This window comes from Euleptes europaea, chromosome 10 (assembly GCF_029931775.1).
Source record: "Euleptes europaea isolate rEulEur1 chromosome 10, rEulEur1.hap1, whole genome shotgun sequence".
In the NCBI taxonomy this organism is placed as follows: domain Eukaryota; kingdom Metazoa; phylum Chordata; class Lepidosauria; order Squamata; family Sphaerodactylidae; genus Euleptes; species Euleptes europaea.
The window spans coordinates 1029333-1316594 of record NC_079321.1 but is presented as its reverse complement, the minus strand read 5'-3'; the positions used below and the strand labels follow the sequence as shown (position 1 = coordinate 1316594).

Here is a 287262-nt window from a genome sequence, read left to right as displayed (position 1 = left end):
AAAGTGTATATAAATAAAACATAAATGAATTTGGGTCCCATCCCCAAGATACATTATGTATATGCAAAAATTCCAAAACTTCCAATATACAGAACGATCCGAAATACGGACCACTTCTGGTCCTTAGTAGCCCGAATAAGAGATACTCAACCTGTGTATGTATGTGTGTGCGTGTGTATGTATTTATATAAATAATTTTTTCAGTCTTTACATCTCTATTTGCTATTAAAAAAATTGCAGCACTCAGTTTTCTAATTATGGATCCTGATTTCTCTCATTTGTTAAATAGCATATAATTAAGTGGGGGAGGGGCTTACCAGTTAAATACCTTCCAGTTAGTCCCTCCCCCCCAGTTCTAAGTGGTTCTTGAGAGCAGAACTCTCATTCCATGCAGGTGATGAAAAGTTTTGCCGGAGTTCAGACACACTCGGTAATTACCGAAATTAGCTTTCAAGTTTAGATCACTCAGCTGTGCAAATGGGGCTCCTCGAGTGGAATGCACAGCTCTGAAATGCGTGCCGGTCAACCGTGAAGCTGGATGGGCACTATCATTATATTTGACACCGTCACGTTTGCTCGAGTGAAGGGAGATCGGTTTCAGCATGAAAGGAAGATAAAAAGTTGCCCCCGGGGGCACTTATAGCGGTCTCTTGAACTAAAAGGAAATCTTGCTCATCATGTTCCCCATGAAAGCGCACCTTGGCACACAGTGGCTCAAACTCTTTGTAAAGGATTAGCTCCCTGGGTGGCACTGACTTGAGTCCACGTGACAGGCAGAAATTCAACAGGTGCAACGTTTCCTGGCATGCAATGAACAAAGCGGCACCTGCTGGGTTTCAGTCTGTCAAGCAGCCGTAAAAGAGGCCTGCCTGGAAAATCAAAAAGGTGGAAGTCATTTAATTGCTGGGTTCCTCTATCCTCTGGCACAGACTCGTGCCTCCGGGGTCCTGAGTCAGGGTCTCTGTGACCAACCATCTCTGCTCATCCCTGAAGTTATCATGATCTTTATAGAAATCCTGAAAGGCAGTGCAGAGCTATAACTCAGTGAGTCATAGAGCTGGCAACGGAAATTACACATTTCCCCCAACACGCAGAGGTATGTGCTGGGCTTTATGGCACCTCAGTCTGAGTATCATAGACTTTCGTCTCTCTTAAGTCTCAGCTTCATGCTTTTCCCGAGTCTCTCTTTCCTGCAATTTCAGAAGAAGGGTGGGTAACATTTATTTATTAAGGCATTTTTGCACACTCTTTCTCCAAAAGGGTCAGGGCAGCGTACATTGGTCTCCTCGCCTTCGTGTTATCCTCACAACAACCCTGCAAGGTAGTTAGGCTGGCCCAAGGTCAACCAGCAAGCTGCCATGATAGATTGGGGATATGAACATGACTCTCCCAGATCCTAAAGTGAAAGAAAAATAGGGCTAACCTAGCAACATGACAACAAACCAAAGTTGCTGTGGAGGGGGTCAGCACAAAGGATCTCTGACCCTCCTTATATAGCGAAACACATGGGGGCTTACAAGACAATAAAGGTGCCACCAGTTACTAGGCATCTTTTCTCCTTTTATGGTTTCTCCCAGATCCAAATCTTACACTTGAATCACTGCAAGAAGATGGGCTGGGGAAAGAGAGGGTCTCCGCAATGCCTACGGCCAAGGCAAAATGTCTTTAAAAGCATCTTAATGCAGGAGTCAGTCTATGAAACAGGAGGAAAAACCAAACACAAAGGGCAAAAGAAAAGAGCAAGAGTCCAGAAGCACCTTAAAGACTAACAACATTTCTGGCATTGTCTTGAGCTTCATTATTAGTGGTAATTCAGCATTCGCCTGGATTGAACAGAGATCTGAGATTCCTGTCTCACTACCAATGCTGATTTCTCCACACCTACACCTCCTCTGCATATCATACCCGATCCAATCTCACCTGCTAATATCATTTAACTGCTATTGACATTTCCATGCTATTGCCATTGGGTGTCTGAATTCACTCTTCTCTACTTAAGGATAGATGGAAGCACATTCTAGCTGTATCTGAAGAAGTGAGCTGTGGCTCACGAAAGTTCACCCCCTGCCAGAAATATTGTTAGTCTTTAAGGTGCTTCTGGACTCTTGCTCTTTTTTTCTGCTACAGACAGACTGACAGAACCACACCTGTTGTGATCTATCCATAAGGGGCAGAGTGAGAGAAAAATTCTGAAGATTCAATGGACAGCCGTAAGATGGCTGGCTGGGCAGCTGCTGCTCATGGGTCCTTGACGCTTTGGATCATGACGGGAAGTCTTTTCTGTTTGCATAACTTTCATTTATACCCTGCCGTTCTCCTCAGTGGGAATACAAAGCAGCTTGCCTCGTTCTTCTGCATTTCATCCTCACAACAACCCTGTGAGTTAGGCTGGGCTGAGAATGTCTGACTGGCCCAAGGAAACCTGGTGCGCTTCCATGGTAGAGTGGGGAAGGATTCGAACCTGGGTATGACAGGTTGTAGTCCGACACTTGAACCATGGCACCACACTGAGGATGCACAGGATGTTTTTGCATCTGTGCAGCAGGCAGCGTTCATCAGTCATCTTTCCACTCTTCCTCCCTGTCCCTCCCTCTCTGCATCAAGGAACCCGTCCTGCCTTTTTTGTTCTATATTTTCCAAAAGATGCACACCAAATACCTACGGCTCAGATATTAAATGCACAGGTCAGTGTACTGAAGATGAAATTGACCAAGGCTTTCAGCAAGTATAGAATCAGAGTTGGAAGGGGCCATACAGGCCATCTAGTCCAACCCCCTACTCAGTGCAGGATCTGCCTAGACTAGTCTAAGGTCACCCAGCTGGCTTCATGAGTAGGAGTGGGGAAACAAATCCAGTTCACCAGATTAGCCTCCGCTGCTCCAAACCACTCCTTCAACCCACTACACCATGCTGACTCTGACAAGCACTTGTCAGGGATGCTCTAGGCTGATCCTGCATTGAGCAGGGGGTTGGACTAAATGGCCTGTATGACCCCTTCCAACTCTATGATGCTATGCTCCTCCAGGTACAGTTAATACAAGGAGTATATATTTTCTACTCTCCCTTGGTCTTTCACATCACCTGTTGCCTGTGCTTTCTAAACGGAGATGTCCAGGATTGAACCCGGGACCTTCCGCATGCAAAGCAGGTGCTCTACCGTTAAGCCGCAGTCCCTCTCCCAAAGAAACACACATGAAGCTGCTTTACACTGAGCACACTGTATGGGCCTTATGCTATGTCACCTGCTCTGAGTCTCGCTGAGAAAGGCAGACTATAAATACAGTAAGAAAATAAATAAATGAATACCTGCTGCTCTTCAGCTTTGCGTATCGGAGACTGAACCAGGGAGCTTCCACATGTGAAGCACAAGCTTGCCACAGCCCTTTCTTAGGAAGTAATACAAGTGGTGCTAGTTCCTTTTACATCTATTGGTTCATCATGAGTAATCATAGAATCATCGAGTTGGAAGGTACCACCAGGGTCATCTAGTCCAACCCCCCGCACAATGCAGGAAATTCACAACTACCCCCCCCCCCACACACACACACACACTCAGTGACCCCTGCTCCATGCCCAGAAGATGGCCAAGATGCCCTCCCTCTCATCATCTGCCTAAGGTCATAGAACCAGTATTGCTGACATAATGGTTCTGCAATCCCGTGCAGAGTTACTCCAGTCTAAGACCATTGAAATCAATGGGTTTAGATCAGAGTAACTCCATCTAAGGAGCCCCGTGGCGCAGAGTGGTAAGTTGCAGTACTGCAGTCCAAGCTCTGCTCATGACCCGAGTTCGATCCCAAGGGAAGTTGGTTTCAGGTGTCCGGCTCAAGGTTGACTCAGCCTTCCATCCTTCCGAAGTCGGTAAAATGAGGACCCGGCTCGCTGGGGGTAAAGGCAAGATGACTGGGGAAGGCACTGGCAAACCACCTTGTAAAACAAAAAGTCTGCCTAGTAAACGTTGGGATGTGACGTCACCCCATGGGTCAGGAATGACTCAGCGCTTGCACAGAGGACCTTTACCGTTTTAACTCTGTCTAAGAACATAAGAAAGGCCCTGCTGGATCAGGCCCATCAAGTCCAGCAGTCTGTTCACACAGTGGCCAACCAGGAGCCTCCAGGAACCCCACAAGGAAGACGACTGCAGCAGCACCATCCTGCCTGTGTTCCACAGCACCTCATGTAATAGGCCTGCTCCTCTGATCCTGGAGAGAATAGGGATGCATCATGACTAGTATCCATGTTTATTAGTAGCCATGGATAGCCCCATCCTCCATGAACATGTCCACTCCCCTCTTAATTAAACTGATAATTATTTTAGATGTAGAAAGTTGAGTCAGATTTAATTCCAAATGTGCATTTTTTAGGATTGCAGGTTCACAGCCAGGCTGAGAATCTTGATTGGGGTGGGGTGGACACGACAGAAAAGAATCATTTGCAGAAGTTAACTGATTCGAAATGTTTCTCATTTACAATTGTTAATTGATGTATTATATGCACTTTTTAATTCAGTTTGAAAGCTGAACAAGGGGGTACTTTCAAACCAAACAAGCCCATTCCAGTTTTTAACAGAGATGAGAAATGGGTCCCACAGTTATTGTAACTCAGCGACAGGGTCTTCAGATCCCTCTTCGCCACCGGCGGGATGTTTTTGGGGCAGAGCCTGGGGAGGGCAGGGTTTGGGGAGGGGAGGGACTTCAATGCCATAGAGTGCAGCTCCCAAAGCTGCCATTTTCTCCAAGTGAACTGATCTCTAGCAGCTGGAGAACAGCTGTAATAGCAGGCGATCTCCAGTTGTACCTGGAGGTTGGCAACCCTACTCAGCAACCTCACTGGCTTTTTTTTTTTAAAAAAAACCGTCCTGGTGAGGTTGGCAGCAACCCAGATGATGCTTCTTTGGAGAGGCTGTGCTGATTTCACTGGCACTCCACTGCGTGAGCCCCTGAGCTCAAGTGGTGGAGAATTAAGGCCCGGCTGGTTTTTGCACAAGCTCACCAGTGACTCCCCGTCTGATCTGGGGAGACATCCCAAGAGGTCTGCCACAGGCTCCGTTTGCCGGGTGTCAGGGGGGCTGCCGACTGCACTGAAGTTATAATTACGAACAGGCTTGGGAAACTGCTGCTGTTGGAAGGAGGAGGGGGCCCCCAACCCGAGACAGCTTCGGTGGAGCATTTTTTAGGCTACAAACTTATGCAGAGTCAGGAGTATTTAAGACCATCCATTTCATAAAAGACAACACTGCAACAGTCGTTGCTTCTCCCATGACTGTGATGAAGAAAGCATCCTCCTTTATTTAGAGCCAGTGAGGTGTAGTGGTTAAGAGTGGTGGACTCTAATCTAGAGAATAGGGTTGCCAACCTCCAGGTAGTTATACAAATAACTCACTCTGCTGTAAAGAGTATTGGTCAAATAAAACAGTAGTAGGCAAAAAAATGAACGAGCAATAGACAAAGATAGCGAAGAATGTAGACAGCAAGGCTATCACTGTATTGTAAAGGTGCAGCAAAATAAACAAGCAAACAAACAAAACAGGCAAGGCTAAGCAACCGAGGTTACAAAGCGAAGATAGCAAAAACAAAATACAAAATTATATGCATAAGGATACAAAAATGTATAAAAACCTCTATAACAAACTACAGACATTTCTAATAAATATTATAACTCACCACAAGGGCTTAATTGTACAGTTCCTAGGATAAATTTGGAGCTCCTTATGCATATAATTTTGTATCAGGCTGATGAAGCTACTTCGTGTAGCGAAAGCGCTGGAATACTTCCGGAGCCGCGTTACCACCTATCTCTCCATTGCCTGAAGAACTTGAAACTGACCAGAATGCAACTACATGCTTCACATGAACTTTTGTATATTTATTAGTATTTGCCTATTGTTTTTGCTATCTTCGCTTTGTAACCTCGGTTGCTTAGCCTTGCCTGTTTTGTTTGTTTGCTTGCTTATTTTGCTGCACCCTTACAATACAGTGATAGCCTTGCTGTCTACATTCTTCGCTATCTTTGTCTATTGCTCGTTCATTTTTTTGCCTACTACTGTTTTATTTGACCAACCTCCAGGTAGTAGCTGGAGATCTCCCTCTATTACAACTGATCTCCAGCTGAATGAGATCAGTTCCCCTGGAGAAAATGGCCACTTTGCCCATTGGATTCTATGGCATTGAAGTCCCTCCCCTCCCCCAAACCCCACCCTCCTCAGACTCTGTCCCCAAAACCTCCCATTAGTGGCAACGAGGGACCTGGCAACCCTATACGCCACTAACTTAAGCAGCCCCTTACACTCATTTCCTAACCATGAAGCATTAAGTCAAGCAGGCATGAGAGCCAGCGTGGTGTGGTGGTTAGGAGCAGTGGACTCTAATCTGGAGAACCGGGTTCGAGTCCCCACTCCTCCACATGAACCCTGCCGGGTGACCTTAGGCCAGTCACAGTTCTCTCCGAACTCTCTCAGCCTCACCTACCTCCCAAGGTGCCTGTTGTGGGTAGAGGAAGGGAAGGAGATTGTAAGCCAGTTTGATACTCCTTAAAGGTAGAGAAAAGCAAGGTATAAAAACCAACTCTTCTTCTTCACACACACACACACACAAAAATCACAAAATCACACAAGGTTGGAAGAGACCACAAGGGCCATCCAGTCCAACCCCCTGCCATGCAGGATCCCACAATACAAAAATCACAAAAAAATTCATTCTTCTACATTTGGGAACTCTGGTTTCATGCTAATAAACCAAAGGAAAGTCAAGCAGGTCAAATACTTTCTCTCTTTTAAGTTCAGCCCACGTAACTCTACAGATTCACAGGAAATCTGAACCTTCTCGCCAAGGGACTGACATGTACAACCAATGAGGATCACACTGAAGCCAATTGCCCCATCATCGAAATAAAGCTATTCCCTGGCCAAAGCATGTTTACTAATCCCGGCAATGCTCCAGAAATGCTGAGGACCAGGACAAGCCAGGAGAGTACAGAGGTACGCCATTATCACTGAAGCAATAAAAGTGGCCCTGTGATGCTATTCAGCTGCCCATTGGCACACAAACTAATCCCCCCCCCCCCCGCATCCCTTTACGGCTCTGGAAGGGCTTATACCCCATTTCTTAAGGCTCCCTTCTTGTTGTTCTTAAAATGTGAAAGGTGTGCCAAGTAGCCCCGTCCAGGCCCACCAACTTTCTAAAAACACTTAGCGTCAACCAAGGCTTTCTATCGTCCTCAGCCCCATCCACAATAGGATTGCTAAAATCAATTTACTTTTGAGCCCTTCCAAAAGCAATCTCTTAAGTAGTTTTCTGCTGATCCGAACACATGAAGCTGCCTTATAGTGAACCAGACCCTTGGTCCATCGAAGTCACTATTGTCTACTCACACCTGCAGCGGCTCTCCATGGTCTCAGGCAGAAAAGGGTCTTTCACATCACCTACTTGCCTAATCCCTTGAACTGGAGATGCAGGGGATTGAACCTGGGGCCTTCTGCCTGCCAAGCACATGCTCCGCCACTGAACCACAGCCCCTCCTCTTATAAATGCAGAAGAAATACATGGCTGACAGGTGTAAGCAGGCAACCTGGACTGTTCAAAATTAAAACACACAATCCTCATTCCCAAATTATCATCCGGCAAAGACCAAGTTCACTCCTCAATCACGCTGAAGTCAATCTGGAGCAGCTTCTAAATATTTTGGGGCTGCAGCTCAGGAGCTGATTCTCATCTGCTTTAGATTAGCTACTTTAGGACTTCCCACACCTGTCTGGGGAGAGGCCAAGGGAGGCGTGTGGAAGAACAGGGCCAGGAACTCTTGCCCAAAGGCGATGCCCCTGATTAACTACTTACGTCTTCATTCCCCCTTCCAAAATCTCCCTCATTGCCACATGCACAAAAAGATCTTCCCAGCATCCCAATCACATTACAAACGCAGAGGTCACTTTTGTAGGGAAACTCTGGTATGTGGAGTGGCAGGAAAGAGAAAGTCAGTCCTCAAACATACTCACCTTTTTCTCCTCAGGGATGCAGATTTTTCTCCAATTGTTCCTAGGGCTCGCCTCTTTTTCTCCTGTCACTTGCTCTCATCCATTCCTCCAACACGTCCTATCCTTAACAGCCTTGCTCTGGTCTTGCAAACGGAGGGCCATGGCTTCCTTTACAGAGTCAATCCATCTCTTGTTGGGGCTTCCTCTTTTCCTGCTCATAATAAAAATTCCTTAGCTACAGAATTTATGCTGATAAGGACTACTGCAATAACTACTGATTCCCCTGAAGAAGCCCCTTGGGCGAAACGCGTAGGGAATTTTTATTCTGAGTAATAAAAGTCTTTTTACCTATTTTGCACCATTGGCCTTATTTATATTTCCTTATATTTTAATGACCATACTTTCTCACTATTGCAATCACGGAACCTAATCCTATCCAATATTTCTTTTCATTAAAAAAGCTATAGTGAAAGTTTTGTAGCACAGAAATAAATATGGGGTAACTCCGGCTGTCATCGCGACAAAAAGCTAATCTAGATTCCTCACCTAGATATCCTTTGTATTTCTGAGAATCACCAGGAGGTGCTCTCAATGACTGACTGTTGAAAATACTAAGCGCCGCAATGAAATTTCTAGGTGCCCTGGCGCCTGGGTTTTTCCGAGCCCTGTTCTCTGCTGTCTTACTAGGACTATCTCTTGATAGCCCCTCTTCTGGCTATAGTTAGTCAAGCGGAATGAGGGATAGTACTCTTGACATGCTCTTAGGCATTCTTTTATTGACAGGTTCCCCAGCAGGGCCCAACCAGAGATTTGCAGCTCTCGGTTTCTAACACTTCACCCCACCCTGTTCTCACACACAGACACACCTTTCCAATGGATTTCTAGCACATGTGCTTTCCCCGAACGCCATTATCTACAAAATAGGATCTCTCAAGATATGCTTCTGTGGGGTGTGTCCATGTTTCATTCAGCTCCACTGATATATTTTCCTTTCATTTAATCATATTTAATCTAAACCGCATTGTAGTCATCGATTAGAAAAAAAGTGAATTAACAACCCCCACTTGTGACCAGATCCCTTCTTCCCTTTGTAAAGGAGTGGCGCCCTTTGGAGTCCCGCAGGCTTGTAAAACTGAGTCAGCGTAGTATAGTATAGTGGTTAGAGCAGAAGTTCCCAAACTGTGCTCCGTGGAGCACTTGGCGCTCCGCAAAACATCTCCTAGTGCTCCATGAAGCGACTGGAAAGAAAAATAGTACTGACATTCGGTTTAGTATATAGGTGCTAGGTGAAAATTAGTGCTCCGTGATGAATTTCTCTCCTTGAAAAGGGCTCCATGACTCAGAAAGCTTCGGCACCTCTGGGTGAGAGTGTCTGACTATATCCAGAGAGACCGAGGTTCCAATCTCTACTCTGCCATGGAGTTCAAATCCCCAGTTTATTCATCCTTTACGTTTTCTCCCCACTTGGGAACCAAAGAGGTTTACACCATTCTTCCTTTCTCCATTATATCCTCAAACAACCCTGCGTGGTAGGCGAGGCTGAGAGTGTGTGACTGGCCCAAGGTTACATAGTAAACAGTAAACAGAACCTTTATTGGCATTTACTCAAGGTTACATAGCAGGGTGGGGGATTCCAACCGGGGTCTCCCAGATCCTGTCTGACACTGGTGGTGAGGGTGAGGTTGCAATCTGAAGGACACCTTCCTGGGAGTAAGGGCCATTGGATAACATTAGATCTAAGAAGACCTGCTCAGGATTGTTCCCTCTGTGGAGAGCCAGCGTGGTGTAGGGGTTAAGAGCGGTGGTTTGGAGTGGTGGAGTCTGATCTGGAGAACCGGGTTTGATTCCCCACTCCTCCACATGAGTGGCGGAGGCCAATCTGGTGAACTGGATTGGTTCCCCCACTCCTCCACATGAAGCCAGCTGGGTGACCTTGGGCTAGTCACAGCTCTCTCAGCTCCATCTACCCAACAGGGTGTCTGTTGTGGGGAGGGGAAGGGAAGGTGATTGTAAACCGGTTTGATTCTGCCTTAAATGGTAGAGAAAGTCGGCATATAAAAAACCAACTCTTCTTCTTCTCTATCCCCCCAACCCCATGAGGAAGGTCTGCATTTCTTCACATAAAGGACACCAAAGGACCTTGTGACACCTGACACAGATTTATTGGGGGGGGGCATAATCCCCTTTGTGGATGTATGAAATGCTGCCCACAGATGGCAGCCTCTATATGTACCGCAGATGGGGACAGGAAGAAAACCCCCCACCAAATTCTGAGGCCCAAAGGCCATGGAATCAAAGAGATACAGGAGGCCTGTGACATTTTTATGCAAAGCAACACCCCTGGGACTTGCAGGGAAAGGGGTTTTTCCCCCCTTGTGGTTTTGGGAGGAAGCCAACTTCTTTGGGGAAAGTTCACAACATTCTCTCTCGGATGCCCATCTGAGGGGCAAATGCCAGGGTAGCTTTAAAAGAAACTGTGCTTTTGATTCACGCACATAGCACACCGTTCCCCTGGGGTGTGCGCACACATGCTTTACTACTCAGGGCCGCTTTTCACAATATTTACAGGGCCCTCCTAGGCAGATTTGGCCGCTGATTTCCACAGGGCTGAGAGTGGAGTCATCCCGCCCAGGGCTGCCCCATCCGAAACCTACACAGATCCACCACATCCACATGTCACTAGATGCAGCGCTGCTGTTGGGTGACAAAGGCAGCCCCTCGCAACCAGCGCTCCCCCTGTGTGGACGAGCCAGTCTGGTTCCATCTACTGTGGCACAACATTGCAAGACCCAGCCACCCACAGGTCTAAACGGAGTCAATCCCCTTAGAAACACGTGATATGTAGGGTTGCCAACTCTGGCTTGTGAAATTCCTGGAGATTTGGAGGGGGGACCTGGGGAGCGACAATGCCACAGAGCCCAAAGCATCCAATTTCTCCAGGGGGACTGACCTCTGCAGTCTGGAGATCAGCTGTAATTCCAGATCTCCAGGCCCCACCTGCAGGGTGGAAACATCCCCCCCTCCTGATTCAGCACCTGCTGCTCCAGCAGCCCCCTGCAGCTGGATTTACCGGTGGGAGGGGAACGAGCCCCATCGCAGACCACTGTGTGGGGTGCAACACCCAGCTTTGCACAGAAGGAACCACAGAAGGGGTCGCAAATCCCCCCCCCATTGGGAGGGGAGGAGAGACCCGGGCCAGCAGCCCTTTTGTTGGACCGTTTTAATTGCGGTTTCAAATGTTTTAATTCATTTCAACATGTCGAAATATTTGTGAGCCTCCACCAATGGTGGACGTGTAAAAAGAGTCAGCCGTTCTGGAGGACCATCCATAAGACTACTTGAGATGTTTTGCAAGTGCAGTTTGAATTGAATCCCAAATTCTTGCTATTAGGGCCACCTTTCTATGTTAAATATGTATAACGACTGAATATAGTCAATTGTACTTAATTAGAACACGAAATAGTATTAGATATATCAGACATATTTAAAAAATAAATTTTAGTGGAAGAAAATTTCAAACTTGATATAGTTAGAACTAATATTTGTCCCAGAATGTGTAATGTGCTAGATGGAATATTATATATTTTAATGTTACATTTCAACGTTAGAGGAACGATGGGGCGCATTGTATGACAAATTGTTGAGAGAGAGAGAGATCGATTGTATTGATCAGACGGGGACTCAGAAACTTAAACCTTTCATTCCCTGCTTTCCCTCCCCCGTTCCCTTTTTAATTCTGTACCCTAAACAACTAATTTAAAGAATTATTTATTTAAAAAAAAGAAAAAAGAAATATTGTCGAAGGCTTTCACGGTCAGAGTTCATTGGTTCTTGCAGGTTATCCAAGACCACGGTTGCACAGCCCGGATAACCTACAAGAACCGAAGAAAGAAATATTCGCGAGCCGCTCTTGGCCGGGGAGGGCGGGGTATTAAATAAAATAAGAAGCGAAAGAATGACAGCGCAGGAGTCCCGCGGGTCTGAGCCGCATTTCGGAACGGCGTCCCCCACTCACCCCCCCACCCCCCTTTTGTGTCCGGTCTGGTCCCAAAGCAAATGCTCTTTTTTGGGGGGGGGTGCTCTTGCTCCCCGCCCTCCGGCACAAAGCAGGAGGCGCGCCGGGCCAGCCACAGCGCGCTTGTTGGTGGATGGATGGATGGGTGGATGGATGGGTGGGTGGGTGGATGGGTGGGGGGGGGGCAAGCAGGCTGCCTCTCCGCCCCCCCCCGGCCCACCTGCGCCGCTGCCCTCCCCCTCATGCATATGAATGGCAACGCATGCGCCGCTCCTCCCCCCGTGGCGCTGGGCTGGCCGGCGGCGGCGGCAGTCGGTGCAGCCGTGCGGTGCGGTGCGGGCGAGGTGGCGCGGCCGTCCGTCCGTCCGTCCCGTCGCATCCCTGCTGCTGCTGCCGTGCGGGGCTTTGTGCGCGGCTCGCCTGCTTTGCCCTGCGGCGGGGGTCGCCTGGGTCTCCGGGGGGGGGTCGGGGGGAGGGGGCGGCGGAGCAGCCAAGGAGCCGGAGAGCAAAGGAAGAAGGGGGGGGGGTCGGCGGAGGCGCATAAAAGGCGTCCTCCCGGGCGGCTCCGCCATCCACTCGCGGCGCAACAGCCGGCCGGACAGCAGCAGCAGCCGCCGGGTCCGCGGAGCGCGTGGGAGCGGAGCGGAGCGAGCCCCTGGCGCCGGGGGGTCCGGAGGCATGCCCCCGCCACGCCGCCCGCCGCCGCCGGAGCTCGCCCTCGCCCTCCTGCTGGCGCTGCTCGGGCTCAGGAGCCAGGTACGTCGCCCTCCGACCACCCACCCACCCACCCACCCACCCCGGGCTTTGCGGGGCCGGCGTCCGGGATGCTGCCGCGCGCCCCCTCCCCTCCGCAGCGCCCTTTCCCAGGCGGGCTGCCCCACCCAAGACTTGCCCCCTAACCGCTGGGAGGCCGCCAACTCCCCCTCCCCACCACCAGCACCACCAGCACCACGGTTGGCTTTTGGGAAAGAAACGTTTCTGGCTGGGGGCTCTGGGGGGGGGGGGACGGCTTGCAGGATTTGGGGATGGGAGGCACGCTCGCGTTCCCAGGTGCAGTGCTGCCGCTGGCTCCTCGGGCCGGCTCCCTTGTGGCTGCTGCTGGCTCGCGTGCTGACGCTGTGCTCCTTTCCTTTTTGGGGGGTGGGGGGCGCCGCCTCCCCGCAGGTGACCCTCGCCTCGGGCCAGTTCGAGTTCGAGCTCGTGTCCATGCAGAACGTGCACGGGGAGCTGCAGAGCGGCCACTGCTGCGACGGGGCGCGCAGCCCGGCCGACCGGCGCTGCAGCCGCGACGAGTGCGACACGTACTTCAAGGTGTGCCTGAAGGAGTACCAGTCCCGCGTCTCGGCCGGGGGCCCCTGCAGCTTTGGCGCCGGATCGACCCCCGTCGTCGGGGGGAATACCTTCAGCTTGAAACACACCCGGAATAAGGACCGCAGCCGGATCGTCCTGCCCTTCAGCTTTGCCTGGCCGGTGAGTCCCGAGCCAGGTGCCGCCGGTGGGCCAGGGAGTGAGTGGGGGGGGGGGTTTGCTTCGGGGGTCCGCGCAGGGGAGCCGTGGCGGAGTGCTGGGCTTGCTTTCGTGTCAGCTTCCCAGGTTGGAGGGCGGGCTGGCGCCATCCCCCAGCCTCGGGTGACTTTGCGGGAGCTGCTTTTGCAGGTGAGAAAAAGTCCTGCGAGTGAAAAGGTGGTCAGTTGGTTTGTTCGGGAATCGCAGCTGAAATGGTTCGGGGTGTTTGTGTGTGTTGCTCTTGGAAGGCGTAGGTAAGCCCCTTGAGAATTAAAAGGGCACAAGTTCATGCTGTTTATTTTATTTTCCCCCCTTCCCAATTAGTTCCCAGGCCCGGGGAAGGGGAGGGGCAGCGTGGCTGAGATTCCCTGGGTGAGCTGTTGCTCACCAGAAAAGGGAATGCTTTGGGCACCTCTGTGCCCCCGAGGGGAGCCAGTGGCTGCCTGCAGAAAGCTCCTCAAGGCGCTTCTCAGGCGCTGGAAGCTTAAATAAAGAGATCAGATGCTGAACTATCTCTCTCCCCCCACTGTTAATATTCCACCAGATGTGGACTGTTAACACAGCCACATCTACTGCTGTGTGCTGGGAAGAGGTGAGGCCCCCCGGATTGTGGCCCCTGCACACCAGCCGGGCTAGCAATGGATAGACCTGAAAGTTTGCATTTTTGACAGTGTTGAGTATAAGGTGGTGGTGGGGAAGGCGGGGAGGTCTGCTCCAAGATGATCTTCAGACAGATCTTGCATGCACAAGTGCAGAGAACACTTTATGTGGAATAGTGCTGCTGACTTTCTTGGAGATCCTGCATGCGCAAATGCCTGGGTGCAGCATGTGCCCGGCTGCCTGTGGCGATCGTACCTGAGGCTGCTGCACCCAGGCATTTGGATCCCACCAGCTGGGTGCTGCTGCCTCCGGTTACTCCCCAGAGGTGCTGGTTCTGGTGGCTGGAAGGGACCCTCGGTTAGCTTTGGAGAATGGGGGGTGAGATTTCGCAGCCCTTGCCGAGAAGGAGAGGCGTCCTCCCATTCTCCCCACCACCACGTGCTCACACACCATTTGTTTGTTGGGAAAGATGCTGTTGTGTGCACATTAGCTCAGGACCACAAGATTTCATTTTCTTGTTGGCTCTTTTTTCCTGGCGAGAGACCGCAGAGGAGTTGGTGGGAGGGGTCTTGGAATCCCTCCCCGCCCCACCCATGGCTTTCTCATGGTTCCCAGCCCGTCCATGTGCTCTGCTGCCGCCTCCTGTCTGCCCGTGTAGCAAATATCGGCTTGTAATCCTTTGGGTTTATTTCCCTCCCTTCCTTTCTGTCTTTTTTTTTTTTTACGGGTGAAACCGAGGGCACATATTTAAAGAGGCAGCATTGCGAAGTATAATCGCAGAGTTCACAATTGTGCTCCCTGTTTGGAGCCGTGAGCCTCATGATCAGGTTTTGCTTGAAACCAGATAGAAACTGTTATCAAATATGCCATCAAAGGGATTTTCAAAAAGTTTCCTTTAAAGAAAAGGGGGGGGGCAGCATTTGAAGTGCTGCTGGGGGGGGCTGTCACCTTCCTGTTAGGGCTTTTGATTATTTGTGTGTGGGGCAGGCTCACCTGGGGGCACATTGAGGCCTCTGTGCTCCTCATGTGTGTTAAATGTGAGTGATTTCTCTTGCAGTGGCTCCTACCAATGTCGTGTGCTTTTGTGAACAGCAAAAAGCAATTGAGCTCTTTTATCCCTCAGTAACTTGGAACAGGGTTGCAAATTTGGTGTACCTGTGCTTAGGAGAAAGCTGCATGGTAGAGGGGGCTTCCTTGGAAGTAAACCTGCGGAAGGATTAGGCTGTATGAGCCTGTTTGCTGAGCTTCTCTTTGCCTTTTTTGTGGGAAGGCCCTTCTGGGAAAGGCTATGGCTCAGTGGTAGAGCATCTGCTTGGCATGCAGAAGGTCCCAGATTGAACCCGGGACCTTCTGCATGCCAAGCAGATGCTCTACCACTGAGCCACAGCCCCTCCCTCCACAGCGTGCCGAGACTGTGAGTGTCCCGGGACTGGAGAGCCAGAAAAGTGCCTCTTCTACAGCCATTCGGCATCTTCTCTTTCTCTCCAAAGGAGCAGTTGCTTCCGCTGTTTGGCTGCTACTGCCCTAGAATTAAATCTCCTACCAGACACATCTTCCAAATAGCTTCGCCTTCCTTTTGGTGGAGGATGCCCATCCCTTGCTATCCTCCGTTCTTGCTTGGCAGCAAACCAGCGTGGTCAAAGTTACTTGTACTGCTTCCAAATCCCCCACCCAGCTGGCTTTTAGAACGGGCCTGAGCCTTTTCTCTTTCCCTCCGAGTGCTTCCACGTGCGCTCTGCCAACCATAATTTTTAGCAGGGATGTGTAAACACTCCCCTCGCTGTAAGAGCTGCTGCCTCTGCCTCCCATGTCCTAAACTTTCTGCGGCGATTCCAAATGGATTAACTTTTTTTTCTTTGTAAAGAAAGTAGACTCGGATTGAAGTTTTGCTTTAATAACTTTGCCGGGCCTGGGTTTTGATGTGAGCCCCGGTGAGTAATGCCCGTGATGGAGATGGAGGTTGTAAATTTCCTTGAAGAGATAGGAGCTTTGAATCTGTTGCTAGGAAACAGGGCAGCGAACCAGCGTGAACGGGAAGAAAGGAGCCATCCCGAAGTCTGCACCTGCCCCAACGGCCGGAATAATGATGATGATAATAATACAGGGGAAACACAAATGCATTTGCATATTGGAAAAGCGTGGCCAGCGTGTGAGCCTTTGTGCATTCTTTTCTGCAACGTGCAGCCCCGTACAGAGGCTTCCTCTTTAACTAAAGGAATCCACTGCGTTGGGGTCTGTTCCTATATACCGGTGGCATGCCCCTGTTCCCTGCTGCTAAGCGAAGGGACTGATCTTGGATCTGTTTTGATTCCTTTAGCTGCTTTCCTGTGTGTGTGTGTGCATGCGTGTGACTTGCCTCAGCCGTCTTAAGTCCGCCTTCCTATAATTCCTAATTGGTGGTGAGCATTGGATGCTTTTCTTATGCGCACGATGCTTTCCGGGCACACTGGTAAGCTGTGAAAGTGATTTTTGCCCCTCACCTCCAATATTTGGCTTGAGATGCAGTGACTTCTTTTTTTGCCTTGCCTACTAAGGGCAGAAAGGTGGGATGCAAAGTTTGTAAATAAAAAGATTAAAAAATGAATTGCTGAGCATCTGAGGAGGTGCTGAAATACCTCCACTGTTCTGCAAACTGCAAAAAAATCATGTTGAGGGTTTACTTAGCCTGGGAAAGCAGGAGAATATACCTCTCTTTTAACTAACCCTATTTCAGTTTGGGAAGATTTGCAGAAGAGGGTCGCTGATCAGGCTTTTCCCTCATGGTCTGCTGTTGAGGAAACCCCAAATCTTGCTGAGTTATGCTAGACGTTTCTTTGGAGATGGGCCTTTCCAAAAGCCTTTTGTCTGATCTATCAAAAGGTCTCTGACCTGAGGGGGAGAGACCCCCCCATCAGATTATCATTTGAGCCTGTCCGCTGCTCTCCTCCATTCAGAATTCCCAAGACTGGTCATTCAGCTTAAAGCAACTTGGGAAAGGGAAATTTGTGGGCGCCTGTTTGGAATTAACGGCGTTGGGAAATCTGCATCCAGAAAGAAAGAAAGAAAGAAAGAAAGAAAGAAAGAAAGAAAGAAAGAAAGAAAGAAAGAAAGAAAGAAAGAAAGAAAGAAAGAAAGAAAGAAAGAAAGAAAGAAAGAAAGAAAAAAAGAAAGAAAAAGAAAGAAAAAGAAAGAAAAAGAAAGAGGCATCATGGGAAAGAATTGTGTGGAATGTGAAAATACTAATGGTATTTTTAATGAGACAGAGTCTACGGTGGAGCAGATAATTGTTTATGTTAAGTGTTGACACGTAACCAACTCTCCTGGTGCTAAATTTCAGTTCATGGGGAGAGCCTTGTAATCCCGAGTCGAGAGCATCTGTTTTAATCTGGCCGTGATAATATTTCTACCCTCATTATCCATTAGCTTGTTGGAATACGCAGCAGGTCTTTCAATGGGTACGGCTTTTCCTTCCTCCCCCCACAAATTCTTGTTATAGATTGATTCTGCACAGAGTTAAGCACATCTGAAATTCATGGGAATCGAAGGGCTGAGTCCCCCTTAACTCTACGTAAGGCTGGGCTAGGAAGTTGGAGTCCATCCAACACTTGCCGTCCAATGGCTCCTTGGAGAAAATTTCAGCGTGACGGACTTCTGAGTGAACGCGCTGTGGGATCACTCTGGAAAGCCGTCCGTCTCAGGCTTTTGTTCTCAAGTTGACTTGGGGATTTAATGGTCCTACTCTGAAGTAACAACCAAAAAAGTGCTCTTGTGTGACTGAAAAGCATAGATTGCCAGTTTTGCTAGAAGGGCTCTCTGCTTTGTTTTGGTCGCGTAGTTATAATTGGGGATAGACTAGGTGGACATGATATGGGGGGTGGGGCGTGCTATTTAGGGTGAGGTGCCCTGAAATCAAATGCAGTGCTTTGTACATGGACGTGTGCTTAAAGGGGTCAGTTGGGCGGGGGTCAGTGGTATGGGGTGGGAAATGTTCCGAAGTATGTTTTCCCATCTGCCCCATATCACCTGAGCGTAGTTTCTCTGTAGTTGTCAGGGTTGCTGTCTTGTTTGGGGGGCTAAACGTGGGATATGAAGCATGGCCAAACCCCAGTGCTCGCTTGTGGTCCAGGCTTGTACATGGCACAGTTGCCTCCTTCTGCTAACCTTATTTAAATAGTCTATTTATTTACTTCCCCCCGCCCCCCGTTCAAATTCCCCCGGAAAACCCACCTCGCCAGCTTGGCCCAGTTTCTCTCAAAAGTAAATGAGTATGGAATGAGAGCCCTCTTTTCCAGGCTTGCTAGATGCAACCCTGGTTCCTTGTCTCCCCCCCCCCTTTTTGTGCTTGGCTGGCTGGCATTGCGGCCACCCAGACGGAGGCGGCGGTGGCAAACGTTACCCCGTAACAATAGTGTGCCCATACTGACGGCAGGGAGGATTACCCGACATAATGAGGCCCTATCCAAGAATAATGCGCATGCAGGGCCAGCTACAGGAAACAGCCGTGGACTCAGCATAGTTGGCTCCCGGACAAACCAGGCCCCGGCTGCGCACAATGGCCGCTTCAGTGATGCTTCACAATGGCCCTGCCAGCAGCAGTGGTCAGCTGGGCGGGTCAGAGGCGGTGCGGCGCGGGTAAGGGGCCTCCCCTCTCTGCTAGTGTGTTTGTGTGGAGGGATGCGGTGCGGGGCTCGGTGTTCACTTGCGAGTTTGCCTGTTGCTCGGGGAAGATGCCGACGCCTTTCTGCCACAGGGAAAGGACAGAGCGCATCGCCCTGTCTTGGCTTGAAGGAACGGCCAGCTGTGTGGCCCAGAGCCAGGGAGGTGCTTTCCTTCAGAGAGTTTCTCTCCGCGTGGCCGTTGTGACCTCAGAGGTCTCGCTGTGATCCTCGTTCCTACACGCCTCCCAAGTAGTGGTGCAGGTGCGCTCGTACCTCTTGTTCTGGTCACCACACCACAAAAAGGATATTGCAGAGCTTGAGAAGGTGCAGAAAAGAGCAACCAAAGTGATCAGGGGACTGGAGCAACTGCCCTATGAGGAGCAGTTAAAAAGCTTAGGGGCCGTTTAGCTTGGAAAGAAGGCGGATGAGGGGAGACATGATAGAGGTCTATAAAAGTTTGCATGGTTTGGAGAGAGTGGACAGGGAGAAGCTTTTCTCCCTCTCTCATAACGCTAGAATACGGGGTCATCTGTTGAAGCTGGAGGGGGAGAGATTCAAAACTGATAAAAGGAAGTATTTCTTCACCCAACACATAATTCAATTGTGGAACTCCCTGCCCCAGGATTGGGTGATGGCTGCATACTTGGAAGGCTTTAAGAGGGGAGTGGACATGTTCATGGAGGAGAGGGGTATTCATGGCTGCTAGTCAAAATGGATACTAGTCATGATGCATACCTATTCTCTTCAGTATCAGAGGAGCATGCCTGTTATATGAGGTGCTGTGGGACGCAGGCAGGACGGTGCTGCTGCAGTTGTTTTGTTTAGGGGATTCCCAGAGGCACCTGGTTGGCTGCTGTGTGAACAGACTGCTGGACTTGATGGGCCTGGGTCTGACCCAACGGGGCTTTTCTTGTGTTCTTATGTTGGTGGGGTGTGAACGTAACCAGGAAGAATTGGGGGGCACAGAGTTTGGAATCGTGTGCTCGGTTTTTTGTTTTTAATTTAAAGAGCTGAAGTACCCCAGAGGCTGGCCAAGGGCCGCCCATTCAGCCAACGCTGCCGCTTTGTCGTCTTCCGCAAGGCCCGCTCCAGGCAACATGGCAAACCTTCTAGAGCTTGTGCCACTGTGGTTTGAGGCTGTTGGTTGCAAATAATTTGGACCGGCCAGAGTTGCCCTGCAGCCAGATCTGCTCGGCCGCTTCTCGGCTGCCCCTCATGCGCCAGAGGAGGAGAACAAAAGGCGCCCGTTTTTCCATTGCTCTCCAGAAGGCCATGTGGCAACGTATTGTAACAGGTTTTGGCTTCCTGGCTCCCTGCTCATTGGTAAAAAGGCTCTTGTGTCCCTGAATAGCCTATGTTGTTTGCATTTATTTTCTGGAGATTCATGGCCAGTCCAAATGGGTGCATAGTATTGCCCTTGTCCATTAAATGTTTGGTGGCCTGGACCGGTGGGGGTTGGGCTCCTTCCCTCAAGGAGGCACTAGAGAGAGAGAGAGAGAGAGAGAGTTCTCACAGGTGCATTAGTCTAGATCAAAGAGGCTAGAGTTCAAATCCCCGCTCTGGCATGGATCTCGGGCCAGTTGCATGCTCTCAGCGTAATCTAACTCACAGGGTTGTTGTGAGGATAAAATGAGGGAGGGAAGCCCATGTACTCGTCTGGGAGAAAAGTGAGATAAAATTGCAGTCGGTAGCCATGCACTGGCATGCTTTGCTTCACCAAACTAGCCTTGTTTGGCAGGCAGGTTAATTTTAGCCCCTACCCTTCCGTTGCCATACACACCTCTCCCCTCTCTGTACCTGAAAACCCGCGTGGTGTAGTGGTTAGAATGTGGAACCAGGACCTGGGAGATCCAGGGTGGGATCCCCTCTCTGCCATGGAAGTGCCCTGGCTGACTGTGGGCTGAGGGAGAGGGGCTGGCCGAGCCCTACCTCACAAGAGCGTTTGTGATGAGTGGAAAACGGAGGGAGTGAGACGAATGTTGCAAGGTGTGTTTGGTCCCCATTGGAGAGAAAAGCAGGATAAAAATACTCACCTTGGGCACCATGAGAGTGAGTGAAGGGGGGACTGGAGGTCATGACCCACTGTGCCCGTGGCCCCCACCCGAGAGAAAGTGAGAGATCAGCTGGGGATGTGCAGCATGAGCACGCGTGTATAAATCGCGTGCATTTGCTCCAAATAAGGTATATGGCTTAAAAGTCTGGGATACCTACCAGCGCCCTCAAATAAGAGCTGTTGTACTGTTCAGTCAAGGCAGTGAGGCTATACGTGCAAAGGAGGACGAGACCCTCTTGCATCCTCCAGCGACGCGGTTCTTATCTAGCTGCTTGACCAGTATTGTTCCTGCCCGCCTTGACTGATGGGCATCCTTTAACCCAGCAGTCGTTGGGGCAAGGAATGAGCGAAAACCAGCTATGTTGGTAGACGTGGCAAGAAAAGAGGAAGAAGAAGAGTTGTTTTTTATACCCCATTTTTCTCTACCTTTTAAGGACTCTCCAACCAGCTTGCAGTCACCTTCCCTCCACACACCCCACCCCAACAGACACCTTGTGAGGTAGGTGAGGTTGAGAGAGTTCAGAGAGAACTGTGACTGGCCCAAGGTCACCCAGCAGGCTTCATGTGGAGGAGTGGGGGAATGAAACCCGGTTCTCCAGATCAGAGTCCACCGCTCCAAACCACCGCTCTTAACCACTGCACCATGCCGGCTCTCTTCTTCAGTAACAGCTGGGGCTTTAGAAAACCATGATATACGTAGGAAGCGTGGGCGTCTCCAGATGATGGTGTTTTTCAGGCGAATGAAGACGATGGGCTGTAGATTCAGGACAGACCATTAGGCTTTCGTGTGAAGACATGGAACTCCCTGCCACAGGGGTGCCGTGATGGCCTCTAGCGTCTGTTGCTTTAAAAGGGCAATTAGACAGATTTGTGGCAGGGAGGGCTCATCGCTGGCTGTTAGCCATAATGTCTTAATGGGAGGCAGTTGTGGGGCGGGGGGGGGGAAAGGGGCCTTCTCCTTGGTGGCTCCGCTGTGGGACTTCCAGGGCACCGGGTTGGCCCCTGCGGGGAACAGGACGCTCGGCTTGAGGGACCGTTGGTCTGATCCGGCAGGGCTTCGACGGCTCTATAATTACCATAAAACTCCAGGCCAGGCGTTGCGAGCTGGAAAATCCTGCTCTGCTGCATGCCACATCAGCCGCTATGGGGTAGACTTGAACCTGGGACCTCCAGATAAAATCGGAGCTACAAAGTACAGTAAGTCATTATGGCTCTCGCTAGGGGAAAACAAACCCAGGGTGAGGTGCGTGGGAATGGGAGCCGCAGCCGGTGAGAGTCAGATTTGCGGCCGGGGCTTTTTTTCCCAGGCTCATGGAATGCAGTCGGGGCCGCAGAGAGAGTGTGAGTGTGTGTGTGTGTGTGTTGGGGGGGGGTTGTCTTGTAAGATGACTTGAAAGGGAGCTTTGGTTTCAGATTTTTGGAGGGGGTCATGCAAGGCCTTGCAAGCACCTGCATCCAGCACCAAACGTGAAGTGCGACAGGATTGCAGCCCCTGTGGAAGACAGAGACATTTCGCAGTTTGGCTGAGAAAGTACGAAGGTTTTGCAAAAAAGGATCTGTTTAAGGTCACGAGCTGTTGCATGCTGGTACTTCAGCAGGTAGAAGCAGTGCAGAATTGCCCTCGTTGCTGCCGTGACGTTTTGTATGTGGGGAAGGGGGGTACAGTGGGCTGCCGATGGAGAGGAAGGGACCTGAAGTCCTGCCAAGAGAGAGAGGTTGTGATAGAGAAGGCCCAATGGTTGAGCATAACGGATGCCTGGGAAAGAAAAGGGCAGTTCTGCCCCAGAACTGTTCACCTGGGGGACAAAGACAACCTCCTCACATGAACACATGAAGCTGCCTTATACTGAATCGGACCCTTGGTCCATCAAAGTCAGTATTGTCTACCGGCAGCGGCTCTCCAGGGTCTCAGGCAGGGGTCTTTCCCATCACCCACTTGCCTGGTCCCTTTAACTGGAGATGCCGGAGATTGAACCTGGGACCTTCTGCATGCCATGCAGAGGCTCTACCGCTGAGCCACGGCCTCTCTCCATGGCTCTCCAGGGTCTCAGGCAGGGGTCTTTCACATCACCTGCCTCCCTAGTCCCTTTAACTGGAGATGCCAGGGATTGAACCTGGGGCCTTCTGCATGCCAAGCAGATGCTCTGCCACTGAGCCACAGCTTCTCCTCAAATTACCATTTGCACCAAGTGAGAATCTAACCCAGACACGGGTGGTGGGGGCCAGGGTGGGGGCCAGTCACTCAGGGCCAGCAGTTATGGCTCCCCGGATCCGTTTTAGATTGGGAGCACCGCGCCAGGGGTGTGTGTAGGGGCTTAAACTCTCCTCCCCAGGCCATGGTCCTGATCTAAATCCCCCCCTCCAATGCTCCAAATCACTGAGAGCTCCAGATAGAGAACGTGGTTGTGCGGTCTGGCGAGCCCTCGACTGGCAAATTTGTAATGGAGTGAAGGGGACAGACAGATTTTATTGTCGGCCCTCCCTGTAAGTAACGAGATACAATCTTAAGCACACTTGCTAGGGAGTAAGTCTCGTGACACTCGTTGGAATGGACCTCTGAGTATACGTGCTTAGGATTGCCCCAAGTGCTGTTTGGTTGTTACCAGGGGTCGGCGTGGTAGCCGTCTCGAACCTAGTTCTCATCGAGGCGGTAAACCTGTGACTGGACCACACCACTTTAGACCAGGTGACGCGGGGTAGTATAAGTGACTGTTCCACAATACAAAAAAAGAAATCCCTTTCCCACTGGAGCGCCGAGTGTTTGGAGAGGGATTTTATCAAAGAACCATAGAGTCGGAAGGGGCCATAGAGGCCATCTGGTCCAGCCCCCTGCTTAATGCAGGGTCAGCCTGGAGCATCCCTGACACCTCCCTAAGTAGCTGATTCCACTGCTGAACTACTCTTACTAAAAAAAAAAAAAAATCCCTAATATCCAGCCAGTACCTTTCTGCTTGCAATTTAAACCCATTATTGCAAGTCCTGTCCTCTGCTGCCAACGGACAGCTCCCTGCCCTCCTCTTAAGTGACAGCCCTTCCAATACTTCAAGAGAGCAATCCTGTCCCCCCTCAACCTCCTCTTCTCCAGACTGAACATTCCCAAGTCCCTCGTCCTTTCCTCGTAGGGCTTCTTGGTCTCCAGGCCCTATGAGGAACCTAACCTTCTCCCCGACATAGTACTTTTTGTGCAGCCAAGTGTTCAGTCATGCGAGTCCTCACCTGCCACCTGAAGAGCTACACCTCAGGTTTGTCACCTTGGTGACGGTGAGGCCGTAAAGTTAGCGGTGTGTGGAAACAGTCCTGGGGGTGTGATTCGGGCCTACACGGTAAACGTGAGCAAGGCCCCGTTGTCAGGTAACTTCTGTTTTGGGTCCAGATTAAACCGTGGCAAATGTGTACCTTCCCCCTTCTCTTCCCATCTTCAAACATCCCGCTAGGAAGTTCTGGGTTTGTTTTTGTGCGCCCTCTTAAGCTGCCTCCCCACACATTGCTGCACGTGGCACCGTTGCAGTTCTGCAGCAGCAGTTTGCAGCTGCATTTTCTCACGTGGACGAGGTGCACGCGCTCGCAAACGTTCGCTGTGTTGCAATATCCAAATGTGTGGCGGCCGCATTAGTCTCTCTGGCTAGTCTCCTGCTTTGTGGTCAAGGTCAGAGTTGCGGTAATTAATTGGGGGCGACTCTCTGGTGGTTCAGCGGTGACTTGTTGCCTAGTACCTCCGCCTGATGGCATAAGGTTCAGGATGTGGAATTCTTGTGTCTGACTGGCGTATTTATTCAGAGATGTCCAGGGGTCAGACATGGGCATGGGAAAATTTAAGCCTCTTTGCTGTGAGCTTGCATTCCTCGGATATCTTAATTGTTGATCTATCGAGTGGGGATTGATGCACACCTCTTAACCCTCTAGCATCTTGGCGGGTGCGCAGTGGTCTAAGCCCAAGGACTGTATGTGGTTGCCTGCGGAGAACCGCCGTGGCCTGGGTTTGTATCGGGTGTCACTTTTTAAGGAGAGGTCACAGAGCATGAGAAAAGTGTTGCTAAGTGATGTAATGCAACGGATGTGTGAGTTTTGGATTGCATTTTGGGGAGGTTGCAATTAAAAAGGGGTCGCCTGGCCTATTCTGGTGTCGCTCACCGCGAAGGGATTCCGACACCCGTCCAAAAAATGTTAGATACGTTTCTGATTTCTAAAAAAGTTATTTTTCTAAGCTGACAGTGGTGGCAGTTCTTTTTTGTTTGTTTGTTTTGTTTTAAACAGAACACACCTCGCTACTGCGAAATCCCTGTACCATGTTGGAAAGTGGTAAAGCAGGTATGCAGTACCAGTAACCCCGCCAGCAAATGCTCTGCCCATGCCATTTTCTCCCCTTGGGGTGGGGTGTGCTCGTAAACAGTGCTAAGAACCAGGCAGGAAATGTTGCCGTGCTTTAAAACCGAATATCTTCTCGAACGATTATGCAAGGCTGGGAAGAAAACATCCTCTTGACTGGTGGTATAGCCTCCGTGACCATAATTGGGGCTTTGCTGTTGTTGTTTTTTTGCGGCGGGGGGGGGGGGAAGCCTTTTTCTTTTTCCATGGTATGCTTCCAGCTTGCTCAAACATGCCCTGGCAGTGCGCGTTGACATGGGCAGAGCGCTGCCGCAATTAATCCAAGGTGGAAGAGCGCCTCGACAGGAAGAACTGCCCTCGGGTTGAGCGGGGTGTGTGATGGTGCGTTGCGTTTCCAGCTTGTGTGGTTGCGGAGGAATGATACGTGGAAAGGAGGGTACTGCTGTGCCCTGCAGGACTTCTCCTTGTGGGTTTAAAAGTTGTGCGCTTGAGCTGTGACTTGGGGAAAGGGAGCCTGTCGGCGGTGTGGTGGCAACAAAATCGGGTTGCCAGAGAGAGGAGAGGGGGAGAGAGGGATCCAGCCACTCTGCGCCAAGATGGGCGCACGCCTCTACTTGCCCAGATATGCTTGCTTTTCGAGGCATTTTCCCACAGTTATCAGGGAACGCAATGGAATCCTTGTCTGCTTTCAATATGAAACATATTTAGGCTGTCGTCCAAAACTGTGTCTATTTAAAAAAAAAAACACTCCCAAAAAACCTGGCTCTCCCCCCCCCCTTCATTCAGAGGCGGCACGCTGAGCGAAGTCGTGAGAAATGCATTTGCTGTTGACTTAAAACACACACATGCGCACACAAACACAAAGCTCGGCCTTATGCCTACACCTTGCGGTTGTGTGCTTTTCTTTCACGGAAGCTGTTTGTTTCTGGCTATATTTAATTCCCTTCTGCCGCCCCGGCAGGATGGCGGGATGGCGACGGCTAACAGTGGCAAGAGGCAACGTTAAGCTCTTTTTGAGTGGCAGCGTTGGTTCTTTCTGCCCCGAGTTCAACACCCGAAGAGCTGCTTCCCTCCCACACGGCTACCACGACCTCATGTTCACACCTGGTCACTGGAGGACTTGGCACTTTCTCTCCAGGTGTGGCCTTGCGGGATCCTGCGAAGGCCGGCTTGCGGTCGTCTTTGACCAGGTGCACTAAGCGCCTGGCCCCTCAAGGTCCTTGTGAACAAAACAAGGAATGGACTCTCAAACCGTGAAAGCGCTGACTTTTCCCAGGACTAGAGGGGCTCTTCGTGAGGGTTTTTTTTTTAAACTACTTAAATGCCTTCTCCAGTCTCCCACGCTGAGGGTCTTTGAGGCGTGGCGAGGGCCCCGGACGGCACGGCTTTCCTTCCACTGGTGTCCCGTAAAGAGGATGCTTACTGGCTCTCAGAGCATGAATGAAGAGCAATGGGTTGGATCCCGAGTCGTGTTCCCACGTTTCTGGGGGTCCCCTGCCTCCTCAGAGCGGGATCCAACCCAGGGACTTGTGTTTTCCACTAAAGAGAAGAAGAAGAGTTGGTTTTTATATGTCAACTTTCTCTGCCACTTAAGGAAGAATCAAACCGGCACACAATCACCTTATTTTCTCCTCCCCACAACAGACACCCTGTGAGGTGGGTGGGGCTGAGAGAGTGTGACTAGCCCGAGGTCACCCAGCTGGCTTCATGTGGAGGAGTGGAGAAACCAACCCGGTTCTCCAGATTAGAGTCCACCACTCCAAACCACCGCTCTTAACCACTGCACCACGCTGGTACATTCGTTGGTTGTAGATGGCTTTGGATTAGCAGTGGCATATCCCACCTAAATACACTTTGGTTGCCCACTCCCTCTGTCAGGTTGGGATACTGATGGTATCTTCCATGTCATTCTCACAACAGCCCAGTGAGGTAGGAGAGGCAGAGAGAGAGAGAGACAGCGCAAGAGGGGGCTGAGGTCCTCCAGAGGATTTCATGGCTTAGTGGGGCTTCAATTTCCCCGATGCCACCCTGGCTCTGGCGCTCTGCAGTTAAAAGCAAGTCGGCAACGTGCAAAGTTTTTTCCTTATAGAATAATTTAGGGAGTGTGTGTGTGTGGGGGGGTCCCGCTTAAATTAAACTTTTGAACTCCACGGAGTTATGGAAGCATTGTGCTGTTGTGGAAATAGAGGGTCAGGATATGACGAAGAGGGAATAACCCTACCAGTTTTCAAACATCGCCTGCCCAGTCTAGGTTAGAAATAAAAAGAGGCTTATAGCTAAAATAGCTGGCATCCTTCCAGCCTGAATGGGTGCGTCCGGTGGGTAGTGTTCGGGGCCTGGCATTCAGGAGAAAACCGATGAGTTCCCAAATGTGCAGTATCCCCCCCCCAGGGGTGCAATAGCCCCCAATTGTGCAATAGTGTGCAATTCTTTCATTCCGTCCCTCTTTCCCCATAAGGGGAGGGGGAGAGTGCGCTCACTTTTTTTTCTCTTTTAAGGCCTCTTTGTCCATTTCCCTCCCTCCCCTCTTCCCCTTTCCCAATTCATCTGTTCCTTTCCTTAGTTACCTGATACTTGTGGGAGCCGCGATGGTTTCGGGCAGACAAAGCGTTCAAAGGGGGGTGCTGAAAAGCAGCTCTTTGGAGCTTCTGAATGCTGACGGTGCAATCCTAGCAACCCAGCTTGGTGGGGGCTTTTTTTTTCTGAATGGGGAATGCTGATATTTTGTGAATGTTGGCCCCTTTCTCTCCCTCTCCTCCCAACAAAATTGTCTTCCTTCTGGGAAGCATTTTCCCTCTACCACTGTGCTTAACATTTAAACCCCGCTAAGTAGGCATCAACCTGTGAATGCTGAACTTCCTGGTTAAGTATGTAAGATGCATTAGTGATGACAAAGATAAAGAGACCTTTCACCTTAAATCGCTTGAGTCAGGCTGGATCAGGTAGCTTAAGCAGCTGTGAGAAGGATCCCATTTGTCTGGGCAGTAATCTATTGCCTCTTCAGTGTGCACAAGTAATCTTAAAGAAGATGCCTTGGTGGTGGTGCCCCCCCCCCCCCGTTAAGTGCTTTTAAACTGTGGTAACACCTCTGACCAAGCGAGTGCCTGACTATGAAATACTAACGGGTATCTGTTACTCTTTTGCAGAGATCCTACACGTTGCTGGTGGAAGCCTGGGATTACAATAACGACAGTATTAGTAAGTATGCATGTTTTGTTTTGTCCTTTCCTGCCATTTTTTTTAAAAAGCAGATAGCGCACACAGGAGCTATGCCTTCAGGCAATTTCTAGATCAGTGTGGCATGTGTTTATGGAAAAGGGCCAATAGGTGTGGAACAGGCCTATCTTGGCTTTCCTTCCTTGCCTCTTGGCCTTCATTTCCTGAGGTCCTTCAGAAGATCCACAAATGGTCAGATCGCCTAGAATACTGGTGTCAATTCCTCCTGCAAATTTGATGGTCATATTTGCACGTAGTGAACATAAGAACACAAGAAAAGCCCTGCTGGATCAGACCCAGGCCCATCAAGTCCAGCAGTCTGTTCACACAGCGGCCAACCAGGGGCCTCTAGGAAGCCCCAAACAAGACAACTGCAGCAGCACCATCCTGCCTGTATTCCACAGCACCTACCATAATAGGCCTGCTCCTCTGATCCTGGAGATAATAGGTATGCATCATGACTAGTATCCATTTGGACTAGTAGCCATGGATAGCCCTCTCCTCCATTAACATGTCCACTCCTCTCTTCAAGCCTTCCAAGTTGGCAGCCATCACCACATCATGGGGCAGGGAGCTCCACCATTTAACTATGCATTGTGTGAAGAACAGAGTTGTCTGTCATGTGAATAGTATCAATGGGTTCAGTCTATAAGCCACAGCTGCTGCAGCAACCAGGATGATCGTATGGTAGAAAACTGGCAGGGAGGCTGTGAAAAGGTTGCGTACCCGAGTAGATCAAAGCTGCCTGTTTTAAAGGGACGTCCATCAATGTCTTTTCTGATAGAGAGGTCAGGTTGTGTCTGCAACCTCCCGTAATTCTTGGCCTTTGGCAGGCCTTCCCAGGGAGCGCAAAGTCTGGAGAACTTCACCTTCGATGTTTAAAACTTCACGTTGCTTTCAGCCTTTCTGTGAATGTTGGAAGGTTGGCTTCGAGTCAAAAGTAAATGGCTTTCAGAATCTCGCTGCCGTTGCTGGAACATTTTTACCACAAATGTTGTGCATCTCGTGATTTTTTTCAAAGCGCTGAAGGTCCCCCTTGGCAGAGCCTGTTTTCAAGGGTGTCTTAAACGATCAGCTCTTGAGGCCAGCTTTTCCGACAGGCTCAGTCACTAAGATGGATCTCAGTGGTTTAGCCGGATTGTGTTGTTAGAAATCCTCAGGTATATACAGTTTTCTAGCTGTATACGAGGTTCTTCTTGTCTTTGAAGGAATCCCGTAAGCCCGTTGTTATCCATGAGCAGCGGGAGTCGGGAGATGTTGCTGAGATGGGGAGACCGGCGTCCCTAAGGCCACCCAGTATGGTTGTGGCCCCAGTTGAGCGAGTAGGTTGGGAAATCCAGTTATGTTCTTAGCCACTATGCTTACACATGGGAGGCCAAGAGAGACTTAATGACGATTCAGTAAAAATATCACTATATACTGCTGAGGATTAAACAAATTTAAAAACAAAACAAGCCAACATTAAATATTTATAAGACAAGAAGTGGGCTGACTTATTATTAAGCTCTTGCCCTTTTCAGCTGTGTCCGTGGATTCGTGATCTTTGTGAAGACTGCCCCTCTGTGACACACCTGCCTGTCCAAATAGATCCCATCTAATTAAATAAGATTATTTCACTAGTAAAGTAACAGTGCAGTCCGAAGAATGCTTTTCCCGGAAGCAAACCCCACTGAATAAAAATCGGGCCGACTTCTGAGTAGACCTGCTTAGTTTTACTCTCCTGGTCCTCCTTGGCAGTATCGCCGTGTGCAAGAAAGCTCTGGTTCTAGAGCTCCAGAGGATTGCCCATTGTTGGCACTGGGTGGATGGGCATCATTTGATATGTATATTTATGCAGGCCTTCTCTCACAGGTGCTGCTGCATTGACTCTTGTCGGGAAATGCCTGCCTTTCAAAGGAAGCTCTTGTTTGCGGGAGGGTCCGAAGTTCTTTTCATTGGGGAGTCTGTGCTATCTCTGCTTTTGAATAGATCTCATCTTTATTTCATGAAACAGAAATTTCCAAGGCTTCACAATGAATCCTTTATTTCTCCGAACATTCTGGAGACAAAGTTGTCTTCCAACAAAAATGCCAAGATGCATTTTCAGAACAACATGTCTGACCGAGATTAAACGTGGACTTGCACATGTTCGTGATTAAACTTGCATTTTTGTGTTTTAATGGGGTCACCCAAGTGACCCCCACACTGCGTTCGTCTTAGCGTGTAGCTTTGTCTGCCAATATGAAACTTGTACCATGTTGTATAGAACTTAAAACAGTGACTAGTACATTTCTCCTTTTTAACAGTTTTTTATTCTATTAAGAATTAAGGTACTTCATGTTCCAACCCATTTTAATGTCAATAGGAATTCTTTATAGAAATACCGAGAGGGATGTGCATTTTTCCTTATCTTCCAAACTCTGGCAAACACAGATTTTTAAAAATGTAATATGTCATTTAAGATTGTCAATTAAGAAGTTTAAAAACATAACGGATGTATAACCTGTCCTCAAATAAGGTCCTGTAAAAAGGTAATGGCGGGTCAGACCAAGAATACATCTAGTCTGTTTTTGTTTTGTTTTATCGGCGCTGGCCAACCGCTTGCTTCCAGGAAGCCCCTAGTTTAAGTCTGGTTTGTAAGCAAGAAACAAATAGCACTTTTGTTCAATCTAAATATAGCGCCTCCCCACCCCCCACCTCCCAGTTAGCATCAGGGGACGAGCTTCTTCGTTTCTTAATTTTATTCTTGGGCTACGGAAGCTGCAGTCCGTTGAGTTGTCTGAACGCAGCAGCCAGCCCGTGGCCGAGAATCAACGTGTGAGCAGATGAGAATTTGAAGGACCTCTTGAGGAAGGCGCTGGAAGGCTGAAGGCTGAAGTTGCTCTTCCCGGCTGACTCTCTTCCTCACGCCCGCCTCCTCCATCTCCAGCCAAGGACAAAATGTTAGTTAACGGTGGGCCTTGTTAACTTTTCCCAAGCAAAGGGAGAGGTACCAAAAGGGCAAGACTTTAAACACCTTCATCCGGTGCTTGACAGATGTGGGTGGAAAGGGCCCATCAAGTCACAGCTGGCTTAGAATACTAGATTTGGAAGGGGCCACAGAGGCCATCTAGTCTAACTCCCTGCTCAATGCAGGATCAGCCTAGAGCATCCCGGACAGGTGCTTGTCCAGCCTCCTCTTGAAGACTGCCAGTGAGGGGGAGGCTCACCAACTCCTGAGGAAGCCGATTCCACTGTTGAACAACTCTTACTGTAAAAAACCAATTCCTAATATCCAGCCCGTACCTTTCCACCCATAATTTAAACCCGTTATTGCGAGTCCTGTCCTCTGCTGCCAACAGGAACAGCTCCCTGCCCTCCTCTAAGTAGTGACAGCCCTTCAAATACTTAAAGAGAGCAATCATGTTGTCCCCCACTCAACCTCCTCTTCCCCAGACGGGACATCCCCAAGTCCCTCAGCCTTTCCTCGCAGGGCTTGGTCTTCAGGCCCCAGATCTTCCTCCTCGCTCTCCTGTGCACCCTCTCGATTCTGTCCACACCCTTTTTAAAGTGAGGCAACTCCTCGGAGTTTTCACAGCAAGAGAGGATTAGAGGTGGTTTTCCATTGTTGTCTCCCTCTGTAGCAACCCTGGACTTCCTCGGTGGTCTCCCATCCAAGTACTAACCAAGGCTGACCCAGCTTAGCTTCTGAGATCTGATGAGATTGGACTAGCCTGGACCATCCAGGCCAAAGTCTGGTGTTTGATTGGCGAGTAGTGTGTCTGGCAGTTCGTTTGAAGGCAGGATTGAAGTGTGTCCAAAGAACATGCTCCGAGATTTGTTTTGTGTCAGTGTTGCTACTATGTGTGTGTAAAGTGCCGTTAAGTCACAGCCGACTTATGGCAACCCCTTATAGGAGGACAGAAGAAGATGGAGAGGTAGACTCTGCACAATTTCTTCTTGGAAGAGTAGTTATCAGCATATTAGTGTTTCCTGTGGGGGCTTTGTTTTTTGCCTAATCCTGTTTTACTGCTCATAGTATTTCTTGTGGTTTTGGTTTCTGCTCCAACTGGGATATTCTATGTGACTTTCTCCCTGGTTACAGCCCGACACTGGCACTAATATTTCATTCCTTCAACGTGCTTGAAACCAGTGGAACAGCGGTTTTATTGGTGGTTGTGGTGTTGCAGGAGAGGCGTTTTTCCTTTGGCCATGGAAGGAGTTTGGAATTGTTGTGTGTTTGGAGGCAGGGAGGGAGAAGTGATTTTGGAAGAACTGGAGACGGAACAAACTCGTGTCCATAATCATCCTAGAGACGGCTTTTCTGAGGGATGTGAACAATCTACATTCAGGGGCCATTCCTGGGCACCTTACCCTGTCTTAGTATGTCTTCAGACACGCCCAGCTATCCTTTGTTTGACTAATGACACATTGATCTCTGATCTGATAAGTGCAAATCCACTCACTAAAAATTTCCATGAAGCTTACTTTGGAAGATTAGTCTTCATTTTGATTTGTGTGTGTGTGTTAAGTGCCGTCAAGTTGCTTCCGACTCATGGCGACCCTATGAATTAAAGTCCTCCAAAATGTCCTATCTTTGACAGCCTTGCTCAGATCTTGCAAATTGAAGGCTGTGGCTTCCTTTATTGAGTCAATCCATCTCTTGTTGGGTCTTCCTCTTTTCCTGCTACCCTCAACTTTTCCTAGCATGACTGTCATTTTGATTTAAGGTACCACAAAACTTTGAGTTGGGGGCTCACTAGGCCTTAGTAGGGAAACTGTTTTTTTTTCAGTGAATCATAGAATCATAGAGTTGGAAGGGACCACTAGGGTCATCTAGTCTAACGCCCTGCACAGTGCAGGAAATCCAAACTATCTCTCCCCCCCCCCCACACACACACACCCAGTGACCCCTACTCCATTCCCTAGAAGATGGCCAAGGTGCCCGCCCTCTCATGATCTGCCTAAGGTCATAGAATCAGCATTATCCCGAGGAAGCCTGTTCCACTGAGGAACCGCTCTAACTGTTAGGAAGAATTTTCTAATGTCTAGACAGAAACTCTTTTGATTTAATTTCAACCTGTTCTTGTCCAACCTTCTGGGGCAACAGTGGTGGTGGTAGAAAGTGTTGTCAAGTCACAACCAACTTCTAGCAACCCCATTGGGTTTTCAATGTAAGAGATGTTTGTTCAGAGGTGGTTTGCTGTTGCCTGCCTCTGTGTATCTACCCTGGACTTCCTTGGTAATCTCCCATCCAAGTCCTAGCCTGGGCCAACCCTGCTTAGTTCCTGAGATCTAATGAGATCAGGCTAGCCTGGGCCATCCAGATTAGGGCCACTAATTAAGTGCAGTCGCAGCCAATTTATGGTGACCCTGTAGGGTTTTCAAGGAAAGAGATATTCAGAAGTGGTTTGCCATTGCCTGCCTCTGTGCAGCAACCCTGGACTTCCTTGGTGATCTCCCATCCAAGTACTAACCGGGGCTGACCCTCCTTGTCTTTTGAGATTTGGATTAACCCTGTGCCAGTCAGGTCAGGGTTTTTTTCCAACGCTGAGCTTCAACTGGAAAACGAATAGTAGTGCAGTAAGAAGGCATGTGCTTTAGTAAGTCTGCAGTATGTAGGGGTCTAGTCAGTACCTGTGAGAGCCACGTGGTGTAGTGGTTAAGGTGTCAGACATGGACCTGGGAAACCCAGGTTCGAATCCCCACTCGCACCAGGGAAACTTGCTGGGTGAACTTGAGCCAGTCACACACACTCATCCCCAGCCCTGGCTAATATTTAGATGGGGGACCTCCAAGGAATACTAGGGTCATGGTGCAGATGCAGGCAATGGCAAACCACCTATGAAGGTGTCTTGCCTTGAGGTCACCATAAATCAGATGTGTCTGCCTGCATGAAAGGCCCCCACCTCTGTATATCATCTTGAGCTCCATGATGGAAGAAAAGTGGGGGATGGATGGATGGATGGAACCGGCTTACATTCACCTTCCGTTCCTCTCCCCACAACAGGCACCTTGTGAGGGAGGTGAGGCTGAGAGAGTTGTGAAAGAACTGTGACTAGCCAGCAGGCTTCATGTGGAGGAGTGGGGAAACCAGTCCGGTTCACCAGATTAGAGTCCACCGCTCTTAACCACCACACCACGCTGGCACTGTATGCATGATTATTGAAGAGGGACTGAGGGACCACAACCAGCTTCTCCATCTTTCCTATGAAAGGGGGAGGGCTTCCAGGCAAGTGGAAGCATCAGCATCTCTTAAAAATTAATCTTCTGGGGGCTCCTGAGCAGCGTCCGTGGGAGGGGCCATGACTGGGCAGTAGGGTAAATGCTTTGTACGCAGAAGCTTCCATCACCGGCCCCTCTAGTTAAAAACCAATGTCCCTGGAGAGCTGCTGACAAAAGGAATGGCCAAGCGCGGGTGTACGCCAGGACATTCTGGCGATGATCACCTGTCTCCTGTCGCATCTCCTCCATCTTTTCAGCCCCTTCACCACCAGCTCCTCTTCCCAAAAGCCGGAGTCTGCAGCTGGTGCCGAGTCAGGCTGTTGTAGCCTAGGTTGTAGTGCGGTCCTAAGCAGAGTTGCACCCTTCTTAGCCCACTGACCTCAGTGGACTTAACTCCGCTTAGGATTGCAATGCTCGCCTCTCTGCTGTGTGAGTGCAGAGGCAATAGCATAATAGAATTAAGCTGCACCGCAGAAGCGAAGCTGCGCAGAGGTTTTGGCAGCATCTTGACTTCCTAAAGCAGTATGCATGAGCTCGCCTGACGAGCTTCATCCGAAATATTCTCCACAGCTCCCTGTTCTCATTCAGCTTCTGTCCGCTGTAATTCCTTCTATTCCTTTTTTTAAAAAAAATTAAATTCGAAGCATGTGATTCCTCCTTGAAGAACGGGAAGCGTCGAGATCACTTTCCTCTCTCGGCCGCTTGGCTGATCGGCTGGACGTTTGTCTGCCGCCACGGGATTGCGAGTGGTTGACCTTCCATCTCTGCGGCCTAGTAATGGCCGGTTTGCAGAGCTCTGAACTAATTTCCTTTGGTTGGCCGCCGTTGCCAAGATGTGAGCGGGAGGAAGGAAAAGGAAGAATATGTGGAAAATCAGACCAAATTGGATACGCGAGAGCGTCTGCTTTTTTCCTGTGTGGTAGCTTATAGTTGGCTAGTGATGCTGGAGTGGGGGAGGGAGGTCATGCATGGAGGTTTTCTCCTCCATTTTTTCCTCTTGTGATTCCTTTCAGCTGTCACTGAGCAGAGGATGATGTCAAGGCACAGAAGTGTGAACAAGGCTGTGTATAGAATCATAGAGTTGGAAGGGACCACCAAGGTCATCTAGTCCAGCCATCTAACCTCTTCTTAAAAACCTCCAGGGAAGGAGAGCTTACCACACTTGGCCGTTCCAAAACCCGTTGGTTTTGGTCCGACCTTCTGGGGCAACAGAAAACAACTCGGCACCATCCTCTATATGTGGATGTCACTTTCAGGAACGGCCGTGAGATGTCGTTGGCGACACCTGCATACACAACCCACTTTTAAGTTGGGCTTCCACGTCCCTGATTCTGCACCCAGAAGCACAGGGCATAGGGAGAGAGACGATCCAGTTGGCTTCCATCTGTGATCTGGCCCTGGAAATACCAACACTATTAGGGAAGGAGATGTTGTCACCAAGAAAGATACTGCATAAGACAGAGAGATCTGCACTCCAAGGTACTTCAGCCAACTCATTTGAGTGTGCGCTTCTTCCTCTGTTCCTGAACTCAGGCTCTGCTGTTTCTCTCCCTTCACCTGTGGAGGGACACCTACCCTGCACTGTGATGTGTGCTTGCACAGAGACTTGGGGCTGGGGGCATTTCCTAACATTCAGGCCCCCCTGAAGAAGAAAGTTGCCGGCATCAGTGTTCCTGAGCCTCCTTTTGCCACAGGCTGTGGTTCTAGTTCTCTTAGAACAAACCCGTTCATAATGATCAGACAGCAATTTCTCGATTACAAGATTCCTCTTGGATGGGTTCCCTTTGTGTATTTCGTTTTAGGCATCTTAAGTTCACTGTAGGAAAGGTAGAGGCCACGCAAGTCTACAAATATGAGGTCTTCAAGGCAACCCCCGGAATCTCCAGCTAAAAGGATTTCAGGTAGCAAGTCTGGTAAAGCTCTTTGCCAGATGTCTCCGAGAGAGCTTGCCTGTTAGGGTGAACTTATTGGGCTAAAGACGAACCGAAGATCTGACTAGGTACAAGATGGCTCCCAACATGTTCATGTGGCATCTTAAAAGTATAGGAAAGAGCCGTAAATCACCTGTGATCTGAGCATCTCCTTGGTTCACATGTTTTGCCTAGAAATATGATTTCGTGACAACAGGTTCTCCTGCCTGTGGTCCACCCAGCACCTAACAGGCCTTCTCCTCTGATCCTGGAGAGAACAGGTATGCATCATGACTGGTATCCATTTTTACTAGTAGCCATGGATAGCCCCATCCTCCATGAATATGTCCCCTCTTAAAGCCATCCAAATTGGCAGCCATCACCACATCCTGGAGCAGGGAGTTACACAATTTAACCATGTGTCGTGTGAAGAAATCAATTTATCTATTTTGAATCTCTTGCCCTCCAGCTTCATCAGATGACCCCGCCTTCTAGTATTATGAGAGAGGGAGAAAAGCTTCTCCCTGTCCACTCTCTCCATAACATGCATAATTTTAAAGACCTCTATCATGTCTCCCCTTAACCTCTTTCTTTCCAATCTAAACACCCCTAAGCATTTTAGCCGCTCCTCATAGGGCAGTTGCTCCAGTCCCCTGATCATTTTGGTTGCTCTTTGCTGCACCTTCTCAAGCTCTGCAATATCCTTTTCACATATGCTGAGGCTATATGCACAGGTAGCATGTGCTTCCCAGGATTCATGATAATATACAGGAGTGGAAAGGGCAAACATAAATGAGAGATGGGTCCCGCAAGCGTGTGTGTATCACCCTCTGGAAGTAGCTGGCCTTACATCTCTTTATTTTATTTGTGGACCAATATTTTATTTTATTTTTTGCATTATTGTGATTCTTAGTTGCATTTAATACTTTGGATTAATGGTGCTCTTGGCCACCTTTTAACTGTGTCTGCCCTGTTGCCCGCTGAGGAAGGGCGGCCTCCTCTCCTCTCTCCCTTCTTGCTCTGTGTTTCTTCAGCTGCCTTTTGGGAGACTTTCTCGTGCGGGAGCCAAGTGCCGCTAGCAGCAAGCACCTCATAAGGCAGTGTCAGAGCGTCGAAGTCACGAGACTGAATAACAAAGTGAAATACCACAGATATATACAATGTTCCAAGCAAATGTGAAATATTAGGGCTTGTGGGGGTGGGGGAGGCTCCCTTTGAAAGCTGGGAGGGGGGATGCCTAGGAACTGAGCCCCCCTGGCGGGTGGAAATGATGTGCTGTTTACATAGATCTCTTAATCAACTTCAAAAGTCCCAAAGAGTCTTTTAAAGGGGGGTAATTTTAACACATGTGCGTGTTTTTGTTTTGGTAGATAAAATGAAAAGTGGGTCGCTTCTGGGAAGGGAAGACCACGGTGCTCCGCTGCGGTGCTCCAGAGGCAGGCAGCAGTCTCGCTAAGACCTGCTTGTCTGCAACTCTGCTGGCACCCGGCCCGTGGAGGGTCAACAGGCCGCTGCAGCCCGGCTCCTGCATACAGCCCGGGGGCTTCATAAATACTGTGTGAAAGGACACCATATTAATAGATGGCTAATCGGAACGGAGCGCGGGCAGAAGCACCAGGTTTTTCTACCACCCTCTAATTGCTAGTTGTGCGTCTCGCTTTGGTTTTGAGTTTCTTCTAGCCTGGAGAGCTGAAGATGAAAGGTTTTTTTTCCCATTGGTGTTCTGACCAGACTCCCTTTTCCTTTTCCTTTCAGTGTACAGTTCAGTGTGCAGCATGGTAGTCATCACAGCTAGTAAAATGCACAGAAGGCGTTTTAACAGTGCTTAATTAAATAGTTAATGCTGTCTATCCTCCGTCGTTATATTGTAAGCCTGCAGGCAGGGCCATGTGTGAGTGTGTGTATATATATAAATATATTTGTACAGTACCTAAATCTACAAGGAAGTTTATAAAAATAAGAGTATTTATTACTGTCCCGAACACCAGATTATCTGCTGTTCCCACAGTCAGAGTAATCCTGTATAAATAGCTCTCCTGATGATTCAACCATTTGAGTAAATGGAGCAGCGCTTAACAGTTGCCTCTCTTGCATAAGAGCTCCATCAATGTTCACCAGCATGCATGAGGCCCGTGGCTTGCTACAGTGCGCGCAAAGCATCCATGGTGGGGTGGACATGGACACACCCGTCCACGTGCGACATTTTCATCCAGAATCAAATACTCATGTGTGGGGAGGGGCTGTGGCTCAGTGGTAGAGGCTCTGCTTGGCATGCAAGAGGTCCCAGGTTCAATCCCCGGCATCTCCAGTTAAAGGGACTAGGCAAGTAGGTGATGTGAAAGACCTCTGCCTGAGACCCTGGAGAGCCGCTGCCGGTCTGAGTAGACAATACTGACTTTGGTGGACCGAGGGTGTGATTCAGTATAAGGCACCTTCACTTGAATTAGTGTGTGAAGCAGCCAATCTGAGTTCTGAAGAGAGTGAATCTGCTGGCGCTGCTAGGCGGCCCGGCTTTTCCCCTAACATTATTGCGCTTTCTGTGTATGTAAAGCCAAATTCCTTTTCAGACCATTCCGGTGCCTTCGTTCACGATGGAGACCGGCAAACGGCTAACTGCTTTTTTCCTCCCTTTTCCGACTTCTCCTCCTCCCCTTCAAAAGACGGCGATAACATTATCGAAAAAGCTTCCCACTCTGGTATGATCAACCCCAGCCGGCAGTGGCAGACTTTGAAGCAAAATGCGGGCGTTGCTCACTTCGAGTACCAGATCCGGGTTACTTGCGACGAGCATTACTACGGCTTTGGCTGCAACAAGTTTTGCCGACCGCGAGATGACTTCTTCGGGCACTACACCTGCGATCAGAACGGCAACAAGACCTGCCTGGAAGGCTGGATGGGTCTGGAATGTAACAAAGGTTTGTAACTTGTGTTTTCCAGTCTGGTTGGCGGGAGTTCCACCAGCGTGGTGTGGTGGTGAAGAGCGGCTGACTCTGACCTGGAGAACCGGGTTTGATTCCCCGCTCCTCCACATGAGTGGTGGACTCTAATCTGGAGAACTGGGTTGGTTTTTCCACTCCTCCACATGAAGCCAGCTGGGTTACCTTGGGCCAGTCTGTTGTGGGATGGGGGGAAAGGAAGGTGATTGTAAGCCTTAATTCATTCTCTTTAAAAAGGTAGATAAAATTGGGGTATAAAAATCAACTCTTCTTGTTGTTGTATGGCTCTCTGGGGCACTTGAATTCTAGAGAACAAAGTTTCTCAGTCCTCCTGATGATGCAGGCTTGTTGCGATATGACCAGGTACCTAGCAAAAGAGTTGTGTTGTCATTCTTCCCCAGTCCTTGCTCCTGGGGTAGAGTTGGGAGGAATCGGAGTTGGAAGGGACCACCAGGGTCATCTAGTCCAAATCCCTGCACAATGCAGGAAATTCACAACTACCCCCCACACACACACAGTGACCCCTACTCCATGCCCAGAAGATGGCCAAGATGCCCTCCCTCTCATCATCTGCCTAAGGTCATAGAATCAGCATTGCTGACAGATGGCCTCTTCTCAAAAACCTCCAGGGAAGGAGAGCTCACCACCTCCCGAGGACGCCTGTTCCACTGAGGAACCGCTCCAACTGTTAGAAAGTCCTTCCTAATGTCTAGACAGAAACTCTTTTTATCTAATTTGATCTAATTTTGGTCTAAGGACTTTGTGTCAAGCAATAAATTTGTACGTGTTCCATCTAGTAGCTCCACTGAACTAGATTTTTGACGTGTTCCGTCTAGTAGCTCCACTGAACTAGATTTTTGACCAGAGGAGACCGAGATTGAGCCATTCCAAGTTGTGGCCCAGAGAGTCCTTAGCTTAACCAAGCGCCCAGAGGGGCTAGAGTCCAGTGGATGTCTCCGGTTCGGTGCCCAACATCTCTGGTTGCCAGCTCTGGAGGAAAACCTCTGTGGAAGAAGGCCTTTGGAGAAGCATCATCTGTCCTATAGACTTGTCTGGAGCAGATGGGCCAGGGGGTCTAAGCCAGCTTCTTATGTTCGCAGTAGAGCAAAGGGGCTTGAATGGCTGCAGGGTTTTTCAAGGTACGAACAAGCCGGCTATCCTGTTCTGTGGTGGAAACGACACACAAAAGATGCTGGATTGTTTTGCTTCTGTCACAGTTGCAGTTCTGTATTGGGAATCAGTGCATCATAAATAACAAACCTTGGAACTATCAAGATTTAACATAATAACATAAGAAAGGCCCTGCTGGTTCAGAACCAGGCCCATCAAGCCCAGCAGTCTGTTCACACAGCGGCCAACCAGGTGCCTCCAGGAAGCCCACAAACAAGACGACTGCAGCAGCATTGCCTTGCCTGTGATCCAAAGCACCTCATATAATAAACCTGCTCCTCTGATCCTGGAGAGAATAGGTGTACATCATGACTAGTAGCCATTTTGACTGGTAGCCATGGATAGCCCTCTCCTCCATGAACATGTCCACTCCCCTCTTCAAACTTTCCAAGTTGGCAGCCATCACCATATCCTGGGGCAGGGAGTTCCACAATTTAACCATGCATTGTGAGATCAGGTATCTTTTTGCTTATGTACTAGAAGTGTTGTGATTGCAACATGTGTCAGTTGGGTGCGCATTTGCATGAAACGGGGAGCTTCTTAGAAGAGAATGCAAACACTTTCTCTTTCCTGGAGAAGAGGAAAGCTTTCTTATTTGAAAACGGAAGGAGAAAGCTGCAGACCGTGGAGAGCTTTTGTTTAAAGCAAAAATTGGTGAAGCGACTTCTGCCTTGTTGATAGGAGGCCTTAGATGGGGGCTGTGAGCCCTTCTTGATGGGTTGGCTGTCATCGGGCATTACCTACCTCGGTTTCTTTTCCAGTAGACTTGAGACTAGGGATCTGTTTGAACCTTGGATTTAGTAGGATTACAGGGCTATCTGGAGATTAAAACGTTCCCACGAGGGCAAGGGGTCTAGGAAAGGGTCTTTTTTTTTTTTTTGGCTGATGGAAACCCCTTCTTTTAATTCCCTTCTTTCTTTCCCCCTCTCTGCAGCCATCTGTCGTCAGGGTTGTAGCCCCAAACACGGGTCTTGCAAAGTTCCTGGAGAGTGCAGGTAAAAACTAAACAAGCCTCCTCTTTTGCTAAGCAAGTTTAAACTGTTCAAATTAAACTTTGCGGGGGGGGGGAGGAAGAGGGAGGATCCGGGCCCTGTATTCTTGCCTTGGAGCGCCTGTTCTTCATACCGGCCCTGGTGAAGTAAAGCTGTACAAATGCAGATATGCTAGCCGTTCTTTGGAGAGCCTTCCTCGCTTTCAAGGGAGGAGGGCGAAGGGGCCAGAAAGCAGCCAATGTTTCCAAACGAGTCCGATTCTCTGTGAAATTGCGTGCGCTGCCCATTGCGTTGCCCTCCAGTTTGTTTAATTACGGTCATGGTTTTTTCTCCCCCCCCCCCGCCTTTCCTTCGATGTTGTTCCCATCAATAGGCGAGAGTCGGGCATTCTTTAGCACGGGGTGAACGGAGCCTCTCGGTCCCGGCGCTGCCGCTGGGAGCCAGAGCCTGGGAGTGATGAGAGTTTAATAGCCGGGATGGAATCTTGTCTGTAGATACCGATGAAGGCAGAGTTTTGCCGTCTGTCTTTGAAGTCTGGTCCGTTCTGGCCGGTGGACGGGGTAGGGGAGGGGAGGCAGAGAGCACATGCAAGGTTCTCGGGGGTTTTTGCATATAGGATTTTTGCACGAGGATTATTGCATATAGCTCTAAGATTAAGAGTAGTTTTGCAGTCTTGTTTGGTTTGTGTGTGTGTGTGGAGCTACTGGATGTTGGTGTGTATAAGCCTTGGGCTCAAGACGATTGTTTTATTATTATGGGCTATCTTTGGGGTTAGATCACGACGGGGAGCCGTGTTAGTCTCTGTAGCAGTAGAAAAGAGAAAGAGTTCAGTAGCACCTGAAAGACTCACAAGATTTCTGGCAGGGGAGGAGCTTTCGTGAGCCACAGCTCAGTGATCTACCATCATGATCTACCACACTGGGCGATTGTGAGGATAAAACGGAAGAGAGGAAAACAGTTTACGCTGCTGCATGTCCCCATTGGGGGGGGGGGAGAGTGCGGCATGAATGGAGTAAATAAATCTTGCACACAAAAGTGTGATAAAACGTGCTTCCAGACGAAATTATCTTTGAGCACACAGATTCTGTGTTCATCCTGGGTTCGCTTCTCCACGCCCCTTGGTATAACCTACGAAGCAGCCCTTGGAGAAGGGATGCGTTTAAAAACACAACAACAACCCTGACTCTTCCAAACAGAAGAGAAGGGAATGGGGTCGTGGTTGGATCTCTCGGTGCAGACTCCGACCAAATCGAGCCATTTTTAGCTGGGCTTCGTCCCACGAGGTGTGTGAGCCAGCAGCGCTCGCTGGAGATTTGTGCTCCTGTCATTCGGCTAGGAGTGCCTTCCAGGGTTTGCCCGCATTCTTTCCCAGCCAGAACAACAGGCTTTGTTTCCAGCGCTGAAGCTTCGCTTGTCTCTCACCTCCCACTCACTGCCCAGACATGCACTACTGCCCTTATTTACTTAAGGTGCAACTTTCCCACACTTCCTCTGCAGACGACTCCGCCACGAGAGCTGTCCTTCCTGGTACCCCCCAGCCTCAATTATCTCCTTGGAGTCAAACAAAGAAATAAAATTATAATTTCCCCCTCCCCGCTTGAGTCGGGAGGAGTTGCTGTCTGTTCCTTTACAGATGCGTCCCAGTTTGAACAAAGAAAACGTCAGCCAAAGATAATGCATGGACGTATCTTTCTTCCCCACCCTTTTGGAAGCAACTTGGAGCATTCAGACAAATGGCATGAGAGGGGTGAATCGGTTTGTTGCGCAAGGGCATGTGGCTGTCTGTGTGGTTAATGCAGAAAGAATGAATTCTTCTGTTAAAACTGGTCACTGCGTACTTTTTGAATGCTTTAGGCCCCACCTAGTCAATGGCTGGAGCAAAATCGGGCACGGGGAGGGGGGTTGCCCCTTGCTTTCTGAGCAGTTTCAGCACCTCCAGGGCTACCAGTCTACTCTCTGGCTGTTCTGTACTCTTTGGTTTGCTAGCGACTGAACGCACGCAGAGTTCTGCGGAAGAGTACGGAGCCAGTGGGGTGTGGCCTTGGTGTCTTCCGTGGCTTGTATCCAGAAAGAGCCGTTCTCGGCGTGCTCCGCGTTTGTCAGATGCATCAGGACATCCAGAGCCTTTGAACGGGGGAGATTCCAGGCTGTGCCCTTAGAAACATTAATTAATGAGGGGAGTGGTTTGTCATCGGAGGTTTCTGAGATGGAGAGTTCAGGCTTGCTGTGGGTGGTTAGCCCTCGGACAGATCTCAATTGCTTTTTTGGTCATAGAGGACCAAAAATAAAAATAAAGGCCTGAGTTTTGAGTGGAAAAGGTTTATTATGATAACTCAGGGGTGGATTCGTGGATAATTGTTGTTCCCAGGTCTTAGTAATGAAATGCACTTCTGGTTAACCCCTGATTCCATGCTTTCAACCTGTGTCCTTCCCCTCCTTTCCAAATAATGTATTTTAAAAACAAAACGGCAACCTCTGAATCTGGAATGTGTTCGATCGTGAGCGTTTTCTTAGCGCTGTTTGTGTGTGTGTGGGGGGGGCTGGATTGGCTTCTGCTTGCTTTGTCTTAGGACTTCCAGCTGGTTTCTGTGGCTAAATGAATATTTAAAACTGACAGAAGCGTTTGAGCCAGCGTTTAGAGATAAAAATCATCTTGGATCTCACATTCGTTACGGCTGGAGCGCGTCTGGAGGAGGCAGCGTTGCCGTAAAATTCATTTTGAGCAAATAGCGACTTGTGCGGCTGCATGCGCACTTTTCCGATTTTATCAAAATGGAAATGTCAGCGGGGTTCGGCTACCCTGTGACTGCTGCGGCAGATTAATATCTCGCACAAAGCCACATCCTTTTAACTTGGACACATGACCCCTATTGCTCAGAAACGAACAGTATTTTGCTAGCATGCTGAGGTGCCCCTGCAAGGGAAACTCTGCTTAGCTGGCTGTTAATGCCCCTGGATTTGTTTGCGTTTCTTCTCAAGAGTCCCGAAGTCTCGCATTCATGAGCGTCCTTGGGGGGCCCGTTGTTCCTGCTGACTCCCGCCCCGTTCTCCCGCCCCTTCTAACCCATTTGTCAAATCCCCCCAGATTTGTCCATAGTGTGCCTCCCACCCACCCTGCTCCCCCCTCCCATCTCCGTGAACCTCAGAATAGCTTATTATTGTCTTCGATGGCATCCCATCGATGGCCTCCCTGAACAGTTCTCCTTTTGTGAAACGGCTGCCTCTGGAGGAGGCCTTGGCAAAAGTGCCAAAACTGTTTGTTTACGAGAAACCACCACATAGTCCTTGAAATACTTTTTTTTTTTTATATAAGAAAGAACAAGAACAGGGGGTCTCTATGTTACTGGCCCTTTTTTTATTTCGGAGGGAGTAATTCCAAGCTCTGTTTTCTTCGAAGGTGCCAGTATGGTTGGCAAGGCCAGTACTGTGATAAGTGCATTCCTCACCCGGGCTGCGTCCACGGCACTTGCCACGAACCGTGGCAGTGCCTCTGCGAAACCAACTGGGGTGGCCAGTTCTGCAATAAAGGTATGCGGAAGCCGGCACGGGCGCCGAGCATCACGCTCGCAGGGCCGGCAAACACGGGGGAGGCGGGGGGCGAACAAGTGCACCAGGGAACGGCCAGTTCTTTGTGGTCAGGGTTGGTGGCCCAGACTGCAGGCAACTGAGTGCTCCATGCATGGGAGCGCTCCGCGGGGCAAGCAGGGCCTCTCCTGTACGACTGCTCTTCCTTTTTGCTCATCCCTGTCCGCGTGTTGTTGCATTCCAGATCTGAACTATTGTGGGACTCACCCGCCGTGTTTGAACGGAGGTACCTGCAGCAACACCGGCCCTGACAAATATCAGTGTTCCTGCCCAGAGGGCTACTCAGGACAGAACTGCGAAATCGGTAAGAGCTGACTCAGTGGTTCACTTACAACTGCCTTTTGGCATTGGCTGCGTGCCCGAGGGTATGCTGGTCATAACGTGAGAGACGGGCAGAAGGCAGTGGTGACGTCTTCCTCAGAGAAAGGAAGAAGCAGTAGCTGCCTGCATGGAGGTCCACTACATTGGAGCAGTGCAGTTGGGAGAGAGGGAAGGTTCTTTGTTGGCTGGATTGTGGGGGGTGGGGGGAATGAATTTGGAATGAGCTTTTGGGCATGGCTTCCACATTTAGTGTGAAACTTTAGTTATAGAAGCACCCATGTTATGCAAGGATCTGTCACTTAGAGGAGGGCAGGGATCTGTTCATGTTGGCAGCAGAGGATAGGACCCGCAATAATGGATTGAAATCACAGGTGGAAAGGTACTGGCTGGATATTAGGGAAACATTTTTTACAGTAAGAGGTGTTTGACAGTGGAATCAGCTACCTAGGGAGGTGGTGAGCTCCCCCTCACTGGCAGTCTTTAAGCAGCGTCTGAACAAACCCTTGCCAGGGATGCTCTAGGCCAGGGGTTCTCAACCTTTTTTTCTCCATTCCCCCCTTTCACCATTGTTCAGAATATAATTCCCCCCCTTCCCAAGATAGTCTAACTCCAAAGGTTCATTCCAAATAATATGCATATTTGCTGAATAGTGGTCCCAATTCCCCCTCCCCCGGAACCCTAAAATCCCCCCGGGGGAGGGAAGTCCCCCCTTGTTGAGAACCCATGTGCTAGGCTGATCCTGCATTGAGCAGGGGGTTAGATTAGATGGCCTGTAGGGCTCCCGCCAACTCTAAGATCCTCTTTACCTCCTGAAATTGGTACTCGAGGGAATAATACTGTCAGGGCAACTCCGGCTTAAAAAAGCTGGAAGCATTTACAGCCAGCGAGTTGATCGGACCGCGTTGCCCTCCGTCGCTGCCTTCCAGTTCCTTCAGCCAGACGCCGCTGTTGTCTTAGACATGGTGGCGTGCCAGTGCAGCGCCCGAGCCCGGAGATAGGCGTGACCAGGTGGTGAGGTGTTTGCTGGTATCGCCGGCCGTGGCTAAGCTGAAGGGGGTTCTGTTCTCGCCGCAGCGGAGCACGCCTGCCTGTCGGACCCTTGCCACAATGGAGGAAGCTGCTTTGAAACTTCGGCAGGATTTGAGTGTGTCTGTGCTCCGGGATGGGCAGCACCAACATGCACCCTTAGTAAGTCCGCTGGAATTTCCAGCTTCCGAAGCTTTAAATCTCGCTCAGCAGAACCTCTCGAGCGCCGTGTGGATTTCTGAGCGGCTCACGACGCTCGTTACTGTCCGAGTACACCCTTCCCCTCTTCCTGATTTGCACTTAGGGGATCCAGATAAAGTTAAGAATGCCTTAGTTTTCTTCAGATCATGATGGGGAGCCGTGTTAGTCTGTCACTAACAGTAGAAAAGAGCAAGAGTCCAGTAGCGCCTTAAAGACTAACAAAATTCCTTGCAGAGTATGAGCTTCCTGAAGAAATATCTGAAGATGAGCTATGGCTCACACACACATGAACACATGAAGCTGCCTTATACGGAATCAAAGTCTGTATTGGTCCATCAAAGTCAGTATTGTCTACTCAGACTGGCAGCGGCTGTCCAGGGCCTCAGGCAGAGAAGTCTTTCACATCACCTACTTGCCTAGTCCCTTTAACTGGAGATGCCACTGGGGATTGAACCAGGGACCTTCTGCATGCCAATCAGAGGCTCTACCACTGAGCCACGAAAGCTCATACCCTGCAAGGAATTTTGTTAGTCTTTAAGGTGCTACTGGACTCCGTCTCTTTTCTACAGTTAGCTTTCTGTATTCTCTCCGGATTGCGCTTCAGGAAATTGATGATAAGGTATACCGACATCTCATCTCTATAATCTTTATGGCACTTAAATGAAAGAGAGAGACGGCTCCTGCTTCTTAATTATTCTTGCAGCTCGCTCAGGTTAGATTGCTGGTGTCTACATCTGTATAGCTGCTGAACAGATAAGAAATTGAAGCCGGGGTTAAAAAAAAAGAAGCAACTTTCCCAATGAGGCAAACGTTCAGAGCCGAGCCCACCAGAACGCAGCATTGCCCACTTTCTCTGGTTGGCATTTAAAAGCGGCTGTGGCAACTGCGTCCCTCAAACACCATCCTGCTGATGCGCAGAGTAGATCCCCTTGGAAGTCCGTGCGCTGCCCACTCTTGGCTGCCGCCAGTTTCAGGGGGCTTTGGGATTTGAAAACGCACCTTGATTAATTGTTTTCACCTCCACATCCCCAAGCATGTTCTGAGTGTGGCTGAGTTTGGGCCAGATTCACAGGGGTCTCCTTTCGGGCCTTCCCTGCACAAAAAGGGAGATGGGGGAAGGGCTTCATGGCAACCTTTGGCCTTGGTTTTGGAGCCTAGGGGAGCTGGTCAACCGCTAAGGCTGACATTGCAATACGTCTGACATGACTGTCTTTGTCCATGAGTATTTTCAGTGGCCACACCCTCAGTGGGCCGTCCTTTGCGCAGCGGTGGCCGTGTAAAATGGGCTGGGTGTGATTTTCTCCTAAGACTTGAAAGTCCTACTCGTGTGAAAGCTCAAAGTGCTTGACAGTACTTGGAAGTAATCATATTGCATGCACGCATTCCCGTTTGCAAAGCGCACCAGCTGTGAACCACCTACCGTGATGGCAGGAAGCCAAATGAAAAAAGGGGACCACCAGTGGTTTTATAAAAGCTGGATTTCTTCTCAATGACTGAGTGGCTCTTGCCAGAAGTTATCCCGCGGTTGCTAATATTGCTATCTGTATCTGTACTAAAGTAAAATCTCTCTTGGTAGATATTGATGACTGTTCTCCAAACCCCTGTGGCCACGGAGGGACTTGTCAGGATCTGGTTGATGGCTTTAAGTGTATGTGCCCACCTCAGTGGTCTGGCAAAACGTGTCAGATAGGTAAGTGGTAGACCATAGATTGATGGAACAGAAAACAAGCTGTTGTTGAATTTGCCGTTCGAGGGCCTGTCTCTGGGCATTGCTCAGAAATGTTGTTAGTCTTTAAGGTGCTACTGGACTCTTGCTCTTTTCTTCTGGACAATTCTGTAATGGCATGTGTTTACTCCATTCTGATCCAGACCAAATTGGTCGCTACGGCCAGTCTCGTAAGTCAGGTTTAGAGGCATCGGATTGTCTTTGCCCCTGACGATCTTGCCCTGACAGAAGTATTAAAACCTCAACCCCCGTGTCCCCAACCTTGTTGAGCCTGTGGGCACCTCTGGAATGTTGAGAACGGTAATGGATACCGCTACAGAGGGGCTAGTGTGCGGGTGGGGTCAATCCGAACATGGCTGCTATGATGGTTGGAGCAAATCATTACCGTAGGCAGATCATGAGAGGGAGGGCATCTTCTGGGCATGGAGTAGGGGCCACTGGGTGTGTGTGTGGGTGGGGGGAGGTGTGAATTCCCTGCATTGTGCAGGGGGTTGGACCAGATGATCCTGGTGGTCCCTTCCAGCTCTATGATTCTGTTCTATAAAATGCAGAGTTCCCAGCCAAGCAGCTTTCTGTTTTGGAAGCTGCCGTTTCCAGATTGGTGCTCCCACCAGATCCAGAGGTGGTGCCTCCTGGACTCTTCTGATATACCTCCTGCCCTAGTGAGATAGAAGAAATCCAGGGCTGCCTCTTTGCTTTGAGGAGAAGCGAGTGGGCGCCAGGAAGGACGCTGGCAGGCACCAGAACAGTGGCCACTGCCATAATCTGTAGATACTGCAACCAGTTTATATAGGCCTCTGCCACAGTTGTTATGCCATAGGGACATTTGGCATGCTGATCTACATTGAGAGTATGGCTATCAGTGGATGTTAACCATAATACTTTTCCCCATACTCCTGGATCTGGTGGGGTGGATCCAAGCATCCTCCAAGGAGTCTCCCTCCATCTTAAGCAGCTGCTCCTCCAATGGAAGAGTCACTTAAGTGAAGACTTCTTACACAAGAGGAGGGCTTCAAATATCAGTGGAGTGGTAGAATGGGGTAGGGTCCTCTCTGGTTCAGGCTGATGGGTGGGTTCTGACTTATATGGGTGATTTGTGTCTATTTTGTTATCTTTTGGTCATGGAGTAGGGGTCACTGGGGTGTGGGGGGGGAGGTTGTTGTGAATTTCCTGCATTGTGCAGGGGGTTGGACTAGATGACCCTGGTGGTCCCTTCCAACTCTATGATTCTATATGGAACGGGTGGGGGGAGGTGGTGGTTGATCCCAGCAGAAATGGGCTGTCTGGGATGAGAGTGAAGCCTTGAGCATGAAACATCAGGTGTTGTAACTCTTAGTATCTTTAAATCATGTTAGTACTTGCATTGTGGATATATTTGGGGTTTGTGTGTTCAGCCATTTGTGTCTGTGTGTGACTGGAGTCTGACCATCATGACTGGCCAAGAATCCCTGCAGAAAGCCAAATGGGTGACCAGGAATGCCGCTTGGACCTTCCAGATCTGGAAGGTCTCATCTGGAGAGCCAGGTTTGATTCCCCGCTCCTCCATACGAGTGGCAGAGGCTAATCTGGGGAACGGGGTTGGTTTCCTCACTCCTCCACTTGAAGCCAGCTGGGTGACCTTGGGCTAGTCACAGCTCTCATAGAGCTCTCTCAGCCTCACCTACCTCACAGGGTGTCTGTTGTGGGGAGGGGAAGGGAAGGTGATTGTAACCCAGTTTGATTCTTCCTTAAGTGGTGGAGAAAGTCGGCAAAATAAAACCAACTCTTCTTCTTCTTCCTTTTCTTCTTCCTCTTCTTCTTCCTCCTTTTCCTCGGAGCTTGGGGTGGCATACATGGTTCTCTCTTTGCTTGTTTTATCCTCGCAACAGCCCTGTGAGGTGGGTCAGGCTGAGAAAGTGGGACTGGGCCGAGGTCACCCAGGAAGCTTCACAGTGGCGTGGAGATTGGTACCGGGCTTTTCTCATCTGGCACTCCTAACCACTGCGTCGGGCTCTCGGTTTCTGCCTATCGGAGTAGCCTTTGGAGCAGGCCTGTGCCTCCCCCTCCAGTGGTGTAACGGGAAACGGCCCCCTTAAATTCGAAGCGGCTTCCTCCTCCATTATGGCGAGAAGGCCTAATCCTAACGGCAGCACTTCTTGAGCCATTGTCTGTCTGTGGGTGGCCTCTCCCCCACCCCCCTTTTCCTCCTTTTCAACTTTGTGGGAAAGTGGGGATTCTGTTTCCCCAGCCCTGATAATTCTCTTAGCCTGGGGAGTTACCTGTGAGTTGGCAGAAGGTCTCTTGAAGAACGAGCAGCCTGCATTCTCGGGGCAGGGTATTAATCCGAGCGCCCTGCGATGCTCTTCTGCGTCGAAAATCTCCGTATGCTCTCCTCTCACCTCCTTCTCTGACTCGTTTCTCCCTTAATTAGTGGCTCGTAACTCAGGGCTGCCGTAATTAGAGGGTAATATCAGAAGGTTCTTAGCTAACAGCATTGCCTTTTGTGCTGTGAAAGTCCTTGTTTTAACACAGTCTGTGCAGTTTTTTTAAAAAAATCCATTAGCCTTCAATGAATTTGTAGCTCTTGCTGTGGAAAGCGTGTTTGTGTGTGTTCACATGTGTGCGCATTTTCCCTCTTCGGTATCCACCGCTTAACACGGGGGCCACATTCAACTTCTCTCTTTCAGATGCCAATGAATGTGAGGGGAAACCTTGTCTCAACGCCAACTCCTGCAGGAACCTGATTGGCAGCTACTACTGCGACTGCGTCGCTGGCTGGTCTGGCCAGAACTGTGAGATAAGTAAGCGTGCGTCTCTTTATGTACTTCTGGCTTTGGGGGTTTCAAGAGGTAAGATGGTTTAGGGAAGGGCCATGGCTCAGTGGTAGAGCATCTGCTTGGCATGCAGAAGGTCCCAGGTTCAATCCCCTGCATCTCCAGTTAATAGGAGTAGGTGATGTGAAAGACCTCTGCCTGAGACCCTAGAGAGCCGCTGCCGGTCTGAGCAGACAATACTGACTGATGGACTAAGGAGGGTCTGATTCAGTAGAAATCAGCTTTGTGTGTTCATGTGTTCCATTCAGCTGTCACACAGAGAAAACATGGATTATTAGCCACAGGTATCGAGGGATCTTGTACAACCCCACATGTAATTGAAACTTCTCGCTCACCTTTTGCCAGCTTCCACTAACCGCCTCCGTAACTGATGAAGCCAGGATTGGAGCAGTCATTTGTGACCTGAATCCTGGTTTCAAAAACTGACAGTTGTAAAGTGAAACCATGTTTTCTGGTTGCATCTGAACGGAGCTGGCACATTGCAGCGCCTTCCAAGTATATGGCTTAGCCTTTCACATTAGGTAATAGCCCGATTTTGTCAAATCTCAGAAGATAGGCAGGGTTGGCCCTGGTTAGTATTTGGACGGGAGACCACCAAGAAACTCCAAGGGTTGCCACACAGAGGCAGGTGATGGCAAACCACCTCTGTTTGTCTGCCCTGACCTGGATGGCCCAGGCTAGCCTGATTTCATCAGATCTCCAGAAGCTAACCCGGGTTGGCCATGATTAGTATACACGAACACATGAAGCTGCCTTATACTGAATTGGACCCTTGGTCCATCAAAGTCAGTATTGTCTACTCAGACCGGCAGCAGCTCTCCAGGGTCTCAGGCAGAGGTCTTTCCCATCACCTACTTTCCTAGTCCCTTTAACTGGAGATGCCAGAGATTGAACCTGGGACCTTCTGCATGCCAAGCAGATGCTCTACCACTTAGCTATAGCCCCTCCCCAAGTTAGTACTTGGATGGGAGACCACGCAGGAATACCAGGGTCGCTGTGCAGAGGAAGGTAATGGCAAACCATCTCTTTGTCTCTTGCCTTTAAAACCCGATGGGGTTGCCATAAGTCGGCTGCGACTTGGCCATGCTTTACACCCACAACAGAGAGGGGAGAGGAGGAAAAGGAGACTGAGGGGCCGATGTTTTTAGAAAGGGAGTAGTCCGCCTGGCATGAATCAGAGGCAGCCTTATCAAACCCATTAATCCGCAACATGGCTATATTCAGATAAGATGTCTCGAAACAATGATGTGAAGTGGCAGCCGGACTCTGCTGGAAGAATGGCCAAAGGTTCCCACCCATTCTAATAAGCCTTATCTGGAGGGAAGCATACAGGAAACGGGACAAAAGTTTTATCTACGCTCCGTTGCGGAGTCACTTCAGTTCTTTCTCTTGGCTTTGGAAGTGTGCTGGCTTCTGGAAGGCATGCTAACCTAGTGCACGTATTTTCTTTCTTTAAATTGCAGATATTGATGACTGTCTTGGAAAATGTCAAAATGGAGGGACTTGTCGGGTAAGTCTCAATGTTGTGAAGTGAGATGTGGCTAAGTTTTCTGCTTAGGGATTTTAGAAATTCAGGGCATTGTAGAGCATGCAGCAGATCATCCCATAGAATCATAGAATAGAATCATAGGATCCTAGAGCTGGAAGAGGCCATAGAGGCCATCTAGTCTAACCCCCTGCTGAATGCAGGATCAGCCTAGAGCATCTCTGATCAGCCTGGAGCAGTGGTTCCCAAAGTGAGCAGTACTACCCTCGGGGGGGCAGTGGGATTACCTAGGGGGGCACAAAGGGTCCCTTCAACTGTGTGGTTCACTAATTTACAATAGATCAAGCTATGGCACCATGCTGGCAAATTTGGTGGAAACTATCAGAATTCCCCCCCCCCCCCCGACTTTGAAGAGCTGGTACCACTGGATCAAGTTCATCAGTTTCATTGAATAAATTTCAACTAAAAAGTTTTAATTTGATTTTGAAAAGATGTGCAATTAATTGTTACTGTTTTGAAATTTTATTGTTATCTTCTTTAGTGCATCATGCAAACCCCTATTTTGAATAATGCTTTTTATAGGATAGGGTAGGAGGTGCTGGGGTTGAGTTTGTGGAACCAAGGGGGTGATGGCCCTGAAACGTTTGGGAACCACTGGTCTAGAGCATCCCATTCAATTTTCTTGCTCAAAAACAAAATATTTTGTCGCTGAAGTATCCCCAGCAGACATCTGTCTGGGTCCTTCTGCCTTACCGCCTCCAAAGGATCAGATTTCACGCAGTTCTCTCCTCGGATTGCTCCCACAGTTACTGCCCCCCCCCCCCCCAAACTCCACCCTTGCACATTCCCTGGGCTACTGCTGCCTGCGCATTGATAAACAATTAGTCTCCCCCCAACCCATAGCTTTGTGACACCATCAACATTCAGTACGTCTTGGGGGCCGGGGTTGCTGTCTCCCGACCTCTGTACCAAAGTACCAAACGGGATTTAATAGTCCTTTTCCCACTCTGTTTCCGGAGGATTTCAAAAGCAGTTTAAGAAAGTTAATTTATATAAGTTTGTGCCGTGTGGGTACATAAAATGTCTTAAGTTGACTGCACTGAGTGTTGCTTTCGTGGAGGAATATAAACTTGCCTGTCTTCAAAATATTGTTGAAGGCTTTCATGGTCAGAGTTCATCAGTTCTTGTAGGCTATCTGGGCTGTGTGACCATGGTTTTGGTATTTTCTTTCCTGACGTTTCACCCGCAGCTGTGGCAGGCATCTTCAGAGGAGTAACACTGAAGGAAAGAAGGAAGGAGTAACACTGAAGGAAAGAAAATACCAAGACCACAGTCACACAACCCGGATAACCTACAAGAACCGATTGCCTGTCTTCATTTGCTCTTCCATATCATCTTCCATATCAAGTGTGTGAACTTGATCTCCAGTGGCTATCTTCACATTTATCATGGAGGAGAGGGCTATTCATGGCTACTAGTCAAAATGGATACTAGTCATGATGCATCCCTGTTCTCTCCTCCAGAAGAGCATGCCTGGTATATCAGGTGCTGTGAACCACAGGCAGGACAATGCTGCTGCAGTCGTCTTGTTTGTGGGGCTTCCTAGAGGCACCTGGTTGGCCACTGTATGAGCAGACTGCTGGGCTTGATGGGCCTGGGTCTGATCCAGCAGGGCTTTTCTTATGTTCTTATCCTCCCAAGAATCCTGTCAGACAATTTAGGCTCAGAGATGGTGACTCAGGTCTCATACAGGGAGCCTCGTGGCTGGAAGTGAATTAAAATCCAGGTTTCTTTCCCCCACCTCTCCCTTCCCCCGCTGGTCTGAATCAACGTTCCACCATTAAAAGCATTATATATCTATTGAACGCTTCTAATGGGGCCAACGTTAATGAATTCCTTTGTATCCCATTTTCCATGTTTAGGACTTGGTTAATGGTTACCGGTGTGTCTGCCCAGCCGGCTACGCAGGGGACAATTGTGAGAAGGACATCGATGAATGTGCCAGTAACCCTTGCTTGAACGGGGGCCGCTGCCAAGACGAGATCAATGGATTCCAATGTCTCTGTCTTGCTGGATTCTCAGGGAATGTCTGTCAGGTGAGAGCAGGTGAAATGCAAACTCCAGATAAGAGCGCCGAGCTGCGCTTCCCTGGGACCTGCGTCTTGAGTAGGCGGTATTCAGCAAGCGGCGCTGTGGACCAACTTTTGGTTTGGGCAGGGGGGTGGGGTTGTGCTTGATCAGGGGTGTGTGCATTTAAACAAGGGGGTAAGCAACTCCGCACATCACCGCTCTGACCCCTACCTAATAACCCTTGTTTCTAGAAAGTGCAGTCCGCGAGAATAGCATTGTGTATGTTGTACACAAGGAGTTGAGGCAGCAGATAAAAAATTCAGATTCCATCAAGTTGAGAGCCAGTGTGGTGTAGTGGTTAGGAGCAGCGGACTCTAATCTGGAGAAATGGGTTTGATTCCCCACCCCTCCACATGAGCAGCAGACTCTAATCTGGTGAACCGGTTGGATTCCCCACTCCTCCCCATGAGTGGTGGACTCTAAACTGGTGAATCGGGTTTGTTTTCCCACTCTTACACATGCAGCCTGCTGGGTGACGTTGGGCTAGTCACAGCTCTCTTAGAGCTCTCTCAGCCCCACCTGCCTCATAAGATGCCTGTTGTGGGGAGGGGAAGGCAAGGCGATTGTAAGCTGGCTTGATTCTCCTTATAAAAAAGGTAGAGAAAGTTGACATATAAAAACCAACTCTTCTTCTGGCTTGTGGCAGCCAGAAGAGCAATAACAAGCCCCTTTGCCTTATGTGGACTCTCTCTTTTTCTCTTTGTTTGCTCCGTCTTCTACTTTCCTTCCCGAATCGCCGTTCACAGTTGGACATAGATTATTGTGAACCCAATCCTTGCCAGAACGGGGCCCAGTGCTTCAACTATGAGAACGACTACTTCTGCAGCAACTGTCCTGAAGATTATGAAGGGAAGAACTGTTCACACCTGAAAGATCACTGCCGTTCCACTCCTTGCGAAGGTATACTTTTACGGTCGGTGCTCGTGAATCCATTTTGCTATGCAGTGTGGGTTGTTTACTTGATGGAGTCCAGTAGCCATAAGCTGCCCCCGCAGCTCTGGGATCTGGAAAATGACGGAGCAGAAAGCAAAATGAAGGTCTTCTTTATAGCAGTGACAGATCTTGAGCGGCTTTCTGTTCACACAATCTTTGTAGGCAAAGCTCTCGAGCACTGAAGATGGGGTCAGTGCGGAACTTGTCACGTCCTTGAATCCACAGCTGGTTACTTAGCCAGAGTCCTGAATGCCTGAGAGCTTTACGAAGGCAAATGGGTAGCCGCGTTAGTCAGTTGTACCAAAATAAAGCAAAAAGCCTGTGATACTGAAATAAACGTTAGTCTTTCAGGTATGAGGTTTCATGAGTCACTGCTCACATCATTTCACTTCATTTTGCAAGCTGTGATTCACAAAACCTCGTCTTGCAATAAAAGTTGTTAGTCTTTCAGGTACTGCTGGACTTCTCAGAACTTTATAACAGTCTTCCCCAATAAAGTTACAAAGGGGTAGTCAGGATAATCTGTTGTGGTTTGGGTCTTAAGGTTTGCTTCCATTTGCATTGTGCCATTTTCCCATTGCAGAAGATGTTCTGTGCTGTAATAGCATATTTCTCTGGTGCTAGGCACTTAAACACAGGATTAAAGTTATTCAGCATGGGAAGGGCCATGGCTTAGTGTTAGAGTATCTGCTTGGTATGCAGAAGGCTGCAGGTTCCATCTCTGGCATCAGACTTCTGCCTGAGACCCTGGAGAGCCAGTTCCAGTCTGAGTAGGCAGAACAGACATTGATAGACGGATGGTCTGATTTGGTATAAGGGCAGCTCCGTGTGAGTAAGACAAAAAGGGCTGAGCGCCAGAAGAAGGTGCTGAATGGCCCAGAGGACAGAGTGCAGGTGAAAGCCAGGCTTGGGGGTCAAGGCTGTGGCACAGTGACAGAGCCTCTGCTTGGCATGCAGAAGGTCCTAGGTTCAATCCCCGGCACCTCCAGTTAAAGGGACTAGGCAAGTAGGTGATGTGAAAGACCTCTGCCTAAGACCCTGGAGAGCCGCTGCCGGTCTGAGTAGTCAATGCTGACTTTGGTGGACCAAGGGTCTGACTCAGTAGAAGGCAGCATCATGTGTTCAAGGCAAGGCACGTTTGGCCCCCATGGTCGTAGCTCTCAAGAGTCATGTTGGCAGGTCTGTGAAGGGGTTGCCTCGGAGGGTGGGTGTGTATCAGCAGCACGAGTACGGAAAGAAGGGGTGAGGGAGCGCAGCTGCCAAAAGACAACGTGGGGTGCAGGTTGTAACAAACAAATCATAGGGTTGTGTAGACAAGTTATTTCTTTTAAGGGAAACGAGAGCAGTTTAGAGAAATCCAAGCCTTTTGTGAAGACCAGCCAAAATGATACACAACAGCAGGGGTGGGGGGGCTTACCCTTTGAGCTCTCCAAAATTCTCCATCAAGCTGGAAGGTTGTTCAAAGATCAAGGGCTGGATGGAGGAAAAGAGGGAAAGGTGTTTCAGGCATGACCTTCAGGCCTGTTTAGAGAGCCTTGCAGGTCGGATAGGTTACCTGAAGACCCTGCAGGAATATGGGGTGGTAGAACGCGTGCCAGTGGTTGGAGGGAAGGTCACTATATCGATTAGAAGAGGAGAAGAAGGGATCGGTGCTGAGCTGTGATGAGTACCAGGATCCTCTTCAGTTGGCTTGGGAATCTTAATCCAACTAAGGCTTGAGTGGAGACTAGGGAGATGGGTGGTGGGAATGCATCATATACCATCAGAAGCAACTTTCTGGATTTAAAAACACAAGAGCAGAATGGAGAGGTACCTAGAATTCTGGAATAGCTAGAGCAGGGGTGTTGAACTCATTTGTTACAAGGGCCAGATGTGACATAAATGTCACTTGGTCGGGCCAGGCCATGCCTTGCCAGCCCAGAACAAGAGTGGGTGTGTGGCTGTCTCGCAGGCCAGATAAGAGCTGTCAAGGGGCCGGATCTGGCCTGCGGGCCTTTATGTTTGACACCCCTGGGCTAGAACTCTGTAGGTTGGATTGTGCAGATTCCAGCCATGGTAGCACTTTCCTCCCGTGCAAGGAACCTTCTCTTGCATCTGTGGCTCCATTTGTGGAAGAGATCCACAGAGTCCAACCGTTAGCTAGCAAAATACAGCTTCTCTTGCAGTTATGGGCAAACCGCTTTTGTGCCTCTGGAAGCCACAGAATTGGCCGGTCACTCCGACCAGATCCCTGCACGAGCTCCCTCCTCATGAGAGAAGGCCTTGTTTTTAAATCCTGCTTACTATGACGGCCGCGTTCTGTCTTCTCGATGCTAAGTTGAGAGTGTCGGTGGATGCAGGCAAGCAGGGGAGGGGGTTGACCTTGTTCATGCGTCTTTCTGCAGTCATCGACAGCTGTACGGTCGCGGTGGCTTCCAACAGCACGCCGGAAGGGGTCCGCTACATCTCTTCGAATGTCTGCGGCCCGCACGGCAAGTGCAAGAGCCAGGCCGGGGGCAAGTTCACGTGCGAATGCGACAAAGGCTTTACTGGCACCTACTGTCACGAAAGTAAGATTGGGTCAATGGGTTGACTTGGTTTTTATAGCTGTCTGTTTTTTTAACAACCTGTTTGTCCTTGAGAGCAAGGGGTTGGCTAGAAATCACAAACAGAGAATCCCGGGGGGCTCTGCTCCACGCACTTCCCTTCCTCTTTGGGTGAACCAAGACTAGCAGTTGGTTCTATTGGGCCCTGGAAGTTCTTTCTTTAAGAGGCTCCCTGCCCTTGAGCACTTAAAACCTTTTTAAAAATAAATTGTAATCTTTAAACATTTTACGTGCTAACAACCTCTCTGTTAGTCTACGGCAAATTTACATTGGGGAGAGGGGGGTTTATGACCCTTCTTTTAAAATGTTTAAATCATTCTAAGAGTGGAGTTTTTGCTTTTATTAGTGTCTGTCTTTATAGCCTTTGGGGAACGGCTTGAATAAGAGGGCACACATGCTTTCTTGCATGCAGACATTCCCAGGTTCAGTCCCTGACATCTCCACTTAAAGGGGTCTTGGATAGCCGGGCTAAGACAGATTTCTGCTGGCATTGCTGCTGGTCGAAGCAGACAAGACTGGTCAAGGTAGACCAGAAGTCCAAGTCAGTGGATGGTAGTTTCACGTGTGAAGTTCTGCAGATTCACGTAGTAAATGTCAAGCTGTGTAGTTTGCCGTGGCAAAGTTACCTTCCTCTTCTCTCCTTCCCTCCTCTCGTTTATACCCAACGTCGTTTAATTTGTTGCAGACATCAATGACTGTGAGAGCAACCCGTGTAGAAATGGAGGGACGTGTATTGATGGCATCAACTCCTACAAATGCATTTGTAGCGACGGCTGGGAAGGCACTTTTTGTGAAGCGAGTAAGCAAAGTCCTCTTTGTCCAGCTGAAGGGAAGGTGGGAAGAAGAGGGGAGAGGTGGCTTTTTTCCATAGAAGGGTCTAAATGTCAGCGCTTTTTCAATGATTCACTCTGAGCAGAGTCCTTGGGAGAAGAGGTGGATCTCTGTAAGGAAGATCCAGCCCTTCCACTGGTGAGAGAGGAAGAAAGCATTCCCTTTGACCACCAAAAGGGCCATGTTTGGGATCATGGGACCCGCATGGACAAAAATCATGTGATACAGGAGCTGTAATAAGGACAGGAATTGGTTGAGATTAAGCAGAAACACTGGCTGGATCCAACCCAAAGTTTGCCATTTTGCATCAGTGTTTGGTATTAGGGGAAAATAAATGTGCCTGAAGTTGTTGTAGCTGCTTGTTTGTATGTAAACTTAACTTTACACCATTTAGTGGCGGTGAATGATTTCATTTCTTAAGCAGTTGCTTTCTATACTGGCTCCCATATTCAATTAAATGGTGTTTTTGAAAGCAATTATGGAATTTTGAAAAAAAAATTGGGAGGGTTTAGGCTAGGTTAGCTTTTTGTTTTGGTGATGACCACTTAGGTTACCCCGTATTTATTTATTTACTAAAATATGTCTCTTATAGCTTTAATAGTTTTGAGGAATGGAAGAGTTCAGGATTCGGTTTTGGGGTAGCAATCATTAGATTCTATGGTCATTAATACAAAACCCAAAGGATTAAAAATGAGTCTGACTCCTGAATTTCTGTGTTGGCAAAGGGAGAACAATGCTAATTAAGCCATTTAAGTGTTTGCCCTACTAAAAGAGAAGATTGCTGAAAAAGAGCCATCTTGTTCAGGGAGACAAACTGTGGTTTCCAGTGATTTGAGATCGGAACTACTAAGGAGTAGATGCTTTAAGAACTGAAGTAGTGTTCTTGATGGAAGGTATCGCTGTAAGAGAGTTGGGGGCTCTCAAAACTTCATGCTACTTATTCAGATATTGCATTCCTCTACAGAGACAGAACATGTTTAACTCAATGATTTGAAGGTTATAGTGGGAGAACAATCAGGACCGTGGGTGTCCTAATCTGTGGGTTAAATTACGAGTAAATTGGCCTAATTTTGCTTTCAGAGAGTTTGCTTTCTCTGAATTCATCTTCCTTATATGCTTTCTTTCCGTTCAGTTCCTCAAGGAAGCAGAGGAGGGTTTGAACTGGTAGCCTTTGGCCTTGAAGCTGCATAGTTATGTAATAAGGGCCTCTTTAGCTTTCTGCTTCGTGGGTGTGTTTGTTCCAGGGGAACTGGAGTAGTGTTTGCTGGCAAGAAAGGCTGAAATTGAACAGTGGGGTATAGTGCAAAATAAACATGGCAATGTCAGTGGTGGCATTAAGATCTCCAAATGCTTAATCCATGCCTGGGACTCCAGAGGCCAAGAAGAGGGATCGGGCATGCTTTGTGGGTGATAAGGCAGGCTCGCCAGCGTTTGTATCTCTTGCAGATAGTGTTTTTCTTTCTCTAAGCTCCGTGTCTTTCCTGTCTCTTCCAGATATTAATGACTGCAGTAAAAATCCTTGCCACAACGGAGGGACTTGTCGAGACTTGGTCAACGACTTTTTCTGCGAATGTAAAAACGGCTGGAAAGGGAAAACCTGCCATTCGCGTGAGTCTACGTGAAATCATCAAACAGCACTAAAACATCAATAACCTCAATAAAACATCATAATACACTCATAAGCAGGTGGCCTTAAATTTACCCAGGTGCCACCGTATAACAGGATATCAGCAGGTCGACCCCCGCCCCACAGATGTCAAGAGTGAGGGGGAGGGGTGGGGAGGCCAGTGATGACGGATCCTCTCGCGGCTGCCCTCAGTTATAGGCCTGGCAGAATAGCTCTGTTTCACAGGCCCTGCGGAACAGAACATGAAACCGTTGTGCTGGGTCAGACCAGCGGTCCATCTCATCCAGAATCCTGTCTCACACAGTTGACCATCCAGATGTCTCTCAAGCCAATTACCATGAAAGCCAAAGCCTCCCCTCACTGTTATCCCCCTACCCCTGCAAACACAGGTATCCAGAAGATTACTTGGAGGTTTCATTTAGCCACCATGCCCGATAGCCATTGATGGGGAACTTTTTTTTTTTGCCGTCAAGTCACAGTTGACTTTTGGTGAGCCTGTCAGGTTTTCAAGGCAAGAGACATTCAGAGGTGAAGAACATAAGAAAAGCCCTGCTGGATCAGATCAAGGCCCACAACGTCCAGCAATTTGTTAACACAGTGGCCAACTAGGGGCGTCTAGGAAGCCCACAAACAAAACGACTGCAGCAGCACCATCCTGCTTGTGCTCCATAGCACCTCATATATTCGGCATGCTCCCCTGATAACTCGAGAGAATATGTATGCATTGTGACTAGTATCCCTTTTGACTAGTAGCCATGGGTAGCCCTCTCCATGAACATGTCCACTCCCCTCTTCAAGCCTTCCAAGTTGGCAGCTATCACCGCATCCTGGGGCAGGGAGTTCCACAATTTAACTATGATAGTTCAACTTCTAATAAGACCTCTACATCCTTTTCGCACATACTACTTAACAGAACATAAGAAAGGCCCTGCTGGATCAGACCCAGGCCCATCAAGTCCAGCAGTCTGTTCACCCAGTGGCCAACCAGGTGACTCTAGGAAGCCCACAAGCAAGACGACTGCAGCAGCAGCATCCTGCCTGTGTTCCACGGCACCTCACAGAATAGGCATAGGTGTTTTGCCATTGCCTGCCTCCGCATCACGACCCTGGTATTCCTTGGAGGTCTCCCATCCAAGTACTTGACATGGTTGAGGCTGAGAGAGTGCGTGGTCGGCCCAATGTCACCCAGCAAGCTTCCATGGCACAAGCGGGGATTCGAACCTGGGTTTCCCAGGTCCTAGTCCGACACCTTAACCACTACACCACACTGGCTCTCAAACTATCCTGCATGCATTGATCTGATTCCTTTTGAAAGCCAGTTATAAGAACCTTCTGGTTCCGAATGCTAAATGAGGCTTCCACACATGCAAGGTTAGCGTTCCTCAGGAAAGGAGCTCAAAAAGCAGCTGGCTTGTAGCCACCTGTGCAGAACTTCTTTAAGAACCTTACTCTAGTTGTAACTACATGGACTTTTAAAATAGGCATGTGGTTTTACAGGTTACACAAATAAAGTGGGGCGGGGAAATGTCCGAGCCACGGAGGCAGCAGCATGTAAGTTTTGTTGCAGCTTCGCTTCTCCGTGCGATCCTGAACAAAAACTACAGTCCCCACAAGGCATTGCAATAAATCCACCTGCCCAGCTGACCTTGGGCCAGTCATGCACTCTCAGCCTAGCCTACCTCCCCAGGCAAAGTTAAAAAGGAAGAGACGAGAATGAGACAAGTCGCTTTGGCTCCCTGTTGGAGGGTCTAAAGGAAGGAAATAAAATAAAATGACACCAGCAGCATACATGCATATCAACATGATGAGCTGGGAGAGACCTCTTACAGGACGGGGCAGGCTGTTCCCTCCTTAATCCTGACAGGCTGGTTTTGACCTTCTGCAGGCGACAGTCAGTGTGACGAAGCCACGTGCAACAATGGAGGGACCTGCTACGATGAAGGGGACGCCTTCAAGTGCATGTGTCCCACAGGGTGGGAAGGAGCCACCTGCAACATCGGTAAATTAGCCCGTGACCTCTGCTCTCCCCCCCACCCAAATAAAATGCCAGCTATGCTGTGACTCAGCAGCAGACTTTTGTGTTTCTTACGAGCTCTTCCTTCTGTTGCAGCGAGGAACAGCAGCTGCCTGCCCAACCCCTGTCACAACGGCGGGACTTGTGTCGTCAGTGGAGATTCCTTCACGTGCGTCTGCAAAGAGGGCTGGGAAGGGCCCACCTGCACTCAGAGTAAGTCCCTTCTCTCTCTGCGTTCCACTGAACTCTTCTCAGATGGTGTTCGACGAGAGGACCTGCTCGTCCGGCTGCCCTTGGGAACTGGAGATGGAAACCAGAAGGGGGAAATTGCTCCATGGCAGGGCTGGAGCGTCACCTGTATTGTTTGGCTTTAATAACATCGCAGGGACAGAGCTCTGACCTGGGCATGAGAACGTTGCACGGGAGATAAGTGGAGACAGATGTCGCCTTCCGGTGCGGCTGCCTCGTCCCCGGCCAGGCCTGATTTCTCTCTTCTTTCTCTCGCAGCAATGGCCCGGTCTGACGCTGTTAACTTTTTTCCCCCGATGAGAATTCTTCCCAAGAATTCTCTTCCTGTGGCCAACTTTCTGCTTGACAGCTGAAATCTGTTTGGAAAGGAGGTGATAGCCCAGGGGTGTTGAACTCAATTGCTACGAGGGCCGGATATGACATAAATGTTATGTTGTTGGGCTGGGCCATGCCTCACCAGCCCAGATTGAGAGAGGGGAGGGGGGGCTGCCTTGGCTGGCTCACAGGCCACATAAGGGCTCTCAAGGAGCCGGATCCAGCCTGTGGTCCTTACGTTTGACACCCCTGCTGTAGCACAAGATGGCCATAGAATCATAAAGATGGAAGGGGCCTTAGAGGCCATCTAGTCTAACTCCCTGCTCAATGCAGGATCAGCCTAGAGCATCCCTGACAAGTATTTGTCCAGCTGCTGCTTGGCAGCGAGGGGGATCTCACCAGCTCCCTAGGTAGCTGATTCCACTGCCGGACTACTCTTACTGTAATTTTTTTCCCCCAAATATCTAGCCGGTACCTTTCTGCCCACAATTTAAACCCAGTATTGCGAGTCCTCTCCTCTGCTGCCAACAGGAAAAGCTCCCTGCCCTCCTCTAAGTGACGGCCCTTCAAATACTTAAAAGAGAGCAATCGTGTCCCCCCTCAACCTCCTCTTCTCCAGACTGAACATTCCCAAATCCCTCAGCCTTTCCTTGTAGGGCTTGGTCTCCAGGCCCCCAATCATCCAGTGGGTTATCTGGGATATTGACATTGGTTGCGATGCTGTGATTTAAACTCTTTGTTATTCTCTGTCCCTGCAGATACAAACGACTGCAGCCCGCACCCTTGGTAAGTGACATGATCCGGGAGATAACTCTTTACTTCAATGCCTGCTAAGCATCTTGTGTGCTAGAAACTTTGCAAGTAATAAGTGCTTGAAATGGTTATTGTTTACAGAGGCATGGTTCTAACACACAAGATGGTGAGACTTCGGTGGGGAGGGGAAAATGCAAAAATATAATAAATGAATCAATTTAATATTGTTCCTTTGAAGAATCCTATTGACAGTTCCCAAGTCTTTTAGCTTCCTCCTTATTTAGCTCCTTTTCATCTCTTCCCCTCCCACATAGATGAGTTGACCAGCTAAGCCTATTTTCATCTAGATTGCTCCTATTAAAATTAAATCTAACAGCTGGCATACCATATCTGCTTTAAAGTGGCAATATTGGCTAATTTTGATTGTGTATGGTTTGTGGAAGAGCTTTAAAAACTCCTTTTAATGGGCTCAGTTGAGTAAATATGTTTTCCCCCTTCTTCTCTCCCCTCTCCTTCCCCATAGCTATAATAGTGGGACCTGCGTGGATGGCGACAATTGGTACCGATGTGAATGTGCGCCAGGATTTGCAGGCCCAGACTGCAGGATAAGTACGTATTCTTCAGCCTAATGTTACATTTGAACAAAACATGCAATGTTAATGAGGTTTAGCTAAATAATTGTCTACCAGTTGGCCTCTGTGTACCGAGTTTGATTCCCTACTCCTACACACAAAGCCTGCTAGGTGACCTTGGGCTAATCACAGCTCTCTCCGAACTCTCTCAGCCCCACCTGCCTCACAAGGTGTCTGTTGTGGGGAGGGGAAGGGAAGGTGATTGTAAGCCATTTTGGGACTCCTTAAAGGTAGAGAAAAGCAGGGTATAAAAAGCTACTTCTTCTTTTTGATGTGATATATTTGCTTCCTGGCAGTTTATTAACACATTAAAGATAGGAGAGTGCTTGCACTTCAAAACAAAAATCTGCAAAACAGCATTTGTTCACTCTAATCTTAATACTGTAGATGCATGGTATATCAGGCAGGTGTGTTTTTCGTCTCTGGGCAGCCTGTAGTTCTGTGGCAGAACACCTGCTGGCCAAGTATAAGGTCCCAGGTTCAATCTTGGAACCTCCATGTAATAGAGTTTGGGTAATAGAACTGGGAAGGGAACTAATTTTCCTGAGCCAGGTACTGCTGAACCATACTGGCTCGTAAGGCAACGCCATATGTCCGTAACCTTGAATTGTGCGACCTTGAAGCTGGAGATTTCTGCAAGAGTCGTTTGCCTCGGTCTCTCAGCATTTTAAAAAAACTCTTGAGCAAGTTCCACAGCGATCCCTACAGCCTGTCGTAACGAACCGTATGGTTTCTCCCTCTCTTCTCCAGATATAAATGAGTGCCAGTCCTCACCCTGTGCTTTCGGATCCACGTGTGTAGATGAAATCAACGGATACCGTTGCATCTGTCCACCTGGTCGCAGTGGTCCGAGATGCCAAGAAGGTAATCCTTGCATAATAAATTTATATACAGACGTAGTAGTTGTAGGAATGTTTGACCGACAACAGACAATATCATCAGTGAAAAATAGGAAGGAAGGGGAGAAGGTAGCGTTGGCTCGTATCTACGGAAGAGCCAACCACTGTAGGAAAGATGGGAGTGTATTTTTAGGTTCCCTTCTGAGAGCCAGTGTAATTTGGAGCGGTGGACTCTGATCTGGACAACCGGATTTGGTTCCCCACTCCTCCACATGAAGCCAGCTGGGTGACCTTGGGCTAGTCACAGCTCTCTTAGAGCTCTCTCAGCTCCACCTGCCTCACAGGGTGTCTGTTGTGGGGAGGGGAAGGGAAGGTGATCATAAGCCGGTTTGATTCTCCCTTAAGTGTTAGAGAAAGTTGGCATATAAAAACCAACTCTTCTTTCCAGGTTTTTAAAGATATGAGGTGTGTCTCCATTCCTGTCCTCTGTGAGATTCAGGTGTCTTTCTGAATAAATCCCTTCAATGTATCCTTTCTTTCTTCCCCCCTCTCTTAGTTTCAGGAAGGTCTTGCATTGCTAGTGGCCATACCGTTCTGGATGGATCTAAATGGGATGATGAATGCAACAGCTGTCAGTGTTTGAACGGAAAGGTCACCTGTTCTAAGGTACTCCTTTAAATCTTCCAGCTGCCTTCTTTCTGCTTTTCTGCACAAAAGCCCAGTTGCCAATTGAGTGTCCCATACTTCCTAGGTCTGGTGTGGTCCGAAGCCGTGTCTGATAAATGCCAAAGGCCACAGTGAATGTCCCACGGGACACACCTGCGTCCCTATTAAGGACGACCACTGTTTTGTGCGTCCGTGCCACAACGTGGGTGAGTGCTGGCTTTCCAGTCAACAGCCGGGAAAGAAAACGTGCAGCTCTGACTCGTACTATCAGGATAATTGTGCTAACATCACGTTCACCTTTAACAAAGAGATGATGAATCCGGTAAGTAGGTCTTCTCTTGCGTCTAATTTATAAACCCCTAATTGGAGTAGTTGGTGAAATCAGTTTGTACAGTAAGTACAACCAGGCTTGTATCGACAGTCAGAATCAAGCACCAAAATGGTTTTCTTTGCTATAGAAAAGAGCCAGAGTTGAGTAGCCCCTTAAAGACTAACAAAATTTCTGGCAGGGTTATGAGCTTTCGTGAGCCACAGCTCACTTCTTCAGATAACTCATACTTCTTCAGAAAGCTCATACCCTGCTCAGGATGGCGTACGTGGGGCTACTCCGCTGTGTCCTTGCATCAACATTAGGAGACAAATTAGATTAAAAGGCTTAAGACTATCCAAATACTATCCAAATAAATGATAAGGATGAGTGAAGAACAAAATCTGGCTTTCCTTTGCAGATCGCATGATGCCCGTCTAAAAATGTAGGTACACTTCTCAGGCAGCTTTGAATGGCTGTATTTCCCTGTTGAGAGGGAAATACGCTTGGCAACCAACCTGCACTGTGTGAAATGGCCCCGAGTCTTGCCAGGGTTGAATACTACGGTTTCTGCTCTAACGTAGTTGATATCAATAATAGATAAAATGATAAAGAGAACAGCAAACTCTCGCCAGTTCTCATAGATTTTTTTTGTCTTTTCCCCATAGGGTCTTAGTACGGAGCATATCTGTAGTGAGCTGAGGAATCTGAGCATCTTGAAGAATGTTTCCGTTGAGTATTCCATCTACATCACCTGTGAACTATCACCCCTGGCAAACAATGAAATCCATGTTGCAATTGTAAGTCTTCTAGTATATTGACTTGCTAGTTATATTGCTCTGATAAACACTGACTGAATCGTAGAGGACCAAGACTCCACTCAACATCTTCAATTTCCAGACGTGGAGATAGGGGTCAGCCCTCAGTGTTAACATTTTGCATTGGTTTAATATAATGCCTTCTATGAAATTTCATGTTTGCCACCTCAGGTATACTAGAACAATAGAAATTGACAACACCAGGCTAAAGAATCTAAACAGTTTATAAAAAGACTAACGTGAAGTATACAACAAGCTATATAAATCACCTAGATACATACAAAAACTATAACCCAACCCCACAACAAGGTAAAAAATAAGTCCAACAGAATGTTGGCATGAAATTGACACAGAGAGAGTTTTAAATCTCTATGCATACTTTGGGAAAGAAAAAACGCTAAATACATACTTTACAAGAATCAAATGACTGATGAAGCCATTGGTGAAAACAGAACTCAATATTTTATCTGGAACGTCTGTCTCCTTTGATCTCCTCTGGATTCTTCTGGTGGTCTTAGGACTGCTGTTTATCTTCCACACTCACCTGGTCATTTTGGTGTTCTTTGCTGAAGTTCTCTCATGGAGTTCACCACATTCTGTTGGACTTATTTCTTAACTTGTTGTGGGGTTTGGTTGTAGTTTTTGTATGTATCGAGGTGATTTATATAGATTGTTGTATTCTTCAGAATTTTTTATGTTAGTCTTTTTATAAACTTTAGATTATTTAGCTTAGTGTTGTCAATTTCTATTGTTCCTCAGGTATACTAACAAAAAAAGGCATGTTACAAACCAATATCAGTTTGAATCCCAGCTTCCTTGTCCAGTTCTTTTGAAAAGTAGAAAGTTTGATTACATAACATGGTGCTGAGAAACAGTTGTTAGGCTGATAGTAGTCTGCGTTGGTAGTAGCGAATGGTTTCTCGTGTTTTGGCCAGACGTTAGGGTTTGTTTTGCATCCTTCCAATAAGTTTCACATGATGGTTTAGAGACATCTCAAGAACCAACCCATCCCAATAGTCAACCATACTCTTCCCCCCTTCCCCCAGTCTGCTGAAGATATCCAGGAGGAAGAGAACCCAATAAAAGAAATAACCGAGAAAATTATCGATCTTGTTAGCAAGCGTGACAGGAATAGCACACTTTTTGCGGCAGTTGCAGAAGTCCGGGTACAGAAGAGGCCAGTAAAAAGCAAAACGGGTAAGTCTTAAAAGAGGATTGAATATCTGTATCCCCCTTTATCCATAGAAAGTTTGATGTGTATCACATTTACCCTAAAATAACAGTTTTGTTCACTGCTAGATACCGAGATCCATGAGTGGGAGCTCCACATACCAAATAGATTTTCCTAGATCTTTAAATATGATCCTGAAAGGGATTAGAGAGATTCCTGGAGAACAGGTCCACCAATGGCTACTAGCCAGTGACTAAAGAGGAACATCTGCATTTGGAGCCAGTAAACCTCTGAATCCCAGTGCCAGGAGGCAACATCAGTGTGGAAAGGCTTTGGTTTCCATATGCCCTGTTTCTTGGTGCTCCAGGTTAACTGGTTGGCCACTGTGTGAGATAGGCTGCTGGACTAGATGGACCCTCACTGGTCTGATCCAGCAGGGCTTTTCTGGTGTTCTGCCATTCCACCATGTCCTCCCCATGGGGTCTCTCAATATCAGTGTGGGATTGTGTGGGGGGGAGTACCTGTTGCAGTTTGAGTGAGAAATCTTTAGAAATTTCAGGCTTGCCCCTGGCATGAGCAGAAGTGTTATCCGCTTGTGCAAAGACATCTTTGGATCTGAACTAATCAGTTCCTAATACAGGAAGATGCCCATTCAAGCTATAGTGAATGGTTTCATTATGGTTTCCCCAATTGATGTAAGCACTAAATCTTCCATTGGTTTGACCTAATGAAAATGGTTTGGTTCTTGGGGAACATAAGATTGAAATATATTACCCCCAGCAAGCTGGGTACTCATTTTACGGACCTCGGAATGATGGAAGGCGGAGCCAACCTCGAGCCGGCTACCTGAAACCGACACCCGTCGGGATCGAACTCAGGTCGTGAGCAGAGCTTTTGACTGCAGTACTGCAGCTTACCACTGCGTCACGGGGCTCATTATTTCTGTTTAGCCTACCTCCAAAAAGATAAAGGGCTTAAAGGAGCCAGGTGGTGGTAGGCTGGGGGCATCTGTTTTCCTAAAACACCGCTTGAATTTTGAAGGTGCTTAACCGGAGTCCAACTTGCATTCCAGATTTCTTGGTGCCGTTGCTGAGTTCCGTGCTGACGGTGGCGTGGGTCTGCTGCCTGGTCACCGCTTTTTACTGGTGCCTCCGGAAGCGGCGGAAGCAGAGCGCCCACGCCCACACGCCTTCGGATGACAACACCACCAACAACGTGCGGGAGCAGCTGAACCAGATCAAGAACCCCATCGAGAAGCACAGCGCCAGCGCCGTCCCCATCAAAGACTATGAGAACAAGAACTCAAAAATTGCCAAAATAAGGACACACAACTCCGAGGTGGAGGAGGACGACATGGACAAACACCAGCAGAAGACCCGGTTTGCGAAACAAGCGGCGTACACGCTGGTCGACAGAGACGAAAAGCCCCCCAACGGCACGCCCACAAAACACCCGAACTGGACAAACAAACAGGACAACCGGGACTTGGAAAGTGCACAAAGCCTAAACCGGATGGAGTACATTGTATAGCACACCCGCAGGTGCTGCTGGGCAGGGCCTCTAACCCATCAACTCAAGGCATCTTGGAGCTTGTAGTTCTTAAAGCGGTTGTGTAATATTTTCGAGTCTAAGGCTGTTATTTGCTTAGGATCCCTGTGTTAATTTAAGTTTTGACCAGCTGGCTCACACTGGCAGTGATAGTTGCTGTGGTTGGCTGGATTACCGAGTGCTGCATTTCACATCTATGCAAAACTAGTCCGAAATGCCCCCTGAGTGTCAGTTCAGCTGCCGCTGAAGCAAACCCAGAAAGGTTTCGTAAGGTTATCGCGTAGCTTTATTTAGCTTTTTCCTGTAGCAAAAAACAACAACACACTTCGTTTCTTCCCCCGTTCCTTCTCTCGAGATGTCATGATTTATATTACAGTTTTAGACAAAATACAATTTTATTTATTTATTGAATTAGAGTTCTTTTGTATATTGGTTTTATGGCGACGTACAACTAGTTCTGTATTTGAAAGTGCCTTTGCAGCTCAGAACCCCAGCAACTATCAAAAAAAGTTTATTATTTATTTTTTTATTGTATTGTTTTTGTTGGGAAAGGGCAGGGGGGTGGGACCGGGGTGGGGGGACCTTGTCAGCAGTTGCTGGTAAAAAAAAAAATGAAGAATTGAGAGGAAAATGTGTCAAAAGTAGAAGTTTTTGTATAGTTATGTAAATAATTCCTTTTTATTAATCACTGTGTATATTTGATTTATTAACTTAATAATCAAGAGCCTTAAATATCATTCCTTTTTTTATTTATACATACGTGTTTAGAGTTGAAGGTTTTTCATAGCATTGTAAGCTGATGGCTTCTTTTTGACTTTTCCCCTCCCGTTGTTACTTGTTGCCTACATGCCAAAATTTAAGGTGTTCTGAAAATCGAGTTTTTATTTTTAACCATAGGATGGGCTCTCACGCCTTGATGCCGGCTTTTTTTTTTTTTTTTTTGTACGATGTCAAGTGTGTTTTGTCTCTTTTTTTTTTTTAAGAAAAACAAAAAACACCTTCCGTAGTATCACTTTAAAACTATTTTGTAAGTACTGGTGGCTGAGGCAGTTTAGAACTAGATTAGTTTTTGTTCCATTTTTATTTTTTAAATTTTTCTGGCTGCTTTGGACATGGGGGTAGGGGAAAAGGATGACAGGCAGAGAATCTGCTACTTGGCAGTTTAAGGGAACACAAAAGGAGCTATAACCTTCTGTAGATGAAACATGAGGAAATGTGAGTGGTTGTATGTAATTAAAAATATCAAATTAGTGTGTGAAGTTGGAAACACCGAAATCTTACGTTGTAAACTCTTGATTTCTCCCCCCCCCCCCACCATGAATAGGTAATACTGAACCACTTGTAGATTTGATTTCTTTTCTTTTGTAATCTACTGTACTTAGGAAGTATTCTAATAAGCTAGTTGCTGAATACTTGAACAGTAGAATATTCAAGTAAGGCCACAGAGTCCACTGCCCGCCTTAAAAAAAGAAAGAAGAGGAAATCAAAGTGCTATTAAGAAGTTGGAAGATCAAAAAAATGAAATTTTTAAAAAAGGCATAAGACTTAATTATCTCGATGGGTCAACCACTGAGATCATAAAGACATCTTGTATGGTAATATTAGTGTTACATGAACATGAAAATACATCTCTGATGTGTTATTCCTGGCAATAAATCTTGAAAAATATTTATTAAATTTTTTTTGTATAAAACATAAGCGTGAAGGTTGAGTCAACTTCATTGAGATACCTCCAACTTGAACATCAGCCGAAAACTACCCTCCCCCCCACAACAATATTGTCTACAAGCAGAGGTCAGCAAGAGGAGGTCCAAACCACGTCCAGCTCACTCTGCCTTTCGCTCGACCTGCTGATCCCGGGACTTTGTGGCCAGGAGGCCCTTTGGTGCCCACACCTGGACCAGAATGGGAGAGGTTGGCTATTTCAGGATTATGGACCTGATTCAAGGAGTATGGACCTGACTCAGTAGGACAACACTCTAGAAGAGGAGTTGGTTTTTGTACCCTGATTACCTTGTAAGGAGAATTAAACCGACTTACAATCTCCTTCCCTTCTTCTCCCAGTAACAGGCACCTTATGAAGTAGGTGAGGCCCAGAGAGGTCGAAATGAACTGTGACTAGCCCATGGTCACCCAGCTGGCTTCATGTGGAGGAGTGGGGAAACTGACCCAGATCACTAGATTAGAGTCTGCCATTCATGTGGAGGAGTGGGGAATCAAACCTAGTTCTCCAGATTAGAGTCTGCCACTCTCAACCACTACCCCACATTGGCTCCAGCACACATATACTGAAAATAATACATTTTGAACACTCAGCAGAGTCATATTCTGCAAACCCAGTGAAACAATATCCGTTCCCTTATTGTGCCATTCAGCCTTGTTTCTTGTAATATTCGTGAGGAATGTTTTGTAAGTGTTGATTAACCATGGCTTTGGTCTTGAACAAGACTCTTTTGTCTAACCCATGCTTACTGTCAGCATAAGAAGCACCATACCACGCAATTATAAATGTGGATGAGAGGGGCTTCCCCCGCCCCCACAACTCCATGTGAATTGGGACACCTTCCCTTGGTACCTCAGCAAGGAGAACACCCATCTGTTTCGGGCCCACTTATATAACTTAGGTAGATCAGCTGTAGCCCATCTATTCAGGGTTAGACCATAGAAGGAGAAGATATTTTTATGGATTCCTCCCCGTGCTGTTTCTGGGTGTTGCCTCCCCCCCCCCCCCATTAGTAGCACTTCAGGCTGTGGTCATAGAGGAGGGGGGAGGAAGTTCCATTCTGCTGATGGAAATGCCTTCCGTGTTGAGATATTACCACATGGTCCAAGCCACAAAATGTAAGAATTAAGGCAAGGATAAGTTGGTATCAGCTAGAGGTATAAAATCCCAAGGATTGTCAACTACAACGTGCTGTTCTCACACTTCATCCGTGCATGGTGGGTCTCCTGCCCCAAGTAGAAGCCAAAAACTTCACAGTGGGTTTATCTGTTGACTTGGTAGATCAAACTGGTAACAATGGGAGTTTCCTTAGCAGAGACTTCATAGAACTGGAAGGAAAAGCAATGGCTATACACGATTGGTAATTGCCTGAGAGGTAAGAAAGATGCAATGTGGTGGGAAGAAGAGTTGGTTTTTATATGCCCATTTTCTCTACCTTTTAAGGAGAATCAAACCAGTTTACAATCCCCTTCCTCTTTCCACAACAGACAGCTTGTAAGGTAGGTGGGTCTGAGAGAGCTCTATCAGAGCTGTGACTAGCCCAAGGTCACCCAGGTGGCTTTGTGTGGAGGAGCCGGGAAACCAACCCAGTTCTCCAGATTAGAGCTCTTGTGGAGGTGTGGGGAATCAAACCTGGTTCTCCAAATTAGAGTCCGCCGCTCCTAACCACAACGCCATGCTGGAAGAGTTTCAGCCTTTTTTGCAGTGCTTTGGCTGCTGTTACAGTTGTCCTGAATGAATTCCCCCTAGTATCGTGTCAAATCTTTTCGATGTGTTCCAATGGAAAGGCTTTGATTTTTCCCCACTGCCCAATAACTTTCGTGGCTGAGCAGATTTCATACCTCTGTGGTTTCTACGCCAAGTTTTCGCTGGACAATTCTGCAGATGTATCATTGTGTGAGTCTGGACAAGCCAAAAATGGTGGTTGAGTCACCAGAAGAGACAGGGGATAGATTCAGCCTCTGCTCTTTGGCTGTGATGGCTTCTTTAGTAATATTTTGAGCTTTCTTGACTCCCTGGTAATGTATTTGCTGAGTAAGAGCATTCAAACCAAAAGCTCCCCCAACAAGTTGTGGAGGCAACAGCTTTTGTTAAACCAAGATATGTGTAAAAATGATGACCCCAGCAAGTAGTGGTGGAAGTATTCCAGGAAGTATTAACGGGCACCGACCCCACTGGAAATCTAGGAGCCAAGCTTTTAGCTAGTTCTTTCGTCTTCGTCATTTAATGACTCTCAAGTAGGACCGCCATGTGCTCTGCCCGGTCGTCATTCCTGGGCAACTCATCATTTTGCCTAAACCGCAGTTCCACAGACTTGCAAAGTTATACGTGTTAGGTTGAAAACCACTGCAGTTTAACAATAGCTCTGTGTGAATTAACCGATGCGCGTTTGTAAACGGACTGTTAAAAGTCAAGAATCAAAGTCATACTGGTGGGAGCTCAGTCCAGATTCCCCCCCCCCCCCCATCTCTCCCTGTAGTTTCACGTAAATGTTAAACAGCAGGGGGGAGGGAGGGGATCAAATGGATTACTGCAATAATCTGAAGCATTTAGGCTATGGCTGCTCTTCACCACTGCGCATGTATATGCTCAGCAGCATTTGTGCCCAGTTAAAGAGGGTTTCTGTCGCCGTATTTGAGCAGAGGTACTAAGTGCTTCCCTCAAGGAGAGCAATTCAGGGGGCACACCTGTTGTGAATCCCCCAAGCAGGCTTGAAAGGAGCCAAATTTTCATCCCTGAACAGCTGGGTGGGGGGGAGTGAAAAGTGGAAGAGATGCAAAATGTCCCTCGGGCCCTCCGGCATCTCCCTTCTTATGCAGCTGTTTCCACCACGAGTAGCTGCTCCTTTAGTGGCACTCTTGTTAGGTAATCCGAGCCACTGAAAGAGCACACGGAAAGACTGCTGTGCCCTCTGCCAAGCAAAAAGGGGCACTGACGTTGCAAGCAGACCTTACGTTACCTCTACTCCAAAGAAGAGGGATTTTTGGATTGCTAAAACAACCAGATTGCAAGACCTGAGCAAGGGTGTCAATGATAGGATGTTTTGGAGGTCACTCATTCATAGCTTTACTATAAGGAGCAACTTGATAGCTGTCAGGCGATGTCAGGCCTGTATTCCAGTTGCTTTCGTTTCCTTTCGATTCTCATTGATCAGGCTCAAGAACTGAAGGACTGTTATGCATACCTAAATGCCTTTGAAGCTGTGTGAACCACAGTACTGTTTGTGTTCTGTAATCTCTTGCGTTTTTCATGCTTTTATATCACCAAGTTCAAGCCAGCAAGGGCCATTGCTGTCACCTTTTCCTTTATGCTCTGTTAACCTATTTTGACCAGTAAAAACCAGCTTCTTTGGACCAGACTGTCTCTGAGGTGGTTTTTGGGTTCAGATTTGGGCCAAGGGCTTACATTGTGACAGCAATCACTTTTCCTGTCAGGCTGGAGCCCCAGAGGGTTCGCCTGCCACTCGGATGGGAGCGCGGAAAACGCTCTCCGAGTGATTCGTGGCTGGAGCCCCGCGCGGCTCGCCCCAGACCCACCGGATTAGGTCCCCGGGTAGCGGGTTCCGTCTAAGAACCCTGGAAGACAATCCTGACCTCGTACGGGATGTGGTAGCGGAGCTACGTAGGACTGGCACGGAAGTTAGTCGCCTAAATGGATTAATACAGGCTCAGTGGCGTTCTTTAACGGCAACCCCCTGGATGTCCGACGTTGAGGATGACAACGCCCGTTTAGACTTCCATGCCCTGGATCGGTTGGTGGAGGATGCTCAATCGGCGGCTGAGGATTTACAACTGCTAACTGACTTGTTGGACAAACTTATTGCTCGCGGAGCCCTTCTTGATCTGTCCGTGGGCCCAATCCGTCCTACTAACATGGCGACCCCGGTCGCACCAGCCCCCGAACTGTGTCTGGTTGAAGCGAGAGCGATAGCCGCAAGGGTGAATGACCTTCTCCGGGCCACACTGCGGCAACTATCTCAGTGGCGGAACTTACTCGACATCTCACCCCCGATTTTGGCTCCACTGCTGCGGCCTTGGCGGTACTGATCCAGCCGATGCTGGACCTGAACGATGACCGTGTGGAGCTACTCTACACTTTGGAAAAGGAGGCGCTTCCCCTCGTTACCGCGAAACTGACTGCCCAGCTGGCAGCCGAACTGGAACTAGCTGAACGTAAAAAAGCGGTAGACCAAGCACGAGCAGCGGCTGAAGCCGTAGCAAAGGTCCCGGGCAGAGCAGGAGTATTCCGTCCGCCCCCAAGTTGGCCCTCCTCTTTATGTCACATGTTGTCCGTCTCCATTCGTTCCTGCGCAAGATAATCTGCGACCGCGGAAGTAGTTTTGTTGCTAAGTTTTGGAAAGCTTTCCTCAAGTTGGTGGGGGTGGAGCAAGGTTTATCCAGTGCCTATCATCCCCAGACAGATGGTCAAACCGAACGTGTCAATGCTGTGCTAGAATGTTATTTGTGCTGTTATGTCAATTACCACCAAGATGATTGGGTAGAACTGTTACCTTTTGCAGAATATGCTTACAATAATGCTGTACATCAATCTACAGGTTTCAGCCCATTCTATGCTGTGTATGGTCAGGACTTCGGTCCTCTTGCCTCAGTGGAGGCATCCGAGGGGGAGGGGGATCCTGACGTAGCCTCTTGGGCGCATGCTCTCCGTACCACATGGCCCTGGCTGAAGAGCAACCTTGATAGAGCTAAGCGCAAATACAAAGCGCAAGCAGATAAGCATCGCTCTCCCAGCAAGGACTTTCAAATCGGGGAATTAGTGTATCTGTCCACCAAGAACCTGCGATCCACTCGCCCTTGCCACAAACTCAGTGCCAGGTATATAGGACCATATCCCATTGCCCGGATCATTAATCCCGTCACTGTGGAGCTGACTCTCCCTAAATCCTTAAGACGTATCCACCCAGTCTTCCATGTCAGCCTCCTCAAGCCTCATACCGCCTCCCCGGAATGGCACCCAGAACCGCCTCCCGAGCAGCCCATGATGGTGGGGGGGGGGGAGGAGTATTTTGAAGTGTCAAAGATCCTGGATTCCCGTATACGGCATGGGTCCCTTCAATATCTAATTCGCTGGAAGCACTTCCCCCCTGCTTACGACGAGTGGGTGCGTGCGCAGGATCGCCCCACATTTAGTCAACGCCTTTCACACCGCCTACCCGGACAAGCCCTCCCCCTAACAAGCCGGGAGGGGGCCTTAAGGGAGGCAGAATGTCAGGCTTGTATCCCAGTTGCCTTCATTTCCTTTCGATTCTCACTGATCAGGCTCAAGAACTCAAGGACTGTTATGCATACCTAAATGCCTTTGAAGCTGTGTGAACCACAGTACTGTTTGTGTTCTGTAATCTCTTGCGTTTTTCATGCTTTTATATTACTAAGTTCAAGCCAGCAAGGGCCATTGCTGTCACCTTTTCCTTTATGCTCTGTTAACCTATTTTGACCAGTAAAAACCAGCTTCTTTGGACCAGACTGTCTCTGAGGTGGTTTTTGGGTTCAGATTTGGGCCAAGGGCTTACATTAGCACGTAACACCCGCACGAGGCAACCAGCGCTGTGTTCTGTGGCTTGGTGACCAGGAGAGTTCATGGCCCACTTTTACAGGGCAACATAATTTGTCCATCGTTCTTATGTCCCGCTCTCCCTGGCAGAGCCGGGCTCATAACGCACCACGATAAGGACCATCATCCCAGCCATCTCCGCATCAAGAAAACGACTGCTTCATAGCAGTGGTGTCAAATGTACGGCCTGGGGGTGGATCTGGTCTCTTCAGAGCTCTGATCCAGCCCATGAACCAGCTGAGGCAGCCAACCCGGCCCCCTACTACGGTTGCCAACTTCCAGGTGGTGGCTGGAGATCTCCCGCTATAAAGACTGATCCCTAGGCAACAGAGATCAGTTCACCTGGAGAAAGTGGCGGCTTTGGCAATTGGACTCTATGGCATTGAAGTCCCTCCCCTCCCCAAACCCCGCCCTCCTCAGGCTCCACCCCAAAAACCTCCCACCGGTGGCAAAGAGGGACCTGGCAGCCCCAGGCTCTCAATCTGGACTGGCACGCCTGCTGCAGGCTCACCAGCTGAGGCAGCCACCTCGCCCCTTCCAGTCCCGGTCTGGGCTGGCGAGGCCCGGCCCAGCCAAGTGACATTTATGTCAGATCCGGCCCTGGTAACAAATGAGTTTGACACCCCTGCTTTACAGTCTTCTGAACCCCCTTCCTGACAAACCACTGGAAATGGGGGTAGTTTTTAGGGACCATGAAAACATTGGGGGGGGAGGGGGCCTTGTTTTGGCTCAACTCTAGTGCTGATAACCATCACCACCCATTTGGCAAAGCTATTGGCTTGCATCACAGAGTAACAGTCTTAGCTGGAGGTGAAGTCTTGCAAAGTATTGAAGAGCCACTTATGCAAAAAAAGTATAATTGACTGAGATTCCTTTTGCACTGGGTTCAAGCCAGTTTACCCTATATCCTCGTTGGTGCAATAATTCAAAGGTAATGATGTGCCTGAGGCCACTCGGTGAATTTCTCTGGCTGGGTCCAGATCTGACACCGGTCTTTCATGTCTAAACACAACGCTCTGCTTACTGCACTGCGCTGGCTCAAAGGCCCTGGCAACAAAAACAGGTTCTGAGGCAGCTGTGGAAAAGGGTATTGCTATCAAAAGCTGGACGCGGTAGGCTCTCCGACAGCTTTGCAAATACCATTGTCTGTATCATTTATGTGGCTGCTAGCAGAGGAGGAGGAGGAGGAGGAGGAGAAAGAGTTGGCTCTTATACCATATTTTCCTCTACCTTTAAGGAGCCTCAAAGAGGCTTACCATCACCTTCCTTTCCCCCTCCCCACAACAGACACCTTGTGAGGTAGGTGCGGCTGAGACAATTCGGAGAGAACTGTGACTAGCCCAAGGTCACCCAGCAGGCTTCATGTGGACGAGTGGAAAAACAGACCCGGTTCTCCAGATTAGAGTCCACCGCTCTTGACCACTACGGCATGCTGGCTAGGAGGTGCAGTTAGGTTTCATTACAGGACCATCAGTGTCTCTACCTCCTTTGCTTACAGGACTAGCCCTTGTTGCGGTCCTCCAAAACAAAACCTCAAAACATTCATGCTACTTTCCTGCTTTAGCAGACAAACCCGAGTTGCGTTCTTCCTACTGGATTGCATCTTCCCTAGTCAGAAGAACTGTGCCTTTTATGAGCACCTCTTGCTACAGGTTTAAACAAACCAATTAAACGATCTTAGTTATAACAGGGTGACAGGTAGTGCTTAGCTGGGACGAAGTGTGGGGAGAACAGATGCTAAAGTTCCCTCAAAGTCAACAAGATGTTCTGAACAACTCAAATCACGGTTGTTTGTTTGTCGACACCATTTGTTTCTGCTGGTTGTTTCCCATTGATGCCAGCTGCATCATAGAAGAAGAGTTGGTTTTTAGATGCCGACTTTCTCTACCACTTAAGACAGAATAAAACCAGCATACAATCACCGTCCCTTCCCCTCCCCACAACAGACACCCTGTGAGGTAGGTGGGGCTGAGAGAGCTCTAAGAGACTAGCCCAAGGTCTCTTTGTAAGAGAACTACTACTCTTAAACCAGCATGGTGTAGTGGTTAAGAGCGGTGGTTTGGAGCGATGGACTCTGATCTGGAGAACCGAGTTTGATTCCCCACTCCTCCCCATGAGCGGCAGAGGCTAATCTGGAGAACGAAATTTGGTTCCCCACTCCTCCACATGAAGCCAGCTGGGTGACCTTGGGCTAGTCACAGCTCTCTTCGACCTCTCTCAGCCCCACCTACCTCACAGGGTGTTTGTTGTGGGGAGGGGAAGGTGATTGTAAGCTGGTTTGAGTCTCCCTTAAGTGGCAGAGAAAGTCGGCATATAAAAACCAACACCTTCTTCTTCTTCTAAGTCAGCAACTGAATGTCCTGGAAGGTTAAAATGTCCCCCCACTGTTTTCTGAATGTTTCAGTTTGTGGTGACCAGTAGAAAGCTTTTTTCCCCCTTTGCTTCTTAAACCTGGCGTCGTCTCTGCTTTGTGATAATAAAATCTGGTCACAGAGGAGAGTGTATTTACATCCAACAGATGGGTCTGTTCTTTTTTTCTCCCCTCTATGTGGAGAAGCAGAAGCTGTTGCTGCCGTAGGAGAAAGGATGGAGAATAGGAAGAGACTCTACCACAGGTGTTCCAAAGTGCTTTCTGACCACTGGATTAAGAAAATCCACACTCACGCTTAATATGAGTCACCACTCTGAGAGGCGCCCTTAGATATGAGCTTCGGGCTAAGATGGGATGCTAGTAGTGCACACAAGTTCCAAGCACCTGCCGCGCTGCCTTACTTGTGGGGGCAACAACATCATCCTCAGTGTCACATGAGGGGCTTTACTGCAATCCTCAAATGAAAAGTGGGCAGCAGACCTTTGCAAACCCAGTAATAACAATCCTGGCTATAGGGTGAGCTTAAGACTCATCCACTGCAAGGTACAGGGCAAGAATATAACCATAATATCAGTGAATGCATCGTTCCAGCCTCCCAAATGCTAGCAATTGAAGTTGAAAAGGAAAAAAAGATTTGTCCAGACAAGGTCTAATAAGCAAGGTCCTCCAGTGCCATCATAATTTGAGTGACCAAGATGTCCCATTTCTCCAGTTTCTTGTACAGTTAGGGCTGTACAAATCCTGGAGATCTGGTGGTGGAATCTGGGGAGGGAGGGTTTTGGACAGGGGAGGGACCTCGGTGGGGGTATAATGCTGTAAAGTCCACCCTCCAAAGCAGCCATTCCCCCCAGGAGAACTGATCTCTGTAGCCTGGAGATCCATTGCCATTCTAGGATGCCTCCAAGCCCCCTACATCACGGCAGCTGGCAGCCCTAGGTCCAGTGTCTGGGCATGGCCAGGGAATCTAGACTGGGTTGAAATGTCCACTTAAACACTAAGTTCACAAAGGGATCCTGCTGACAACTTCTTAAGGATGATTTACAATGGCTTCAATACTACCAAATTAAATCAGTTTTTGTACAAGATGTTAAAAAAGGCTTTTCTAAAGAAAAATCCTCTTTTCAAAGGATTCTATTAGACAATAATACAAAACTGATTTCCAAAATGTATAATCTCCTTTTAACAATATATTGTGAGCAGGATACGATTAAACCAACTATGATCGACTGGGCTCAAAATGTGGGACATGATATTGCTTTAAATAAATGGGAACGACTATGGTCTAAAGACTTAAAAGGAATAAAAGCACAGTCAGTGCGAGAAAATATTTATAAAATGATGTATAGATGGTATTTAACACCTAAGAAGATTGCAAAGATTTATAAAACAATGTCCCCTATTTGTTGGAAATGTAACAAAGAAATTGGTTCCTTTTATCACATGTGGTGGACCTGTGACAAAGCTAAAGATTTTTGGGACATGATTTACAATGAATTGAGAATAATATTACAGAAAAATATACCCAAAACACCAGAAATGATGTTATTGAGTATGATTTCAGACGACTTATCAACACAAAGAACCTTTTTGATTTATGCCACAACAGCTGCGAGACTGCTTTATGCAGCGAAATGGAAAGGGACAGAAATTCCCGAGAAAAAAGACTGGATTGTTAAAATGTTTGAAGTGGCAGAAATGGCAAAACTCACAGCTATTCTAAATGAAGAAAATGATGCACGGTTTTTGGGGGAATGGGGGGCGTGGATGCATTATTGTGAATATGAGTTAAAATTGGGAAGAATGGAAGAATATTTTCTAATCTGATCCAGAGGATTTTTTTGTCTTTTCTATAATGAATAAGTATAATTATATTTACTAACAGATTATGGTTTTTTTCTTCTTTTAAATGGTATTGATAGATTATTAAGATTAGATTAATTACGACGGGATGAACTTTTTATTAAGAGGCAGATAGAGGTGAAGGGGAAGTCATAAATTTTCCAATTTTTTTTTCTCTTTAATATTATAACAACTTTAAGTCAGAACTGAAATTTTATATTGTTATAGATGTTGTTTATTGCAATGGAAAATTTGTAGTATAAAACCCAATAAAATTTATGTAAAAAAAACAAAACAAAGGGATCCTGCTGAGTCAGCCACTACCAGTCATTTTAAGTTACCTCACAGCTTTGTTGCAAGAATTGGGGTGGGGGGGAAGCTTATATGCAGCTTCTTGAAGGAAGGGTGAGATACTTTTTTAAAGTAATTTTTAGGAAGAGAAATTTGGTTATTCTCTCTGTGATTCCTCGTGGGCCCCTGCCTCACTTTTCTCTAAAGGGATGAAGGTCTGTTGTTTGCAAAGTTCTGAACACATTTGGCAAGAGCAAGCGTGGTGTTAAGGTGTTAGACTAGTCCTTTTTACCTGTTACAGTGAACACATGTACATCCTGTTTGCACACGCGTACATCTGTTTGTAAGAAACAGCCAACCCACATTCACTTGACAAATGAAAGCGGGGGACGGTACTTGGATAAATGTGGTATTTAAATCAGACGTTCAGCTGTACAGGCACTGACTGTAAGATGAGAACTGCTCAACACACATATCAAGAAAAATCAAGGGTGCACTGTATACAGATTGTACACAGACTGTACGTACATTCAGTGTAGCTTCTGAACAGTGTGACAAGTGTTCAATTCCCCACTGAGCCCTGAAGCTCACTGTGTGACCTTTGGAAAAATCTCTCGTTTTGAAGATAAAATGAAGGAGGAAAGAGATATACATGCTCCCCTGAGCTCCCTGGAAGAAGGGCGGGATAAAAATGATCATAGAATCATAGAGTTGGAAGGGACCACCAAGGTCATCTAGTCCAACCCCCTGCACATTGCAGGAAACTCACAACTACCTCCCCCCCACACCCCCAAGTGACCCTTACTCCATGCCCAGAAGGTGGCCAAGAGGCCCTCCCTCTCATCATCTGCCTCAGATCATAGAATCAGCATTGCTGATAGGTGGCCATCTAGCCTCTGTTTAGAAACCTCCTGGGAAGGAAGAAGAGGAGTTGGTTTTTATATGCCGACTTTCTCTACCACTTAAGGGAAACTCAAACCGGCTTACAATCGCCTTCCCTTCCCCTCCCCACAACAGACACCCTATGAAATGGGTGGGGTTGAGAGAGCTCTAAGAGAGCTGTAACTTGCCCAAGGTCACCCAGCTGGCTTCATGTTTAGGAGTGGAGAAACCAACCCAGTTCACCACATTAGCCTCCGCCGCTTGTGTGGAGGAGCAGGGAATAAAACCCGGTTCTCCAGATCAGAGTCCACCACCTCCCGAGGAAGCCTGTTCCACTAAGGAAGCAAGGGCTCACCGTTAGAAAAGAGGGACCTTGATTTATTGATCAAGTAGTTGAAAAAAGGGGGCTTCTTGGAGCTCCCACCAGGGTAACTGGTTGGCCACTGTGTAAAACAGGGTGCTGAACTAGTTTAGCCACCTCGTGTGTTTTTAATTTCATTAAGACAGTTTCCCATCTGCAAGCTTGTAGAAAGAATTACCTTGGATAAACACAACAGCGCTGTCAATCAACCCGGCCGCCTGCCTGAGCGAAGAGGTCTGCCTGGGCAACGGACCAGCCACAGAACCTCCTCAGGGCAGAATCAAAACGGAAGAGGGTTCTGCAACCTGCAAGGACTGTTGTGGCCCCTGAGTCCCACCATTGCAGCAACAAAGCGGGAGGGGAAGGATGGTTCCAATTAAGGAACAACAGAAATGTGGGAATCGCCGGCTCCCTGCCATCTCCCAGTATACAAGTGCGGAGCAGACACTCGAGGAGGTCCCCACACAAAACAAAGGGGGTTTGTGCGTTGGAGGGCTGGAAAAGTTTGCTTCTAGAGTTACTTGCCAAACAAACTTATTTTCCATAAACTTTGGTCCTGTGGCATCTAACCACCCATTCCCCCCGTTCAAAAGTCAGCTACCCTAAGGGCTATTTACACATGTTATGTAAACATCATGCAAACGCCTCACATTTACATTTATTTTAGGCTTCTCTAAGCCAAAAGGGCTACAAGAGGGTATAAAATTAGAACCAATAGAAAACGACAAGCTGGAATGATATGAGAACCATCTTCAAGTACTTGAAGGGCTGTCGTATAGAGGATGGTGCTGAGTTGTTTTCTGTTGCTCAAGAAGGTCGGACCAGAACCAACGGGTTGAAATTAAATCAAGAGAGTTTCCGTCTAGACATTAGGAAGTATTTTCTAACAGTTGGAGCGGTTCCTCAGTGGAACAACAGGCTTCCTTGGGAGGTGGTGAGCTCTCCTTCCCTGGAGGTTTTTAAGCAGAGGCTAGATGGCCATCTGTCAGCAATGCTGATTCTATGACCTTAAGCAGATTATGAGAGGGAGGGCATCTTGGCCGAGTTCTGGGCATGGAGTAGGGGTCACCGGGGCTGTGGGGGGAGGTAGTTGTAAATTTGTGCAGGGAGTTGGACTAGATGACCTTGGTGGTCCCCTCTAACTCTATGATTCTGTGATTCTAAGTCATAGATTTTTCATTTATTTGTTTGATTGATTTATATCCCACCTCTCCCCTGCAATGCCAGGCTCAGGGCGGCTCACAACATATTACAACACATTAAAACATTTTTTTTGTTAAAATCCAACATCTTAAATGTTTCTAATGCTGCCCTGAATTGAATTCAGTTGATCTGCATACTAATTCAAGAGATAAACTGGACATCTGGGTGGGCTTCCAGACATTTGGCCAAGCATTAAGGTACTAACAGGAAAACTGACGGGGGTGGTAAGGATAAAGTAGGAGAGACACAAGGACCTCGTGTTATGTGAATAAAACCCGCTCTAAGGGTCCCTGATCACTGGAGTTCAAGAGGTCAAGAGGAAATCATTTCCGATTTTACTATTACCACAAAAGAAGCCTCAGACACAGAAACCCAAATCTAAACTATTTTGAGCACCAGTGTGTTTTCCCGTCACCTTCCACAACCCAAACAGCTAAGGACAGATTACCAGCTCTGCATTCCTGTTTTGAGCTAGCAATTCTGAGAAATATAAACAGCCAAGGATTAATCCTTCAGATCCATAAGAATTTCAGTCTTCAAAACTATGCCAAAGCATCTCCTACTTCACAGTCACCATACTGTACTTCCATCCCCCAAGAAGGGAAAAGCAAAACCATCCCCTTCCGCCATCTTGAAAACAGCCACCCTTTCTCCTGGAACATGGGCATGTGCATGCGAGCATGTGCACACACACACATATATATATTAAGGATGGGTTTCACATGAACACATGAAGCAGCCTTATGCTGAAGTAGACCCTTGGTCCATCAGTCAGTATTGTCTACTCAGACCAGCAGTGGCTCTCCAGGGTCTCAGACAGGGGTCTTTCACATCAACTACTTGCCTAATCCCTTTAACTGGAGATGCCGGGGATTGAACCGGGGACCTTCTGCATGCAAAGCAGAGGCTCTACCGCTGAGCCACAGCCCCTCCCCTTTCCCTACAATAGCTGCTGCTGTCACCTGAGTAAATGAAATTCTGGGAACTTTCACTAATGTGTAGGGTTGCCAACCTCCAGGTACTAGCTAGAGATCTCCTGCTATTACAACTGATCTCCAGCTGATAGAGATCAATTCGCCTGGAGAAAATGGCTGCTTTTGCAATTGGACTCTATGGCATTGAAGTCCCTCCCTTCCCCAAACCCCGCCCTCCTCAGGTTCCGCCCCCAAAACCTCCCACCGGTAGCAAAGAGGGGCCTGGCAACCCCACTAATGTAACATTTTCATGGTGGATAGTTATCTAAAAAACTATAAACTGTGGACTTGCAAGGAACTACAAGGGGGATAAACAATTTGCAATCCAACACAGCCTCACAAGGTTGATGAGCTCTTGGACTAGAAACCTGCTCACATAGCTCCTGAGCAGTTCAGGTGTGCGGCATAATTACTGCACCTGTTGAGATTTGCAACGAGATTAACTGTTAATACAACCGGGGCCCCATTTCACACTTCCTTCCACATACTGGGCAGGATCCTGCCTTAGGCTGGAGGAACTTCCCCCAGGTTAAGGAGCTGTCCTCCAGCTTAAGCAGCTCTTCCGTTGGAGGAAGATCAACTTAAGTTGGAGGAAGTCTTCAATCGTTGCTTAGTGGGGTGGTAAGAAACACCACATATGGGAGAGTTGGGATGGTAGTAGGGTTGCCAGGTCCCTCTTCGCCACTAGCAGGAGGTCTTTGGGGCAGAGCCTGAGGAGGGCGGGGGTTGGGGAGGGGACGGACTTCGATGCCATAGAGTCCAATTGCAAAAGCAGCCATTTTCTTCAGGCGAACTGATCTCTATCAGCTGGAGATCAGTTGTAATAGCAGGAGATCTCCAGCTAGTACCTGGAGGTTGGCAACCCTATACATTAGTGAAAGTTCCCAGAATTGCATTTACTCAGGTGACAGCAGCAGCTATCCTAGGGAAAGGGGAGGGGCTGTGGCTCAGTGGTAGAGCTAATACCTGGAAGTTGGCAAACGTGGGTAGGAGGGCAATGCACACCTGACAGAACGCCTGCCTCAGGGTATATATTTCCCAACCCTAAACTGTTAGCATCGCAAGCAGCCAACGTCCCCACCCATCCCACTCCCTGTTAATTGGCGCTCAACTATTCTCATGGAGTCACTGGACACTGAAGGAAATGAGCATGTTTATTGCTCACTGGCTCTTTTTCTTTTTAAAATTTATAAATGAATCTCTTTCTGCATTACTAGGGCCCCTCTCTTGAGGATGCTGAAACACGCACGTTGCCTGTGAACACCTCTCTCTCGTTGCTCAACTGATAGACAGGGAACCATCCATTTGGCTAACAGGAGTTGCCCATAAGAAGCCTGCGAAATTTTTAAATTTGGAACCAGTTTGGGAGGGTTTTTCTTATATATTTAGTGTCTATTAAAAACTGAGCAGCTGGTAGGTTATTCTTCAGGGTATGTGTGTATGTTATCACCGAAACCTGTCCAGTGTTTGAACACGATGTGCTTCGTGTCCCGGTGGAATTTGCACATCTGCTCTCTCGCTTGCAAAATAAAATGCACGGTTGCCTAGGTGAATATTCTCTAGGAAATGTTATAAAGAGGATGTTCATCAAAGAGAGCCAGCGTGGTGTCGTGGTTAAGAGCGGTGGTTAGGAGCGGCGGACTCCGATCTGGAGAACCGGGTTCGATTCCCCGCTCCTCCACACGAAGCCTGCTGGGTGACCTTGGGCCAGTCACTGTTCTCTCCGAACTCTCTCAGCCCCTCCTCCCACCACAGCACAAGGGTCTTCACTGGGTGATTGAAGGGAAGCTGTGCCTGGCTCCGCCTCCTGTGGCAGCCATTTTTCTCCAAATTCCAGATGTGCCCCCAGGCTCAGAAAGGATGGGGACCCCTGCTCGAGCAACATACAAAAACTGACATGTAGCTGTTCTCCACTTTTTCGTTTCTCCTTTCTGTTTGACAGACACAAATCTGTCTAGTATTTTCCCTTTGCTTTTGCCTTTTAGGGGTGGGGGTTAAAAATGGATTTTCAAAAACTTTTTTCCTACTCCACCTTGTTAATGAATGCGTGTACACATCTACATGACTTGGCCACCCTGTTGGCATTTCCCCGCGTTTTTTATGACTCTGCTTTCCAGATATTTACAGTGACCCTCAGTCTATTGTACAAAATTCCCCTGATTCTCTCTCTACTATCTGTACGACATCATCATTTCAATTTTTCCACAGTCTATTTTAGAAACTTCCTTTTTCACCGCATCTGCTTTTATTCCCCCCCCCCAACATCTTTATGCAACTCTGCTTTGGACTGACGTGAACTTGAAGATTGCAGCCTTACCATCCTGCTTCTACATTTGTGCTTTTTCTGTGGGAGGCATTTAAAGCCTTGTTTTTTTTTAAAATTATATATTTATACAGCGCTTTCTCTTCACTATACTGCACGAACTTGCTCAATATTTTTTCCTGGGGATTCAATATTTCAAATCTATTTTAATGCACTTTTGAAACATTGATATGCATTTTTCCTCACATTTTTGCTGCACAGCTTTACGGCCGTTTTTACTGAATTTTCATTACAGCCTGAAACGGAGCTTAAAATGAACTCTACTTTCTCTATCTACAAATGTTACTTTGCCTTTTAAGACCAACTCTAATTTTCAAAGGCAACTAACAGTTTCTCCCCCCTGACCCACTTTTGCTGGAGCTTTTAAAAGCTTCTAACATGGGGCTGCCAACCTCCAGGTGGTGGCTGGAGATCTCCCGCTATTACAACTGATCTCCAGGCGACAGAGATCAGATCCCCTGGAGAAAACGGCCACTTTGAAAGGTGGACTTTTTGGGATCCAACCCCCATTGAAGTCCCTCCCCTCACCACACCCAACCCTCCTCAGGCTCCAGCCCCCCCCCAAATCTCCAGGTATTTCCCAACCCGAAGCTGGCGACCTTACTCTAACGTGTTTTGTTCTTAGAGGAGAATATTTGTCCCTATGAACGGCTCCTCTTTGGAGGGTTTGTATCTCCCCCAACCTTCATAAAGTAATTTTTGTTTTGTTTTTTTGTTTGGGTTTTTCTTTTTCTTTTTGGGGCATCATCGGGATGCAGAAACCCTGGCAGGTAGAGCTGAGCAACTTGAGTGACAGACGGCCTGTCATTGAAATGTTTACACACATACACAAAACTCCTTCAGCAAAGAGGTTCCCTGCCCAACTGATAAGCACTGGGTGAAACTTTATAATTAGCTCAAAGCAGAACTTGGCATCTTGCTGAGCATTTCCCTCCCACAAAATCCTTCCCTGCCAAAATCACACCCAACTGAAAACACCTCCCCATACGCGTGTTGAGGAACAGTTCGTAGGGTTGCCGGGTCCCTCTTTGCCATCGACGGGAGGTTTTTGGGGTGGAGCCTTAGGAGGGTGGGGTTTGGGGAGGGGAGGGACTTCAATGCCATAGAGTCCAATTGCCAAAGCTGCCATTTTCTCCAGGTGAACTGATCTCTATCGGCTGGAGATCACTTGTAATAGCAGGAGATCTCTAGCTAGTACCTAGTGGTTGGCAACCCTATCAGTTCAGGTGGCTGGTCGACCCATCAGTAATGATGGACAGGGGTCTATCCATCCTCTTCCAGGGCCCACAAGAGCTTGGCTAACGGGCCCTCTGTCGAGATGGTGAAAGTGAAGGTTAAAACATTGCCATCTCTTCAAGGAACAATTCAAGGAGGTAAAGGGAGATCCAAATCCACTTTACTGACTGTGGAAACAGAAGTCAAGGGCAAGCCATCTACGACATCAGCATGGACTACCATAACATACCAATCTTCTGCGCCAGCCGTGTGAAATAGCAATGAACTGTGGGGTCTACAAGAAATCTCTAACTGCCATCTTCAAATGCATAAACAGTTAGTTGCTTTTGCAAGTGAAGCCAAAATTCAAATTCAAATTTTGAACAAGGAGAGAATAAACCAAAACAGTGTCCTGAACAAGCCCCAAGGGAATGACTGGGGGCTGACTGGCAGCACAGGCAAGGGAAGGAGGCAGGGAGAAAGAGACACTTTCTGCCTTTTCCTCCATCCATCATAATATCTCCGAGGTCCCAAGTTATATGCCTTAACCCTGAGCAGTCAGATCTCCTGAATTTGGAACCGTTCTCGGTACTTTTACTGCTGGACTTCGGATAGGGTTGCCAGCCTCCAGGTACTAACTGGAGATCTCCTGCTATTACAACTGATCCCCAGCCAATAGAGATCAGTTCATCTGGAGAAAATGGCCACTTTGGCAATTGGACTCTATGGCATTGAAGTCCGTCCCCTCCCCAAACCCCGCCCTCCCCAGGCTCCACCCCAAAAATCTCCCACCGGTGATGAAGAGGCACCTGGCAACTCTAACCACGGATGTTCTGGCTCGTTTTTTCCTAGCAGTCCGAGAACGAAATATTTAGATCTGTCAGCAAGGCTGATTCTATGACCTTAGGCAGATCATGAAAGGGAGGGAATCTTGGCCATCTTCTGGGCATGGAGTAGGGGTCACTGGGGGTGTGTCGGGGGGAGATAGTTGCGAAATTCCTGCATTGTGCAGGGGGTTGGACTAGATGATCCTGGTGGTCCCTTCCAACTCTATGATTCTAGATGCATTGTTCCAAAATTTACATCATTTTTTAATGCAGTTATTAGCATCTACATACACTATTTCCCTCCATGAAACGTATTCCTTTGTACAATCTGCTAATCTGTGATTTAACAGTACAACCCTTGGATATTACTGTTATCTACAAGCACATACTGATTGTTTGCACTGGAAGCCTGTGGATCCGTGGAGCCAAACTAAAGTTCACGAGGCGCTGACCCTGAACACAATAAAAGCCTTAGTTCTCAGACACTCCCCTTGTGGAAATATCTGGACCAACCAGAATGAGGTAAGACTCCCTGCTGATTACTTCTCAACATGCACACGCGTTCAAAAGTCACATTACCATACATGTAGGTTTGGAGACTTTTTTTTTTTAAGTCGGATTTTTACTATTACTTTAAGGCCCTCCGTAGTCTTCTTTTCCCACCCAGGACAGAACTTCTCAACTGAGTTTTTCTCCATTTCCAGCACATTTTCATGTGTAAACACACCTGGCATACTGTGACCTCTCCAGAACCAACGGGTTGAAATTAAATCAAAAGAGTTTTCAGCTAAACATTAGGAATAACTTCCTGACAGTTCGAGCGGTTCTTCGGTGGAAAAGGCTTCCTTGGGAGGCGGTGGGCTCTCCTTCTTTTGGAGTTTTTAAGCAGAGGCTAGATGGCCATCTGTCAGCAATGCTGATTCTATGACCTTAGGCAGATCACGAGAGGGAGGGCAGGAAAGGTTGTGTTAGTGCTTGGCCCTCGTGGCCCTTTCTTACATGCCCGGGGTAATGCTGATTGCCACTTTGGGGTCAGGAAGCAATTTTCCTCCAGGCCAGGTTGGTTAGGGATCGTGGAAGGGTGTTTCCCCCCATCCTCTGGCCATGGAGTCGGGGACTCTGGGGGTGTGGGGAGGAGATAGTTGTGAATTTCCTGCATTGTGCAGGGAGTTGGACTAGATGGCCCTGGGGATCCCGTCGAACTGTATGATTGTATGTTTCTCTCAGCACATGAACTTTTCACAATAAACCTTCACCCTTTTCCTTATAGGAAACTATCGAGCTTTACACCTCCCAGGAACGAAATTTCCAGGACTTTGCAACTCTCTTTTGCTGTGGCCCTAACCAACTGGTTTTCATCCCCTTTTGATACTGCTTCAGAAAATGGTGACCCAGCAAATTGGAAGTCGGGATGCGTGCCTGTTCCCCATGTCTGCACATTAATTTCAACGCATGTCATGCCATCTATCGAGGGCTGCTGCACCCGTTCTCCTCATGGCCTCGTTTTTTGTCGTTACCTGGTTCAACAGTTGCAAGTGCAATTTTAGGCATGACTGAAACTAAAAAAAAAAATGTTGACCTCTGCATAAACGTGATGGGAAAATTTTTGACATAAAAATAAAGATGGCTCAAGAGAGAAATAAAACCAAAAATTGGGATTTTGAAGTCAAAACAGTGTGGATGCCAAATTCGGCAGCATCCTCAGCAAAGAACCAGTTCCTTATCCAGACTCAATGACGATTGGAAGAACCGAGGCAGATAACAAAATCGACTCGGCCACTGTGACTGGAAGGTGTGACATGGTAGTTGGGTATCTGAGAAAGCACCTGGTCGTCACACCAGTAGCAAAGGAGCAATATTCTGTTCTAAAAGGTACTGGCTGATGGAATTAAAGATGTGACGGCCACTTTGCTTGTTACTGTAAACCCAAACCCGGTTTTGATTTCTTTTGCTAGTGGGGCTTTTGGTGATCCTCACGGACCTGCCTCAGCTTCCAGAACTTGTGTGCAGCTTGATATGCCAGCAGGTGGGTGTGGTTCAAGGATTGTGCGGCTTTTTCAAAAAGCAACATGGCAGCTCTTCAGCTCTTGCTGAGGCAAAATTGTAAGCAAGACTCATAGAATCCTAGAGTTGGAAGGGACCACCAGGGTCATCAAGTCCAACCCCCTGCACAATGCAGGAAATTCACAACTACCTCCCCCCCACACACCCCTAGTGACCAGAAGATGGCCAAGATGCCCTCCCTCTCATCATCTGCCTAAGGTCACACAGTCAGCATTGCTGACAGATGGCCACCTAGCCTCTGCTTAAAAACCTCCAGGGAAGGAGAGCTCACCACCTCCTGAGGAAACCTGTTCCACTGAGGAACCACTCTGACTGTCAGGAAGTTCTTCCTAATGTCTAGACGGAAACTCTTTTGATTTCATTTCAACCCGTTGGTTCTGGTCTGACCTTCTGGGGCAACAGAAAACAACTTGGCACTCTCCTCTATACGACAGCCCCTCAAGTATTTAAACATGGTTATCATATCACCTCTCAGTCTTCTCCTCTTCAGGCTAAACATACCCAGCTCCTTCAACCTTTCCTCCTAGGATTTGGTCTCCAGACCCCTCACCATCTTTGTTGCCCTTCTCTGGACATGTTCCAGCTTGTCTCCATCTTTCTTAAATTGTGGTGCCCCAAACTGAACACAGTACTCTAGGTGAGGTCTAACCAGAGCAGAGTAAAGCGATACCATCACTTCGCGTGATCTGGACACTCTGAAAAGGCGGCAAAGAACCGAGACAAATTCAAAGGGATGGGCTCATGTTTGATATTGCAGACATTCCAGGAAATATTTTAGCCCAATTTAAGTACATAATATTATTCAGATTGTAATTAGATTGCTCCAAAAGCAAGGAACAGAGGGGGCGGGGGGGAGGAGGAGGAGGAGGAGAAGAAGAAGAGGAGGAGGAGGAGGAGGGTGGAGGAAGAGTTGGTGACGGGTGAGGGGGGGCCCCCCTGTTGTGATAGTGCTGAGAACTGATAAGGGCGGTCCTGTCTTTGCAGTTGTGTCCTAGTAATGATGATTTGGGGAGGACAAAGGTGTGTCTGGAGAAGAGAAGCTGGGGGGCCCCTCCCCACGCTGTCCTTCTGCAAAAGATGTAAAATGGAATCATTGGGGGGGGAGTTTAGCCCTTGATAAAGAGAAAGGGGCTGCAGTACCCGCAGAATGGTTCAGGAAGGGACTTTTCTGAAGGGAACAGGAGTGTGGTTGTTGCCACTCTGCGGTCTTTGTCGTTCGCTCAGTGATACTTTGTCCTGCTGTTACTGCTTTGTTTTCTGCGTTTCTTGACATACCGCATCTGATCCTTTTTGCATTGTTTCTAATTTCTGAAATCTGAGTCCTGTTGCATTGCTTATTAGATGCCTCGTGTTACTGGACGGCGTTGTTTTACACTGCGTAATCTGCCTTGTGTCTCGGTGAGAAAGACGAGGGGGAAAGTAGATGAATAAATAACAATAGGTATCATCCTCTGAGACTGATGGGCAGGAGATTTCTGCCTGAGACCCAGGAGAGCCGCTGCCGGTCTGAGTAGACAATACTGACTTTGATGGACCGAGGGTCTGATTCGGTATAAGGCAACTTCATGTGTTTTCATGTGTGGCTTTTATATGCCAACTTTCTCTACCACTTAAGGAAGAATCAAACCAGCTTACAATCAGCTTCCCTTCCCCTCCCCACAATAGACACCCTATGAGGTAGGTGGGGCTGAGAAAGCTGTGACTAGCCCAAGGTCACCCAGCTGGCTTCATGCGTAGGAGTGGGGAAACAAATCCAGTTCACCAGATTAGCCTCCGCCGCTCATGTGAAGGAGTGGGGAATCAAACCCAGTTCTCTAGATCAGAGTCCACCGCTCCAAACCACTGCTCTTAACCACTACACCACACTGGTGTAGTACTTTTTAAGACACATAAGCTATGCAGGAACATCTCAGACCTGTACCAAGGGCTTCCAGACAATAATAATGATGCCATTTTCTGATATAAGTCCCTTTTGTAAACGTTATGGAAAAAAATAATTGATGTGAAGCTCATGCATTCCAACCTGTGCAATTACAGTGAGTGAAACCCAATTAACAGGATTGGTTTTCCCTGAAAGAAACAATCCAATTATGCCCTTCAAGCATAATTCAGACTAGTAATACATGATGCTCACTACATGTAGTCAGATATTTTTCCTTTGGTAATTGTTTAAAATTTTCCTCACCTTCTAGTGCAAGCAATGGATGAGGAATGTTCAAGAAACCAACACTGGGGTGTTCGAGAACCCCCTGCTTGTACAAACATGAAAAGGCTCATAAAACAAATCTAGTCAATGAGTCTTGACAAACCAGGCAGAGAATCTCTTAATAGACAAAAAGGATTTTTTTTAAGGGGGAAAAAAACCGCAAGGGCGATTTCCCATATTCAAGTCATTACATGCCTGTTTAAGGGATTATCCATTGTGATTTCAACAAATGGCTATAAAGTCCTTTGCTGTATGTAAACACCTAGCACAGCACAGCAATACCAAAGGGAACAGAACTTAAAGAGATGTAGAAAATGAAGTGGTTGTCCTGAATCACATTTGAAGCTGTCAAGTTGTACATGTAGGTTGAAACTAAAGTAGAAAAGAAGAACAACAACAGTTGGGTTGTATACGCCGATTTTCTCTACCTTTTAAGGAAGAATCAAACCGGCTTACACTCTCCTTCCCTTCCTTCCCCCATAACAGGCACCTTGTGAGGTAAGTGGGGCTGAGAGGGCTCGAAGAGAACCGTGACTAGCCCAAGGTCCCCCATCTGGCATCATGTGGAGGACTAGGGAAACCAACCCGGTTCTCCAGATTAGAGTCCGCCACTCTTAACCACTACACCATGCTGGCTCAACGACAAAAACTCAGTAGCACCAATATCCAGAGTAAGTAGCTTTTTTTTTTTTTTTAAGAACAGTGTTATGGGCCTGCAGAGTCACAAATTGCTCACATTTTGTGTCTCCAACTTCTGATGTAATGTGTAAACCAGGGGAGTTCAAGGTGACTGAGAAGAGTCAGGGGTCCCACTTCAGATGTCGCATTCCAAAGTGTGCATCATGTGCAAGCTGTTTCCCTCCTTATTACTTCGGAGCGCATTAGATGCTTTCTTCAGAAAGCATACAAGATGACTTACAGAGCAGTGTTAAAACCCTACATTCAGAACAATCTATGACACACACAAAAAACTGCAACTTCCTGGGACAGACCAAACTAGCAAGTGTCAGGCCTTTGCCTTTTAGCTGGAGCAAAGGCTCTTGACATGAGTCCGGCCAGGTTCTGGCCACATGTCAAGTCCTTGGTTCTCATGCCTATGAACGTCTGTGTACAGTTTCACTCATCCTGTTTTCTGCAGCTGTGGTAATGTTTAGTCTGTCTTCCTGGGAACCGCTTATCTCGGGGTTGCCTAGCAATGTTTACCTTTTCAGTCCGTAGTGTCTTAAGCATGTAACCTGCCTGTGTTCACCATTACTAGCCTCACCTGCCTGTAGGCAGTCAGTCCTTTAATCTGTCTTTTTGTTCTTAATAAAGTATTACAGCTTCAGAGCTACCTGCCTGGATGAGTTTGCTTATGGGATGCTAGGGAAAGATGCCTGATCCTGACAGCAAGCCGCCTTCCAGTTAAGAGGCAGCCAAGGAAGACCGAATCAGGATTCTTGCATGCCACAAAACTCATTGCACAACCTCAGCCTAACCCTGTTCTCTCAGCCTAACCTACATCTGAGGACTCTTATGATGGTAAAAATGGGATGCCCCCCCCCTTGCACAACTCTGTGGAGAAAGGGTGGGATATATGGGAGGGGCCGTGGCTCAGTTTGTAGAGCATCTGCTTGCCATGCAGAAGGTCCCAGGTTCAATCCCCAGTGGCATCTCCAGTTAAAGGGACTAGGCAGGTAGGTGATGTCAAAGACCTCTACCTGAGACCCCGGAGAGCCGTTGCCGGTCTGAGTAGTCAATACTGACTTTGATGGATCAAGGATCTGTTTCAGTATAAGGCAGCTTCATGTGTTCAAATGAGGGTGTGTGTGAGAGAAACAGAACAGGTACACTGTTTCTAGAGCGATCAATCACACTGACTTGGGTTTTTTTGTGGTCTCCTTGAAAGCTCTTTTTTTATGCAGTTAGATTTCATCACAAACATTTATTGCAAAAGAATAAGGAAGGGAAAACTGAGTCAGGTGAAAGACAAATTTCGTAACAATCCAGTAATGGGTATTTCATTTAAAAGCTGATTGAAACTGGATGTGAAGCACGAATATGGTCAATTATATTCTGTCAAGTACACATCATTTCTTCTCAGCCAATTTGTCGCTTAAGTTACACAGTAAAACAGCAATAAGGGGCCTAAGGAGGGAAAACATGCAAGAGCAAATGAGGTTCCCCCCTCCCTCCCCCATACATACTATAAAGAACTGGGCCCCAAACAACTAGACAGATAAAGGTTAAAAATTAATTTGTGGAAAAGTGATTTAGGCCTCTGCTGGAAGCAAAAGAAATGTACTTAAAACCTCCAGCTCTTCAGTTGTCTTACGTGGGGATGACCAAGAACGCACTGGAATCCCTCCTGAGCGAGCAATTTCAAGACCGAGCCATATGATTAATTCTCACATTGTCCTAAATCCTGTTAGATTTAAATGCATCTCAGAATCTTAAACCCTTTTAATACTTTTAACAGAACCACCGGATCAGCAGACATATTCCTATAAACATTACTTTCAACTTCTACGCAGGTCTCTGCAGAAACTGGCCTATATACGTGTTGACAAGATATGATAACCAAGATCAGACACAGCATTTAATAATGTGGCACATTAAAAAAAAAAGTTTAAAATTTAAGGATGTGTTTTCCACGCTTGACCTCTGGGTTGCTTTTTCCCTTTCCCTGAGTGTGTCTCTACACCCTCATGTGTGTCTGTTGGGGAGGGAGGGTCAAAGCCTTAAGGGTTAATCTCTGCAGAGTGCCGTTGATTTGGGCTTGTCTGTAATATTTTTTTCCTATAAAACACAATCTCAGGAGAAGGATTTTTTCTTCGAGTAAGCAAATCTTCATCAGACACGGCTTCTGCCAAGCCTCATTTTAGAAAACAATGTGGGATTTGGCGAGGATTTCTCCAAACGATCCCTCCCTCTCCCCCCCACCCGACAACCGGCCCGGCTGAATGTCTAGAAACAAGAGTTGATCCCGTCTCCGAGAACCTTGTTTCTTTTGCATTCTCAGAACTGCACTTATGCTGTTTCAGTCACCCTTTGACTTTGGTTTGGATGTGGCAGAGCTGACTCACGGCACCACCGAGGGCTCCGGCACAGAAATCATGTCTAACCACGCCGCAGAACGGGGTTTTTGCTGGCCGCTAGCACCGCTCGGCTGTCTCCGATGCGCATCACTGTCCAATTCCGAAACAGGAAGCCTCAAGCTGTTCTCAGCTGTATTTGTGCAAAACCCTTTGGTTGTTCTCTACGCCTACGTCTCGCTTTAGACTGAGCGTTGGAAGGGGCTGGAGATGCATTCTTCCTACTCCCTGTCTGAGCGCAGCGAGCCAAGATATACTTCCACGGTGTCCTTGCTGAGCTGAGGTTTGCTCTCATTAGCTCTCTTGGTTTCTGTCCTCTTCACTCTAATGTAAAGAAAATGACTTTTAATCATGCTTTGGCTCAGCCTCTTTCTGCAAATTCTGAGAAGCTAGTGAGGAATCTGCTTTTGGAAACGATAAGCCCGCTTATCGTCTTGACAAGGTCCCATGCTTCTGTCCATCCCAGATTACTTCCCAGGGTCACGGGACCCACATGGAGGAATAGCCCTGAGGGTGGGTGAGGAGGGGCCGTGTCTCAGTGGTAGAGCATCTGCTTGGCATGCAGAAGGTCCCAGGTTCAATCCCCGGCATCTCCAGTTAAAGGGACCAGGCAAGTAGGTGATGTGGAAGACCTCTGCCTGAGACCCTGGAGATCCGCTGCCGGTCTGAGGAGACAACACCGACTTCGATGGACCAGGGTCTGAGTCAGTAGAAGGCAGCTTCATGTGTTCATGAGGTGGAGTGAGGAAGGGCAAGGAGGTAAAAATGCTTCCACTTTCCTCTTTGGCAAATGCAGCGCCTCCAGAAAAAAGGTAGTTTCAGAGGGTAGCCGTGTCGAACAGCTGGATTCGAGGGTAGCCGTGTCGAACAGCTGGATTCGAACAGCAGAACAGCTGGATTCGAGCCCAGCAGCACCTTAGAGACCAACAAGATTTTCAGGGCAGAAGCTCTTGAGAGTCTAAGCTCTCATATCTGATGAAGGTAGCTTTGACTCTTAAAAGCTTTACACCCTGAGCGTCATGTCTAACTCTACGGGGCTGCTGGACTCTAATCCGGCTGTTCTGACAAAAGGTGTCAATTTCGCCTGCTTGTCCCTCCCCACACCAGCCCTCCAACCCACAAGGCTGCCCCTCAGCACGGATCCTGCACACCCCAGGACGGGAAAGGGATGCGGGCACACATGGCTGTTTTACTGTAGGCCAACATGGCTACCCCTCTGAGAAGAAGAAGGGTTGATTTTTATATGCCGACTTTCTCTACCACTTAGGGAAGAATCAAACCGGCTTACAATCATCTTAAGAACTTAAGAACATAAGAAAGGCCCTGCTGGATCGGACCAAGGCCCATCAAGTCCAGCAGTCTGTTCACACAGTGGCCAACCAGGGGCCTCCAGGAAGCCACAAACAAGACGACTGCAGCAGCACCATCCTGCCTGTGTTCCACCGCACCCAAAATAATAGGCATGCCCCTCTGATACTAGAGAGAATAGGTATGCAGCATGACTAGTATCCATTCTAACTAATAGCCATGAATACCCCTCTCCTCCATGAATATGTCCACTCCCCTCTTAAAGCCCTCCAAGCTGGCAGCCATCACCACATCCTGGGGCAGGGAGTTCCACAATTTAACCATGTGTTGTGTGAAAAAATACTTCCTTTTATCTGTTTTGAATCTCTCACCCTCCAGCTTTAGCAGATGACCCCCGTGTTCTAGTATTATGGGAGAGGGAGAAAAACTTCTCCCTGTCCACTCTTTCCAAACCATGCATAATTTTATAGACCTCTATCATGTCTCCCCTCAGCCGCCTTCTTTCCAAGCTAAACAGCCCTAAGCGTCTTAACCGCTCCCCATAGGACAGTTGCTCTAGTCCCCTAATCATTTTGGTTGCTCTTTTCTGCACCTTCTCAAGCTCTGTAATATCCTTTTTTAGGTGTGGTGACCAGAACTGTACACAGTATTCCAAGTGTGGTCTCCCCATAGATTTGTACAAGAGCAGTGTGATATCAGCAGTTTTATTCTCTATTCCTCATCTAATTATGGCCAGCATGGAATTTGTCCCTTGCCCTCAAGCGACCAGGGAACATCTCTGGTGGCAGAAAGCGCCACATGAGGGCTGACTCTCTTTGGGCCAGGTGTTTGGCTAGCAGAGGGCCAGCTGCCTCCCCCCAACCCAGAATAAGTTCTCTTGATGGCACGGGGCGGGAGCTAGCCCACCCAGTCTCTCCTGAAGCCACTGGAAGGACTGGAGTTGCCAAGACTAGCTGCCTCGGCTACCTGAGTTCCAATGCGGATGGGGTGAGGGGGTGGGGGTGGAGCAACATGGCACAAAGGCCACGCTGGCTCTGTGGGAATTCGAGGCTTTTCTTCCCTCTCCTTACTGTCTCCACTGGAGATAGATCACGATGGGCAGCAGTGTTTGTCTGTCAATAGCAGTAGAAAAGAGCAAGAGTCCAGGAGCACCTTAAAGGCTAACAACAAGCTGGGTAGGAGCTTTTGTGAGTCACAGCTCACTTCTTCACTCTAGCTGTATCTGAAGAAGTGAGCTGTGACTCATGAGAATGTAAGAAAAGCCCTGCTAGGTCTGACCCAGGCCCATCAAGTCCAGCAGTCTGTTCACACAGTGGCCAAAAAGGTGCCTCTAGGAAGCCACTAACAAGACTGCAGCAGCATTTATCCTGCCTGTGTTCCACGGCACCTCACAGAATAGGCCTGCTCCTCTGATCCTGGAGAGAATAGGTGTGCATCATGACCAGTATTCATTTTGACTAGTAGCTATGGATAGCCCTCTCCTCCATGAACGTGTCCACTCCCCTCTTGAAACCTTCCAAGTTGGCAGCCATCACCACATCCTGGGGCAGGGAGTTCCATCATTTAACTCACGAAAGCTCATTACCTGCCAGAAATTTTGTTAGTCTTTAAGGTGCTACTGGACTCTGGCTCTTTTCTACTGTCTCCACTGAGGCAGGTATAGGAAAAGGAACCGTGTAGTGGCTGAAGAAGAGGGGCAGCCTCTGCAGGAAAGTCCCCGTGGCATCTCCTTCCACAGCTGTGCACAGCCGCTGCGCAGCCTTGTCACACCCATAAAAACAGAAAAGGGGTATCAGCAGCAGAGCAAACTTCCACTGCCCTGAGGAAATACTCTCTTTCTCCACAAGACTGCTTCTAGGATGGAGGGAAACCTCCATGACTACAGCAATTGCTGATGGGGAACGGGGAGAGACCGGGCCCATGATTTTCCTCAGATCAATCCCCTCCAGAATCACTTCATTACAAAAGAAGAAGAAAGTGGGGGCAAAGGGCTAAAAAGCGAGCCCGTCTTTCCTTCTTCCGGCAACTCCTTGTAAATCCCAGCTTGTCTTTCACACAGCTAGTTCCTCTTGACATAAACAACATAAGACAAATGTTCTTTTGCTCAATGGCTCAATGGAACCTCCAGTGTTTAGAGGCAGAATACCTGTGGGGCATCTGATTACCTACTGTGGGAAGCAGGGTGCAGGATTAGAGGGACCATTCTTCTGACCCAGCACAAGAAGAGAAAGAAGAAGACGAAGAAGAAGAGTTGGTTTTTATACCCCGATTTTCTCTACCTTTTAAGGAGAATCAAATAAGCTAGAATTCAAGCGCCCCAGAGAGCCATACAACAACAAGAAGAGTTGATTTTTATACCCCAATTTTATCTACCTTTTTAAAGAGAACGAATTAAGGCTTACAATCACCTTCCCCTCCCCACAACCGGCACCCTGTGAGGTAGGTGAGCCTGAGAGAGTTCGGAGAGAACTGTGACTATTCCAAGGTCGCTCAGCTCGCTTCATGTGAAGGAGTGGGGAAACCAACCTGGTTCACCAGAGTCTGCCACTCGTAACCACTATGCCACACTGGTTCTCCATGCAACAAACATTTGGGGCTCTGTGTGTGCGTGTGTGTGCGTACGTGTACAAGAAGACATACTTGAGAGTATTCTGCTGTGGCCTCAGCATAATAATGTCACACATTCACACAATAAAAAATACATAATAAAGAAGGAGACTTGCATCTTTTTCAGAGTATCTTTCTTTTTCTCTTGTGTCAGGGAAATCTTGTACTTTTCGTCTTCCTCAGACTTTCCAAAATATTCAGATGTCCCAACAGGCAGGTTCTCTTTCTAAGCAAAAAGACAATTAGCCTTTTTTTTTTTGCTTTTGTTTTTAAGAGGGTGGTGCTATCAACGCGGTGTATGACATTACAGGTGTGCACACTGTTTTTTCCATCTCTAGATGGGGAAGCGGATGGAAACAAAACTGTGCTTAATCCCCGTAATGCTTCTGACTCCTTGGCAGGACTTCCCTGCAATAATCTTCTGCTATAGATTTTTTTTTGTCCATCCATTAAATTGCACCACAAATACAACAAGGCCAACAACCTAGTTTCCAAGTCATCTGAAGAAACAGCTGGCAAACAGTCAATGCCTCTGCGGCTCAAATGGTGACAAATGCCAGGAATCTGAGGAGCAGACAGCGGGATTGTTGTGTCACTGATTACCAGAGAGACGGAGCGGCGCGTTAAGTCCCTGCTGGGACTCTCTGAAGGATTCCCATGGTTTTCCAGACTTGCTACATGTGACACACTGAGATATTATACCATATATTTATAGATGTAAAATAAATAAAAACACAACAGAGATAGGAGTGATTGTTGATTACAGGGCTGCAGCTCGTAATTAATCAGTTAGATTGATCAAAAACATTTTGATCGCCTAAAAGTGTCCTCAATTAATTGGGCAAATCAGAATAAAGGAAGAATTATTTTTTTAAAAAATATGGGTACTTAGAGAAACTGTCGAGAACCAGCACTGTCGTAGAGGAGGGCAGGGAGGTGTTCCTGTTGGCAGCAGAGAAAAAGACTCGCTATAATAAATATAAATTGTGGGCGGAAAGGTACTGGCTGGACCCTAGGAAAGCATTTTTACAGTGAGAGTAAGCACTTCACCAGTGAAATCGGCTTCCTTGGGAGGTGGAGAGCTCCCTCTCACTGGCAGTCTTTAAGCAGTGGCTGGACAAGCACTTTTCAGGGATGCTCTAGGCTGACCCTCCATTGAGCAGGGGGTTGGACTAGATGACCTGTGTGGCCCCCTTCCAACTCTATGATTCTATGAGGCATTGGCTTCAGTGAGAGCGAAAAGGGAGAATGCCTCTTTTAACCTGGATCACTATCCTGGGGTAAATCCCTCCTTCCGTTGCACTTGTTTTGGCCGAATGACTAGAGAAATGGCTCTACAACGTTTCCCTCTTAGGGCACAGACACCTGCACATTAGTGAACAACGCCTCCAAATTAGACCCACTCGCCACTTACAATTTCCTTTCTGCACATACACGTACAAAACACCTGAGGTACAAAACCACCTGGAAACAAACTGATTTTGACTTGCATTTTGACATATGCATGTTGTTAAAGGACGCTTCTCCTTTAAAACACCAAAAACGGAGTGGGGAAGCTGGTTTCAAGTAGTGTGGGTTGAAGGGATAAAGGCCGTCTCCTTACCCTGCACAGCCTGGGGCAAACTGAGGCTGACCAAACCTGAACTTTGCATTATTTTTAGAGACAGAATGAGATGATCGCTTTGGTCTGTTTGCGCCCTGAGCGATCCTGCTCAGACAAAGGCTTATCACCTCAGTGAAAACTGGGCCTTGCAAAAGCCATCTAACAGGGCGCTGGAATGTGCAGTCCAAAGTCCCTTCCCCTTCTCCGCTGCAAGAAATAGCACAGGGAAACGGCTAAGCACAGCTCCCGCTGATAAAATTCAGAGCCCTTACGGCTGCACTGAAGTTTTTAAAAAGTGGTTTTTTTTCAAACCTTGGAGAAAAAAAATCAATGCACGTCCCATATCTGTTTTAGTTCTAAATGACAATAAATTAAAAAAAACTGGAATCCTCAGCCTTAGTTTACCAAAAGGTTGAAGTTCCTAACTGCCCAATTGTGGTGGGCAAATGCCTGCCAATCAACCAGGCTGCCTGCTGACCAGCTGATAGTTGGCATGCAAAAGCAGGAAGGGGAGAATGATCCCCGTGCAAGCGCGTGCTCCCGGCACAATACGGTCACTTCTGGGTTTACATACGGCCCGGGGCCCAGATCTGGCTCCTTGAGAGCTCTTATCTGGCCCATGAGCCAGCCAAGGCGGCCATCCCCCCCCCCCCACTCTCGATTTGGGCTGGCGAGGCATGGCCCGGCCCAAACAAGGGACATTTATATCATATCCGGCCCTCATAACAATTGAGTTCGACACCCCTGAGTTAGGCCTTTTATGCTTGGCTGTTTCCCCCGTGGTCACCCTTCTGACGACTTTGGGTCTTTGATTTGATTATGCCTTCCTTTCTCAACCGTCAGAGGTCGCCTTGCTCTCCCCCTGAGTTTCCCCACGTTTTTTGAGATAAAACAAGTCCCTGAAAATGTGGGCAAAATGCACGAAACTGCAGGGGGAGAGCGAGACGACCTCCGAAGGTCGAAAACGGCATGCAGAATCAAAACAAAGACCCGCAGTCGTTGGAGGGGTGACGGCGAGGGAAACAGCCGTGCATAAAAGGCCTCGAAGTGATTTTAACAGAGAAAATAGCTTGCAGGAGAAAAGGGTTAAACACCACTCCTATGCCTATATTATCATAAAAAGTAAAACTCGGGAGATCACCGGACTGGCTCTTCCTGACATGTGGGAGAGAATCTCCAAGGACCAGAACAGGGTTACAGTTTCACTTGTGGCCTGAACTTGCTTTGAAGCCAGCCGTTTGCTGGAGGAAAAACTTGTTTTGTTTTTAAAAATATCTGACCTACTTTAAAAAAAAACAAAGCGACACAAAAAGGGTTAAAGCTTTGAAAAATAAGAAAGGAGAAAATGATGTATATGTGAAACACTTCTCAACTTGCCCTATAAGTACAGTAGATTTTCCCCTTGGAGCCACACCCTGTAAGTGCTATATTTTGAGAGCTGAACAATTAACATAAGGAGGAATATGAGTCATTCGTTGAACGGCTCTGTGGGAACCGGAGCGCCTCTTGTTTTTAGCAGGGATGCAAAAAAGCCCGAGGCTGGAACCGCTCCACAACCCAGGACACACACACAAAAAGGGGGTGGGGGGTGGAAGCAACTAAGTGGACGGTGGATGTACCAAAAAGGCACCGGAATATTAATGGTGATATTTGCTTTAATAATTAGTTCCTTAGAAAGAGGGAGGGAAATAGCTTGGTTTTTTTTTTTTGGGGGGGGGATACTGTTTATTTCCTGTGGGAATGCCAAGGCTTGTGAACCAAAAAAGATTAAATCTGTTCTTGTCCTGTCCAGTAATCCCAAATTCTTTTTAGCCAGTTAAGATAATTAAAGAAAAATATTACAGGCATTAAAAATGGACAGCAGAAGCATGAGCCCTGAACCCGACTTGCTTGGGAAAAGGTGGGGTACAAATAAAAGTAAATAAAATAAATAAAACGAACAGTGTTGCCATCACAGAGAAAACGGGCAACCAAACTGAGCGAAGTATTGAAGCATCCTCTATAGGGAAAAGCTAAAGCGCTTGGTTTTTTTCCATTTGAAGGGGAAAAGGATCACTAACAGGGAAGTACTTGAAGTGCTGTCATATAGGGGATGGTGCCGAATTGTTTTCTGTTGCCCCAGAAGGTCGGACCAGAAATTAGATCAAAAGAGTTTCTGTCTAGACATTAGGAAGAACTTCCTGACAGTCAGAGCGCTTCCTCAGCGGAATAGGCTTCCTCGGGAGGTGGTGGGCTCTCCTTCCCTGGAGGTTTTTAAGCAGAGGCTAGATGGCCATCTGTCAGAAATGCTGATGTGACCTTAGGCAGATCATGAGAGGGAGGGCATCCTGGCCATCTTCTGGACATGGAGTAGGGGTCACTGGGTGTGTGTGGGTGGGGAGGTAGTTGTGAATTTCCTGCATTGTGCAGGGGGTTGGACTAGATGACCCTGGTGGTCCCTTCCAACTCTAGGATTCTATGATTCTAAAATGGTCAAAGTTTTTTAAGAAAACCTATACGCAGTATTGTCCAGCCCCATAAGATCTGCCTTCCAAGCTCTACTGTCTGGGTCCCCCACCTGCAGAAGTGAGGGAAGTGGTAACCAGAGACAGGGCATGTGCAGTGGTGGCCCCTTACTTGTGGGAGGCTCTCCCCCTTGACAGTTGCCTGGCAATCATCCTACTTTATTTTGTGTGGTGAAAAGTGGCGTCAAGTCACAGCTGACTTATGGTTTTCAAGGCAAGAGACGTTGGGAGGGGGTTTGCCCTTGCCTGCCTCCGTGTGGGCTGAGAGAGTTCTGGGAGAAGTCCAGGGTTGCTAGGAGGGGCTGTGACTCAGTGGAAGAGTCTCTGCTTGGCATGAAGAAAGTCCTAGGTTCGATCCCCGGCATCTCCAGTTAAAAGGGACCAGGCAAGTAGGTGATGTGAATAGATCTCCCACCTGAGACCCTGGAGAGCCGCTGCCGGTCTGAGTAGACAATACTGACATGGATGGACAGAGGGTCTGAGTCAGTATATGGCAGCCTTATGTATGCAGAGGAAGGCAATGGCAAACCACCTCAGAACATCTGGGGGTTTGCCATAAGTTGGCTGCGGCTTGACAGCAAAAAATATATATTAAAAAATCTACCCATTGACAGAGTCTAAGACTACATCCAATAGAAAATTGGACACTACACTGCCTTTGGGCTATAATAATCATTCATTTTCGGCTGGGGAGGGCAGGATATAAATTGAAATAATAAACAAACAAACAAATAAAATATTCTTGTCAGAGCTTGGAAGCTAAGCAAGCTTGACAACAGTCAATGCTTGGATGAGAGACCACCAAGGAAGTCTAGGACTGCTACGCAGAATCAGGCAAGGGGTAACCGCCTCTGCTCATCTCTTGCCTTGAAAACCCCACGAGGGGGTCGCCATAAGTCAGTTGTCATTTGACAGCACATTATTATTATTATTAAATTGAGGTGGTTCCATCTTTTTTAGTTTTACCGTCTGCTTCCAGCCTGAGAATTGATTTTTTTTTTAGACTGCTAAATGGCTGTTCTGTGTTTTGACTTGTTTTCCATACTGATAATTTTGTGCTGTTGCTTTTTTACGGTTTGTGGTATTATTTTCAGTGGTCAGTCACCCACCTTAAGCAGGTGGTCTGGGGAGGCAGCATACAAACTCCCTAAATAAATAAATATGGAGAAAGGAGAGAGAAACTATTCTCCTTCTCTCACACAAGAGGAGAACTCAGGGTCACTCAATAAAAAGGATTATCAGTATATTCCAGACAGACAAGAGAAAGTCCTTCAGACAGCTCATGACTAATGGGTTTCACTGCCACAAGATGTGTTGACTTAAGGCCAAAACCAGACACGAGGCTAGGCATTCTGGGAAGGCTTTCCAAGAAAGGTTTCCCTCCCTTTAAATAGTAGGTATACACGGGCAGATCCAATTCAGATCGGAACTGGGGCACGAGAGAAGTGGATTAGGCCCTTCCCGTTTCCCTGACCTGAAATGGCAGTGTGGGGCTACTGTTTCCCCTCGGAGAATAACCTGGATGCTTCCTCAATGGGGAAAAGCTGTTCAGGGGCCATTCAAATCAGGGGGGAAAGCTTAACGCACCCCTTCCCTGGCAACATGGCCCCAATCCATGAGCACTCGCTATTCAAAGGGAAGGGGGGAGACGCTGGAAGTCATGTTTGCAGGACCCACAAAACCATGCCGGATGTGGCCCTAACCTGCAAAGAATTGATTTGCAGTCTGGAGACCCAGAAGCCCCATGAGGAACGGCTAAGGGAGTTGGGAATGTTCAGTCTGGAGAAGAGGAGGCTGAGGGGGGGACAGGATTGCTCTCTTGAAGTATCTGAAGGGCCATCACTACTTAGAGGAGGGCAGGGAGCTGCTCCTGTTGGCAGCAGAGGAGAGGACTCGCAATAATGGTTATAAATTAAAAGCAGAAAGGTATAGGCTGGATATTAGGAAAAAGGTTTTTACAGTAAGAGTTGTTCAGCAGTGGAATCAGCCGTCTAGGGAGGTGGGTGAGCTCCCCCTCACTGGCTGTCTTTAAGCAGAGGCTGGATAAACACTTGTCAGGGATGCTTTAGGCTGACCCTGCATTAAACAGGGGGTTGGACTAGATGGCCTCTATGGCCCCTGCCAACTCTATAATTCTAGGACTGACAAGGGAACTGGAGAAGCAGCTTCAGTTTCACTAACTTCCACCCACCTTTAGACTTTGCCTTGAGATTTGACAGGTGCCTGAGGGGACAGGACTCAGTGGTAGAGCATCTGCTCAGCATGCAGAAGGTCCCAGGGTCAGTCCCCGGTATCTCCAGTTATAAAGGACCAAGCAGCAGGTGATGGGAAAGACCTCAACCTAAAACTGGAGAGCCGCTGCCAGTCTCAGTAGAGAAAACTGACCAATGGTCCTGGTTCCGTGTAAGGCAACTTCACGCGTCCGTGTGACAATAAGGACCAGCTTCTCCAGAACCTAGAGACAAGTCAGTTTTAAATCCCATCCAAGTTCCTTCCTTTCCAAGGAACCTCATTAAGAGTGGTGTAGTGGTTAAGAGCAGTGGTTTGGAGCGGTGGAGTCTGATTTGATTCCCCCACTCCTTCACATGAGCAGTGGAGGCTAATCTGATGAACCGGGTTTGTTTCCCCACTCCTACACACGAAGCCAGCTGGGTGACCTTGGTCTAGTCACAGCTCTGATAGAGCTCTCTCAGCCCCACCTACCTCACAGGGTGCCTGTTGCGGGAAGGGAAGGTGATTGTAAGTCCGTTTGATTGTGCCCTAAGTGGTAGAGAAAGTCAGCATATAAAAACCAACTATTATTCTTCTTCTTCTTTGCTGGAAGTATGTTAGGGAGGAATATGCCCCCCCCCCATTTTTTTTACACATAATGCGTTGCAGGTATTTTTATGCCTCTGTAATGTTATGTCACTGAGACAAGACTTCTCTTCAGATCAGAGCAGAACGCTGAGAACTAAAAACAGGTTTCATAGCTATTACCAGCTTGCTCGGCACCACACATCCCACAGAGGTGATGTGGTTTATATATTGCCTTCCTGAGTCATGCTTAAGTAACCAAGCACAGCAGAGATGAAAGCAATTGCCAGCTCTCTGACTGACACTGCTACACCTCCGCTACGGCTGCATACCTCTTCCTTTACTGGATGAAGACATACATCTTTACCCTTTCCATTCTATCTAAAATTATTTCAGACCTGGGAGAGGAAACAGGCAGAGGATAAAGATGGTGGACGGTGAAGAAGCAAAAAGCAATAATATAAATTTGGTCAGAAGCTGTGGCTCATTGTTAGAGCATCTGCTTAGCATGCAGAAGGTTCCAGGTTCAAGCCCCGGCATCTCCAGCTCAAGGAACTTAAATAACAGGAGATGTGAAAGACCTCCTCTACCCGAGGCCCTGGAAAATCGCTGCCAGTCAGAGCAGACCATATTAACCTTGACAGCCCAACAGTCTGATTCACTATAAGGCAACTTTATGGCCATTTACGCGTGGCTGTTTCCTTGCGGTCACCCCACCGACTACTTTGGGGCTTTGATTTGATTATGCTTGCATTTCCCGATCGTCAGAAGTTGCCTCGCTCTCCCCGTGCATTTTGTCCATGTTTTCTGGATTTGTGTTTAGCCAACATCCAGAAAACATAGGAAAAACACGTGGGGAGAGTGAGGCGACCTCTGACGGTCGGAAATGCAAGCATAATCAAAGTAAAGCCCCGAAGTAGCCGGTAGGGTGACCGCGAGGAAACAGCAACGCATAAATGGCCAAGGTGTTCAAGCACAAGGCAGAAAAGACTTAGATCAGTAGCAAACAGGTGGGCCTTATTGCAGGATTTGAATGGGAGAACCTTGCTGTTCTTTACACAGCCATTACTTAAAAGTTCCAGAATTAAGACAAACAATTTTTTAATTACCCATATATGAAAACAATACAGACATGGGAACAAATGTTAGCTTTACATGGCATAAAACAAATGATTATAGAGCGCGAGTGAAATTTTGGAACTTTAGGATACGTTTTTACTGGGACAGCTATTTGTTGGGCAAAGGTTGTTCCTCTTCCAAGGTACCCCAAGGTACGAAAACAGAAATTTCCCACCTGTTTCCCCAAATAAGATGGCTCAATAACCCCTGCAGGACTGATTTACCTGCTTTGACTGTACTAGTGAAAACAGGGCTCTCCTTGTACTGCCACAGAAAAGTAACTGATGGCTAGACATAGATTTATAGGCTTTTGAGATTTATACAATACACACTTTGACATGACTGTCCCAAGATGTTATCTGAGGCATGAATCAACCTAGATCCCATACGATGACGTCATCTGTCTCAAGATCACGGATTCAGAGGGAAGATCTGTGGAGAATGGATCCATTGTTTGTTGAGAAGACAAAGGAGGGGCAGAGGTCAGAGGGTAGGAGCCAAGAAAACATTCCCTTAATGACATGCAAAGGAAATCCAAGCCATCAAGGCCTCTGGAGTTTTACATCTCCTTAGTGGTTTAATTGTCTGTGATGCCTTAAAAAAAAAAAAGTGCCACACTAGCTGCTTACTATACAAATCACTAGAGAGTGTAGCAACCCTGTTACCTGTTAAGAGCAAAAATTAAGAAGAGCTTGGCTAACAGACCGCTTGTGACGTAAGCATTTATATTCTTTGAAGTGACATAAGCATTTATATTCTTTGAACTTGCCACAAGATGACTCCTTGTTTCTAAAACATACATGTTTTCCTACTTCCAAGAAGGTACACAGTGAGACAGTACGGTCTTACAAGTCTACCGTATGCTTCTAATTCAAATTAAAGAAGATGTGATGATAAATGTTGGACTTTTCATTAACAAGGCTTCTCGCTGCCAAGAACAAGCGCAACCCAGGGATCGCTGAAGGCAGAACGATGCATAATCAGGGAGACGTTGGGTTCCCAATAACGTTAACACAAAGCAGGAATTTGCAGGACATAATCAGCACCAGGGGCAGGATGCTGATTATACAAGGGGTTTACAAGCATTAAAGAACTCCATGTATGTAGCTTAGAGAGACAGCATGGTGTAGTGGTCAAGAGCGGTGGATTCTAATATGGAGAACCGGGTTTGATTCCCCACTCCTCCACATGAGCAGCAGATACTAATCTGGTGAACCGGGTTGGTTTCCCCAACTCTTCCACACGAAGCCTGCTGGGTGACCTTGGGCTAGTCACCGTTCTGCTGTATACCGTGGTCATACTTTCACTCAAACCTTCCGCGTTCACAGACAGAGGGTGCCTTCACGCACGCTGAATAACGCACTTTCAATGCACTTTAACGATCGTTTACAAGTGGATTTTGTCATTTCTCACGGTAAAATACAGCAGCAAAGCGAATTGAAAGTGGATTGAAAGTGGATTATTTGGAATGTGTGAAAGCGCCCAGAAGTAAAACCTTTTGTTATTGAGTCAGCGTGGATTGCTCCATAACAGCATTTTCCTGTACATTTACCCCAAGGCACTTGAGAGTTGTGAGGCCAGAAATGGAATGACGGTGAAGAAAAACTCTTGCCCTTCCTCAGCACGCCAAGGCCCTTGCTCCTCAAATAAGGTTGCCAACCTCCAGGTACTAGCTGTAGATCTCCTGGAATTACAACTGATCTCCAGGCGATAGAGATCAGTTCACCTGTAGAAAATGGCTGCTCTGGCCATTGGACTCTATGGCATTGAAGTCCCTCCCCTCCCCAAACCCCGCCCACCTCAGGTTCCACCCCAAAAACCTCCTGCCGGTGGTGAAGAGGGACCTGGCAACCCTATCCTCAAATGTCCCCATGAGGCCTCCATGTTCTTGGGCCAAGAAAAAAAGTCTACAAAATTATTTGTACACTCCACCAAGTGAAAGGGAGTAAGCTGTTACAATCGAGGCACCTGCGATGAGTACCTGCATTTCATCTGGCCTGCTGACCCCCTGTGCTTCAGTAATGCCAGCGAGTCCGGGGTTTTGCTTCACCAAATGGGACAGCTCTAATTTCCTGATTCCCCAGCAGAACAAAACTCCTGAGATGTCCCTCCAGCACCCCATCACCCCACGCTTCCTGGCATTTTATTCCTATGTCTTCTTCCCTCTAGGTCTGCGTCAACTTTAGTTCAATACCCCTCCCCTGCCTCCTGGCAAGATGACGTCACATTTCCCCGAGGTCACGTTAGCTTCACACTTTCGAAACTTTTCATAAGGGCAGCAATATTTTGCCTGGCAACAAGAAATGGGAAATGGCATCAACTCTGAAAGATGTTTTTCGACAATTCTGAAATGGGCCATGCCAGTTTCCGCTGAAAGGGATGCTTTCTGTGAAAAAATATAACGGATCTTTGCCTTGAATATTTCCACTCAAAAACCTGTCCAATAAATCTCTCAGAGTTCTCACTCAGCATTCCGTTTTGGAGTTACTTTAAAGCAGTGTTTTATTCTTCAAAAGGCAAGGCACATTTCAAAATTTATAACCTATTTCCTACATAGGAAATTCTAAGGACATGTAAACAATGTACGAAAGACCACCAAAGCGAAGGGTAACAGGAAGCAATAACAAATATTATTTTTAAAAAATTCTGTTGGGACTGAGAACACTCCTTCCAACTCCCTGGTGGGGAAGGCGAGCTCCTCCCTGCTCCATAACTCAGTCTGAAAAGTGTACCATGACCTTTCCCAATCTGTGTTCATGTGTTTCCAAAAAAGCATTTTAAATTAGAATAAAGGGATATCCAAAAAACAACAACACACAGTTGAGAAATGGCAAGAGTCAATAGAGAAAAAGGCATTGGGGTTCGATTGTGACAGATGACGAAATGAACATTCTTCCATCGGCAGACTGCCCAACGATAAAATGTGCAAAACTGAGGCAGATTTGCATCAACTCTAGAACCACCGAATGAACACAGAGTGATAATGGGGTGCGAGAAGGCAATGAAACTTATTCCAAATCACGAAGAAGAAGAAGAGCTGGTTTTTATATGCTGACTTTCTCTCCCACTTAAGGATCAAACCAGCTTACAATAACCTTCCCTTCCCCTCCCCACAACAGACACCCTGTGAGGTAGGTGGGGCTGAGAGAACTATGACTAGCCCAAGGTCACCCAGCTCGCTTCACGTGGAGGAATGGGGAAACAACATCCAGTTCTCCAGATTAGCCTCCGTTGCTCCTGTGGAGGAGCAGGGAATCAAACCCGGTTCTCCAAATTAGAGTCCACTGCTCCAAACCACCGTTCTTAACCACTACACCATGATGGCTCTCTAAGAGAGATGAACATTTATCCAGCGTGAAAAGGGAGAGCTTGACACACACGTTGCCCCCTTTGTTACCCCAGATGCGGAGGCCATGAGACATTAGGCATTCTTTGTCATTCCCATAACAATCAGGGGGAAACAGAACTAGTTGGGGGGGGGTGGAATGGAAAAACCACCATCGCCCTCCCTTCCCCCCAAAGATCAGGAACAGATTGGTATGAACAACGAGCACAAGAGAGTCAAACCTCAACCACAAGATGAGAACACCACCTACGTTCCTCCTTCCTTTGAAAATACCTCGGGGAGCTGCCATTACGACATACCCTGGTAACATATAAATCTTTCAACGGGGGGGGGGGGGGGAATGGTTTGCACTGTCCACACTACACTCCTCACACAGATTCTTGCAAACTTTCAATACAGTACAACAATTGCCACCCCCACAGCAAGCCCCCCCCCTTCCCCTGCCTGAAGCCCTTTCCAGTCGGAGATGCTGGGGGCTGAAGCTGAACCTTTCTGTATGCAAAGCAGAGGCTCTACCACTGAACCATTCCCCCCACCCCGAGTTGTCTACTCTGACTGGCAGCAGCCGTCTTTTGCTTACTGCCTTATCCTTTTTTTTCAAACAGGAAATGCTCCACATGGAAAGGGTGACCCTCGGCCTGTGACTCTCTCTTAGCCTATCCCACCTCACAGGGTTGCTGTTGTCAGGATAAAATGGAGGAGAGGAGAACTAAGTTGGGGAGAAAAATGGGGTACTGATATTTCAATAAATACATAAATTCAACATTAGTTTTTTTTATTAAATTAAAAGTACTGCTGTGAAGATCCTTATTTCTGCACCTTAAGGAAGAGCCCAGTTTTCAGAAGGGCTTGCTTCCCACAAACTCTCATTATTTTCTCTGCCTGGGTGTGTAGCTTATGAATTCAGAGACCAATTTTTGACTCCAAGTTTTAAACAGCTTGGCCCAAGTATTTAGGTAATATTTTCCATTCCAAGCACCTGCCAAGAATCTCTGAATGGCAACGGCCTACAGAAAGCCACCCACGTTTCTAAGCCACGCACAGTAAAATGTGCTATTTAATACTCCTTCATACGTACCGGTGCCACACACTCACTGACGCAAAGAGGTGAACCGGATTCAAGTCTCGTGACACAAATCACAAACCGGTCTGGAAACATCCGCAGCTCTGGGCAAGAGAAAAAAGTGCAGGGATTATCAAGTCAATGATACCATAAGAGACACGCTCAGAAATACTCTCTGAACTGGTAGCTCAATTCAAGAGTTTAAACATAACACAGAATGCAAGAGCCTTCTGCCTCCCTCACCAGCGTGGTGTAGTGGTTAGGAGCAGTGGACTCTGCTCTGGAGAACCGGGTTTGATTCCCCACTCCTTCACATGAACAGCGGATTCTAATCCGGAGAACCAGGTTTGATTCCCCACTCCTCCACATGAGTGGTGGACTCTAATCTGGGGAACGGGGTTGGTTTCTCTGCTCCTCCACATGAAGCCAGCTGGGTGACCTTGGGCCAGTCACAGTTCTCTTTGAGCTCTCTCAGCCCCACCTACCTCACAAGGTGTCTGTTGTGGGGAAAGGAAGGGAAGGCGATTGTAAGTTGGTTTGATTCTCCTTAAAAAGTAGAGAAAATTGGCATATAAAAACCAACTCTTCTTCTTCTACCCCAATGAAAGAGGCTCAAGTCCAAAGCTGGAACCGCTCAAACCGCAAAGTCTGGTCACACAGAAAGAGGAAAGCATCGGCCTGAATCGCACGGATCCGTACTGCTCGAGGAGGTGCCTGCATTCTGCAGAAAATAGCTTCCCTGATGCAAGACTGTCTTGCATCAGAGGGAGACTCCTTCCACAAGAGGATCACACCTCCACTGGATGAGCAAATCCATGCGATCCCACCTGTCTCCTTGTGAGTAAGTGGTATTCAGGCCACAGCTCATAGAGGGCCATATCTGCTATTACCATCAATCCCATTGACTCCCGTTTGCCCCGTGCACCATCCGGCTAAACATACTAAGGTAAGATGGTGGTGGTGGAAAGGGCCGCCAAATCACTGCCAACTACGGCGACCCTGGAGGGTTTTCAAGGCAAGAGACGTTCAGAGGTGGTTTTCCACCGTCTGTCTCTATATAATGACCCTGGACTTCCTTGGTGGTCTCCCATTCAAGTAATAACCAGGGCCAATTCTGCTTAGCTTCCTAAATCTAACGAGATCAGGCTGGCCTGGGCCATCCTGATCAGCACAATTGCCTGCCTCGGTGTAGCAACCCTTGGTGGTCTCCCATCTAAGTACTAACCAGGGCTGACCCTGTTTAGCTTCCATGATCTGGCGAGGTCACGGATAGCCTGAGCCATTCAGGCCAGGACAATGTAGGATAGAAACTATTAAGATTAAATATATAATTACAACTGTTGTAATTTCCAGGGCACTTAAAATTTATCCAAAAAGATAATCATATGAATACGTTTATTGCAATTTCAAAGAAAGAAGTAACTCAAAAGGGATGCCCTGATGGGAGTGTACATTGGCTGTGATAATGGAATGAGCCACAGAGAAGAAGCTGCAGAGCGAGTCCTGAATAAAGGCATTTTACAGATGGATTATGTGACCATCAGCCTCTCGGGGTTCTGATTAATCTCCTTGTCTGATCAGAGGTTCCAAAAACCCCCACAGTGCACACCTGGAACAAAGAGAACCGCACAACATTTCCTTCCAAATTTCAAAACTGATCAGATAAAATCCTGAACAATCGGTGGAATCGATCAAGGCCCAACCATCCCAAAACAGCGCAGGAAAAAGACAAGAACAGTATTTCATATCCTTGGGAGCCCAGGCGTTTAAAGCTCTGCAAACAGAGGAGAAACTTACAGATGCAGCAGATCTAAAGAGTGCACCAACACATCACTGATGCTTTATTCTCAACAAATGCTTTAATTGAGCAAAAAAAAAAACACCCGAGAACATTCCAGTAGGGCTTCCAAGCTCGGCCTAAACTCTGAAAGTTCTGAGGTCCTTGTTATTTTTGGCAGCCCGAGTTGTGATGTCACATCCTCCGAGTTGCTCCTTGGCTTGGGAAAACATGAAACAGAGCTCAGGTCCAGTGACCTCACTGAGAAGCGGGGCTCGCTCGACAAAAGCGCTTCTCTCGCTCACACTTGACTCGCCCATTGACAACGGAGCCCTGACTCACACCTCTCCTGATTAAGCCACTGGGAGACTCGATAAAACACCGAGTCTCATCCTTGTGAGCTGCCCCAGCCAATTACTCAGAGGAAAGTTCTAAACAACCCTTTAAAAAAAGAAAAGGAAGTGAACAGCTTTTAAGTAGGAAACGATCTGCAGTAAGTTCAGCTAGATTCAAGTCCAGCAGGACCTTACAGACCAACAAGGTTTTTTTTTGGGGGGGGGGATGAACTTTGTCAGATAGTTCAGAAACCAAACATGTTTTGAACCTGCAACCAGGTCTGTGTGTGTGGGCTACCCTTCCTGCACACATCTGTGTACACACACACATACACCAGAGTGATGTGCAGGAGGGGAAATATCACACTGCTCACACCTGAGAAGACCTTCAGCTAGAGGAAATGTGGTGGTTAGAGTCATAGAATCATAGAGTTAGAAGGGACCACCAGGGTCATAAAGTCCAACAATGCAGGGAATTCACAACAACTTCCCCACACATACCCCCAGTGACCCCTACTCCATGCCCAGAGGATTTCCAAAGAAAATCCTCCAGGATCCCTGGCCAATCTGGCCTGTAGGAAAATTTCTTCCTGACCCCAAAGTGGCGATTGGCATTTCTCTGGGCATGTAAGATGGGGCCACGAAAGCCAAACACAAGAATCACCAGAGGGCCAAGAGAGTCTTGGTCCCAGAGAGATCCAGATTCGAATGCCATCTCAGTCCTGAAATTTATTGGTTGAAACTTGGGCTGGTCACTATCATGCAACCTAATTGAGGAAAGTGGTCTTGTTGAAGACCTTTTTTGGTTGCTTCTCTGGAAATAGCCTGAAAAGGCATTTGTTGTAAAGTCAGGGGCAAGATGCAGGGAAAGAGAGAGAGAGAGAGAAAACTATGGGTATCATGTTGAGTTCTGTAGAGAAAGGATGGTTTTTAAAAATGTAGTAAATGAACACGTTCAGAGCAGGAGGATGGATTCAGAATAGAGTGGCAAAGAGGGGCTGGGATCTGGAAAACAAGTCCTCTGAGGTTGAAGGATCTAGCTGTGTTTAGCCTAAAAAAGACAAGGCTACGGGGACCCCTCTTCAAACACCTCAAGAGCTCTAACAAGAAAGAGGACAAAGTCTTGTTCTCTGATATTCCGGAGCAAAAGACTAGATCAAATTTAATGTTTAAGTCCTAGGAAGGTAGCTTTTGGTTGAACATTAGGAGACGCCTGAAAACAGTAAGAGGAGTTTGACAATCAACTTATAAACTGGAGGGAAGGAGCCTCTCCATCACTGGAAGTCTTTAAGCAGGCAGCAGACAGTCATCTGCTGGGAAAGCCTTTGCTTTGTATGGCCTGCATTCAGCAGGGAGCTGGACTAGAAGAATCATAGAATAGAATCATAGAGTTGGAAGGGACCCTTGCACAATGCAGGAAATTCACAACTACCACCCCTACACACACCCAGAAGAGTTGCTTTTTATACCCCACTTTTCTCTACCTTCAAGGAGTATCAAAACGGCTTACAATTGCCTTCCCTTCCCCTCCCCATAACAGACACCTTGTGAAGCAGATGGGGCTGAGAGAGTTCTGAGAGAACCGTGTTTAGCCCACGGTCACCCAGCCGGCTGCATGTGGAGGAGAAGGGAAGACAAAGCCAGTTCTACAGATTAGAGTCTGTTGCTCTTAACCAATATGCCACGCTGGCTCTCAATAAGGCACCTTCCAGCTCTAGAATGCTAAATATTCTTTCTTGGATGACCAAACAAAACGAATATTCACACGTGTGATTACTCGGGCACTCTTCTTTGTGCTAAGCAACCACAAAAGGGGAGCGCTTACCACTGTACTGCTGCCCCCCAATACATTGCAGACGGTCCCATCTCTTCACAAAGTAGGCCGTAATGTAAAAGCCATCACCTGCAAGACAGAGAAACAGGTTTTGATTATCCCAGTTGCAGTCACACAAACAGCAAAGGTTGTTCGGGATATTTCTCTGGATTAAAAGCCATATATGTTGGAGTGGGGAAACAAATCCAGATTAGCGTCCGCCGCTCATGTGGAGGAGTGGGGAATCAAACCCGGTTCTCCAGATCAGAGTCCACTGCTCCAAACTACCGCTCTAAACCACTATACCACACTGGCCACAGGCAATCTGATCGGAGCCCCCCCCCCCAAAAAAAACCCCTCCTTCAGCGGTAGCTGACATACACAGGACACGGATCTTCACTGCATGGCTGGAGATCAGCTGCGCGGATGCAAGAAAATATCTTAATACAACATGTCCGTTTTAAAAGGCATCCTGTTAAACAGAACTTCTGCCAGAAATGTTGAACAGTTAGTACTAGAGTTATGCACACCTTCCATCTATTTCATTTTGTGGTTGGTTCCGCCTCCTGTGGCAGCCATTTTGTGGTTGCGCCCACCACCTTGTGTCAGAATTCCAAAAGTGCCTGCAGGCTTGAAAAGGTTGGGGACCCTTGTTCTAACCACTACACCACACTGGCTCTCTGACTCAAAAGCTGGAATGCCATAGGTATAAACTGCATGTGTTCCCTGTGTAGTGAATTTGCCACATACCACCACTGCCCAGTAATTGCAGCGCTGTGTGGATGCTCCCCCAAAAAAACCCTTCAGACCATGACAGAACAAATATTCATGCGGAAGTTGCCTAGCAGTTGTTTATACCAGTGGCATTTGCTGATACCAGTTTGATGAGACGCAACTTCATTCGACACTACTTTTAAAGGACAGAAGTGACTTAGTCAGCAGCTTTCTTACTGTTCTGCTATATTCTGCATGGACACTTCATGGATCATAGCTTACCTATCATCAGGGCCAAATAAAATAAAAAGGAATAATTTCATCTCTTGATTTCAGCTCAAGGACACATTTATTCCAATTAGTGATTCACCTGACACAAATATATGTTCGCTTGAACTCAAGGGAAGGTCATAAGATATCTCTTTAGTTCAAGCCAACTCATATTTTTGTCAAGGGATTCATTCTAGATCTCTCTGTTGTACTTACAAGCACCTTTTCCCCTCCCTGTATGTGTGTGTGTGTGTGTGTGTGTGTGTGTGTGTAAAGTGCTGTCAAGTCACAGCTGACTAATGGCGACCTTGTAGGGTTTTCAAGGCAAGTGACATTGCGGGGTGGTTTGCCAATGCCTACCGTGTGGGCTGAGAGAGTCCTGAGAGAACTGTGACTGGCCCAAGGTCATCTAGCAGGCATCATCTGGAGGAGTGGGGGATCAAACCTGGTTCTCCATATTAGAGTCTGCCACTCTTAACCACCACACCACCCTGGATTCCTTAATTTTAAAATCTTATTCTGCTGTATTTGGACACAATTGCCAACCAACTAGCCTAATGTCAGCTGATCACCATTGTAGCAGTAAAATTCTATTATTTCTATATATTTTTAGATAACCCATCCATGCTCTAAAAGATTTCTTTGTGCTCTGTTTGGGGAGGGTGGGAAATACCCTCACTTTAATGCAAATTCAGTTTTTTCCCCATGAAGTCTAATTTCTCATTGTTGTGTGCAGGCTAGAAGGAACGAATATGGCCCGCAACATGAAGGGGGGCAGGGGAAGGGACATCCTCTAGGACAGTGATGGCGAACCTATGGCACGCGTGCCAAAGGGGGCACTCAGAGCCCTCTCTGTGGGCATGCGCGCCGTCGCCCCAGCACAGAAAAGCAGCCCCAGCAGCAGCAGGAGAGGCGGTAGGAGAGATCCCCCGAGCCGTCTCATGGTGGAGACCCCTGCCCGCAGCCCCGGCTCTTGTACCGGGCAGCCTCTCTCCTCTCCTTCTTTTGGGAGCCACGAGGGGAGGGGTGGAGGGGGAGAATGTTGAGCTCCCCGGGTCCTCTCGCCGTCGCCGGGGCGCCTGTGAGCTTCCCTCTCTCTCCCCCTCTGCAGTGCAGGGCAACCTTGCTGCGGTCGCCCCCCAGGCGTCAGGACCGGCCGGGATGGCTGGCGGCGTGTCCCGGCTCTCCTCGAGCAGGAGCTGCCGCGCCGCTCCTGCTTTGCACTGCCAGCGTCTGTCCCGCACGGCGCGAGCGGCGGAGAGACTGGAGCTGGCTCTGGCTGCCTGCATCGCCCCTGGCCCTGCCCTTGGAGGAGGAGTCCCACCGGGGCAACCTCCGCTCTCACTTCTCACCCAGAACTGCTGCTGCTTGCACGGCCTGGCCAACTTCCCCGAGGCTGAAGTAAGTGGGCGATCCTGAGGTAACACGGCGACGTCGCCTTGCTTTCCCGCCGTCGCAGGGATTCCTCCGCTGGTATGATTGCCAAAGATAGGACTTTTTGGAGTACTTTGATTCATAGGCACTTAACACACATACACACACAATTCCCAACCTCCAGTTGGGGCCTGGGAATCTCCTGGGATTACAACCGACCGCCGCTCTACACAGACCAGTTCCCCTGGAGAAAACGGCAGCTTTGGAGGGTGGACCCTATGGCATTATACCCCGCTGAAATCCCTCCCCAAACTCTGCTGTCCCCCAGATCTCCAGGAATTTCCCGGCCTGGAGTTAGCAACCGTATTCAGGTTAAATTGGCATGTTGGCACTTTGCGATAAATAAGTGGGTATTGGGTTGCAGTTTGGGCACTCGGTCTCTAAAAGGTTCGCCATCATTGCTCTAGGACTTGGAGCCAGTTCAATTAACACAACTTTCATCTGGAAAAGTGCCTCAAAAACAACAACTGCAGACAAAGCTTTTCATCACCTTGTTCACACCCCTGTGGTGAGAGATTAGAACACGAGACAGCAGGTGATAAATGTCTTGCTCGGCAACTTTAGTATACGTAGTCACTTAACTGGGAAGACCCTGAATCCAAATAGACAAAGGCAGGAGTTCCAGCTGATGAGGCAAAACCTCGAGGGGGGAGGCAGATTTCTCTGCAGCACAGACAGGCTCTGGTAGGACTATAAAGACAGCCCGGTTTTGTGGGAGTGACTGCAGAAGCTCTCTGGGCCTGCCTCCTCAGATGCAAGACGTGGTCACCCAAGGAGGTGGGTATTCACTGAGGAGTAACTTCTTCAGAAGTCAGCCCAGGAAGGCTTGCCCCCCACGCTCCAGCCACCATCAGGGGTTGGGTGGGCTCCTTTCAAAACAAGGAGCCCACTTGCTGGGCACTCAAGGAATCAAGGCAGAGAAAGAAGGAAGGGTCCTGGAGGAATCTGTTGAAAGCTGGACGTTACTCCCCAACACCAGGGGTCTCTTGCCTATGTATCTGTGGAGCCGCTCCAGAGGACCGAATTCATTACACCTGATTCTGTCCTCTTGACACAGAGCCCAGGCATAAATTTCTCGGAGCGTTTCTAAAGGGCCTATATCTTTTTCCAGATCCAGAGAATCCGCTCTTTCCCCTATCAGACGCCAATCCTGATGTTTCCTACGAAGTGTCACTCTTTGCTTTAGCAACCAAGAAAATCCAAGCTAAAACTGCTTTTAATCTGGGAATTTAACATATTTAATTACTAGCTTCTTGGGGTCAGACTGTTTTAAAGTTATTTCAATGTTATTTGATGTTACTTTTATGTTATTTTAATGTTTTGTACGATAGATTGTGATGGCCTTCGGCCACAAACAATAAACTTTATCATCAGTAGCAATCTTTTTTTTTTAAAGCTTTCAAATTAAAAGAGTTCTTCAAATAAAAAGAAAGTGAAGGGTTTAAGCTCAAGGTTGTAGTAAATGAACCTGCTCGATACACTTCATGGTTCCGGGACTCGGAGGAACTATCACAGATGGGCTTTTCTGCTCAGTTTCCTTGCAACACAAGTTAACTGAGGAAGCAACAATTTTAGTTGACACCAGGATCTACGAGGATGCCAGTACGAGTCCGGTACTTCGCGGAGCTGTCTCCCACAGCTATTAAAGACCATTCGTCTGGGAGCCTGGGAAAATGCCTTTCAGCGGCTGAGTTATCTGCAGTCGTCTGCCAGGTGTTCACTTCCCGGCAAAATCTGGCACCTGAAGAGCTCCGAATTCAGCATAGTCTTCTCCAAAACCACAAGACAGGCTGAAGGAGGTCACTGATCGCCAAAGGAGGTTGCGCTCCACATTCCCACGTCCCAAACCAGTTTGCTTCCTCCCTCATGCCCTTTCCTAAAACACCTCTGTCCCTCCCCCCACAATATATTAGATTCTTTGTCTTTCCAGCAAAAAAACCCCAACAACTATATATTTCAGAGCACAGCTGAAAGGCAAACTCAAATGTCTGGGGAAACAGATCACATGGGGGTGGGGGGATGGGGAGATATGTTTGTAAACTGGAAGCAGAAAGGTTTGGCCCAGAAGTTAATGAAGGTGAAGAAAGATGTACCTGGTTGTTTAATCTGGTTTAATTCTTGAAAAGGAAGCATAAAATTCTTATAAAATTCATTAGCCCACATGCTTTATCGCCATGTAAATATTTCAAGTTACCAGTATATCCTACTTGTTGTTTTCAGCGCTCTTAATAACTTCTAATACCTTAATTATCTTTCTTTGCTCAATATTTCAACACCAAGCTTGGAGCTATAGAAAAAGGGCTTTCCCTTGAATTCTATCTCCTAGTTTTTGTAAAAAAAAATCCAAAGCCAGTTGATTTCGCCAAAAGATTCCATGGGGTAAGGGTTGCGTGTACATATGTAAGAAAGTACATGATTTAACCAGTTTATGACCACTGAGAAGAGCTTCTGCTCATTTCTGAAACACCTGAATTCTCTCTAGTCTGATAATGTGACCTGCTCTGAAGTAGGATGCCTTTGGGCAACACACCCACAGGATTCAAGAGTCAAACAACCAAATAAATGCACTGGCATCTCACAGTTATTACTCTTATTTATTAAAGGTGGGGACCACAGCTCAGTGATACAGCATCAGCTTCATGTGCAGAATGTCTCAAGTTCAGTCCCCGGCACCTCCAGTTAAAAAGTTCAGTGAATGACTTCAAGACAAAATGGCAGCCATTATATGATCATTATTCACATGCCCTAAACCTTTTTGTTCTTTAGTGTGTAAATACGAAGATTGGTATATTAGTAATTAGCATCAGAAACCTGTTGTTTTAGTTTAACTGATGAAGAAATGTGTATGTATTATATTGAAGCAGTCATCATATTATCATTACTCACGTGCTCCAAATGTTTCTGTTCTTTAGTATGTAAATATGAAGATTGCTAAATCAATAATCAGTATTAGAAACCTGTAGTCTTAGCTTAATTGTTGAAGAAATGTGTATGTACTGTAGCTCGGACACAGGTATAGATGTCCTTGCCCCTTTCAAAGCAGAGAGCCAGCGTGATGTACTGGTTAGGAGTGGTGCACTCTAACCTGGAGGACTGGGTTCAATTCCCCACTCCTCCACATGAAGCCTGCTGGGCCAGTCACAGTTCTCTCCGAACTCTCTCAGCCCCACCTAACCTCACAAGGTGTCTGCTGTGAGGAGAGGAAGGGAAGGAGATTGTAAGCCAGTTTGAGACTCCGTAAAGGCAGAGAAAAATGAGGTATAAAAACCAACTCTTGGGGAGGGGCTGTGGCTCAGTGGAAGAGCATCTGCTTGGCATGCAGAAGGTCCCAGGTTCAATCTCCGGCATCTTCAGTTAAAGGGACTAGGCAAGTAGGTGATGGGAAAGACCTCTGCCTGAGACCTTGGAGAGTCGCTGCCAGTCTGAGTAGACAATACTGACTTTGATGGACCAAGGGTCTGATTCAGTAGAAGGCAACGACATGTGCTCATGTGTTCAACTCTTCTTCTAGGAGAGAATTGGCTACTGACTCTTGCTTCTAATACTTTATATATATGCCATTTAGGTTAGAAATGTACAAATTTCTTTTGCACTAGAACGTTCACTGGAATTGAGTCCACTTAGCAGAATGTCAGGGTACGTTCTTTCTTCCAAAACCGCTAGAAAGGACAAAGCCTCTGGATTTTAAGAAGTTTTTGACAAAAGCTAAATGAATAACTCTTCAAAAGTGGGAAGTAACACTTCAATTGAATTATGGACCGAAGCAACACTGGACCTTGCAGTCAAAGGGTTTCCTTTCATAGACAAGAAGCAAATGTGAAATATTTTGACATTTGTTCCAAATTTACAGATTTATTTGAATATTAACATGAATCCCTTCTTTTAGTCCGGAGAGTGTATAATTTATTAGCAGGGCATAATCTGGTTTTGCTCAGGCCTCTCTGTTCTACCGAATTTCTACTGTTTTCTGTTAATTATCATTTCATTTTAATAAACAAAAAAATCTGGACAATGACACTTCAGTTGCTTTGAAGCCTCGGGCTGGCCTGACCCAGTTTTAGTGCATGTGCCACATAAGCAAGCACACGCTGGCCTGACCCAGAGACTGGCTGCACTCCCGTCCACGCCTACATGACATGTTGAAAACGGTGAACGCTCCCAAGTGCGCTCTGACTCTGCAGCTGCATGCCATGCAATGAGAAGTTAACAACCTCCAATGATGAGGCTGTTCTGGAGGCCTCGCTTCAAAAAGGATGTGGACAGAATGGAGCGGGTGCAGAGGAGAGCGAAGAGGATGATCAGGGGCCTGGAGACCAACCCTGCGAGGAAGGGCCGTAGCTCAGTGGTAGAGCATCTGCTTGGCATGCAGAAGGTCCCTGGTTCAATCCCCGACATCTCCAGTTAAAGGGACTAGGCAAGTTGGTGATGTGAAAGACCTCTGCCTGAGACCCTGGAAAGCCGCTGCCGGTTAGAGTAGACAATACTGACCTTAATGACCAAGGGTCTGATTTAGTATAAGGCAGCTTCATGGGTTCATGTGTCCATGTGAGGAAAGGCTGAGGGAGTTGGGAAAGTTCAGTCTGGAGAAGAGGAGGTTGAGGGGAGACATGATTGCTCTCTTTAAGTATCTGAAGGGTTGTCACTTAGAGGAGGGCAGGGAGCTGTTCCTGTTGGCAGCAGAGGATAGGACTCACAATAATGGGTTTAAACTGTTGGAGGAAAGGTACCGGCTGGATATTGGGAAAAACTTTTTTTACAGTAAGAGTAGTTCAGCAGTGGAATCAGCTACCTAGGGAGATGGTGAGCTCCCCCTCACTTGCAGCGTGGTGCAGTGGTTAAGTGCGGAGAACCGGGTTTGAACCGGGTTTGATTCCTCTTCCACATGAGCGGCGGAGGCTAATCTGGTGAACTGGATTTGTTTCCCCACTCCTACACATGAAGCCAGCTGGGTGACCTTGGGCTAGTCACAGTTCTCTTCAAGCTCTCTCAGCCCCACCTGCCTCACAGGGTGTCTGTTGTGGGGAGGGGGAGGGAAGGTGATTGTAAACCGGTTTGAGTCTCCCTTAAGTGGTAGAGAAAGTCAGCATATAAAAACCAAGTCTTCTTCCTCACTCCTCCACCTGAAGCCAGCTGGGTGACCTTGGGCTAGTCATACTCTCTCAGCCTCACCTACCTCACAAGGTGTCTGTTGTGGGGAGGGGGAGGGACGGTGATTGTAAGCCGGTTTGGTTCTTCTTTAAGTGGCAGAGAAGGTCGGCATATAAAAAACCAAACTCTTCTTCTTCTTCAGGCTTCTAGCAGTGGCTGGACAAACACTTGTCAGGGATGTCCTAGGCTGATCCTGCATGGGGGTTGGACTAGATGGCCTCTATGGCCCCTTCCAACTCTCTGATTCTATGATTCCATGAAATAAAAAACCGATTGATAAGAAGCTCCTTACCTTCCATAGACAACGGATCAACTCGAGCATATTCCAATTGCTTCCCCTGACCATGTCGCTTACGGGTTTTCAGGTACTGCTCCACTCTCGATTCCACTGCGTCTTTTAGCAGCATGCAGATTTCCTGGAAGAGAAATTCCTTTTCACAGAGAGGTCTGAATATATTCACAAAATCACACAAGGTTGGAAGAGACCACAAGGGCCATCCAGTCCAACCCTCTGCCAAGCAGGATCCCACAATCAAAGCGCTCCCGAGTCCCGACAGATGGCCATCCAACCTCTGCTTAAAGATATTCTAAAGGCCCAGGAAGCTTCCCCTCAACCAAACATTAAAGAAAGACAATATTTTTTTGGAACGGAAGAGGGGACTCTTGCGCAGCAAAACATCCAGGACACTGTCCTTCAGTGTCACTCCTCTGAAGATGCCTGCCACAGCTGCCGGTGAAACGACAGGAAAGAAAATACCAAGACCACGGTCACACAAATTTCAGGACAAATACCAGGGTGGGACTGTTAAGTCTAAAGCTGATCAATCCATTCAAAACACCATATAATGTCAGTCAACAGAGTGAGAATATTTGCAATAGCGTAAACAAAGAGAAGATGCCAGGGGGTGCAAGAATTTACTGCGGTGAGGTATCATCTGTCATACATGGCCAACATAAATAAACCGATGTAATTTCAGCGCTTTTTCTCTCAAAAAATGGTTTGTCCTTACCTCTCTCTTATGATTCGAGAACCACTGAGTGTCCTTACTGAAGTCTTGCGGCGTAACATGGAAATCCACCAGGACAGCAAAGTTGCCACACTTTGGGAGAAAAGGAAAACAGGGAGGGAAAATCAAAAATAGTTTGCGGACGCATCTGAAAACAACCTTACAATGGAGGGTTAAGTAGTCAAGTAACCACACATTATTTACACAGAATTTTATATACCAAAAAACAAGCTTAGGCTGATAATGGTTTCCCAATCTCAAGGCTGCGGTACAGATGACTGAAGACTATCATTTAATCAATGACAGCTGAATAGACTTGGCCACTCGCATGCCATAAAACATTTAAGAGTATCTATTATAACCTGACCTGGATAGCCCCAGGCTAGCCTGATCTCCTAAGCCAAGCAGAGTCGACCTTGGCAAGCATTTGGATGGGCGACCTCCAAGGGACACCAGGGTTGTGACGCAGAGGCAGGCAGAAGCAGGCAATGGCAAAACCACCTCCCAACATCTCTTGCCTTGAAAACCCCACCAGGGGTTGACATAAGTCAGCTGTGACTTGATGGGGGGTGGGGATATTCAGCCTAATTATCAATACATTTAGCTGATACGCATGCTCTTCTACACCTCTAAACAATTCATCTATGCCTCTAAGTAGCAACCCTGGACTTCCTTTCTTGGCCCTCTTACATGCCCAGGGTAATGTTGATTGCCACTTTGGGGTCAGGCAGCACTTTCCCTCCAGACCAGATTGGACAGGGATCCTGGAGGGTTGGGGTTTTTTGTGCCATCTTCTGGGCATGGAGTTGGGTTCACTGGGGGTGTGGGAGGGGAGATAGTTGAATTTCCTGCATTGTGCAAGGGGTTGGACTAGACGACCCTGGTAGTCCCTTCCAACTCTATGATTCTATGACTCTAACCACCACATTTTTCCTCTTCCTCTCTGGGCAGAGGCGTAATGTGACATTTCCGTGAAGCCTCTCACTGGCTGCCGTTGCTCACCATGTTTCTATCAAAAGCTGAAAATCCCAAGTGCCCCAGACTTATGTTTCTGTACTCTCTCTACTCAAATGCAAACGCTTGAGAGTAAAGCAACCACATACCACGGGTTCAGCCATGAAAGGCTTCAACTCAAACCATGTGGCACCTGCCTCTGAACAGTCAGCAAATTGTTTGGGTTAACTAGTTATACAAAGAGCCCCTTCCGCCGGTCTCCATATTGCGACAAACCTACATGTCAGTAAGTTCACAAGGGGTCCATGACCCCATTATGATTTCTATTTGCATGAAAGCGTAAATAAGACATTCCCGCGCTTTAAAAAAAAATCAAATTAAAGCCACAGGCCACAATTTTCATTCCTTTAGGTTGGGGGCTTGAAAAAGGAATTTCAATTCATTAATTCAGAGATACCCACTGGCAGACGATCTAATGAATAATTAATCTGATCAAAACAATTTGAGCTGGTGAATAATTCTGAGTTTTCAGCTAAAGTGACTACCAAAGGATGACAGAAGTATAGGGAGGGAAAGCATGCATCAAAAAATACCACGCAATCCTAAAGAGTTTAAATCTGTTGTTTTTTTAACTATAGAGTTCAATTTACTTGGAAGGGTCTCATTCTGCTAAGGAATGCATTGCTAGTTGATTTCATGTGGGATGGGATTTTTTAAAAATATTATTGTTGTTGTTATTGTTATTGTTATTATTTTGCAATGTGAGACATTTCAAAGAACATATCATTTAAGTTCCATGAATTAATTTGTGAATAAGGTATAAGAAGCTTTTGGAAACAACTGTTCATTTTAAATAAAAATATTACATAGTGCATCATGGTAATTAAAAAAGGCAGCTCTGGATTAGGCATTCCTGCAGTAGAAGACAGTAAGCAAATCCATCCATTCATTAATTCAGTCACCCTAATAGTTGTTCCCAATGGGTGTTCTCAATGGGTATTCCCTGATACTGTTATAATAGTATGGAATTTGGTGACGACAGGCTTTCCTCACTAAGGTTGCCAACCTCATAAGAACCTAAGAAAAGCCCCGTTGGGTCAGACCCAGGCCCGTCAAGTCCAGCAGTCTGTTCACCCAGTGGCCAACCAGGTGACTCTAGGAAGCCCACAAGCAAGACGACTGCAGCGGCACCATCCCAGGAGATCTCCCCTCCCCAAACCCCTTCATATTCCTGGCCTTCTATCTTATTTATTTATGTATTTATTGTTGCCATTTGTATACCACCAAGACTGGGCTCAGAGTGGTTAACAACCCATTGCACAATAACAATACAATCACAATAGCAAACATCCGCAATAAAACATTAAATACATCAGATTAAAACGTCAAATTAAAACTATCTAATGGTGTCCACCATCGAGTCCTAGAGGACGCTGAAGGCCCACTAAGCAATCAGGGGGCCCTTTAACAAGAACCACTGACAGGTAAATAACAAAACTCTGCAACTCTCTCCCCTGGGAGACTCACTCGGCTGCCCCTGTCAGTTACCGTCTTCCATCAGTAGGTGAAGACTTTTGTTTGGTTTGGTTTGGAATTCCCTCAGTGATCCCTCCTTCCTTCCTGCCCAAGGTTTTCATTGTTGTTTTCATTTTATTTTTATCATTTGAGCTCTGGATTTAATGATGTGCTTTTGTGGGTTTTACTGGTTTTTAAGGTGTGGTGTTTTTTTTTTTTAAAGTATGTTTTAATTTGTTAGCCACCTTGGCGGCCCTCATGAGGGCAAAAAAGGTGGGGTATAAATTTTGTAAAACAAAATAAGCATCCCTCTGCCCCCTACCAAGACACACACTGTACCAGTTTAAGTGGGGACAAGAGAGATCGGTAATTAAAGATGAGGGCAAGGAACGGCAATATTAAACACTGACAAATGTAAGGGGCGTCCTTCATCGCTCAAGGTCCTCACAATCACACCAGCGTGACCTGCTGACCATTGTGTGAGACACCACTGAACTCTTGCTGTTGCTAACAAAATCTGGATCACCCAGAATGGAAAAAAAAGGGAAATCACCACATTGCAAGCCATTACACCCTTCCCCAGAAGACACTTAGAAACACAGTCAGATCACGAAGACACGTGATTTGATAGTCATAAGCAGTTCCACGCGTCCTGGGAAAAGCTGGGGTCATTTTCAAGAGGAGGGGTTTCGCGGTGTCACGCCCACTCACATACGCTCAAATCCTTTCCAGGATCGCCAGCACCAAATGCAAACTATAATTCCCAGAGTTCTAGGAAAGATATGCTGTGATGGAGCAAAACTGTTTGAGTCGAGAAGCAATGACAACAGTCAAAGTTGTGGCTAGTGACAGTAGGCGAGAGATCTTATCCTTTGGATCCCGTTTTTCTTTTGGAATAAGGAAGCCAAAGATGAAACCTGACACACGCTGGAGACTTTTAGAATGTAAAGAGCCATACAGAAGTGGGTACGTTCCCACAATCACCGTCCGTTACAGACATGATACACAACATAGAATCAAGGTGTGAGATTAAGCCCTGGGGAGACCAAGGTCAAAATCCCTCACTCTTCCATGAATACCACAGGGTGTCCTCAGCCTGCTCTCTCTCAACCTCCCCTCGCTCAAAGGGTTCTTGGGAGAATAAAATGGGCACGAGAGAGCCACGGGCACGACCCTGAGCTGCTCGGAGGAACAGAGGGGTGAAAAAGTCACTCGCCGAGCATTTGCGTTCTGCCCTACAGTTGATATAAAATATGCAAGGTTTTATAAGCCAAGTACATTTAAGCATTTGCAATTAACAAAGCCTATCGCACCAATTAATTAAAAAATTCTCAAATTAATCTGACATTTATTATTGCTAAATCCCGTAGCTAAAATTAATGGTGGTTCCCCTGCTACTGAAATATACACTTTGATATATGTACTGCATTTGTAAAATGGTTACCTAATAATCATTCTTAACATGCACTAAATATCACATCTACTGTCCTAAGATTTTTATGCTCTGTTATGTTGCCGAAATTGCCAGGGAATCTTTTAAGGACATGAAGAATTCCCCAGTCAGTTTAGGCCTACTGAGTGAATTGCTAGAGATTCCCAGGAACGCTTTATCTCATCTAATGAAGAACATGAAAAAGTTTTGGTACGGCAGCCATCTGTTAATTCTTTATTCTCTGGAGAAAAACAGAAAGCCGGCTTTTGATAAACAGATCAAAGCATTCTGTTATTTCAGTGAGTGATACCTATAACACAGGGGTGTTATAGGTATCACTCACTGTGAAGAAAATGGAAGGTGGGTTCTATGGGCCCACCACAGAATCTAGGAGGAACAGAAGGCCCTTCCCAGTACTGTCCTCAAATCTCCAGGAACTTCCCAACCCAGAGTTGGAAACCCTAGTTGCGAGCATGAAGTAGAAGGTGCCACAAGGTTTTTTTCCAGGGGTGAGGGTCTGCTACCCCAAATCTACTTCTTAAGGCCAAAAAGAGCCCACAGAAAAATATCTTGCTGACCACAGAATCAGCTGTTATCACCAGAATGAAAAAAGTGTGTGTGTGTGTGTTTACAAATTCCCAAGGAGCAATCCCACTACACAGGGAATTTTATACCATATTTCTACCTTCAAGAAAGAGTTTTATCATTCAACTTTTAACAACACCTTTTGATTTGGTCTGGTTTTTAGTGCAATCCTCAGGTTTCAGGGTATTAAGCAATTCATTGTCAAAACCAAGTTACATTCTAGCATTCTAGGGGTTTTTTTCACTACCATTTCCTTTCCTTTCTCCCTTAGAAGCTCCTTGATTCATAAAATTTGAGCAGCATAATTCTAAACCTATGGTTTAAGGGCTATAAGGACTGAGATGAATTTTGCCACTGCCAATGGAACCTTAGGATCACTGTCACTTAATAAATAGGGTATTGGCTCAGATACATTTTAGTATCTTCTCACTGTAAGTTACATTTGTAAATAAAGGGCTAATTTTTCCAAAACCAACATATAAATTGTCTAATCCCTCATGGGTTTTTTTCCCCTTTGTGATGCACGTGGTATTCTGGGAGGAAAAAGTCAGACAACAAACCACTGAATTAAATTTCTAGCACTGAAGTTTGTCTTTTAAAAAATGTTTAAAGACAGGCATTTTAGAAATCTACTTAATCTATCTTAATTAATGGGGGAAATGGTACAGGTCCTAATTTTTTTAATTTTTCTTTTCAGAGGGAGAGCGGCCAAGGTTTCTTTATCCCAGCATGCTTTGGTGCAACCGGAGATATTTTTGTACTCGGCAGATGTTAACTTTTCTGCAAAAAAAAGCATCGTTTTAAGACCATTATCTACTGCCGAGAGGACCACCACTATGTCCTTCGTTAGCAACATCTTTTCTTACTCTGCCCCATCCCCCCAAATTTCAACCCAAGGAAGGTTTCTACGAAACTCAAAAATCAGCTCTCCAAAACAAGTATCATCCCACAGCCTGCTTTTAATTTTTTTGGGGTCTTCCTTGGAGAGATTCCCAATCAGCAATCAATAAACTACATTCAACTTTTCCTTTCAAAGTTCTGCTCTGGCGAACTGTGAAATCACCGGTGACTGGCCGCAACCTGGAGCATAAATGAAACTATAGTTTCCTTAGCAACCAACTGTCCCCACCACCACCACCTAGTTATTAACCAAAGAGAAAGACAAGCAAAGGTTTTATAGAGGGATAAAATTCTGTCAATCAGTTCTCAGAGCATGCTGAAAACCAAAAATGGAAACAAAAGAGCCCATGAGTTATTACAGAAGTGCTATTTCTTGTGCACGGTCAACATTAAAAATAACTTATCTGTAGCTATAAGTTGTTGGTTTGCAAACCCTTTCCATTTCAGCATCACAGGCAAAGTTTCCCCTCTTCTACCATACAAAATTGTTAAAAACTTCTGCTTTCCTTCGTGGTCGGGCAGCCTTTTGTTAGGAAGGCACCAGGGACCAATTTGCTAGGAACCTCAAGGATAAAAACTGCTCAAATCCAAACTGACTTTGGCTCCATGTTAATTCCAGGAGTTTGGGGTGGTCCTTCGGTTTTCCATTGGTCAGGTTTCTGCGGATACCTGCCAGCTGATGCAACCTGAGATGTGCCCAGGCCAGGTGTGTGTGGGCCTCGTGTGTCTCCCCAGGGCAGAAGACATTTCTCTCAGGAATGATAACAACCACCATTAATATATCACCGACCAGTCTCAGAAGTGGCAGAAGCATGGTCTCTTTTGGGGGAAAAATCTACCTTTCTCCAAGTAATGATATATTTCTCACTATATGTTTACTGTTATCTCTAAAGGAGACTTTGGCATGAGTCCTTCTATATCATTTGTAGTATTCCCAGTTCTTTTCTAATTTGTCTTGTTTTTATTAATATCATGTAACAAAAAAAAATCTGCTGAAAAAAATCTACCTAGATACATTATATCTGATTGATTATGAATTCCATCTGCCATTCCTATACAAGATTTTGGAGAAGACGGGGTAGGGGTGGGGGTGGGCAGGATTGCTCTCTTGAAGTATTCGAAAGGCTGTCATTTAGAGGAGTGCAGGGAGCTGTTCCTGTTGGAAGCAGAGGATAGGACTCGCAATAATGGTGTTAAATTATGGGTGGAAAAGTACCAGCAGGATATTGGAAATTTTTTTTTTTTTTTGCAGTAAGAGTTGTTCAGCAGTGGAATTGGCTTCCTCGGGAGGTGGTGAGCTCCCCGTCATTGGCAGTCTTCAAGCAGAGGCTGGACAAGCACTTGTCAGGGATACTCCAGGCTGATCCTGCATTGAGCAGGGGGTTGGACTAGATGGCCTCTACAGCCCCTTTCAACTCTATGATTCTACGGTGACTTCTCAACTCCAGGTATCTCTTGATGGAATCTAGTTCCTTTTCAGTCTCATTTTCATCAAAGATATGACACAGAAACTGCCTCAGTTGTCCTCATGACTGATCTCTGACAATATCCTGACAGGGGAGGTGCATCCCTGTTAGTTCTCCTGGACTGTTTGATGGATTTTCCTACCCTCAACTGCGGTGTTCTCCTAGACCACCTGTCAGAAATGGTCCAATTTGAGAACTAATTTAAGAGTCTAGCTGGGAACACCAGGGATGGCTCCTCAGTTACACAACTCTACTAAACACATTTGCGTTAGAAATGCAAATCATGAAACAGTTCAAAAGGACTTTGCAGTCAAGAGGAACTGTTGTAAGTCCTCGTTCAGCTGTATTTTCAGAGACCAACTGCAAACCATGAAGAACCATGAACAGAAATGGAACGCAGGCAGGATGGTGCTGCTGCAGTCGTCTTGTCTGTGGGCTTCCTGGAGGCACCTGGTTGGCCACTGTGTGAACAGACTGCTGGACTTGATGGGCCTTGGTCTGATCCAGCAGGGCTTTTCTTGCATTCTTATGTTCGTAAATGCTTTCATAATACAAACTGTGACACAAGAGAAATGCGGGTGGTGGGGGGTCAGCTATGCTCTCCTCATTTAATAAAGCACAACCATACGTTCAATTATTTAAACTACAGTAAATTGTTTACATACGGAGAAAGAAGATGATAATCTTTACACCTTTTGATGTGCATTATTATCATACTGATGCTAATTTCAGTCAGGCTCCTTGATAAAGGTTTTCCAAGCTACAGAAGTTCAGGTAAGGTGACGCCGAATGGGAGACAAGGTCTCAACCCCTTTGGGGGAGTCTCGAAAGAGTTAACTGTTAACGCCCCAAGATTCACTGTCTGGTAGACGCAGAGAAAGCAAGAGGCAGAGGAAGTCTTCCTCTGCCGCCTCGCCCTGAACCTATTATCACTTCCTCGGAAATCGCAATTAATTATTTATAAAAATCAAGCTACCCAACTGGACTAAGAGAGGGGAGGGGAGCCTCCCGGGGGCCTCGGTTCTTTTCATTTCCCTGTTATTTTCAGAAGTTACCTACCGCAGCAATCAACTCATTATGTGTAAGCCATGTTTCTGCATTAAAACATCTGCAGATGTTAACATTCCTATGGCAGAAAACTTCAGCGCATTAAAAAAAAAAGATATGTTGATTACACAAGAATGAACTTGTAACTTCCCAAATTTTCAACTTAAGTACTCGACTCCATTGCTATTCGTTCTTTCTAGGAGAGTCCTAGCCACGTTTTTGCTTTTATCACTTTTGTTTCCCACCCTTACACCCAGGAGATGATAGATTTAAGGCATTCTAATACAAGACAACTTACACTGATCCCTTATCAACTTCCTGAGTAATTCAGGTGGAAGTGCTGGTAACCTACACTTTTCTGAAGAGCCTGAACCTCACCCTTCTTAGGGAATGTGTCTTCCTACAAAAGCCAGCTCATCAATTAGGGCCATCTCAGAGAAATCCCTACGCCCGGCACTGGATCTCCATGCTCTGATAATCAAGAGGCATTTGGAACAGGGTTTCCATCCATGGAATTTTGTGCAGCTCTCCCTACTAAGGGGCTTTGTTCCGGCTCCAATGGCGAGAACTTGAACCAGACATAGGATTCCTCAGGAGCAAGGTCAGGTCCGCCACTGGAGGCCCGGCCCAGCCTTTTGAAGAGCGCTGAAATCACGGCTGCAGTCCAGGTAGCTGGGTTTAGGTATGTGGACCCATAAAGCTGCCTTATATTGAACCAGATCCTTGGTCCATTGAGGTCACTATTATCTACTCAGACCAGCAGTGGCTCTCCAGGGTCCAAAGCAGAGGTCTTTTGCATCACCGACTGCCAGTTTCTTTAACTGGAGATGCTGGGGACTGAACCTGGAACCGTCTGCATGCCAAGCAGATACTCTGCCACTGAGCCATGGCCCCTCCCCTGTGAGCCATGGTCCTGGCTCACAGGTAGCAGAGAAGCCACACAAACTGGATGAACAAGACTCTCTGCTTACCCCAGGGCTTTAAATATCCTGAAGAAGAAAAAGCAACCTCACCTGTTCCTGGACTTCTTCCAGCCTGGGCCCGGTTGAGACTCGGCACTGTGAAACACTACGTGTGCCCAGGCACTGATCTGGCTCCATGGCTGGAACACGGGCTGCCAGCCTGGCGCTTCGTCACTGTTGAGCTGCCTCCTCATGGGCCCATGTCTCCTGCTTCCAGTGGGTGGGGTGTGTTCCCGGGAGGAGGGCCGGCTGCCCTGAAGTCGGGCACATTGGCAGCGTTGCCTGGAGCCGAGCCTTCAGGGGCAGGTCCTTCAACAGAGGCCTCGGGATCCAGGGGCTCTGGTGGTGGTGGGTGTCCCCTGAGATTCCCTGAGGGTGGAAGTCCCTCGCTCCTTCGGTTCCTCCTGTGAGAAGTCTGTTTCTGAGTCCAGCCCAGAGGGGATCATGAGAGGCTTTTAGAAAGCCCCTGTTTATTTACTACAATGGAATCCTGGTGGGAACCAGTTGAAATTGTTCTTTTACTTGATTATATCATCATTTTCTGACTTATTATTCCTTTATTTACAAAATTTGTATCCTGGTTTTCTGCCCTTACAAGAGCCACCATGTGGAAATGTTGTCCTGGACGGCTCTTAAGGGCCACTACAGCCAAGGTATTTTGCATTTATAATCCAATATCCAAATGCAAAATAAACGTTTATTGAATCAGTTATGAAAGATATACACATTTGTCAATCACAGCTGATTCCTGCCAAATGCAAGTAAATAGCAAATAAGAATGGACTGGCCTCCACCCCACCTCAGCACAGCTTTAAAGAAGAAATGTTGCAATTTATATACATGTACAATATTCAAAACTGATGCAACACACAAGCGTTCCAACATCAGAAACCATGTGGGGTGGGAATCCATGCAGTCAGAGATAGGGTTGCCAGTCCCCACCCCCACCCCCCAGCAACGGGCGGGAGCTTTCTGGGGCTGGGCTGATGTGACCTGGAATTGACGCGGACGCTCTAGCAATCTCCTCTGAAAACCCTATATCTTCCATAGAATTTGGGGTGGGGGGTGGGCTAGAGCGTCCATGTCATTTCCAGGTTTACCCAGAAATGACCATTGCTCCCCCCTTCAGTTGGCCCTCTTCCGCCTGCTGACCAGCTGAGGGTCAGCAGGCAGCCCGGTTGATTGGCAGGCATTTGCCCACCAAGACTGGGCAATAGGCAAGCGTAGGCAGAGACATGTGGAGGAAATTTTTTCAGAGCTTTTTCTGAGAATTTTTTTCCATTTCTGAAGATTCTGAGGGGCCGTGGCTCAGTGGTAAGAGCATCAGCTTGGCATGCAGAACATGGGAAGTGGGAGCCACGAGTCCTGAACTCGGGTCTGTCTTTTTGTCGCCTTACTTTCTGCACCTGGCCAAACAATTGTTTGCGCCTGCAGGAGAGGCTCCGACGGGAAGGGGTTGTGGCTCAGTGGTGGAGCATTTGCTCGGCATGCAGAAGGTCCCAGGTTCATTCCCCGCATCTCCAGTTAAAGGGACTGGGCAAGTAGGTGATGTGAAGGACCCCTGCCTGAGACCCTGGAGAGCCGCTGCTGGTCTGAGTAGAGAATACTGACTTTGATGGACCGAGGGTCTGATTCAGTATAAGGCAGCTTCATGTGTTCATTTGTTTCGCAAAGCTAGCAACATCAAATGGATGCCATTGCCAATACAATACAATATTAATCAAGCCCAGCAGTTTCAAAATTGTAAAAACAATGTTTTTCCCAAGTGATTATCTGTAAGAATTGTATAAGAGAGTACGTGAGCATTTCATTGCTCTGTAAAGGGGGGGGGGATAAAACAACAAATACATAAAATAAGTAAATATTTAAATATTGAGTTAATGAACTCACCTGATTGGTTTTGCAGGTTAAATCAAAACCAAAGCTAATTTTTTTATTTATCTGTCTCCTCTCAGATGGTGGAAGGGATATTGTAGTAATATCCAATCCAATATGGAACTAATGAGTTATGCAAGGGATGAGGTTTCACAGTGACCTCTACTGAAGAGAACTATTACAGTCTTTGGACACAGAGGGACAGCAACATTCACATCACATCTTCTGCAGCTCTTTGGGTGCGCTCAAGTTAGTTTGACCTCAGTTTTCAGTGTCTTTAGTTTTCCCTCCCCCTTACATTTAAACAATTTAAGGGAAGTAGATGCCATATTGTCTTGATTCCAATAAAAACAATTTCAACATAAAGCTTTCCATTTGCTTGAATAGAATATTCAACCACAGCTGATTTACCTCTTTTCTAGCCAGATATTTCATTTCAAGTATTCGTTACTATTGGGACAGAAAATTAACACAAGGGTACTTTTGTAATTCCGTTTACTAAATAGAAAAGTGAAAATAAATGTGCCAAAATATCCTATCACTTTCTATTTAGGGCATCAGGAAAATTTCCAGACATTTTCCCAATTCATATTTTCCTGGAAAACCAACATTAGTGGTAAAAGGGAACGCAGACTTAGCTGCGAGCCGGCTGAGGAGTCGGACGAGACGGGTTCTGTCCTCGTTCACCCGTCTTTGTGGGAGAAGGCAACACTCGTCTGTGAATTTTCACAGGCTTCCAATATGTAGATAAAATGTTCTCAAGAATCCACATGTTCCATTTATAGAAACACAACTGACCAAAGGCTACTATTTCCAAACAGACATCCAAAGCAAGATACAAGCAGCTTTGAGAAATGCATTCCCGAACTTGCCCTTACAAGTCCAATACTTCAAAGCCTTATTTTTTAATTTCCACTGGATTGTGTTTCTAGGAGGAAAATATTTCCCACAGTTAACCATTATAATGTCAAGCGGCTGCGGTAATGGGCAGTAATTAGGAAGACTAATACATACGCACCTGGGAAACATTACATTGGTTCAAATGATGAATATCAGTTTTCAAATAAAAAGAATAGCTGCAAAGAACTTCCTTTTGCTTTTTTTATGAAGGAACTAACTTCATTGTAAAAAAAATCCCAACAGATTCTGCCGTGTCATAAACATACCCAACCAAAATTGTAGTGTAGAAGATCTCTGGCATTCTCAAGAGCACTTCACAGATCAAAGATGCTGCTAAAAATGGAGATGCCAATAAATCTTATTGAATGGCCTTTATTAGAGATTTTTTTTCTGACTTCCTCAATTTAAGCCCTTCCATCATCAGCTAGAATATATTTCCAGTGCAACCTTACCTTTTGTACAGAGATGGCCAGAAATTAGGTGGCTTTTAAAAATAATTTTTGAAGGTGCTTCATCATTTCTAATTCTGACCCAAGCCCCCATGCGGATCAAAAAACCCAGGTACACGCGGGGGTATTTCTCTGCTTACCAGGGGAACGCCTCAGGGTTGTAGAAAAATACAAGCAACTGATTTTTTAAAAGTAGAATTTTAAAAAAACACACACCAAGTTCTCAACACTACACTGCGAGATCTCAGCCGCCATTATGTAAAAGGGAGGAACAGCCACCAGCTGCCACTTAAGCAAGGTGGAGTAGGATCGGGAGCAGCTGCCGCGTGGGGCCCTCCGACCAGTTATCAAGGCAAGGAGCAGCAAGAGCTTCCACTGCTTCCACTGCCAGGCAGGCAGAGTTAGCAGTACTGCAGGTGAGTGACCATCCATCCATCCATCCGAGCAACCACGCAAGCAGCGGTGAGGATGGAATTCCATCCCCATGAGTCTCAAGGGTCTCCAGCGTGAGACCCGTGAGAGCCAGTGTGGTGCAGTGGTTAAGAGTGGTAGACTCTAATCTGGAAATCCGGGTTTGATTCCCCACTCCTTCACACGAGCAGCGGACTCTAATCTGGTGAACCGAGTTGGTTTTACCACTCCTACACATGAAGCCAGCTGGGTGACCTTGGGCCAGTCATAGTTCTGTTTGAGCTCTCACAGCCTCACCTACCTCAGACGGTGTCTGTTGTAGGGAGAGGAAGGGAAGGAGATTGTAAGCTGGTTTGATTCTCCATAAAAAGGTAGGGAAAATTGGTATGTAAAAAACAACTCTTCTTTTTCTTCTTCTTCATCTTCTTCTCCTCCCATTATCAAAATGACAAACTTGTTCCATAGAGAATGGAGAAGGGTGAAAAAAATACGTCTGAGAAAATGGGCTCTATTTGTGATGTTTTGGAATGGCAAGACACAAGATCATAATTGTATGATGCATATTTTGTATTTAAATTCACTGAGTGGGAGCCAAAGAATCAAGAGCAGGTGGAAAACAGCTTCTAGAGCTCTTCTGCAAACACTTGCACAAGAGTTCATGCAGTGCTAGAAGAGGTAGGTAGCTTTTGTAGCCATGTTTGGCTGCCCACTTGCACAAGCGATTGTGCAAACGCTTGCATAACTTCCCTGAGTAAGCAGAAGAACGTCTTGAGGTTTACTTTCCATTTCCATTTTTCCATTTATTTACTAGCTCCTTCGACCAAAGGTCTTGAGCTTAACCATTACTTTCACTTTTCTCAAACGGCCCTTCCGTGGGTGGAAGAGAACTCCTGCGAGTGGAAGGATCCAACGCATTATTAATTTACTGCATGGTTTATTATCATGGCACCTATGCCACAGTTATATAATTAATAAATACTGGTGCATACAATAAAAAAGATTACTATTTTCACTCCTAGTAACTAAACCACAGTTCTGGTCTACAAGTTTTGGTACCCAATTGTCTTTCGACCTTTACTAAACCAACAAACTACAAGAATTAACAATATTTTTCCAAGATGTCCTACCAATCATAAATTAATTGTCTTTTTTTAAAAGATGTATAACATGTTGAAGTGTTGATTTTAAATATATATCATCCACATTAACATTTTTTCAAATAAAAATAGTGACATCAATAGTACATTAATTAAGCAATGCTAATTGCTAAGTAACGCTTCTCTTCATTTTTCCAGGATCTTGCAAGGAATGCTCCTGCAGTGTTCTCTATTATCACTTTTCTTAAATCTGCCAAAGAAGTACTTCTAGTAAGATAGCAGTAGTATCTCCAAACGGAACATTTTAGGAGTTTGTGAGCAACAAATTCTCTTCAGAAAAAAAGAAGGCATTTTATACTTCGTAATTTCTTTTAACAAACTTTAAAATATGGGCTTTCAACCAGGACAAATCTTCTCCCTTCCATTTCATGCGCCTCCTGCGCCAACAAAAGCAATCATGGTTAACTCTCCAGTTGCCCTTTATCAACAACCACAAGATTAGAAATGTTCTTTAAAAAGGGGGGGAATCTGGTTGATTGGGCAAATGAATAATTGCTGGCATATTAAGTTTATATTACTTTCTTCCCTCCCACTCGCTGAAATGTGGCTCTGGTCTGTGTCAGCCTCGGTTCCCAAGTGTCCATCAGCCTTCACTAATCTCTTCTGGAGGTTCCCACTGTCAAGGCCTGTTCTGGCAGCATGGAAAGCAAGAGCAAAGATCATGGTGATGGCTGGCCACTTGACTGCCATTGGCCGTCACATGCTCGGACTTTAGCAGAGATATCGCTCGCACACACACACACACACACACACACACACACACACACACACACACACACACACACGAACAGTACATGTGAGGGGACTCAAAATCCTCACTGCAAAGATTTAACATTCTGGAACAATTTTAATAATAAATATTCTATCTAAGAGTTATTCAATATAACATATACAGGATGATTATCCCTTATCTGGACTGCTTGGGACCAGAAGTGGTCCGTATTTCAGATCTTGCCATATTTTGGAATATTTGCATATACATAATGAGATATATCTTGGGGATGGGACCTAAGTCTAAACACAAAATTCATTTATATTTTATATATACTTTATACACTTAGCCTGAATGTAATTTTAAACAATATTTTAAATAATTTTGTGTACATTGGACCATCAGAAAGCAAACTGAGTGCTGCTGAGGACCGGTGAGTAATGCCTGCCTGCCGGCTCAAAAAGTCTGGTTTTCGGGTCAGTCCGGATATCGGATGTCCGGATATCGGATGTTCGCCCCACCCCCACCCCCGCGGTGTATTTCTAAGACGGTCAGATTTTTCTGCAAACTTGGGGCTTTTCTCGGGTTTGTAGAAAGATCTGTCTTGTCTGTTCATGTCTCCAATCTCTGGCTGTGTTGAGAATAGGATATATTGATTTATGTTTGTATCCAATTGCCCTGATCACAGTGGCTTGGATTCAGCATTGTGTTTCATTGGACAGAATATTTCCACCCATAAAACACAACTTTCTCATCTCCCCCCCGCCACATGTAGCCTGAAGTGTCCCCTAAAACACTATCCCTGAGCACTATTTTGAGCAGTATGTCAGCCTGCAGAGGGAACAGAAAGTTGTGTTCCCTCCACAGAATGCCGCACTGGATCCATGCTTAAGGCTGCCACCTGACTCTTAAATTATACTATTTAATTAAGATAAAGACATTTTTAAAATATAAATGAAGAAATGAAAATGAAGAAATGCTTGTACAAAATTCTCAGTTATACAGTATAATAAAACAAACAAACAACCTTTCTAGACAGTAGCCAGAGATTGACAGACCTGCCTTTCTCCCAAAAAACTGTGACCCAAGGTGAGTAGTAATAACAAACAAACAACAATGCTTCTCAAAAACATCAAAACATAATCATTAAAACATCCAGCAATAGCAAATTAATCAAGTAAGGGCAACTTTTGAAAGTCTGCTACTGAGAAGGAAGGCTTAACGTTTGAGAATCACTATTAGCGTTATATTATTATTTACACAAGAAAAGACAGTAGGTTCCATTCAGACATTACACCAAACCATGGTTAAGAGAGCCTACCGTAACTAGAGTTGGCATGATGATCACAGAATCATAGAATCCTAGAGATGGAAGGGGGCCACAGAGGCCATCTAGTCAAACCCCCTGCTGAATGCAGGTTCAACCTAGGCATCCCTGACAAGTGTTTGTCCAGCCGCTGCTTGAAGACTGCCAGAGAGGGGGAGCTCAACACCTCCTGAGGAAGCTAATTCCACTGTCAAACAACTCCTACTGTAAAAAAAAATTCCCCTAATATCCAGCCAGTATTTTTCTGCCCTCAATTTAAACCCATTATTGTGGGTCCTATCCTCTGCTGCCAATAGGAACAGCTCCGTGCCCTCCTCTAAGTGACGGCCCTTCAAATACTTAAAGAGAACAATCATGTCTCCCCTCAACCTCCTCTTCTCCAGACTAAACATTCCCAGGTCCCTCAGCCTTTCCTCGTAGGCCCCTGATCATCCTCGTCGCTCTCCTCTGCACCTGCTCCTAATTCTGTCCACATCCTTTTTGAAGTGAGGCCTCCAGAACTGCACCCAGGAGCAGCTGATCAATGTGGTGTACAGCAGGACTATGACATGTTGAGATTTGGATGTTATGCCTCTGTTGATATACCCCAAAATCACATTTGCCTTTTTTGCCGCTGCATCACACTGGCTAATAGACATTTGGTAATTTTAAATATGCTTCCCAGAAGTCTACATGATTTGGTCAGTTGTGAATATTTTTTTGTTAGTGTTCAACAAAAGTTAATCGCAATTACAGTTCTAAGGGCGCATAACTCAAACATTATTTGTGAATATGTCCCATGGATATATCAAACATATTCACAAACATTTTAAAGATAAGTAAGCATAAGTAAGCCAGTTACTTCTATGTATGTGGTTCAAACACGTTTATCTAGTGGACTTGGGGCCTTGATTCTCCTTTATAACTTGAGGTAGTGGCTTCCATGGTCTTTCCCAGCCCTGCTATTGAATACGATTTCAATTTGAGATACTGTAGAGCGAACCTCAGGCATTTTGGCAACCAAAGGATGTGCTTTACCATGGAGCTCTGGCCCCTCTCCACACACAGCCCCTAAAGGCCATGTGTGGGGGAGACCCACGCAAATAAGAAGCCGCCCTTGGCAGGCAGAAGTCAGCCTAAGTTAGAAAGGAACCCGTCAAGTTTCCCACAGTTCTGTTCCCTCTCAGAAAGCTGTTGAGGGAGGCATGAAGGCGGCCCCAGCCAATCTATTCTGGACAAGCTTTCTTCACAAAAACAAAACAAAAAACCAATAATTTTTACCCTCCACTAACAAATTCAATTGCAGGTACCATCAGCAGGAGATATTTTCCTTGCATAGTGGTCATTCCTAAAATTTTCAACCATTTCTGTTCACGGAAGACAATCCCCCAGACAGACAGACACACAAGACCCCACAAAGTAGCTAAGACTGAGCAGCGACATCTCATTAAACTACCCTTAAACAAGCCGATATCTAATAGGCTGGGGTCCCCCTCCCCACGCAACCAATGAGCAATATGGAGATACGAGCAACAGCCAATGTATAGTGGTTAAGGGTGTCAGACTAGTATCTGGCAGACCCAGGTTCAAATCCCCACACTGTCAGGGAAACTCACTAAGTGATCCTGAGCCAATCATGCATAGAATCATAGTGTCGGAAGGGGCCATAGAGGCCATCTAGTCCAACCCCCTGAATCATGCAGGCTCAGCCTAGAGCATCCCTGACAAGTGTTTCTCCAGCCTCTGCTTAAAGACTGCCAGTGAGGGGGGAGCTCACCACCAGCTCCCTAGGCAGCCGATTCCACTGTCGAACAACTCTTACTGTAAAAACAAATTCTCAGCAAGGACCTTTCCATCTGTAATTTAAACCCATTATTATGAGTCCTATCCTCTGCTGCCAAGAATAATAGAATCATAGAGTTGGAATGGGCCATACAGGCCATCTAGTCCAACCCCCTGCTTAATGCAGGATCAGCCTAGAGCATCCCTGACAAGTGCTTGTCCAGCCTCTGCTTAAAGACTGCCAGTGGGGGGGGGGGGTCGGCACCTCCCTAGGTAGCTGATTCCACTGCCGAACAACTCTTACTGTAATAAATGTTTTCCTAATATTCCTAATACCTTTCCAACCACAATTTAAACCCATTATTGCAAGTCCTATCCTCTGCTGCCATCAGGAGCAGATCCCTGCCTCTCTCTCACCCTAATCTGCCTCACCAGGCTGTTGCTGGGAAGACAAAATGGAAGAGAGAACAATGGTTGCAAGCCACTTGGAGTCCTCATAGGGGAGAAAATAAGGGAATAATTATCTAAATAAATGATTAAATAGCTCAGAAATCCCCCAAAATTGCAGCGATTATTCTCACGGATGCTTTTCCTCATGGTCACTTCCTTCCTCCCCAAAGAAGGGCGCAGTGGGGCTTTCCAGCCTCCCCATTCCCAGTCCCCAAAATGTAAGGAAGTGTCCGTCTCCTGATACCATCCCCCCATCACCACCACTCAGTAGCCTCCAGAAGGGCCTTTAGAAGAAGAAGAAGAGTTGGTTTTTACACTCCGATTTACCTTTAAGGAGTCTCAAACTGTCTTACAATCACCTTCCCCTCTCCACAACAGACACCTTGTGAGGTAGGTGGGGCTGAGACAGCTCTCAGACAGTTGTGACTAGCCCAAGGTCACCCAGCTGGCTTCATGTGGAGGAGTGGGGAAACTAACCCAGTTCACCAGATTAGCCTCCGCCACTAATGTGTAGTAGTGAGGACACCAACGCAGTTCACCAGATTAGCCTCTGTTGCTCCTGTGGAGGAGTGGGGAATCAAACCCAGTTCTCCAGATCAGAGTCCATCACTCCAAACCACCGCTCTTAACCACTACACCACGCTGGCTCTCAGTGAAATGTGAGGGTCTGAAGCTAGAAAGGGAAATTCCCAATTTCTTCATGTATGTACACCAAAGCTCCTTGGTGCTTGGAACTTGCTAGATGGGGCTGCTTGCAGACGGTCATTTCAATTCTCTCCCTTCTGTACACTTCTCTTTCTTCCCACATTGTAGGGCCTTCCGAATACAAAGAAGAACTACGCCTCTTGTTGATGATCACTACCATATGAACCCCACAAAGACCATCTCTAAAGACCTCTCTTGTGGAGCCCAGCGTTATTATGCAAGGTACTTCGAAGCACTTAAAAATTCTAACCAACATTTAACAAATTTTACTCGAGCTCTGTTTGCCCTTTTTTTGTGTTCCTTGGCTCTCCAAACTTTGGTACACTGAAGAGACATAAAACTCTCTTTGCAGCGGCTTTGGAATAACACTTACTGTGCTCATCTGTACTTCACAGAAAAGCTTGTTCTTTGGGCATCTTATGAAGCAGAGCACATTAAGAATAATAAAGTGCCTTATGAACTTGGACAAGCAGATCATACAATGGGTTGAATTCAACCAGCTTTCCCAATAGTGAAAAAGGGAGGGAGCCCCGCCCCCCTTTGACCACCCAAGCAGGCTATGCTGAGGATCGTATGACCAATATGGACAAAAGCCACGTGGGATGGGGCTGTGGTAAAAAAGGGACTTGGGCAATGAGGAGTGAAAAAATGTCCCCAACATTATCTCAGTAGCAGCTTGAAAGAATACCTCAAAGAATCATAAAATCATAGAATCATAGACTTGGAAGGGACCACCAGGGTCATCTAGTCCAAACCCCTGCACAACGCACAAAATTCACAACTACCTCCTGCCCACCCCCCCACCCCCCCAGTGACCCCTACTCCATGCCCAGAAGATGGCAACAAAAATCCTCCAGGATCCCTGGCCAATCTGACCTGGAGGAAAATTGCTTCCTTACCCCAAAGTGGCGATTGGCATTTCCCTGGGCATTTCCCTGGGCATGTAAGAAAGGGCCATGAGAGCCAAACATTGATGCAACCCTTTCCTGCCCTCCCTCTCGTGATCTGCTCACGATAGCCCTCGGTTGAATTCCATCTGTCCAGCCCCCGCCCCGCCATGTCATACAGCCCTGAATCCCTGGAGTGGAGATGCAGGTGGCCAGAGTCCGGGGCAGGCACTCCCTACCCAAACAACAGACGGAGGAATAAATCAAAAATTACCACCGGGAAGAAGGCTAAATGAAGTCAAATGACAAGGGAGTCTGGCCAACGACTTTGTCATTATGAGCAAATGGAGAGTTACGATTCCTAGCATAAACGGAATCTTTCAACACTCCTATTTTGATCACTCTCACCTCCGAAGGTCCCAGAGGCGCTTCTCTTGTATTCAACACAGCCAAATCAATACAAAACTGCGAATGTATTTGGAAAACGCCTAAATTCGCTGCAGACGCTAATTACTGCGTGAAATCCGAAAAAGTAAACAATTTAGTTCCACATTATCAGGAGGCTACAGAATTGAAGGCTGTGCCAGGCGCTGTTGACATAGTTCCACGCGGGGCCTTCGCATGTTGATCGTATTAAGAGCAGCGCACAAGAAACTTTTCCACTTCGTAAGAAGCCAGACTGTTTACATGCTTAAGTGGCTAGAGGCTTGGCTGTCTGTGTGGTCTGTTTTTTACGATTACGACCTCAAGTATAAAGAGAAGCAGCATGGAAATCATTTTATTTGCAAGCAAGGACGCAAGTCGGTTACAGAAATTCTCAAGATTCAAGTGTGTGTCCTAAACAGACAGACGCGCACACACACATGGAACAAATACGACCACAGAAGATAAACGACAGTGGGGAAGACAGGAAATCTAACAAGCAATTTCGAGTTTTATGGAGGACAGAAGGCAAAACTAAGATGCTCCAACAGCCCTCCAAAGGGCGGGCGAGGAGGCAGAGGTCTCCATCAGCTCTGCCTACACAGAATAGCTATCATTACCAACTGTCGGGCATTATGACTGTAAATCTCATAGGACTTTTCAGTTGTGTGTAGGCAGAGGGTGGGAGAAAAAGGCTGAGCAGCTAAGTGCAGCGTGTATATCTTCTAGGATCAAGTGGTCAACAGATCACAGGAATGACAAACCGTTTTGAGAGTGAAAATCAGTCATAGGTGTCCAGAGCTGTGTGGGGGTGTAAAGTGCTGTCAGGTCAGAGACGTTGGGAGGAAGTTTGTTAATAGGCTGCCTCCGCGTAGGCTGAGAGAGTTCAGAGAGAACTGTGACTGGCCCAAGGTCACCCAGCAGGCTTTATGTGGAAGAGCGGGGAATCGAACCCGGTTCACCAGACTGGAGTCCGCTGCTCATGTGGAAGAGTGGGGAATCGAACCTGGTTCTCCAGATTAGAGTCCACTGCTCCTAACCACTACGCCACGTGGGCTCAAGAGCTATGGGGGAGGTGTTATATCACTAAAATATGCACTTGTACATATGTACTTGTTTGTTTAAAAGGACACACTTAAAGCTTATTTGGCAACTTCGTTCCTGAATCCCAGTTGTGACAGACTTCTCCATTTTACATTTCAATGACCCCTTTGGGCGCATGTTTCTGGCACAAAATACAGTCTTCAAATCAACCAAGGAATGATTAAAAGTCTTTGTGAGGAAATTTTTAAAAACCCATGTATATATCTGTATATATTATTTAATTGTAAACCGAAAAGTGTATGTATTGGAATGAATTGAAGGTCTTTATGTGTATTAGGAAGCTGAACAATCATGCAAATTCAGGGTTTGTAAAGGTAGCCAGTTAGAGAAGGAGGAGGGGGAATAGAGCTGTCATATTGGTCCCTCAGCCTGGTTAGAGAAGAACCAGTCAGACAGCAGGGAGAACATAGCGATCCCAGTGGCCCCTTTAGCGTCGACACAGGGGCCAGTCAAGAGTTAGCTGTAAAAACCCCCACAAACCCTTCCAATTATACGTAGACCTCGCTTAAGTCGGCCAGAGGAAGAACTCCGAAGGCGGCCAGAAGACGGAGCTGAGACCCTGATGCCCGCGGCAGAGGATCCCCTCTGGAGGGCTGAGAGGGCTGCAGAGCAAGGAGGGCTGAGCAGCGGTGGAGAAGGGCCAAGGCCCTCGGCAGCAGCCCGGCTGCAGCCTGTCTCGAGGGGGGTCCACAAAGGCAGCTGCGACAACTGAAGTCCTGGGGAGAGCAGATCCCCCTCCCCACGAGAACGCTGGCAGAAAAGGCCTCAGAAGACTGTAAGGGGGAATTAATATAGAACAAGAACAAAGACAGTTCTCCTGTAACCCCGTTCTGCATTTTTCTAGTGTAATCAAGTTGGTGTTCAATATTAAAGAATAACGTTTGTTTGGATCAAAAGAGGAATGACTTGTTCTTTTACTAGGGAAGCAAGCGCCTACGGCCTGAGTACGTCAACCAACCCCGGACATCCCGACAGTCCTATTTATCATGCACGCTCCCATAATTACTAATCCTCAGCATTACTTTCAATTACCGTATATACTCGCGTATAGGCCGAGTTTTTCAGCCCAAAAAAAGGGCTGAAAAATCCCAAATCGGCCTATACGCAGGTCAATACGGTAGGTGGAGGGAGGGGGGGAACTTACCGCCGCCACCGCGGACGCCTCCGGCGCGCCTTCCCCCGGGCCAGGAGCGGCCTGGGCAGCCTCCTGCGTGCCGGGGGGGGGCGCCACCGCCAGCTGATTGCCGCCTCTCCCGTTAAGTAGGGGGTTCAGGGGCTCTTCCCCCTCCCCCCCTAGGGTGGCGCTGGGGTCGGGGTGGGTCTGGAGGGCCTGGGAGGCCTGGTTGGAGGGCGACCCGGGGTTGTATAAGCCGACCCTCGGCTTATACATGGGTGCCTAATTTTTCCCCATTTTGGGGGTGAAATTAGGCACCTCGGCTTATACGGGTCGGCTTATACACGAGTATATATGGTAATTCACTCCATTTCCAATTTGGTTTTTCAAAGTGTTTTGTCACTTTCATCATGTCTACCAAGTATTAGGTTTAAAAGACAGTCGGTCGGGAAGGTTAAATATACAGCGCACACGGTAAAGGAAGTCCAGCCCAGTCCGCGTTTGTATGATGAAAGCAACTAAGTCAGCGTTTGAAATCTCACCCAAAGAGCCTGCTTTTTGCACATGTTTTTGTGCAAGTTTGGTATGCGTTTCAGAACGTCAACTTGCTCACGGGACATATTTTATGGCACGTTTCTTGAGGAAAGCCACTGCTGAGGCACAGAAACAATCTCACACAAGAATAACTGACAGAGAAAACTATCGTAGAATTGGATTCAAGGTTCTGTGTTATTTTGCTTTCCTCCTTCCTCTCAAAAATGAAACTCAAACGGTCAGTGGGAAGAACAATTAAAACTCTGTACCAACTGTGGTTAAGAGTTGCTTGATTTTCAAAAGACGGTTCTGTGCCCGGGGGGAAAACAAGATTACGGACAGAGCCGAAAATGATGATTAGGTCAGTTATGTGAAAACCAGTTATCCCAGTAACCCTGACACACCCACCCACTGACCCTTGCCTATGAGGCTGGCTCTCTGGTCCCTTGTTTCCTCCCCAGCCCTTGTCTCTTCAACAATGGACCTCCACTGCTAAACCTCTGTTACCTCCTGGGTCCTCCCACGCAGGTTTCCTAGACTTCCTGCCCACCCAGCAAGATGGAGGCAAGGATAAACAGGGGGGTGAAAATGTATTCAGTTGAGTATACATGGACTTCAATAAACACACACACACACACCCCAGCGGCACGGATGTTTGCAAAAGGCAAGATTCCTAATATTGTCGAAGGCTTTCACGGTCAGAATTCATTGGTTCTTGTGGGTTATCCAGGCTGTGTGAACGTGGTCTTGGTATTTTCTTTCCTGACGTTTCGCCCGCAGCTGTGGCCGGCATCTTCAGAGGAGTAACACTGAAGGACAGGGTCTCTCAGTGTCAAGTGTGTAGGAAGAGTAATATATAGTCAGAAAGGGGTGGGTTTGAGCTTGCATGACAATGATTCAGCTCAAACCCAACCCCTTTCTGACTATATATTACTCTTCCTACACACTTGACACTGAGAGACACTGTCCTTCAGTGTTACTCCTCTGAAGATGCCTGCCACAGCTGTGGGCGAGACGTCAGGAAAGAAAATACCAAGACCACGGTCACACAGCCCGGATAACCTACAAGAACCAGCAAGATTCCTAGTTCAGAATAGACTAAGGAGATACTTGCACCTAATTATCTTCTTATAAATTCACCTGTAGTGCACATGGGATGATGTTCTGAAGTGATTCCACGTACATACCTCAGGGATTCTCAACCTTGTTGAGTTTGTGGGCACTTCTGGAATTTTGAAAAAGTGGGCGCCACCACAAAATGGCTGCCAAGGGATGCAAGACTGACCACAAAATGGATTTCATGGGAGACGGGCAGTTACAAAACACTGGGTGGTTTCTGGCCAAGCATCCTCCTGTGGTCAGAGCAGTTACCATGTTTCCCCGAAAATAAGACACTGTCTTATATTTATTTTTCCTCAACAAGACACACTATGCCTTATTTTCGGGGGATGTCTTATTTTTTATTACCATAAGTACGGTTTGTGTCCCGAGTCCGCGACCTGGGGTGGACCCTCAGGACTGCGCCTCGCCCCCACCGCCACACCGGGGGACCCTCCGGGAGAACCCCAATGCCTGGGGAGGCAACCCCACTTACCAGGCCAGGGGGAAGAAGAGGCGAGGGCGGCCGAGCCCGCCGGATGCAGAGCCGGAGGGGGAAACGGGGGGAGGCCGAGCGCCAACCTTGCACCTCGGGGAGGCAACCCCACTTACCAGGCCAGGGGGAAGAGGAGGCGAGGGGGGCCGAGCCCGCCGGCAGCGCGGGTGGATGCAGAGCTGGAGGGAGAAACAGGGGGAGGCCAAGCGCCGACCTTGCACCTCGGGGGGAAGTGAGCCGGCCCGAGGCAGACGGCACGGGTCCTGGGGGTGGAGGGACAACCCGGGGGACCCGACAGAGGCCAAAGCTCGGCCCCGCGTTCCAGCGGGGGAGCGGGAGTCCACCGCGAGTGGCGGCAGATCGTGGGGGGAGCCGTCGGTGGGAGAGGGGAGTGGGGAGAAGACAGGGAACGGGAGTGATCGCCCCCTGGGAGGTCGGGGCCCGAGCGCGGGAACAGGGGAAGACTGAGCCCAACGGCCCATGGAGGGTGGGTCTCAGGGGAGTTTAGTCTCTCTCTAGCCACGCCTATTACTATGTCTTATTTTCGGGGTATGGCTTATATTGTGCAAATGCTTGGAAATCCTGCTACGGCTTATTTTATGGGTATGTCTTATTTTCGGGGAAACACAGTATTTAAAAATGGTTGCTACTTATGGATACAAGGGCGATGCCTCCAGAGCTCTTCTGAAGCACTTCTATTTATTTATTTATTTATTTAACTATTATATTTTGGGCCCACTCTCGGCCAAGGTCGGGCTCAGAGCAGCTAACAGTCATTGGAAAGATCCAACATTGTAACATAAAATTCAGTACAATTCAATACAGTTAAAATCAATAAAAAATTAGCAATAAAACCAATAAGACCCATTAGAACCAGTTGGCTTGCATTAGTAGCATACTGGAGTCACAGTGAGTCTGGTGGAAAGGCAGTGGGGACCCCACCAAAGAATCAACAAGATGGAACAAAAAACCAAACTACTGGTGGACAGAGGTAGTGGTGAGCTGCTTCACTAGGGTTGCCAACCTCCAGGTGGTGGCTGGAGATCTCCCACTATTACAGCTGGTCTCCAGCCGATGGAGATCAGTTCCCTTGGAGAAAATGGCCGCTTGGGCAATTGGACGCTATGGCATCGAAGACCCTCCCCTCTCCAAACCCCGCCCTCCTCAGTCTCTGCCCCGGGTTTGGGGGGGAGATGCAAGTGGGTTTGTTTGTTTGTTTATTGGGGGGGTTCATCCCGCCCTCAATCCCTGGTTAAATGTAATCAAACCAGATTGAAGCTTAAACACCATTAAAAGCCCGAAGGAACAGCATTTTCAAGGGGAGGGGCTGTGGCCGAGCGGCAGAGATTCCGTTTGGCCATGCAAAAGGTCCCAGGTTCAAACATTAGCATCCCCAGTTAAAAGAATCGGGTGACGTGGAAGTCCTCTTCCCGAGACCCTGGAGAGCCACTGCCAGTGATCAGATAAAATCAATCTTGATGGACTCGGGATCTGATAAGGCAGCTTCGTGTGTTCATGTGTACAAGTATGAAAAACAGAATTTTGCCTGGTCTTTTAACATCAGTAAAGGTGGCATTAGGCCAACATGCCTAGGTTGAGTTCCAGCATTTGGGTGCCAACACCGAAAAGCCCTTCTCTCCAATATCTATCTACATCACCTCCAAGAGCGAGGGGTACATAGAGAAGAGCCTCACTTGGTGCTTTAAACTAATAGGCTCCTGAGAGAAAACCTTTTTAGTTGTTTCGTGCTGCTTATTTTGCAAGTTTATAAATCTTGCAGCGACAGTAGTAGGAACTATATTGTATGTCTTTTGGGTAACTTAAAAAAAACACAACAGAATAATTTCTATATCCCACTTGGCAACGCTCTCCAGGTTTAATTATGGCTAGCAATTTGTCCTAAGAAATTCCATCAAAATCCTTTTCATATTAAAGTGTCAGGTTGCAGCCAGAGACACAATTTCCTATTTCACAACCAAGACAAATGTAATATAATCTTCAAATGATTCAATACACAGAAGAATGAAGAATGGTGTATTTTAGCTGCCCCCAAACTCTGAACGGCTTTGCTGTAAGGAGGTATCCATGTGAACCAGAATAACGTTCCAGTCGCTATAGTAATAGAAACAGGAGTTCCCCACGCTCGTTCCAGAGATCTTCCGAGGGCTAAGAATGTCAGTTCCTTTGGATACCTGCTTTAAAAAATGCAAACCAATTACTTGCTCCAGTGAAGGCACTTCCAAATGGACAGAGTTTTAGACCATGGCTTGTGGAATGACTAATAAAAGAAGTTTGCATTTTATCGTGATGACTACCTGCTACCAGCTGGCTTGGTCTGAAGAAAATCCACACTGGGGAGAAAGAGAAGCTCTTTGCAGATGTTAAGTTTGACGGCGCGTACGGAACGGACGCACTACATGCAACTCCCTCAAAACGCATGACTGCCATTTCTCCTGAAAGGGGCAACACACGGATTTTCAGCCTCAGATCACCCGTGCCAGACACAGATTAAGCACTCCAGCCTTAGAGCCGGAAACATCATGGCTGAAAAGGGCCAAAGAAGCAATAAACCCTAAGGATGTAGAATATTCTGCAGGTGCCATTAATATGTTTTCAGTTTCTCTTTGATTAAAATATTTACAAAGATAGAATAACTTTCCATATATAAATGCCACCCTTCATTTTCGCGGTGACGTAACCAACGTTTTCTAGGTCCGCTGCTCTTGGATAGAGTACGTCTACTATATCATCAATACTTGTCGTGCCAACAGAAATTGTTCCTCCTTTGGATCCACAGGAGACTTTTCAAGGGGTTCATCAAGAACCAAGGAGACAGTAGAAGAAGAGTTGGTTCTTATACCCCACTTTTCACTACCTTTAAGGAGACTCAAGCTGGCTTACAACCACCTTCCCTTCCTCTCCCCACTACAGACACCTTGTGAGGTAGGTAGGGCTGGGAGACCAGAGAGAACTGTGACTAGCCCAAGGTCACCTGGCAGGCCTCATGTGGAGGAGTGGGGAATCAAGCCCGGATCACCAGATTAGAGTCCGCTGCTCATGAGGAGGAGTGGGGAACTGAATCTGGTTCACCAGTTTAGAGTCTGCTGCTCATGTGAAGGAGTGGGGAATCGAACCCAATTCTCCAGATTAGACTCCGCAGCTCTTAACCACTACACCATGCTGTATTTCACCAGCACCATTCAGAATGGAAGCATTGCACAGCTAACGATCCCATGGCACTGATGTATTTCTTCACCCTTAAGACAAAATTTCAGTTCCTCAAATTATTTTTAACTAACCGGGATTTATAATGGTACTCAAACATAACAAAGTGGCTTGCATGACTATCGTTGCATATTTTAGATCAAGTGCATGATCCTTTCGGCTAGACAATCCACTGGGAGGAACAAAAAATCTGTGGGCATCAGCTGATCATTAGTCAGCATCGCAAAAAGGGCATCTCCAGAATCCTCACCATGACAGAAGCAAAGGGGGAGGGGGGGAGAAATGCTGAAATGCAATGACTAGTCTGAGAATACTTTTTGCTGCGTCACGGTATGGTATAAACAACTACCGCGTATGCGCATGTGATGCTGAGAAAAAATCCAGGGTTGGTAGAGAAGTGAAACTGAACCCACATCCTCACGACACGACCACATAACGAAGTTGCAAGTTTCAATTTCTCCCTTGGGTTTCGACTGGCGGGCGTCGTCTTGAGAAATTAACCCGGAATGTCACCTGTGGTGTGAGGGGATGCACGTACCCAAGGCGTGTGCCTGTGTGAAAACAGCAAGTTTTCCAGTTTGGCCCACAGTTACACTAAGGTTGCCTGAACGAAAGGAAGACCATCTCCATTTCCCTGCCTCTTGAACGGCTGGCTTAGGTTTTACACCTGGTTGTGCACCCAAGGTTTTACACCTGGTTGTGCACCCAATTTAATTATACCCTGAGAGCCAGCGTGGTTTAGTGGTTAAGAGCGGGTGGTTTGGAGCGGTGAACTCTGATCTGGAGAACCGGGTTTGATTCCCCACTCCTCCACATGAGTGGTGGAGGCTCATCTGGTGAACTGGATTGGTTTCCCCACTCCTACATGTGAAGCCAGCTGGGTGACCCTGGGCTAGTCATAGTTCTCTTAGAGCTCTCTCAGCCCCACCTACCTCACAGGGTGTCTGTTGTGGGGGAGGGGAAGGAAAGGCGATTGTAAGCCGGTTTGATTCTTCCTCAAGCGGTAGAGAAAGTCGGCATATAAAAACCAACTCTTCTTCTTCTACCCCAAACGGGGATCCAAAGTATCTTACAACATCATTCTCTCCAGCTCCATTTTATCCTGACAGCAACAAACCCTGTGGTGTAGGTTAGGCTGAGAGCATGTCAATGGCCCAAGGTCACCCAGCGAGCTCCCACGGCAGAGTGGGGATTCAAACCTGGGTCCCTTAGATCCCAGTCAGACCATCCAACCTCTAGGTAATACCGGCTCTCATTCTGGGCCGCATAAGCACAAGGGATTGTCTGGCAGATGCAAGTTTTGGAAGAAGCACGGAGACCGTGGAAATGGCGAAATCACAGAGAGTTTTATTGAGAAGCATAATTAGAACACTCCAGAAGGCCCGATAACATCAGCCCACACGATAATAACTAGAAGGCTTTTCCCAGACATAAACATCTGAAGCTTTTTATCACTTCCTTGTGTGTTGTTGTTACTGTGCATTACAGGTCTGTAGTCGTACTTTTAACTGAATTTACGACTGAGTTCAGAGGTGGCGAGATGGAACGACCATGCGCTTGGTTGGAGAGGCCTTAGATAGGACCACCTGGTTGGCCACTGGGTGAACAGATGGTTGGACTTGATGGGCCTGGGTCTGATCCAGAAAGGCCTTTTTTATGTTCTTATGTGGTGATGGCTTCCAACTTGGAAGGCTTGAAGAGGGGAGCGGACGTGTTCATGCAGGAGAGGGCTATCCACGGCTACTAGTCAAAATGGATACTAGTCATGATGCATCCCTATTCTCTCCAGTATCAGAGGAGCATGCCTATTCTATGAGGTGCTGTGGAACACAGGCAGGACAATGCTGCTGCAGCCGTCTTGTTTGGGGGCTTCCTAGAGACACCTGGTTGGCCACTGTGTGAACAGACTGCTGGACTTGATGGGCCTTGGTCTGATCCAGCAGGGCCTCTCTTATGTTCTTATGTGAGGATGGCTTCCAACTTGGAAGGCTTTAAGAGGGGAGTGGTCATGTTCACTTGGTTGGCCACTATATGAACAGACTGCTGGACTTGATGGGCCTTGGCCTGACCCAGCAGGTCTTTTCTTAGGTTCTTATGACCAAGCAGCAAAGAGCGCCTGACTATACATCTCATGAATCATATCGAAAGCAGCCACCCATAAGCTGGGCTCCGACTTCCATTTGCCCAAGTCTGGTTTCCAGAGAGAAAAACACAACCATGCTCTCCTATTAGCACCACCAGCCTCGGTCAAGCATGGGGGAATGGCTGGCTACCAGGGCTGAGAGGGGCAGCAGCAAGAGCCATTTGTCTACCCCGAGACGGTTCATAAAAAGGCCCAGCGGTTGATATCCCTGCCCCCAGGCCATTCAGTAGGGATGTCAGCAGCCTTCAGGTGGGACCCAGCGATCCCCTGGAATTACAGCTCATCTTCAGACTACAGAGATCCGTTCTCTTGGAGAAAATAGATGCTTTGGAGGGTAGACCCTTTGACATTGTACCTCACTGAGGTCCCTGTCCTCCCCAGGCTCCACCCCCCAATCTCCAGGAGTTTCCCAACCTCGATCTGGCAACCCTACCCCCACCCCATGCCTCGCCAGGGGACAGCTGGCCAGCCTTCCAGTCAGAGGCTCTTTGAAGAGGCAGTTTGCCTTTTAATTCCCCCAACACAGAAAAGGGTGAGCAGAGGGACCAAGACTGATTCTTAGGGAAGGAACTGGACCCATTTCCCCTAGGGTTGCCAACTCTTGGCTGGGAAATTCCTGGAGATTTGGGGGTGGAGCCTAGAAAGGGCAGGGTTTGGGGACAGGAGGGAGCTCAGCAGGGTATATAACAACATGGAGTCCACTCTGCGAAGCTACCATATTTTCTGGGGGAACTGATCTCAGTTTCAGGAGTTCGCCAGGCCCCACCTGGAGATTGGCAATCCTGTCCCTGACCACCCGTTGCAGATCTGAGACAAGTGACAGGCATAGTACTGTATTGGGAAGGGCAGCTGTTGCTATTTTTCATTAGTAAAGACTCTGGATTGCTTTTCTTCTCTCTCAGCCTCCCCCCTCGACAATGCATGCCACATACAGGAGATCCTTAATGATGCCCAACGGATGCCTTAAAATAAATTTTCTTCACCAAATGTAAAACTGAATTAACAATTAGTTTGCTGCGTATAAGCCAAACAGGCTTCCCCATGATATGACTGAGATTTCAGCCCAATCGACACACCGATAATTCAAAGACTGATTTTACAATATCCTTAACTGCAACCAGTTTTCAGATCAACAAGCAGTCAACTCATGCTGAGATATATGAAGGCCTAGAAAAAGACCTGCAGAAATTCAGGTGGGAAATGGTTATTTTTCCTAGGACTCCCCCCCCCCCCCAATTTTCCAAGGGGCGGAAATGGGAAATTTGGAGGAAGCACTGACAAAACTCCTGTGACATTTTTTGGAATGTGCAAAATACTTCTTAAGAAAAAGTTTCACTTACTCAAAACATACAGCTTGAACAATTCTGACTTTGGGGAGGGTACTCAAAAACTCCTTTGAAATATGTTTTTTCTCCCTTTGAAATGAACCTAAACTAGCATAGCATGCAGCAATGTGTAGCTTTCTCACTTTAGTAACCAGTTAATTTGCAGTTTGGCTTGTAGAAAAACAAACAGTGAAATTCTAAGCAGAGTTTCACCCCTCTAGGCCAACTGACTTCAATGGACGTAGAAGGGTATAACTTTGGTTAGAATTGCACTGCTATTCATAAATATGCCATTAATGCATTATATGCTAACTACATTATAAATGATGCATTTTATGTGATTAAAGCAGGAAAAAATAGACTAAGGTTTGAAAAGAAAAAAGTATTACATATATTTCAATTTCCCCCCAAAGTTTATTACAACACTTATATCCCACTTTTCCTCATAGTTCAAGGTGGTTTACAATAGTAGTCCCCAGCTAAAAGCAAAAATAAAATAGCAAACCCCAATTTCCCCTCCCATATTTTCCTCAAAAAAGATTAGAAATTATCACACATACACACAAATTATCATGCACACACCCTTCAGAATTTCACATCTTTATACATGCTTCCAATCACTGAAAGAGTATTTTTGGAAGCAATGCTATCAAGGAGGCGTACGAGAAAAAAAATACAATTAAAAACCCCAGGTCTACATCCAGAGATGAGTTCAGCCTTGTGTTCAAGAGGAGTCAAACGCCCGCTACCGACGGCTCTTGTAGCACAGAACTCTGCACACATCTAGACCGGTCATCTGGCCAAAGGCGTACAAGTTCAACGACACGAATCCAAAACGGAGAAGCACGTGGTGTCTGGCAAGGGAACAATTTCTCAGGGGAACCAGGAGGGAAGTCAGGGAATGAGCAGATAATCCCAGTTTTATTAGACTCTACTTTAAAGCCTTCCAGAGACTGCCCTCGGGAAGTGTGAAGAACCCAAGCTCGTTTTGTGGGAGAGCATTTAATATTTCATATTTTAATCACAGCTATCATTTTCATCAGAGATCGCGAGGGCACATTCATTTGTTAAGCAAGACTTTGTTTGTTTACTGAAGCGGGGGGGCGGGGGCGGGGAGAGAAACCTTCCCTCCACGCAGAAAGCCCCACAAAGCCAAAATTTGAAGAACGGGATTGAACGAAGGAAACGGGGCTGGCAGAGCTATGAGCGAAGTTGCTGAAATACATGGGTGCTAAGGTTGCCAGCCTCCAGGTGGGACCAGGTGGGTCATTTTCCTGGAATTACAGCTGATCTCCAGACAACACTTATTGGTTCCCCTGCAGAAAATGGTTGCTTTGGAGGGTGAACTCTATGGCATTGTAACCCACTGAGGTCTCCTCTATGGCATTGTACCCCACTGAGGTCTCTCCCCTGACTCCACCTTCCCCAGGCTCCACCCCCTGATCTCCAGGCATTTCCCAACCCAAAGATGGAGACCCTATTGGGTGCGCAGAGCCCTCTGAGAAAGTCAGCAAAGCATTCTGGGTCTTTGTCTTGATTATGTGTGCCGTTTCCGACCATCGTAGGTCACCTCGCTCTCCCCCTGCGTTTCCATGCATTTTGCCCGTGTTTTCAGGGACTTGTTTTATCTCGAATTTGAAAACAAGGGCGAAACACGGGAAAACGCAGGGGGAGAGGGAGATGACCCCCTTTTTGAAAAAGTTTTTATTGTTTTTATTACAGACATGGGAAAAGAGAAACAGGGAAAGGGACCCTTTAAAAAAAAAATCCACCACAACAGTTTTCAGAAATGGAACTGAACTACTAACAACACGGCAGCCCCTTTTGAATTTACGTTCAATTCTTCTTCTTCTTTTCAAAACAATAGGGCTCACAAGCAACTAGGGGGAATTGTAATACTGGATGACAAGGCCAGTCTACTCACAGGTAAATGTTAACCAACACACTAAGGCATCCTATTCGAGCAGCACCTGAAAGTCATACATTTAGAATGTAACATGGCCAAGTAAAACTATCCTTACTTAAGGGGATGTTAATTTCAACCAAAGCGCTAACCATTGCAGTTCAAATTTAAACCAACGACTCCCTCTACAGAAAATAGTTTGATATTACACAGCAGGAAAAAAAATTCCAGATCCTATGGGAACCCTCTAATAAGATACACATGTTCCAGAGAAGCAAAGCTATTAAGACAGTAGGTGTTCTTCAATTCCTAAATTGCATTTGAAACTACCGAGACATAAACAGATGAGCGGATGAATTTTCCAGTGTCTTACTAACAGCACAGTGAAAACGGTTTTGGATAATTTATCACCGGGTAGATAAAAGCAATGGTGCACGGAAAGCAAAAAAATAAAAAATCTATATTTCAGTTTGATACCGACCACATTTTCCATACAAACTGGCACCGATTTATCATTTAAAACCTTTTACAATGAATAGTTTTATATTTTCTCCCTTTCCTGCCATTTTTCTGGCAACAGTAAAGGTTTCAAAGAGAAACATCTTCAGTAAACAGTTTTGAAAGTGAAATATAGCCACTTCAAAAGGCAGAAGCGGCGAGTAAGCATTTCTTCAGAGAGAGAAAAAATAAATGGTGTAGATTCGTGCTTAGAAAACATTACCTTCCTCCACTGCTGAGAAAAGAAAAGGCTTAACAGTTTTGAATATTACGACTCAGTGACACGTTAGTAAAACCATCAACGATGTCTACATTAATTCGTGTGGGGTATTTGTAGATATCTAACAATCAGACAATTCTGCAAAAAGGGGAGGATTTTCCATTTTCTCAACAGCTGAAATAAAAATATCTATATCTCAAAAGACGAGTCTCTCTCGTTCTGTGGAAACCATGCTGAGTGCACACTTTGCTTGTACAGTAGGAACGAGGCCCTTAGAGGAAGCTGCTGTTTCGCTAAATGACCCTGATGTCACCAGCACAACTCATTGCCAAAACAAATGGCCAAGTAGACTGTGAATGTCTGAATTGTACCAGAAGTCCACACAAGATTGCTGATTGGTGACCGTAACAATTTCAGGGCCCCCAATACAGAGCAGAAACTCTTACCCCACTTATTTATTTTGGCAGTTGTGTGACCGTTGCGGAAATCGGGACTGAAATTATCAAGCTAACGACCCTTATTATGACTGTTCCACTCATCGCTTGAGTTGGGTACGTTGTTTACCAGCCGGTGCTCTGCGGAGCACAACGTGGTTTGGACGTCTGTAACAAAATCAGCCAGGCTCTGCTGGGGATCCAAAATGGCAACAGCGGCCTCCCTCTTCGAGTGTTCCTCGGGAGAAGTTTAATGCAGCAGCTCATGAATAATGTTGACAGAAGCTCACTGGAGCAACCTCCTGACCGTAGAGAACCATGAATGTTCATCCTAACAGCATTACGCATGCGATACACCATTTAGTCACCGGTGATCCCAAAGCCCTATTATCTGTTACAGCTTAAAATGGTATTTTGTACATTTACAGCTCATTCCTAAGGCCAAAAGTCTTTAGGAGGCGGGCAAGGGCCCATGCCAGCGTAAGGGGCCACGTGGGACGACACCTGGGCTGCTTGTGCCGCCCAGAGGTCCAGAAACAGGACAAAAAAACCACTTAACAGAATAAGGTTACTGCTTTCGCTGTGAACCATACAAGTAACCTTTCTGTGAACAAGTAATAGCATTCCTTCGTGTCCAAGATCCCTCTCCTCAGGGTCAACAGTGAAAAATGGCTGCATTATGAAGTCACAGTGCACGGTATTTGCCGCGCCATCCTCAGTCACTACCACATTGTCGTGTGCCAATTCCAGCCAGCATGAAAGAAAGGAGCTAGCAGAGGAAGGGGTCAGACCACTCCCAGGCTCCCAGAACCCAAACGCTGGCAAAATTCTACTGCAGCAGCGCCCTCTGCACCAGGGGTCCCCAACCTTTTTGAGCCTGTGGGCACCTTTGGAATTCTGAAGCAGGGTGGTGGGCACAGCCACAGAATGGTTGCCACCGCTTACCTTCAGTCGCACAGTGAAGACCCTTGTGCTGTGGTGGCAGCTGCTGCCAAAGAAATGTTAGAAGAAGGAAGGAAGGAAGGAAGGAAGGAAGGAAGGAAGGAAGGAAGGAAGGAAGGAAGGAAGGAAGGAAGGAAGGTTAGTTTTTATACCCCGATTTTCCTTTAAGGAGTCTCAAACCAGCTTACAATCACTTTCCCTTCCCCTCCCCACAACAGACACCCTGTGAGGTAGGTGGGGCCGAGAGAGTTCTAAGAGAACTGTGACTGCCCCAAGGTCACCCAGCTGGCTTCACGTGGAAGAGTGGGGAAACCAACCCAGTTCACCAGATTAGCCTCCATAGCTCACGTGGAGTGGGGAATCAAACCCGGTTCTCCCGTAGAGTCCTCCACTCTTAACCACTACGCCACGGTGGCTCTCAGAAGCCCCGCTGGGCAAAAGCCCCAGCTGGCCCCACCCACTTTCTAAAAACACTTTGCAGGCACCAGGAAAGGAGTCAGTGGGCACCACGGCTTCCATGAAGACCACGTTGGGGGCCCCTCCTCTACCCCAACCACCACGATGCTCCCAGGCACCAGGGACAGTAGGGGACAGTAGACACCATGTTTTAAAGCCTACCTTTTCCTGATGTAGAAAGCCACCTAATCTGCCTGTTTAGTAGCATCTGTTACTTGACCGTCATGAAAGCAGCATGAACGCAACTGAGAGAAAATCTTATTATGACTGCTGGCGACAAGAAGGGAGCGATGCTGGGTGCCAAATGCATCAAGGACCCTAACTTTGACTTCTGAAGTATACACACATCCCTTTGACAGGTGATGATGGCCCTTGCCGCCTCCTCAAAAACCGCCAAGGAGAAAGTTAATTACCAAGCAGCCATTAGGACAGTAGCAGAGACCAGCCGCCCATGTTTTTCCCGAATGCACAACTACCCCCACGACAACATCACATCCTAGCTGACACAAGATTTGTCGAGCTAATGTGGAAAGATCGCACAGAGAACAGACCCTTTAATTAAAAGAACAAATTAGGACTACCACTATGCACTGCTTTTTTATATGTATATTACATGAACACGACGCACATTAATCTGTTTTACCAACATCAAGTTGTCTATTTGAAATGCCTTTTATTCTTTCATCAACCACTATTTTGCTACCCATTCCATACAAGAATGGATGTCTGCCTGGAAGAAAGCAGCAATTTGCCACTGAATAGGTATACATTAAGGATGCTTTCACACATGCTGAATAATGCACTTTCAATCCACTTTAACCATCGTTTGCAAACGGATTTTGCCGTTTCACACAGTAAAATCTAGGCGCAAAGCGCATTGAAAGTGGATTGAAAGTGCATTATCCGGCATGTGTGAAAGCACCCTATTAGATATCTACACTGTACATTTTGAAGAAGAAGAGTTGGTTTTTATATGCCGACTTTCTCTACCACTTAAGGAAGAACCAAACCGGCTTATAATCACCTTCCCTTTCCCTCTCCACAACAGACACCCTGTGAGGTAGGCTGGGCTGAGAGAGTGTGACTAGCCCAGGGTCACCCAGCTGGCTTCACGTGGAGGAGTGGGGAAACCAACCCGGTTCACCAGATTAGCGTCTGCCGCTCATGTGAAGGAGTGGGGAATCAAACCCGGTTGTCCAGATCAGAGTCCACTGCTCCAAACCACCGCTCTTAACCACGACACCATGCTGATTCCCCCACTTTGGCAGAAGTTCACAAAGTTCACAATCACCAGCTGCTCTGAAGGGGAGCTTACCTTGATAACCAGTTTGTGACAGGCCATAGCAATCTCTTCTGTTTCAGATGGAACCTGTGAAGGATGTGAAAGAAGAGTTATTGGTACGGCGGTACTAGTGGCAGAAAGCTCTGAAGTCCCCATGGGACATCGGCCTAGGCATCATTTGGTTTCGCATCATTTAGGTCAAACAGGATTCCAGTGGGGAGCCTTAAAGACTAGCGAAATTAATTCCAACGTAAGTTTTCATGAGTCACAGCTCATTTCAGTGAAGACCAATGTATCTGATGAGGCAACCTCTGACTCATGAAAAGTGTATTTATTTAACCTCAGAGTGGTAAGGGGCCACCAGGGTCATCTATTCTGACCCCCTGGCAATGCAGGAACTACATCTATAATATCCCTGACAAGAAGGCATCCAATCGATATTTAAAAACCTCCAACGACAAAGAGTCCACCTCCTCCGGAGTCAAAAACACCTCACCATGAACTCATGAAGTTGCCTTCTACTGAATCAGATCCTTGGTCCAACAAAGTCAGTATTGTCTACTCAGACCGGCAGCGGCTCTCCAGGGTCTCAGGCAGAGGAAGTCTTTCACATCACCTACTTGCCTGGTCCCTTTAACTGGAGATGCCACTGGGGATTCAACCTGGGACCTTCTGCATGCCAGGCAGATGCTCTACCACTGAGCCACGGCCCCTCTCCATAGGCTGGAAGGAAAATTGAAATTTTGCATAACGGAGTGAGAGGACAGGGGTAGGATCCATCCCACCGAGAGATATTTTAGGCCACCAATGAGATCACAAGTAGCTGGTTCCCATTACTTTAGCTCCAACAAATCCTCCGACTCCAAAGAAATGTCCAATTATCACAGCACACTCAAATAAATAAATCCGCAAACAGCAGCCACTAATATAAATCTATACCGCGGCAGAGTGAAAACAAAGACAGTCACTTGGAGAACGGTATAGCTGGGATGATTATGGGCCTGTTCCCTGGCAGTTTTATAACGGCTTGGCTAGCACGGCTTCTAAAAGGACAGTGAGATATTTAAGATGCCCACGAGAGCTAATTAAGAGTGCGCCGAGACATACAAAACTTTAGCGGTGAACCAACTGGAAGCCTGCTTGGTGCATTCTGGTCAGACGTATGATTCTCTGCTTCCTCGCTCCTACACACACTGAAACTGAGCTTAGAGGGAATTTATTCTTCCTGTTTGCAGGAGGAAGCATATACGCAACCACTGACTGGCCAGGAACGGTCACGTTACTAACCCACTCTTCACTTCCCTCACCAAAGCAATTTTTCAGCATTTTAAAAATTGCTTTTAAGTGCTCTGAATAATTTTAACCAATTAAATGAAATCAAAAAGGGACGACGAAATGCCGCGTAGGACAGGGAGAAGAGACCACAGAATCCTCCTTCTGTTTGCTAGCCTGTAGGTCTGTCGAGTGGGTTGTGAAGGCAGGGAAGAACAGCCTGAACCGTGGGAAGAAAAAAAAACACCCAAAAAACAAAACAGCAGATCTCAATTGGTACATATGTCTGTATGAACCCTAACATATGAAAAAGGAAAGCAGCCTGCATGTTTCTTTTGTCCTCCAACCGGGCAGACTGTTGGAAGTGAGACCATTTAAATACTCTGTACTTCACATTACGCTACAGAATGTATTTAGCCTCCCTTTGGGCTCTGTAAACCCGGCCCCAAAACGTGCTTCAGGCTCGGTGGGGTGGGGTGAGGGGGAACTAGGCCATTCACGAGACAGACCAAAATGCTTTCTGCATTCCTCGAGCCATGGGAAAAAATGGAGCAGATTCTTTTATTACTTATCTTTGCACTTCAACACTTAACAGTCTGACAGAAGAGCTAATGCTGCGTAATTAAAAGCAAATGTTTTCTGAATTCAAAACAATTCAGGCCGGGATAAAAGCCTATTGAGTAAAACAGGGAAGTCAAGAGCAAAGGGGGGGGGGAGTTCTTCAGCAGCAGGAGAGGGAAGGGGGTGGTCTCCGGTGGAACAAGCTATTCAGACAGATGGCTGAGGAGAATTTGGGCTGAAAGCAAGCAGGGCAGAGAACCCAACAAGAGTTTCACAAAACAGAACTAGCAGCGGGCGACCCTCCCTCCCTGGCCGGGCTCAGATAAACCCAGCCATTTGCTGCTAAATCAGCAAATTGCTTGGATTATCCCAAGCTCGATTTCAAATGCTTGGAGCACAATTGCACTCCTGACCCTGTCCTTTGCAACCATTCTGACGGATTAAGAAACACATGAAGCTGCCTCATCCTGAAAGAGACCCTTGGTCCAACAAGGGCAGTATTGTCTACTCAGACTGGCAGCGGCTCTCAGGGGTCTCAGGGAGAGAAAGGTCTTTCACATCACCTACCGCCTGGTCCTTTCAACTGGAGATGCCGGGGATTGAACCTGGGACCTTCTGCGTGCCAAGCAGAGGCTCTTCCACTGAGCTATGGTCCCTCTCCAGGATTATATGGCAACTGTGTTCTATGGCATTGTGTTGAGCGGCAGCAAGCAACCCTGGCTCAAATTAAGCTCTGAGAATGGAATTAAGCAAAGGAATGGGCCAGGAAGGGGGGAGAGAGGGTTTCATATACGCTTTGTAGATCCTGTAGCAGTCTGATGCCCACCAGTAGACAGGATGGGTGAATTTCACGCTTTTCTAGGAAGCAGGGAGGTGAGGAATCTTGTGCAAGGACTCATCAAAGAAGTCCTTTCCCCTTGCTGGGTTTCTTTGATCCTAATATGCCAAGCTGTCAAGTCCTTTGCTAGCATTTTTAAGATGAAATCTGGCCTGAGTGCATTGTATTTTTGTACACCAACCAACCAACCAAGAAAACCTCAACCAACATGTGCTGTTCCCCACCCCAGGCCAACCAACGTTTCTAGGGGGGCAGACCGATCCAGCTCTTCTGTTCCTGCTTACATCTCACATACCCGAGAAAACCAGCTTTACGAGAAAACACAATTATGAGAAAAGCCGCTGGACTTCGGATGCGTCTCGCTTCTGAGCCGTCGCTATAATGCAACGGCGACATCTAGTGTTCAACAGCACTGCTGCGGCAGAAAGACTCACCGGCCGGCTAGCAGGCGGAGAGCACAGAACTGGAGTTTTAGCTTCTGTCTGAGGTCTGTTCTCTGGAGATTTCCTTCAGAGTTGCTTCCTTTCAGGGGTGCTGTGACGGACAGGGTAGGTTCCGCCTCTCCATAAGAGCCACCAATGAGACAAACTATCTATTGTATATAGTTATACAAAGGCTGTTACCGCACTTGTATGCCCAGCAATGTATTAAGAGTTTGAAAACGTTATAAAAAATACTGTTCACACTTTCTATGCATTCCCAGTGATGTATTAAGAGTTTGAAAACGTTATAAAAAATACTGTTCACACTTTCTATGCATTCCCAGTGATGTATTAAGAGTTTGAAAACGTTATAAAAAATACTGTTCACACTTTGTTTGGCCTCTTTAGCTGTGAAGACGTCTTCCAACCATTTATAAGCCGTGGTATCCAAAAAACCTTTTAAAGCGATGTTTTTTACAACATTTTCAAACTCTTAGTACATTGCTGGGAATACAAAGTGGGGTAACCCCCAAAGTTTCTTCCCTTCCTGTTGCCTTTTTACCTGCCAAGTTTAAACCTGAAACCTCCCTGGCAGTCTGACGTGACTATTTCCCCATAAAAGTGAAATAAAACAGTTTATGTGTTGTGAATTCACATCAGCCTCTCATGTAGAAGGCAGCTTCATGTGCCAAAGAGCTATTTATTTAATTTATTTATTTACTTCATTTATACTCCTCCTTGCTCCCCAACGGGGCCCCAAAGCAGCTTACATTATACCCCTCTCCTCCATTTTATTCTCAAATCGACCCTGTGAGGTAGGTGAGGTTGAGGGCCCATGACTTGCTCAAGGTCACCCATTCAGCTTCCATAGCTCAGTGGGGATTCGAACCTGGGTCTTGCAAATACTGGTCCAACACTCTTAACCACTACACTACACTGGCTCTCAGTGGTTCTACTGGCTTTGGCAAATCATAATTCTAATTTTTAAAGGGAGGGAAAGCCAGCACAGTGCAGCATAGTTAGAGGGTTGGATGAGGATCTGGGAGATCCAGGTTCGAAACCCCACGCTGTCATGGCAGATTGCCAAGTGACTCTGGGCCAGTCATCCTCACTTACCTCCCAAAGTTGTTGCGAAGACAAAATGGAGGAGAGGAGAATGACATCAGCTGCTTTGGGTTCCCCAAGTCAATCACATAAATAAATAAATAAATAACACAAAGTTAAGGTAGGGTCACTGGGAGTGAGGTAGTTGTAAATTTCCTGCATTGTGCAGGGGGTTGGACTAGATGACCCTGAAGGTCCCATCCTACTCCATGATTCTATGTACCAGGAGACTGTTCAATCACAGAAGCACAGAGTTGGAAGAGACCACCAGGGTCATCTAGTCCAACCCCCTGCACAATGCAGGAAATTCACAACTACCTCCCCCCCACACACCTCCAGTGACCCCTACTCCATGGCCAAGATGCCCTCCCTCTCATCATCTGCTTAGGGTCATAGAATCAGCATTGTAAACAGATGGCCATCTAGCCTTTGATTAAAACCCCCTGGGGAAGGAGCACTTACCACCTCCCGAGGAAGCCTGTTCCACTGAGGAACCGCTCTAACAGTTAGACGGAAACTCTTTTAATTTTAACCCATTGGTTCTGGTCCGACCTTCTGAGGCAACAGAAAACAACTCGGCACCCTCCTCTACATGACATCCCTTCAAGTACTTGAAGATGGTTATCATATACACTGATGGGATCTGCGATGGCAGCAACAGACCAAGAAAGGGATCATGGGGTGGTAGCGGGTCACTCAATGAAGATGTCTACCCAGTGTGTGGCTGCTGAGAAAAAGGTAAATTCCATGCTGGCCATAATTATGTGAGGAATAGAGAATAAAACTGCTGATATCATACTGCCCTTGTACAAATCTATGGAATACTGTGTACAGTTCTGGTCACCACACCTAAAAAAGGATATTACAGAGCTTGAAAAGGTGCAGAAAAGAGCAACCAAAATGATTAGGGGACTAGAGCAACTGCCCTGTGGGGAGCGGTTAAGAGGCTTAGGGTTGTTTAGCTTGGAAAGAAGGCGGCTGAGGGGAGACATGATAGAGGTCTATAAAATTATGCATGGTACGGAGAGACTGGACAGGGAGAAGCTTTTCTCCCTCTCTCATAATACTAGAACGTGGGGTCATCTGCTGAAGCTGGAGAGTGAGAGATTCAAAACTGATAAAAGGAAATATTTCTTCACACAAAGCATTGTTCAATTGTGGAACTCCCTGCCCCAGGATGTGGTGATGGCTGCCATGTGGTGATTCTCCCCATGATCAGAGGAGCAGGCCCATTATCTTAGGTGCTGTGGAACACAGGCAGGATAAATGCTGCGGTAGCTGTCTTGTTTGTGGGCTTCCTAGAGACACCTGGTTGGCCACTCTGAGCAGACTGCTGGACTTGATGGGCCTGGGTCTGATCCAGCAGGGCTTTTTCTCATGTTCTTATATCCCCTCTCAATCTTCTCCTCTTCAGGCTAAACATACCCAGCTCCTCCAACCTTTCCTCAAAGCACTTGGTCTCCAGACCCCTCGCCATCTTTGTTGCCCGCCTCTGGACGTGTCCCAGCTTGTCTACAGCTTTCCCACAATGTTGAGCTGCAACGGTGAGCAGCCCCACCAGCCTCATTAGGCGGAACCATTCTGTGTAGGGCAGCACTGCTGCTGTCAACCGCCTTGTGTATTCAAAACAGCTGCAGCAACAACGCTTCCCTGCTCGGATTAGAACTCAAAACAGCTTCGCTGGGTCTGTAGGGTCCAAGTGGTGGCTGGCGATCTCCCACTATTACAACTGATCTCCAGGTAATTCATATTACCTGGAGCTCATACCCTACCAGAAAATATTTTTGTTAGTCTTTAAGGTGCTACTGGACTCTTGCCCTTTTCTACTACTGATCTCCAGGTGTCAGAGATAAGAACATAAGATCAGCTCCCCTGGAGAAAAGGCCCCCTTTGGAAGGTGGACCCTGCGGCACATATACCATCAAAGTCCCTCCCCAAATCCTGCCACCTTCAGGCTCCGCTCCCAAAATGTCCAGGTATTTCTCAACCCGGAGCTGTAGCAACAACCTTTCCCTGCAACTAGGATTAGAGCTCAAAACAGGCTTGCTGGATTGGCGCAGTCGCCAACCTCCAGGGGGTGGCTGGAGATCCCCCCTATTACAACGGATCCCCAGGCGACAGAGATCAGTCTCCCCCCCCCCGGAGGAAATGGCCCCTTTGGAAGGGGGGGCTCTATGACATCATGCCCCATCAGACCCTCCCCTCCCCAAACCCCGCCCTCCTCGGGCTCCACCTCCAAAGTGTCTTTAGGAGTCTGTCTCCCAGCCTGGAGCCGGCAAACCCCTCCCCCATGGGGGCTTCCCTCCCCCCTCCCAAATCTGGAGCAGGATCCAAACCGTGATTGATGGGGGGAGGGGGGCAATGCCATGCCATGTGCCCGGTGCCCTAGGGCACCGGGCACATGGCATGGCATTGCCCCCTCCCCCCATCAATAGCTTCCCACGTGACTACTGCCCTCCCCCCCACTCACCGGGTCACGCAGGCGCACCACCGGGCCCTGGAGTTGCGCGCGCAGAGGGCCCCCCTGCCCCCCCTTTCCGGCTCCGTGCGGAGCCCCCTCCCCTCGGCCAGACTCCCCGGGGAACCAGCGGAGGGAGGTGGTGGGGTGGGCTAGATGCCCTTGGACAAAAGACCCCCCCCCCGGGGCGAGGGACCCGGCGCCCCACTCAAAGATGTCTCTCAGGACGCCTCTTCCCCCCTTCCCGCCGCCGCCTCCTCCTTTAACCAATAGGAGTGTGCCTTCCTGGGCCACGTGACCCGAGGGAGCCAACCGCTCTTCGGCCTTGTGAGGCGAAGCAACGGCTGCCCCAGTTGAGTTCTCGCAACGGAAGGCAGGGAGGCCACGCCCCCCCGCGCCCCGCCCCCCCGCGCCCCGCCCCCCGGTCCGGCAGAAGCCCCGAAGCCGTGGAGGGAGGAGATGAGCGCGGCCACCCACGGCCCTGGACACGCGCCTTCGTATTGGGAAGGATCTCCCTCCTGTGGCCCCTAGAGCGGGAAGGGGCCACACCAGGGTCATCTAGTCCAACCCTCTTAATAGGTAGGGCTGCCAACCTCCAGGCACTAGCTGGAGATCTCCCGCTACGACCACTGGTCTCCAGCCGATAGAGGTCAGTCCCCTGGAGAAAAATGGCCGCTCTGGCCATTGGACTCGGTGGCACTGGAGTCCCTCCCCAAGCCCCGCCCTCCTCAGGCTCCGCCCCAAAACCGTCCCTGCCTGCCCGTTTTCTCCACGCATAGATTTATAGACCTCTGTCCTGTCAGAGCGCACGGGGGTGGAAGAGCGTTGCCAACCTCCCGTTGGGGGCCTGGAAATCCGGATCCGCCCCCCCCCCCGGGACCTTTTACTCTCGGGTTTAGCAGCAGAAGCCGCAGCATACCCAGCATGCCTCGGGCCACTTTGGACGGGCTCTGGGACCGCCAGGTCGGCCGCGATGCATGCTGGGGCCTGTAGTCCCCGTGCCTGGTCTCGTTTCCGGTGTCTCCGGAAAGGTCGGAGGAAGATCGGGGGGGGGGGGCTTTCGCGCGCCGGGCGGAGAGGTACTCCCAGTGGGGGGGGGGAGAGGCAGAGGGGGAGGGGGCAGGTGGGTCCTCTTCATCCTTCCTTCCTTCCTTCCAGCCCGGTGCAGGAGGGGAGGGGGTCAAATGGGTCTAATCCTGCATCACCGCCAGGGGGAACGTTCTGCCCACTTGTTGTCGGGCCCTTGTGGTTTGTGGTGTGCAGGGGGGGGTTGGACTAGATGACCCTGGTGGCCCCGTCCAGCTCTAGGGTTTCATGAGTGTGTTGGTTTGTGACTGGGAGGCTGCCTGTTTTCTTACTTCACAGTGTGTAGCCGTGTTAGTCTGTCTGCAGTAGTAGAAAAGAGCAAGAGTCCAGTAGCACCTTAAAGACTAACAAAAATATTTTCTGGTGGGGTATGAGCTTTCGTGAGCCACAGCTTGTTAGTCTTTAAGGTGCTACTGGACTCTTGCCCTTTTCTACTACTGCAGTAGCACCTTAAAGACTTAACAAAAATATTTTCTGGTAGGGTATGAGCTTTCGTGAGCCACAGCTTGTTAGTCTTTAAGGTGCTACTGGACTCTTGCCCTTTTCTACTACTGCAGTAGCACCTTAAAGACTTAACAAAAATATTTTCTGGTAGGGTATGAGCTTTCGTGAACCACAGCTCACTAGAGCTGTGGCTCACAAAAGCTCATACCCTGCCGGAAAATATTTTTGTTAGTCTTTAAGGTGCTACTGGACTCTTGCTATTTTCTTACTTTTGCGCAATGTTGTGCAGTGGTGCTTCCGGAGGTGACCATCCCGCAAGTGGCCGCTGGAGGGGCGGGCTGTTAGATGCCGGGGCTTCTCCATGCAGATTCCCTTCCATGTGCAGCACAGGTGCATCAAGAAAGAATCCTAGAGTTGGAAGGGGCCATACAGGCCATCTGGTCCAACCCCCTGCTCAGTGCAGGATGAGGAAGAGGATTGTAGGGTCACCTGGCTTTGAAATCCAGGGTTCTTCTTCTGTGTCCTTTTTGTGCGTTTGACAGTATGAGCCCTGCTTCCTGCCCAACCTAGCAGCTAGCCCCAACCCAAATGTGATTTCTTAATAAGAACGAGGCCCTGGCAGAATTATTAGATTAGCCAATATCACTGCTTTGTGTGTTGAACCTTTGAAACCTGAAAATGTTTGTAAGGTTTTGTGGGGTGTACAGATCTGATAGTGAGCACAAAAGAGCACAGCTGTGCAGATCATGTGTTATCACAGAGAGAGATGTTTATAGTCACAGACTGCGCAATCCCATGCAGTTACACCCTGCTAAGACCATCAGCTTTGGTCTCCCCTTGACACATCTAGTTTTATCTGCATGTGTGTAACTGTGGCCGGGAACACTACTTGTGCAGTTCTAGGTGCCTATAATGAAGATGACTATATTCCACACATTGGGTTTCTCTTTTTGATTTTCCAGTGATGGGGTTTTCTAGGAGAACTGGTATTAAGAGGTGTGTAGATATTTTAATGAATAACAATGGCATTTTGCATGGTTACTGACTCAATGAAAAAAAGGCCTAGGACTGAACTGGGCGTTACTGTAAGTGATTGTTCTGGGGAGGGGCCGTGGCTCAGTGGTAGGGCATCTGCTTTGCATGCAGGAGGTCCCAACTCCCGGGTTCAATCCCAGATTTCTCCATTTCAAAGGATCAGGCAGTAGGCAATGTGAAAGACCATGACCTGAGACCATGGAGAGTTGCCACCAGTCAGAGTAGACGGTGCTGACCTTGATAGGCCATTGGTCTGACTCAGTACAAGGCAGTTTCTAGTATTCATAGAATCATAGAGTTGGAAGGGACCACCAGGGACATTTAGTCCAACCCCCTGCACAATGCAGGAAATTCCAAACTACTCCCCCCCCCCCGCATACACATCCAGTGACCCCATACTCCATGCCCAATTCCTGTGTTCCTGTGTTCTTGTTGTGCCATCAGCTAATAGCAATTCCTGGTCTGGCATTTGGAGTCGTATCTACCTAGTAGAAACCAAAAGGTCCTGGGATTCCTTTGCAGTTTATAAACAAATTGAACACAATCTGTTGATAGATCACGATGGGTAGCTGCATTAGTCTGTCTGTAGCAGTAAAAAAGATCAAGAGTCCAGTAGCATCTTAAAGACTAACAAAATTTCTGGTGGAGTATGAGTTTTCTTGAGTCACAGTTCACGTCTACTGGACTCTTGCTCTTTTCTACTACAATCTGTTGAATCCTTTATAACATTTTTTCTAACTTTGGCAAAAAGTCATTAGCTGAGGCTGATGTAGATTATTCAGCTGTGAGAAGCAGAATTCTGCATTCTTCATCATCTGTCAAGTCAGGAATGTCCTTGGATGGGACTTGCTTCTTGAGAGCTTGTGGGTGGGATCAGGCTGTACAAATGTGGACATCCTAGGTAGGCTGAATTCTGCTATTATGGAAAGGGTGTGTGTTCTTCAATGGTACCTAGCAGAACATATTTAAAATTTTCCACTGTCTTTACATATAGGTTGGTTGCCAGCAAATTATGGGCCTTAAAACCATTTGGAGGAATTACAGAGTTCTGATTGTTATGGGAACTGGCCTTGCGCTGGTACATTGGGGTTGGTATAACATCAAGTCCAATCCTATTTTTCAACCCAAGAGAGATGAGTTTGTCCCAGAGCCTGCGATTGTGAGGTACGTGCTGGAACAAGAGAAGCAAGCAAAGGGGAAATAGCTGTACGCTGCAGTGGAGTAACGAAAAGGTAAGTTCCTTTGGCAACAAGAACCAGGGGCCGTTGGCTAGAATCTTGATGTACGACTCACTTGAGAGTTTGCCTCTCCCCCCCCCCACTCCTTTAAAGGTGATCCCCTTTCACCTTGTGCCATCATGCATGTGACAAAACTGGATTTGGGTACTGATGCACATCCGTAACAGACGCTGTGAGTGGCAGCCAGAGTCGGCTTTATGAGAGCTGTCAGTGCTTCAAGCGTTCATTGTACCCATTAAAGCGAGGCTCGTATCTTTCCTTCCTCGCAATAACATTTTTCTTAAGCTGCCCATCTCTAAATATCAGTCATGATTTAATCATTATTAATGATGGTTTTTAAAAATCTCATTTGTGAGACTCTAAAGAAAAGGTGAGTTATAAAAAAAATCTTAAATTAAAAATGAAATTCTGCCAGAAAAGTATGGTCAGTTTCCACCTGCTTCAGAATGCTAGGGAGCCACCGCCAGAGGGACAGATGTTCCCACGCCTACGTGCATCCACACAGGGCTCAAGAAAAGCCGTCCCCACTGTGGAAATATCAGCATTTGGGATGGAAGTGCAGACTCCAAAATACACAGCGTGTTGAAATGAAGGTGTTTTTGTGGGCAGAAATCGTCTGATATTTTTCTGAGTTTAAAAGATCATTGGCTTGGATCCTGTGATCATCTCCTAGACATGTTTTGCTCTGGCTGAAAAGCAGCTCTTTCCAACACTGACATTTTCATTTGTGGAAGGGCTCGCTTGATGGTCATTCTTCTTAGAATCATAAGAGTTGGAAGGGACCACCAGGGTCATCTAGTCCAACCCCCTGCACAATGCAGGAAATTCACAACTACCACACCCCCAGTGACCCCTGCTCCATGCCCAGAAGAAGGCCAAGGTGCCCTCCCTCTCATGAACTGCCTAAGGTCATAGAATCAGCATTGCTGATTGATGGCCATCTAGCCTCTGCTTAAAAACCTCCAGGGAAGGAAAGCTTACCACCTCCCGAGGAAGCCTGTTCCACCAAGGAATCGCTCTAACTTAGAAAATTCTTCCTAATGTCAAGACGGAAACTCTTTTGATTTAATTTCAACCCATTGGTTCTGGTCCGACCCTCTGGGGCAACAAAAAACAACTCAGCACCATCCTCTATATGACAGCCCCTCAAGTATTAGAACATGGTTATCATATCCCCTCTCAGTCTTCTCCTCTTCAGGCTAAACATACCCAGCTCCTTCAACCTTTCCTCATAGGACTTGGTCTCCAGACCCCTCACCATCTTTGTTGCCCTCCTCTGGACACGTTCCAGCTTGTCTACACCTTTCTTAAATTGTGGTGCCCAAAACTGAACACAATACTCCAGGTGAGGCCTAACCAAAGCAGAGTAAAGTGATACCATCACTTCACATGATCTAAACACGATACTTCTGTTGATGCAGCCCAAGATTGCAAACGGAAGTACAAGCCACAGAGGAAGCTCATCATGCTGAAGCCATAGGAAAGCTTGTGTGGAACGCAGTTATAGGATCCAGTCCCTAGCAGTTTGAGTTTTGCATTATACCTTCTGTATGTGTTTGAGAGACGGGGAGAAGAAATGAAGAACGTGCTTGCGTATTTCCACATCATGTTTGTAGCAGCCCTGTGGCCTCTCTCCTGCTCTTGTTATCAACACAAGCAGTCTTAATTGATGTATAACCATGTTTGTACATCGTTGTATAGGAGAAGGAAAAGAGGAGGAGGAGGTTGAGGGGGGACATGATTGCTCTCTTTAAGGATTTGAAGGGCAGGGAGCTGTTCCTGCTGGCAGCAGAGGATCATAGGACTCGCAATAATGGGTTTAAATTTCAGGCAGAGAGGTACCGGCTGGATATTAGGGAAGCATTTTTTACAGTAAGAGTTGTTCGATAGTGGAATCAGCTGCCTCGGGAGGTGGTGAGCTCCCCCTCACTGGCAGTCTTTAAGCAGAGGCTGGACAAGCACTTGCCAGGGATGCTCTAGGCTGATCCTGCACTGAGCAGGGGGTTGGACTAGATGGCCTGTATATGGCCCCTTCCAGCTCTATGATTCTATAGCATAAATGGATTCTATAATGCAATGTTCTTTCTTTGTTGCAGGTATAATTGCTCTAGTTTTTTTTTAAGCCTTTGTGAACCAAGCGATGCAGAGAATCAGCTGGATTAGAAAGAACTGGCTCCTTGTGGCTGGAGCTGCCTTCGTCAGTGTCCACATCGGTACCTATCTTCTCCAAAGGGCCGCCAAGAGCTCTGTGAAATCAGGCATGGAAATTAAACAAAAGGATCTTGACAAATGAAGCCCCGTCTGCAGCGTCAGACATCACACTCACTTAGTAACTTGTTAACTATTGAATAAGGGCTGCTCTGTCAACGTGTTTGTCACTGTCCGCAAAAGTCCACGTGTTCATCGTGCACACATTTCCGTCTCTAATTCATTAAATGAATTTTTTAGAAGTGGAATACAACTAATGCTGGCCTGGAGTCTTTCTTGCAAAGATGTCTCGCGTTGACGTTAAAAAACCGTCCTTGTGTACCAGCGAGCCCTTAAGTCAGGAAGCTGTTGGCCACGCTCTGTCTGTGTTCGGTAAAATAGTGAAGTCCTGCTATGGCCCTACTGGGAGGCTTAAGCAGCTACACAACGGTGTGGGCGGCTACGTCCGCACAACATCACACTCTTCAGCCTTGCTGGGTTCCCTTTCCGTCACCCATCCCGTATTAAAGCTTCTGACGGCCTCCGTGCGGAATCATGTCTCTCGCTTTGGAGACGGGGGTTTGTTCACGGCTGTTCTGTGCTGCAGCCTGCTGGAAAAATGGCGAGACCTGAACGTCGCTTCTTGGACGCGTGTCAAAATTAGCCAGAACCTTTTGAGCCAGAGCCTCGATTATCTCGCTTCCGAAGCGTGCGGCTGTAAAATGCCGGTGGATTTTAGCAGTTCTAAGATTCTCCTCGATTTGGTCCGCAGCGTAGTAACCAGCAAGCCGGCTTGCATGCTGAGTGGAAAGGAAGTCGATCATGTCAGCGTGTTGATATTGAAAGCCTTTTTGCTCACGGTTCCGCAGAACGTTGGGGCTGGTGTTGGATTAGGAAAATGTCTCTATGTGCCCATAAAAGAAAAGAGAGTGATGGATTCCAGCGTCCATCCCGGGCTCCTGATTGAAACACCAGGATTCCACCTGACAAGGATGCTTCCTGCCAGAAGAACTACTTCGAGCACAATCAAAATGGCCCTTTTCTCCGCGTCTCTGTCTGGAGACATTAGTAATACTGGAGAAGGAGGCGTCATCGTCCATCACGGGGTTTCCCTAGAAGCAGCGGTCTTGGATCTGCTGTTTAATTTAGGCCAGCGGATGGTCAAGGACGGTGTGGGCCTTGTGATTTGCCAGAAGGTCATCCACCCGGCCTTGAAACAGTATTGGAAGGAGAACCAGGTGGTTGCTGTAGAAAGAGTTGGAGCCGCCATGATGGAGCCCTTGAAGGAAATGACAGGTAATGGATCCATCTGCATCATCGACGGCCTCATGACACGTTTCTTAAAGAAGAGCTGTGTTGCTCTAATTCTTACTCTGTCAGCTTGATTCGAGTCCAGTAGCGCCTTATAGACTAGTGAGATTTTCAGGGTCTGAGCTTTCGGGAGTCAGAGCTGCCTTTGTCAGAGACTCTCCAGGGTCTCGGGTGGAGCTTCTTCCACATCTTCTACTACCAGGTCCTTTTAACTGAAGATACCAAGAATGGAACCTGGGGCCTTCTGCATGCCAAGCGTGTGCTCTGCCACTGACCGAGGACCCTCTTCCTCCCCTGATACCCTTTCCGGGCTGCCAAGAGCCAAGGGGGTGGTGAATTGCTTTCAGATGGTAACACCACATTTGGGGGGGGAGGGAGGAGAATGAGGCAGATTAACCCCTCCGCTCAACAAGGTGCTGACCTGAATCCAGCCTCCGGACAGCTGTCCTTTTCTTTTAAGGGACGTTGAGCTGGGCCCTCAGCGGCAGCCGTTGTTCTTTCTTTGTCAGGATTATCCTTCCAGCATGATGTAGGGGTTAAAAGCAGTGGTTTGAAGTGGTGGACTCTAATCTGGAGAACCGGGTTTGATTCCCCACTCCTCCACATGATGCCAGCTGGGTGACCTTGGGCTAGTCACAGCTCTCTCTGAACTCTCTCAGCCCCACCTGCCTCAAAGGGTGTCTGTTGTGGGGAGGGGAAGGGAAGGTGATTGTAAGCTGGTTTGATTCTTCCTTAAGTGGTAGAGAAAGTCAGCTTGTAAAAACCAACTCTGCTTCTTCTTTTTTTCTTCTCTTCTTCATTTAACTAGGGCTGTACACCTTTTTTTTTAGTATTTTTGGGTTCGTGTTTATTAAGCCTGGAAATTTTCATAAAGCTCAAAACGAATACAATGGATTTGGCTTTTCCAGAAAATTGAAAATTTCTGGGTTTATAAAACCCAAAACCTGAAAAATGCTACTGCTTCTCCTCCTCCTTCTGCTCCCCCCCCCCTTGCCAGCCTTCAGGCTCCTCTCGTGGAAGCTGGGCCTGGCCTCTGCCTCTGGCAGGAGGGGCTGAGAATGGACAGCCTTCTTCATACTGCAGGGAGGGGGGTTATGTTTGTCAGAGAGCTGGAGTGGCTGGAGTTCTGTTTCCAGCTGAGACCTCAGGCAGGGTTTGGCTGAGCAAATCTCTATCTCTCTCAACCCAAATTGCCTCCAGAATGGCGTAGAGGTTACAGCGTTGGACTAGGAGACCCGGGTTCAAATCTCCACTCTACCGTGGAAACTTGCCAGTTGACCTCAGGCCATTCACTCTCAGCCCAGCCTGCCTCACAGAGTTGTTGTGAGAGGGGAGAATGGCATCGTGAGCCATTTTGGCGGTCTTGGTGGGGGGAAGAGCAAAATAGAAATACCTAAATAAATATATATTTTGGAAAATTATCATGCATGCAAAGGGCTCCACTGGAACCTGCCCTCTCTGCTAATTTTCTATTTATAGTAGGGTTGTCAACTTCCAGGTAATAACTGGTGATCTCCTGGGATTACAGCTGATCTCCAGCCGATAGAGATCAGTTCACCTGGAGAAAATGGCCGCTTTGGCCATTGGACTCTATGGCATTGGTTCCTCCCCAAACCCCACCCTTCTCAGACTCCACCCCCCAAAATCTACAGGTGTTCCCAACTTGGAGCTGGCAACCCTAATTTATAGGGAGTTTTAGATGGGAAGTATTAATGTGATTCTTCTCTCCTTGCTCCTTGCAGTGGGAAAGTGGTACAGTCCTTTCTGCCCCCTCAGATTTGCAGCATGGGCAAACCAGGCCTCAGAGCCAGTCACGCTAACTAGCCGGCTGGCTTCTATCCCTCCCTGGCTGGGCCAGGCTCAGGCCGGCTCACAATAGGTTTCAGCGGTTAAAACTGTGCTTCAGTCTGGAAAAAAATGTGTCCTGCCCCTTTGACCTCCACTGATTTCAGCCAGGTTTGCCGAAGAACTCTGTGCAAACAGCTTGTTGGTGTTGGTATTACATCCTGAATAGTTTTTCTCTTGAGCTGGCAGAAATATTTATAGCCCTGAGGCAGAATCCTAAAGTAGTGATTATTTATTATTTAAAGTAGAATCCTAAAGTAGCAATTATTTATTATTTAAGGTGGCTTAAAAGGGAGGGCTACCCAAACGTTTTCTGCTGCTACATTATTTATTATTTAAAGTAGAATCCTAAAGTAGCGATTATTTATTATTTAAGGTGGCTTAAAAGGGAGGGCTACCCAAACGTTTTCTGCTACTGCATTTAAAAAAAAAAAAAAACCACCCTACGGGATTCATAGTTCCTTGGAAGGAAGAGGGGGAGGCCCTCGTGTCCCATGTTTTCTGCCTTGGCTACCACCAGTAAGAGACAGTTTGAGGTTTGGATGCAGAGTGAGCATAGAGACTGAACTCCTAGAGTAACGTGGGACCCTTGGTTGCCTAATTAATTTGGGAAACTTATCAGTCTCCAGCTGACCTGCCTGCTGTTGATGCTGCACCTCTGAAGAGGATGACTTGGAACCGAGACCTCGTTCAGAGTTGTTTAGAACGGTCGTATCTGCTGTGCAGCTCACGGAAAGCCAAAAAGCACAGTTACCCTCAACCAAAAAAGCCACGTGACTATTGTATTCCCTGTGCACCTCCCTACCAAACGTACACATACAATAATATAAGTCTATGTCTGAATATTAAATATATAACTATGACCTGCTGTGCGCGTGGGGTTGTCTCTCCCCACCACGGTTGACCCTTAGCCCCTCCTTGTGTGTCTGGGGTGAGGGGCGGGGGCTTCCCTCTCTGCCTTCTCGTGATCTCGTCAGAACGAGGGACAGGACCCCTGGAGAAGACACATGAAGCTGCCTTCTGCTGAATCGGACCCTCGGTCCATCAAAGTCAGTATTGTCTACTCCGAATGGCAGCGGCTCTCCAGGGTCTCAGGAAGAGGTCTTCCACATCACCTACCTGCCTAGTCCCTTTAACTGGAGTTGCAGGGGATTGAACCCGGGACCTTGTGCCCGCCAAGCAGATGCTCTACCACTGAGCCACAGACCCTCCATAAAGTTGACTGTAGAGGAAGGGGAATGAAACCACCTCTCAGCATGCTGTGACCAGCTTGCTCTTAGGCTAAACGCTTAGGGCTGTTTAGCTTGGAAAGAAGGCAGTTAAGGGGAGACATGAGAGAGGTCTATAAAATCAGGCATGGTATGGAGGGAGTGGACAGGGAGAAGCTTTTCTCCCTCTCTTATAATACCAGAATGCAAGGTCATCTACTGAAGCTGGAGGGTGAGAGATTCAAAACAGATAAAAGGAAGTATTTATTCACACAACAAATAGTTGTAGAAATCCCTGCCACAGGATGTGGTGATGGCTGCCAGCTTGAAAGGTTTTTAGAGGGGAGTGGACATGTTCATGAAGGTGAGGGGTATTAATGGATACTAGTCAAAATGGATACTAGTCATGATGCATCCCTATTCCCTCCAGTCTCAGAGGAACATGCCTATTCTGTGAGGTGCTGTGGAACACAGGCAGGGTAAATGCTGCCGCAGTCATCTTGCTTGTGGGCTTCCTCAAGGCACCTGGTTGGCCACCATGTGAACAGACTGCTGGACTTGATGGGCCTGGGTCTGATCCAGCAGGGCCTTTCTTATGTTCTTACGTTCACACTGTCACCACTTAGTTGCTGCAATGAACAGCTCTGAATCGACTTCCCCTCCTCGTCCTGTTGTCTGAAGGCTTGGTCTACATGGGCAGCGGAACATGATGGCGGAATCTTGAAGTGGTGAACTGTCCTCCACTGCTTGAGAGCATAGATGGGGAGAGGCGCATTGTGCTGCTCCCCTCCATACAAGCTCCCTGCAAATACAATATTAACGTGTCAGGGATTGCGTGCTCTGACGCAGCCCCGTCATGTGCTGTCCTAGTTTCCTACTCGCAGAGAATTATTCATGCCCAGGGACACTGCAGATTGTAACCCCTTGCCTGCAGTAGCACAGTCGTTTCCACCAAGGGTTGCCAACTCGGGCATAGAAATTCCTGAACATTTGGGGTTGGTGCATGGGGGCAGCAGAGTTTCGGGAGCTCAGCAAGAATGTGATGCCCTAGATCAGGGGTCCCCAGCGTGGTGCACATGGGCATCGTGGTGCCTGCTGATACCTTTCTTGGCTCCCTCCTACGTTTTTAGAAAGTAGGTGGTGCTTTTGCCTAGCAAGGCTTCCAGTTGGCCATTGGTAGAGTTGCCAACCTCCAGGTACTAAGTACAAAATAAGAATCACCTGGTGCTGTAATGGGAACTTCAAAACAAAACAAATCACAGCACTCTCAATATTTCAACATCCACAGTTTATAGAAAATGAATCATACTATAGAACATGACTAACTAACCTATATGATAACATGCAAAGATATGACTAAACACACAAGAGGTACTGAACAGCAACTATGTACAATATATACAAAAGACAACATGGCCAAATTAGCCAAAATGGTCAAGATGGTCAAATAAACTGGATGTTGAAATATTGAGAGTGCTGTGATTTGTTTTGTTTTGAAATCTCCAGGTACTAGCTGGAGATCTCCTGCTATTACAACTGATCTCCAGCCGATAGAGGTCAGTTCCCCTGGAGAAAAGGGCCGCTTTGGCAATTGGACTCTATGGCCTTGAAGTCCCTCCCCAAACCCCTCCCTCCCTCAGGCTCCGCCCCAAAAATCTCCCACCAATATTGAAGAGGGACCTGGCAACCATATAGCCATTGGCCATTTGGTGGGCTGTACAGGTTGAAAACCCTGGTTTGGCAGCAGCTGCAGCTCCAGGATCTTCACTATGTGACTGAAGGAAAGCTGCAGCAGCCATTTCATGGCTGGCTCCGTCCCCCGTGGCAGCCATTGTGTGTCTGGCTCCGCCTCCTGCAGCAGCCATTTTGTGGCTGCGCCCACCATGCTGTGTCAGAATTCCAAAGGTGCCCGCAGACGAGGGTTGCCACCTCCAGGTTTGGAGATTTGGGGGATGGAGCCTGGGGAAGGCAGGGTTAAAGGAGGGGAGGGACTTCAGTGGGGCATAATGCCGTACAGCCCTCTGCCCTCCAAAGCAGCCATTTTCTCCAGGGGAACTGATCCTTGTCACCTGGAAATCAGGTGTCAGAGCGGGAGATCTCCAGTAGGGTTGCCAGGTCCCTCTCTTCCTCCAGTGGGAGGCTTTCGCGTTTAAGCGCGCATGCGCCTACACACGTGCGGCACTTCCAGTATAGAACCAGAGGTTTCACCTCGCAAAGGGCCTTTACCTCTTAGTTTGAGTGGTAAAACGGCCCTTTACCACTCAAAGTAAGAGGTAGAAGCCCCTCGCGAGGTGGAACTTCCGGTTCTATACCGGAAGTGCCACTTGCGGTATGCACACGCGCATGTTTGCCTGCCGACCCTCGGGTGGTTGGTGGGGAGAGGGGGCAATTGCCGGGGGTTTGCCCGCCACCAGCGGGCACCTGGCAACCCTAATCTCCAGCCACCACCTGGGGTTTGGCAACCCTACCGCAGACCCAAAAAGGTTGGGGGGGGCTGCCATAGAGTTGGGCCCTCCAAGGCGTCCGTTTGTTCGAGGGGACCTGGTCTCTGTAGTCTGGAGATCAGGAGAACTTTACAACATTACCCCTCTGCGATCTTATTCTGCTGCTTGTGTAGATCAGGCCTAAGTAGTGGTCTAAGAATCACTGTCCAAGAATCACCTAGGTAGGATCAGCTATCCTGCCCCCCTGGGCCATGGAAGTAAACAAATTGGGTATTATGGGAAGAAATATTTTCTTCCGTGCAATTATTTTCACAATAAATTAACCCCGTGGCCTGCCTGGAAGGATTTGCCTCTGTTGTGTTGACTGCTAGGATTGTTGAAAATTTAGCATATTTCAGGCCTCTTATTCAAGTTAATTTTAAAAGAAACCAATTAGTTTCAATGCCATACAGTGCTAAAGCAATGCATGACCTTTTCTGTTAACAGAATAATGTGCATAATTATTTTTCCTTATTGAACAGGATCCCAGCCGATTCCGTCTCTACAATTTCTGACCCCTGCTTGCTATGGCAGAGTGAAGGACTTGCAAACTCAATATTTTGCTTCCAAGTGGTTCTTGCATCTCATTCCTGACGACCCAGTGGTCTGCAGTTTGATGCTTTGTAACAGGAACGAAACTTCATGGGATGAGCTGAAGGTAAGAAGAATTGCTGCGCTTTCGCTGGAACATACTTTGTGGGGGGGAAAGTAGAGAATGCATACCAAAAATGTCGGCATGAGAACAACTCTCTCTCCGGGCCTATTTCTATTAGCCCAGTAGAGAAGAGGCAGTCTAGGACATGAGAAGAAGAAGAGTTGGTTTTTATATTCCAGCTTTCTCTACCACTTAAGGGAGAATCAAACTGGCTTACAATCACCTTTCCCTTCCCCTCCCCACAACAGACACCCTGTGAGGTAGGTGGGGCTGAGAGAGTGTGACTAGCCTAAGGTCACCCTTAGCTGGCTTTGTGTGTAGGAGTGGGGAAACAAATCCAGTTCACCAGATTAGCGTCCACTGCTCATGTGGAGGAGGAGTGGGGAATCAAACCCGGTTCTCCAGATTAGAGGTCAAAGTGTTGGGAGCCACAAAAGTTGCAGAACAGATACCAGGGTGGGGTGTGGGGTGTGTGGGTGGACCCAACCATGCTCCAAGGACCACTCCACCAATTTAAAGAGCCTTCCTCTAACTGAAGTGGCTCAGAGCCCCTTAAGCTGAAGGAAGGCTCCTAGGCTGGAAAAAGGCTTCAGATGTTGCTCCGTAGAGTCTTTGGAGTAGGATCCACCCCATAATCTCTCAAGCAAATTCAAGTCCATAGCAAAACTCACTGCATTTAAATAGAGATCCCCCCGCAAGGCCTTTTATGCATGGCTATTTCCCTATGGTCACCCCCCCACACACACCTGTTAAAACAATAGAGCCCTCCAAATTTTTATTTGTTTATTCGATTATACCCCACCTTTTCCTGCAATGGGGGCCAAGGTGGCTTATGCAATTTTCCTCTCTGCCGTTTTTATGCTCACTACAACAACCCAGTGAGGTAGGTTAGGCCGAGAGTGTGTGGCTAGACCAAGGTCACCCAGCAAGCTTCTATGGCAGAGCGGGGATTCGAACCAGGGTCTCCCAAATCCTAATCTGACCCTCTAACTCCTAGCCCTCTTTTATTTTATTTTTCTTTATTTTCTTTATTCATTCTTATATCTCGCCCTCCCCGGCAAAGCCAGGCTCAGGGCCACTCACAACAAAATCGCATAATAAATACAGTAAAAGTTACAATAAAATTACATGAAAGCAATTCTTATAATGAATAAAATCCAGCCCTATAAACATCAGCAATAAATGGCATCAGCAATAAATATATAGGCTGGAAACAAATGTATAGCAATAAATATATAGAGAAAAGAAAACATTTCTTTTTCTAGGTTTTAAAAACACGCTCTTTGCTTGCTTTATATTTTAAAGAACCCCAAGTCTTTTTACCAGACTGCGTTGTATATTTTATTGTATTGTGTTTTAGCCGGCCGGGGGAAGGCAGGGTATAAATAAACGTTGTTTATTATCATCATCATCATTATTATTTCTTTTTTTAGCTTGCTTGTCAGACAGCAGAACGAGTTTTGCAATTAACAGTCAAGGACCGCTGGGTCTTGTTAGGAGGCGGCTGCACAGAGACTCACCTGTCCTCTTACCTACGGCACAAGGTAGGAAGAGACAGTGAGCAGGCTGAAACCTGGCTTCATCGTCTGTTGATTAAATGCATCTCTCTCTTCCCCCCTCCCCCAAGTGGCTGACATCCATAAGGACTTCAATGGGCAAGGCACCCAATGTGTGTGTGTGGGGGGGGGAAATAGAGGGAAACGCTAGAGGTGGCCGATCAGTCTCCCACTTTTATGGGGTCAGGCTGTCCTTCCCTTGCTGGGACTTTTGCTTGGATAAAATTGGCAGAACTATCCTGTGTCCCTGGGGCCAGATCCTAATCACCGCCAGCAGAAGGTGTGGGTGTTCGCCACGTCCCCCCCCCAACAACCCCAATAGTCCCTTCTGACCCCCCCCCCAAAAAAAAAACTAGGTGATGGGATCGATGGGGATTAATAGCCACGCAGGTCAGGAGCTGCAGTGAGGAGGGGAAAGGGGGCAAAATCTCCATTGACAGAAGAGGGGAAAGAGAGCCCCTTTACTTCTCCCCACCGGAGCCCCCAGAACTGCGTGGCAATTAAGCCACACTGTGGTGCAGCCTCCTAAGACTAGTTTCCAAGGTTGGGAAAGGATTGCTGGGGAAGAGGGGGGATGTGGCAAAGATCTGTGCTGATTCCTCTGGTGGTAGCCAGGATCCAGCCCTAGGGGCAGAGGCCAGGGGGCAGTTTGGGGCCTCCTGGCCCCCTGAGGCAGTGTCAAGACTCAGATGTCGAGGACTGTCAGGTTGTGCGAAGGCGCTGCGTCTTGGACCCATCCCCAGGAAGGGGGAAGCTTCCCTATTTTATTTACTTTTATAGCCCACCATTTTTTTTTGCTGGGAAAGTATATGTTAGCTGTCAGTTTACCACATGAAGCTTGCGGGGTGACCTTGGGCCAATCACAGCTCTCTTAGAGCTCTCTCAGCCCCACCTACCTCACAAGGTGTCTGTTTTGGGAGAGGGGGAAGGGAAGATGATTGTAAGCCGCTTTGAGACTCCTTATGGTAGAGAAAAAGCAGGGTATAAAAACCAACTCTGACTTAATTCTACTTGCCTACAGATTATTGCCAAGTATCTGTGCTTTCCAGGATTTTTTGTGTAGTTGATAAAGTTCTCTTGAACCCAGGATCCAAGGGAATTCTGTCCATGATGCTTGCAGCCACTGGGACATGCCCGGCTATTGGCCAGTGCTGAAGGACAGCTGTGGCAGAGATATAGAGAGGCAGAGAGAAAAGACGGAGTGTGGTGGCAGAAAGCAGGAAGGGCTGTAGCTCAGTGATAGAGCATCTGCTTGGCATTCGGAAGGTCCCATCCCCGTGCATCCATGAAGCTCATTGGGTGACCTTAAGCTACCTCACAGGATTGTTGTCAGGGAAAAAATGGAGGAGGGGCAAACCATGTACAGACACGGTAGACAGGCACCCTTTCGCTGCCTGGGATGCTTTGGGTTTCAAACCATGTGAGAAACTGTCAGAAAGCTCTCTGAATCATGGTTTGGGCTTCATAGTCTTCATAGCGCAAAGCAGTACAATGTATTTTGTCCTTTTTTCTGCTTTTACTTATATTCTTTAACATTTCTTCGACATTTAAATGATTATAGAAATTTCTTTACCATGCTGTAAATTGGAATTTTACAGACCAATTTTTCTCCATAAAAGACTAAGCTTCTTTTCCCCCCTTCTTTGAATTTTACTTCTGAGAGTTATTGCAGTCAATAAGTTTCTCGAGCAATCAAGTTCAGTAAAGTGTGTGTGTGTGTGTGTGTATATATATATATGTGTGTGTGTGTGTGTGTGTGTGTGTGTGTGTGTGTGTGTGTGTGTATATATATATATATATATATATAAAGCAATATAAGACACCTGAATACAGTGCTTTAAATGGAATTTATTTCCAAGTAAGGATGATTAGAATTGCCATTTAAATTGTTTTGTAGCTAGAAGTATCCATTTCTGTCTTTACTATAAATGCTGTGATGCAATTGTTTCCTGGATTTTAAGAAGAGGAAGAAGAGTTGGTTTTTATATGCCGACTTTCTCCACCACTTAAGGAAGAATCAAACCGGCTTACAATCACCTTCCCTTCCCCTCCCCACAACAGACACCCTGTGGGGAGAGAGATGTTCACCAGATTAGCCTCCGCTGCTCATGTGGAGGAGTGGGGAATCGAACCCAGTTCTCCAGATCAGAGTCCACCACTCTGATGTTCGTTTTGCATCTTTCATCATCATGTACGAGGTCTGTGATGGCTTTAATGTATTTTTCCTCCTGTTTTAGAGTGTCAGCGTGCCATATAGGACCTTGGAAGATCTAGGTTGTTCTCAGGTGGAGTTCCAGTTGGTCGCTGACTCTTTCTGCCACTCGCTGGAGTCTGTTGCTCACTGTCTAGAGCATGACAACGGCGAAACCCTCACCGATATGACTTGGGGCCACTTCTGGTCTGTCCCGCCGGATGCTCCCCACGACTCTCCTTGGTCAGACTTGGGTTTGAAGTGTGGGTGTGGCCTTTGCAGCAACCAGCAAGGCCTCAACTGGAGGGTGCTTCAGAGTCAGTCTTGCCCTTTTCCTCCTCAAAGTTGTGTTAGTGCATCTTCCTTAACCTCCGCTGGCAATCCTGTTCTGGATTGCTTCGCTGCCAAATGTAACGGTTTGCAAGTCGCAGTGGAGGTGGCCGGCCTCCTTTCTGGTCTGTCTTATATAGTCGAAGATCAAAATTAGTTTTGTTTGCCTATTCCAGCAGCATTCACACACACGCTGGCATTTGGATATGTACTGCATTTTCTCTCCCTCCCCCCCCCCCGCCCACCACCACCACCACCTTCCTGATCTCCACATGCACAAGTGCTTTAGGCACAAGATTCTTTAGAACCCACCGTCTCTATTTATTAGAAATGGCAAAAAGATAACTATTTTATCATGACTGTAATAGATCTGACATCCTCTCCAAATGCATTTTTCTGGCGCGAAGGATTTGATTGACACACGTGTACCAATCCTTCGGCTGGGCAATATCCCTTTCATATATTCATCATCCGTCGTTGCTGCTGCCAGGATAAGCCAGAGCGGCAGACTCTCCATCGATCTGCATGAAGGAAAGCATCACCTCCCCAAGGACCAAAACATCTGGTGCTACCTAGCCTGGTTGCTAGGGAAGACATGTCAGGGCGGGGGCTGTTCTCTCACAGCCCCTGCAGAAGCTGTACAGAGCAGAAGTTGGAGCAAGCGTACTGGGAATGTCGCTTCCTCTCTCCCGCAATCATGGGTTCTTTTTGTGAGCGTGATTCCCCCCCATCCCATTCTTATCTCAATTTTTTCTTAGAGGCCTGTTGTCAGGCAGACAGTCAACAAATAAACACAAGGTGAGGGGAGATGAACCCGAACCAACATTGCAGTCCTATGTAGAGTTCATGGCCTTCGGGGGGAGGTGACTCTGCATAGCATTGCAGTGTGAAGCTCCCAAAACCCCCTCTTTAGGCTGTCTCGCTGCTGCTAAAATAATAGCAGGTTATCGGAAAGCTGAAAAGACGTCAGCAGGGCAATCGTGAGCAGAGATACACCCTTCTGTGTCCAGGGGCTTCAAATGACTTCTTGATGCACCAAAAGGCGGTTACAGAGTGAAAAATGAACCACGGGTCAAAGGCAACATGGGTCGCATCTAATTTTGTGGATTGTATATGGAAAGGCAAGTTTGAAACATTAGATTGCAACTAAAATTGGGTGTTAATAATTGGTTTATTTTAATTCTGCTAGACTTGCCAGAATCTTCTCCAGTCATGATTCACAATGTAGTGTTTTTTTCTGAAATCATTTATTAAGTGGTCCAACTTTGTCAATAAAAATATGTCCATGGTGGTACGATTTGCTGCTTTCACCAGTTTCTCTAGTGAAAAGAGTAAAATTCTTGGTAGTGAAAATCTTTTAGAGTAAGAGTAGTTTTCTTGGTAGTGAAAGTCTTTTACAGAAGGAAAAGAAATGATCTAAAATAGGCTTTTAAAACTATCCATTGTGGTTCCATTATTGGTACAGGGATGAAGGTGGGTCTCCCAAGGCAGTAATCTTATATATTAATTTTCTTTTGTGATTTATGTGTATCATCTCATATTCTAATAGCAAAGTCGGCCAAATCTTTGGATAATTCAGTCCAGTGACTGTGAACAGGAAAGATGGATCTTTCCACAAACCTGAAAAAAGACCCAGGTTTGCAAAAAACTGAAATCTAAATAAAAAACAACAACACATTGAGGGGTTTTAAAAAGCTGCAAATGATTAGTGCCTGTAGCTTTAAGCAATGGATTCCCTCAGTGGCTGTTGCTAGGCAGCTACAGATTCCAGGCTTCAGTTTCTGTCAGTAAAAGCAGGGGGAGGGGCAGGGTGCTTTCCAGGCCTATTTGGCCTTTGAGGGAGGACTTATTGGGGCCTGACAATGGTTGCCAGCTCCATGTTGGAAAATTCCTGAAGATTTTGGGGCGTAGTCGGATGAGGGTTTGGGGAGGGGAGGGAGCTCAGTAGGGTATAACGCCATAGACCTCTACCTCCAAAGCAGCCCTTTCCTCCAGGGGAACTGGTGCTATCAGCTTCCAGGTGGGGGTGGAGATCACCTGGAATTACAACTGATCTCCAGATGACAGAAATCAGCTCCCCTGGTCTCTCAAACATGCAACTAATTTTCATAGGGAAGAAACTTAAAATTAAACCCAGGCTGGATGACTTGTCCCCTTGATAAAAAGTTCTCTCTGGGTGGATATGTCCCTTTAAACAAGGATGGAGAACTCTAAAGAGACGGTGTTAGGTTAGAAAGTGCAAAAAACGGCTGTAGATGGAGGGGAAGCTCTTTTTCTTCGTATGCTGACGACTTGCAAGTAACATCAAAGGATCCTAGCCACAACTCCCTTCCCTGCCATTTCCTGCCCACAAGGGAAAAGTTACTTTGGGCATTCCTTACCCTAAACTAGGTCAGAATTACTCATGCAGAGAATGCCTTTGTTTCGGGGCTGCTTTCCACTTCTGTAAACGATGTTCATGTTAGAGAGGCTGCTTTATGTAATTCACATTGAAACATATAATTAAACCGAGACCTCCCTGGCTTGTTTCCCCCCACCTTCCCCCCCACCCCCGACCCTGCAGTTTTATTAGCTGCAAGCATGAGTAAGCAACCTACTTATCTTTCTTTCTGTGAGGCGGAATCACAGCTTGCTTATTGAAAGCACCAATGCAAAACCCAACGCTTCCTATCGCGGTGCGGGCTGAGCTGCTACTCGGTTAGGCCAGGGCGTCGCCAGCCTTGCTGAGTCCATAGGCCCTTTTTAGAAAGGGTGTCATAGAGGCTTTCAGAAAATTGGACCGCTCGCTGTGGGAAACATCACAAAATGGGGGGACACAGGCCGGTCACAATATTCAGAGCTTCCAAATATAAAACTCCGACGGGCAGGAGCTCTTGAAGCTTTTGGGCCAATACCTTTAGCAAATGCTTTTAACAAATTGCGTGCTGTGTTTACTGACTGAACAACATCCATCCTATGAGGGTCACAGAAGCAGTTCCTAAGTATTTTTCCTCCGGTTCTAATGAGGGGAGCAAGTAGGGTTGCCAACCTCCAGGTGGTGGCTGGTAGGGTTGCCAGCCTCCAGGTACTAGCTGGAGATCTCCTGCTATTACAACTGGTCTCCAGCCGATAGAGATCAGTTCCCCTGGAGAAAATGGCCGCTTGGGCAATTGGACTCTATGACACTGAAGTCCCTCCCCAAACCCTGCCCTCCTCAGGCTCCGCCCCAAAAACCTCCCGCCGGTAGCGAAGAGGGACCTGGCAACCCTAGTGGCTGGAGATCTCCCACTATTGCAGCTGGTCTCCAAGTGACATGGGTCATTTCAGCTGGAGAAAACGGCTGCTTTGGGAGGTGGACTCTATGGCATTAAACCCCACTTAAGACCCTCCCCTCCCCACACCCCACCCTCCTCAGGCTCCACCCCCAAAATCTCCAGGTGTTTCCCAACCCAGAGCTAGCAACCCTAGTGGTTAGAGAGCACACGTAAGCATTGGGTTCATTCAGGTAGGACCATGCTGTTATCCCTCTCTGTGGCGTTATGTCTGAACTGTGTGCCACGCCACCCGTCCCACGGACAGGACGTAACGGGGGCAGGCGGAGACAACATGGATCCTGAAGCACCCACAGCACTGAATGACAAAATATATATCTGGTAACGTTACCAGTACTGGCTTTGCAACATTTAACAACAGGATATTCACAAGCACCGGTGTTAAACATTAGCGCTGGCAGCAACCCACAACAGGGTTGTGTTTTATATTCTGTGTTTTATATTCAGGGTTTTCTGTTTTATATTCAAGGAGATTTAAAGCAAATATTTGCACAGAATACTCCTCCCCCCACCCCCACCCCCACGCTAGTGCAAAAGCCAAACGGATACAGAATTTGGGAGCCAGCTGCTTCATCTTCAGGCTACAGGAGAACCATAATAACAAGAATAACTGTGTAGTGGGTAAACAGCAGAGGTCCCTCCTGCCTTTCAGCATCGAGAGTGGGAAACTGGTTTTGCTCAGCCTCAGGAACATTAATTTTTTTTACATTATTAATATCCGGGCTGCCATCTGCATCGCGGCACGTGTTGAAAATGCCTGAATTCTCTGCAGGGAGTTCCTGGTTTCAGCTCTGGCCGCCTCCGTCAGCCCCCTTTATTTTGTTAGATTTCCAGCTCCCCTTTTCTGTTTTTATTTGGGGGAGGGGAAATCTTCCATGCCTGGATTTCCTCCGTTTGGGGGCTGGGGGGGGGAGGGCAGGAGGGGGCTGCGAAGGAGTCATCCCTCTTTGGAAATCTCAGAAGGAACATTGTAAACAGTCATCCCCGCAGCATCCTGAAAGCCTGTATTTAAAGCCAACAGGCTCATTGCCTACAACGAGCACCTTCTGAGATGCCAGGCTAGGAAACAGCTTCCAGACAGAATTTGATTTCCCCCCCCCTCCCCGGCCCCCCACAGCCTACAGCTGCTCCTGCTAGCAATCACTTTTATGCATCGTCTAGATAAAATGCAAAGGATAAATTCTGGCATCCTTTATGACAGTGAACGTAGTTCAGTTAATGTTGAGGGGCATCGGCTGGATCATGAATCTAGGATACCTCAACATTCTTCTAATTTCCTGGCAGAGGCTACTGATCACTGCCTTATCAAGGAGATGATGATGAAGAAGAAGAGCTGGTTTTTATATGCCGACTTTCTCTACCACTTAAGGAAGAATCAAACCGGCTTACAATCGCCTTCCCTTCCCCTCCCCACAGCAGACACCCTGTGAGGTAGGTGGGGCTGAGAGAGCTCTAAGAGAGCTGTGACTGGCCCAAGTTCACCCAGCTGGCTTCGTGTGGAGGAGTGAGGAAACCAACCCAGTTCACCAGATTAGCCTCCGCTGCTCATGTGGAGGAGTGGGGGAATCGAACCCGGTTCTCCAGATCAGACTCCACCGCTCCTACCCACCACTCTTAACCACTACACCACGCTGGCTCGCATGCCTTTGTGTAAATCATCACTTAATAAATGTGTTTCGACGCACCCATGTTAGTCCCAGTTAAGGCAACCCAAGACAGTTGACTCAGGAGGCAGATTTTGGAGGGTGGCAACCTCCTGTCCCCCACCCTTGCCAATAAGCTGCCCACCAACTAGTCGCCCACCCATCTGCTTCTGGAGCAGAAATCCTTTTTCCTCATCATCAGCCCCCCCCCCCAGCCTCTTTTAAAACAATGCAGCAAGGGGAGTGTCTCAGTTCCCGAATTAGGGTTGCCAACCTCCAGGTGGTGGCTGGAGATCTCCTAGAATTACAACTGATCTCCAGACAACAGAGATCTGTCCGTCCCCGTCCCCCTCCCCCAGAGAGAATGGCCACTTTTGAAGATGGGCTATATGACACTGTAACTTGCTGAGGACCATCCCCTATGTGTGCTAGGTGGAGCTGCCCTGAAAGACTGTCCACCACCACCACCCCGTTGATCCTAACGTGTTGACCATTCTGCTCATCGGAAGTGTGAGATTACGCCTGCTGTGACGCTATATTAGAATTCAGGCAGCTTTGAACATGTACGGGGGGGCTGTCAGAGTGTTTGAACAGGTGATGGTACTTCGGGCTTAGTCACAAATGCCTGCCAGGACTGCAAAGCAGCCGCGCAAATCTGCTTAGCATTTCTTTTGTTCCACCGGCAAGCCTCCCAGACATTTTGCAGATTTGTCAGGAGTTCGACTTGCCATCCTTCCTCGACATCTTCCAATCCAGATCATTTTTACGCCCCTTAATTTCCCCTTTCTTTTCAGCTCAAGTACATTTTAATTGCAGGAAGGAATGACTAGGTAAGGAAAGGGAGAAGAACCAGCAGAAATTATTAGCCCTCCAAAAAAGATTTTTTGGGTGTGTGTGTGTGTAAGAAATAGATTTCTGGAAATAACCAAGGGAAGCTGAGGCATCACTTGACTCTGAGCTTCAGGCAAGAAGATTATTTTTGTGCTGAGAAAGTAAATGCATTTGGCTTTGCCATAATCACATGAAAAAGCCCTCTCTCTCGCACACACAGGCAGAAAAAAATAGGCTGATTATTTCTAGGACAGAAGAGAGGCTTTAAAGGAAAGGAGGGGAATATTACAATTAGTTAAAGGCCGGCGAAGGGTATTGTTTAGAGCCACAAATCTTGAGGAAAATGTGTTAAATTATTTGCTTCGGCTAGTCTATTTTACCTGCCTCAAACTCCTTTGTCCTTCCCTTCGCTTTCTCTGCTGCAGAGTGTTCAGGGTTTGACCAGTGGCATTCCCAGATAAAGCATCTCAGGAAAGACCCTACGACCATGATTCCCTAACATGGTACCCATCAACATGTGTCCTGGTGCTGCTCACTTGCTTCTCCCCCAAAGCAAAGAGCAAATCCTGGCTTTCCTCTGCCCAACTGGAGCAGGAAGCTCTTCAGAAGAGCCTAGGAGGCAGCATGGGAGGATGCTTGGTTTGGAACTGGCCAAACGTTTTTGTGATTGGCCCCACTCCCTGCAGAAGTGATTTTATGTTTGGTCCTGCCTCCCATGGCAGCCGTTTTGTGGTGCACCCACCACCCTTCCCCAAATTTCCAGTGGTGCCCACAGGCTCTGCAACGTTGAAGATGAGGATTGCCATCCTCCAGGTGGAGGCTGGAGATCTCCCGCTATTACGTACAACTGGTCCCCAGGCGACAGAGGTCAGTTCCCCCAGCGAAAATGGCTGCTTTGGAAGGTGGACTCTTTGGCGTTATACACCATTGAAGACTTTCCCCTCCCCAAACCCCACCCTTCTCAGGCTCCAGTCCCGCAATGTCCAATTATTTTCCAATCTGGAGCTGGAAATCTTTGGGCTGATGGACTAATCATTGGACACTGTAAAGCAGATTTATTGGACACTGGCCATGGAACACTTTGAAGCAGAGCAGAATTCTGCTCTGGCTGTTTTGCTAGATTCAAGAAGTAGAAGAGGGATAGTTGCAATTTGCTAATGACCCTTCATCCCTATAACTCCCTTTCCCCTCATGAATTCAGGAAGAGTATTTAATTATTTAAATGATTCTTAGTAGTCATGATTAACCGGATGCAGGTGACTTTGCTGAATCTGAATCCTGAAGGCAAGATGGAGATGGAACAGTTAGGGTTCGCAACACTGCCTTGGCAAAATGCCAGGAGATTTTGGCTGGTGGTGACTGATGCAGGTTGGGGTGTTGATTGCTGTGGGGTGGGGGCTCCCATATCAAACTGCAGAACCGTTTTTTTCCTGAGGTGTTTCTCTGCTTTAAAGACAATCCAAAGAACCCTCCCCAACATGGCAGATAGTGCTACTAATATTCGCTACTAATATTTTAAGTCATAAATTAAAAATTACATTTACCATCCAGGTTATCCTGCTCTTGCTGTAGCAAACAATACATCAGCTATGCCAATCTGATTCCTAGGGATGCCAACTACCAGGTAGTAGCAGGAGATCTCCTGCTAATTCAACTGATCTCTAGCCGACAGAGATCAGATCACCTGGAGAAAAATGGCTGCCTTGGCAATTGAACTCAGTGGCATTGAAGTCCCTCCCCTACCCAAACCCCACCCTTCTCAGGCTACGCCCCAAAAATCTCCCGCCAGTGCCGAAAAGGGATCTGGCAACCCTACTGATTACATAACTGCAGGTGCAAAGAGGTAACAATAAGTATAGGTGGAAGCTTCTGCAACACGTTCCAAGTGGTTAAGACTGCAATATGTTAATGGATACTGAAGCACAAGACCACACCTTAACAGAGAAATTGTTAATGGAAGACCCTCCATAGGTCTGGCAGTAGAGACCCTTGAAAAAACTAATCTTCCTGGAATAGAAATTCAGCTGCTTTGGAATGGAGCTGGTGAACTGATGGAACTATGAATGTAGGCAGATGGTGAGAGGGGAGGGCAGGAAAGGGCTGTGCCAGGGCTTGGCTCTCATGGCCCTTTCTTACCTGCCCAGGGAAATGCCCATCGCCACTTTGAGGTCAGGAAGGAATTTCCCTCCAGGCCGGATTGGCCAGGGATCCTGGAGGGTTTTTTGCCCTCTTCTGGGCATGGAGTAAGGGGACACTGGGTGTGTGTGGGGGGGAGGTAGTTGTGAATTTCCTGCATTGTGCAGGGGGTTGGACTAGATGACCCTGGTGGTCCCTTCCAACCCTATGACTCTATGATTTGGAATGGAATTAACAGAACTAGGCAGATGTTTGTGAAGGGGGAGAGGAGGGGGCCAATATCACGCCTTCTGACCACATTCCTGTTGGCATGGCAGATTACGCCATGGGGAGGGGCCATGACTAAGCAGTAGAGCATCTGCTTGGCATGCAGAAGATCCCAGGTTCAATCCCCGGAATCTCCAGTTAAAGGGACTAGGCAGGTAGGTGATGTGAAAGACCTCAGCCTGAGACCCTGGAGAGCCGCTGCCGGTCTGAGGAGACAACACCGACTTCGATGGACCAGAGTCTGAGTCAGTAGAAGGAAGCTTCATGTGTTCATGTTTACGCATGTATCAGCATGGGAGGGATAGACCAAGCACTGGCAGCCTCTATGCTTTGGGGTGGAGATAGTGTGCAAAGGAAACCGTGTGCATGGAAGCAGGGGGTGGCGCCAGTAGTACAAGTGACCAAGTAATTCCTAGTTCTATGTCTCAGAAAATCAAATGTTGCATGAAACTAAAAGTCACATAAGTTGATGTTCAAAGCAACGGGTTACCAAGGCTGCTTCTCAGCAAGAAAATTCTGACAGGCCTGACTGGATGCATTTGAAGTTAGCACTTCACGACGCCATTCTCTTTCAGTTTGAATGTTAGCCGAGTACAAAGGAACCTGTCTAGGTCACTTAAGAGAACGACAGGAAAAAAACTCTCTTAAATAGCTAAACAATTGACTATGTGAAGAAGGGGGAAAATGTACTTGGAACACTAAGAGCTGGGGGCTGAAGGGAAAATGTGTATATTTGACTGATGTCTGGAGGCCTAAGGAGGAAAGTTTAATTTAATTAGGGTGGTACAACTTTTTTTAGTATTTTTCGCGTTTGTGTTTATTAAACCTGGAAATTTTCAAAAAAAAAAAAAACCCTCAAAAAGCCAGATATATAGGGTTGCCAGGTTCCTCTTTGCCACCAGTGGGAAGTTTTGGGGGCAGAGCCTGAGGAGGGCAGGGTTTGGGGAGGGGAGGGACTTCAATGCCATAGAGTCCAATGGCCAAAGCGCCCATTTTCTCCAGGGGAACTTATCTCTATTGGCTGGAGATCAGTTGTAACAGCAGGAGATCTCCAACCACCACCTGGAGGTTGGCAGCCCTATCCATTCAGCCGGAGACGAGTGCTACAGCAGGTGTTCTCCATCCATTCACTCCATAATTCTGACTCCCAAGGCCAGCAGCTGCAGGGGGTCGTGTGAGTTTCTCTTTAGGGAATCAGTGTCCCAATGACATCGATTCCTCCTCAAGCTAAACTGAAACAAAACCTTGATGTACATAGATGGGGTAGGACAGTCTTTCATGTATATTGTCGGGAACCTGGGTCAAACTCTTTAAAAAACCAAACATGTAGTTTGGTCTTATGCTCCACATTTCTATGCTGAGATGTTACGCATGGTCTGGCTAGGGAATGAAGAACACATGAAGCTGCCTTATACTGAATCTGACTCTCGGTCCATCAAAGTCAGGGTCTCAGGCAGAGGTGTTTCACATCCCCTACCTGCCTAGTCCCTTTTAACTAGAGATGCCGGGGACTGAACCTGGGACCTTCTGCATGCCAAGCAGAGGCTCTACCATCTATGGACCATCCATGAGAAGCTCAGCTGCATGCACTTGAAGTCCATGGAAACCGATGCTGTTCCGCGGCCAGTGTCTTCATTGCTCTGCTACCTGAAATAACCAGGCCCTTCCTTTCCTATCCTGCATTATTTTCCACTCATTTTGAGATGACAACAAACAGCTTGTTTAATAAAAAAAAAACCCTCCTCAGAAGCACGTGCTCCAATTTCCATGGCAACTGGTCTGCCACAATAGGGATAAAACAGACCACATCCTCGCCATTGTCTGATTAAAATTGGAATATTTGTCTGAGAAACAAAAGCATTCAGCGTTGGGAGCAGCAAAAGTTGGAGTTTCTTCCTCCCCCAGAAAGTGAATCGGGGGCCGGTGAACTGGGGAGGTGGGGGGGGGGTTCCTGGGACGAGGCAGGCGAGTTTGCATTGGAATTCCACACGCCACACTGCCGTCGGGGAAGCCTGCCAAGAGTTTGATATGTAAAAAGCAACATGACCTATTTATGCTTGCTGTGGCAGTCTCTTCCTGCTTTAAAAATCAATGTGGATTTCAAGAGTTGTCCTTTTGACTGCATGAGCTGCTCTCTCCGCCCTCCAAAACCTCTAAGAGAGAATTAGACGCAGTAAACAGAAGCTCTGACCGGAAAAGAGAATACATTCGGAGCCCATGGAAATCCCAGGGGTTGCGTTTTGTGTTGCTCCCTTGTTAATATCAATAGTTGCTTCCCTTCCTTTCAAGGAGCGCTTCTTCCCTTCCATACACCCACTTGCATAGCCCAGCCAAGAAGGGAGGGCCCGATGTGCCCCATGGAAACGGCTATTCAAGGGCACTCGCTTATTTATCTGGCGCTTTATTTGTCCTGCTCTTTTTCCTAGTGTAATAATGAGGAAGGGAATTTCTTTTTCAAAAATTCACTTTTTTAGATACAGCCATTGATTCCTGTTATTCTCTTTGTCCTGTCTTAGTTATATTTCCTCTCTTAGTTATATTTGGTAGAATGACAGAACGGTCTGTGCAGGGTGGTGGTGGTAACAGCTCTGAGGTAAAAGGAGATCCTTTAAATAAAAGGTTTTTTTCTCTCTTAAACATACATAGAGTTTATTTAAAAGTATAACAGCATAACAGTTTCAGCATAGTTCATAAGCGTAATGGTTTCAGATAGGTACAGTTCTCCTTTCCAAACCACCGCTCTTAACCACTACACCACGTTGATTCTTGAGTCAACGTGAATAAGATGACAAGGCTACAGGACACACTGAAGAAGTGAGCTGTGGCTCACGAAAGCTCAATACCCTGCCAGAAATGTTGTTAGTCTTTAAGGTGCTCCTGGATTCTGGCTCTTTTCTACTGCTACAGACAGACTAACACGGCTCCCCATCGCGATCTAACTACAGGTCGCTGCTTTTGTGGCAAAGGGTCTGCAAAGTTCTTCCCCCAGAATTTGCTGCGTGGTTCTCTTTACAAGGAATCAGGATTGAAATATGGAACGGAGCAACCCACAAGCCCTTCCCACCCCCAAAGGAATGTCTGTTAACTAACAGCAACAGAGACGTTCTTGAGAGGAGGGGGCTCCTTTCTTCTTTCCTGTGACAAGTCTATGACTGAGATTCATAGCTGTACACGGGGAGATGGTTTACCGTGATAAGTGATTCCTCTTTGTTCTGACTTTCATTTTAATTTTCCTTGTGAGCTATGGCTACAACAAATAATGGTTTTACTTACCTTCAAGATATTCTGCTATTGGCATTAGAAATGGACGTGGCCTGTTCTTCACAAAGACGAATGTGTTGCTTGGAGTATATGGGAGGGCAATAACCCCTCGTGAAGGAAACAGATATCTATCTTCATGCACTGAGCATCTTTAAAATACCCGACTGAGGAGGGAGTGCTAGGTATTCTGTTCAAGCATAGTGAAGTGCCCACAATAAAGGTTATTTACCTGTGGCACTATACACTGCCCCTGTGTACATAAACAGATGCAGGAATCCTCCTTTTAGACATGACACCCGTGTAGATAAATGCGTGTCAAGAACCACCCCCTTCCTCTTCTTTCTCTTCCTTTCTATTCAGTTGCATAAAGCACCCAACATTCCTCAGTCTGCAACATTCCAAACTCTGCTGGTTTTTCTCTGCTTTGCTAGCTTGTTATCTCATTACAAGGACCTTCAAGACTCAAGCAAAAGAATTGCTTTGCAGAAAACTGTTAAGAATAACAGCATGGGAAAATTAGAGATGTACTGTATCTATACTGAAGAGAAGTCTATAAAAGGTTGATCAATGCTAAATGAAAATGTGATTCTTTCTGCAGTGTATGATGCTTTTGGTCTCGGCTGGAGAAATTTGAACCCAGCTTGTACTTTTAAACTGGTACCATTAAATAGCATAGCTGTAAAACTAACTCCTGATCTCCAGTGCGTTATTCTTGATCAGATCTATCTGGGGTAACGTTTTTTTAGGCACAACAATAGCAGGATATCAGAGGGCCTTCTCACTGTGGGGAAATCTAAACTACAGCCGTACAGTGAGCCGTGGTCGTTGTCACCTCTGTTTATTTATTTAGTTACCCGTTTTTTCAGTGTATCTTGATGCCTGAGGACTGTAAAAGGAATACTTCTATAGGAGCCTAAGATTATAAAGGCAACTCTGGATGAAATATACATAAACACATTTTAGACTTTGCAATTTTCAAATGTCAGCTTAGCCTGAGGATTGCAGTTTTCTTGTACATTCGTGCACTTTCAAAATGGCACAGAATTGTGTTATTCGGACCACTGAAGAAGGCTTCACAGCCGAAACATGTTTGGTCTGAGCTGTGATATTGTTTGGGTATATTGTCACACTGCTGTAATTTTGTGTTTTTATGTTTATTTGGCATGTTCAGCAGAGATATATAGAGGCTAGAACAGGGCTTCATACCAGTTGTTTATATTTACATTAATTTTGTGTTTGTATTAAATTTATTATGTATTATTCACAAAATCACTTGTATCAATATTAGCCAATGATTTCATGTTGATTCCTTACCTTTTGGGAACTTTATTCTAGTTTTATTGGGTTAAGGTTTTTTCTCCTTTTTGTTGTGGCTATTTATTTATTTACTTCATCAATACCCAGCCTTTCTCCCCCATGAGGACTGAAACTGGCTTATATCATTCTCCTCTCCTCTGTTTTATTCTCACAGCAACCTTGTAAGGCAGGTTAGGTGGAGAGTGTGTGGCCGGTGGAGGGTCACCCAGTAGGCTTCTATGGCAGAGTGGGGATTCGAATCAGAGTCTCTCAGATCCTAGTTCAGCACCCTAGCCACTACACCACCCTGGCTCTGTTGATGCCCAGCATTGCTCCCATTGCCGTAGGGTGGCTGTGGGGGCAGGGACTGTTCAGTGGGAGGGCAGGTCCTTGGCATGCCAAAGGTTCTCCCAGGTCAAATTTCTGGCCTCTCTTGCCAGCGATCTCAGGTAGCCAGGCGGGAAAGGTCTTTGCCAGAGAACCACTAGTCTGCAATGCTGGCGGAACCAATGGCACAGAGCTCTGGTTAAGGCAGCCCTTATACATTCAGGTGATAATTATGTGTGTTTGGACTTTTTTCTCCTTCCCCGCTTTTCATGCACAGATCTTGGCTGTTTAGCAGAGCAAGAGAAGGGAGTCTGCATCAGCGTGTTCTGACAGAGGTCTCTTGGGTTCTCATGTGGGAGGGGATTGTAGAGAGAATGACAGATGATAGCAATCCAGAATAAAGAGGGGATGGGGTTGCAGCTTCAAGAAGTGGAATGGTATTGGGGGTGGGTGGGAGAGGAACAGTTTCTTAGCTACAAAAAGGTGCACCCGAGATCTCTTTACCCCTCCTGGGGAAACAAAAGCCCATTATAAATAACAGTTCGCTCTCCTGTTTTCATTCTCCTGACACCCCCCCCCCAAATAGGGTTGCCAGCTCTGGGTTGGGAAATACCTGGAGAGTTTGGGGGTGGAGCAGGAGGTTTGCAGGGTTTGGGGAGGGACCTCAGCAGGGTACAATGCCAAGGAGTCCACCTTCCAAAGTGGCCATTTTCTCCAGGCAAAGTGATCTCTGTCACCTGGAGATCAGTTGTAATAGTGGGAGATCTCTGGCCACCACCTGGAGGTTGGCAACCCTAACCAAAGGCAAGCTGCAGCTAAAAAATTTTTCCTTGCACCTTCATAATGCAAAGTGCTGGTGGCGGTGGCTGGGGATCTCCCACTATTACAACTGATCTCCAGCCAATAGAAATCAGTTCCCCTGGAGAAAAGGGCCGCTTTGGCCATTGGACTCTGAAGTCCTTCCAGTCCCCTCCCCTCCCCAAACCCCACCCACCTCAGACTCCACCCCTAAAATCTCCAGGTATTTCCTAACCTGGAGCTGGCAACCCTAGCCATGCCCCCCTCCCCAGCTATGTTCAGAGCCAAAGCAACATTTTTAAAGATCTGCACCACCAATCAGATCTCCAATGGCCAATCAGAAGCCCGGCTGGGAAGAAGCCCCACCCACTTTTTAAAAAAATACTTGGAGGGTCCCAGGAAAGGTGTTGGCTGGCGAAACCCTGATCTTGTCAGTTCCACCGTGCATTTGATTCAGCCGATAAAGAGTTGCTGCAACTCAAAAGGTCCCCTTCATTTCTGTCATTATTTGCAATTGGCTGGTAAATGTGCTGCGAAGAGAATCACCTTACATAATTCGTTATGTGTACGGCTGTCTGACGCTGGTGGCTAATCTCAACTAATCCTGCACGTTCTTTGAAGAGCTGCATTAACAAACCTCCTCGGGGGAGGGGTGTATTTTCAGCTCAGCCTTTCATGGAGCAGGCACTCGTCCTGCATCCTTCCTCCCCCGACAAACACATAAAAAGTGTGATACTATTTGCATCTGCTCAGGAGACAGAACAAAACAAGAAATAAGAGTTGAAAGGTCAGGGCTGAAGGAAGTGCTGAAGGGCTAAGCAATATATATATAGGCGTGTGTGTGTGTGTGTGTGTGTGTGTGTGTGTTAAGTGCCGTCAAGTCGCTTGCTCATGACGACCCTATGAATCAAGGTCCTCCAAAATGTCCTATCTTTGACAGCCTTGCTCAGATCTTGCAAATTGAGGGCTGTGGCTTCCTTTATTGAGTCCATCCATCTCTTGGGACCTCTAACTCAAAAAATGCCCCCCGAGTCGTGGAAAGACACGAATGTGCTTAAATGGCATTATTCAGCCGAATTTATTCACGAATGCCGATTTTCATGCCGAATTCCACGGATCCGAATACGGGGAGTTCGGACTTCAGCATTTCCCGAATAAAAATGGGCTGAATTTTGCCGAATCCGAATTTTACCAAAAAAAATTTTTCAACAGCCCTACACCCTACTTAGGATGCCACTTTCATAGGAATTGTTCCATGAGGACAATGCTTAGAAGGTTAGACTTTTATTATACAAATTAATGGCGGTAAGGATGTTTATCACTTGTAGAAAGGCGGTACAGAGCTGTGATATAGAAATGGAGTTGCAGTCACTTGGTGACTTTTATAGGGACAATAGAATTCGATCCCATGTCACTCACTGTTTAGGGGTACCTTTTAAAGAGTGCAATTAAGTGGAATTTAATCATATGAACCACCAAGATAATGAATCGCATCACAAATGATGAAGTGCAAATTAATTATATGTTGTCAATTTCAAAAAGCAGCACTCAAAAATGAATCAGAGTGGACTGAGGTTCACAAAAGGTGTTGATTTAAATCCATAGAGTCACTGTGAAAGCCAGTCAGAGCTGGACATTATTGGTTACACATCATAAAACCCTATTAGCCCTTGAAGGGAACGTCACACAACCCAGCCTTTTTTTAATATTCCTCCCACTATTAGAGCATTTGCATCCAGCATTTGAAGTATTTTTTTTCTTTTGATTAGCTGTATATAAATTAAAAGGACCACACAAAAAATTTAAAAAAGAGATATATTTGATAACAGACCCCGTCATCGTCCATGGAGGCTACAATCGCTATATAGGGAGCTCAGAACTAGCACAGTTGATCTCTGTCATATCCTGGTAGAAAGAAGACGGGGCATGTGTTTTCAATGCATCCACCAAGGAAAGGGGATGAGTTAAAGCTACAGGAAGGATGTTTTGGAATAAAGAATAAGGTAAACATTGCCATCCTAAGAACGTTTGCCTGGGAGTAAGCCTCACTGAATAGACTCTAGTTGATTCTGAGTAGACCTGCTTAGGATTGCTCTCAAAGCACCTAGCTATAGGAACAGTTCAGAAAAGGGATGTATGGCTTTCTTCTTCAGAAGTGTTTCAGTAAAGGTGGGAGAGACTGATCAGGCTTTTCAGATGTTGCTACTTTAGATGCAGAATAACTTAGAAGAAGAATGGTTGATTTTTATATGCCAACTTTCTCTACTTCTTCTTAAAATTAACTGTCTGGAGTCGAGTGGGAAGGCTTGTCCCTGTGTCCTGGATTTTGCAGTTCTTAAATATATATATTTTAATTCCTCTCCTAATAAATGCCAAACAAGCTGTTTCAGTCTCTCTTTCTGAAAAACAACAGCATGCTTCAGAAGACAGCAATCATACCACACGCCTTCACATGCACTTCAAGTAAGCTGTTTCTGTCGCTCTTAATTTGTCTCATCATTAGTAGAAAATCAACTTCTTTACAGATTTTGTGTGTGTGTAAAGACAGACACAGAGAGAGAGAATCTATTGAGGGACCCGCCTTAGCATGCAGTAATGTCTTGGATCATAAGAACATAAGAAGAGCCCTGCTGGATCAGACCAAGGCCCAACAAGTCCAGCAGTCTGTTCACACTGTGGCCAACCAGGTGCCTTTCTACGGATGGAATTCCCTCTGGGGACCAGGACTTTCCTGACTCCCTCTTCCTGCTGCAGCTTAAAATGCAGCTTGTTGCAGTTGGGGAAGGTGTCACAGGATCCACATTTTGGGAGGCAGTTTGGTCTGCAGCAGGAAGGGGAAAGCAACATTCGGCTTTTCCAGGTATGGCTATTCACCTTTGCTCAGAGGCACAAATCTGTGCTTTCTCTGCTTTTTCTATTTATTTTTTTTGACTGGTTTTGTTTGGGCCCCATAGTTGGGGTCCTTTTGAGATGGGGATCATGTAATCAGAGCCAGCTTGGTCTGACCAGCCTTTCAGCGGGTTGATCTGGATCAAGCATAAGGGTTTTTTAAAAGATGGGGCTCACCAAATCCCATCCAGAGGGATATACCCTCCAACTAAAAAGAAGTTTCTACAGCTGCTGATCACCAGGCTTTTGAAGGAGATTTCTTCATCCACGTGTATGAGCAATCTCCTTTAGACAGCTCCTGTGGTCGAGACTTTGGCTGGCTCCGATATCACTCCTCCCAAAAAAACCTGCTCTCAAACTGAAGGTCACCCCGAGTAGAGGCTTCGTTTCCCCGCACCGTGACCATATCTTGAAACCAGATTTTTGGTGACCACAATAAAGGACTATTTACAAAATGTCATTTGCCACCAAAAGAATTTTTTTCCATGCCTTGTTTTTCTTGCATTTAAGCCTTCCATTTGGAAGTTGATTTGCATTGACATCATGCTATGCGCCCCAGATACAAAGGCAGCCCCCAGACTTTGAGACGCCAGCCTGCCAATCAGCTCTTTCCACCAGTCCTTGGCAATGTTGAACTTCTGAACCTGAAACCAATGGACATGGGTATTCGCCTTATTCTGGGTTTACCCCAAACAAATCGGGCCCAGTAAACCCGCATCTGAAATTTACCAAATTTTTGTTTTTTTTCACAACCCTAAGCCAATCTTGTCAGGTCTCAGAAGCTGAGCAGGGTTGGCACTTGGACGGGAAACCACCAAGGAAGACTTGCAGAGGAAGGCAACAGCAAACCACCTCTGCTTCATAATTTGCCTTGAAAACCCTCTGGGATTGCCATGAGTCGGCTGTGACTTGACAGCCCTTTACACCCACAGATATGCCTGGAGTGACTCCCAATGGCTTTTTAAAAAAAAGTTTTTGTTATGATGCAGGAGAAAAGCAACTTTAGGGAGGTGGTTTTGATCGGGAAAACAGCCTGTGTGGGAAAGACAAGACATGTATTTCATACTGTTGTTCCAATCAAATTTGGAACCCCCTATTAAAAACAAACTTTTTTTGAACATCCAGTTTGTCATAGAATCATAGAGTTGGAAGAGACCACCAGGGTCATCTAGTCCAACCCCCTACACAATGCAGGAAATTCACAACTACCTCCCCCCCACACCCCCGGTGACCCCTACTCCATGCCCAGAAGATGGCCAAGATCCCTCCCTCTCATCATCTGCCTAAGGTCATGATCTGATGTCCCAAAGGGTGAGAGCATACAGTCGTTAAGTTGAGAGGACCCAGGAATTAGAATGATACTTTGGGGGAATCTCCCCCTACCTCAGAACACCAGAAGATTTGCTCTATGCTAGGACTCCCCTGAGGTTACTTGGAGCCTACAAGCATGACCATTCCTTCTGGATTCTCAATCCTGCTCCACAAGGGTTAAATTTGGATTTCCTTTTTAGGGGGACCATTTCATCCCCGCCCGGTCTCTAGCTCAGATCACTGACAGGCTGTTATTCTCTTGTATCCTCAATTGACTTGGCCAAGTGATTGTATTTAAGACAACAATAGCAGCACACTTTCACTGATGGAAGTAAGACAATCGATTCTTTCATGTAGGATGGCCAGGTTTCTGGGTAAGAATCCCCCACCGACTGTACTTTCTCCCAGTGCGTGGGAAAATAACCAAGCGTAAGTGACCAGTCAATTAATTAATTAAAAGAAAGCCGTCAAAAGTCTGAGGTCTATACTTTTTAATATTTTTAAACTAGCTACAAAATGTCAATCACGTCACAAACTGACAGGAGACAGAAGGAATTTCATAGTACATGCGGCAACTATACTTAATCTCACAATTTAATCTAGATTTCATTAATGTAAGGTTATTTTTGTTTGTTTTTTTGTTTAAATTAATAACTCAGCTACTAAACATCGCAGTGATTTTGGTGTGCATAGCTAGGTAAGCAACAGATAACTCTACCGATAACAAACCACATAGGGAAAGAGAGAGAAAGAGAGAGAGAGAGAAGCTAGAAAGAGAGAGAGAGAGAGAACCTTATAAAAATTACATTTCTCTGCAACATTTCATGGTAGCCATTCCTCTCGAAAAAAGACGGTCTTTGAAAGCAGCAGACAAACTCTATATATATATTACACCTATTTCTTATTTATTGTTGCTTTTAAATTGTGTGTGTGTGTGTGTGTGTGTTGTCATGGTTGTCCTTGACATAAGTTTCAGCCAAATGTTTAATTTGCTGGCAATTGTTAAAGAGTGAGTGCCAAATCCATCTCTGTGTGAAACCAAAATTAGGAAAAAAAGGGGGGAAAAAAGGAGGGGAAAAATAAAAAAAAATGAACATGGCTCATAACTATATATATTTTGACAATATATATATTTTGACAACTATATATATTTTGACTATATATATATATATATATATATATATATATATATATATATATATATATATATATATATATATATATTGACAAGAAGAAATGAAGTGGCACTACTGCAAACTTGCTGGTATAAACGTAGTCCTGACAGCGTCCCAACGCGGAGCGCATGCGCATTCTGAGCACTTTTTTCATTTGTCACCGTCGATGTTCTTACTGTCATAAAAAGGTCTCACTTAAGTTAAGGAGTCTAAAGAAGCCTATTATCTCATGCAATAGATGCATAAATCACACCACTTGTAATTTTTTCTTGTTTTGTTTTAGTGCAATGCTTGTTATAAGTTATATAATTCCACATCGTCTAATCATGAACTCATAACAACAGATGGCAGGCGATGGAGAGGAACCGAGAGAACACCAAATCCTGAAAGTGCTTTTTAACAACGTGACACCCAAAGGGAAGGACTTCTGGTAGCAGCTCTGTGGAATGTTAACAGTTTTACAAGAACAATACTGTAGAGTTCAAAATTTAACAGCACGTTGAGCATTCCTACATTTTTTGTCATTCAGCAAAACATCGTAAATTTTTATTTTTAAAAAAAACAAACAAACCATTGACCAAAAAAAATGAAATAAAAAAAAAAAAAACCTGGACAGACAGAAAGAAGAAGGAACAGATAAATCCCAACAGACAAACGTCATTGTGAGCCATAAGCCATCAAATCAATTACTATATACAACCTTTGGAAAGAAAAGAGATCTGGAAAAAATTAAAAATAATTTACAAGTATCATTTTTGGAAAGCTGACAACCTACACAGGACAACATTTACAGCGTGGGGGGGCAGAAGAAGGGCTGATATGTGGATGTGTGCAAACCTAGTCGGTAAATACCAAGATGAAAGCAGGAGGGCGCTGCCCAGGGGGACAGAGGTCCGGAGGAGCCGTCCGCAGCAGCGTTTAGCCGCTGCCCAGCATCTTTGTGGCACGTTGATTGGCCTCATCGATCCTGTTTTTGTTGGAAACAGCCTGGGCGGAAGGAAAAAGAGGGTCAGAAAAGGGAGGGCAGGGAATATTTTTAATCGCAGGCGAGGATACGATAGAACAACAGCTCTCCAAACGTCACTTCTGGGGCACCTGGTCTGCCAGCCGAGATTTTGTAGCATGGCCAACACCCAGCACCTGGAGCCTGGTCTTGTTTATAGAGCACCGCTGATAAATTAGGAATTGGTGATGCTTTTGTTTGGCTTTCCAGATTTTTATAAGGTTGAATTTCCGTCTGTTGGCTACACTTTACTGTTGTGCTCTACTTTACTGATGCGCATCAGACCAGTAAAACAGAGTCCAAAAAGGGATTCTAGTATTCATCTCTGCATGCAATCGCTAGTTATGACCAGGTGTTTATAAGCTCATTTATTCTAGACATTAGGAAGAATTTTCTAACAGTTAGAGCGGTCCCTCAGTGGAACAGGCTTACTCGGGAGGTGGTGGGCTCTCCTTCCCTGGAGGTTTTTAAGCAGAGGCTAGATGGCCACCTGTCAGCAATGCTGATTCTATGACCATAGGCAGATGATGAAAGGGAGGGCACCTTGGCCATCTTCTGGGCATGGAGTAGGGGTCACTGGGGGTGTGGGGGGGGAGGTGGTTGTGAATTTCCTGCATTGTGCAGGGGGTTGGACTAGATGACCATGGTGGTCCCTTCCAACTCTATGATTCTATGATTCTATACTCCAGGGGAACTGATCTCTGTCGCCTTGAGATTAGTTGTAATAGCGGGATATCTCCAGCCACCACCTGGAGATTGGCAACCCTAGGGATCAGATACACCCACCCTTACGGGCCCTTATGGTTGATGTAATGGAGTTTGAGCCATGGTCCTAGTTTGAATCAGGGCTGCAGGTACCTGCTAAAAGAGTTTAACCAAACAAAAGAACGCTCAGCGTATTGTGTAGTTCAGGGGTCCCAAACCTTTTTGAGCCTGCAGACACACATGAACACATGAAGCTGCCTTATACTGAATCAGACCATCAAGGTCCGTCAAAGTCGGTATTATCTACTCAGACCGGCAACGGCTCTCCAGGGTCTCCGGCTGAGGTCGTCACATCACCTACCTGCCTAGTCCCTGTAACTGGAGATGCCGGGGATCGAACTTGAGACCTTCTGCAGATACTCTACCACTGAGCCACAGCACACATTGGGGTGGATGCAGCCCCAAAATGCCCTTTGGCACTTACTTTCAGTCACACCGTGAGGGCCCTGGTGCTGTGGTGGCAGCTGCCACCAAAGCAGTGTTATAGAAATCTGCGCAGCCAATGAGATTTCAAATGGCTACAAGTCCCATGTGGCTCTGCCCACTTTCTAAAAACACTTGGTGGGCACCAGGAATGGTGTTGGTGGGCTCTATGGCACCTACAGGCACCATGTTGGGGCCCCCTGGTATACTTAGATCCTGAGGCTTGCAGATTTCAGAGCTGGAAATGCATCTGTAGGTTTATAAGGGTTCATTTTGGAACATGCTCTGAGTCATTTTTTAAAAATGAACCACATGAATACTTTGTCAGCTGACTGCGAGCACTCCATGCTTCCCTCCACCCCCCCCAGACCTTGTAAATGTAGCATCTTGGGTGTGGAGTGCAAAGGACGCTGGGAAGCACAGGTGACTGGCCGGCCAGCCCTTACCTTCTCCATGATCCTGTCGATTTGGCGGTTCTGTGTGTCAATCTCATTGCCCATATCCAGGGCCATGTGACGGAGATTCCCAATCATGCCACCGACTTGTTCCAGGTTTTCATCCATCTCGCCTTCTCGAGCATCATTTGTTACCCTGCAGGTAAATAAAGAGCTACAGTCAGCTGATCCAGATCATAGGGTCACATTCATTTGGACAAGGGCTCCCCTTCTTAGAGCAGCTGATCTGGAGAACCGGGTTCGATTCCTCACTCCTCCACATTAGTGGCGGATTATAATCCGGTGGACCGGGTTGGTTTCCCCACTCCTCCACATGAAGCCAGCTGGGTGACCTTGGGCAAGTCACACACTCTCAGCCCCACCAACCTCACAGGGTTTCCGTTGTGGGGAGGGGAATGGAAGGTGATTGTAAGCCTGTTTGATTCTTCCTGAAGTGGTCAAGAAAGTCAGCATATAAAAACCAACTCTTCTTCTTCTTCTTCTTCTTCTTCTTTGGGAATTGCAAGATGAGTCAGTGGGAGCAGTAACAAAACGGCTGCCTTGGGCAGGGAAACCAGTCACAAGATGTCTGCCACATAGGGTTGCCAGGTCTCTCCTCTCCTCCGGCAGGAGGCTGTTGTCGGAAAGTGCGTGTGCCAACACACATGCATCACGCATCACTTCTGGTTTAAAACCGGAAGTGCCGCCTCACAAAGGGCCTTTACCTCTTAGTTTGAGTGGTAAAGCGGCCCTTTACCACTCAAACTAAGAGGTAAAGGCCCCTCGCGAGGCGGAACTTCTGCTTCTAAACTGGAAGTGCCGCACACGGTATGCACGTACACGTTTGCCCACTGACCCTCAGGTGGTAGGTGGGCAGAAAGGTAAATTGCCGGGGGTTTGTCAGCTACCAGCGGGCACCTGGCAACCCTAGGTAAAAGGTAAAGGTTCCCTGTGCAAGCACCGGGTCATTCCTGACCCATGTGGTGACGTCACATCCCAACATTTCCAAGGCAGACTTTGTTTTACGGGATGGTTTGCCAATGCCTTCCCCAGTCATCTTCCCTTTACCCCAGCTAGCTGGGTACTCATTTTACCGACCTCGGAAGGATGGAAGGCTGAGTCAACCTTGAGCCGGCTACCTGAAACTGACTTCCGTCGGGATCAAACTCAGGTCGTGGCAACCCTACTGGGTGCAAATACAAAATATTGGGAGGTTCCATAAAATGTGAAGAAGTTGCAAGCCAAGGTGGTTCTGGACGGGCGCTCCCTGCAGGCAAACAGGTGATGCCTCCCATAGTCTTCTGAAACGCTGCCTTTGAGGGAAAGCCAGGATGGCCTCTTGGCTCTGAGAGGAAGATGTTTTGGGGAAGAAGCAATGTGATCTTGGACGTACATTGGCAGGCACCCTAGTGCCCACAGGCGCCATGTTGGGGACCCCTGACCCAGACTGTTGGGTTAATTAATCCGTGCAAAAGACTGATCTTGCTCAATTCCTTGTCAGATTATCGTTTCGGAGGGCAGCTGTGGTTGTTGGTCTGCAGCAGGATTTGGGTCCACTAACACCTTAGGGGTCAATGAGATTTTGGGGGTATGAGCTTTCGAGAAACAAAGCCCTGTCAGGTATCTGATGAAGGGAGCTTTGAATCATGAAAGCTCATACCCTGAAAATCTTGTTGGTCTCTAAGGTGCTGCTGGACTCGAATCGAGGCTGTCAACTTTTGCACCAGTGCTCACTAGTGGCCACCACAATACTCCTGTCTCAGGGCGTGCCCTCTAGGGTTGCCAGGTCCCCCGATGCTACCGGTGGGAGCTTTGTTGGGTCATGGCTGGGGAGTGAAGATCCAAGTGCGTGCCGTGTTGAAGGAACTTCCGAGTTTACCTCAGAAGCGCTGGCATTGCGTGGGATGCTCTAGCACATTCCTCTAAAAACTCTATGGAAACTATAGAGCTTTTGGAGGAGAGTGCTAGAGTGATGCTGGCACTTCTGGAGTAAACCTGGAAGTGATGGCATCACGCCATGCCTCCTTCTGCCTGCTGGCCAGCTGAGGGGCAGCAGGCAGCCCGGTGCATTGGCATGCAGTTGCAGTCGGGAACCCTAGTTCACCGGGTAGTTGGGAACCCTCATGCCCTCCATTATGATGACCAGCATCTTGTGTTCCCTGACATATTATTTGTTATTCTTTCGGATCCCATGATTTTGTGACCTGAGGCAGATCATGAGAGGGAGGGCAGGAAGGGAGGAGCCAGGGCTTGGCTCTCGTGGCCCTTTCTTGCATGCCCAGGGTAATGCCCATTGCCACTTTGGGGTCAGGGAGGAATTTTCCTCTAGGCCAGATTGGCCAGGGATCCTGGAGGGCCTTCCTCTGGGCACGGAGCAGTGGGCTGGAGGTAGTTGTGGGTTTCCTGTGTTGTGCAGGGGGTTGGACTAGATGACCCTGGTGGTCCTTTCCAGCTCTCTGTTTCTATGTCAGCTGTCCTGGTTTGCAGTTCTGAAGCACCATGCCCACATCGGCATGGAAGATCCATGAATGTTTTTGAAAGAGTTGGACTAATTAACTTGGCCCATGCCCCCTAGGGAAAAAACGACCACAAAACAACTCACATATGCACAAGTAACACAACAGAGACCATATGGAAACGTTCTAAATTTGTCAGTGACACAGGAAAAACAGGAGGGGAGAAAGACTGGAGAAGGAACCCTGACCTGCGGATAAATCCACCGCTGATGGCCATCTGTTCTCGCTCGTCCATCACGCGTGCCGGCTGGCTGGCGACCACGCCATCTTGGTTGTTGCCCCAGGCCTTTTTATAAGCATCACTTGATTTAAGCCTACGCAAGAACGGAAGGTGAGTAAAGAAGCCCAGAGGGGGGAGAGGCAACTGCAAACAAACACGGGCCGTGACTTCGTCAAGCTCAGAGCTGAGTCAAGCAAATGAGTGTTTGAGAAAGAGGGGCAGTCCGGTATACCGATATATCATAAACTTGAACAAAAATGTTTTTTTTCTTTTCTTTTTTGCCACAACAACTTAGAAATTTTTATTTCCAATGGAGTCAATGGCCATGGTCAAGTTATCAAAATATTCCCCCCCCCCCGATGGCTGGTTAAAAAGGACAACACCACAAAACTAACCAGAACATTCACCTGTATTTCATGACACGTGTGAGTTTGGACACAGAACACAGAGAACGTACTGCCAAGACAGACACGAGAACGAAACCACCAAGGATAGTGTGTACATCACATCACGGCAACACACCGTTTTTTGATTTTGAAAACATAAAAGCACACAAAGATCTGGATCAATTTCCAGTGCGGGACCACAGCCCCAGGTTCTTTTCACGAATTTCTGGCACAGAGGTAATCTCCACTGTAACATTCGATTCCTGTCTTGTTAGGAGTCTGGGCAATTTGGTGGGTTATTTTAATAATATATCGGTACTTAGCAATAGTAACTATACATCCAGAGTTGATGTACAAACCTTTGCCCACAGAGACAAAAAGTAAAATTAGGCCATCGTGGGATGAGTGCAGGAAAAAAGAAAAAAAATACAAGCACGTGTAGCAGTTCAGCATCAGAAAGGGAAATTCCTGTAATTTTTCTTCATGCACCAGCTACAGGCATGAAAAAGAAGTGAAGCATTCTCAAGAAAGCATAGCTGCCCCAGAGCTTGGACATTCTCTTAATGCGCTAGCAGAAACGGCCTACACAGTGAGCAAGGGCGCAGGCAAAAACGGATCATCAGCTATGTTGAGAATCTTAACCGCTAGGCCTGGGAAAGTGTCTCGGGAAGAGGCTAGCTAAATCCAGTTGTGCAGTGTTTCAGGGGAGCCGTCATTGACTAATCCACCACAGAGAAATTAAAATCCAGGCATACCAGGAGTGACAGATCATATTAATAGGTGCAGCATAATAGGGGGTCGTTTTAGAACGGAAACTCTCTGAGATTACCAACGGGACCTGGCGGAAGCTTGTTGTAACCCAGAAATCAACTTGGTTTCAGGGAATCTTCCGAGTTTAAAACAGCAACGCCTACTATTAACTAGGTTTCTTTGGTATGCACAGATTTGTGTATTAAAAAGGAGCTCTCCAGACTGTGAGGCAGACATGAAATCCTTAAGGGAATGAGAGAAAATCAAACTCTGAAACGCCATTCGTCATGCGTCCGGTGCTGCCGTTACCTAAAGGCTTTGTGACAGGAACAGGCCTGCTCCGGCCACGATGAAATGTCAGTTGACCAAAGGTAGTAAGGTCTGTCATTAAACAGACGTCATCTCAGAACGTGGTTTTAGAAATGTCTGGACCTTGCCAGACAGAATGGGCTAACTGTTGACTGCGGTAGTCCTGAGGAGTCCTACTAGACAGCGAGTTCGGCTGGACACAATGGCGCTTATTTCTGAGTAAATACGCTCAGGATTTACATTGCATGGCAGCCATTTTAAGCCTATTGGTTTGGAAGGAAGCCCAGTGAACAAACATGGTTAAGCTGCACCCCCCCCTCTGGATTTTATTGCTAGTTGGATTCATAGGGTTGCCAACCTCCAGGTGGTGGCTGGAGACCTCCTGCTATTACAACTGATCTTCAGGCGATAGAAATCAGTTCCCTTGGAGAAAATGGCCGCTTTGGCAATAGGACTCTATGGCTGTGAAGTCCCTCCTCTCTCCAAACCCTGCCCTCCTCAGGCTCCACCCTCAAAATCTCCATATATTTCCCAACCTGGAATTGGCAACCCTTTGGATTCAGATGACAGGTTTTCAACCTAGTGTTGACTGAACCATGGTCAGATATTGAAACTTCCTTTAGATATTGGGCTGGATTCTGTGGGGAAATGGTGGATAGAATGGTGGACTTCACATGAAGAAATTTGGGTTCAAATCCCCCATTCAGCCATAACTCTGGCTAACTTTAAGCTGCTTGCCTTCTTATAACCTACTTTACCAGGATGTTCTGAGCTAAAAAAAACAGAGGAATTCTATATGATGTTCTGAGCTCCTCAGGGAAAGGGTGAGATAAAAAGATCGGGGAACAAGACTTTTCTTTCTTCGTGCTGCTAAAGCCTGTATTGTTTGCATAACTCCATTCAAACTAATGAGAGAATTTGGCTATTTGAAAAATGTTGCTTCAGGAGAACCTGATTTTTTAAAATAAATATGCTCATTTATCTCCGTGTAACTGTAACAGAGAACCACAGTTTCAGAACGATACGCCAGGTTTTAATTAAGTCAGAAACCTGTCATGACAAACAATTCAAGTAGGAAGGTGGATAATTGGAGCCATGGTCCTTATCTAATTCAGACTGAAGCAGGGTCTTTCCTTCCTAAAAACTATACCCAACTGACTTAGCAGATTCCCGCCTTACTCTTGGAAGGGAATTTTTTTAAAGCTTCTTTCTGAAGTAACCTTTCTGAAGTAACCCTTAACTTTATGGGCAGCCACACTAAACTGAACACAGCCTGGGACACTGGTTAGCACACACATGCACGTGAGTGAGCAGAACTGGAAAAATCTCTCTGTGTTAAGTGCCGTCAAGTCGCTTCCGACTCATGGCGACCCTATGAATGAAAGTCCTCCAAAATGTCCTATCTTTGACAGCCTTGCTCAGGTCTTGCAAATTGAGGGCTGTGGCTTCCTTTATTGGAAAAGTCTATTGGGGGTATATTTTCAGTCAGGACTCAGGAGATGTCATGATGGTACCGTAACATCAACACATTTGGAAAGAGGAGTTCTTGAGCACAAGGGCACACTGAAGAACCACCCCTCGAGAGTGACTTTCAGTGGTTCCCTCTGACAGATATCTCTATGTTCATGTATAGCCATCATGATTTTGCCTTGAGGAGGAGGAGGAGTTGGTTTTTATATGCCGACTTTCTCTACCACTGAAGGAAGAATAAAACTGGCTTCCCTTCCCCTACCCACAATTAGCATCCGCCGCTCATGTGGATTCCCCACTCCTCCACATGAGCGGCAGAGGCTAATCTGGTGAACTGGATTTGTTTCCCCATTCCTACACACAAACCAGCTGGGTGACCTTGGGCTAGGCACAGCTCTCTTAGAGCTCTCTCAGCCCCACCTACCTCACAGGGTGACTGTTGTGGGGAGGGGAAGGGAAGGCGATTGTAAGCCGGTTTGATTCTTCCTTAAGTGGCAGAGAAAGTCAGCATATAAAAACCAACTCTTCTTCGTCTTCTTCTCTATGAATATGACTACGGATGAATTCACACATCATTACGTATTGTGCTATTATGATGCTGTCATAATGAATCACTAGGGTTGCAACTCCAGGTTGGGAAATACCTGGAGATTTTGGGGGTGGAGCGTGAGGAGGGCAGGGTTCGGGGAGGGACTTCAATGGGGTATAATTGCCATAGAGTCCACCTTCCAATGCAGCCAGTTTCTCCAGGGGATCTGATCTCTATTGCCTGGATATCAGGTGTAATCCCAGAAGATCTCCAGCCACCACCTGGATGTTGGCAACCCTGTCAGTCTCCTCTAGATTGTCTTGTCCACACAGGAAGAGCCAGGAGTTGAGTGATTACAAAAGAGCGATATCCAAATGATGTGTGGGACCCAGCCCACGAGAAACAAACCAGGGCACAGAAATACCAAGCTCAAACTCTGGCATGTATCCTACGACTCAGCTGAGCAACGCCTGAAACCCTCTTGAGACGTCTCCTGAGGAGACTTCCTCCAACTTCAGTGGTTCTTCCTCCACTTAGTAATTGAGAGGAAGGCTTCCTGGGATGGATCCGAAAGTAGGACACAAGGCTGTTGCGTTTGTAGCTTTTCTTCCTAATGAGTGAGTCCTAAATATCCTTTCAAGGGATGGCTTCGAAATAATGGGATGGTGAACCCAAGGCCAAACTGCATTCACTCAGGACAGCTTTAAATGTGATTAAAAATAAAAGCGCGGCCAGCTCAGTGCGCTTGTGCTTAGCTCCCAATGCTTTCGTGTTGTGCGAAGGGCGCCGTGCACAGGAATGCTACCCAGATTCAGAACCCCCTTCCAGTTTTGTAATGGTCCTAACTGCCTTGTATCACTCCAGATGGGATTACTTTAAAGGGCTGATTCAGGCTTACAGTAAATCCACCATTCAAGAAATATATATTTTCCACCAACAGTCCTCTCTGCTATGGCCATTTATGCACCAGAGGTTTTGCCTTGGATTTGCCGCTCTCTAAATTCACATTTTCCCCATCCGAATTCTGAAAACTGAAAGATAAGCCCTCATGCAGAGTTTTGAGAATTCAGATGAGGAAAATGTCCATCTAGAGAGTGGCAAATCCAAGGCAAAACCTCCCATGCATAAATGGCCTATGTGTGCAAGTAGAAAAGAGCAAGAGTCCAGTAGCATCTTAAAGACTAACAAAATTTCTGGCAGGGTCTGAGCTTTCGTAAGTCACAGTGCACTTGTTGGTATCTGAAGAGGTGAGCTGTGGCTCACGAAAGCTCCTACCCTGCCAGAAATGTTGTCAGTCTTTAAGGTACTACTGGACTCTTGCTCTTTTCTACTGCTATTGACAGACTAACACTGCTGCCCATCGTGATCTATGTGTGAAAGAGCAGTCTGAGAGTTGGACTGGCAAGCGATTCGTCCAGAGGATCCAGATGAGCAGATGAAATCCTAACCGTAAGGCTGGGTTCATAAACTAAACGTGACATGTGCAGTGGATTTATACACATACCCATACAGATGCCATTTTGGGTTGCGTCCTCTTAAATGCATTTTTAGTCATTCCTCCATGCAGTCACTTAATGCATGCTAAAAGCTGCTGTCTGTCAAAAAGCCTCGTCTTTCAAGTCTATATTCTCGTTTCGAAGTCCGCACATCACATAGTTAATGCTGCATTTTCATTTTAGGGCAATCACATGCAACCAAAGCCAGCACATTTCAACATTTCTGCGTGGTGTACGCTCTGTCCGCTTGGGAAATGGCAGTTAGCAACATGTGTCCAGTTTTCCTGACAGTTTTTTTGTTTAATTCCCTAAAGCAAAATTTCTATTTTCCCATAGCTTGGTGTCAAACAAGAAGCCAGGGCTTCTCTCCATATCTTTGGTAAGAACAACATCTATTGAGAGATGCAGTGGTACTTCCCACCAATCAATTTCTGTTTCAAATGATCTCTTGATGAAATTTTAAGCCGTTATGGTTAACAAAGTAACTCCCTTTAAGGCTCTTCAGGAAAACGTATTCTGAAAGTACTGCAATTTTTGAAGATTAAGTGATTTGTGCGATGTAGTACACACTCTGTAAAATGTTGAAATTTTCATCATTCCAGTGTTCACAGTGGGCGTTTCACTGTGGTATGCCTGATTTTAATGCGTCTACAGCAATCCCGCTGAGTTGTCTACACCAGCAGTTCCCAAACAATTAACCCACAAGCCACTGTTGATCTTGGAGGCTGCAGCAAGTGGTTCACACCTGGTTCGTGGAACCACATGATCCCAGCCTTACGTGGTCCACAAGAGTTCCCATCCGTGGAGGGAAAGTGAAGGGTCAATGGCCGCCGTCCCTTCCCCTTCTCTACCGGGACTGATGTGCCACATGTTCCCGTGTCAGCATTCACATTTCCAAACGACAACGCCAGTTCTTACTGAGGCATAAATTACAAGACGGGTTGTGGCTGCCATGCCGGGTCCTCTGCGGTTGGGAATCTGAACGCTGACAGTCCAGAGTCAAGGTCGGGCTGGGAGGAATTTGAGAGGCCAGGCAAGAGTGGTTTGTGGGTCCTTGGGAACCTCTGGTCTACGCTATGAGATGAGTGCATCGGAACCGGAACCATTCTCTCGGCATGCCACGTGCTCATCCTGCCCCGGTGCCTTAAGCAAGGATGAGCGTCGCAAGGCGCTGGGCTCCAGATCCGCCTTGGGTGCTCAAGAGATCAGGCAGGCAGGCAGGCAGGCAGGCAGCACCTACTTGTTACATGGACAGGCACAAAGACCACAGAATTTTCCTAGGTCCGTCAAATTCTTTTCTGCTTCCTTCATGTCCTTATTGATTTGGTCCATTCCCTCTTCGATGCGTTCCAGTTGTTCTGATTAAACACCAAGTATTTTATCCCCACAGTATGAAGCGGATGGAAAGGGTCAAAGGAAAAAAAAAGACAAAAAAATAAAACTTGAGACATTCACTCATGACAAGAACTGGACATTACAGAGCAGAGCCGGTACCCAGTACCTACTTGTTACAAGGACATATGAAAAAGCCGCAGCATTTCCCTAAATCTTTTAAATTTTTCTCGGCCTCCTTCATGTCTTGGTTGATATGGTTCATGCCTTCTTCAACACGATCGAGTTGTTCTGGTCAGGACAAAGGGATGATAGGATGGAATGAATTGCTTTTTTGTTTGCAGCTGATTGCTTGTCTTTGACAGAAAGAAGAAGATGGATGGAAAAACAGAATTATGATGGCATTTCAATGCATTAATTGCAGCCTATGCATTGAAGCATTGATGGAAGCAAACCTAGAGGCTGGACAATGACGTTCTTGATCAATATGATAAAGCACAGACACATTCGCAGACGAGCCATGGAATGAACTGAATTCTATTAATGAGAACAAAAATGTAAAGGTGGAGGAAGAGAGGTCACAAATCCCTCCGAGCTGAGAAACATAATGCAATACATTCAGCTACTAAAACATCAAAGAAAAGAAATGGAGTTATTACTTTGTATGTATGTACACTGATAAAAGATTTCAATGGATCCCTTCCATGGGAAAATATTTACAGTAACTGCCACTTAACACATGTCCTTGATGATGGTGAAAAATGTTATTGGCTTGACTTGAGAGTTGGTGGAAAAGTTTACATTTAACAATGGTATTAAGAATGGATATGAGTAGCTGAGTTAAGATTCATGTCCAGATACAAACGTTTTTCAAAGACTGAGGCTCTTCAGATCTGAATTTTTGGCCGTGGTCCATCTCTAAAGAAGAGAAGACCATGGGTCTTATATCTTGGTCAGCGACATTGTTCTATGCCAGGAATAACCCCAATGGAGTACAAGGAATTACATAAGTCGCATGACCTGATTCAATAGCCAAAGAAGGGGACAAAAAGACTGCGACAGACTCTGGGGGATTTTACCACCTATGGAATTGGATGGTTTGTTGATACAGCATTAGCCACATGGTGGCTCATATGATCTTCCCATGACTTCTAGGGCATCTTTGGGTCAATGTGATTCCTTTTACTTTAATGGAGTTATACCTGGTCTACATCAATTCAGGGTAACATACAGATTAAGCCCACCACAGTGGGTTTGTATGTAAATAACAAGTGACCTTCATGAACACCAAAGGACGGGAGCTTACTCCAACTATGACTAATTATGAGACATATTTTCATAAGTGGCTGTGAATAATTTCATGTGTGTGTGTGTGTTTTGCCAAAGTTATTTCCAATAGAGATCAGCAGTTTAGGTTGCCCAAGCAGTCTTACTGCCGGCCTCTGAATGGCCTTGCATGACGGCCAGCCGTTCCCTTCATTGGTACATCATCACCAGACGCTTCCCCCCCAGTTTAACTTTACAAACACAGTTTTGTGGCCAAGTAGGAAAGAAACATTTGAATCAAAGGGGTAAAGCTAATCCCGGCTACACAGGGGGGATGGGGAAGAAAGAAGAAATATTAGTCTCAAAGCAAGTTCTGTACTTATATCCTACACAGGAACCAAAACAAGGCAGACGACCTTGCCTATAAATTAGGAGAAGAAAATGGCACATGTCACAAACGTTACATTAGTCCAGTCCTTGAAAGTGAAGGGAGGGTTTGGAAAGAAGAGGGAGAAAAGAAGAATTATAATAGCTCTTTAGCTTCTTTGTTTTTTTCTTCAAATTTCTGTATGGAAAGTGATGGATAAGGAGGAGCGTCAGAGAGATTGATAGGGTAGGGAGTGATGGATCTCATAGATAAGAAGGGCTGGTGGGTGGGAGAAAGAGTTTTCCATTTGCCGTGTCGGGAGGGGATCGGTCTTAGTAGGTGTGGATAAGATGTGCTGGATGGGGTTTTCTGGAAGGGGTATCTTTAGAGTTATTTTAAGAGCTTGTTTTAAGCTTTGGTTGGGAATTTTTTAACTCACTTAATTAACTAAAAGTACCTTTCTCTTGGCTAAATTCAGCCTGAACTGCTTTAAATGCAACCTGAAAACAAAGAATTTGAACACCTGAAGCTGCCTCCTATGGAATCCCACCATAAGTTCTTTGTAGTTCAGTTCTGTCTACTCTGATGGGCAGTGGCTCTCCAGGGTTTCCAACAGGGAAATGATTTCCCTATCAACAGCTATTTGAAATCCTTTAAATGGAGATGCTAAGGATAGAACCTAGGACTTTATCCATGCAAAACCGAGTGAGGATTTGGTGGAATAAACTGTAATGTAGCTTTCAGCTAGCTGATTCGGTTAAGATGAGTGAAAAATTCATCCTGGTAAACTCATATACAGTTTGAGTATCCCTTATCCGGACATCTGATATCTGGACTGACCAGAAAACCAGACATTTTGAGCTGGCATGAAGGTATTACTCACAGGCCCTCAGCAGCACGCCAGTTTGCTTTCTGATGGTTCAATGTACACAAAATTATAAAAAAAATTGTTTAAAATTACATTCAGGCTATGTGTACAAAGTCTATATAAAACATATATATACATAGCATAAATAAATTTCATGTTTAGACTTGGGTCCCATCCCCAAGGTATCTTATTATGTATATGCAAATATTCCAAAATACAGAAAGATCTGAAATACGGACCACTTCTGGTCCCAAGCAGTCCAAATAAAGGATACTCAACCTGTATTCTGTAATTACTGTAAGTCTCATCACCAAGAGAAAGTTAAAGGATCCACAGCGCCATCCCACACAGTTTGATCCCTACAGCCTTAGACTAGAATAATGCTGCCTAGGATTGCACCATCGGATAGGATTGCACCATTGAGATTCTGTTGCCAGGAGTGCCCATGCAAATCTGCCCAGAAGCCATCTGAGTGAGCCACAAGAGGATGACTTGAGCTCATGGAGCGCCCTGGGGGGTTTGGGGTGGCAACAGCCAGTTCTGTTTCCAGGCTCCGGCTGCCAAGTGAGGGACCATTGCCAAGACAGAAGAAAATGTCAGGGCAGGACGCATGACGCAATTGACAATTCATTTTTAAACAGAAAACCGTACCCGCTTTTTGGGTCTCGAAGTCATATCCTCCAGTGTGGATTCCCTTCTCCCTAATCCTAGCCGAGTATATGTTTCTTATAGCTTCTGAGTGCTGGAGACGCACTCTGCACATGCTTAGAAACATGCTCATCATTTAGCTCCCATTTTCCAGGCATCGTGCCTGGCACTGAAAACAACTCCCAGAATAACCACGGGTGAGACCATCTTTGAAGCAACAGGTCTTCTTCAGGACGGTCACAAAGTGGCACAAAACTGGAAACTGCGTTCATGTCATAGGAGATTTTTAACATGGCATCAGGAGCATTTGTTTCTCCACAGGAGGAGAATTCTGGCATTTGGGGAAGGGCATCCAGTCCCCTGTCAACCCTACATTTTCCTTTCCAGGTCAGGAGACCAAGCATTGCTAATTCCAAATGGTTTGAATGAACAAATAATTTTTAAAAAATCTGTGTAGAAATCATGGTATTGTAAAAGCATCTTCTATCTTTGTGATCTATATGTAGTGCCTAAGCCCTTCTGCATGTTTGTTTTTCACCGTTCTCTCTTGCAGCTGAAACTGATTTTGTCCCTCTTATGAATGACCAAGTTCCTTCAGATCTAGCAGATTTTTCCTTCAGATCTAGCAGGCCTGGAAGAAAATCTTAGTGTGGTTTTCATCATGGGGCCATACAGACCGCTAATCTCCAAGCCATCTGTGCTTTTGGATCAGAAATAAACTCTGTACTGTCTTATTTATATTCTTGCACAAGAGGATTTTTTTTGTCTCGTAAATTATCTGCAATGTGAAGGCAAACAAATCACCTAGAAAACCTGAAAACAGAGGGGGAAATCTAAAGGGCTGTGATACTCTTTGTTATTAAAAAAAAAATTTTTAACGTCTTGCTCTATACAACAACTAATAATCCTGAGTAACTTCTCGTCTCAGGAGTCATCTGAAAAAAAGATCACATGGCAAGGTTAATGCAATCAGATCTTTGGCTAGGACATTTGTGAGTTTGACACCAAGAGGATCCGAGAAGCATTCTGGGCCCAACTGCACACAAGTGGGAAATCACAATCTTTTGTTAAGAGATTTTGAGACATTATTTTCTCCAACAATGCTTTACAAAGGAAAGAAAAAGGCTACTGAGATATGGCTAAGGAACATTTAACATGGTGCAATGATCATCGCGTTGGCAGGACTTGAATTATGGACCAGCCTTCCACTTAAGAAAACCATCACCTTATATTTCAGAGAGCAATTAACCAAGTAATGACCAGGATCAATTTAAGGTGGCTTTGATGAGTTCTGGCTTTTCTCCGGCACACTCTGCTCCCGCTTGCCCTCATTAGACAATCTGTGGTTTGGATCTTGCTGGTCAACACGAACAGAGGGTCACCATCCATCCCCTGCTTCGAAGCCTGGCCGCAGAAGGAACCCTCCCGTGCCGAGCTGCGTCCAGGCCAGAACATGGAAAGCTGCAGCTCGGCTCAGGCGTCACACAAATATAGCAGCCTGGATCCCATGGAGGATTCCAGGGACAGAAGAGGGGGCAATTTTCTCCAACTCCTTCCTCCCACAATGACCTCCAACTCCTCCCCATGCTCCTGAATGCTCCCCATGCTCCAACTCCTGAAAGTCCCCTTTCCCTCAGGAACAGCAATTCTGGGAGTATTTGGGGCTACAATGGGAAAGGGAGGTAGAAAACTGGACAGAAAACACTTCCATCTGCAGAAATTTCTATGTTTAGGTGATTAATTAGGGGTTTTATCTTTAGGCTTGCCAAGTGCCCAATATTGGCGGGCAATTGCCTACCAATCGACCAAGCTGCCCGCTGACCCTCACCAGGTCAGCGGGTGGAAGAGGGCCAGCTGAAGGGGGGGAGTGATCATCACTTCCAGGCAAACCCGGAAGTGAAGGGGATGCTCTAGAACTCTCCCCCCAAAACTCTATGAAAACCATAGTTTCCAGAGGAGATTGCTAGAGTGCCCGCGTCACTTCCAGGTTGCATCAACCCTGCCCCAGAAAGCTCCCGCCAGTTGCCAAGGGGGACCTGGCAACCCTAATTATCTTGCCAGCTTGCTAATGGTCCTGCTTCTGGTCCAACGTCTCTTTGATAGATAGTTTTTATGCCATTTATGTCCAATGGATTGTTTTAAATGGATTATTGGTTTTTATTGTTACATTATCTTAACTGTCAGCCCCTTCAAGCAGGACTCTGAAGAGGTGGCATAGAAATATCCTCCATAAATAACCATAATAAACAAACAAATCCAAATGTGGGCCCCTCCTCTAGTTAGGAGTATGTGAAACGGGGGTCTGAAACCATGATTTTGAAGATAGTTTCAGAGGGCAGGGCCCATGTCAGTCTGCAGTCGAACAGCTAGGTTTAAATCCAGGATTATAGACCAATAGGATTTTCAGGATATAAGTCAAAGCTCCCCTTGTCAGATGGTTTTGAAGTTGCTTTATTAACCACACGAACACTTTACACGCTGTAAATAATGCACTTTCTATCTTCTTTCAGTAGAAAAGAGCCAGAGTCCAGTAGCACCTTAAAGACTAACGAAATTTCTGGCGGGGCAGGAGCTTGAAAGCTCCTACCCGGCCAGAAATTTTGTTAGTCTTTAAGGCGCTACTGGACTCTGGCTCTTTTCTACTGCTACAGACAGACTGACACGGCTTACCCATCGTCATCTACCTACTTTCGATGCAAATTGTGATTGTTTGTTAGCGGGTCTTGCTATTTCACACAGTAAACTCCAGTGGCAAAATGAACAGTAAGCAGACAGAAGGTTCATTAATCAGTGTGGGGGGAACCACATACTGCAGTCTGGGGAACATCTGAGTGTAGATATCCTGGTTCAGTCCCGGCTTGTTCCTTGGCTCTGCTCTTGCTACACTGCAGGCAAGAATATCAACTAGTTTTCTGTAGGGCCGGCAGGGGAAAGAGGAAAGGCCATGAAGATGGTATTTATTAAGGAAAACCAGGAATCAAAGCCAAATTATGGTTTCACAAACTACCCATAGTTAATTTTTTTTTTTTAAAAAAACATTCATGTCTGAACCAATTCATTTAGACTGACTTAAGCACTCTGGTCAGGGTTGCCAGGTCCCTCTTCTCAACCGGCAGGATATTTTGGGGGTGGAGCCTGAAGAGGGTGGGGTTTGGGGAGGGGAGGGACTTCAATGCCATAGAGTCCAATTGCCAAAGCGGCCATTTTTCTCCAGGTGATCTGATCTCTATCGGCTGGAGATCAGTTGAATTTGCAGGAGATCTCCTGCTACTACCTGGCAGTTGGCAACCCTAACTCTGGTACGTAGGTAAGATCCCTGAAGGATCTACAGAGAGCTCCAAGCAAACTGCCCCGTTATTCTCTTCAATGCTGCGAATGCTATGCCTCTATGCCCCCACCCCCCAGCATTCGTTAACACTCATGAAAATGGGGCATCCCATTTATGCTGGAGATCAGTGGGTTCAGGAAATTAGCTAATAAGGCAGGGAGCGTTGAAATGGTAAAGTGAGCAGGGTGTTATGGGATCAGATCCATCCAATTCGACTTAAGGAAGGCAGAATCAACCGCACTATAATGTGACATGGGATTTTTCAAGGATCGTCAAGGAATTCATTAAATCCCTTGCATTATTCACATGGCTGTGCCTTCTCTACTGTGATAATATACACGAAATGCTCTGAGCACTGAATGAGCTCTCAAAATGCTAAATATTGCTATTTCTGTGGCTTAAAAATGTCTGGAAAACATTCTGCAGTATCGATTGATTTTACGTCTGGCAGAAGCGTCAGTGAAAATCACAAAAATGGCTCTGAGGAAAGCTAAAGCAGGAATATTTTTTTCTTTTTTTTAGTTATGTAATAGAGCAGCCAAGTGGAAATAGTTTGATTTATCAGAGGAAATGCCATTATTCTACTAGGCCAAGAATGCGGCACGGCCTCACCGTGTCTATATTAAAGTGCCATATAGTGAGAAGACAACTCCGGCCCATATACCGCATTTGGTGTTTCCCATTTTTGACAGCTGGACGCAGAAGGCAAGGCTTGGACGTAGGACATTCTAGGAAAGTCAGCAGCCATAAGAACCCTGAGCTGACCCTCGTCTCTGTCCTGCGCAGACTCTGGACGCTTACTCTTTGTCTCCCTGTGGCTACCAAAGAGTGGGAGGTCGTGACAGGAAACCTCTGGGTCTTTGCAAATTTGGAAAAACTGCAATTCTCTCTTTGTTAGGAAAGCCTGCAGTTCTCTCCTTGAAGGCTTCAAACTTCAGGCAAGTATACCTTATCAAAATTTGATGCTCAGAGTGAAATATTTATCTTAAAACCACAATGTGGGCAGGAGTGACGCACTGGTATATCTACTCAAGATGCCATCTTGCCTTCCTCTGGCTTGAATGTGCAACAGGGCTCAGCCGTTGAACACCAACCCAGTGGTGGTGGATCTCCTAAGAAATTAATGAAGCTGAAGCTTCAGGGGGGGCCCTAATCCCAGAGGGGCCCTGAAGCAACTTTTTTTAATGAGTCGATTTTTCAACAAAATTGATGGAGTTTCTTTTAAGTGTTTGTTATTAAAATAAGGCTATTTTAGTGATAGACTCATAAGCCAATGGGATGAAGTACTTAAATATGCTCTAATACCCATTTCATATGGCCTCAAAATGTCCCTGTAATTGGTCAAATTTCAAAATTTTCTGGGGGGCTTGCAGCACCCGAATCCCCAGCTGTAAGGGCTACTGAGCTCACCAGAATCTATTCATAGTATACATTTTGGCAGCTGGATCCTCGAATCCTTTGTTGGTGCATGGCTTAATAGTCCTACAGTTCAGCCCTTAGCCTAGAGCCAATCGGAACCATAAAAAGACATCTCAAGTCTCAATTCCGGTTGCACTCATCTCACTTGTGCATTTTAACACCAAAAATCAGTTTTTCACCTCTTTTTCCTAACGAGCCCCATCTGATGACATTCTACCTTTCTATTCGTAGGGTTGCCATGTCCCTCTTCACCACCAGCGGGAGATTTTTGGGGCGGAGCCTGAGGAAGGCGGGGTTTGGGGAGAGGAGGGACTTCAATGCCATAGAGTTCAATTGCCAAAGCGGCCATTTTTCTCCAGGTGATCTGATCTCTATCGGCTGGAGATCAGTTGAATTAGCAGGAGATCTCCTGCTACTACCTGGCAGTTGGGAACCCTATCTATTAGAGAATGAACCACTACTTCTGCCATAGAGCAGCCCCATTGAATAAGGTAACAGCGGTTACCCAGATCTCGTTGCTGGTTGCAAAGGGGCCCCCATAACAGTTCAAGCTTCAGGGTCCCAAAAATGTAGGCCCGCCACTGCAGCAGCCTTTATAAAATGGCTTGTACGGCACATCAATATTGGCCAAGACATGAGAAGATGCAGTTTGTACCTCTCATGTATTAGATGTTTTACCTCTAATTTACAAGATGTTTTCAATCCACATTTTAAAAGTTTCAGGACCCACGGAAACAGAATCAGCATTCTGCCCCGGAACAAAAGATGTAGTGTTCCTCTGTGTTTTAATCCTAAACACATGTACTTGGAAGCTGCTTCACATGTTACATATGTTGTGCATGGAAAGCATTAGCAGGCATGAAAAACCATGCAAACTGCACATACATAGTGTACTCTGACAGCTGCCCATGCATCCATTTTGGTGCATGAACATGTGCCAGGAATCTGTGACTGAATTTGTCGTCACCCAGGTGCATCACACCAAATGCTCTGTGTGCAGTTTTGGCATGTGGTTGGGGCAAGAGAGTGTAGGTCATTCATAACATTTGACGTGGTCTTTAGTTGTCTGGATTTGAATGGAACATCCAAGTAAATGCCATTAAGTTTCTCCAACACACAAGCTGTAATAATAAAAAAATTAACTCTGCCTTTTATCTATGTTGGAACAATTTGGTTCAAAGTCCATTCAATAACCCCCGTTCCTTTCTCATGACACTGGGAAAGATTTTTTTAACGGTTTCCATCGCTGATAATCAGATTTCTATTTTACACTGTTGTAGATCTAAGCCATACAAACAATTTGCCACATGTGTGTCTGTGCGCACCTCTTTCAACAGAGAAATTTATTCTTTTTAATGTCTTAGGTAAACAATCTGAACTTACCTCCTTGCTCATCCAACATAACCAAAGTCCTGATACCAGCATCTTTGCTCTACATTCCAGTAAGAGATGAAAGATGAGACAAAGAGACAGAGATAAAGAGAGAAATTAGTGAGAGAACCAGCTGTCCTCGATATAGAAACAAAAATCAAGAAGATCACAGACCAACAGTGAAAGGGGTTAGGGGAACCAGAGGAAGTGGTTACATCGACAAATAGTACCAAAGAAAAAGAATGTTCCCCATTGCATGGTACCAGGAGGTATTCATTGTAAAAGAGAGGTGGGATAGAGGGTTCCTTAGGAAGTGTTAGTTCAGCCTCATCTCATGAGAACTGGCCTTTTCAAATCAACAGAGGGGGGAAGAGGAAAAGGGGACAGGCTGGACAACTAGGCAGAGAGGGGACCAGAGAAGGGAAATGGAGCAACAGGGGCAGGAATGGTAAGGTTGCCAACCTCCAGGTGGTGGCTGGAGATCTCCCGCCATTACAACTGATCTCCAGGCGACAGAGATCAGTTCCCCTGGAGAAAAAATGGCCTCAAGCTCCGCCCCCAAAATCTCCAGGTATTTCCCAACCCGGAGGTGGCAGCCCTACGACAAGGGCAGGAGGGAAGGAAACTCTGCATCATGGCTGCCTCAAGGAACCTTTTGCCCTCTGCTCCTTTTTTGCTTATCTGAAGAAAACCTCAGGTAAGTAGCTGCATTATTTTTAAAAAATATTGTTTTTCACAGTATATGGGTTGGATCCGGCCACCTTTTTGGCTGGTGATAAAGAAAGGAAGGGCTTCCCTTTGACCACCCAAAAAGGGTTTTACACTGGGAGCCACGGGACCGGCAAGGATGAAAGGCATATGTGACTGGGGCCGGCTGTAGTAAGGATGGGTTAAGTAATACTGAATGGGAAAACTGGCTGGATCCAACCCTTTGTTATCTTCTGAGCATTCTGGAAAAACTCACAGGCATCAGTGGGAAGACTTTCTCATTTGAGAAGATGTCATATTCTGGTGCTGCTACGGGATTTACCATGAACACTTTCTTCACAGTAAGTTGGATGGACTTGGATAGAACTTTGAGTAGTCCTCCCTAGGCTAGAACAGTTAGACAGGTATAGTGCTATGCACTCTTGCTTACTTGGAAGTAAGCTTTACTGGGATCTCGGGTAAACATGTTTAGGACTGGAATATTAATATTGGAGGTTTGATCTGGTCAGTTTTTCCCTCACAGCCAGAGACGGCTGCTGCTCACAGAATCTTTTGGTCTCCCCCACCGCCACCCCGGGCAAAGCTCCTTTCCATCTCACTGAGGACTTGGGGTGAAAACATTCCCCTCCTTCAAAGTGAGAACTATCACTTAATTTAGGGGGGAAAGCTATTAATTACACTTCTATCCCACATTTTCTATCACAGAACTCCAAACAGTGAATGTTGGGTCAGACCGTAGCTCTAGGGTTGCCAACCTCCAAGTACTAGCTGGAGATCTCCTGATATTACAACTGATCTCCACCCGATATAGATCAGTTCACCTGGAGAAAATGGCTGCTTTGGCCTCCCCAAACCCCGCCCTCCCCTCTCCAAACCTCACCCTCCTCAGGGTCTGCCCAAAAACCTCCCACTGGTGGTGAAGAGGGACCTGGCAACCCTACGCAGCTCAAAAAGTGGAGTATTTCTCCACCTCTTGCATGGGGATCAGGGCCAGTTCCAAGTTCTTTTTGGGGGGAGGCCTCAGAAGAGAGTACACAGGCGCTCCCCTGTGCCTACCACCAGGCCCCTTGTCTTGCTCACCAACCCACAAGCCCCTATTTGTCTGTGCATCATTTTCCTGCTTACTTGCGAGTAGAGTTGCCAGCTCTGGGTTGGGAAATACCTGGAGATTTTTGGGGCAGAGCCTGAGGAGAGGAGGGTTTGGGGAGGGGAGGGACTTCAATGCCACAGAGTCCAATGGCCAAAACGGCCACTTTCTCCAGGGGCACTGATCTCTATCGGTTGGAGATCAGTTGTAATAGCGGGAGATCTCCAGCCACCACCTGGAGGTTGGCAACCCTAGCTATAAAGGTGTATGGCACTGAGGCCGCTGTAGTAAGGAGGGATTAAGTAATGTTGAATGGGATAACTGGCTGGATCCAACCCTAAGCTGGATCTACAGCAGCATCCTTCCCCCTCTCCCACCAAGTGTTTTATCGACAGACTAGAAGGGCTCACGGTTGTGATTCCAAAGAAGAATGTCTTCCTAGGGGAGAGCCATTCTTTCAAAGATAATTTCACACAAATGTCCACTGGTGCTTTGGGGAAAAGGTTCCCAGCAGAAATTTGATGCTGCCCGAAACTAATGGATCATGTTAGCAAACTAACCTTTTCCTCCAGCCTTGTGTTTTTTTCTCTCATGCAACATTATTTAAAGGCCAGGCTGCTTTATCATGAAAACAGGCCTGAATGTTTTCCTGCCTTTCAAAAGGCCAGGGACCCAACTGTTCTAAGTGGCCATATTGCTTGTGCATCACTTATAATGCAATCCTAAACAGAGTTATGCCCTTCTCAGTCGACTGAAATGAGTGGGCTTAGAAGGGTGTCAGCTCTGTCCAGGATTGCACCACAACATTGTGAAGCATTCATGTGATGCACCCATAATTCCTAGGGTTGCCAGCTTCTGGTTGGGAATTACCTGGAGGTTTTGAGGGTGGAGCCTGAGGGGGTGGGGTTTGGGAGGGGAGGGACTTCCAACGGGGTACAGTGCCATAGAGTCCAATTGCCAAAGCAGCCGTTTTTCTCCAGGGGAAATGATCTCTGTCGCTTGGAGACCAGTTGTAATCCCAGGAGATCTCCAGCCACCACCTGGAGGTTGGCATCGCTAATAGTTCCCTCCTGCAAAAGTTTTTCATTTTACTTCAAGCACATGATCTATTTCCCAGATGATAAAAATTTCAGCAGAGAGGTCATGTTTGTACAAAAACTTTGACATTTCATGTGGTAAGGAGTCAAAAACAGGGCACTCTCCTTGCCAATATTACAAGACTTACACCAGCTGCCGACTGGCTTCTGGGCACAATTCAAAATGCTGGTGATTACCTATAGAACCCCTAACAGTTCCTGTGGCCCTCCTCTGTGTGCCCTCACCTGTACAGGGGAGATGGGTGGTGCCCACCAGCTAGGGTTGCCAGGTTCCTCTTTTCCGCCGGCAGGAGGTTTTGGGGTGCTGAGGAGGGTGGGGTTTGGGGAGGGGAGGGACTTCAATGCCATAGAGTCAATGGCCAAGGTGGCGATTTTCTCCTGGTGAGCTGATCTCTATTGGCTGGAGATCAGTTGTAATAGCAGGAGATCTCCAGGGACTACCTGGAGGTTGGCAACCCTACCACCACCAGCAGAAGGCCCTCCCTCTTGCCTTTGCTCCTCAGACTTACTTCCAGGACAGTACGCTTAGGATTGCGCTCCCCTCCCAACTGCCAAGCATCTGAAGGTGTGTGTGTGTGGGGGGGGAGGAGATGAAGAACTGCCTCTTGTGCTGAAAGGTGACAGGTCTTTTTCTCAGACTCATCACCTGGTCTGTAAGGAAAGAGCTCTGAGCCTGTGATGCATCACAGAGAAATCACAGTTGAATAACAGTCAGGCCCATGAAATTTCATGGAGATGTAAGCCACGTGTCTCTGGGAGCATCAGACTGCAACTCTATACTTTCTGAAGTGGGCAGCTGGAGTTGCCAGGGAAGCCCCATCTCTTGGTCTAGTCCATTTTTTACCCTGTGCTTCCTTCGAGGAATTCCGGCCAGCATTAGGGTTGCCAGCCTCCAGGTGGTAGCTGGAAATCTCCTGAGATTACAACTGATCTCCAGGTGACAGAGATCAGTTCCCCTGGAGGAAATGGTTGCTTTGGCATTATATGCCCACTGAAGTCCCTTCAATCCCCAAACCCTGCCCTCCTCAGGCTCCACCCCTAAATCTCCAGGTATTTCCCAAACCAGAGATGGCAACCCTAGCTGCCCCTTCCCCGTTTTTTATCATCACAGCAACCCCTTGAAACAAGCTACTACTTACTGAAATTTGTCATAGGAAAGGTTGGCTAACCATACTGATGGAGAAAACAGCAGTTTGTAAGCCATGAAGAGGAAGTAACAGATGAGGACATTCATTGTTTGTACAAAGGTTTTTCATAAGTTATTGAAACAGAATTAAACCAGAAGAGCAGACCAAGCTTGTGATTCTTTGTAGTATATGAATGATCTTTCAGAATAAAGATCTTTTAGGTCAAAGATCAGACCATGGTAATTTATTTACTTAGTAATCAGGAGACAGGAACGTCTTCATGGTCAAAAGATTTTGCAGAGAAGGTGGTTAGCATGAATATAAATAGCTTATTGTTCAATAGTAATTCTATTTGATGATTTTTTGTGTTTATTTATGCTCCTTGTTATAACAAGGTTTTTCTTTTTTGTACAATACTGTTTTAGAAAAAAACAACCTGTGAAATAGATTAGGCAGAGAGAGAGAGAGAGAGAGAGAGAGAGAGAGAGAGAGAGAGAGAGAGAGAGAGAAGGGATTTGAACCAGAGTCACGCAGATGTCAACCCAAAACTCTAACCGTTCTACCACACTGGCCGGCACAGTAGCTAAGAAGCTGAGCTATGAATCAGAAAGTCCCCAGTCTAACTCTTCAGTCTGCTGTGAAAGTGGCACCCGGTAAGTCACTTTCTCATCCTCAGCTGCTTCATCTGCACTATGGGAAAATAATATTGCCCTGCATTACAAGGCTGTTGTAAGAATGTGAACAACATGATAGATGTGAAGCTTTATGAAAGCTTAAAAGGGCTATGCAAATGCGAAGAAGAAGAAAAAGAAGAAAAAGAAGAAGAAGTTGGTTTTTATATGCCGACTTTCTCTACCACTTAAGGAAGAATCAAAGTGGCTTACAACCACCTTCCCTTCCCCTCCCCACAACAGACACCCTGTGAGGTAGGTGGGGCTGAGAAAGCTCTGAGTTGTGACTAGCCCAAGGTCACCCAGCCGGCTTCATGTGCAAGAGTGGGAAAACAAATCCAGTTCACCAGATTAGCCTCCGCCGCTCATGTGGAGGAGTGGGGCATCAAACCTGGTTTTCCAGATCAGACTCAACCGCTCCAAACCACCACTCCTAACCACTACACCACGCTGGCTGAAGTATTACTGCCTGCTACTATTTTAAATATTAACCCACAACACCCAGAATTACATGGATAATATTTCAACTGTGCTGGTGTGAAAGAAATATTGAAGTAAGAAGAATTCTTTGGTAGTATAACCCTGCACTTATCAGAACCTGTAAAATTGCTATGCTACTGAAAAAACAGACAAGTCTCTGTAGACAGGCCTCACGGCAGTCATAATTGAACTACCACAGTCTCCTAATAGCTGTGGCCCACCACATCGTGACCTGGTTCTATTCCTTGGTTCCAGAGCAACACCGGAGTTTCGAGTCTCAATGGAAACAAAGGAGCTGTCAACGCCTGCACTGCCGTGGTCGCGATGCCTTCACTGCAGAGATTCTCCTAAACCCTAAATCTCACCATCTACAGCAAATGGTCGATATCCTTTTAAAGAAGGCCAATGTGGTTCCAGTGGGCTATATTTTATAGGCTGGACTTTTGTATTCCAGATTTCTGTGGCTGTGAATGTGTTGAAAACTAGCCCTGAACCTTTGTGCAAAGATATGACTACAACCTGATTGTGTAATTTATATGTTTATCTACCCTAGTCAACTGGGTTGTTGTTTCTTTGTATGAATATACCCTCTGCCAATCATAAAAGAATGCATGTAATGGAATAATTTCTGGTTGTATGGGTCCATTAGGAGTCAGCTTGTGGCTCAAGAGTAGAGCATCTGTTTTGCATGCAGAAGGTTCCAGGTTCAATCCCTGGCATCTCCACTTTAAAAAGGAATGGATAGTAGGTGATGTGACAGACCTTGACCTGTGACCCTGGAGAGCCACTGCCCAGCCCATAGTAGATGACGTTGACATTGACAGACCAATGGGCTGACCCAGTAGAAAGCAGCTCCCTGTGGATGTGTGTGTACTTATCCCACATGAAGACACAGCAGCAGCTACAGGAAGCATTTCCCTGTGTCACATTGGTAGAGTTGCCAGATCTCCCCTTGCCATTGGCGGGAGCTTCACTCTACCACTTGCCTCCAAAAGAAATGTGTTAGAGTATCCCTGTCAAACCCAAAAGTGATAGGGACACTCTAGCATATTCCTCCCAAACTATGGTTTCCATAGATTTTTTTTAGGGACATGCTAGAGCTCCCTGTTGCTTCTGGGTTTACTATGGAAGGGACATTATCGTGCCACCCCACACCGTGTGTGTGTGGGGATTGCCCCCTTTAGCTGGCCTGTTCCCCCCCTGGCCAGCTGAGGGGCAGCAATAGGGTTGCCACTTGCCAACCTCCAGGTATTGAGTACAGGAGAGGCTAGTATAACCAATTAAACACAGCTGGTGTATAACAAGGTGTATTGGGTGCATTAAATGACAAACAACAATAACAAAGACAAGAAACTATATACAATACTCTAGGTTACTTTTTGTATCCCAAAGGCAATGGCTGAACCTGTCTGTACAACTATGTTTTTGAAATGATGTATATATCCTGAATTGGAACCTTATTACTCATATTCTACATATTCTGCCACAGCTGCTGGCGAAACGTCAGGAAAGAAAATACCAAGACCACGGTCACACAGCCCGGATAACCTACAAGAACCAACATATTCTACATAGTTGTTTTTTCATCCCTATGGGAGTATGGAATATTTTTGTAATTGATATGACTTCAACTAAACGGGGCTGAAGAAGAATAGAAACGATCATCTCCCTTGCAACTTTGTTATGAAGATTTCCTCCCTACTCACACGTCCTTGAACTTGTGATACTAGTACCCCTGGTGGACTATTCTTATTGTATATAGTTTCTTGTCTTTGTTATTGTTGTTTGTCATTTAATGCACCCAATACACCTTGTTATACACCAGCTGTGTTTAATTGGTTATACTAGCCTCTCCTGTACTCATTTCCTTACCGGTGGTATCAGTACAGAGGTGTTTATTTTGTTTGCTCAACCTCCAGGTATTAGCTGGAGATCTCCTGCTATTACAACTGATTTCAAGCTAACAGAGATCAGTTCACCGGGAGAAGATAGCTGCATGTGCAATTGGACTCTATGGCATTGAAGTTCCTCCCCTCCCCAAACCCCACCCTCTTCAGGCTCCACCCCATAAACCTCCTGCTGGTGGCGAAGAGGGACCTGGCAACCCTAGGCAGCGGCCAGGCCTGTTAATTAATAGGCACCTGGCAACCCTACACATTGGTATGTATGGTACCAAAAACAATCACTCCTTATCCCACTTAGATGCATAGTGAGGGGGCCCCATATATGACATACTCTGGCTTTAAGGGTGGCAAATGGATATGCTCTACGAGTCCTTTGCCAAACCAACGTACAGGTGCTCAAGCAAGGCCACAATATAGATCTGACAAACTTGGTGGGATGCTTTAGTCCAGCATTAGCCCAGGTTTGCTTCGCTCTGAGCTTGAAAAAGGATTAACCTTTGCAAAAGGCACCGGTTGTTCCTGGAAGCCTCGCTATCTGTTTACATTCCCAATAAAGCATGAAGCCCTTACCTCTTCAACGAGCTGAAGCATACGACGGGTGCTTTCGAGGGACTGAGAGGGAAAAGAAAGGGGGGGAGGAGAAACACAAGTGTTATGGTCGCTATGCAATTTCAGCAATGGATTATGCAAAGTTTAAACATGTCGAATACACATTTAAAAACAAAACAAAAAAGAGATAAAGGACATCTTCTGATTCTTTTCCCAGTCTAGCAGGATAGATATGGTGGGATAGGAGAAGATCTACTACCAGCGATTCAAGCAGAAGAAGCAATGGGAAATCTTCTGTTGAAGTTTTCAGGGTTTGGGGTTGAAGGGGCTAGCAATATTGTCCACAGTGGTGGACAGATGAGTGATGGCTTTTGAGTGACAGGCGAAATTTATTTATTCATGTACATAAAACATTTTTATGCCACGTTTCCACCTGATCAGGGTCCCCATAGGAACAAATGAGCCTCCAGTGAGAAATCCAGGTGTGCTCTCATGTATCTGGAATTGTTAGTGGCAAATCCTAGTAGGATGTAAGAATAAAGGACAGGAAATAAACTCATTTGCTTGGATCCTATACCTTGGATCCTATACCTCCTTCTGTTGCAGAGGTTGTCCTTTTTACATTCTTTTCACACTAGGCACGTTGAGCATTAGTCTAGCGCACGTGGAAAGTGCCTAGTGCCAGATGAAGTGAACTCCACAACAGAGGAAGAGAAGCCCACACAGAACAAAGGCAGAAGTTCCCAGGTGTTCTGTTCAGAAAAGGGTACAAACAACCCTTTCCAAATGAAGCTGGCATGCCTGTGCTTCCTTCTCCACTGAAGGTTTTCCCGAGCCAAACCTTGCCGAAAGAAACTTGGGGGCCCCAGTCACTGGAGAATCCTGCGCTGAGAAGGGTTGCTCAGCATGCCCTCATTGGTAACTCCCGAGAAAAGGACAGCCAGGGTGGAAAAGGCAAGCCAAAAATTCTGGCCAACCCTTGACTGATTTGGAGGCTCTCGGCCTTGAGGCCATGGGCTGTGCACGGTTTTCATGTCCCCATCTCTGTCCCCATGTGCCTCACCTCATCAGTCATCTGATCAGCCCGCTGCTGCATTTCTTCCAACTCATTGCGCATGTCAGCATCTTCGGCCATTTTGGCTGCGTGTGTTTTGGCAGGAGCCCTGCGTCAAGAGTCTGCCTTTGGCCGGCCTGAAAGAAGGAACAAACAGCAAAGAGTCAACTGAGGAGGATCGGAGTCAAACATTTGTGCACGGCGGCACACAGAGGGGCTGGCAACCAGGTCGAATTCAGGAGCCAAACTACCTCAAAATTCAGAGCAAGAGATCAATAAAAAACAAGGTAGCCAACCTCCAGGTAGTGGCTGGAGATCTCCTGCTATTACAACTGATCTCCAGCCAACAGAGATCAGTTCACCTGGAGAAAATGGCCACTTTGGCCATTGGCCTCTAGGGCATTGAAGTCCCTCCCCTCCCCCAAACCCCACCCTCCTCAGACTCCACCCCCCAAATCTCCAGGTATTTCCCAACCTGGAGCTGGCAAGCCTAATAAAGAGCCAGTGTGACGGGATTCACGACTAACTTTTCTACCTCAGCTTCTCTCTTTCCCCCTTACACAGATAATTTACACTTGAAAGATTCATGACAGATTTCCCACCAAATCTCTTTCCCTCAGCTCCCCCCAATAATCTTCCCCATAAGAATTCCCAGTATGATCTTCTTTTCACATATCTGAAGACAAGAGCTGTGACTCACAGCTCTTGTTCAAACTGAAATATCTGTCTTGTTAGTATTTAAGGTGCCGCTGGACTGTTGACCAGTATAAGAAAGACGGTTTGCATAACTGAAAATTAGGCTTGCCAACCTCCAGGTGGGGGCTGGAGTCCTCCTGGGATACCAACTGAACTCAGACTACAAAAACCAGCTCCTCTGGAGAAAACGGCAGCTTTATCATTGAACCCAGTTGAGGTTTCTCTCCTCCCTAAACCCCACCTCCCTAGGCTAGAGTTGTCAACCTCCAGGTACTAGCTGGAAATCTCCTGCTATTACAACTGATTTCTAGCCGATAGGGATCAGTTCCCCTGGAGAAAATGGCCACTTTGGCAATTGGACTCTATGGCATTGAAGTCCCTCCCCTCCCCAAACCCTGCCCTCCTCAAGCTCTGGCCCCAAAACCTCCCGCCAGTGGCAAAGAGGGACCTGGCAACCCTAGGCTCCACTCCAAAATCTCTAGGAATTTCCCAAGTTGGCAACTCGATCTGATGACTACAGAGTTCTCCTGGAAAAAATGGCAGCTTTGGTGGGTGGGCACTATGACACCACATCCCTGATGAGCTCCCTCCCCTTCCCAAACTCCACTGCCCCCATGCTCTGCCCCCCCCCCAAAAAAAAAAAATCTCCAGGAATTTCCCAACCTGGACTTGGCAACCCCACTGAAAATATACAAGTTAACAATACTGATAGCTGTCGTGTTGATTAATAATCCCAAAACTTTCTATAGCCCAACCCCTGGTTGTTGCAAGCCTTTTCTTAGGAAGCTGCACACACAAGATCTCACAGTAAGTCATAAATGTACACAGAAGCACACCACACATTTATTTCAGTGCACAGGCTTACATTCGCACATGGTTCACACTTGGATTGCTTACAACTGTTCACCTCTCTCACTTCCCTTTCTGCAAAGCATCTCTATGAAGTGCTTAAGACCCATCAAAATCTTTGCTTGACTTTCCCTCAACATTCTGATTATTGAAACATCTCATCCACCCCTCCAATGTATACCTCCAGTATGGCTATTTGAAAAAAAGAAAGAAAATAAACTCTTTAAGTTTTGATTTTCTTTTGTTAAGGGCCATATTTAGTTCTGTACTGAACCGCATTTTGTTCCAAATCAGGGGTCCCCAACCTTTTTATACACATTTTATACCTTTTTATACACATTTGGAATTCAGACACCGCCCCCAAAATCTCCAGGTATTTCCCAAGCCGCAGCTGGCAACCCTACTTGGCTACCAGGAAAGGTATCAGTGGCACCATGGTGCCTATGAGGCACCCGGTTTGGAACTGCTGTGCTAGATAGGTATGGGTTGCTGACCATTGGCAGGACACTCTGAAAACAACTTCTAGATGAGTAGCCTCATCAACCAACCTTTTCGGGTGACTCGGGTGTCAAAATGCTTTTTGATTAGTGCACTCACCAGCAAATTGTTTCAACTGAGGCTGGCAATTCTCATGAGCTGCAGAACACTCATCTCACTTGTTCAAGGTGATGTTGTTCTATTTCTGGGCTATTAGTCACCCTCCTCAATAGGCACACAAATGTAAGCTTTCTGCAATCACGAAGAAGGAAACTGATTCATTTCTGTTTCCCGAGTGGGCCGTTTTAACCTTGGTTGAGAACCAAATCCAGTGAAAAGCCGAGACGCGCCAACTAGAGGGTCTTGGCACCCTCTCCCGAACACTCAGAACTTCTCCCAAAGCTGGTGACAGCCCAGAAGTATCATGATACGCAACAAAGCCTGGAATATTCTCAAACCTCAACACTGGAGTCAAGATTACTTGACAAGAATGTAGCAAAGAGCAGCATGACGAAGTAGGCAGCTGTAAGGATTCATGAGAACCACGCATGTTTTAACACTCTGAAGGGCTTTATTGCAAAGGGTGCACTTTCACTGAAAAAAATAAAGGGAGTCTTTAATTCTGGTGCTTCTGATGTATGATCTGCTTTCATTCATTCATTTTTTTAAAATATACACACCCCACCTGATCTTCACAAACTCAAGGCAGTTAAATAAAAGCCGCAAGGACAAAAGCATCTTAAACACCCCTTCCCCCCCAAGTTAGAAGCAGAAGAAGAGGCAGCAGAAGAAGGAGTTGGTTTCTATATGCCCACTTTCTCTGCCACTTAAGGGAGAATCAAAGCGGCTTACAATCCCCTTCCCTTCCTGTTATGTATGTATATAGTTAGGCCGGTAAGCAGGGGAAAACCTAGGAGCTTGAATCCCCGACGAAGGCTCCGAAACCTGCACGTGCCATTGGCACTAAGCCGACACGCGCCATTGGCGACCTGGGGGTTGTTCCCCCCTATCACGGATCAGGGGGGGAGTGGCCGCGGGCGGCCATGGGGGCATATAAGCAGGGCGGGTTCACTGTAGTCCCTAGTTCTGTTCTGTTCACAATAAATGCGTTGCTGTTGGAACTCCGTCTTGACCTCGTGTGTCCTCCCCGCGCGGACTTAACACTTCCCCTCCCCACAACAGAAACCCTGTGAGGTAGGTGGGGTGTATATATTTTAATTTACTCTACAATAGCATTTGAAATCATTTGACTGAAGAAAAATTATTTCTTTTTGGAATAAAGAAGACAAGTCTCACAGAAAAAGAAAAAGGACCCTCTTACCCAAATTATTTACATTTTAAACCAGTCCAAGACACAACCCCTGATTCTTACTTCCAAACACCTCAAAAGGGATAGCATAATTGACTGTATCAAAGGCCGCAGATAGCTCCAGAAAAACCGACTGAGAGGCACGGCCTTTGCCTGCATGCAAACAGAGGTCATTGGCTCGAGCCACCAGGGCCATCTCTGTCTAATAGGAAGGCCTGAAATCAGACCGAAAAGTGTCCAGAGCATGAGTTATCCAAGAAGACCTGGAGATGGCTCGCTACCCTGCCTGAGAGCACCGAGCTGACCCTGGTAGGGTGGATGGTGTAGGCTCCTGCTCTGCCTTCATCTGACCCTGCCCACTTATAAGTCTCTAGTGAAAACTGCACTGTCACACAGGGAACAGATATATAGGGTTGCCAGGTCCCTCTTTTCCTCCGGCGAAAGGCTTTTGCGTTTAAGCGTGTGCGCGCACGCGCGGCACTTCCAGTTTAGAACTGGAAGTGCCGCCTCACAAAGGGCCTTTACCTCTTAGTTTGAGTGGTAAAGCAGCCCTTTACCTCTCAAACTAAGAGGTAAAGGCCCCTCGCGAGGCGGAACTTCCGGTTCTAAACTGGAAGTGCCGCACGCGTGCACGTTTGCCCGCCGACCCTCAGGTGCTCAGCAGGCAGAGGGGGCAATTGCTGGGGGTTGCCCACCACCAGTGGGCACCTGGCAACCCTACAGATATAAATATCCATCTGCTGTGGTTTCTGGATTAGTTTATTTGCATTAGTTATTTAGCAAATATACACAAGGGTGGGGGAAAGCCAAAAGATCCATACAGTGATTTGAAGTTGCCTTATACTGAATCAGACCCTTCTTGGCCCATCAAAGTCAGCATTGTCTACTCAGACCGGCAGCAGCTCTCCAGGGTCTCAGGCAGGGGTCTTTCACATCACCTACATGCCTAGTCCCTTTAACTGGAGATGCCCGGGATTGAACCTGGGACCTTCTACATGCCAAGCAGATGCTCTACCACTGAGCCAAGGCCCCTCCCCTTCAGATGTCATTTTAGATGACAATGGTCAACAACACATTTATGCAGTCACATATGTTAAATTTGCAGAGACCCCTCCCCCCAAAAAACATCTAGTAATTACATCATTTATTTTAATATTTTAATGGCTTTGGAGTATTAATAAATCTGATTCTGATCATTTAATTAAATTTTTCTCACATACACAGAAGGAAGTGAAAGAGGAGGAGGGAAGGCCAACAACAACTGCTCACGTACATATCATTTACTCAATTACTGTATTAAACTGAGACTAAGCAGGGCTAGATGAACCGTCATGCTCAGTGATTTAGAGAGGATTGGCACCCTGGCGTGCTGTTTAGGAACCATCTTCAGGGACTCAAGCACATCTTGCTCATGAAGCAAACAGGTCCTGGGCTCGGTTCAGACATAACATCAAACTATGATTAATTTAAATGGGGTTCATTTGTGAAATCGGGGCTCATCTTGCAGAGGATCATTCAAATCCTACCTTGCCTTGATAATGCCAATTTCATCACCATTGTTCTGTAACCAGGGGTGGTGTTATTATCCATAGGGTTGCCGGCTATGGGTTGGGAAATTCCTGGAGATTTGGGGGTGGGGCCTGAAGAGGGCAGGATTTGGGGAGGAGAAGGACTTAAATGGGGTATAATGCCATACTGACCACCCTCCAAAGCAGTCATTTTCTCCAGGGGAATGTATCTCTGCCATCTGCCAATCAGTTATATTTCCAGGGGATTGCCACGTACTAGCTGGAGATCTCCTGCTATTACAACTGATCTCCAGCCAATAGAGAACAGTACACCTGGAGAAAATGGCCGCTTTGGCAACTGTACTCTATGGCCTTGAAGTCCCTCCCCTCCCCAAACCCCGCCCTCCTCGGGCTCCGCCCCCAAAACCTCCCTCTAGTGGCAAAGAGAGACATGGCAACCCTAGCCAGGCCTCACCTGGAGAGTGGCATCCATAGCCCCCTGACAAAACAGATTTAAACCAGGATTATTTATCTATTTTATTTACAAAATTAGCCCCCTCCCCTTTCTGCCCCATCAGGGCCAGCAAGGATGCTAACAATCAAAAATAGTCCCTGAGCTATGCTGGTCCCAAATCGTATAAGGTTAGCACCTACACTTCAAAATTGGGCCTGGAAACAAATGGGATCCAGGATTAAGCCAGACTGTCTTCCTACGTACATCACTTTAAATGATAGTTGAGCCCAATCATAGTTCATAAACCAACCTCATACCATGGTTTCCAATCTTGTTTTGATGAGCTCCAAACACTCAGTTATGATGGACCCTAGCTCATTAGTGGAGTGTCCATATTCAGACAATCCCATTAATCTCTGTCCAGCCCTAAATGGTTCACGTAGCATGTTTTGCACTTTACTCATGTATTGATTATTGCAGATGAAAATATCCATTGCGTGGTTTAAAGCACTTTTTAATACCATTGAGATGTTTCTCCCCCTCCCCTCTCTCAGAGCTCCAGAGGTTTCATATACCATGAGTCATTCCTAACTTTCTAAAGGAAGTTGTAGAAGCTAGTCTTTGGAAGTAGAATCATCGATGCACAGAAGGCTAGACAGTCCCCATTCTTTCAGATGGCTTTAATCAGAGCACAATGCCCAGGAGGGCAAAAAAGCTTCACCCCCTGTGAACATGATGCAAAATGTTCAAAATGCTACAGATCCAGAATATCGCATCACATCATTATGGAACTCCTGAGGTGGAGTCCTATGATAGCAAGCTAACAACAACATGCTAAATGTACACAGTAACCTTTACAAATGAACAGTCATGTGACAACAGAAAAAATTCTTAGGGTAAGTGTATCATTTAGACCAGCCAGTTCAATGAAACCATGGTTTCATATGATGTCTAAACTGGACCATAATGATTGGCAGGGTTGCCAGCTCTGGGTTGGGAAATACCTGGAGTTTGGGGAGTGGAGCCTGAGGAGGGTGGAGTCTGGGGAGGGATTTCAATGAGGTATCATGCCATAGAATCCACCTTCCAAAGCAGCCATTTTCTCCAGGTGATCTCTGTCACCTGGAGATCAAATGTGATTCCAGGAGATCTCCAGCCACCATAACAGGTTGGCAACCCTAACGGTTGGTCATTTTCATCTAACAATGCCCACAGAGGAAGATAGTGGAAGGAGAATGGTGCCTACTTTGCCTGCCATCTGAAGTGAAAGAAGGTGGGGAGGGTTCATGAGACATACAAAGAGGAGACATCTAACCCTATCAATAAACAAACACCAAAAAAACCCTACCTGTGTAGCTGATGAGATAAGCTCCAATCAGCCCCACTAAATGTATGTTCCTGGCCAGTCTATACAAACCTCAGTCTCAATGTAATTTTCAAGATGCCACCAGCATTCTCTTTCCTTAGATGACCAACCATCTCTGTGGGAGGCAGGGCTCATTTTGCTAGCGTGTTTCTTTTAATTAAAACAGAAAAGGAAGCAATCGCCCGACCGTTGACATAATTCATCGCCGCACAGACATGACAAAACGGAACAAGCTAATTTGCCTTGGGTAGCAATCGAGCGCTATTTTACATCAGAAACCTTTTAAGGCCTTTCTGTTTCAAACTGCTCTCTTCCCCACCCGTTACAAACAATGCTGCAGAAGGCTGGTCTTTTCCTCTAAATATATTGACTACCTTGGAGACAAGATCCGGCAGAAGACCGTGGGGATTTAGCCTATTATGTACATGTGACTCATTAACACAGATGATTGCACTTGATCTGCACATTTCATGTGATATTTGTTTGGAGATATTGAATTTCTCTACCTTCCCAGCTCACCTGGACCATAACATAAGAACATAAGAAAAGCCATGCCGGATCGGACCCAGGCCCATCACGTCCAGCAGTCTGTCCACACAGTGGCCAACCAGGTGCCTCTAGGAAGCCCACAGACAAGGCGACTGCAGCAGCATTATCCTGCCTGTGTTCCACAGCACCTGATACTCCTCTGATCTTGAACAGAATAGGTATGAATCATGACTAGTATTCATTTTGACTAGTAGCCATGAATACCCTTCTCCTCCATGAACATGTCCGCTCCCTTCTTGAAGCCTTCCAAGTTAGCAGCCATCACCACATCATGGGGCAGGGAGTTTCACAATTGAACTAAGCATTGCGTGAAAGAAATACTTCCTTGTATCTGTTTTGAATCTCTCCCCCTCCAGCTTCAGCAGATGACCCCATGTTCTAGTATTATGAGAGAGAGAGAAAAGCTTCTCCCTGTCCACTCTTTTCACACCACGCATAATTTTATAGACCTCTATCATGTCTCCCCTTAGCCGCCTTCTTTCCAAGCTAAACAGCCCTAAGCATCCTAACCGCTCCCCATAGGACAGTTGCTCTAGTCCCTTAATCATTTTGGTTGCTCTTTTCTGCACATTCTCAAGCTCTGTAATATCCTTTTTAGGTGTGGTGACCAGAACTGTACACAGTATTCCAAGTGTGGTCTCACCACAGATTTGTACAAAGGCGGTATGTTTTATTCTCTATTCCACGTCTAATTATGGCCAGCATGGAATTTGCCTTTTTCTCAGCAGCCGCACACTGGGTCGACGTCTTCATTGAGTGATCCACTACCACCCCAAGATCCCTTTCTTGGTCTGTTGCTGCCAGCACAGATCCCATCAGTGTATATGTGAAGTTGGAACCTCTCCCTTGCTTCTTCCTCATGCAAACCAATCCCACGAGTCTTGGAAGGAACCACTCCTACTCTTTGGTAGGATTCAAACACTGTTGGATGGTCATTAACATTCACCTCCTGAATTTTCCTGTGTGGGCAGGAAACTCTCGGTGGTGAAAGGTCATGGCGGTGCCCATGTCCAATAACCAACTGGATCTTTATGCTCAAAAACACAGGAAGAAACCTTGGAGAGGACTCTCATCAAGTTATCCTGCATCCTACTCCCGTGCATCTTATTTGGATCACTTCCCAGAGCAGATGAGAATATAAACAAGACCTCACTAATTTGATAATGTCATTATCCAGCATTAGCTTGAAGCATCCCTTCCAGCCATTGAGGATAATCAGTGTTGTAACATAATTAGAAGTTGCAGTGGACATGAATGTAGTGGAAGTGAACATAGAAACATAGAACCAGAAGGGACTTCAAGGGTCATCTAGACCAACCCCTGTACAACGCTGGAAATTCACAACTACCTTCCACCTACCACTCCACCAGTAGGATTGCCAGCTCCGGGTTGGGAAATACCTGGAGATTTTGGGGGCTGAGCCTGAAGAGGGCAGGGTTGGAGAGGGGAGGGGCTTCAATGCCATAGAGTCCGATTGCCAAAGTGGCCATTTTCTCCAGGGGAACTGACCTCTATCAGCTGGAGATCAATTGTAATAGCAGGAGATCTCCAGCTAGTTCCTGAAGGTTGGCAGCACTATCCACAAGTGACCCCAGCTCTATGCCCAGAGGAAGGCAAAAAACCCCCAAAGAACTAAAAAACCAACTCTAGGATCCCTGGGCCAATCTGGCCTGGAGGAAAATTCCTTCCTGACCCCAAAGAGCCAATTGGCAGTATCCTAGGCCGTGTGATCTTTTCTGATGGCTGCCCAATACAAACGAATGGATGTGTGAAACTGATTCCCATCTCAACAGAGAAGAACAAAGGCTTTAAAACAGAAATCTTCCTTTATGATTATACTTTAAAAACCCCAAATGCCAGCAGGAAAATATAAGGCAATTCAATTCACTGGTCCCCAACGTAGATCTAGGCCTTTCTTCACTTAAGTTGGGTCCCATGAGTCTCTTCTGTGAAGTCTTCCTTCAAAAGAGAAAGGTTTCCTCTGATAGAGAAAAGTCATTCTTTGTTGAAGGGAGTCTTCCACTGTGGAAGAAGACTGGGTGGAAGGGAATCATAGGATCCAATCCAATATTTACATATCTACCTCCTTGGTTTTATTTCATGGGGAAAAACTGTATTCTGCTAGCAAATGCATATGGAAGGGACCATGGGTCTGGCAAAGGGAGAATAGCCAGTGCTTGGGGGAAGAAAATGCTATATGGAAGACAGAGAAGAAACAACAAACAGGCCAGCCCAGTGAAGAGGCTCCAGGACCAAATCTGCCAACAGAACGACAAAAACTGTATGGAATCGTCCACAGAGAACTCGGCACAGGGTTTGTGATTTGGTGCAGATGCAACAAAATGTTTTTGCTTTCTGCAGCAAACCCTGGTTTGTTGGTACATCTAAACCACAAACTCATTTGTTCTCTTCCTGAAAGCCAGGATTCCAAAATCTGGTTTAATAATCCTGGTATGGAATTCTGGCTTGGAAGGAAGAGAGCAAAATCTTTGCCACGAAAGGGGAAATCAGCCATCAGCAGGCTGTGACCCAAGGAGAGCGAAACAACCATCCGAGTCCACCTAAATCATTTGTTTATTTATACCTCACTTTTCTTCTCAGTGGAGACCCTAAGTGGCCCTTAGAGAACAATGTTATCCCTCCTCCATTTTCTCACAACAACCCTATGAGTTACGTTAGGGTGAGAATGTGACCCTGCCCCCAAAGTCATCCGGTGAACCTCCAAGGCAAAGTAGGGATTTGAACCCAAGTCCTCCAGAGCCTAGTCCAGCAGTCTGTCCAATACATCATGCTGGCATAATAGAATAGAATAGAATAGAATAGAATAGAATAGAATAGAATAGAATAGAACTCTGCTTAGGATGACACGGAAAATCACCATGCACAAGAGGAGGGAAAGGGGGAGGGGAATGTACAAGAGAGAGCCAGCATGGTGTAGTGGTTAAGAGCGGTGGTTTGGAGCAGTGGATTCTGATCTGGAGAACCGGTATTGATTCCCCACTCCTCTATATGAGCGGCAGACTCTAATCCGGAGAACCGGGCTGGTTTCCCACTCCTCCACATGAAGCTGGGTGATCTTGGGCTAGTCACTGCTCTGTTAGAGCTCTCTCAGCCTCACCTGCCTCAGAAGGTGTCTGTTGTGGGGAAGGGAAGGTGATTTTAAGCTGGTTTGAGTCTCCCTTAAGTGGTAGAGAAAGTCGGCATATACACACCAACTCTTCTTCTGTTGTGGGGAGAGGAAGGTGATTGTAAGCTGGTTTGATTCTTCCTTAAGTGGTGGAGAAAGTCGGCAAATAAAAACCAACTCCTCCTCCTCCTCCTCCTCCTCTTCTTATTCTTCTCCTCCTCCTCCTCCTCCTCTAAGGACTCCCCAGGCATCTTCACATATTGATGAACAATGATTTGCCAATGTATACGAACCAACGCCTCGAGCTTTGTCTGATCCAGCAGGGCTCGTCTTACATTCTTACATCCTTATGACTCATTAAAACATTTTGTGATTTTATACAAACACATTGTATAAATGTGAACTGCTGCAAGATCTGGGTTGCTAATAGTGCAATCCTGAGCAAAGTTACACCCTTCTAAGCCCACTGCTTTCACAGGTGTTATTCTGCTCAGGATTTCACAGTTAGAAACGTAACTGCTGATAAACTAACACTCACAGTGGGTAAGAATTTGGCAGCAGGTGTCCCCAGATTTCCAACAACCACGGGGGGTTAGAACAGACGTATTTTGCAATTTATTACTTGTTTCAATACAGTCATTGCCTGGGCATTCCTACACAGAATTACACCTTTCTAAGTCTATTGAAGTTGAAGGACTTAGAATAGTGTTACTCTGTTCAAGACCGCACTGTTAATTTCTTTAAGGGAAGCCATTGTATTTACTCATAATTAAATGTGCTCCAAGGGAGGGTGGTTGACACATCTTTATAGAAAAGTGGAACGGTAACTGAACAGGGTTGCTCATTTGCAAACAGGGGGGCACACAGAAGAATCAGGCTTCATGTGGAGGAGTGGGGAATCAACCCCAATTCTCCAGATTAGAGTCCTCCACTTTTAACCACTACACCACGCTGGCCTAAATGAGTACGTACACAGAGAGAGAGAGAGAGAGGTGCAGCTGGATCTAGGAGGTCTGGGTTTGAATCCCCACTCTAGCATGCAAGCTTGTTGGGTGACTTTGGGCCAGTCATGCTCTTGGTCTAATATACCTCACAGGGTTGTTGTGGTGAGGATAAAATGGAGAAGGAGATAGATACTTTGTAAACCACTCAGGATCCCTACTGGGGAGAAAAGCAGGGTATAGCTCTCTAAACAAACAAGCAAGCATACAGATGTGCCAGTCCATCTGTGTTGTGTCTCTGGATGGAAGACTTCTTCTAGACATGGCTCTTTCTTGCTAGGCTGCTGCGTATCTCTACAGTATCACCCACTGATGGGCATAGAATTATAGAATCATAGAGTTGGAAGGGACCACCAAGGTCATCTAGTCCAGCCCCTGCACAATGCAGGAAATTCACAACTACCTCCCCCCCCCACACCCCCAGGGACCCCTACTGCATGCCCAGAAGATGGCCAAGGTGCCCTCCCTCCCATCATCTGCTTAAGGTCCTAGAATCAGCATTGGCCATCTAACCTCTTCTTAAAAACCTCCAGAGAAGGAGAGCTTACCACCTCCCGAGGAAGCCTGTTCCACTGAGGAACCGCTCTAACTGTCAGGAAATTCTTCCTAATGTCTTCTCTTCTTAAAGATCTCCAGAGACAGGGATTCTGCAACATTCCTAGATGGGTGTATACATGAATGAAAGGGTTCAAAGTTGACAATCCATGCAGTCTTTTATTCTGGATAGGTACCGTAAGAAACCAAGACTTCCCCCCCTCCCCCAAAATTACATAGAAGCTAACACTCACGGCCTTTCCATTCTGCAGCCTCAGGAAGAAAGAAAATGAAAAACGAAATCCACTGGAGCACAATGCATCACCCCTTTTATGAAGGACCTGGAGGCTGTCTTTTGTTACGTTAAGACTTATGTGCAGATACAATAAATGCCACCTCATCTCAGGGGAGGTATTCCAAGAGTTTGGGCCTATTTCTTCTGAGAAAGAAAACCCGGCGTAATAATTGCAAAGGGCAACATGAGCTGAAGTGTGTGTGTGTGTGTGTGTGTGTGTGTGCATTACAGGCAAGTCAAATAAGGAGGATGAAATACTGTAATTTGCCGTGGTAATGTCAACACTTCACAAATGCAAGGGTGGCTTTGAACAGTGTACTCTCTTTGAAACCGTGTGCCAGGGTGCGCTTCTGCGGATCTAAATCAACCTCTGTTTCTCTCTCGTGCTTCCTCTATTTTTAGCCAAAGGTGTTTCTGAGCTCTAGCTAGATTGGCAGGCTTAAGAAACTACATGGAGATTTCAGCTGATCAGGAAAAGGAATGGCTAAGTCAACACTCCAGGAACCTGCTGCTTCCTCAACCGAGGAGGAAATGAGATTTGCTGCCAGTCCAATGGTGCCATCCTAAACAGAGCCAGGTTCGTCTAAGTCCACTGAGGTCATGGAGCTTAACTCTTCTTAGGATAGCACTGAAACTGTTTAGACCGACATCTGTTCTTTTCACACTTCTTGCTTGGATTCCAGACATATCCTTTCCAGCTCAGATATAGAAGTAGAAGAGTTGGTTTTTATACCCCCAGTATGGTATAGTGGTTAAGAGCGGTGGTTTGGAGCCGTGGACTCTGATCTGGAGAACCGGGTTTGATTCCCCCCTCCTCCACATGAGTGGCGGACGCTAATCTGGTGAACTGGGTTGGTTTCCCCACTCCTCCACACAAAGCCAGCTGGGTGACCTTGGGCTAGTCACAGCTCTCTCAGCCCCACCTCTTTCACAGGGTGTGTGTTGTGGGGAGGGGAAGGGAAGGTGATTGTAAGCTGGTTTGATTCTGCCTTAAGTGGTAGAGAAAGTCAGCATATAAAAACCAACTTCTTCTTCTCTACCTTTAAGGAGACTCAAAGCAGCTTATAATTGCCTTCGGTATTGGGCTGAAAGAGCTTGGAGAAAACTGTGACTGGCCCAAGGTCACCCAGCAGACTTCATGTGGCGGAGGAGTTGGGGAAACCAACCCGGTTCACCAGGTTAGAATCTGCCGCTCACGTGGAGGAGTGGGGAATCAAAACCCATTCTCCAGATTAGAGTCCGCTGCTCATGTGGAGGAGTGGGGAATCAAACCCAGTTCATAAGAACATAGAACATAAGAAAGGCCCTGCTGGATCAGACCAAGGCCCATCCATTCCATTTATTTACTAGCTCCTTTGACCAAAGGTCTTGAGCTTAACCATAACAATAATACATAATACAACACCAAATAATCAATTTACAACACCCAACGTATACTTAAGGTTAAAATACAGTAGAAAACAATTACTAAACATAGCATCACCAATACCATAACAATATATTCCCCCTGAACCAGCCTCATTGAGTTCACAAAATTTATTTCAACATTCAATTCGCAGCTTACATGCTTGTTTTGTTTTGACGTTTGAGCAACATCACCTCGCCAAAAATCTTGCAACAGAACTAGTGATATCAGGGTGAATATCTCCCATTATGTGGGATATCACCCAGGACTCCAAGGGAAGTTTGTATTTAGACAGTATTGGGGTGATCCAACGCAACCGAGGAGCTGACCAGTGCTGACAAAACAGTAAGAGATGGTGTAGAGTCCCAATATCTCCAGATTTACATTCACAAACTCGATCTGAGTAGGGAATTTTCGCAAGACGACCTAACATCTCTGCAGTTGGATAAGCATTTAGTCTAGCGAGCATAAAGGCACGTCTATGGCCTGGGATTGTCAGCAAGCTCACATAAGAGGGCACGGTCTCAGGCGGGGGAATCCCCTGTGCAAGGGTAGAACATACGCGCCTAGCACGGAATGTGGTGCTACACACTCAAGATTTCTCACCCTTGACCTTACTAATTTAAGTGCTTCAGAGAAGTTTAAGTTGTTAAGAACTAATGGTGGAAGGTCAAGCAGTACCAGTTTACTATCTATATGTCTTCCCCACGTCCCTCTGTAATTATCTTCCTTTAATCTATGTAACAGGCCCCCTTGGATGTTAGGAGTTGAGTAGAAAACCTTCAGCCTTAATTTGAAGGCAGCAATCCAGGCCCTAGATTCAAAAGAACACTGTGCAAGTTCCATTCTAAGTGCCGTTCCCGCCACACACTTTGGAGAGCCTGTCCAACGCCGCAGAAAATGTATAAGTATATTGTCAACAGACTCAGTAACTTCATTAATCCAAATGGGAGCTCCGGGACCAAGGCCCATCAAGTCCAGCAGTTCCCCAGATTAGAGTCCACTGCTCTCAACCAACACACCACACTGTTTTGCTATATGAACTTTATAGTAGCAGAGGGTTCCCCGACTGAACCTAGAGGAATGACATCACTGTGATGTCAGTACGCAGTCATGCTAGTTCAACGCCACACGAAAGTGGAGGAAAGAGGGAGCACAACCACAATTCTGGGTGAAAACCAGCAGCTCTGCCCATTGCTGCAGCTGGCCAAACATTCATGACCCCCTCCCTTTTGCATTACAAGATCAGAGCCCAATGGGACAGACCGAGCAGCCACTGCAGACAGATTTCCAATTCATTTATTTTAGATACTTATAGAACCCAGTTTCCTCCCCAATAGAAACACAAAGTGGATTACAACATTATTCTCCCCTCTTTCGTTTTAACATCACAACAACCGTGTGAGGTAGATTAGGATGAGAGTCCTTTGGGGTCTTTTCAGGCAGACTCCAACAGGAATGGAAGCCAGGACAGGGGGCCCCCTTCAACAGCTGCAGGGACCCACGTTAGCCGGAACCCCCATTCGTCTGACTCGCATTCATAACTCCATTTCAGATGATGTTCAGCAAATGTCTGCATTAGATCCAGTATGGAGCAGCAGCGTGGCGTAGCTGTTAAGAGTGGCTAGGGTTGCCAACCTCCAGGTACTAGCTGCATGTCTCCTGCTATTACAACTGATCTCCAACCGATAGAGATCAGCTCCCCTGGAGAAAATGGCTGCTTTGGCAACTGGACTCTATGGCATTGAAGTCCCTCCCCTCCCCAAACCCCGCCCTCCTCAGGCTCCACCCCAAAAACTTCCCACCGGTGGTGAAGAGGGACCTGGCAACCTTAAGAGCGGTGGACTTCAGTCAGGGTCAGAGGAATGAACATTGTCATATGACATTGCTGACAAAGCTTGAGGTCAATTTTTATGGAAAACGTATATTTTTGTTTTGTTCATTAAAGGGAGCATGGTCCTAAAGAAGTGTTCTGATGTGTGCTGTGCACCTGGGTAACATCACACATCCATCACCCACCCACACACACACACACACATACACCAGTTCAGCACCTTTTTGATGGCGCAGCAGAAGTGGTATTGATCCATTTGTAAGTGCACTGAATCCTTAAAGAGATGCTCAAGCCCAGTCCCTGGGGGGAAGTTATGTAAGTGCGTGATTTAATGCATAAAAATGGCTCGTGGTAGACAAAATCAAACAGGAGCCTAAGTCTGATTTTTTTTTCCACAGAGAAGCCAATAAACACTGGGGGCAGAAGCGCCCCGTGGAAGTCCAGGGCTCGCTGCCCTCAAATTAAGAGCGGCGCCTTCTTAAATCAGGACATTTGGATTAAAATTTCCAAGCAGATATCATTAGAGACCGTTCAGTGGAACTTTGCTGCCTCAACCGGACTGATTGTCCTTGTCGTTCCTTTCCTTCTGACCTTAGTAGCTGTTGTTGAGGGTCCAGAGAACACCCCCTTTTAATTTTGGCCCTCGTTTTCGGCAGCCGTTCTGGCTCTTGCCTTTTCGCTGTTGCCTTTGCTGACCTGCAGGGCAGTCCTAAACGGGGTTCCGATGGGCTGAGGCTGATCCATTAACGGAACTGAGATCCTCTGCAGAGGTGGTCCAGTCCATTGAAGTCAATGGGCTAAGAAGGGGAGGGGAGGGGCGGGGCTGTGGCTTAGTGGTAGAGCATCTGCTTGGCATGCAGAAGGTCCCAGGTTTGATCCCCAGTGGCATCTCCAGTTGAAGGGACCAGGCGAGTAGGTGATGTGAACAACCCTTTTCTGCCTGAGACCCTGGAGAGCAGCTGCCAGTCAGAGTAGACAATACTGACTTTGATGGACTAAGGGGGTCTGAATCAGTAGAAGGCAGCTTCACGTGTTCATGTGTTCACGGGTTCATCTCTGCTTCAGATTGCACTGTGGTTTATATGGTGTATGGATGAAAAACGGGTCCACACCAAAACCAAACTAAAGTGGAGAAATGATTGGTGCAAGGGAAATAATATTTTAATAAGTTCTGTAACCCCAACGTTTTTCGCGTAAGCTTCTTCAGGGGGATATTTTCCTAATTCAGCGTCCCATGCAAGCAACAGAGCTAAGCAGGGTCAGCCCTGATTGGTACTTGGATGGGAGACCACAAGTTAGGGTTGCCAACCTCCAGGTACTAGCTGCATGTCTCCTGCTATTACAACTGATCTCCAGCCGATAGAGAACAGTTCACCTGGAGAAAATGGCAGCTTTGGCAACTGGACTCTATGGCATTGGTCCCTCCCCTCCCCAAACCCCGCCCTCCTCAGGCTCTGTCCCAAAAACCTCCCACTGGTGGTGAAGAGGGACCTGGCAATCCTACCACAAGTCCAGCCTTAGCCAAGTATAAAATATTTAGTCTTGTCCTCACAACAAATAATTCTAAAGTCAGTGCCTAGTGTTTGAATTCTGCCTCAGAGACCTCCTGCCAAACATTTAGACATGTGGTGATAGTAGAGAAATAAAGCGTCTTGGAGCATCCCAAATACTGTGCATAACATGTGTGGCTCAAAATGTGCACTGCATTCAAGAGAAACCGCTTTCCCCATGATCACCACACAACCACAGTATAGTACTATACTGAAAGTTAAAGCATTGTCTTAATACCAAGCCAGCTAAACTGTGCAGCATCCTGTCATGACAAACAGGATTGCAGCCTATCTGTGACAAGCCCGGAGGGAAATGCATGCGCGGGAGAGGAGCGAGGGAGTGAGCAAGTTGCGTCTACCCCCTCACGCTGCCTACACACTGGCTTGTCACGTGGACCCTCCGTGAGCTGTGGAAAACAAAGGCAGGGCTCTCATCTGTGTGTATCCCCCGGAGTGTATGTCGTTTTAGAGAAAGCCAGAACGGTGTGCCAAACCTTTCCCCGAACAAATGTGCGCATCAGGTAGAAGCAGCAGCCTGCCCGGCCTCTTTCCACATTTCTTTGGAAACCCTGCGATTGCCATGCGCCCTTCCCCTTGCCTAGCTTGAGGGGTTTAGTAATCCTTATTTGTTTATGTTAGGCCTCAGATTAGGGTTGCCAAACTCCAGGTACTAGCTGGAGATCTCCTGCTATTACAACCGATCTCCAGCCGATTTCAATGGGACTTGATGGCATTGAAGTCCCTCCCCTCCCCAAACCCTGCCCTCCTCAGGCTCTGCCCCCAAATCCTCCTGCCGGTGGCAAAGAGGGACCTGGCGACCCTACCTCAGATGAGGCAAAGAAAAAAGGCCTCTTGTTCAGTCCTTAACATGCAAATTGTTGGCTCTGTGCAGGCCTCCATTGGTGTCAGCACTGCCTAGGTACGGGGGAGAGAGTTTAACCTTCTAAAATCCATCGCAGTTTTGCTTTTTAAAACCAGGATTCCTGCTTTGCTTTTAGCATTTCAAAGAGTGTGTGTGTGTGTTTTAAAGGACCCATCGTTACTCCATTAAAATTCTTGTAAACAAAGCAAGGAGCCTGATTTTGAATAGCAAAACTGACTGGGGGTTAAAGGGTTAAATAACCTCTCTCTCTTACATGCACACCCTGAGACAAACTGAGGCCGGGTGTACTTGCAAGTGGAATATTTGTATTGGCTAAATGAGATGTGTGATCTTTGGCTCATATTCTTAAGCCCTTAGGGTTACCCCTGTCTGGTGACTCTGAGCATATCTATTGTTATGAGTAGCAAGAGGCTCTCCTTCCTTCAGCAGCAGGTTTTTAGGGTTTTAAAATCAAATTATTTTAATGCCCCCCCCCCAATTCTTATCAAAATAGCAGAGGGCAGTTGACATTTTAAAAGTCATGCCCCCTTTCCTCATCAGGAGAGAATTATATTTCCTGAGATCTTAGCTGAAAGGTCACGACAATGATTCTTCCATAGTAATGCATCATCTAAATTCAGATAACGTCTATTTTTTCCTTTTGTTCGAATTCATGTGGAAATATATGCACATTTATTTATTTACGTAGTTTATATGATTTAGAATTATTTCTAACATGCTGCTGAAGCATGGTGCCGTGATTAGAGCAGGGGTTCCCAACATGGTGCCCTCTGATGCCATGGCGCCCGCTGATACTTTTTGCAGTGCCCGTCTAGTGTTTCTAGGAAGTAGGTGGGGCCAAAGGGGGCTTCTGCCCAGCAAGGCATCTGATTGGCCATTGGAGATTTGATGAGCTGTGCAGATTTTTTAAAAACATTGCTTTGGCAGCAGCTGCTGCCCACACAGCACAAGGGATCTTCAGTGTGTGACTGAATGTAAGATGTGGCAGCCGTTTTGTGTCTGCACTCACCACACTGTGCCAGAATTTCAGAAGTGAACACATGAAGCTGCCTTCTACTGAATCAGACCCCCCTGGGTCCATCAAAGTCAGTATTGTCTACTCAGACCAGGATCTCAGGCAGAAAAGGGTCTTTCACATCACCTACCTGCCTGGTCCCTTTAACTGGAGATGCCACTGGGGATTGAACCTGGGACCTTCTGCATGCCAGGCAGATGCTCTACAAACTGAGCCACAGCCCCTCTCCAAAGTGCCTGCAGGCTCCAAAAGTTTTGGTTAGAGTTAGAGTCAGTGTAGGATCTGGGAGACCCAAGTTACAATTCCCATTTCTGCCATGGATGCTGGCTAGCCTTGGGCCAGTTTGTCTTTTACTTTCAGGCCATTTATGCGTGGCTGTTTCCTCGTGGTCACCCCGCTGAATACTTTGGGGCTTTGCTTTGATTATGCTTGCCTTTTCCGACCATCAGAAGTCGCCTCACTCTTCCTGCACACCTCTGCGCGTTTTTCCCATGTTTTCTGGATTTGTGTTTAGTAGGGTTGGCAACCTCCTGGTACCAGCTGGAGATCTCCTGCTATTACAATGGATCTCCAGCCAACAGAGATCAGTTCACCTGGAGAAAATGGCCACTTTAGCAATTGGACTCTATGGTACTGAAGTCCCTCCCCTCTCCAAACCCCGCCCTCCTTAGGCTCCGCCCCAAAGACCTCCTGCTAGTTGCGAAGAGGGACCTGGCAACTCTAGTGTTTAGCCAGGATCCAGAAAACGCAGGGAAGATGCACGGGAGAGAGCGAGGCGACCTGTGACGCTTGGAAAATGCAAGGATAATCAAAGCAAACCCCCAAAGTAGTCGGCGGGGTGACCACGAGGAAACAGCCACGCATAAATGGCCTCAGACTAATTTACCTCACAAGTTTGTTGTAAGGATAAAATGGAGAAGGCGCGAATGATGTTAAGCTAATTTGGCCCCCAGGTGGAGAGAAAAATGGGGCATAAATATCTAAATAAATACATATTTAAAATCTTGCCTGAGATAACGGAGAAGAAAATTCACCATCAACTACGACTGGGAATGGAGGCAAAAGGATCGTTCTCTGATCAAAACAATCCCTCGGGAGTCTGAGGTCCCTGGGCAGCCCCCAGATGTGTCCGTCCCCACTGGCTTCTGGCACACATGAGGCAAGCAAAACGCCAACAGTTCTGAGCGCCATCATTAAATAATAACTGCTTCCTGTTTGAAATAAAACCTCTGTTTTTTCAGGTGCAACTCATTAAAAAGGTACACATGATTTCATTTAATCTTGCCATTCTCCCCACCAGTGGGCATATTCATGCTTTAGAACTGCAAAACCATGTAAGCATTCACACCCAACGGTTTACTGGAGGTAAAATTGCTCCTGCCGTGTCACAGAACGCAGATTGATGGCGCCATAAAACAGAGCTTCACCATTTATATATATATATCGACGTTTGTAGGCCGAGTCACAAATTATATTAGCAACAGGAGCATTCAATAGAACCCTGCAGAGGTACAATATTTATTTGCTCTTTTCCAAAGCGTGCAGCTGTTTCACTCCCATAACTTCTAATTCTTGGCTATAGCTCCTTTTCTATTCAGGGATATAAATATGAAAAAGGCCCAAGAACACACACACGACAACAAACTATAGTAGAGTTTGTGATTACCAAAATACATTTTCAGCCCCCAGACCACACACACACACACACACAATTTCCCGGCAATTAAATCACAGACTAGCAGGGAAAGATTTGTCCTGTACTAACATGGAAGCAAAAACCCAGTCCCCTTCTGGGACCAATCAGCGAAGCAAGAGTATGGATTGGGCCTCGAGGGCATCAGTTGTCGCCACGTGACCAGGAGAGGATTGGAAAGATACAGCAAAATCCCTTCTGCTCAAACTGTTTCCATCAAGATCTTTTCCTCCTTGTGGGAGGCTTTGATTGATTTAGATCTTTGCATTTGTTTCATTGATCTGTACTGGTGCATGCTAGGAATGGGGTTGCCAGGTCCCCCCGGCAACTGGCAGGAGCTTTCTGGGGATGAGGTGATGCAACCCGGAAGCGACGGGGATGCTCTAGCAATCTCCTCCAAAAACTCTATGGTTTCCATAGATGTTTTGAGGGGGGTGCTAGAGTGTCCCCATCATTTCCGGGTTTACCTGGAAGTAGGGTTGCCAACAGCCAGGTGGTAGATGGAGATCTCCCGCTATTACAACTGATCTCCTGCCAATAGAGATCAGTTCCCCAGCAGAAAATGCCCACTTTGGCAATTGGACTCTATGGCATTGAAGTCCCTCTCTCTCCAAACCCTGCCCTCCTCAGGTTCCACCCCAAAAACCTCCCTCTGGTATCAAAGCCAGTCCTTCTTTGCGTCACTACAGGCAACCCGGCATCAATCTTCAAATTACTGACTTCTGGTGCACTCTTAGCAACTCCGACTAATACTACAGCGTGTCTCATTTTTAAAATTTGAAAATACATCATCTGTGCCTCCTAGTTCAACAAACCATTATATGCCACCCCTTTATAGACAGTGCTTCTGTTTGTCCAAACATATTATGCAAACACTTTGGATGATCCAATTCAGGATGGCTGCCGCTATGTAATATTTATTTAGTACCAGCTGCGTGCTACACGGTGTGCAGAACTGGTCCGTGTCCAAAAGACTATAAACTTAATTACAGCAAGTTTTATACTATGTGGTTTCCATCTGTCATCCGGCTGATCACATTTCTAGGAATCAGTGACAATCTTTCAACCAGAGACGAAAACGAAAATACTGTTATTGTATATCTGGTTGCCTGTGGAAGTTCAGGTGCCAAAATCCTATTGCTGATTCTTTCATTTATTTGCCAAAAAGATCTGCTCTAAAATTTGCAAAAATGATGCCAAATATATATATATGACAACCCGGTCCTCCATAAATATACAAAACAGGAAGACTCTCATTCAAATCACTTAACAAAAGAGAATTTGAACACAACACAAGATCCTACTTTCTACTGAATCAGACTCTTGGTCCATCAAGGTCAGTATCATCTACTCAGAGGGGCCAGTGGCTCTCCAGGGTCTCAGGCAAAGCATCTTTCTCATCACCTCCTACCTGATCCCTTTAACTGGTAATGCCCAGGACTGAACCTGGGACCTTCTGCACATAATGCCAAGGCTCCTCAAGTAAGGCATGCATAAAGCTGCCTTATACCAAATGAGTCCCCTGGTCCATCAAGATCAGTATTGTCTACTCAGACAGGCAGCTGCTCTCCAGGGTCTCAGGCAGAAGGTCTTTCACATCACCTACTGCCTGATCTTTTTTACTGAAGATTCCGGGGATTGAACCTGGGACCTTCTGCATGCCAAGCAGATGCTCTACCACTGAGCCACAGGTCCACTCCACTATCATGGCTTCAGTACATAACAAGCTGCTCTCCCTCAGCCTCCCCCACCCCTTGTCACAATTGGCAATATACAGTAGGGATAATAAACTTTACCACTATAGATTGAAAGACAAGAAGGGAAAAGGCAAAAAACAAAATTTCAATAGACAGATGAGAGTAACTGCATCAGATTGCACTGTCAGTATAATAAAGCCACCTCACATGACCACTCTGGAGTCTTATTTTCAACTTCCCCTAATATTTTCCCATCCTGGCTTGAATTTAGATATCTGAAAGTGATTGTCTTAGCTTCTGGTGGTGAACAATGTGGTCAGCCTTGTAGGCCTCATTCTGAACTTGGCCTCAGAGTACAGATCAAAAAATCCATTCATCCATTATAAATCCATTATAAAAAATAAACCTTTTAAAAAAATCCATTCAGTGGGTCCAAGTACAAAAAGGTACAATGCAGAAAGCCCCAAAAGTAAAAATCCTGGAATCATAGAGTTCGCAGGAGCCGTAGAGGCCATCTAGTCCAACCCCCTGCTCAATGCAGGATCAGCCTAGAGCAGTGATGGCGAACCTTTTACAGACCGAGTGCCCAAACTGCAACCCAAAACCCACTTACGGTATTTATTGCAAAGTGCCAACACTTTGTGCAGAGAAGGGGGCGGGAGTTTTGAACCGCTCCGCACGGCAGCACAGCACGGTTCAAAGCCCCAGCCGCCCAGCTGGGTGGCGGGGAGTGCAGGGAAAGGGGCAGGAGCCACACGTGCCGGCAGAGAGGGCTACGCGTGCCGGAGTCGGCACGCGTGCCATAGGTTCACCAACACGGGCCTAGAGCATCCCTGACAAGTGCTTGTCCAGCCTCTGCTTAAAGATTGCCAGTGAGGGAGGAGCTCACCACCTCCCTAGGCAGCCCCTTCCACTGTTGAACAACTCTTACTGTGAAAATGTTTTCCCTAATATCCAGCCCATACCTTTCCTCCCATAATTTAAATCCTTTATTTCATGTCCTATCCTCTGCTACCAGTAGGAACAGTTCCCTGCCCTCCTCTAAGTGACAGCCCTTCAAATACTTAAAGAGAGCAATCATTTCCCCTTCAATCTCCTCTTCTCCGGACTAAACATGTGAAGTTCCTTGGCCTTTCCTCATAGGGCTTGGTCTCCAGTCCCCTGATCATCCTCATTGCTCTCATAGAATCATAGAGTTGGAAGGGACCACCAGGGTCATCTAGTCTAACCCCCTGCACAATGCAGGAAATTCCAAACTATCTCCCCCACACACACACCCACTGACCCCTACTCCATGCCCAGAAGGTGGCCAAGCTGCCCTCCCTCTCGTGATCTGGTCATAGAATCAGCATTGCTGACAGATGGCCATCCAGCCTCTGCTTAAAAACCTCCAGGGAAGGAACACACATGAACACATGAAGCTGCCTTATACTGAATCAGACCCTTGGTCTATCAAAATCAGTATTGTCTGCTCAGACCGGCAGCGGCTCTCCAGGGTCTCAGGTAGAGGAGAGCTCACCACCTCCCGAGGAAGCCTGTTCCACCGAGGAACCGCTCTGACTATTAGAAAATCCTTCCTAAAGTCGGAAACTCTTTTGATTTAATTTCAACCCGTTGGTTCTCCTCTGCACCCACTCCATTCTGTCCACATCCTTTTTGAAGTGAGGCCTCCAGAACCGAATGTTCATGGAGGTAAAAAGCTTTTTAAAAGATCAACATTGCCCCTGTATGCTGAAGAGAAGCCTAATTTATCGTGGGAGACATCGTAAGTAAGCTTCACCGCAGCCCTGTTAGACTTTTGCCAATAAGAATTTGAGGCGTATTTGGTCCAAGTGCAGGAGAGGTATTATTAGAAGAGGCTCCACAGCAACTTAGGTGGGAAAAAAGGATGGCTCAGGGCAGCAGCAGCCCTCCTCAGGACAAAAGGGCATCTTTAGACAGATGACCGCGGGGCAGTGTTGCCGACGCCGAGTGGAGACGTCCTGCTGCATGACGGCCACTGTCTAGCAAGGAGGAGGAGGCGGCAGTGACAAAGACCACCGAGGGGGAAAACCACTCTCACAGTACAAGAGATCATAATGGCCAACACACTGCAGGGAGGCCTCTTTCGGAAGCCGACTGCGTCGAGGGAGAGTTAGACAAATGCCGCATTTGACATCCACTGCAGTAAACGCAGCGGGGAACCAGACACCGCTGCTGAGGACGGGCCAGCAGGGCAAAGTGGATCTCTCTGGCTGACGCTGCATTCTGCTGCGCTCGGCAGCTGCACAGCCCCGGCCTGACAGGCCCTAGTTCCAGAAGGAGGCGATGAATCGCTGAGAGCTGTCAGGTGCTGCGTCCTCGGCTGAATGGTCAAATTCGGTCTCTCGCCTGCAACGCTCCAGCGCGAGTGGAGCCATAAATCCTCGACAGCCATGTGCTCTTTCAGATGTCGGGTTGGATGCCAGCACCTTGCTGCAATGCAGGTTCACGGGGAACTCTCCGAGCAGGAGTGTGCCCACCAGCCACGCCTCTTGCCAACTTTTCTCACTGCTGTCTAAGAACAGGATTACAGATGGCAAAGGCAGCGTCCTTCAGATGTCATTTCGAAATCTGATGCGATGCACTGCTTTATTCTGGGACTAGCAGGCTGTAAGACAACCAGGCCTGCGATGCTATTGATACATTTGAGAAAGGGAGAACATAAGAACAGCCCTGCTGGATCAGACCAAAGCCCACCAAGTACAGCCATCTGTTCACATAGCAGCCAACCAGGTGCCTCCAGGAAGCCCACAGACAAAACGACTGCAGCAGCATCCTGCCTGTGATCCACAGCACCTAATATAACAGGCATGCTCCATTCATCCTGGAGAGAATAGGTATGCATCATGACTAGTATTCATTTTGATTAGTTGCCATGGATAGCTCTATCCTCCATGAACATGTCCACTCCCCTCTTCAAGCCTTCCAAGTTGGCAGCCATCACCACATCCTGGGGCAGGGAGTTCTACCATTAACCAAGCGTTGTGTGAAGGCTGATGACCCCCAAAAATTTGGGTACGGCACATCCCACAGACCCGGCCATGCCAGCCTCAGCACATCCTGCACTGGTATCCTGCTTCTTCTACTTTTGCTCCGCCTAGCAAAGCCCACCCCATTAGCCAGGACAGCAAATGAAACATCCGTATCCAAGAGGCAGGATATCTCTGAATTGCAAAGCCAAAAAAGAGGCTTGTGAGCTTATGTATCATCCCTTGTTAGGCTAGCATTTTGCAAGCTTTGGGTTGCTAGCAGGCTCATGAAATGAATGACATTTCTAATTTAAAAAAATGTTTTTATTAACTTCTCCAAAGAGGAACACGACTGTCCTCTTTTTATCTACACAACAGCCTTGTGGGAAGGTTAGACCGACAGCAAGAGATTCAACTGCAATATCTTGGCAGAGGCTCTCCTCTGCATTTATGCATGAGTCAATGATCTGGTTCAGCTCCCTCCCAATCTGCCTCTGCCAAGGATGGACACTCGTCTTGCATGAACACAGAGGACTGGCCCCAGTTGCTGCTACGCCACATTTTTTTTGTGGGGCCAGGTGGAGGAGCACCATTTTAATCAGGAAGCAACTGAGTCTGGGATCCAATGCATGCTCATGCTGCAAAGGAACAGGATAGACAAAAGCTAGTAGATGTACAAAACACTGGATTGTAAATTTGTCATAGTGGTGCACCACACATACCTCAAGGTTGCCCACAGAACATGAGTCCTAGTTTTGGGAGTTCAGTGTGAATTTGTCTGATCAGTAAATCAGCAAAGAAAAGCCGAAGAAAGAGATGGGGAAATGTGTATACACACAGGATGGTTATCTTGAGGCAAGAAGAAGAAGAGTTGGTTTTTATATGCCAACTTTCTCTACCACTTAAGGGAGACTCAAACCGGCTTACAATCACCTTCCCTTCCTCTCCCCCCACAACAGGCACTTTGTGAGGTAGGTGGGGCTGAGAGAGTTCTGAGAGAGTTGTGACTATCCCAAGGTCACCCAGCTGGCTTCATGTGGAGGAGTGGGGAAGCCAACCCAGTTCAACAGATTAGAGTCCGCCACTCCAAACCACCACTCTTAACCACTACACCATGCTAGAACTATAATAAGGCACCATACTTTAGTAGATAACCTGCGAGTGGGGGTTGGAGAAAGATTAAGAATAGGATTGGCGCAGTATATTACCCCTGCAACACCAAAATCCAGCACAAACAATCTGGAGGGCAGTGGTTACCAGACAGGCAGCCATTGGAGATAAAATAAGAGAAGGTCTCATTAGAAAGCCAAAACTCAGGAAAAGCAGTCTTGACCAAGACAATACTCACCAGATGTGGTTGCTTGGTGGGAGGATGGTCATTTGCCTCTACCTTGGGGGAGGGCTCTTTGGTTGCATGGACTCTGTTCCTGAATCCCCTCGGTGAACAGCATGGTGGGAGTGAAAGCTGTCATGCACTATCTCTTGTTTCTCCAAAGCACAATTTGGTTTCAGACTACTAACAGCACCCTCCAACAATCAGACATTAGTTAAATTGCAGAACTCCCTGCCCCAAGATGTGGTGAAGGCTGCCAACTTGGAAGGCTTTAAAAGGAGAGTAGACATGTTCATGGAGGAGAGGGCTATCCATGGCTACTAGTCCAAATGGATACTAGTCATGATGCTTACCTATTCTCTCCAGAATCTGAGGAACAGGCCTATTATATTAGGTGCTGTGGAACACAGGCAGGATAATTTGCTGCAGTCATCTTGCTTGTGGGCTTCCTAGAGGTACCTGGTTGGCCACTGTGTGAACAGACCGCTGGACTTGATGGGACTTGGCCTGATCCAGCAGGGCTTTTCTAATGTTCTTATATTCTTAAACGGATGCTTACTTTTTTTTAGCAAGCACTTGACATTTTTCCCAAATCACATTGCAAATGTTCTGCACATACGGATTCTCACATGATTCTCTTGCCACCTTCTGCTTCCCACCCACACGCGCCCAACAAGGGAAACAAAAAACCAACTTGCTAAAGAGATGCTCTCCTTGGCTGCCTTGAGACTGCAGAGGTGGGGCCGGAGCCGCTGCGTGGCTCGTCTCTCGCTTTCTGGGTTTTGCCCACCTGATTATCAAGGCTGAGTGTGTTTATCAAAGGTTCAGAACTGATCACAGATCACTCGGGGCATTCTCGCGCTGCCCTCTGGGAACTGCAGCTTGACCCAGTTAGTCCTGAACATGCAGCAAGAGAATGGATGCTGCTGGCCATGCAGATACAAAGGCGACGCAAACACTTGACGTGCAGATTATATTAGAAGATTCATGACTGCTCTGTGATGACCCTGGGCATGTGAAATCCCAGTGATCTAATGGTATGGCTTATACCATGTGAAAGATACAAGCTGTATGTATGTACTGTACAAGTTGTCTTGTGTGTAAAGTGCCGTCAAGTCTTAGCCGATTTATGGCAACCCCTCATAGGGTTTTCAAAGCAAGAGACTAATAGAGGAGGTTTGGCATTGCCTGCCTCTGTGTGTAGCGGCCCCAGACTCCCTTGGTGGTCTCCCATCCAAGTACTAAGCATGGCCAATCTTGCTTGGTTTCCAAGACATGGAGATTGTGCTAACCAGGGCCATCCAGGTCAAGGCAAGAGATGAACAGAGGTGGTTCACCATTGCTGGCCTCTGCGTAGCGGCCGTGGAGCTCCTTGGTGGGCCATCCAAATACTAACCAGGGCTGACCCTGGACTTCCTTGGTGGTCTCCCATCCAAATACTAACCAGGACTTCCTTGGTGGTCTCCCATACAAGAACTAACCAGGGCCAATCCAGTTTAGCTTCCAAGATCTGATGAGATCAGGCTAGCTGGGGCCATCCCGGTCAAGGCAAGAGACATTCAGAGGTGGTTTGCCATTAGCTGCCTCTGTGTAGCAACCCTGGACTTCTTTGGTGGTCTCCCATCCAAGTACTAACCAGGGATGAAACTGAGTAGCTTCCGAGATCTGACGAGATTGGGCTAGCCTGGACCATCCAGGTCAGGGCCTTACTACAGTGATATATCCCCTGTATTACACTGTTTTAGTCCACTGTTCTCCAATGTTGTGATCCGTGTTTATTTAGTGTTGGTTGTAGGTTTTATACTGACCTTCATGCATTGTTTTAATCATGGGATCCCCTTTGAGTCTCAGCAGGAATTGCAGACTATAAATGAACTCAACAGAATAAAAGCGTGGCTACCTAGCCGGGGCCACCAACCGTGTAGATGGAAAACCACTCAAATTGATTGCTTGTTTGCTGTCACGGATTGGATGTTGGCCTTGAGAGAAAATGGGCACTGCAATCAAGACAGGTTTGATTTTCTAACCACGTTATTTAAAATGAGAGCAGAATCAGACAAAGACGAAAAGGTACAGGTTTTTAAACTGCTCACAGTAAAAGAAGATAGGACCGGCAAATGTTTTTAGGTGTGTGTGTGTGTGTGTGTGTGTGTGTGTGTGTGTGTACATCATACCTACATTCTGTATTAGGATTCCCTAATTACATGGACCATTTAGAATCATAGAGTTGGGACCACCAGGGTCATCTAGTCCAACCCCACACACACCCAGTGACCACTACTCCATGCCCAGAAGATGGGGGGAAAGAACCCTCCAGGACCCCTGGCCAGTCCGGCCTGGAGGAAAATTGCTTCCTATCCCTGTAGGACGCAGTCTTGTTTTTATAAGCCACTCGTATGCTTCCAACGGCACATGCGAGTTTCAGTTAGTACAAGAGCGCCAAACCAGGATCAAGGCGTTTTATCAATGATTTGCTGTCATGTTTGAGCTGACCAAACAAAATCAGAAACTGGGGTTTGAAAAGGGTTTGCAGAGCTGTGCTGCTAATTATGCCTGAAGGCAGTGATATTTACTGGCTTGGTTCTGGCAGAGGGTCTGTGTGGACAGAAGGAGGGGGGGCATTTTGCCAATTCCCACCTCTGGCAGCAGACCTCTGACTCCCCCTCCCCATGAAGTTCCACAGGGTCCCCTGCCCCTTGGAGAAAGGGTTGCCAACCTCCAGGTGGTGGCTGGAGATCTCCTGCTATTACAACTGAACTCCAGGTGACAGAGATCAGTTCCCCGGGAGAAAATGGCCGCTTTGGCAACTGGACTCTATGGCATTGAAGTCCCTCCCCTCCCCTCCCCAAACCCCGCCCTCCTCAGGCTCCACTCCCAAAATCTCCAGGTATTTCCCAACCTGGAGCTGGCATTTTGGGCTGCAGCAAGAGGGTGGAGGGTCCCACGCAACTAACGGAAGGTCCTTATCCCCACAGAAATTTCCACCAGATCCAAGCCAATGGAGAAGCCTTCCTTGAGTCCAGCCCAAGGAAGCTGCATCCAACTCGAGCAACTTTCCAGAGGCACTTAAGTCAGAGGAGGGGTTAAACTTTGTTCAGTGGAGTGGGGTAAGGGAGGGTAGAATCTGCTCCAGTTTTACCCCCAAGGGCTGATCGCCCCCTGCAGAAACACAAGCAGATGGGCAGCCGAAAATAGTGCTCAAATGTTTTGCTTTCAAGTTTTTATTTATTTATACCCCGCTTTTTAGCCTAGTGGGGGCCCAAAGCATCTTACATCATCGTCTTCCTCCTCCAATTTATCCTGATAACAACAACCCTGTGAGGTAGGTTAGGATGAGATAGAGAGTGACTGGCCCAAGGCCACCCAGGAAACGTCCATGGCAGAGTGGGATTTGAACTCGGGTTCCCCCAGCTCCCTAGACTGACACACTAACCAGTGCACAACACTGAGTCTCTGGTGACTCACTGGCTCCATTCAGACATAGCTTTAAACCACAATTTAGAAATCATGCTTAGCATCAGAGCTCGGCATGATGTCTGGACTGAGCCAGTGTGGGGGCTCTTTAGGAACGGCAGCCTCAGCGGAAACTTTTCCAGTCTGACGCTTTCTAACAGCAAACCTTTTGTACCCTTTTGGTCAGACCCCTCCTGTCAATAGGAAATCTGACTGCCAGGTGACGGCTGTAAAAAATCCATTGTTCCACGAACCCTTTTGGCCTGCCTTTAGACTAGTAGGCTGTGGGGGAAATATAAAGAAAGCTGATTCACACCTTTTTTCATTCATTGGTATTCTGGTATATAAGAGGCGAGTGGGTGTAATAATTCATGTGTGTGCGTATAAAACCTTCTGACAGAAACATGAGTAAAAGAGGAATTAATTGTGCAGGCTGTTCTGGGAAGTGAAGTCCACGCTCTTCCATGAATAAATGGATTCAGACAGCCAGGAGATACCACAGCCTCCTTCCTGTCTCTTTTTTGCCTCTTGCCTCCACCACAGGAGGGAAACTCAACGGCACGTTCCCAAACAATCCATGCACAAAGGCAAACATTCATCTTAAACCAGAGTTCGGTGCTCTCTTTGTTGCACACACTGAGGAAGGGCCAATTTGTTTCACTCAACCCAATTTGAGCAGCACACATCAAGAAATGAATGCACAGATATTTCTTTCATAGATAGGGTTGCCAACTTCCAGGTACTAGCTGGAGATCTTTTGCTATTACAACTGATCTCCAGCCGATAGAGATCAGTTCACCTGGAGAAAATGGCCGCTTTGGCCATTGGACTCTATGGCATTGAAGTCCCTCCCCTCCCCAAACCCTGCCCTCCTTAGGCTCTGCCCCAAAAACGTCCCGCCGGTGGCGAAGAGGGAACTGGCAACCCTATTCATAGAAATTAGGGATAAGTCACTGAAGTTATGGGAAATCCTTGTACATAAGGGGAAGGTTCGTGGCTCAGTGGAAGAGCATCTGCTTGGCATGCAGAAGGTCCCAAGTTCAACCTCTGGCACCTCCAGTGGAAAGGGCCAGGCAGTGGATGATATGAAAGACCTCTGCTTGAGACCCTGGAGAGTGTTGCCAGTCTGAGTAGACTTTGATGGGCCAGTGATCTGATTCAGTATAAGACAGCTTCATGTGTATTTGGTGAGGGGCTGCAACTCAGTGGAAGAGCAGCTGCTTGGCATGCAGAGGGTCCCAGGTTCAATCCCCGGTATCTCCAATTAAAGGGACTAGGCAGGTAGGTGATGTGAAAGACCTGAAACCCTGGAGAGCCGCTGCTGGTCTGAGTAGATAATATTGACTTTGATGGACCAAGGGTCTGGTTCAGTATACGGCAGCTCCGTGTGTCTCTGTGTGTGTATTCCTCATAAGGCTGCCCATCAAGGTCAGTATTGTTGTTAGAGATGCCAACTGCCAGATACTAGCTGGAGATCTCCTGCTGTTACAACTGATCTCTGGGTGACAGAGATCAGTTCACCTGAAGAAAATGGCTGCTTTGGCAATAGGTAGGGTTGCCAGGTGCCAGGTGGTGGCGGGCAAACTGCTGGTAATTGCCTCTCTGCCCGCCTACCACTTGAGGGTTGGCGGGCAAATGTGCATGTGCCGACACACCCGCGCGGCACTTCCGGCTTGCAACCGGAAGTGCCGCATTGCAAACAGCCCTTTACCACTCAAACAAAGAGTTTGAGTGGCATAAGGCTCCTCGCGAGGTGGCACGTCAGCGTGCACTCAAACGCATGGGCGTCGCTCTCCTGCCCCAAAAGCTCCTGCCGGAGGAGAAGGAGGACCTGGCAGCCCTAGCAATAGGACTCTATGGCATTGAAGTCCCTTCCCTCCCTAGGCTCTGCCCCCAAAACCTCCTGCTGGTGGCAAAGAGGGGCCTGGCAACCCTACACATCCTCCCCATAGTCTGCACAAACTCAACAGTCTGCCTTGGCCCCTCCCAGGGGGCAGGCCTCCCTCCTGGGAGAGTGACCCTCCCCGAGGGGCCCAGCCCTGTTTGCCCCATGGGACCTGCCTCCTGAGCGCCAACGGCGGCTGCATCTGCTGCCAGTCCACCAGCCAGCAGTACAGCCGGTTGGGTGTCAAAGGGCCCGCGGGGCCTGGTTGTAGCCTGAAGTAGGGTTGCCAGGTCCTTCTTTGCCATCGGTGGGAGGTTTTTGAAGCGGAGCCTGATGAAGGTGGGGTTTGGGGAAGGGAGGGACTTCAATGCCATAGAGTCCAATGGCCAAAGTGGCCATTTTCTCCAGGTGAACTGATCTCTCTCGGCTGGAGATCAGTTGTAATAGCAGGAGATCTTCTGCTATTACCTGGAGGTTGGCAACCCTAGCCTGAAGACATGTTTTGGGCTCAGCCAATCGCTGGGCTGGTGGTGATCAGCCCCCCCCCCTTGGGCAGGACCATCATGGGGGGTGTTCCCCCCTGCTCTTTTGGCTCTTGAAAAGCCACAGAGGAGGGGAACTGAGCACTTCAGCCCATCATTCTGATCCTTATCGAGCCCTCACAGCTTTAAAATGGTCGCAACATCGACCACCGGTCGGACCAGTGGACCCCTTCCTGTCTACTTTGGCCCTGCGTAACTAGAGTCTCCCTCCTGGGGCCGCCAATTTAAATGTTAATGAATGTTGTTTTCCCCTGGCATTAGTTGTAATCTTATGTAAATATGTTTTCAGATAGTTTCAACCCTGATGTGGATTACTTAAGTGGAGTCAAGATTCAGTGCAAAACATTATGCAAATGCAAGAGGCAGCCGCCTTCAAATCAGGGGCCTCATCACCCGCTGAGCTACGGCTTCGGCAGGTTCAAAACAAATTGTATTACCATTTCAGAAGTCACAGTTTTCATCTGCAGTTGAACATCGGAGTGGGGAACTTTAAGATTTGTTCCTTCGGAAATAAATTATTTACCACCCGAGTGATAATTCAGGGAAATCCAATGCAATTTGGCAACCACATCTAGGAATGTTCTCTAGCTGAGCATTATTTTTTTTTACTGATTCTCACCAAGGGCAAAAGGATTCTCTCTCTCTCTCTCTCTCTCTCTCTCTCGCTCATGGCTTTATTACATTTTGGGCTAACCTTTCTTTAGATTAGTTCAGCAAAGCAACTGAGTTAATAGGTTTCACACTCTCTGCCCTATCTCCCTGGACGGAGCAGGGGTTTGGGATTTGCATGTCACTCCGAGCAAAACTGAAGACTCAAGTGTTAACCAGCATAGCATAACTACTCAATGGTCTTTGTATCTTTTGCCACTCAGTTTCAGTTTTGCATATTTCCATTTCTCCCTATTCTTGCTCCGTTGCGTGGCCCTTTCTGCCTGCTCATGTCTTTCCACACATCCTACATAAAATGTCTGTGTAGTGAAGATATTCTCATAGCACAGGAAGAAGTGGCATTGAGTCACACAGAAGCTGAACAGCAGCAAGAATCCTGTTTATTTTTGCGGCCACAAAATGACCTGTCAGTCAGTTATTCTTAACTGAGGGAGCATTAGCTGTGTTTAGTGGAAGAGGTGCTGTCTACTCAACAGAAATTAAAACCAAAATGGCTACAACCCATTAGTTAAATGTACATAAACCCAACAGTTTTCATGGATTTAAGGAACCATAATGCCCTGTAGTTTTCTCCCTGTAGTCTTTTCTTCTGACAATGATTTACACAGATATTGTTGTTAAAATTTAATGAAAACATTCATAACAAATGAACGAGCAAGCAAAAAACTAGGAGGATTTATTGTTGAAAGGCCAGAAACTTGGCATAACATAGTTTACAAGTAGGATAGAAAAATTATTTTAATTTTATCAAATCTTTGTTTGACCACCCAGAACCTTTTTCTTTTTTATGTGTTGTTTTGTATTGTTTTCTATTTTTCTGTATTTTTCTATTTTTTTTATTTCTGTTTCTATTTTTATTGAAATGAAATGAAATCTTTTTTAAAAAAAGAAAAAAATATTCATAACAAAAACAATGTTATAAGCCATTTTGCTTCCCCATTGGGGAGAAAAGTATATATCTAGGTCAGTATTTAGGTAAATATTTAACTAAGTAAGAAAGTTGATACCATTATTGATGGTCATGTCACATTATTCTACTTTTACCAAGAGATGGCTCAAGGCAGGCAAAGCAGAAGCAGTAAAGGCCGTTAGACACCTTAGTTAGAGTAACACCTTGGTTAGAGTGTTGAACTGGGAAGACCCAAGTTCGAATCCTTGCTGGACCATCAAGCTTGCTGGGGTGATCTTGGACTAGTCACTCTCTCTCAGCCTAAACTACCACACAGGGTTGACGTTTTGAGGATAAAATGGAGAAGGGGAGAAACTATGCATGTCGCCCTGAGCTCCTTGGAGGAAGGATGGGATAAAAAAATATTTCATAAATAAACTTTAAGCAAGGGGAATTAAAAAAACAAAACCTCTGGATCTCATAAAAGATTTAAATACAGGAATAATCGTTCAGAGGCATAAAAACCAGAGCTTTTCTCTGTGCTTGCATCATATCCAGTAATGTCATAGAAATCATAGAAATATAGAGTTGGGAGGGACCTCCAGGATCATCTAGTCCAACCCCCTGCACAATGCAGGACATTCACAACTACCTCCACCCCACACACACCCAGTGACCCCCTACTCTATGCCCAGATGATGGCAAAAAACCCTCCTGGATCCCTGGCCAATCTGGCCTGGGGGGAAATTGCTTCCTCACCCCAAAGTGGTGATCAGTATTATCTCCAGCATGTAAGAAAGGGCCATGAGAGCCAAACACTGACACAACCCTTCCTGCCCTCCCTCTCAAGTATCTGCCTAACTTCACACAATCAGCATTACTGTCAGCTGGCCATCTAGCCTCTGCCTGAAAAGCTCCAAAATAGGAGAGCCCACCACCACCTAGGGAAGCCTGTTCCACTGAGGGAGCGCTCTGTCAGAAAGTTTTTCCTGATGTTTAGCCAAAAACTCTCTTGATTTAATTTCAACCTGTTGGTTCTGGTCCGACCTTCTGGGGCAAAAGAAAACAACTCAGCACCTCCTCTCTATGCCAGCCCTTCAAAGTACTTGAACATGGTTATCATAGCCCCTCTCAGTCTTCTCCTCTTCAGGCTAAACATACCCAGCTCCTTCAACCTTTCCTCATAGGATTTGGTCTCCAGACCCCTCATTATCTTTGTTGCCCTCCTCTGGACACGTTCCAGCTGGTATCATGTATCTGTCATAGTATTGCCTCCTGGTAGGACTGGGGATTCCTGCCCCTGTCTCTTTTCCCTCTGCCAGTCCAAGTAGTGGTGGGGAAATTTTTCAAATATTATTGTTGGGCTGATGGTGTACCATCACTTCTGTGAAAATCATCACACCTCTCTAGGAGTCACCATAAGCTCTGTGGTAAAACCCCAGAGGAATCGCTGGTGATTCCTAGAGAGGCATGATGCCACTTCTGGGTTTTCCCCAGAAGTCATATCATGCCATCACTGACGGTTGCCCTCCTGCCAGTCCTGATCCATCAGGTGGCCTCCATGTGCCATCAAAAGTAATGGAACAGTTTGAATAGTTCCAGCCAGTGTATGAGATACCCAGAATAGAAACCCAAAAAATGATTTATGACATTTCAGCAAATGATTGGAAACAGGCAGGTCACCAGATGTGCTGGACATGAGACCTACTAATGGGAAAGAGAGGATCAGGAGAAGAGGCAGAATTCTATTAGAAAAATTAGCTTGCTGGAAATTCTCTCCCCGCTCCTCAAGCTGAGTCATCTCTCCAGGCGTTTCTCCTCCCAGAGTCACGCAGTCGCTGAACCGCTGATGAGCCGCTTAATTCTCCACGACACCCTGATGAATATTTTGCGCCCCCTGCTAATTAATCAGGATGGAGGGATGCCACCAATGGATTTAAAAGGCTGAATACTCTTGGACATAATGTTGTCGTGATACTTCTGGGCATCATTCCCCCCCCTCCCACATAATCTTTTTCCTAGAATTTTCTGCGTCAGATTGTCGACAGACACCACCGTGACTTGAATCAATCAAAGTAGCTTCAATATTGCTGAGGGATGGTTGGGGCCTTCGTCACGTGCTTATAAACTACATCAAGAAGCACGTGCCCTATGGCACTAGCAGCGCATTCCTGAGCCCTGGGATGCCAGCTCGGCCTCCCAATGGTGCAAGTGCTCACGCCATCCTCCCGAAGGGGCATTCCCGGGGCATTCTGGGGGCGGAGCTGCCTGTAGCAGCTTCCTAACCCCTCCCAGTCTAGGAACACCCCCCCCTCTACCTCACTGGTGCTGGGCCAGGTCTTTGCAGCCACAGCATCACTTTAGTCTATGGGGCTTCCCCCCCTATTTTTTAACTTTAAATTGCCCCTTTCCCTGCTTGCGGCATCCTCCAAACTTCTTCGGAGGCGCCCCGGTGGCACCCTGGCCACACCATCCCTGGGCATCACAAAGCTCAGGAATGGGCTGCCCTAATAAGAAAACAGGTTTATATGTTGTTGTATAATTCTGCAATACCATATGTGTTTTTCAACCCAATTCCGCACACTTAAAGACCTGCAGTGCCCTGCGGAGTAGAGTTACATCCTTGTAACCCAACTTACAAGGGTAAAACTTTTCTTAGATTAGTACTGTAGGGGACTAAAGGTCATTCCTTACATCCAACTAGGGTGGCCAACCTCCAGGTAATAGCTGGAGATCTCCTACTAATACAACTGATCTCCAGCCAGTAGAGATCAGGTAGCCAACTGGTTCTATAGTAAAGGGTAAGATCAGAAGCCCTGTTCACAAGTTACAGTGAACACACATACAACTGAGTGTGGGATACAAATCCCACTTTTAACCACGTACCAGACCCCAATTCCCCTGTAAAGTGAACACACATTGGCTCCTTCTCACGAACAGATGTACGTTTGTATGGGCAGGATGTCTGTGCATTCAGTGTAACATGTGAACAGGGAGGGAGGGAGAGAGAGAGGGAGAGGGAGAGGGAGGGAGGGAGGGAGGAGAGAGAGAGAGAGAGAGAGAGAGAGAGAGAGAGAGAGAGAGAGAGAGAGAGAGAGAGAGAGAGAGCAGAACATCTACCTGAATATGCCATGGGTCTTACGTGGTGTTAATTGTTACCAGTGAAAATTTCATTGTTCCTCTGTGGTATGCAGTTCTGGGGGGAGTGTGTGTGTGTGTGTGTGTATGCTAGAACTGTGCGACTTGTCACTAGTTGACTGGGCATCACAATTATTCTGCTGTCATGGGAACGAGGGACTTGTTCAATATCAGCAACTGTTGACAGGGGTAATAAAATGTAATCAGAACGGTGGCACAAACTTTCCAAGCTGACCTTATGTAAAGAGAGCAAATTCCATTCTGAGCTCATGTCAAACAAACACGTATTGTCATGTTTGACTTGGAATTTGAATAGCCCACTATCTGTATTAGAACTTGGATACACAAACAAGACTTTTGATTCTTTTCCTTTACATTTATTCCCTCTAGGGATGTGGAAGGCTATAGTATAGCCTGAGCTCATCAGATCTTGGAAGCTAAACTGGGTTAGAACATAAGAAAGGCCCTGCTGGGTCAAACCCAGGCCCATCAAGCCCAGCAGTCTGTCCACACAGTGGCCAACCAGGTGCCTCTAGGAAGCCACAAACAAGACGAGTGCAGCAGCATTTATCCTGCCTGTGCTCCACAGCACCTAAGGTAACAGGCATGCTCCTATGATACTGGAGAGAATAGATATGCATCCATTTTGACTAGCAGCCATGAATACACCTGTTCTCCATGAACACGACCACTCCCCTCTTCAAGCCTTCCAAGTTAGCAACCATCACCACAACCTGGGGCAGGGAGTTCCACAATTTGGTATTTGGATGGGGGACCACTAAGGAAGGCTCTGCAGAGGCAGGCAATGGCAAACCACCTCTGCTTCTCACTTGCCTTGAAAGCCCCTTGCTGGGGTCAGCTGTAATTTGATGGCACTACACATAAACACTCTCTGTCTTACACACACACATTCTGCTGCAGGTTCCATTTGTATCTACTCCCCTGCCCCCCAGGTTAACAATGCCACACATGTGAAGTGATAATGATAAAACACTGCAGGAAAGCAACCTGTGTATACATGCAACTGCATCAAGATTCATTTTCTGCAGATTTTTTACTAATGTGAACATGAGAATTCTTAATTGTTTGGTTCTGCTTTTGAAAAATGAATGCATGAACACATGAAGTTGCCTTCTACTGAATCAGACCCTTAGTCCATCCAAGTCAGTATTGTCTACTCAGACCCGCAGCGGCTCCCCAGGGTCTCAGACAGAGGTCTTTCACATCACCTACCTGCCTAGTCCCTTTAACTGGAGATGCCAGAGATTGAACCTGGGATCTTCTGCACGCCAAGCAGAGGCTCTACCGCTGAGCCACAGTGAAAGGCGTAGTAGGAAGAAATTTAGAGGAGAGCAAACTCCCTAATTCCCCTGTGACTACAAAAGCCATTTATCAAGTGGCAGGTAGAATCATACAACTGTGTTCTTTGTGTGATAATTGCTGGGACCACAGCCTTGGTTAAGACTTTCACCGAATGGTGACTCTTTGTGACCACCATTTCTCCCCATTCAGGCGCTACCAAGGGAGTAATGCTTCCCCATGACAATTTAACGGCCTAATCTGTCTATATGGCACAGCCTCCTATGGTCATGGAATGCAGGCCAAAATGCAAACACAACCAAAGGTTTATTGACAGTGGATTTCTAAATGCTCTGCTATCTTGGTCCATGAACATACCAAGATCAAAAAACAGGGTTAAAAACATTAAAAGAGCAAAATCAGAGAAAACCAACCTCTGCAGACACCCAATCCCACTCTCATCAGTTGGGAATAAAATTACACTGAAGCTTGCTAATTGCCACCTTGTTCAGAGAGTTTCTTTTGTTTTATACTTTTGAAAGTCAGGCCTGGGTTTGGCAGCCCGCAATTCTTTGTTCTGGTTCCATCTTATCGTTTATGGCGTGGGGGGGGGGGACTCTGTTCCCCAGACTCTAATTGGCGTAATGTTCTATAAGTAAGATAAGGGTCCCCTGTGCAAGCACCGGGTCATTCCTGACCCATGGCGCGACGTCACATCCCGACGTTTACTAGGCAGACTTTGTTTATGGGGTGGTTTGCCAGTGCCTTCCCCAGTCATCTTCCCTTTACCCCCAGCAAGCCGGGTACTCATTTTACTGACCTCGGAAGGATGGAAGGCTGAGTCAACCTTGAGCCGGCTACCTGAAACCAACTTCTGTTGGGATCGAACTCAGGTCGTGAGCAGAGCTTTTGACTGCAGTACTGCAGCTTTACCACTCTGTGCCACGGGGCTCCTATAAATGTTCTATAAATGGCACTAATTGATATAACTGGATTTTAATGGCTCTTTTAATAACTGTTTATAAGTGGTTATAATTTTTATCGATTGCTGAGGTTTATATTGGTTTATTTAATAATTGTAATGCCGATCGCCACTTTGGGGTCAGGAAGCAATTTTCCTCCAGGCCAGATTGGCCAGGATACTGGAGGGGGTTTTTTTTTGGCCATCTTCTGGGCATGGAGTAGGGGGTCACTGGGGTGTGCGGGGGGGAGGTAGTTGTGAATTTCCTGCACTGTACAGGGGGTTGGACTAGATGACCCTGGTGGTCCCTACCAACTCTATGTATCTATGAATCCAGCCATGGGTTCTTGATATGGTTAACCATCACTTATGGGGTGGGGAGGTGGCCCTTAGAATTAAGCTGCCTTGTTAATGACTTGATACAGTGACTATAATGAAAGCTACACTCTGGCTCACTGGATGCCAAACCGCATAGGTAGAATAAACGTGTAACATTGATCTGACTCGCCAAGAGCACAGTGCATGCAGCAACCCCCAAATTCATACAACATCTCAAGTGCAGACATGTATCAGGAACCGTTAGGGTTGCCAGGTCCCCCTTCGCCACCGAGGGGAGGTTTTTGGGGCAGAGCCTGAGGAGGGCGGGATTTGGGGAGGGGCTTCAATGCCATAGAGTCCAATTGCCAAAGCGGCCGTTTTCTCCAGGGGAACTGATCTCTAGTGGCTGGAGATCAGTTGTAATAGCAGGAGATCTCCAGCTAGTACCCTGGAGGTTGGCAACCCTAGGATCTGTCCAGGCTGTGAGCTCTGGATGACAGCTTCAGTTTTTCTGTTCCAATAAGAACATAAGGAAAGGCCCTGCTGGATCAGACCCCGGCCCATCAAGTCCAGCAGTATGTTTACACAGTGACCAACCTGGGGCCTCTAGGAAGCCCACAAACAAGACAGCTGCAGCAGTATTCTCCTGCCTGTGATCCAAAGCACCTCATATAACAGGCCTGCTCCTCTGATACTGGAGAGAATATTTACGAGAATCTTGTATTGTGTTTGTGTATTCAGCTACATCATTAGTCTTGCCTGCTTCTTATATTTATGCCAAGAACGAACACTATACTTTCCTTCTTAGTTAATCTATTCAACCCTCTCTTTCCAGGTTCTTTTGAAATGCCTCTGGTTAGTTATCATCTAATGCAACTCCGTATTCCGTTTTCTGCAGATAAATTGGTATTGTGTTCAATAAAGTTTCACAGGAGTGTTTGGATACACAGGTAGACCAACCAGCACTCTAGGGAGCCTTTCTTATACATTGTTAACAATTCCAATAAGTCAGTCTAAGACGACTTTATTGGTTCAAACTCTCACTTGATTTATGCATATAGGCCTTCAGGATGAAAAAAGTCCAATAAAGTTAACAGGCTTATTTGTAATTGATTGATTATGCTTTGCTGCAAACCAAAGTAATACAAAACCCTTATGCAGCCACCTGTAAAGAAACATTCTCTTGCAATTTCCATTAGAAGGTCCTTAGCTCAAAAGTGGAGTGTATACATCTCTGCTTGATCTCAGGTTCAAATCCTGGCCCCTGCCATATCAGGGTTCTGAAGAAGTTCTGTCTGGGAACTCACGCCGGAGTAGATAGACCAATGGTCTGTCTCTATATATTGTAGAAGGTATTTTGGTATATTTAGCTTGCTGGGGGTAAAGTGTAGATGACTGGGGAAGGCAATGGCAAACCACCCCTTAAACAAACTCGGCCTAGTAAACCTCACCCCATGGGTCAGTAATGACCCGGTGCCCACACAGAGGACTACTTTAAATTTACCTAATACCATACAGGACACTTGACATCCTACTTCCAACAGATCTGATCATCCCAGGAAAACCTTTTGGATTTATTTATTATTTCAATTCAATACCCTGCTCTCACCGGCCAAGACCAGGCTCAGAGTGGCTTACAAAGAATATAATATCCTATTTAATCGATAAAAACCATTAAAACAGCATTTAAAATAGCCCTATAAAAAGTTATATAAACCAAAGATCCTAAATTACTTAAGGCGCCTCTAAAGTGTAAAACATAAAAATTACAACTGGGGAGCAGAAGTTTGAACTTAAGTCCCACTTCGATATAGGGAAGTATAACATCAGGGAGGGTGAGGGATGGGAAACTACTGCTATAACCACCCACAGCCACCATTAGAGAGTGCACTGGTAAAAAATCATGTGGCACTTTGTAAAGTATTGTTTGGGGTTCTAAAAGGGTACTTCTAAAAGGATACTTCTGGTTAATTAGTAGGTTTCAAAGCCAGAGTTGAATACCAGCCATTAACGTCAGAAATCTCATGTAAGGGAGCGTCCTTTGGTGAGCATGGTTTAGCAAAACGTTTTGTAGTTATTATTAGCAATTATGCTCAGCTATGATCAGTCTAATGTAGCCCACATTTTCTACTAGTAAACATTGGACAAAAATAATTTTGCAAATTTAATATGAAACAGTAAACTATAATTATTTATACATTAGAAGTATACTCTAAATGGCAAAAAAAAAATTAAAAATCCATTGCGTTCACATTCTTAATGCTGAGTCATTCTGCTGATGGGGTAAAACAAAACCCAAAACCTTGATAGGCTTCAAAGTATATATTTCCAATGTGCAATTATAGCAGGCGTTTGATTTGTATGAATAAGGGGCAATTTTTAAAGACTATTCTTTATTACCATGCCAAGACTACAAAAAGGCTTACATGCTGCTGATGGACAAAAATGAGGGACCACCCCCCTTTTTTAAAGCAGGAGAGTCCATTTTCTCATTGTTTTTATTCATTCAATCATTCATTCATTTATTTCATTTATACCACGCCTTTCTCCCCAATGAGAGCTTAAAGTGGCCGGCAACACTCACCTCTCCACTTTAACCTCACAACAACCCAGCAAGGTCAGTTAGGCCGGCCTAAGATCACCCAGTGTGCTTCCATGGCAGAGCAGGGATTCGAACCTGGGTCTCCACGATCCTAGTCCAATACTCCACCACACCACACTGGCTCTTGTGTGCTCTTAGAATATTAGGAAAGATGCCACAGCTCAGCTATAATGCAGGCGCTTTTTTTGCATGAGGTTCAGTCCCTGGGTCCCTCCACCTAAAAAGGCCTCAGGTGGCAATGGTAGGAAACCTCTGCTTGAAGCCCTGGGCAGCCACCACCAGCAGGAAAAGAAGTACTTGGCGAGATGTCCCACTATGGTCTGATTCAGCATCAAGTAGCATCAGAAGAAGAAGAGTTGGTTTTTAGATGCCGACTTTCTCCACCACTTAAGGAAGAATCAAACTGGCTTACAATCACCTTCCCTTCCCCTCCCCACAACAGACACCCTGTGAGGTAGGTGGGGCTGAGAGAGCTCTAAGAGAGCTGTGACTGGCCCAAGGTCACCCATCTGGCTTCATGTTGAGGAGTGGGGAAACAAATCTAGTTCACCAGATTAGCGTCCGCTGCTCATGTGGAGTGGGGAATCAAACCCGGTTCTCCAGATCAGAGTCCACCGCTCCAAACCACCGCTGTTAACCACTACACCATGCTGGCTCTCAGACTTTCAGACAGTCAGCATCCAGGCTAAATTCTTACCTGAACTATCCTCAATTAGAAATCAGTTATGCTTATATTCAGGTAGGGAAAAAGCAGGTTGTGGCCCAGAATTAATACTTATTACAAAATATGACCCTAAGAGTAGATATACCCTAGTAAAGCCATGTAGTCAAACTGGTGTGTTTTTTAAGCAGATGCTGTGCCTTGGTGGCAGAGCATTTGCTTTGCCTGCAGAAGGTCCCTGGTTCAATCCCCAGCATCTCCAATTGGAAGTCTCAGGCCGTAGGTGGCATGAAAGACCTCTGCCTGAGACCCTGGAGAGCTGCTGCCAGTCAGAGTAGACAATACTGGCCTTGGTAGGCCATTGGTCTGACTCAGCAGAAGGCAGCGTCATGCGTTCATCATGTACATCATCATCACAACTTGAAGGAAATGGATTAGAACAGCCCGTTTCAAGCAGTCACAGAAAATGTTCCCTCTGATATGTCAAAATCTGTAGGAGTTGTTACCCTGTGATTAAAGCACCCGTGTGTGTGGATGCAGGGCCTGTCATGTGCCGAGATGAACCAGATACTTGATGCATGTAAGTCAACACCCTTCTGTGGTGTGCCATTCATGCGGGGCTGTAACGGTCTACTGCTGAGAATCTGGCTGAAACATTTTGAATGAGGGCTCTTTACAATCGGGGAAAAAAGAACACACATGATTGGGCACCCTTCCAGCAGAAAAGCATCAGCGCTTTCAATGGCTGCCGCCAACATAAATTCACTTTGGCTGACACCATGGGAGCATTCGTCATCCCGAGGGACAGCAGAAAATTTGTCACCAATGGCTCCTGGGCTTTCTTTCCCCTCGGATTAGAAATCAGCCGCTGCAACAGGTGAAGGTGAGATACCATATCTATCGTGGCCAAAGAAGGAATGCTAGAAAGCTGTGGTGGTGCTACCCTTTTAGGAAGCCTAGCATTTGGCCAAGAGACAGAATTTGTGTAGCCCTTTAACCATTTATTATTTCCAAAGCTAAGACACAGAGAGTTTGATCAATTACTGATATTATCTATGCAATCTTATGCAGAGTTTTATCTATTTATGTAATTTATACTCCACTTTTCTTCCCAGTGGAGGCCCACAGTGGTTTATATTATGTTTAGGCTTTGGCATATTGATAAACCCGAACCAAAAATAAACCCGAAAAAGCCATTGTGGCCCATTGCTTTCAATGGTGGGAAAGTTTGCTGGGCTCCTCCATAGAGTTCGCAATAGAAAATCTGACTGCGGCTACTTCACTATTTCTGCTCTATGGAAGAGGATGGGGCGACCCTTTGCAGACCCCATAAAACTGGACCTGAACCCAGTCTTCACCAAACTTGGGGGTGCAGGCAAGGAGAGTCCCTTGTAGCTATGCTGCAAATTTGGGGGCTCTACCTCAAAAAATGCCCTCCCAGGAGCTTCGTAAAAAATCCCGATAGGCACAAATGCCTGAATTTTTTAGGGTTTCCCAAAAATAAGCCGAATTCCCATATTTGCCAGTATGAGAATTTGGTTTTTTTCAGGTTTCCTGAAAAACTTCAAGCTCAATAAACTTGAACCAGAAATTTACCGAATTTTTGTGTGTGTGCCTAGTTATGTTATGTTTCATGGCTTCCATGAAAATTCAGAAGGAATATGTGTGTGTGTGTGCGCGTGCGCGCATGTGTAGAAAGAGCCACAGTGGTTTAATGGTTAAGAGCAGTGGACTCTAATTTGGAGAACCGGGTTGGTTTCCCCACTCCTCCAAATGAAGCCAGCTGGGTGACCTTGGGCCAGTCACAGTTCTCTCAGAACTCTCTCAGCCCCACCGACCTCACAAGGTGTCTGTTGTGGGGAGGGAAAGGAAAGGCGATTGTAAGCCGGTTTGAGTCTCCCTTAAGTGGTAGAGAAAATCAAGGCATAAAAACCAGCTCTTCTTCTTCTATAAAGTGCCATTGAGTAATTAAGTGAGACTGTCCCAATGTCCCAAGAGACTGGCCCAATGTCACCCAGCAAGCTTCCACAGCTGAGTGGGAATTCAAAACTGAGTCTTCCAGATCCTAGTCTAACTCTAACCACTACACCACACTGGCTCTCCGGTTCACTGAAAGCAACGTGCTTTGATTGGAGTAACTCTGCACAGAACTGCAATCCTATGAAGCATTGCACGCTTCTAAGTCCACCAAAGTCAGTGGGATCAGAAGGGTGTAACCCTGCACTTCATAATCCAGTCTTGTTCAGTTGTTTCTTGACCCTGTTATACTATTGTACTGCATATAGTGCCCCAACCTGGAAGGCCCAGGTTATCCCAATCTCTTCAGATCTCAGAAACAAAGCAGGGTTGGCCCTAGTCAGTACTTGGATGGGAGACCACCAAGAAAGTCCAGAGTTGCTATGCAGAGGCCAGCAATGGCAAACCATCTCTGCCTTGAAAAAACCATGCAGTCACCATAAGTCAGCTGTGACTTTGACGGCCAAAAAATAATAATTATGTGATGTTCTGATTCTGTGGGTGTATATCTCAGACAGATAATGAATTTCAGAGCAAACATCTAAGTCTAATGATGTTAAGTAAACTAAAAATGCTCTCCTTTTGAACACACAAAGCTGCCTTCTACTGAATCAGTCTTTATCAGACCCTTGGTCCACCAAAGTCAGTATTGTCTACTCAGACCAGCAGCAGCTCTCAGACCAGCAGCAGTCTTTCACATCACCTCCTCGCCTAGTCCCTTTAACTAGAGATGCTGGGGATTGAACCTGGGACCTTCTGCATGCCAAGCAGAGGCTCTATTACTGAGCCACAGCCCTGTTTCTTTCTTTGCTGGCTCCCTGTTTCACTGAAAGAACCAAGATACAAGCAGCTGTTCTGCACTGCTCCTATAATGCAGGTTTCCTGACATGAAATGCATTTCTCTGTGTCTGCTGTCAAAAATGAAGACTCGTTCTGCATGCACGTAGAGCTTTGATACATGTGAACTGACCACAGTTTTTTTTCAGGTTCCTGTTAGCACATACTATTGTACATGCAAAAATATGTGCATTACGAAGTGACTTCGTGAGAATCGCAGGCAGGGCATACTCCCTATGTGTGTGGTTAATGGGCTTGCAGTACATGTGGACCATCTGAACAGGGCAGGTCTGAAGAAGACATCTAATAGCTGATTAGAATCCCTTTTGTTTTGGACATCCCACCTTATTTCTATGTATTATTATTCATAGAATCATAGAGTTGGAAGGAACCATCAGGGTCATCTAGTCCAACCCCTGCACAATGCAGGAAATTCACAACTACCTCCCCCACATGCACCCTATGACCCCCTACTCCATTCCCAGAAGATGGGGAGGGGGGAAACCCTCCAGGATCCCTAACCTATCTGGTCTGGGGGGAAATTGCTTCCTGACCCCAGTGGCGATCAGCATTTCCCTGGGCATGTAGGAAAGGGCCACGAGAGCTAAGCACTGACAAAACCCTTCCTGGCCTCCCGCTCATGATCTGGCTAAGTTCATAGAATCAGCATTGCTGACAGATGGCCACCTAGCCGCTGCTTAAACACCTCCAGGGAAGGAGAGCTCGCCACCTCTTGAGAAAGCCTGTTCCACTGAGGAACCGCTCTGTCAGAATGTTCCTCCTAATGTTTGGCTGAAAACTCTTTAGATTGAATTTCAACTGGTTGGTTCTGGTCCAACCTTCACTGCAGATTGTATGAAACCGCTTAATGTTTGGGGTTGGATCCTACTAGCTTTTCTTCTGGTGAGGAAGGCGGGAGAAGGGTCCCCTTTCACCACCAAAAAGGCTGGTCTGGGAATCATGAAGGAAATGCATGTGGGAAGGGGGGGCTGTGGTGAGATGGAATGAAAAAGCTAGTTGAGTCCATCACTTTCTCTGGAAGGTTGATGACTTGAAGTGAGCCAAGTGTACCCACCCATGAGCAGATGAAGTGAGCTCTGACTCGTGAATTCTTGTGCTGGGATATATTTTGTTAGTCCTCAAGGCACCACTGCCCTGATCTGGATGGCCCAGGATGGCCCGATCTCGTCAGATCTCAGAAGCTAAGCAGGGTCGGCCCTGGTTAGTACTTGGATGGGAGACCACCAAGGCAGTCCAGGGTTGCCACGCAGAGCCAGGCAATGGCCAACCCCCTCTGATCCTCTCTTGCCTTGAAAATGGTACAGGGTCACTATAAGTCAGCTGTGACTTGACAACACTCGATTATTGCCCTCACCTGGAAGGGCAAGGGTAGCCCGATCTCATCAGATCTCAGAAGCTAAGCAGAGTTGGCCCTGGTTAGTACTTGGATGGGAGACCACCAAGGAAGTCCAGGGTTGCTACGCAGAGCCAAGCAATGGCAAGCCACCTCTGAATGTCTCTTGCCTTGAAAACCCTACGGGGTCGCCATAAGTCAGCTGTAACTTGATAGCATTTTCCACCACCACCACCACCACTGCATATAGTAGACTGCTTACTGTGTGCCACTCAAACGTTTGTACGCCAGTCTTACTGTTTGTACGCCAGTCTTACTCTTGTGGCAGCGCTTTTAATTGCACGATCCAACTTGAGTCTCAGTGAGAAAGTCAACAAATAAATAAAACTGTTGGAATGGCAGCATTTTACTCAGTCTCTGCTCCCCGCCCCACTCTGAAAATACACCAGATGCCCAGTGCCTGAAGCAAGGATTGATGTCAGTGTGGTGTAACAGTTAGAGTGTCAGACTAGGATCTGGGAGACCCAGGTTCGAATCCCCACTCTGACCTGAAAGCTCGCTGGGTGACCTTGGGCCAAGTCACACACTCTCAACCTAACCTACCTCACAGATAATTCACAGTGGGTAGCCGTATTAGTCTGTTTGCAGTAATCAAAAAGGGCAAGAGTCCAGTAGCACCTTAAAGACTTTAAGGTGCTACTGGACTCTTGCCCTTTTTGACTACTACCTCACAGAGTTGTTGTTGTGGGGATAAAAACGGAGGAGAGGAGAATTACATAAGCTGCTTGGGGGTCTCCATCGGGGAGGAAGGCAAGGTATAGATGAAGCAAAGGCATCAAGGCAAACAGAATATTGTACCCGTCCCTGCATGAGATACTGAGAAACACTTTTGCACAAGAGCAGCCGTACACAAGACATTTGAGATCTGCTGATCATATGGCTCAGCTACAGAAGAGAACAGATGGGCAGATATTACCAGATATTAGAACAGATATTACACCCCCACTCTCGCACATACCCAGCAAATTAGAAGGCAAAGAGCCAAGTGCTTGAATGTTGCTAAGCAAAACAACAACAACAAAACCCTCTTCCATTAATTCCAGGTAAATTCAGCCGAGGAACAAAGACTGCTCAAGTGGAGGACCACAATCAAGGCCAGAGCAAAGCAACTACAGCAGAATAAATGTGCCTCCACCAAAGCCCCGTTAGGCCATTAGTGGTATTTTTAGGCAGGGTATTTGACCATCAATGGAGCCCTGAAGTCCAAGTTCAGCAAAGAAGTTAAGGGTTCTTCTGACAGCCAAGGGGGGGAGGGGCTTGGCAGCGCAGTGGAGTACCTGCTTTGCATGCAGAAGGCTCCACCCCCAGGATCGGGTAGGGGGATCCTAAAGGCCTTTATTTAAGACCCTGACAGTCTGAGCAGTCAACACCGACCTTGATGGACCAAGGGTCTGACTCAGCATATGGCAGCTTCCTGTGTTCATTACATCATATGACTGATGGACTGTACCATTTCAGATGAGAGGGGAGCATACTGAATGTTTGACCAACCTCCTCCAAAAATTCTATGCAGATGTCCAGCAACATGTTGGCAAGAAGGAACAGGCCTCCTCAGGAAGGGGTGGGCTCTCCTTCTTTGAAGGTTTTTAAGCAGAGGGGTTGCGCCAGCATTTGGCTCTCATGGCCCTTTCTTACACACCCTTTCTTACATGCTGATTGCCACTTTGGGGTCAGGAAGCAATTTTCCTTCAGGCCAGATTGGTCAGGGATCCTGGAGGGGTTTTTTGGCCATCTTCTAGGCATGTAGGGGTCACTGGGGTTTCCTGCATTGTGCAGGGTGTTGGACTAGATAACCCTGGTGGTCCCTTACAAATCTATGATTCTATGAAATGGCAGTAAAAATAAATAAATGCCAACATAAATGGCTACCTGGCAAAGAGAAGGTCCTGGCCTGGCTTCTTCCCTGGCACGTAGTTTTGAATGTCCAGGAAATAATCATTTAGGGGAGTTTGACGTGGTACAGTCCAGGAAAGGGCGGAGCTACTGATTGTACGTAATGCTTCTGCAGTGTCCATCCCTCCACACTCAAAAGGTAAGCAAACATTTAGCACAAATATTTCATTTTTATAACTAAATTCGTCATTGTGTTACAGACAGCTATCTCAACGTCTCTTTATTACTGTACCAACCGATCGACATCATCAAAACTTGTAAGTCAAAGAACCACGATGTTCCAAAAATTTCGACAGCACTGAAGTCTTCCAAAAAGGGCAGCTATTTCCGCCAATTCCTCCTCCCAGTGCAACCCCCCCAGTTTGCCCCCTATATTGTTCCTGAGGCTATGCTGATCTCTAGGAACAAAAAATAAGGGTGGGGGGGGACTCAGTGGGCTGTAGAGGGAAGGGAGGCAGGAAAGCCCCACTCCACCAGGTCTGTGGATGCTGAGAGACACGCCAACATGGTTAAGATTGTGGATCTAGGATAAAATTCAGGTATCGCTTTTTTGTGGGGATTCCTCCCCCTCCCCCTGGCTGTCATGATATGGACAGTGCACAGACCTTGAGCTCAACCGGATATCTGGCCTGCATGTCCTGCCAGATTGTGCTGGGAGGCACATGATTTAGTGTTCCTCCGTACATTCCCCTCCACATAGAAAACTGTATGTCAGGCATAAAAGGGTCTCGTTTTTGTCCTCAAAATGCTGGTTTTCTGTCTGCAGGGATTAATTAGTTTGGGGGGAGCCATTAACCATGTGAGTCCTTCCCTCTTCAATCTGAAGTAGGCCCATTTAACACCTCAGCCAGAATGAGGTTATCATTAGAGAGAATAAAACACAGCCTCTTTAGAGTTTACCTTAAAGTAGCTGAAAGTACCTCTAAGGAAAGGAACATTCCAATTGAACATCATATGAACACTCCATATGAACATCCTTCCCTGGAGGTTTTTAAGCAGAGGCTAGATGGCCATCTGTCAGCAATGCTGATTCTGTGAATTTAGGCAGATCATGAGAGGGAGGGCAGGAAGGGTGGTGTCAGTGCTTGGCTCTCATGTCCCCTTCTTACATGCCCAGGAAAATGCTGATCGCCACTTTGGGGTCAGGAAGCAATTTTCTTCCAGGCCAAACTGGCCCAGGGATCCTGGACAGTTCTTTAAAACCATCTTCTGGGCATGGAGTAGGGGCCACTGGGGTGTGGGGAGGGGGAGGTAGTTGTGAATTTCCTGCATTGTGCGGGGGGATTGGACTAGATGGCCCTGGCAGTCCCTTCCAGCTCTATGATTCTATGATCACCTCAACCCCAATAATGTTACAGAGATACCATAGAAAGAAATGGGATTACAGCCCCTCCCCAGGATTAAAGCACTCCTAATTCCAGATGGGCAGCTATGCTAGTCACAAAATTTAAAAAGGAGTCTGGTGGCACTTTACTGACACGGTTGATTCCAGCGACGAAGCTGGTGCTGGAATAAACGCAGTTAGTCTTTCAGCTGCTGCTGCTGGAGTCTGGTTTCATTTAGCAAAAATAAAAAACTGTGTTCAAAAAGGTTACGTAGGTTCCCTTTGGATAAAATAAAAAGGGAGCAGAAAAAAGAAATGCTCCTAGGTTTAATTTTTTTCCTGGGGGGGGGGAAAGAATCACCTTATTTTGGGGGGGGGCATCTTCTGGGCATGGAGTGTGGGTCACTGGGGGGGTGGGGGGGAGGTAGTTTGGAATTTCCTGCATTGTGCAGGGGGTTAGACTAGATGACCCTGGTGGTCCCTTCCAACTCTATGATTCCATACCTGTCATGTGACAGGGGGTGCCTGGAGAGATGGCACATCTCCAAAGCAGAGCATCTGCTCTGCATGAACCAGGGCCCAGGTCTGACTCAGGAGTCGCGGACCGTCAGATGCTCTGCTGGGGCACCGGCCAACTTCTCACCAGCACCTTCTATTATTGAGCACTGCAGTGCTTCCTGTTTACATCCTTGCTCTTTTGCACGGGTTGACATTTTAATGCCATGCAGTTGGTACTCCTGGGGCTTCTGGAGGAAGGCGTCGTGGTTTAAGCCTGCAGAGACATTCCTGAAACTCACGTCTAATGACTCTTGTGTAGATCAAGGCACAGCAAAGAGAAGGCAGCTCTATGGAGCTCAGCAGTGCCTCTATGCTGCTGATACCAAAGCCCAGTAGAATAAAGTGAAGCCTTAAAGATGAACAGAATTTATTCCACCATTAAGCTTTTGGAGGTCTGAGCTCACTTCATTGGGTGCATCGGAGTGTCTATCCATCCAGCCAATGTATGTAATCAGTTCACTCAAAACAGATGTAAACTGATTACTCTTCGGACTGGATCTGGTTTTGAACCAGCCTGTGTTGGTTAACACCTCTCCACACACACATCCTTTCTGTTGTGGATAAGAATCAGCTTGATGGACTGGCCCTCCTAGACATCTGACAAAGTGAGTCCTGACACACAAAAGCTGATGCTGGAATAACA

The 287262-nt window shown here is 47.0% G+C and overlaps 7 protein-coding genes across 7 annotated transcripts; 5 read left to right on the top strand and 2 right to left on the bottom strand.

Moving 5' to 3' along the window:
* The first annotated feature begins 12232 nt into the window (after positions 1-12232).
* Positions 12233-12883, top strand: LOC130483884 (proline-rich protein 2-like). Its single transcript, XM_056856792.1, has one exon. The coding sequence runs from the start codon at positions 12233-12235 to the stop codon at positions 12881-12883; it is 651 nt and encodes a 216-aa protein (XP_056712770.1).
* A 268-nt stretch (positions 12884-13151) lies between these two features.
* JAG1 (jagged canonical Notch ligand 1) lies at positions 13152-70071 on the top strand. Its single transcript, XM_056856391.1, has 25 exons — positions 13152-13454; positions 28253-28304; positions 39076-39330; positions 41456-41516; positions 44911-45041; positions 45283-45402; positions 46494-46607; positions 48223-48336; positions 51039-51152; positions 52649-52695; positions 54594-54767; positions 55548-55701; positions 58119-58283; positions 59005-59118; positions 60645-60758; positions 62663-62776; positions 62888-63004; positions 64114-64141; positions 64632-64717; positions 65491-65604; positions 66136-66245; positions 66331-66567; positions 67221-67352; positions 68417-68567; positions 69614-70071. Exons 1-25 carry the CDS (start codon positions 13191-13193, stop codon positions 70069-70071), a joined length of 3540 nt encoding a protein of 1179 aa, XP_056712369.1. The 5' UTR covers positions 13152-13190.
* A 27018-nt stretch (positions 70072-97089) lies between these two features.
* Positions 97090-150603, bottom strand: SLX4IP (SLX4 interacting protein). The gene is made up of 8 exons (XM_056856791.1): positions 150238-150603; positions 148024-148086; positions 125861-125950; positions 125143-125266; positions 117297-117374; positions 113375-113463; positions 101045-101154; positions 97090-97337 (listed from the first exon to the last, which is right to left on the bottom strand). The coding sequence occupies exons 1-8, from the start codon at positions 150601-150603 to the stop codon at positions 97235-97237; spliced, it is 1023 nt and encodes a 340-aa protein (XP_056712769.1). The 3' UTR covers positions 97090-97234.
* A 22160-nt stretch (positions 150604-172763) lies between these two features.
* On the top strand, positions 172764-172993 carry LOC130483981 (uncharacterized). Its single transcript, XM_056856896.1, has one exon. It carries the CDS (start codon positions 172782-172784, stop codon positions 172971-172973), a length of 192 nt encoding a protein of 63 aa, XP_056712874.1. The 5' UTR covers positions 172764-172781; the 3' UTR covers positions 172974-172993.
* A 2154-nt stretch (positions 172994-175147) lies between these two features.
* LOC130483993 (uncharacterized) lies at positions 175148-175300 on the top strand. Its single transcript, XM_056856907.1, has one exon. It carries the CDS (start codon positions 175148-175150, stop codon positions 175298-175300), a length of 153 nt encoding a protein of 50 aa, XP_056712885.1.
* Positions 175301-175472: 172 nt separating this feature from the next.
* On the top strand, positions 175473-186930 carry MKKS (MKKS centrosomal shuttling protein). Its single transcript, XM_056856714.1, has 4 exons — positions 175473-176490; positions 182524-182699; positions 184130-184240; positions 186490-186930. The coding sequence occupies exons 1-4, from the start codon at positions 175500-175502 to the stop codon at positions 186928-186930; spliced, it is 1719 nt and encodes a 572-aa protein (XP_056712692.1). The 5' UTR covers positions 175473-175499.
* A 19977-nt stretch (positions 186931-206907) lies between these two features.
* Positions 206908-235734, bottom strand: SNAP25 (synaptosome associated protein 25). Its single transcript, XM_056856375.1, has 7 exons — positions 235605-235734; positions 234563-234604; positions 226931-226979; positions 217560-217677; positions 211348-211473; positions 208656-208800; positions 206908-207005 (listed from the first exon to the last, which is right to left on the bottom strand). Exons 1-7 carry the CDS (start codon positions 235674-235676, stop codon positions 206937-206939), a joined length of 621 nt encoding a protein of 206 aa, XP_056712353.1. The 5' UTR covers positions 235677-235734; the 3' UTR covers positions 206908-206936.
* Positions 235735-287262: the final 51528 nt, after the last annotated feature.

Excerpts from the sequence above, each read along its gene's own strand:
- LOC130483884 (XM_056856792.1), top strand. The coding sequence starts at position 12,233 with ATGAATGGCAACGCATGCGCCGCTCCTCCCCCCGTGGCGCTGGGCTGG.
- JAG1 (XM_056856391.1), top strand. The coding sequence starts at position 13,191 with ATGCAGAACGTGCACGGGGAGCTGCAGAGCGGCCACTGCTGCGACGGG. Across the intron at positions 13,455-28,252 it reads CCTTCAGCTTTGCCTGGCCG|AGATCCTACACGTTGCTGGT; the intron begins GTGAGTCCCGAG and ends ACTCTTTTGCAG. Across the intron at positions 64,718-65,490 it reads AGGCCCAGACTGCAGGATAA|ATATAAATGAGTGCCAGTCC; the intron begins GTACGTATTCTT and ends TCTCTTCTCCAG.
- SLX4IP (XM_056856791.1), bottom strand. The coding sequence starts at position 150,603 with ATGGGCCGTTGGGCTCAGTCTTCCCCTGTTCCCGCGCTCGGGCCCCGA. Across the intron at positions 125,951-148,023 it reads AGGCGTCCGCGGTGGCGGCG|TGTGGCAACTTTGCTGTCCT; the intron begins GTAAGTTCCCCC and ends TTTCTCCCAAAG. Across the intron at positions 117,375-125,142 it reads TGATCCGTTGTCTATGGAAG|GTGATGGCTTTTACATTACG; the intron begins GTAAGGAGCTTC and ends TCTGTCTTGCAG.
- LOC130483981 (XM_056856896.1), top strand. The coding sequence starts at position 172,782 with ATGGGCCTTAAAACCATTTGGAGGAATTACAGAGTTCTGATTGTTATG.
- LOC130483993 (XM_056856907.1), top strand. The coding sequence starts at position 175,148 with ATGCAGAGAATCAGCTGGATTAGAAAGAACTGGCTCCTTGTGGCTGGA.
- MKKS (XM_056856714.1), top strand. The coding sequence starts at position 175,500 with ATGTCTCGCGTTGACGTTAAAAAACCGTCCTTGTGTACCAGCGAGCCC. Across the intron at positions 176,491-182,523 it reads GCCCTTGAAGGAAATGACAG|GATCCCAGCCGATTCCGTCT; the intron begins GTAATGGATCCA and ends CTTATTGAACAG. Across the intron at positions 184,241-186,489 it reads CCTCTTACCTACGGCACAAG|AGTGTCAGCGTGCCATATAG; the intron begins GTAGGAAGAGAC and ends CTCCTGTTTTAG.
- SNAP25 (XM_056856375.1), bottom strand. The coding sequence starts at position 235,676 with ATGGCCGAAGATGCTGACATGCGCAATGAGTTGGAAGAAATGCAGCAG. Across the intron at positions 211,474-217,559 it reads TGTGCCTGTCCATGTAACAA|GCTTAAATCAAGTGATGCTT; the intron begins GTAGGTGCTGCC and ends GTTCTTGCGTAG. Across the intron at positions 208,801-211,347 it reads AGCGGTGGATTTATCCGCAG|GGTAACAAATGATGCTCGAG; the intron begins GTCAGGGTTCCT and ends ATTTACCTGCAG.